This window comes from Phallusia mammillata, chromosome 6 (assembly GCF_965637545.1).
Source record: "Phallusia mammillata chromosome 6, kaPhaMamm4.hap1.1, whole genome shotgun sequence".
In the NCBI taxonomy this organism is placed as follows: domain Eukaryota; kingdom Metazoa; phylum Chordata; class Ascidiacea; order Phlebobranchia; family Ascidiidae; genus Phallusia; species Phallusia mammillata.
This window is the reverse complement of record NC_137257.1, coordinates 11,187,510-11,423,818: the sequence shown is the minus strand read 5'-3', so window position 1 is coordinate 11,423,818 and position 236,309 is coordinate 11,187,510. Positions and strand designations below refer to the sequence as shown.

The window sequence follows — 236,309 nt, the reverse complement described above, 5'->3', positions numbered from 1 at the left end:
TGCGTGTGCTAGTGACTTCTTCACCAGTTTTCTGTTAACGTTTGGGTAAAGCCCAATCACGTCTGCTGCAACAATGTACAATTCGTCACCTTTGATGATACCCTTCTTAACTGCGCAAGTTTTCCACATTTCCAGATCAAGCAAGTATTGCCGGCGGTCCCCACAGTATTCATCCACGATACTGTGACAGTACTTTAGGCTAATGGGTCTTAATAAATGCTCCAGCATTGCTGTACTACGGGAGCAAAATGTGTTGCCTGCTGAATTAACCATCCGTACAGGAATTTCCTCAATCTTGCATGAAAGTAATCGATCAGGAGTAAGTTTGTGGGTTTTGAAGAGCGGATAGACGTACGCTGGTCTTTTGTTGCCAAAATGTTTGGCAGTAGGTCCGGGTGTTTTGTGGAAGCGACAATCAGTTTTTTTAACTCCAATCGTATGGAAGAGAAGTTCCTCTGTTATGATTCCGAGATTAAACAAACTAATGACGAATCGATCGCACTCGTCAGTAATGGTTTTGGTAATGTTTTCAGGAGTCACGGAACTTGTGGAACTTCTCTTCCATACGATTGGAGTTAAAAAAACTGATTGTCGCTTCCACAAAACACCCGGACCTACTGCCAAACATTTTGGCAACAAAAGACCTGGACCCTAAGGAGAGGGAGGGAAAGCTGGAATTTTTGGACGTCCTGCACATCCACTCCAATGCAGCGACTTTGGGTTTTTTTACTAGTGACCACATCAAAGACACAGCGGCAAATAGATGCTTTCTTCACGGCGCATCGCACCACCCTTCCCATATTTTCCGTGCCATTATTTTGGGAGAAGCATCGCGAATCCGACGGCTTAATGAATGCGACGAGCATTTTCTAGAAAGCTTGGCGCGACTGGAAATAAAATGTGCCAACTCGTCGTTCCCAAAGAATATCACTGAAACCTGCATCAGTACAGCAAAAGGATGGACTGAAAGATTCCCAACTTCTGCTAATGCGGATAAAGATATTATTCCTTGGGCAACTGCTTTCCCACATTTTATAAAGCTTTCTTCAAAGGAAAAGGCGTTAAAACCCCAAGCAAGAGTAGTATTTAAAAAACCACTCACATTGGGAAACATTCTTATTAATTACAGACGCCTGGCGCACAATGTCGACAACTACAACGGATTATCGGCTCCTTGTGGAAAATGTGCATTATGTGGTCACTATGGCAACCACAAGTCTACGGTGACAGAACAACGTAGCCTTAGAACTCAGCACGGACGGAACATCTTACTAAAGCAGTCTCTCACTTGCAAGAATTACGGGATTTATGTGGCAACCTGTCTGCTCTGCAGCAGCCAATATGTCGGCCAAACCAAAAATAAATTCTGTACACGTTGGACGGGCCATCGTACGACCTGGAATTCCTTCCAATTAGACAGCTTCAATCAACACAGTGACAATGCGTCACTTAGCCAACATTACGCATTCAAGCACGCCATCGCGTATTCAAAAAAACCGGACCTGGCTGAATGTTTCAAAGTAACGTTTGCTGAGTGTCCTGATGCCGCCCTGTTGGACCAGGCTGAAGCCAAATGGCTAAAATTAACCGGCGCTACTATCAACATTCAGCGTATGATACTGTCTAAAATCAGATAGTCAATTTATTGGTTGCCTCGTATGTCGCATTTTTGTATTTTGTTTATGTTGTTTCATCTGCTTTCGTTATCGTTGCGCCCTCCTTTGCCTCTTATCTCCTATTGTGCCCGTTCGAATGCTAGGCGCGTTTCATCCGCGTCTCTGATAAGACTTGATTGGTGCGCGGGTTTGGGCGTCATTGCTTGCCAGACCCATACGCGTACAGTTAGCGCCTTTCCACCTGTGAAGTGGTTTGGGTGTTGGTTTTTAGCCTGTTGATGTTTTATCTTCATTTTATTGTTGCTTTTTTCTCGCTTTTACAGAACTGACGATGCCAATAGGCGAAATATATATTCTTAAACCTTTAACGACTGATTCTGTTTCTCTGGAAACCTGTTTCCATAATTAGAGTTGTACTTGGACAATAACAGTGATCGTCGTTAAGTATGTTGCCTGTCAGAGGGTCAGATACTGCTCAATCAATTGATTCTAAGTCGTACTGTCTTAATACTAACTTGGAAACTTAAAAGTGATAAGCCTAGTTACACCAAGTAATGTTTTTAAAAACGCAACATTGGTTGTTAAACCGAGCCAAATATCGCAACGGCAAGGTGTAATAAAAACAAGTCTAAATGAGCCCAATTTTATTTCACTTCTTGCAAAAAAGGCTTTGTGACAGAAGCCAAAAACGCAACCAGAAATCCGGGATCTCAACCCGCAACTCGTTGTCACAAACCATCCCAATTGGTGGGGAAAACCACGTTGGCAACACTGAGTTACACCACAGTAGTACGGTTACACCTATATGTAGGGATGCCATCGTCATGGACTCCAAAATAAGGACAAGTCCAACAGCTTTTTTTTGTCGAAACGAAACAAACGGTTTTGAACAAATCTTTGCATTTATACGAGCCATGACATATCACGTGCAACATTTTTTTGCCTGAAAAAATCTGTTCTAGCAACTCCTTGTTTGTAGAAAATACTTCGTGCATTTCACGACAGCTCAAGTCCAGGTTTACTTTTAATTGTAGCAGGGATTTGACTTGTAATTGTTCAAAACAAGACAATTTAAGGACTCAAATCAAAAACAAGGACAGTTCTTAGAAAAAAGGACAATATTTTTTTCTGAGTTGTTTTCCTTCAAAATAAGGACAAATCATAGAACTAAGTACGGTATGCATATTTCCAAAATGTTTCCGAATTCGAACCACAGGGCTTTTTAAGCCAATCACAAAGGCGGGTTTTCCCGGGTCATGCGACTTTTTAACAAATCAGCGTAGTCGACTCATTGAACCAATCAGAAGACAGCTTGCGTCGTAACCAGTCAATCTGCCTTGAGTTACTATATTTGTAAGTTAAGGTTGTGCGTGGTTTTATAATTGTATTACTAAAAGAAAACCATTTTAAAAGGCATTTTTAATAATTAATCACAAGCTTTTTTGTAAATAATTATCGGATATTGTTAAGTGGATTCCATGCAGCAAATTGCGGAACTTGAAGGCATGCAGCAAATTGTGGAACTTGAAGGAAAATTAGTAACAAAAGGAAATGAAGAAATGGTTTTTAGATTGACCTTACAATCAGCAAAAGACTGGGACGAGTGGCTTGAGTCTTTTTGTGTAGTTTCTAGTACTAGCTGGAATGTATGCCAAACATTTTTCAACCCTAAAATATTTTGGGGAAACCTTTAAATGCCATCTTAATCAGTTTTGCCAACATGAAATTGGTGCATCAAATTCAACACTTTGTGTCCTGTGTCTATGGATGTTAAGATCAAACTTTACACCAAGTCAACTAAACATCAGATAAGTTGGTTTCTACTCATCCGTGTATGACAGTTAACCACAATCACTTACTTAAAGCTGCCGGAAACCTTGGTTAGCTAAAGATCAGTGAATCTACAAAAAAATTTTGGCAATGATTGTTAGTGTCTCAAGCATTAAAAAGTTCAAACCCATGAGACCAAGTTGCTTGTTACAGATGGAATAAGTGCAGCAGTCACTAACAACTGCCATAATCCAAAACCCTGCTCTATGTACTATCTCTGGGATCAGTGGCGTAAATATAACTTTGGGGCATCAAGTGGTATAAATTTGTTTTGTGCTATACAGAAGTATGCCGATAAATCTGAGGCTAAGATCTGCCTTTAGCAATTTAAAGGATTTTATGTTCGTGCCATTGTAAGTCCGATCATGGAAAGAATCGACAAAATGATGTTACAATCTTCTGAGGTGGTGTTTGTGGCTTCTACAACCAATCTGGACCAGACTAATGCCTCACTTATAGTCCTGTTATGTGGTAGTCCAATTGGGGATGTATCAGGGATCAGCACCTCAGAAGCATATGTATGTAGGCGTTGCTTTTGGTCAGTAGCAGGCCCCATCTGTGGAATTCATTAGTGATTTGGCCACCACACATCTACACAAGATCATGGTGGCTGTTCAAATGCCATGGAAATCAATCCACCCACTTCATTGTCTGATGGCATTGCTGGACCCTCATAAACATAAACCAGTGTCCAGACTACACTGCAGAGAACTTTTCTTAAATTTAATAGCGTTCTGAGCTTATAAAGACCAAGCACTCTAGTGACTTTCATTAAAAGAAAACTAATGAAGCATTAGAAAGGTTTAAGAACTCTATCTCTTCTGCTCATTTTGTTGCACAAATAAGATCAGCACTTCATTCATTTGGAAGAAACTCAATTGGCAGCCGCAATGCTGGGAGCAAAATACATTGTTTTTTTTTGGTACTGACATTAAAATGATATATTTTCTTGGTATGATTGGTACAAAAATTCATTTCCTTTTGTGTTTTACTCTTTTTCTGCAGCTTTTCCGTGTATTTTTGTATTATTACCTATTTGCTATTCCAGAACCTGCATGGATGCATAATCATATTTGTTGTTTAACAATTAGAATTTACTTTTCCATGCTCCAAAGTGATTACCTATAGCTTATGGTGCCTTAAGCCACTAGAGCTCAGGCCTGTATGTGTGGAATCGAGGAAGAGCATTTGCGCTGCCAAAACAAATAAAACCTTGAGAAGGGATGGACTACAGGAAAAGGCAAGGCAGATCAGAGACATCAAGCACTCCAAGTTAAATAGCATTTGCTTGACAATTAGCTATAACTAAAGTTATTGTACTAGTAAACATATTGACTATCATGGAGAATGTTATACCAATAGATTATCATTGGATCTACTTTATAGAACTGTGTTGACTGATTATTTTTAACTGTGGTTACTGCATGCATAATAAACAAACTTTTGGAGGACTGTTGAAATGAGTGATATAGTGTTTTAATTTAGGTACAACTGTTTGTTCCAAAAAAGAGTTGCAAATAAATAAACTAATATAAACCATGAAGGAAAATAAATAGCCTGTGTAGCAAGGTCAAGACAAACTAATTTAACTTGTTGACAAATATGACTGGTAATATAGAGTGCTGTCAATACTACCCAAGCTTGCTTACCCTAATTTAGAGTATTGTAAGTAAAATGGTGTTTTGTTTTATACATGTGATTATAAATCAACAAAAAAAAACTGGTGTAAACAAGAAAAATAAAATATCTGAGAAAAAGCTGCTCACATCAGGTGAGATAAGGAAAATAAATTTCTGACACTGCTGCATAGTTTTAGATGGTAGCTATTCTGTACAACTCTTTTGGGACTATTATCATTTCAATGTCACAAGAAAAACAATAAATTTGCTAGCACAAGTAAATCTTCTCATAACTTACTTTATACTGTAGTAGTTTTTCTTAATCCTGCATTTGTTCTCAAGCACACTACTTCAATTTGCTATTTAAAATCGCTTCTGTTTTATTGTAAACTTATGACAAAATTCCAGAAAAAAAACATGCACAATAAAAATAACATATACATTGGTGGCACAGAACAACATTCAAAACTGAAAATACGGGGAGTTATTGGAACAACTATGCAACTGGCAGGCCTAGTGTACACTTATGTTAGAACTGCACTGTGTACAATTATAAACCATTCATCTCCGTAGGTTAGGAACAGTTTGTTGATCCCAAGGTATGGCATGCATGTGTTCAATTGCGTTGATCATAGGTGCTTGCACTAGAGACAATGAGGCATAATACACTGTTTTTATGCCATGCAAACTTTCCTGCATGCAGTGCTCATCATATACAAAGTAAAAAATATACAAAGTAAAATTTTGACATTGATGGATTGAAGGGGTTGCGTTGCTATCCTAAACAAACACATAGCATTAATAATAGAAAATATTTTGCACAAAAGCTATTTCAGACTTAATAAAAAGTATCAGTGTATAATCTAACATTAATGGAGCATATATTGCACAAAAGTGATTTTACACCCAATAAAAATTATGTGTGTATAATTTACTGCTATACTTAACCTAATAAACATTACCTTCAGTTTAAACATCCAAAATGCATCAGTCTTCACTATGTTCCGACTTGTAAAAACGTTTTTTTTTTCATTCAAAACTGACATAAAACTTGCAACGTCGACAATACTGAAGTCAAAGTAACCGCTTAGCAACCTAGACGTGACGTAACGACAACCCGCAGATTTCCGCTGCTGTGATTGGCTGAAAAAGCCCTGTGGTTCGAATTCGGAAACATTTTGGAAATATGCGTACGGTATGGCAACCCTGTCTATATGTCAGTCAGTTAATCAGCTAACATGTAGCTTTAGTAGGAATTGTTTTTGACGTCATAGTTGCCCATTCTGTCCTTACACATTACTGTATGATTAGATAGTTTTGTCATATGTCCTCTCTTTAGAGCAGGCCTGACAAACTCGCGGCGCACGGGCCGCATACGGCCCACGAACAATCAACAACAATTGTAGTATTTTGTCAAAATTTTATCTAATTATACTAAATTTTTCTTACTTTTCAAGTTGAAAGCTTTTATATAGACAGACGTTTACCGAAATTTAATTACATACAAATTCATATGTTATCAATAGAAACGATAGCAATTAAACCGTTCCGAAGTTTCAGTCAAGGGAACCGAAGTTTCAGTCAAGGTGCAACCCGCGGCCGTACCGCCACATTAAAATATATGTACTGGCAGGCGTGATGTTATTACAACTCCTTTGTCAAAACTTTTGATTTTCAAACTGCCCTAAACAGATTTTGTGTTACTGAAAAAAGTATTAACAGCCTAGTAGCCATATGCGACAGACTTTTTGTAGGCCTATTGTGTGCAAACAATGCGAAAAAAACAGGTGCGAAATGCGTAACAATATAGCTTATGACGTAATAATAGAGTTAAACCTGCTGGTCTTCACTTTGTGGAGCTTAATATGTACATTAAGTTGGAAATTAATCTGGGCTTTCGCAACGTCAAAAGATGGTATATATCAGGGGTGGCCAACTTGCCAGTCGTTAAGATCGACGAAAATTTTCTTAATTGTACGCGATCGACTGATCAGTCGTAATTTAGGCTGACACTAACACAAAGCAATAACGCAAATTTTTTCATGCGATTTGCTTGACAATTGCCACATATTTATGGTCATGAGTTTTGTTGGCAAGCATCACCTAGTTATTACAACAATAAAACGTCGCATATGCACACAATTTTTATCAAAGTAGTCAGTGGGAACTTTTAAATCTCCCCAATCAATAGCAACAGCTTCGTTAAAGCAAACACTCAAGTTGTGACGACAAACATTGTAGTTGTTACGACATAATTTGGTGCCAAAATAACAATTGTTACGCAACAAAGAAAGTGACAATTACTTAGGTGTTGTCTTATTACACATGTGTGCGTTGTTTCAAAATGACAGAAGTGCTGTTTTATAATATTTAATTTGTTTTTCAATTAATAAGCGTTTGATTAGTTGTGGAGAATTTAGTGGCGATCGACCAGTCAAAAGCAGGCGATCGACCAGTCGATCGCGATCGACGTGTTGGCCACACCTGGTATATATGATATAAACCTTTTTCTTGTAATGTTTTAACAAAAACCAGCAGATAATTGGCGGCCGTTTGTGAAATAAGGATCTGCAATGCGGTCGTCGCAGCGAAAATGTTGTTTAAGTGTATAAAACTAGATTAAAAATCACATGCGGCCCTCGGCATAATTCCCAAACTACAATGTGGCCCACGAACCCCACGAGTTTGACACCCCTGCTTTAGAGGACATGTTCTCCTTTTCAACAAAAAGTATGTAACGTCTACTTCGGTGCTCCTGGTGGGCACAGACGTCCACTCTAGTACTTCTAATTTGATTCAAAAACGCGCCTGCCAAATCCCAACTACAGGCTTCTTCCCGCTAACACTCCACACAAGGTTGTAACAGTTTATTTCAAACAAAGCCCTTGATGGCTTCAATTAGCAGGATGCAGTTACTTCTAGACTGGCGGACGGTTTTCTAAAGGAAAGAGCAGGGAATAAACACAATAGAAAATGCCAGTTTACAGTATAACACTCTTACCGAAACGTTTTGACCAGGACTTAACAGTTATTGTCGACGATCAAATCAAGTCAAACTGTAAATAACAGAGTACACTTTAGACCAGGCACATTGTCACAACAAAGGTTTAACAATACAAAACAATGGTTATTGACATAATATTGACCAAGATAAACAAGCAAATAAAACAACACTTACCAAAATAACTTGGACACGGATTACTGGCAAACTTTATGTGCGCAGCAACAGGTTACTTCAAATTTAACAAGAGAATTACTCAATTTTCCTGAAAAACAAACGACAGTTTCCTAGACTCAGTAGACAAAAACAGTAATTTGCGATTAAACAAAGTAAGTTGTCCTCTGGGACAATAAAAAATGCCCAAATATTCCCCTTTTTGAATTTCCTGCATTTGCTAAATATATAAATGACAATCAATTTATATTTCATTCTGTGGGTGGAAAGTATGTGTTAATATTCTTGGTCAAAAATGTGTCTTAATTTTGGTGATAAAAATATGGTTGGGCTAGACCCGGGGTGGGCAACCTTTGTTACTGTAGGGCCAATTATAAAAGTTAAAATTGGATCGAGGGCCGCACATGTTCATCACACAAAGTGATTTTGCTTTGTTTCTTACCAAATATGCTTAACTACAAGTATAATTCATATTTGATTCACCGGATATTATGTATGTCGTGAACTCGTGATCTTAAGGCCTGTCAGACCAGCCCTACAATAAGTAGCGGAAGCTTATACAGTTTGACGAACTAAAAATGTCCCAACGTGCCGTGATTTTCAAAAGCACCACGCTTTCTCTTTGCACATGTGTACTGTACTGCAATCTGTTCGGTTATGATGTTTTATTTCTAACTCGTCCTCTACATACACTGGAAGAGCGTACGCAACAGCCGCCGAACCAATCAAAGCACCAGGAAGCGAATCCATTATTCTTTCTGTGCTACCCTGTAACATATGTCATCTATATATGTATACATGTAGTCAATTTGGTGTCAGGTGAGATTGAGAAACCTGCTGGATAACGGACTGAAAACAACAAGTCAAGCGAATATTATCTTAACAACAAACATCCCCTTAAAAGATTAACTAAACACAGTGTAGTTTGATGTTCTCATAAAGAACAGTTTCTCTTTTCTTCTTACCTCTCCATTTTTGTGTTAGCAACTTCGAGGATGGGGCATTTGGGACAAATCGGTGATTTTCAATCTTTTTTCAAAGTTCACAGCTGCGTGTTGTGCAGTGCTGGTAAAGATTATAATTGTGCAAATGCAAATCTGCAAACACAACAACCTTGAAAATAATAAATGTCTTCCGTGCGAGGCTTATCATCAACCCACCAATTCCTGGGACGATTTAATTTTGTCAGACATTCCCCTTGTTTTCCTAATCCCCATTTCCATCTTGCCAACCGAATCTATTGTAAGCAATTTCGTGTGCCCAAGCTTGCCGCTCAAAGTCATTTTGAACGTCCTGTTATAGTTGTTTGTTTCGCCAGTTTGTTTTATGTACACTCTACAATTACATCATGCTTACTTTACAGGTTAAACATCTGTTAAGACTGAACTTCGGCTTGTGCGGCTACTACCAGACATGGGGTCGAATACACGCTTCCTGTATTCGAATACTTTACGAATACCTGCATGACCGTATTCGAATGCATGAATACCTTAGTAATTTTTGAGTAAGAGCAATTCGAATAAAACAAGTCAAGTGTTTGTATTCATGAATTGTTGACCCAAATACAACGACATGTAATTCGAATAAATCCAAGCATGTATTCGTATTCATGATTACTTATGCGCACTTACAAAATGTATCCATTCGAATAATGCGAGTCAAGTATTCGTGTTCACGAATTGTTTCGTAATGTTTAAGTGGCAGCAATTCGAATAAAGCATGTCAAGTATTTGTGTTCACGAACAGTTTACCAAAGAACAACAACGTGTAATTCGAATACTATTCGAATAAACTCCAAGCGTGTATTAATAAACTCCAAGCGTATTGATGAATACTGACGTACTTTTTAAAATGTATCAATTCGAATTAACAGTTTAGTTATTTGTATTCACGAATTGTTTAGTTGTTGTAAGAAGCAAACTATTCGAATGCTTCGATTCGGGTATTTGTAGTTGCGGTTGGAAGGTATCGAACAAAAGGTTAGAACAGTGCTCTTCAACCTTTTTAGTGGCACGGAACCCTCAAGGTGTTTTGTCAAACTTTGCGGAACCCCCATAAAATAATTTTAATGTAATACAAGTATCATAGAAAAAACAAGCATTTTTACTTAGCACACCCCAAGCGCAAAAGTTAACTTCAATTAAACGATTCACTGAACACGTTGCCATGTTACTTGGATCGGTCGTTTCTACATATATCTCGCAACTTAGCCAAAGTGTATCAAGACTGTGTTTATTACGTCACAATTGATCAATGGTGTAACCAAGGTCAACTAGCTCGTACAGGCGAGCATTGCTGTTCACAACAATAACATTATGAATCATTCATGTTTGAATTGCTATACACCAAAATGCTGTGAACCCCTGTGCAACTCTTAACGTTCACGGAACCCCTGTAAGGGTTGTACGGAACCACGGTTGAAGAGCACTGGGTTAGAAGGTAACACTTTGTTTAGCCACATTAGATTAACTGATTTAAATCTCCGTTATGTAAATTTCCCCAAATTTACATGAGATGTTTGCTTCACCTGACATGTGTTAAGAACAAACCAAATCTTGCAAGCTTTGTAACACAATTGCATTTATGTAACGTCACAATCAAAGTTTTATGAGTCATTGTTTCGTAACATAAACAAAAACTTGTCAAATCAGGTCACATTTACTGCCAAATCGAATTGAATTCGAATCTATTTGGCAACATATTCTCAACTACTCCTAGACAGGAGGTAGTCGGCAATTCGAATTGTATTCGTAAAAATGTAGCCATGTATTCGATTTTACTAATCTTACGTTGCCAATGGCTGACAACAATTCGAACTGTATTCGTGAAAAATTACCGTACATTCCAATTTGCAAATTCTTAGGTTGTCAAAGACCTACAACAATTCGAATTGTATTCGTATGAATATAGTCATGTATTCGATTTGACGAATTGTTACGTTCTTAAAGGCCGACAACAATTCGAATTGTAGGCCTATTCGTAAAAAATTATCGTGTATTCGAATTTGCGAATTCTTAGGTTGGCAAAGACCTGCAACAATTCGAATTGTATTCGAATGATTTTACTCAAGCTTTTGTATTCATGAATTGTTGATTCAAAAGTTAATATCAACTATTTGAATTGTATTCATGCACTATCGAACGAAAGCCAAAATCATTCGAATACATCACGAAGGTGGCAAAGCCTATATTCGAATGCATTCGAATTGCCCCATGTCTGGCTACCACCCACACTTTTTCGTGTAACAGTGAAATTGTATTACCTGGTTATTTTTTGTAGAAATAAATGACGTAGGTTGTGATCGCATTGCAAAGATCCAATGCATTATCACGGTAGTGATAGTTGGGTAGAAGTGCTGGATCTTCTGCACCTTAAGCCCAATGAACAATCGATAATAACAATCTTACAAGGTAAGCTAGTTTTATAAGTCTTCTCAAACCCTGGTCAACTTTAGACAATGTAAACACATGTATATTTATATCACAGCACTGCAAAAGAGTAAATACGTTCGAAAATGTGTGTCAAAATCAAATCTTTTTCTGGATGTTTTTTAGAGATCCGTTAAATCACCACCGGTTGTTAAGACCTGCAAAATACCTCGTGTTTTGAGGTTGTGTGGGACGTCCGTTTGCGATAAGTTGAATGTCTTGAAAAGATATAATATCTACCTGATCGTTTCCAGTCCATCTAACAAAACACATTCAGATTCGAACTATAAAACGATCCACTATTTTTCGGATTAAAAATCTTACGAACTGTTTACACAAACATATTTTAAGTCAGCACTTTGTTAGAACGCGAAAGATTATGACCAGCTAGTCGAAATCAGATTTTACTTGTGTTATGTGTCATTTTTTACTAATAAAACGTTCATTTTAAGAAGTTCATTTAAAAATTAAGATGTTTGTTGGTATATTGCATGACATGTAAATCATCACATCTTCTTTATTTTTGATTCTTGATGTCATAAAGGTGATTTTACTTCGTGAAAATGCTTGGTTGGCGAGTGCACTAGGTGGCACATTTCTAGCTTCCTCGTTAAGTGTCATAACTAGGGCAAGTTTTTGCAACTTTTGCAACTTTTTTTTACAGCTTCCGGCAGCTTCCTAAATACTCAGAATTTATGTAGTATGATGTTATAAGCTGTTTGTAGGAATTTTATATTGCAACTTTTTGCAACTTTTTTCTATTTTTCGTGCAACTTTTGACTGCAACTTTTATCAAGTATTGCGCAAAATGTAAAGGAGTGATTTAAAAACATGCTATAAAACTATTTTTAGTATGGTTCTATTCTCTTTGATTTGCATAACAAAGAGCTATGTGATGGATTAGCTGCATCTCAATGTCATCTATGACGCAACAGTTGGCTTGCAAGCTTGAAGTTCAACAACCCCAGCCAAGCATAAAGTTTTATATGAAAGTGCATTCGTTATTTTGCAAGTTAGAAGCGATAACCTTGATATCTGTTAAGATTTAACAAAAATGTCGTTCAACTGGTGTTAATGTTAAACAAAAATACTAGTTGTTTCTATCCATAACTTGTATTTTCGCTGACGTTTCGTCCACCAGAACGGTAGGACTTCTTCAGAGTTATGGATAGAAACAACTAGTATTTTTGTTTAACATTAACACCAGTTGAACGACATTTTTGTTAAATATGCAACCTGGTGGACGAAAACGCCTGTACAGCATTATCTGTTAAGATGACAGTCTAAGGCAGGGATTGTCCAACCTGCAGCCCGCTAGTAATGTTAACTCCAAGAAGTATGCATAAATGCAACTTGTGCATAAATGCAACTTTTTACTGCAACTTTTGTTGAAATTAAGTGCAACTTTCTCACGTTTTTAGTGCAACAAAAACTTGCCCTAGTCATAACTGATGTAAGATGTGGAACAGTTTGTAGAGGGGGTGACAGTGCGGAAAACATCTAAATGTGCGGCCACACAGAAAGTTTCCGACAAAGCGTGGGTCTTGAGAAAATGATACCCCCAGTGAAAAAGTAAGGAGTAAAAAGATGGCATTAGATACATAAAATGCAGGCTTCAAATAGTATTGCTCACTACAAGGTATTTATGAACACCTCAAATAAATGGTAAAACTATATGTACAAATTTAAAACCACATATTGTTTCGAAACCTTCTAACGTAACCGACCTTTATCAAACTTAACCCTGCATTTACTGCAGCATTAAGCGCCGTTTTGCTGTATCTCGTTCCACAATATCAAAACCTGTTTTTGGAGAATTTCTTCTGACCTTAGCTTTCTAACTAAATCGTTTAGTTTTGGAAGTTCCGCAGCATATAATTTTGAAGATGTAAGGCAGGGGTGCCCAACCCTTGTTTGATTCTAGATCGACTTTTGAGGCAGTCCAACGCTCGGGATCTACTATTCCAATACAAATTAGCATGCAAGACTGCTTATTACCAAAGGATGTGCTTATTACCAAAGGATAACTTGCATTTTTCCGATCCCCGTTTTACGTTTTTATCGTTTTTTTTGTATGATTTTTTGAAATGCATTGAACGCCATTTGTGAACTTGATCCAATGCTAGTCTTTGGAACAGAATTGAGAAAAAGTTTAGGTCAAAATTATGTATTGATAAGGCCAAAACAGCAGTTTATAAGGGAAAAACAAGTATCAGCACAATTAAAGTAACAAATACAACTGCAACTATTACTTTTGTGACGTAACAAAGCGCGCAATGAGTTTTTGCGGTGTGACCTTTACAATATATTCTTATAATTAATTTTTACAATAAAGTCAGCTTTGTACAGCAACACTCCCGAAAAACGCGTTACAAAACAACTATTTTAACATCTACCTTGTCCATTGGGGGATTGAAATTATTTCGCTTTCAACCCAATCGCAAACAGGAAATTCGAATTTTAGTCCTTGATATTTGACTGTCACTCGATCGACCATCCAATTATGACTGAAACTTATTCCACTTAAACCTGATTAAAAATAAAAACGATTGCGAAAAGTACTTACTTTCTTAAAACCTGTGCATTCTCTAGTTTCTGAAAAGAAATGATAATAAAACGAGCGGATTTCCAACAGTTAATTGTCCTTAACTTTTTACCGTGTATCGTTCACTGGCTCCGAGTTCAAAATTATTTTCAAAAAAGTAATCTAACATTTTCCAATAGGTCGAACTATTGTTTTTACTAATGATCTTGGCTCCCACCGTTGAATTGGTTCCGGTTAGTTCATTTGTCCACAAAAATGCTGTCGACTTATAGTCAAATTTCAAAATTTCAAAAATTTTTCAAAATTTAGGAAGAAATCTTGTTTTCATTAAAAATGGTTACATGTCCTTCAACTGATGATGTACGGTAGGCCTATATAAACAAAAGTAGTTCCCGTTTGATAAAAGTATTTGTTTTTTGGCATTTATAACGAAAAGCTGAACCAAAAGAGCCTAATAAATGATGCCTTTGTTGATAAGGTAAACCTTTTTGGTCGCGCCAAAGACTACTAAGTAGTATACTTTGCAATGTGCTGGAAATGACGTCATAAACAAAATCAACCATTGCACAAAAACAGAAATTTTGTAATGAAATTATTATTACACAACAGTTCAAACCCGTGGAGAACTTAAAAACGTTACACAACGAAGAAAAGAAAATGCCCGCGACCCAAAATAAATTTTAGGCGACCCTACTTTGGGTTGCGACCAATAGTTTGGAAGCACTGTTGTAAAGCAAGTGTCATAATAGTCGGTGACTCGGTGACGTAAACAATCGCCACGATTTGTTTCAAATTGCGAATTGTTATTGCAGCCTATACTTTTGTGGGTCGCAGAAGGAAGCATTTTCGACTAGGCGCGTTTCAGACCCAAATTTAGGGAAGAGTACTATTGGGGAGGCCAAAAGGTAGTGATTCCGAGTTGGAAAGCGTCTTCGCCCCCCGAGCACAATCACAGCATAAAGTTTTTACGGTGTCAAATAGCCTAATCTAAGCTCCAAAATTATTATTTTTTGATCACAGCCAAAATGTGTAGGGTTGCTAGGTTGGTGTTGAGTTATTGAGTTGCTGGGTTGTAGAATGTAGGCTGAAGCACAACATATAAATAAACGTTACTGATCAGTCTTCACTCGTTAGTCGGACTTTCCTTGTGGTTATTTTAACTATCACTTGACCTTGACAAATTAATTGTCCTATTATAAACTAAAGGCCAGGATATAGCCAGTTTGTCCACCTTAATTTTGAATAAATTGCTGTATCATATTGAACATGGATTATTGAAGCAATATAGTAATAATTAAATTTCTCAATTGCAAAGCTTTAAATAACATTGAAGGGCTGAACTGGTTCAAAATAAACTATGTACCGGTCGTTTTTAAAATGTGCAGCGAGGTGTAACGAAATATTACGCACCAGTCACCACCGCTAAAGCGTTTGTTTGCAGTTTGCAGTTTTCCCGGTTTCGCAAAACGGTCTGAAGAGGTGACAGAAAAAGAAACTGTCATCGGTCAGCATTCAAGTCTTTCAGGCAATAGCAAAACTTGATTTTAAATTACGAGGGAACAGGAATTAAGGACCACAAGTTTCAAGTGGACAGTGATTAGTCTTACTCGTCTTGTAGCGAGTTTATAATGTAATGCATTCGAAAAAAATTACTATACCATTTACAATAGTGTGTTCTATTGGGTCTGTTTAAAACTAAGCAAAATCAAAAGCCGACAAATTTATACTTGATGTGTTAGAAATGGGAATTTTGTGGTTTGTTTTATTTGTGAAAAAGGAGTTTAAGAAAACCATTACTTGCTGCAATTTAAGAACATGTTAAGGCTCATTATGAATATATAATATGTGTAAGTGAATTTCCTGATGTCTAATATGCTAGCCTAGAATCAGTTTGAAGTGTATGGCAGCTGCACGCATGATTTTAATGAAAAAAATACTTTGCACCTGCCTTAACCTCTATCACTTGCTTTGCGCCTGCTGAAACTGGTCTTGCATGCAGGCTTAAGGGTCGTGCATGGGCTTGTGGGACTATTTTTTGAGATAGTTGTACACAGAAGATCTGCATTGTGTGACTTTACGCTGACTTCTAGTTGGTTAAACAGGGTGACACTAAAACGCTGAATGGGCGGGACGTCGCGGAAACCGCTAAATATCGGGTAAATTGCTGACGGTTAGTGCTATTAGGGTTGGGTTGAGGTTTTATAATAGTATATGAATCAAAAAATGTCCCTGCCTAAAACTTATTGGGCTGTTTCCTGGCATTCAGAAAAAATGCTTGGGCGGGAAGTCTCCCTCGGCTGCTGAATGTTTCCCTCGGTCGCGGAATGTATCCGGGGGAATTAGTTTTAATGATTTTCTAGTATAAAACTGTATCCCAACCTTAATAGCACTAACCGTCAGCAATTTAACCCGATATTCAGCGGTTTTCACGACGCCCCGCCCATTCAGCGTTTAGTGTCACCCGTTAAACATACATATATGCTGGTAGTGTTTTGACTTGTGATCCCTAAATTTTATCAATAGCAAGGTTTAAATAGACATTATTGTGAATAGTTTTATGTTGTGACCAAACTGCTTTGAAAAGAAAAATGGCAGATAGTTCTGTGCGTAAGCGAAAAGTGGAGCAGCCCAGTGATAAAGAGGTAAAAATTAACTGCTAGGCCTTTTCTAAGGTTGGCAAATATATTACAAAATAAAAAATTTAGTGATAAATATTTATGATTCTTTATCCTTGGGAGAACTTTTGAGATTTATGTGTTTATTTTTTGAAGGATTTAGATATTCTCACCGACTCAAGTCAAACACAAAATGAGCCAGCTCCTGCTACTACGAAAGATGAAACTCCAGAATTTATGAAGGAGGCTTTGAAGGTACATAAGTGAAACTTTTGGCAAAATTAAACTTTCAGCGTGGTACTGTGCTCAGATGTGCAACCTGTTTTTGCATTGTTACAATTTCTTACATCATTCTAGGACTTGCCGCCTAAATGGAAAAACTGGTGGGTCAGGGGCCTCTTCACCATTGTCATGTTTGGTTTTTTTGCCATTCTTATTTACATAGGACCAATTGGATTCATGTTTAGTGTAAGTTAAAGTTAAATAAACCTTATGCTGAAATAAACAAAAAAATGTTTTTGTTTTCCAAATAGGTTATTTTGTGTCAAGTTAAATGCTTCCATGAAATTATCACTATTGGACATCAGGTGTGTTTTAATATAAAGTGTATTTACATTTCTTACATGGTTTAAAAAATACAATATCAACAGGTATACAAATCCTATGACCTGCCTTGGTTTCGAACATTGAGTTGGTACTTTTTGATTTGTTCCAATTACTTTTTCTATGGGGAAACACTTGCTGTACATTTTTCCACACTAATACAAAGCGAGGTATGGTTGGTCTTATTTTCTATTGTAAAAATTTTGATACTGTGTATGATTGTTGAACATTTTTGACAATTGCAGGTGTATCTAACATTTCTTGCCAAATATCACAGAATGATTTCCTACATGGGGTATTTGGTTGGGTTTATGCTCTTTGTGTTAAGTTTGGTCAAGAAGCGATATCGCCTTCAGTTTTTCATGGTAAGATTACTGACATAATGATATATTATATGTGTTAAGCAGCCTTTTGCATGAAGTTATTTTGTCAAACAATATTTGGGTTTTGTTTACATTTAACAAAACATTGTTATTAATTGAATGCCACTGCAAGGGTGTTAAATGGCTATTACAGGCATTGTTTTCACACAGCAAGAATATACAGCAGCGTAACATATATGTGTTGTTTGTAATACCATTTGTGATTTTGGATCTGAATTTTCAGCAATTTTCTTTAGACAAATTTGCAAATTGTCAGGGGTATTTACTGCATTTGTTTTTCAAGTTCTCCTTTACCAACTAATATAAAACATGATAATGATGCTAAAACATGTACAAGAAGCTGTAAAGCCTTGGTTGAAGTTAATTATGCATTCCATGCATTTTTCTAATATTTCTTCCCAAACTTAAAAGTGGTTGGCTGGTCGCACCACACTAAAACTGTTACTAATTTGCAAATAAACATGTGTGACCTATTAAATAGAATATTGTGTATATGTATAAACTGCAAATATATAGAAAAGCCACCTTTCTAGTGACACTTAAAATTCATTTAAGCAACAATTTGATAATTACTTTTCAAAAGGGCAGGGGAGTCACAAAAATAGAATTTCACTGGGTGCCTATAATAAAAAAAATAATTACTATTCTGGCACAAAGTATATGTAATTGAGTTTGCCTTTCTATTTTCCAATTGTTTTTATAGCTGCTATTCGTAGAGATATCCCCAGAAAACACACTCTCACTGCTGTATGTATTATTGTTTTAGTTTGGATGGACCCATGTCACCTTGCTAATCATTGTAACCCAGTCTCATTTGCTCATTCAAAACATGTTGGAAGGTTTGGTCTGGCTCATTGTACCAGTCTCCATGGTGATTTGTAATGACATTATGGCTTACATTTGCGGGTTCTTTTTCGGTAGAACTCCACTTATAAAGGTTGGTTAGATATTTCTTTTCCCTTTGATAGGCAAAATTTATTGCATTTGTTTGTTTATGCAGCTTTCTCCCAAGAAAACTTGGGAAGGATTTATTGGTGGAGCAATTTTTACAGTCATTTTTGGGTGGTTTGTAAGTATTTCCTGTTGTTTGCTATATTGTTAGATAGTATTAAATTAGGATATGTTTCCCTATTGTAGCTGTCTGGCTTCCTTTCACAATTTCCCTATTTGACTTGTCCAAGTGACATTTCAACCAGCTTGAACATTGACATTGATTGCAAACCCTTGTCAATTTTTGTCTTGCAAGAATATGATGTTCCACTGTTCATTCGGGTGTTGTTAAAAATGGTAAGTTTTTAATAGACCAAATAAGCTAACCATGATTGACCTTGTCCAAGTCTTACTTTTTTATAGAAATGTATTTAAATTTTATTTTAAAAAAGAGCCATAATTTGTTAAGACTGAAAGTAACTGTTGTCTGAATAAAAACTGAAATGGCTAACAGTTTTAGTTTCATTTCAGTTTTATGCTTTGAGCTCATAATTAGCAACATATTTTATTGTAAAAAATTGGGTAGTAATTAAGATTTATTGAAAAGTCATAACTCTGATACAAAACTAGATTTATCAACCTACCACCTGTATTGTAGATTTCAATGGACAGGGCAACTATAAACATTTATCCATTTCAACTCCACTGCCTTAGTATCTCAATCTTCAGTTCATCTATTGCACCATTTGGTGGATTCTTTGCCAGTGGTTTTAAGAGGGCTTTCAAAATCAAGGTGATTATGATGTGCAAAACTAGGATTTTCTTTAAATTGAAATGATATTGATTTATTGAATTTCTGATAAGATTGGATGTAGTCCTGTCTATATCTGTTATACAATAGCTTTTAATGCTTTTAATCAAAATGATGTGTTTGACTGGTTGTTTTCGATACTAATTCTTTTTTATCTTCAGGACTTTGGTGACATAATTCCTGGCCATGGTGGACTCATGGATCGCTTTGATTGTCAATATTTAATGGCCACTTTTGTTAATGTATACCTTTCAACATTTATCAAGTAAGTATTTTACCATAACAGGTGTTTGTTATTAAAATGGTTAGAAACTTGTAGCAAACCATAATTTCCTCTTTCTCTCATGTGAGTTATGGATATTACAGTAATTAAGTTTCTGTCAAATCATCTGTGTGCTAGCTGGTCAAAATATTATGAAAGATTTTTGTTGGTCAATCTTTTGTTGAAAAAAACGTAAACAGGCATAAAGTAATTGACACAAGCACATTTACTATCCATTTGTAAAATGTGGAATAAAGAGAAAACAAAATGCATAACACATCATTTAGCATTATAATCTTATGTGGCCAAATTGATTGACTTCTGAGCTGGTTAAATCCCAACGGTACCAGGTAATTTGAACACAACCACATTGCCATTGGGATAAATGCATTAAACACTATTGGACACATGTGTTTATTATTTTTAGCTGGTAGTTGCATGAATTAACTTGTCGTTATATTAAGTGCATAGTGCCCTTTGCAGGACATGTGCATTGTTGAATGTTCATCGATTATTTTTAAATTGACCCATATGCAAAATTTTATGTGCGTTTAAGTTGCACCAATGATCTTACTTCAGGCTATTATCATTATTGGTGCAGTTGCTTTTGACTAAACAAGGCTATTAGTGGCTACAGCAGACCTAATTGATTTATCAACAACCTGCGTGCTCTAAACGATAACAACGAGGCAAGGTTTAAAATCCTATGTTAAATAGTTTTTTGAAGGGGCGTGGCGCTTTGCTACAAGCCGGAACTACATTACAATTCAATTTTCTTACCAGTCTGTGCAAGTTACGCATGTAGAAGTTTTAGTGGGATGTTTGCATTACTGCACAAACACCTTAGTTTCTTGCGTGGCTTTTAGGCTACGTCATTTGTTTTGCAGGAAGTTATATTGCTCACACTTGTAGCGTAAAAAGGTGACTTATGGCTCATTGTGCTGGTTGCAAGTCATAACAAAACGCTTCAACACAACTATGGGTTTTGTGGGCAAAAATAGCGCTTTAAACCCACATAGGACACTTTTGCACACGTGTTAAGCAACTATAATGATGTTACATAAAACAGTTTGTATTTTTTAATTCACTTACTGTATACAATTTAGTTCACAAAATATTCTTCTGTTGAACCCTTGCCACATATGTATTGCTTCTGTCAGGTTCCATTTCGATACATTACAGATAGTGGTACTAACCAAACTTTTACCATAATGTTCTTGCGTACATCGAACTGTATGACACTAAAACATATGTAAAAATAACAGTACTAGTTTTTATGTTGCTTGTCTATTAGTATATATTGAAAAATTCTTACATTTGCTCTAATAATATTTCCAGTCTATAAGTGCATCAAGTGCTAAGAAATCTCGGCGTTCAACAATTTGCCCCTTAGAAATTGTAATTATTTTGTTTTGTAGAATTCCTTCACCCCAAAAAATCCTTCCCATTATTGCTGCAATGAACCCAAAAGATCAGTTGGCACTTTTTGAAGATTTGAAGACGTATCTCACAAACAAGGTAGAAGTCCGTATTAAATTACAGCATCAACCTATTATATCGTATCAAATTCAGCTCAAATTAAGCGTTGGTTGGAAATACCTTCTTATACTGTTGTGTAAAACCGCCTTAAACAAAGTCAGATTGAGACTTTAAAAATTCTTGCCAAAAAATTCTTTTACATTTTTTTTATTTGTTGTAGGGTTTGGTGGGAAAAGGATGACTTGTGTAGTTTGTTCCTACCCCTTTTTCTTCAATGTGGCACAGTTGTGTTGTGAAATCCAGTACTATGTCCTGTGTAGTTTCTTGTTTTTGTTTTTCAACTTGATCTATTATCATGTTGTTTGTACAACACGGCTTCTCTCAAGTACTTACATCAGTGTTTCTCAACCAAGAGTCGTTTTGGCAACTATGTTAATTGCCTTTGGCACAAATTCATTACTTTTATAATAGTGATACTATTACGGACATTACACTTAACTTTGACATATGAGACAACTCAACTAACCACATTAAACACATTTGTTAGTGTGCCGTGGGGTTGGGAAACACTGATGTACGTGATTGGTTGCTATGCATTTCACACTGTTACTTCGAAAGGTGATTCAAAGCACCAATTGGCACTTTGCAGCTACTCACATTTTATGAAGACAACCTAGCCACGTTTTTGTATATTTCTGTAGTGTTTTGATTATGTTACATCTCATCGTCCGCCTGATATACGCCTGGTGTTGATTTTAATTGTGTTGAAATTTTGCGTTTTTACACTGTAGATAGATCAAACGGCTAAACAATGTACTTCGGCATCACTAATTCCTGACAGCTTGAATGTAGAGCTGGTTAAGGTCAATACAATACTTTATAACCTTTTCTCCTATGCAATGGCCGAGCTATCTTACACTAATTTTTTTCGGTCTGTTTTAAACCTGTAGATTAATTTCATTTTGTGTTGCATTTCTGAAGAGAGAAAAAGCGTTTTACTTGCATCAGAATCAAGAGCTTTTCTTAACATGCTTTTTGTATTGCATGTGCGTAAAGTAACTACTGAAGCAGTTTTAGTTAAATTAGCGTCAAAAAATTGCATTAACTTCTTTGTTGCGAGAGGTAAAAAAGTGCGGTACCTCAAATTATTCAAATTGGGACCATTTCGTACCTAAATATTCCTTACATTTTTAAAACTTTGGCATCTTTTAAAACCTTGCTTTATATAGTATGGCGAAATCATGTGTTTGTGAATGTTGGATGTCGTTGCTTCTTATTGCCACGTATGTCTCGCTTATTAACTGCTTGAAGCTTTTATGCATGTTGTAGAGATTTCAACGTATTACACGTACCTTGTATCCGAACGAAACGCACAAATCATCAGTTCATAAAAATGTTCGAACAATTTCGAGTAAGATTTATTTAGGTTGGACTGAGGCTTTCTTATTAAAATTAAACAAGCATTGTTTGTATTCAGCAAGGCAGCACAATAAATACAAATCTTACCACGAACATTTCTAACAAGGTTACACGAATTAAAAAATGATTGCGGGAAAAGTTAAAAATCGACATGAAAAAGTTGATAACAAAATGGAATAAAACAGTCTAAACTTTCAAAACTTGAAGCCTCTCACAGCATCTCCTGCACAAAATAAAAACAAAATGTTACGATATTGTCTTCCTTTAATTTTTTTACATCTTTATGGCGTTCAAGTATGTTTGCTGCCTCGCAAACAGAGTTGCTACATCTCGACAGAAACCGAATCTGTATGAAATTGGAAGAATTAGCGGAATAAATTCGGCAAACCGAAGCTTCGATATATCGCTATATAGTTTGAATTTCCTAAGCAGTAGAGAAGGGGGCTTACGATTTGTGTCACTAAATTCATACCGAACGTCCTGGTTTAAAAAATAAAAAAGTCGGAAAACTCTGATTTACCAAGACATAAACGATTGCCTCTGTTTTTTTGTTCCACATCTTCGGCGTTATTTTTTACACGCCTTATATAGCTGCTAGGTGAGGCTTCATCTACAGTACTTGGTTATAATATCGATAATGTTTTCGATGACATTTACAAATTTCTTACTGCATTTTCAATGTTTCGGCCCCGCTCTTCAGATTCCGCTTTTCTAGTCCGTTACACTATTTAAATAACATTAAAACTTCTGGCATGAGAATTTGGCGAAAAGTTTGAACAATAAAGCATGTCGTTTTTATGTCTATTTGGGCTGTATTTCATCATTAAAATTGAAACTTCTCTTTATAAAATTTGATGAACTGTTGGATAGTTTTTACCGACCGTTGTGTTTTCAATAACCGTTGCCAGACAAACGTAAGTATTGTTCTGTAACGTCACAACTGTTCCTTGTTGGCGGTTTTACACTGAGTTTAACGAGTCTTTTGGAAGTTTTTAAATATTTAACCTACTACCACTGGGTTTAGCATGTCATGTGTCATGGGCTTTTTTCCTTTTTCTTGCACCGAAAAAAAAGGGACAAGTTTATGTAGCAAATAAGTTTCTGATTCCCGCGTTTTTCAAAAGCTGTGTTGCGCTTCGCTTGGCTCGCAGATGCAAGATTAAAGTTGTCGCAGCCACCTTTTGCTCGCAATTTTGATGGTATTAATCCTATATTGACTCGTATTTACAGAAGAAACAAGAAACTGGACCAACATTGCTCAAACATATCAAAATAAAGTCACCGACCTAATAAAATCAACAAAAAAATAACGTGACGTATAGTTACCCCTTCGTACGATACCATAATCAATGCAGACAAAAATATTTGCATAACTTTTAAATTGATTAATGTTTACTTTACGGTGGTCCAGATTAAGTAAAAAAATACAATACACTTTAAATGGCAACAACTCTAATGTAACTTACTGTAGGCCAGGTATAAAATCAATGATGCAAATAAGCTATCACTTCATATCATCACAGTTTTTACGACTAACTTTACGACGAACACGAAACATGAAAAGCTGCTTGTTTAAAACTATTTGTTTAAAAGCGCAATAAAAACTCCAACTAAAACAGAAACGACATGGTTAATAACGGACTGAGTTGCCCAAATTCTGACTTAAAGGTTGTCAGTAATTGCAAAAGCATGCTGCAAGGTTGAAATCGCTCCTACTGTTTGTAAAAAATGTTTACTGACAACTAATAACTTCATGTTAGCAATTAATTTCAACAGTTAACCATTTGGCTTCGAAGATGCCTTTAAACTGACAACACTCGACTTTGACATACTCGTTGTGAGTTGGCGCATCCAGTTTCAATCTGGCATTGTTCGAACAAACCAAAAGTTATTGAGGAAGTTTGAAGCCATCCTGGTGAACCGATCGCAACAATAATAAAGCAAATAAGCTTGCGTATTTGGAACAAAAATAGCCTACTTTCTCGCGATATATGGTGCTGAACTACGTGCAGCAACATGTAGGCTTTATGTCTATTTGGGTGCGAGTTTGCAGCCGCGCGATCTTCTTATCGCTATTTTTTTTGTGTGTGTGTTTTGCATTTTGTCGCTTTATAAGAATTTTGTTCTCCAAGTTACGTCATTATCCTGATGAAGGCGTCTTGTATAGGACGTCGAAACGTCGATTATTTATAATAAAAACTGCTGGATGAGCAATACTTTGTTATACAGTATGCCTGGCAGCAATAGCCTATTTCATGTAGGCTACAAGTACAGTAGCGTCACATATACCACTACCCATTTTTCTAAATTGCACAATACCAACGTTGGACAACTGTGCCCGATGCACGACCTATAGCAAAAAAATGGTTTATTGTATTTGTACGAAATGGGATTGATCAATAAAATTACAAACTTTTAAACAAACAGTGCGGGATTTTAGAAACCTATCAGCAGTTGTGGGCCACGACTTCTCCTTGCGCGTTGATAGGGAAATTTGGTGACTTTTAAATTTGTAGTGACGCTAATAAGGCGATGTTAAAAAAGTTCGTACTGCATTCTTAAACAATACCATGCAAAATGCGCAATGAGCTATAATGTTATGAACTTTTTTTTACATGTTATATATAGTAGGCTAACAGTAACGACCATCAGTACCATGTCTTAAACAAATATTCATTACTAGAATAAGCTGCTTGTAACGTCCTGTGAACGCGCCCCGGTTATAGCGAGGAACGTCACACGAGGAGAGAATTGAAACGCGATTCCTCCAACAAACAGTCCACACAGATAGGTGTTTTGCTGATCTTATTAGGCGAATTCTTTGAATGCAGGACAAAGAGGACGATAGAAGCCGATGGAACATGATAGGAAAAGGTTTCTGCATAAAGCATGACACACTGCGCCATAAATGCTGAAATACAGCACAAATCTTACCAACTGTTGTGATAACCGGAGAGATTAAATAGCATGTGTATTTAACTCGCAGCAATTACTGGTAGATACCTAAACATATAATAACTTATATCACCACAATGCGCCTTTATGACACAGTTCTTACCAAGCAATGTTTTGCAAAACGATATACACATTCACGTTTTTAATTTTTCTTGTTTTATATATGAAAGAACGCCTCGTCGCAAGTTATGTTGTGTTAGGGCGGTCTCCCAGGCATTCCCATATAGTGTGTGGCAAACACAGCAAATGCAAAAACCTTCAAATTTTCCAATAATTTTTTAAAGATTTCCTGTGGTAGATCTGTAGCCCTGCTACAATATTTCGATCTACATTGCGACGTAATAGAGGGTCATAAAACTGTTTTTATACTTTTGTAATAGCGTCCCGAAATAAACTAGAATAAAAAACATTTTTGACACTTTGACAACACCACCCGAAGACAAACAACTTGAAATATAAATAAAGGAGAAGTTTAAAGCACGTTGTATTTTGCATTGGTATCGTTTTTAATTTTGCTGTCACCTGTTGATACTGCTGGGGTTGATTGCTTCACTGTCCATTATCAAAATAATAAGGGTTTAAAAGGTGTTACCCTCAATCAATTGTTACACCTGTACCGATCTTCTACAACATAAATTATCATGACTATGCTTGTGGTGAGTATTTTCATTTTACACAAGCGTTTTTTGCCAAAAAAGTTAAAAGAAATCGGTATTATTTGTAGCATTTAGTTAACAGTGTATTAGAAAAATGTACCGGACTACAAAGATTACTTAGTGCATTGCTAGTTTGCTACTACCATCATCTTTGCTACATTAAAAACTGTAAAATCAGTTGGCACTTTGCTTGCCCAAGGGTCCTCATCGCCTTGCCCAAACTCCACCCCCAAACATCCACATTTTAAGCCTTGCCTTGTCACAATTGACAATTAGATAAATCAACAAAATGACAAAACGCAATTGGTTTGATGATGGCTCCCTGTTATCATGCAGCGGGTAAGGGAAGTTTTGGGAATATTATTTTGTTTTCGCGCTCCTATGGCAGTGGCTCCCAACCTTTTTTGTCCTGTGTACTCTATTTCTCGACTTTTTCGTTTCTTGAGAAACGAGAAATTAAAAATGCATTTCTCGCGAGTCTCGAAAATTTTATTTAAGCCGATTTTCTAACAAAAAGATTTCCGATTGTACGTTTTTTCACTTTTAGTAGCAATCGCAAATAGTAAAATTTATATTTATTTCTCGAGAATCGAGGCTCTACCCCCTACAAATTACCAAATACCCCCTTAGTGGGGAATTCCCCTCTGGTTGGGAACCACTGGTCTGTGGCATCCGGTATTGTAGTGATGCATACACTAGCTGATGCATCCAATACAACTTGTTATGATTTAACTTGTTTTGTAAGCTGACAGATTGTTTGTAGGGTCATCAGCAAACTTTTGACGAAAAATGGCCTGCAATGCAACCTGTTATTTTGAAGCTATTAAGTCAGGAATCTGTTACAAGACAAGAGTGGCAGGTGTGCAATTTTTCATGATTTTGAAAGTTGTTTAAAATTCATTTTTAAATCTATTAGGTTGACCGTAATGAGATTGTGCATCCTGAGGTTTTTTTCTCTGATTGTCCATTATAAATTTCAATATAACATTCAGAACAAAACTCACTTAAAACCATTTTTTATATTAAGTATTTTGTGTGAAGGTTTAGGTTTTATCCTTCAATATATTTTTTGAAACTATTTTATAACATAGCAATGTTAAACATCACCAAACAATGATAAATGCTGACACTATTATGATGCAAATTTTACTGGGTACGAAAATTCAAAATCTTAAATTGTTGTTTTAATTGTTTAATTCATGGGATAGGGATCAATTTTCACAATGCTTTCCCACAACATTTTTAGGATTTGTTATTATATACTATGTTTAGGATTTGTTCTGGAATGTGCATTCGGTGTGCATGTGGGATGATAAAGGTGGCCCAGAAAAAGTGCATTCTGCATTGAAAACAAACATATCTAATTTCATCAAGGATGCTCAATCAGTATGTATGGCACATGTACAACTTAATATCTGGAGTCTGGTTATGTAACAAAAGCTGTATGGTCTTGATCAGTGTTCTTCAACCTTTTTGAAAGCGACCCCAATTTAAAAGAAAATTGAATCAGCATTTACATGCGACATTTTTTTCTGATAGGAAAAAAAATGTTTCAAGTAATGCCGAAACTGAAACTATTTTCTTATATTTTATTAAGATTTGGGTTGCAGCTGTTTGGTTTTTGATTATTGCATCACAATGATTAGATTGTGGCACAAGGTACCAAGCTGTACTGCAAAACATTAGCAAACGTATAATTTTTTTGGTCATAAATTTAAACACCAATATATTGAATTTATAGCGACCCAAAAAATGGTTAGGCGACCCACTTGGGGTCGCGACCCACAGGTTGAAGACCACTGGTCTTGATAATAATGGATATGTATCCCTTACCAGGATACATATTGTTTTCCCAACCGTTTTTTTTATTTTATGCAAATGATTGGTCAAGGAAATGTACTTTAAACTTATTTACACATGTATGTAGAGTTTCACACTTTGTTGGTTGCATTTTTAAGCATTTCGCAAATTACAGTTTGATTTACCCTTGTAACCCAAGATATTCATATGTACAATACCGCATTTATTTAATTGTAAGCTGCAGCTAAGTTTTTTAGTTTGTGCATTTTACAATCAAAACTGCCCTGCTTTTTGAAATATTTCAACTTTCAAATTCTTAATGCATGTAGGCATTATTAGTCAACATATGCTCTGCTGGTTACATTTTTTGTGTGACTAACAGTTGTTGACAAATAGTTGTACCATGTAGCAGATCAAACTATTATAAAATGGTATCTAATGTCACAGCATGTGGCTGACAGTCTAGGGCAGCTCATAATCGAGGGCAAATTACAACAGAGTAAATATAGATGAATAGAAAATACATTACATAGGAAAGCTACCTTTCTAGTCATATGTTCCCTTTGTTGAAGCGAACAAACCATACTTAAACCTAATTGTGTTTTAACTTGCAGAGAATTCGGTCTCATCATGAAGGGAATGCGTTACTGCGTGCTTACATTGTTGAATGGCAAAAGTTTTTCTCTCAGTGTGTGTATCTTCCGGAACCTTTCTCACAACTGGAAAAATCTTTAAGTGACAGAACAAACAAAAGAAAGCAGGAACAACAAAGTATTGTCAGAAAGGTAGAATAATAGAAATTCTATCAACGTTGTATACTCATTTGTTAACAAAAACTAATTGTGATTTGTCTTAGCTGATGTTGGACTCATGGAACAAGAATGTTTTCCACAGTATATCTGATAATTTGAAGGATCGAACAATGGTTTTAATACAGGAAGAAAGAGAAGGAAAGTCAGTAGATGCCCAACTTGTCATTGGTGTTCGACAATCTTTTGGTAACTTGTTTGCATTGCATTGTTGTGTCTTGTGTGTGTATGCCACCATCAGAGTTTTTTCCCTTTTTATGCTTGCTTATTTGAACATTGAACAAAAGTTACAAAAACAATAGCTGCAATTCTTGGGCATTGTCCCCCGTGGATTTACAGGTCTCATGAACCTCCAAATGTCACTACTGGGTTTTGTGTTTGACTAACAATAAGGCAGTGTTTGAATGTACGTGCATATCCTACTAAACCTGGGCTTCTACACCATTTTTTTTCACTACCCTCAGTTTTAGATAAAAAGTTTTTTGGCCCCAAGACATATTCCAGTGCTTCTATAATCAAGAGCTGAATAAGTTTAAATAACCTTAAGGCTAAGATGTCCTGCTAATTAACCCTTTTTTAGGTAAAACTAAAAATATCCATTTTTGTATAAATTTACAGTAAATCTTTGTTCCAATGCTGAAGATCCTCTTCAAATCTACCATGAACATTTTGAATCTTCATATGTTCAGGCCACTGAAAAACATTATAACTCTGCTGCTGAGAACTACCTCAATGATAACGGAGTCAGAGAGTACATGAAATATGTGAGGACACACTAAAATTAATATAAATCTTAAATGTATATTTAGGTTTAGCAATAACCTGGCTATTACACTGGGAATTGGACAATGTAAAGGTTACTGCAGAATCAAAAAATACCTGTGCCAACAGTTAATTGCAAGTTTCTTTGAGTTTTATAGTACAGTGTTTGCATAATTTTCTGGGTTCTATATCATGTTGTCAACCCACAACAGGAAATTGCCAATCAATTAATCTTTTTAAAATTATCTTTAATGTTATGCTCTATTTCAGGTGCAAATCATTAAACACTTATTTAAAACTAAGTGAAATGTTATTTTTAACAGACATTTCACTGTTTGTTTTTTTGTAACAGAAAAACTTAATTGTTTGTTGAACGGAATTTTTAAGCTTATTTGTATTACAGGCACAGCAAAAACTTTCAGAGGAAAATCAAAGAGCTACCAGATACCTGGAATCTTCATCAGTAAGCGTCCTCGACAAGCACTGTGTGTTGGTCCTTGTGTCAAGATTTACTGATGCCATGCTTGCTGAATGTCCACATATGATTCGAGAAAATGAAACTGACCGTAAGTTGTAGTGCCATTCATTTAGTGATGTCATTAGTATAAAACCAGTGATGGTGTTTATATTTTTCTTTCATAGAACTCAGTCTTATGTTTAACCTAATGAATCGTGTACCAGATGGAATCAATCCAATTATCAAATACTTGTCAGAATACATCCTACAGCAGGGTCTAACTGATATGAAAGAATGCAGAGATATTATCACTACAGTAGGATGTTTTCTAGAAAGATTGTAATTTTCAATTGAATATAATTAACCAGCATCATTTTTTATGAAGGATTCTGAAAAATATATTGATCTGTTACTGGTGCTGTTCCAACGTTTTTCAACATTGGTAAAGAAATCGTTTAATGATGACCCTCGATTGTTAACTGCACGGGACAAAGCCTTTAAAGAAGTGGTCAATGATTACTCTGTGTTTAGCCTAGAATTGCAAACGAAGGCAAAACAGTAAGTTATGCTTTTTTGTGTGTTCTTTTGTATGAATCAAAAATGGCAGTATGAATCCAAATTTAAAACTAGTCATTTGCGGTTTTAACATCAAACTCAAAGTAAAAACATTTGTGAAAAAGCTGCAAGAAAAGAGAAATTTGTTTTATTATTAGCTTTGTGTACTATTTACAGAAATACAGTAAAACTGCCACCAGAATCAAGATGTCCAGAACTTCTTGCAAACTTCTGTGACATGCTTTTACGTAAAACTCCCTTGAGCAAAAAATTATCAACAGATGAAATTGATGCCAAGCTGAAAGATGTTGTAAGACAATTTCATTTTTTTATGTGCAACATAGAGATATTCAAGGATTACAATTCTACATCCTTTTAAATGAGTTTTTAATGCAAATTACCAGTTATTCCACTATAAACATCAGGCATATCATGTTTCTTTTTGTTTTAGCTTCTAGTTTTAAAGTATGTGGCAAACAAGGATGTATTCATGAGGTATCACAAAGCTCATCTTACTCGTCGTCTGATCCTTGGTACATCAGCTGATAATGAGAAGGAAGAAAACATGTTAGAAGGACTGAGAGAGGTATTTTGTTCAATTTCAGTTGATGAAGTTCAAACACACATAGTTTATTTGTTACTTTTGAGGTGTCTCACTAAATTGCCGAATTTTACTTGCACACAATCCAGAAATATGCCAGTTGCAGTAAAAAGAGGCAAACCTAAGTGTCAATGTCCAGCAATGTGAGGTTGAATATTTTCCTAAATGTGAAATCAGAAAATGTTATCAAACAAATAAATGAAAATCTAATAACCACTAAAATTAACAAGATGCATTTGTTGCAGGTTGGAATGCCAGCCGACTATGTAAATAAGTTGGCTCGCATGTTTCAAGACATTAAAGTGAGTGAGGATCTTAATCAACAATTTAAAGAAAATAGAAAAGATCGAGCATCTGGTAAGAAATATTACACAGGTGCAATGTTGTGTGATAAAATAAGTTTTTTACTCACCCTAAACTACAGTTAAATAAAGGCAAAACTAACTGCAGTACCAAGTTTAAAAGTAAAAGTGTAGTTGTGTAAAAGAATGAATTGGGTTTTGTTATTTCACATGTGTGCTACAAATATGAAGTGAAAAAATATATTTGTATTTTTAGTGTGCAAGTCTAAAAGATCTTGACTTCAAATATTTATTTTTGAATTCACAGATTTCTCTATATTTGCATAGTTATAGTGGGTAAAAACCTAATTTGCTTCAAATATTCAATAAATATATCCTATTTAAAAAAAAAAAAAACAGTCATTAAATTATTAAAACCAAATTTATTTTATTTTAGATGTTGCCAACATCAAGATATTAAATGCAGGAGCTTGGTCTCGTCGATCAGAGCGTATTCCTGTTTCCCTTCCTGCTCTTCTGGAAGATCTCATCCCAGATGTGGAGGAGTTTTACAAAAGCAAACACACAGGAAGAAAGTTGCACTGGAATCATCTTTTGTCAAATGGAATTGTAAGTTGCCTTATATAAATATTTAAAACATGTATAATATTTATACATGTCATGTATAATGTATAAATGTGTTTTGAAGTTTTCACAAAATGGCGTTTGTTGCAAACACTTCGTTTGGTAGCATTTTTGTTTGAATATCCTTTACTCTTATGGCAGTGCAGCAATTTTAAACTGAATGATCATAAATGAAGTGTTGCTTAAAACACCAATTCAAAATATAAGCAGTAAAAAATTACCCACTGTACAAATTTTATGGTCATCACAATCTGGTTGCTAAGCTTTGGCTACTTTATAAAATGACATTTTGACCAAAAAGTCATCTTCAATCTTTTAGATGACATTTAAGACCGACATTGGTCAGTATGAGATAGAAATTACAACTTTTCAAATGTCCGTCCTGCATGTGTGGAACTCACGACCTCGAGAGGCAATTTCTTTTGAAAGTTTGAGGTTAGCTACACAACTTCCCGATGCTGAATTAAGGAAAACACTTTGGGTAAGTTCTAAAACTGTATGAGTAAAAGCTGTTTTAAATTCTACAACGATATGTATGCTACACTCTTTTAAACGTTTTGCATTTTTTATGACGTTATACATTCACAGCATATTGTTGCAAGCTTTAGCAAATGTGTTTACTTTTTTGGCAGTTTAGTTATATTTAACAAGTTTTTATTTAAAAAAATTATGCAAAATGGCCGATACAAAATAAGCTTCCATTAAATTATATCAAGTGTCTCATATAACCAGGTGTCTGGGCCGTATGTATGAAAAAAAAAACGTTTTATGACAACTCGCAAAAAACGACAATGTCAGATTTTGTAAATGTTATTGTTTATTTTGTGATCCTTTAGTCGTTGGTGTCAAACGGAAAACTGAAACGTCAAGTTCTTGTTTGTGAACCCTCTGTTACGTCACTAAAGGGGTTCAACGATAGTTCAATATTTAACATCAACCATCAGTTCTGCCTTTTGTAAGTATGCCTTAATCCATGGCTGATGAAAACACGTAACTTTGTGGACTGTTAAACATTGCAGAAAAGGCGGAAAGACCCAAAAACGGGGTCGAGTCAACTTGATCGGTCGACTTCAACTTTCTACTGAGAAAAACCGTGAAGAAGATAATGAGGGGATTACACAGTTGCGAATATTACGCACTCAGGTTGGTGACGTGACATTGTAAACCGACATGTTGTATTCAACCAGTACTATAAATCGTCTTTATATAAACAATTCTAAAGGCGTAGAAAAAGTACCAATTTTTGTACTTCACTCATAATACTACCCGTTGAAGGCGTTATACCGAACCAAGAATTCCCACATGAGAAGGCGCAGGCTAGAAAAAATATGGGCCTGACGTCGTGATCGCTGGTCTGCATGATCGCTCCAAGGCTGATCCCAGTTATAAATTTAACTTCCTTCCTTCACGTATTAATTTCATACTTTATCCGAATGAGTGCCAAGTGAAATTTAATTGTGTTACCGTTGGTTTTTATTTTCACAAACACTTGTTTCTACAGGAAGCGATCGTAAAAATCTTGAAAATGAGAAAGAAGATAACCAACGCACAACTACAAACCGAACTTGTTGAAATTCTCAAAAACATGTTCCTGCCTCAGAAAAAACTCATCAAGCAACAGATTGAATGGTTGATCGACAACAAATATATGAAGCGGGACGATGACGATATTAACAGTTTTGTGTATATTACGTAACGGCAAATCACTTCCATAACTTGAACCGTGCACTCAGTGGCAATTTTTTTTCTTTTGCTGTTTTTTGCATTCAAATATGTACTTTGCGGTTCGTTTGTATCTAAAGTCTATGCTATGGCCATTTGCTTTCGTTGTAGAACTGAGATTTTGGGTTGGTTGAGTTAAGGCGTGCTATATGTTGAAGTAGCTCAAACCTCAACAATCTTCAGTTTTGATCTTTATTGCAATGTATGTGTCATACCTGAGATGCATGTTTGTTACAGTTTGTGCGCGAGTTTCTGTCTTCAGAAAGTGTTAAACTTAAAGTTCGTGATTAGTTCTGTTGTATCTTTTTTGAAATATCTGCCAAACGGAATTATTTTCAAAATACCAAACAAAATAATGTGACTTTTGCCGATAGTGATTATACAGTGTTTCCATCAGGCAGAGTCAATCATATAAGTTATAAGGGGCAATGCAATGTTCTGGTAAAACTCAACATAAAGTTCTTTATATTTATGTGACTTTTTGCATTTTTGTGTTCTAATATTTTTTTTTTTGAGTTCTGCACATATCTCACGCTTTAGTGGGTCAAGTGCTACGGCCTTCAATATCATTTAAAAGGTATTTTCACTCTTCACCCAAAGCATGGTTCAAGTCATTTAGATTTAACGTGCTAGTGAGCTGCTTATGAGTTCAAAAAAGTTCGTTTTGCATTATATTGTCATAAACTTGTTTATTCGACGCTTTCTTTCATAATTGCGATCATGATTCATTTTCTAAACTGAATCCTGCATAACCTTGCATTTTGTTCGACACTTGATTAAGTGTTCACGTCAGTCGTGCAAATAAAACAATACGGACTGTTGTTGGTAGCCTTTCGTTCTTTTATCAGCACAGCTTGCAAGTCACTTTCAACTTTCGTATGTCAGTCGATTGGTTATTATGGAAGCATTCATCGGCTGGCAAATACAATGCCTTTCGGGTTGTGTGAACCCGTTTTGAAGCGAAATTACTTAATACACGAAAGGTGCGTATATAAGGTTGTCTGTGACCCAAGCTAGTCTGGCCAAATTTGTATTTTAATTTATAAGCTAAGCTGGTTGTCAAGCATAAACTGTTGCTGCCTTGCATAACACACTAACCATCGTTGCTCTTTCTGCCGTTTTGTTTATGCCAACAATAAAACTTCGTGAAATAAATAACGTATCAACTTGTTATTACAGCATCAACTATCACACAAAATATTGCAAGAACATTCGAATCAAAGGCGGCATGTTGTTGATGCAGGTTTGCTCAACTTGGGCGAAAATAGCCACGCTTTTAAAAGTAACCATCAAACTTGTACCCAAGCGTGCTGGAGTGTAATTGTGAACCAAACCCACTTCAGAAGATTTGGGTCAAAAACGAATGCCATTTTTTGTAAATTGTAATATATAAAAGCCAAAAAAATGCTTACAATAAGTCTGGTTTCGGGTTTTAAAATCGCCAAAACGGCAAATTCAAATATTTTGGCCAACAATAAGCTCGTTGCACCACTACTATTTGTTCAAACAAGGGACTTTACCAACGCAGGATCGATTAATGTGGTAACCATAGAAAGTTTATGCAATATTAAAAATGCATGGTTTGCCGGATACCACGCTTAGTTTTCGAAACGTAAACGAGCACTAATTTTTTAGAAGATATACAGTGTTTTGAATAGAATTTCCTGTTGCGGTAATTCTCAGTGGCTTGACATGCCTATAACAAATTAATGGCGGTCGTCGCTTTTTTCACCCATAAAGTTTGTCATTTTCTCCATAACATCGGTGAGTTCTGTCATGGCATCGGAAAAAAGAGTTCGATCCTGGTCAAGGAGGGCTTGGTCAAGTTCTTGTAACGCGTTATCAAAGTCTTCGTCGCCTGTTACTGTAAAAAAATAAAGGACACGTTACCAAATTGTAAAAGTTGTCATGAGTATAACGCGATGTTGACATAAACAAACAAGTAGATAAAATACACATAACCATTAACCTTAAAAAAGAAAAAAAAATGTTTTCGAACAAACGTTTTGACAAAAACAATTGTCATCAATTATGTAACTTACATTAAAACTGGCTACACAATTAAGACACGGACTTAAAGAGTAGTTTGACTGAAAACGAAATTGCCAGTGATGTTGTATGAAGCGTGGACATTTTATTGAGCAAACGTTTTGAAAAAAACAATTGTCATCAATTATGTAACTTACATTGTTTTTGTCAAAACGTTTGCTCAATAAAATGTCCACGCTTCATACAACATCACTGGCAATTTTGTTTTTAGTCAAACTACTCTTTAAGTCCGTGTCTTGTGTAGCCAGTTTTAATGTAATGTAACACACTAAAATGTCTAAAATGAAAAATGGCTTTAATCACGACCGCATTTTGAGGTTTTGTTTGTGCATGAACGTTTTTCCTGCTGTTTTGTTTTATGTCATCTTGTCATACTGTTGGTATCAGGGGCGGCTCGTGCGAGGGGGCTGCGGAGCTGCAGCACCCCCAGTATTTTTACTTGACATTCCTATTCCAAGTTGTTATACAAAACAATCTTTACATATAGTTTTTATGTTTGATCAGTGTATACTAAGAATAACTTTTATGGCATTAATCGGCATTTTATTAAAATAAAATTAATAAAAATTTTGTATTATTTAAAAAAAAAATTTTGAAAAAATAATAATATGTTATCTATGGCGGAGCTGCAGCTCCAGTTTCGTGACGTTTCATGACGTTTTCAGTTGTGCGCATGCGCACTTGGAAAAGCTACATGCCGGGCGAAATAGGCGAGAGGGGGCTGTGGCTCGCGCAGCCCCTCGCGTGACGTAGCGCTGGTTGTGTTGTCTGCTTCGCATCAGTGAGCTCCAAAGCCAAACCCGTGTACTGTGTTTTTAAGTTCGACAGTAAGTGCAGTTAAAGAATTACTTTGCTATCATTAAATTTGTTGTTTGACTGTTAGTCGTGACTTTTTAAGATGACTGTAAGTGGGTTTCAGGTTTTACAGTTATCATTGAATTAAATAAGTGTATCTAATCTAACACCTTGAAAAAGAAAAAAAGGTCATCTAACACCTTCAAAAGTCACAATTAACCTTTATAATAAATAACTGAATTTAAAAGAGTTATGAAAGTATGGGACAAAACATCTGCTACTCCAATGTCATGCAGGAATAAGCAACAACAAGAAATACTTAGTTTTAGTTCCTAATGCCACCAAACAATAATTAAATTTGTGACTGTGAAGTTAAATGCCTTACTGAAATTCAGGCAATATCAAATGCAGAACTAACAACTGCAAGCAACAGGAATTTTGAAATGAAGACAAAAAAGAGTGAAGACAATTTAAAGTGTGGATTTCTTAACACACCATATGGACAGTATTTGGCAAATACAAATACTATTTGCAACCAAGTGCAATCATGTGTATTGATATAATGGACATGTACTGTTTGTCTAAACAGTAGCTGCTAAATTGCTTCACAGGAAGTGTTGCTTAAGAATGATTATTCTACAGACAAGATAGTAGTGACACCAAGCACATCCTATTGTTGACAAAGAACAGCTAGCTACTCAAAATGTTTCTGTAGATCTGATGTTCATGATTACTTTGAAAATAATTAATCTAGAGATGATGTTTTGACAAGTTAAACTACTAGGATGAAAAATCCTTTTTTGCTGTTTCCATGATTCCTTCAAAGGCAAAACAGTTCTTTTTAACACTGACAAAGATGCCAGTTTTGCTGAGGAACACCAATATATCCAAAAGACTTGCAGTGCTAGTACTAAATAGAAAAACATTTTCTTAGTTATCATTTGGGATTAAGGAAGAAGCTATCAATTATCATGCCCTAACTATAACCTCATGATTCATTTTGGTTGGAAAAAGGAAGCACAAGATTTAATAGTATGGTTTAAATTTAAGTGGGAGTGTTGTAAATTTTAAAGCTTGAAGGCGGTTTGAACTTGAAGGAGGAATTACAAGCTATTTGTCAGCAAGCAGCAATTATTGCAGTTGAGAAACTAAAATACAATTAATAGTCTGTACGCAAAAATTCAAGAAAGATGTTTAAATGAACAAGTTCTGAAACCAATGTAATGTGGTTGTTAAATTTGTTAGTTATGATACCAATAAAAAGCTGTATGGCTAGTTTTTTTTGTGTGACAATAATCTGTGAAGTGTCATAGAATATGTTGAAAACGCTGACTGTGACTAAATTTACTCAAATGAAACATGAAAATTTTTGTTGTCGAACTGAAATTCCTGTTGTGTTTTACCGTATTTACAACCGCTGTGCCACGTATGTTTTTGTTTTTCACATTATGACTGAACGTTATTGTGTTTAGCCCGTCGCTGTGCAAGTAAACAAAATACACAAATGATGCCGTCTGCTGTTTACACTCGTGTACATTATTGCGTCACAATAAAATTGCGTCACAATGGGTTATTGTGTTTAGCCCGTCGCTGTGCAAGTAAACAAAATACACAAATGATGCCGTCTGCTGTTTACACTCGTGTACATTATTGCGTCACAATAAAATTGCGTCACAATGGGCAGGACCCCCACAAATTTTAGGCACGAGCCGCCACTGGTTGGTATGTACTCGAGTAAATGATAAAATGGTAACAAAAGTGAACTTTTTTTGCTTTGTTAATAAAGTGCTTGACTCGAGTGAAACTTTAAAATACTTGAGTTGAGTTTTTTACCCCATATACACAACTATAAATATGTTGAAATATTGGGGCTGACAAATAATCTGTTTTATTGCCGCTTGAATCAATATATTTACTAATTGCTTCTTGGCGGCGTTAACACGTTAGATAAGAAATGCGTCATTACAAACATTTTTTTTACTTTTTAGGCGCTGATTTTGTTTTGAATATGCCTCGTTTTCTGTTTTTCTTAAAAAACATGACGTAGAGATTTTTCAGTGTAGGCGAAATTTACATGATTGGACGTAAGATAAATCGATAACAAGTTGTTGTGAATTTATTGTCAGTTGTTATTAACAACTTGACCTCACTCGTGTGAGAGAATGAACTAGAGTTGACTTGACTAGCAAAACTTATTACACAACACAGCAGTGACGTGTGTAGTTTGCATATGTAACAGGAACTTCTTGAATACAAGATTTGTTTTTAAGTTCTCTGTTTAAGTTTGGTCACAGCAAGTTTTTCATCTAAGCTAGTGCTATCATTTTTTAAGAAGAAACTCGATTTTTAACAACGAAAATAATAGTAAACTTTATGTAGGCCTATATCTGCAACTTTAAAAACTTCGACTTAATAAATTACAACTTACTTGTTGAATTTCGGGATTCACTTGATGTAAGACGATCTTTAGTCGAAGGTCTTTGTGACGAAGATGTGGTATCTTGCTCGTTTGCTGACGGATCTTGATATTTATGATATTCCTCCTCTGGAGGGGGTGGCGGAGCAATAAACGATGGGTTGCCATAAATGTCACTCTAAAAAACAAAAAATAGAAGTTTAGAAATGATGCTTTTCGCCCTTTCTACATATGGCACAGGTGTAAAAATGAAACCAAAAAGATTTGAACAGTATTATTGACGTCTAAAATTTGATCTACCATAAATATTAATTTAGGCAGTGAAACACACATTTGTTTTATTTATTTGGCTCAGGTTACTGGAGCACTTACTAACGTTTGATAAATAGTAAACTTATAAAGCAAGTGAAGCTATGCCGTATTGGGACGCTCAAGGTACTTTGCGAATGGAATCATTCACTGCTGAAGGTTATTGTTGAAAGTTTATGAACATTTTTAATTGCTAGTCGTGTTGACTTATCATAATGGAACTAAAAACATTCTCTCAGATAAGTGTTAGTAGTGAGTTAACTGACAAAATGTAATGCACAACATGCGTTAATGCGGTCAGACGTACCTGTATGATGGGATTGTAGCGGGCCAGCATTGACGACACTTCCTGTAATGTTTTGAGGTTAATATGGAAACCGGACAAACCTGTAACACATATATCAGTGCTGGTTTAAATTGGGCCAAGAGCTGCGTAACATGTTCATGTAAAGCATATCCAGTTCAAACGGCTATTGATAGCATTTGTAGAGCAGCATGCGGCTTTTATTAGTTTATTTAGAGTTTATTGTAATTAACAAATACCGATTGTTTCCACGTTTTGGTACGTAAAACAATAGCACTTCATAAAATGTTTTAGACGATAAATGGTACGTCGGTTTTATTGTTGGAAGTCTGTATAAAAATTACTTCACAATAACAACGTTTCGGAAATGAAACGGGTAGAAACAAAATCTTACTTTGGTTGTCGCCATCCGTATCCGAATCAAGTCGAATACACAGACCGTCGTCATCGTCATCATCATCGTAATAATCGTCACCAGAAGATGCCGTAAAATATCTGTAAAACAGCGTTTTTCAAAGTCAATAAAAATACGCATTATTTGAAGGTTACCACACCAAACAGTTTGCATTGTTTTCACTGTTTTAGTGATTTTGTTGCATATTAAATCTTCACAAGACCACAGTTTTCTCCGACAGATTACAAAAACCTTGCCACATTTTTTTCACAACTTGCTTTAGGTTGTACTATGTCAGAAAACAAAATTAAAATGCTGTTTGAGTTTTCGTAATTTGGAATTTAAACAATGACATGCATTTGTTTTTTCGTAAACTAGAAAGAGATTCAATTCCACCTGTCACTTCTTTCACCGTCGCTTGTATCAGGGCGGATCAAAGTGGGCGGGGCAAGTGTTGATTGGTTGCGCTGGTCACGTGACGGGCCTTGAGAAGAAGATGGACCGTCATCGTATGGTGACGTCACAGCTATGTCAGGTGATTTTGCGCGGCGGAGTGGAGAGGGCATCAAGGTGGTCGTCATTATGTTTGTGTTGAACAGGTTTTTAATATTCCAGCTGTTTTCTACAAAGATCCACAATTAGTTGACGAACTATTGTACGTTTGATTCCGAGACCCAATTTATCGACTTGAGCTGGTAAACAACTATTACTCAGGCGCTGAAATGCTTCAAGTCAGTCTGCTCTTTTTGGGGTTTTTAAAACATTTTTTCAAAGGTAAAACACAATCAATTTGTCCAAAGCTCTCTTAGAAGACCAAATAATACACTCATGAAAACCAATTCGTTGTGCAAATGTAGTTGCTTAGTTATCAGTCTTTCTAAATAAATTATACCGCTTTGGCCACAGTGCAAAACACCTAAATAAATTCTAAAAAGGAACACATCATATATAACGTTATCATTTGATACTTTTCTTTGAACGTTTGATTCGTAACTAGAGTTGTTTGTTTATACCACAAACCAAGTTTAACCACAAAATATACAAAAACGGTAAGTCATGCAAAACAAAAATATGGGCGTCAGTATCACGTTTAGTAGTGGAGTAAAATCTTACCTATAACTGTTGCCATCACGTACTATCCATGTGTGACGTCATTTTGCCTTCTACGATGTTTTGCCCTAAACTAAGTTACCGCTTTCCTAAAAGACAAAATAGTAGTTTAATTGAACATTTTTAATGTTGATCCATATAAGTTTAATTTATTTCTGTTGCAATGTTGATTTTAGTTGTGGTAGGAAATCGACCACGCATGTAATGTAAAATATTTGTTGTCATAACTGTGTGCATTTGGTCCTGTTTCACCAGGCATTATGACGCTTCACGTTAATATAAAGTCGTACGTTACTATTATACATCATTTTCACACGTCATTTAACGTTATTTCAAGTGGGTCACCGATACAGTTAAGGCAACTGTTTTTCTGCTAAATGGGCAGAGTGGGTTTGAATGCTTACAAAAAATATCAAAATCTTCACCTTATCGGGGCTTACACTGTCAGCATAAGGAGATTTCATGGCTGTGTGGTTGTGTACGAATTCGTATTTATAGCGTAGTTTTTTAGATCTAATTTGACTTTTAAAATTCTCGTAAACCTATTATGTTAAACATGGAAATCTACATGTTTAAAAATGTGGAAGACAGTTTAGTTTAAAAAGACAACCCCTTTTTCGCTTAGTTTCCTTTCAGCAGTTATAAGTCATTTGAACAATACCCTGTCGAAAAGTTTTTAGTTTCAACAACAAAACGCCTGATGTTGAAATCTACTGTGACAGCTACTTGAATCCTTGTTTTTGTTGTATACCCAATAGACGGATAATAATGACGGTGAAATTCATGCCAATGTTTCAGTAACAATTAAATCTCCACTGTCGACATCGGCAATGTCATCATAAAAATCTATCTTTTTACACGCAAAAGGCAGAGTACACTTTTGCGCATTGTTATGTTGCAACGTTGAAATATGGATCCAATTTTCCATTTTCAAATTGACAAGTATAAGCTACCATAACCTTGACTGTTATGTGGTAATATCTATTAAGCTAGATACAGAATGCTATTGCCGAAGAAATCACACAAAGTGTTTATAAAACAGTTGATGCCTGCGCATATTTAGCTCGAAACCTATTCGCGTTCATTTTTCCTCGAAACTTTTTTATGGTTTCAAAACTCATTGCCAAAACCTTTTCTAGTCAGTTTAAACCAGACGAACTATGGCTGCTGCTATATAAATCGGTATGCGTGGTGTGACTGGTAGCGGAACCGATGTGTTCCTGCAATGAATCATGACAACGCTTTGCACAAGGGTTATGCGGTGACTAACTGCGCGGCCCCATCGCCACAGGCCTGTAACTATACTGCCGTAGAATTACTAGGAAATGCAAATTTTTAAACAGGCCCTAATGTATCGAATCAAAGCAAATAGTAAAATAATGAAATATCTTTTTTTACCAGTGTTTATGAGACCATTATTTATAGTTTTGGGATGTTGGTCCTCTGTTTGGTGCTAGAAGTCATTGCACTACATACACAAATTCGACAACCGTAAAAGTACATAACTGCAGTGACGGTTTATCAACTCAAGTTACCCAATCAGTTAATTGCAATTGTAAACTCCATTGTGGTGTTCTATTAAATGTTGACCAGACCGCATGCGAACCGAGAGTTTGGCATAAAGGTGCTGTAAACCTACCAGTCCTTATCGCATTGAATTGTGTTAAAAACTCTTATCACTTTTCTATAGCTTTTGCTGCTTTTATGGCTTCGCTGCTTTGTTGTACACTTCATCTGTAAAAGCATTAAATAAGGATTGCCGAAACGTCATGTTTTTACAATTTTTTGGCCTGTCTGGTTCTTTTTAGAACTCTTATCCTTTTTTATGATTTACGCATGTTTTTACACTAGGAGTATATGCCTGATTATGCCCAATCTTTGATAAACAAGCAGCACCTACAAGCTGGACAATCTCGAGAATAAATCTGGTCTTAGATTTATTTTTGTAACACTGATATCTATGGCGTGCTGGCAAGGACTTCTCATTCACACTGCACCAAGGAAGGATGCACAGGCTACTGACGCAATTTCCGGTGCCACGTGACGTGAATAACACGATTGTACACAAACATTACGCCGACTTTAATCCAAGCTTCCATGAATATGTAAATTCCGCAAAATAGGCGATTAATTGCCTTCAAAAATCTGCAATGTTGCCCTCTGTTGCGTATTGTGGTCTCAAAGCGCTGAAGGCGCATTTAAATGCAATGATTTTTTCGAAACTTTGGTATTTCCCACACTAGTTCCTGCTATTTGGTTTGTCTATAATCGGACTTTTCTGCTTTCATTGAGCATAGCAGATCAGTAGGCTAGTCTATCGTTGTCAATATCGTGTCAGTTTATGAGTATGACTTTAAAATGAGTATGACTTTTTTTGAAATCCAGCGTTTGCTCTTTTTATCCCGATTTTAGCTTCAAAACGTTTGAAACACTTCAGAAACTTTGGAAATTCATAAGTTAGAAAGTAGGCCAATGTTTGTTTGTTTCATTTTTATCCTCGGTGGGCGGGCAACGCCTGAATGCGTTATGGTCACAATGAGTCCGCCGTCGAGCTGCCTGTTTTATGTTTTTTAAGTCCGTTGATCATTTTTTATTTACTTTTTTCATTTTAGGCAATTGGTGACTTCAATTTAGTTCAACCCATCGGTAACCAATGCCGCTTAAGTGGGTTGGAGCAATGCCGCTACTGGGTTGGAGCAATGCCGCTTAAGTTTCTTGCTCAGGGAAACACAAGCGATCGAAGTAGGATTAGAACCCATGACCTTGTGATCACAAGGCGGTTGCGCTAACCACTCGACCAACAATGGAACTCTAATGTTAGGAATAAGTAGAACGGGGATAGACCAAATGCGTACAAAACTTCAGCTGTACATCTGTTGTGCCCGTTGAGAATAAACATGGAAAATAAACAAAAAAGCCAACTGTGTGGAGCAGGAAGCTCACATGGGAAAATCCCCTATTGGTAGTTTATATCAATCCGTCTCACCATGGTTAAAATAGCTGTTAAAATACAAGCCTTCTTAAAACTGTTAATATCTCAAAACTATACAATATTGGGAATTAAACTAACGGTTTGAATTTTTTTTTGTATCTTGAATCAATTGATAATGAAAAAAATGGACATGTGATAAAGTTTATTTTTCCAAATATTTTGTAGAACAGGATATTTTACTATAAAACACGTGCGGTGTTAAACATACTGTCGACAAAAACAACATTGCTTTCTGAGTTTTGACTGTAATTTAATTCAAGAGTTTGTTTGTAACGCAAAAAGGGAAAGAAATTACGCAATATAAACTAATTGTGCAAATAAAATTTTAACTCACACTAAATGACTAATTGCATTTAAACATTTACTGTGCACTTTGAAATGACAACATATTGCACGTTAGCTAACACAAAAAAATACAAAAAAGGCATTGGTAATCTAATCTTTTGTCTGTAGAGATTACCAAAGTTCCTCGCAATTGCTATGCTTTTGGTTGTCTTTGGGTTAGTTATCTAAAGCACGCTTGGTTTATTGGTGCATGAAACAATTGCCAGACGTTATGGAACATTTTCATGCTGAAGCTCACAAACCCTTGGAATATATGTTAAAATGTGATGGAATACCAAAGAAAATATTACAGCGCTACATGGCAAAGCAGGTACTAGTTCTATAATTGTAGACATTTTGTTGTAAATCCTGCCAGCTAGAAGATTACAACAAAATTCCACGGGCCATGCAGATTTAACCGTTTTTTTGTTTTAGTTTAGTAAATTATGATTCACTTTTCTAAGCAGTAACTAGAACTCTTGATCAAACTTTTATCAACTGGCATTTATGGTCCTAACAAATAACTTCATTCTGTTCCATTGAATGTTTAAGTGACATCTGTGTCACACCTGGTTGTGTTGATACTTGGGTTTATATACTGTTATTGTGTATTTAAACATAGTGGTGTACAGCAAGACCTACATCAATTCTTGTAGTGTACACAGAGCAGTTATCCATCTTTAATGCCTTGTCAACACTGCTTACTCCAGATTGGAAAAAATGGCCTGCGCGGAGGATTTATTTAGAGGAAATATTTTGGATTTCCCCTTGTAATCCGCTCAAATTTAGGATTTTTATGTGTAATCCGCGCAAAAAAATGTTGTTCGCGCAACTTAGCACAGCTTTCGTAGGTAACAATATTAAACTTTCTTTAAAATTGTATATTTTCTTGCACAATAAAGTTCTATGTCGTCACAACCCTTATTTCGCGAACAATCCACGTAAATCAGTCTAGCACATCGAAACTTACCGATCGTCACGCTTGAAATAACATTTCTATGACGCTAACGTAGTCGTTAAAAGTACATTTATCTGTATTTTTAGGACGTAGTTTGACTATTAAAGTGACTATCGGCTGGTCAAGTTACATAAAATAATGTTTTCTGTACGACAAATAAATAAAACAGTTAAGAGCAGTTTAGCAATCATAAACTATCCCCATGAAACAAATCAGAAAAATGTTTGAATCGTTATGAAAATGGAAAGTTGTAAAATCTAGCAGAACAGCTGCATGCGCAATAGAGCAAAACTGAAGATTCGTCATGTTTATTACTTTATTTAGTTGTTCTTTTTGTCGACTGGATAGTCTTGCAGGCGTTACATACAAATTGGGTTAATTGTTAAATCCACCTGTCAATCAAAAATCTATCAATCCGCGCAGAAAATTGTAATTCCGCCAAAAATCCGCGCAATTATTTTGACGAAAAAAATATCTTCCGTGCAAAAATAAAACTTTCCAATCTGGTGCTTACTCCTATCCTCTCCACTTGTGCAGTTCTTCATTTATTATTTGCTGGCAGCTTTTTTCAGTTACATGCCAAAATATTTAACAAACAGAATCGTGGCATTTTTAGCCCAAAGTGGCATAACCTAGTCATAGAAAAACAAGTTCATTTTATGGGTCCCCTTCCCTGATTGTTTCTTTTTTTCTCAGTGAAGTTTGTCCATGCACTTTTGGCACGAAATCTTAGGTGAATGTGTATGAAACTTTCACAGATGGTAGATAGAATTATGCAGATGTGCCATCTGCTTTGCTGACTAGATAACCCCAGTATTTACCCCACTAGACCCCAAAGTGTAAAACGTTTTTGTATGTTGCTGCGCACCACATTTGGAACAAAAAAATTCTGTGGTGTAATGGTATAATAAAGGCAACAGAACATTGTGATTTCATATTTTATACTTTTGGATGTTGAACCCCATCGGTTACCACACTAACCCCCTAAAATGGGTGAGTTTTTTAAATAGTGTCGGAATGAAATGAAATTCGCACAGCTTGTAGAATGTGTCATTTATAGGTGTCAATTGTTGTGTTTTACCCTGTAGCCCCAATATTACCCCTCCAGCCCCCTAAAAAGGGTGACATTTTTAAACAATGTCCGAATTGGATGAAATTTGGACAGCTTCTAGAGTGTGCTATTTATAGTTGTCGATTGTTATGTTCAACACTGTTACCCCACTAGCCCCCCAAAATGGTTCAATTTTTTAAACATTGACTGAATAAACGAAATTTGGACAGCTTGTAGAGTGTATATACCATTTATAGGTGTTGATTGTTGTGTTCAACCCTGTAGCCTATCATTTACTCCACTAGCCTCCTACAATCGTGTGCAATTCGCCATTAATAGGAGCTGATTGTTGTGATTTAGCCTATTTTCTCACTATTTATCATCCGTTTCTCAGATAGACCATAAAATAAAATAAAAACTTCAAAAATGTATAAATGGATTGAATTTATATAGTTTGTACTCCACATGGCATGTTTATTTGTGCACATTACTGATAACTGTGTTTGATGTTACAATACTGAACTTTTTCATTGTTATCTCTTGAAATGCATTATTTACAACTTTGCATGTGGGGGAAACAAGCGTTTCTGCTTGCAGAAACACCCAGGGTTATAAAATACAGTGGATAATATGGGACCCAATATAAAATAACTATAGGAAACATATTAATGTTTTAGTTTAAGTTATAGTGTATGTGCAATGGCAATATGTGCAAAGCCACCCTTCTAGTTTTTTAATTTTTTTTTTTTTCTAGATATGGTCTCCAACAGACAGAAACGATCTTCTCAATTCTCTTTCAAACATGTTGTGGACAGAGTCACAGGACAGTTGTTTAAAAATTTGCAAAGCTTTTGGTCCAATGACTGTTGACCTTTTGTTTCGGTGTGTAACAATTTATCAAAATATTTTAATAAGAATCTAATCCATGAAAGTGCACATCTTCATAGATGTTGTCAGAAGATAGAAGAAAAGGAGCCACTTCCGCTGGACAGCATTGAACAACATGAAAGAATGTGTATTCTTCTTGGATGGTTAAGTCAATTTTATATTCCTAATTTAGATGAGTAAGTAATGACGTGTATCTTTTTTTAGTCAGCACACATTACAAGTCTTTAAATTTAATTCTAGCTTTTGTATGTACTACTTATCCACATTTGGCGCACCATTTAAAAGAATAAAATGGATGAATAAACTATCAGGAAGTAAAAATAAGAAGCGGAAGAAAATACCAGCCCAAAGCTTGGATGATATCCTTGAAGCAACATGGAAATTGATAAATGTAAGTGACACGAAACATTTATTTGTTCATATACATGGGAATAGGAATTCTGTGCTTGTTTAGAAATATCCAGTTCTTCTGCATTGGAGTTGGACATGGGCTTCTTTGATTGATTGTTTACAAAAGGAATTTGATTTGAAGAATGGAAAATGGTTCTTGGCAAAAATTTTGGCAAGACTTTCATTACTGTCAGATAAACAAGTGCCAAGTACAGAGAATGAGATTAAACTAGAGTAAGTAAAACCTCCAAAAAATTCCAATATGAATCAGTTTTGCACTGAAATGGTTATGAAAGTTTGTTTTCAACCAAAGTTGTTGTGTAATTGCAGATGGTTTAGTATGACACTTGTAGTCTGGATAAATGAAATAATCCACAAAATGAAAAGTGTTTGAAATGCAATATATGTTATTCAGAAAAATTACATTACTTATTAATCACACAGACAATGTTTCTGAAACAAATTGTAAAAAATGATATGTTTAATTTCAGGTTATCATGTCAACCTGCTGTGTTCTGTGACAAATTACAAGATTGTGTAACCGTGACTGTTACCACTCAAGACAAAATTTCAACTCACACTGACCATGCATTTGTGTCTTCAGATCTATCTGCATTTTGTGCTCCAGTTTGTGGGGTGTTGTTGCAGAAGGCACAATTTACAGCTGATCAAGGTAATAACTCACCCTTTGCAGGTTAAAATGCGTTTTAAAAAAACACTATTTTTGTTGTGCCATTGTTTTTACAAGCAACAGAAACAGTTCATTTGTTTCAACATCAACATGATTTTCTCACAACAATTCTACCAATCAGACAGATATAATTTATCCGGGTTAAAGGTGTCTTTTTTGGTACGCACAAACAAAATATTGCCACAACGTTTTTTAAACAATTTTAGGACAATACCAAATAGCATATATACTAGGTTGAACATGTTTGAAATTAAAAATAGTCTGCATGTACACCATGGTTTAATGGGAACACTATGTATTGTAAGTTTGTATAAAATATCAGGGTTTTGGAATGCAATGTTGGAACAAATAAAACCATTTTTAGCCCAATCACCAGAACAAAACAATTAAAAAATACCTTTACATCAATCGACCCAGTGATGACTGTTGTAGCCCGGAATGTGTCAAACTTTTTATGCTTTTACTGCCCCACATAGGATACAATTACACAAAATATATTAAACATAACACAATAAGCCTGTTCACATGAGCAGGTAAATTTCAAAATTTACCCTTAAATTTACTCCAGTTTCTGACATGTCCTCTATTAACATGGCGAAATAGAATAATATTTCCCCTGTATTTTATTTATTCCACTCTGTTGGTTTAAATTAGCGTCGGTTAGGTGTAGAAGCTTCATAGACCATGTTCTTTGTTTAGGTATATATGCTTTTTTTGAACATACACACATTTTTGTTTTTTTTATTTTGTCTGAGCATTCAGGCTATTGTCTGAGCATTCAGGCTATTGTCTTAGCATTTAAATTTTTAACAAACAAAACAACAATCTTATTTGTTGTATGCAACAAAATCAATTGAGTTTATCAGCAGAGGATTTTTATTGATGTTGTTAGAGTTTCGGACAACAAGCTTTTAAAACACATTGCGCCACAAAGGTTGTGAGAAAAGCATTCTGGAAAATTTACCGGATGTGTAAACCCACCAAACTTACCTGGGTATATTTGTCAAGATTTACCCTAAAATTTACTTACTTTTATTTTTTTCTCTTTGAAATCAAAGCAGGGTAAATCTTTGGCTTAGTAACCTATGTTTTAATGCCTGTATATGAATTTCAGATTCTTCAATTTGTAAAAGCTTGGTTATTACAAGTGGGTTCAAAACAACTCTTCAGGAACTTGCCTTAGCAGTTGGTGAAAGACAAGCTGTTTTGCTTGAAGGTACCAAACGGTGAACATTAAGTGTTTGCAAAACTTTAGTAAACTTTAACTTTTGCATATTTACACATTGCTCTAGTTCTAGTAGAATATGGATTGATCTTTTCAATTTGTTGTAGGCCCAATTGGATGTGGAAAAACTGCTTCGGTTGAATTCCTAGCTTCAACTACAGGTATTGATTTGTAAATATTAAAGCACATAAACTTTGCCATGTGATGATATTGTCCTAGTGTTGTATATTTCCCAACTTGTGTTTTTTTACCTATACAGGACATTATGGTCCACCTTATCTTACAAAGATTCAACTTAGTGATGACACAGATAGCAAAACCCTAACAGGAACATACACATGCACTACTGTACCAGGTTTGCATGAATCCCAAATTTTGTAACAATTGTTTAAATATATACTTTCATTCTTAAAAAATATATGTTTGCATTGAAGGCGAGTTTACATGGCAACCAGGGTTGCTTGTTGAAGCTTGCAAAAAAGGGTACTGGATTTTATTAGAGGATATTGATAGAGCACCAATGGATATAGTATGCTTATTGAATGTTTGTGATAAAAATTCTATTAGCTGGCTTTAAAAAAATTTTTATTTAGATTTCATTGCTTTTGCCTTTAATTGAATCCCACCAACTTAACATTCCTGGTCGCTCAGCTGAGTCAAATCTTGTGTCCAACCAATTTCGCTTGTTTATGACAAGAAGGACGAACATGGGAGCAAGCAACAGAAATATTGGAATGGAAATGATATCCAAACTTGTAACCACCTTAACTTTGTGTCCTATTTCAGCTGAAGACACTCTGGAGGTTTGTGCAAATTTCAGGATATTTGACTGTTGTGTTAGTTTGTGCTGTTTAAAAACCTATTTGCTTTACACTTGGTGTTTTGTGTTAGATTATTCTTCATCATTATCCAACATTGCAAAAAATATCTCAGAAACTGCTCACAATATATGAACTTCTACAAAACCAATCCCTTCCCTCACAAAGATCTCCTTCAACTAGGTGCAACTCATAATTTTTTTTCACTTTAACCATTAAAATTCTAAGCAATGCTCAAACAAAAATATTAAACAAAGCAAGGTAGTTGAAAAACATAAAACATTTTTGGAAAAAAAACTTTTAAAACTACAGAAATTTATTGGATTTTAAAGGTATTTACAAAAAAACTTGTAAAATAATAAAACGAATTTTTAAACTTGAAAATATACATCAATTAACACAAATTTGATACATGTTAAAAGCACTACATGCTCCACAGAGATTTTCTGAAATGGTGCCAACGAATTGCTGACCATTTATCCATATCAGACACAAATGATATTGGAAGTTTTGTTGCAATGTCTGCAATAGACTGTTTTGTAGCATCATTGTCCAGTAAAGAGACAAAACTAATAATGGCAGAAACAATTTGTTCGGAACTGAACATCTCATCTGACAAGGTAATACCTTGTTTTATTAATATTCAATATATACTTGATAAAATAAGGTATGATATGTAACATATTATATTGGAAATTATAACTGTTTTTTTGCATGAACTTCCTTAAATCAGTGGAAGAATTTAATAACAAAATTTCTTTACTTTTTAGGCCGACTATTTTTGCAACTCCTACAAGCCTCAGATTCAAAAAACCAAAACATCATTTGCAGTTGGGAGAGCAAATTTGTTTTGTAATGTTTCTGACAAACTTGTAAACATGATGAAAAGAAAACAACCATTTGCTGAAACCAGGTGGGCATGGTTACAAGTCAAAACTTTGGGCAAATAAACAACTTTTAATCGATATTTTTTTATATGAAAGACATTCTTGCGTCCTGTTGGAACGTGTAGCATGTTGTGTGGAAACAAATGAACCAGTTTTGTTGGTTGGTGAGACTGGTGTTGGCAAAACTTCTGCATTACAATATTTGGCCCAAGAGACAGGTATCTATATTTGCCTATATCTCCAAGCAATCATGACAATTGAGCTTAGTAACAGATATAAAACTTATATTGTAGTTGCATTTTGTAATATGTACCTATTTATTCTAGCACAATGGTGATCACCATAAATAAGAAAGTTAACTTCAAGTAATAGGCTTCTTACAAAAGTGTGTCCTAAACAAACACTGGCCAATTGCTGTAAAAACTAAATTAAAGTAGCATTAATTGTGGGTCTCCTTCCCTGAAGGGGACACATTGATTTTACTGAAATTTGTTTTTTTTCTTTTTTTTCTTCTCAAAGTTTGGCCGACTCGTTTTGCCATCAAATGTTTAATGGATTTGGATGAAACGTACACAGATGGTGGATATAGTTATGTAGATGTGCATCCCACTTTGTTTTTGTTGATAACCCCAGTATTTACCCCGCTAGCCCCTTAAAATGGTTTCACACCCCAAAGTTTGTCCGACTCATTTTGCCATCGAATGTTTGATGGATTTGGATGAAACTTATGCAGATGTACATCCCACTTTGTTTGTCTACCCAGCTAACCCCCCCTAAAATGTTTTTTTTCATCCTAAAGTTTGTCCGACTCGTTTTGCCATCGAATGTTTGATGGATTTGGATGAAACTTACACAGATGGTAGATATAGTTATGTAGATGTACATCCCATTTTGTTTGTCTTAATAGCCCAATTATTTACCCCGTTAACCCCTTAAAATGGGTTTTGAAACAATGTCGGAATTGGCTGAAATTTGGATAGCTTGTAAAGTATGCCATTTATAGGTGTCGTTTGTTTTGTTTTACCCAACATTTACCCCACCAGCCCCCAAAGTGTAAAACTTATTTGTATGTTACTGGGCACCACAAACTTTAAAATGGGTGAGGTTTTAAACAATGTCGGAATTGGCTGAAATTTGGATAGCTTGTAGAGTATGCCATTTATAGGTGTCGTTAGTTTTGTTTTACCCAACATTTACCCCACTAGCCCCCAAAGTGTAAAACATATTTGTATGTTACTGGGCACCACAAACAATAGACTTCTGTGGCGCAATGGTGTTAAGAGGGAAACCAGTCGTGTGTTACTGGTGTCTGTGGGTTGCTTGGTGGACGTTATTGCGCCAGTGCAGTTAGGGGGTTGTTAACAGCCCCATGACATCAGAAGCATTAACAGTTATTGCTAAAAACACCTCTAGTGGTCAAAAGTGTAAACATTGGCGGATTGGGCTCAAATTTTGCAGTACTATTGATTGAGTCACTGTGGTTTTATATTTTTTAGTTTGTGTGTCAAACCCCATTAGTCACCCTACCAGCCCCCTAAAATTTGTCAGTTTTTTAAACAGTTTTGGAATTGGCTGAAATTTGGACAGCTTATAGAAATTACCATTAGTAGGAGCTGGTTGTTGCGTTTAACCTTGTAGCCTCAATTTCACCCCACTAGCCCCCTACAATGGGTGAGTTTATTAAACAGTGTTGGAATTGGCTAAAATTTGGGTAGCATTGTAGGTTTCGATTGATGTATTTTACCTTGTAGTCCCAAAATTTACCTAAAGTTGGAATTAAATGAAATTTGCAAAGTTGGAGCTTGTAGAATTTGTTATTCGTAGGTGTCTATTTTTTCTTTTACCCCACTATTTACTCCTTCTTTTCTTTAAAAAAGAATGTTAAATAGGACATACTTCAAACAATATCTGGGGTGAATCTGATTTGTGTTGTTTGTACTCTACAGTCTACATAGTATCATTATTTAAGACCAGTGCCGATCACTGTGTTTTACCTTACAACACCTGACTTTCTCATGGTTATCTCTTGAAATGCATTTTTTTCAACTTTGCATGTATGGGGACCCATGAGTTTCTGCCTGTAGAAACAACTAAGGTTGTAAAAGATGGTGGCTAATATGGGACCCAATATAAAATGAGCATAGTAAATATATTAATGTTTTAAAATAGGTTATAGTGCATGTGCAATGACAAAATGTGATAAGCCACCACTCTAGTTAATCAATGCTCTTAAGTGGTCATGTTTTTATTATTTGGTCAAAATTTTCCCTTTTTTGCAGTATGATTGATTTTTGAACTGAAAGTTGACACCCAATATAAAAAATTGAAAATTATAATTTGCCTGTAAAAGTCTTTTGAAATTTTAGGCCAGACTCTCCATGTTGTGAATATGTCACAACAATCGTCTTCATCTGATCTTCTTGGTGGATACAAACCAGCACAACTTCAACATTTTGTTTCTCCAATTAAGGATTCATTCGAAAAACTGTTCAAGACAACATTTTCTTTCAACCAAAACCAAAAATTTTTGTCACACATTCAAAATTGCCTGAATCACAAAAGGTCTGCTTTTTTAAACATGAACTGACTTTTTTATAAACTTAGCTTAAAAATGATCGTACCAACTCTCTATTACATTATTTACTCAACTATTTATTGTAGGTACAATGATTTGTGTCAGCTTATGTCTCATTCCAGTAAAGCAGCTATCAAGAAGATTCAGGTTTGTTTTAGCCCTTTTTTGCTGATGGTATTATGCGGTTGTGCTTTTGCTATATGTTTCACTATACTTCATAGCCTCAGTAATAATCCTGTTGGCGTTTAACATACTACACTTTTCCAGACTGTAATTGTATATCTTGGGAGATGTCAGTAAATTCATCTCTCTAATACTCCAGTAGTAACCTTAAATTATCTATTTTACAATTAATTAAGGGCATGAAGACAATTGGTGGTATTTTTGCTTGCCAGTAGCCGTATTTTTTATTACAAGACAATATTTACATCATGCAACATTTTTGTGTTTTCAGAGCACAGGAAAAGATCTTCAACTACTTGAATCTTGGAAAAACTTTTGCACTGATCTGCATGATCTGAAGTTGAAACTGAAATCAGATTCACCTATTGCTTTTAATTTTGTTGAAGGTGTGGCCTTTAAGCTTTTGTTATCAGCCTTTAATTTGATGTTTTAAAGTTGTCTTATATTGACATCAATTAGAATAAGAACAGATGATATTTTTAACCCATTTTCATTTTACATTCTTTAAACAACATGGTCAGTTGCATGCTTGTTATGCAGGAAAACTTTCCAAATGCATTCAGAAAGGAGACTGGATTCTTTTGGATGAAATTAATCTTGCTGCTCCAGACACTTTGGAGTGCTTAAGTTCTGTGTTAGAATCAGATGTAGGCTCAATTATGTTGATGGAAAGAGGTGATGCAAAGCCAGTTGAGCGACACAACAATTTCAGGTATGGCTATATAAGAATATTTGTTACATTTTACAGATTATCTTTTTTTGGCTTTCATTTTGCTATAATTTTGCTATATCCCTTCCCTTAAGGGGACACATATTGTTTTTGTCTATATTTTTTTTTCTTTTTTCCCGTCTAATGCAGATTTGTTTCCATGTTTTGGTTAAAAAAGAATGGTTCAAACTTTTTCAAATTTACACACGTTATAGATATTGGTGTAAGGATGGTCCATGTCAATTTTGACCGTGTTTGATCTCTCGGTTCACCAACAGCCCCCCAAAACGTGAAATTTTTAAAATGGCTATACTTGCTAAAGCAGATGATTCTGGAGTTTCATACTTTTTTATTTGTACATTGCAGCGTGTTTTAAAGTATTTTGTAACTTGAAGTTGTATATATCCATTTTTACCCCCAAATATTTGTTTGTTTGTTTGTTCACATGTTAATGAGGTCAGAAATACAAGACTTAATCTGCTCAAAATTTAAACAGCTGTGGATAGGGTGCTCCTTGCTGGCTGTTAAAAATTTCAGTGCAATCGGCTCAGTAATTACTCTTACAGCCCCAAGCATGTTTTTACATGCTGTCTTTTGTCAAATTTGTGCTCGCTCAGTGCACAGCTGACGCAATGGGAGTGATTGACGATAGTGGCACATGGAAAAATGCCTCTGCTTGACCATTTTCTCACTGGTCAGAATTAAAATGTTACGATGTTACTTATATTGTGCTGTAAACATTAATGTAGGTCAACTTATTCGTGTTTCGAAGCGCAGAGCGACAACGCAGCACGACAACGCAGCACGATTTGTTACACCTGTGTAACGTGACCTTAAACTGAAAGCATTAATAAAACTGTTTCAGAACAGGTTTTGGACATAAAAGCCCAGCTAAGCAATCGTATTGTTGGTCTTTAGAAACTTACAACGCCAGGGAACTCTATGTGCGGATTAAAAATCCTAATTCAACAAACAAAGGGCTATTAAGGAAAAAAAATGTTGAAACTTTGTTAAAAGTTTAAATAATTGGACTCATCCATTTTCCACCTCATGAAAAAATGCGCAACTCCATGTCGAAAAAAGCCCAATTGGGCGCGAAAAGCGCAAACCTGCCCACTGAAAAGCGAATATCTAGGCCACACATATATCTGGACGTGCTATCAGGCAGTCTTTTTGCACTGTGCAATTAAGATATGTTTGTAGATCATTTAAAAACGTTAGTTATTGAATTGTTCTATCATGCAGTTTTGCGTCTTATGGCGGTTAACGACAGGCCCCTCCTGCCGCGATCGGCGCCATATCTTTACCTAACAACATTCGCACGCTGCGAGACAATGATCGCTGACGGAAATGCAACCATGAAATTGTACACATTAACTTTTTTTGGCTTTTATTTTGCTATAATTATCACATGTGTATTCTTCTGTTATGATGTTAGATACTTTTCTAGATTCTTTCAAGCCAGTTCTTCCCATGCAAACAATATTTGATTTTACTGTTTGTTTAGCTGTAACCAACAAATATATCTAAAGTAAAACATCCTGTGTGATGTTTGATTACTGGAGTGTCTAATTGCCAGAAAAAGTACAATATATTTACACTATTTTTCAGAATATTTGCAGCAATGAACCCTGCTACTGATGTGGGGAAACGAAACCTTCCTGATGGAGTTCGTAACCGTTTTACAGAAATTTATGTTGATGAACCCAACAATTATAATGATTTGTCAATCATTGTTGGCTACTACATGAAAAATAGAACTGTAAGTAACTAATAAACACCTTGTAGTAAAGGAAACAGTTTCTTTTATCTCATTTTAATAGGTAAGTGGAGCAGGAATTGTTGATGGTATTGTAAAGTTCTATCAGGATGTTTGCAAATTAGCAACACATAAACTTGTTGATGGAAGTGGACACAAACCACATTATTCATTGAGAACACTTTGCAGGTTTGTAACAAAAAAAATTGTTAGTCGATCCACTGCATGACAACAAACATAGATGATTTGACATTTATAATCCCATTGCAATGTACTTATTTTTTTGAGTTTCTCTGTTAATGCTTTTATTTTAACGTGGAACACCAACATAGGCGTAGAGTTTTAAAAATACCGGGGGTGCGACTTTTGATAATTGACGCCGATGCCTATGCCATGTGCAGTATTTGTACCCGTATAGGACCATATACCTCCTTTTACGTGCTTTAGCCTGTAGTTTCTATACAATTAATTCGCAAATAGTCACTTGACACAATTTGTTTGTGTTCGATTGGAACGTTTGCTGTGTGTCTGATGGAATGAAAGGGCGATTTGCCGAATCAGGAATTTGACCAACGATTTAGTTACGGCGGAAAATAAAAGTAGAAGCAATCACGTTTTAAATATACTGACTATGTATTGCTGACGCCTAAACTTAGGTCACCTTGGATCAAGTTTAGACCGTTGCAGTGCTTTGCAAACGGACATTAAACACGCTTAGGAATCAATTCATTGACTATTTTCCCAGTTATTTTTTATTGCAGAAAGTTATTGCAAAAAATAATACTAAAACGTTAGCTTCTATGTCATGTTTATGTTGCATTAAAATGCCCGTTTATTGCGATACAATTACAATTGTTACGTTTCGACCGACGTCTGTTCGATCAATGGCACGAGTGCGGGCGCATTTGTTAAGCTGGAAACACGTTCTAAAACCGACGTAACTTGAACAAGGATTTTGACGTTATACAAAGGTCAAGGCCGGGGGTGCGCGGCACCCCCGCACCCCCGCACCCCCGTACTCTACGCCAGTGAACACCAATAAAGGTTTTTGATTTGACCAGATCTTTTTACGTTACAGGGCATTACAGTTTGTATCTGACAATGTTGAAATGTCTCTTCACAAGGCATTGTATGAAGGCTTTCACTTGTCATTTCTGACTGCACTTAATCGTGCCTCACAACCTGATGTGGAAAAGTTAATCAAAAAATTTATTGTGGGGAAGTCTCAATACAAGTAATTTATTGTAAAATCTAAAATGATATTAAACCATTTTTGCATTTCATTTCATCATGGTTTTTTTTTCTGGTACTGTGTATTCGCATTAAATATCAGTAAAAAGTTCCTATGACATATTTCGCATTAACCTTGGCAGTTAATAAGCAGAAACTTTGTTTTATTTAAGTTGTGACATATTCAAGGTTAAAGTTTTTTACAGGTCAGTTCAAAACGCAGTATGCCCAAAGCCAAGTTACTCTTCGGTCTGTGTTGGAAACTTCTATCTCAAGCTTGGAGAGTATAGCCCGATGGATGATCCAAGTTACATTATCACACCATCGGTCAGCAAGAATCTGCAATGCTTGGCAAGGTTTGATTGTTACTACAGTTGATCCTTTATTTATAATCACCAGGTTGCAATTTTCTTTCAATTTTTCAGACCAGTGTCGTATGGTAAATATCCCATTCTTGTACAAGGGGAAACATCCACTGGTAAAACAAGCCTCATCAGGTATCTTGGGGTTTTGACTGGAAACAAAGTTATCAGAATAAACAATCATGAACACACTGACCTTCAAGAGTATATTGGTAGCTATGGAAGCAATACAGATGGTAAGCATATTCCATTCGTTAAAAATTTCAAATAATGTATATTGATTGTGTTTTTTTGGGTGGATATGAACGAGCTTATGGTGTGGTAACATTTTGTTGTGGTATACAGGTAGTAAGTCTTTTTAGCGAACCAAAACTAGTATATACCAGTTATTTTCTTTTTTTAGGCCAACAAAAGCCAAAAAAACGGGCAGAGTTCTATCATAGCAAATGTGGTTGCGCCACAAATGTTCTAAATTACTGGTTCTAAACCTAAAACCATTTGTCCATATTATTATCTTTGCAATCTTATGTTATGACAGCCTTACTTAAACCTTGCTCAATCATATATTAGGGTTATTAGATGTTACAGACAGATCTGCAATTCAGGAGTAGTGCATGATTAGTTTTACCTGGTTTTGTACAGTTGCCTCGCAGAAGAATCAGATACTTAATCACACAGAAAACTATCGCATAAAGATTGTGTGCAAACAATCACCCAAGTTGTTACTTGGAAAGAATAAAAAAAAATTGCTCGACAATGAAGACTAATATACTACCACAATCTGACATTAACTAAGTTTGCAGAAGTATGCCTTCCTAAACCCAAGCTTGGAAACAGGAGTTTTAAACCAAACTGTAGCATGAGTTATCGTGCTAAACAAATCATATATAATGTTATCTTGAATTAGGTTGGGTCTCTCTGCTCCCCTAGTATTCCTTATTGCATAAAAAAACATAGTGGGCTTGTAGTTCATGTGGAGTAGTTCATAAGTGTTTGCTGAAAGCAACAACCGGTCTGCAAAAGCAGTTGCATATGCTTAATGTGAGACCTTGAAATATACTATTTTAAAGTGAATGCACTTCAGTTCACTTAAAGCAAACACTTAAATAACCAGTTAATGTTGTAAATAGGAAAGTTGGTGTTCCAAGATGGTCCACTGGTTACGGCCATGAGGGAGGGTCATTGGGTTATATTGGATGAGCTTAATCTTGCTCCAACGGACATACTTGAGGCACTTAACCGTGTGTTGGATGACAACCGGGAAATTTTTATTACTGAGACACAAGAAGTTGTGAGGGCTCACCCAAGGTAATGTGTGCTCTCTGTTTGCTTAGATTTTCTGTGTCACTCCTCTTTAAAAAAAAAGTTTTGAAAAAAAAAATTGGCATCAAACTTTAACTGTGATAAACAGGACACTGTTTTTTCAAGTGTATCAGGCATGCATACTGATATTTCTCTCCCCTTACTCTGGATTGCACTTTTAATTGTTTAATGACTTAAATCTTGGTGAAACGGCAGATTTCAACTGTTTGCCACCCAAAACCCACCTGGTTTGTATGGTGGCCGCAAAATACTCTCCAGAGCATTTCGGAACAGATTTATTGAACTTCACTTTGATGAGATTCCCTCTGATGAGTTAATAACAATTCTTCACAAACGATGTCATCTTAGCACCAATCACTGCAAGAAACTCGTCAAGATAATGGTGGAGTTGCAGGTTGGGTAGTTCAGATTTGCTTTTAAACAAGCTTGTTCAGCATCATTTTATGGTTGTTGGTTGAATTATGATTGCATTAATGAGTCTAGCAATGTTTTACACACAACAGTTTGCAATACAAACTAAAATTCACTACATATTTTGTAACTGGCTTAAATTTGTTTTCAAGTCTCGCAGAAGATCTTCTGGCTTGTTTGCTGGTAAACATGGTTACATCACACTGAGGGATCTCTTTAAGTGGGCTGAACGATACAGAAGATATGAGGTAAAACATAGTCGTGTAACAAAGCTAATTGATACAAATGTGTAAATAGGTATACCTTGTGATGACCCCCCCCCCCAAAAAAAAATATGTTGTGTTATTGGTAGATATTTAAAACTTTTCTATTAAGTCTACTAAGTAAAGGCTGTTTTAATGCTACTGGCACAAGGAATTACACTAGTTTCATTTATCAGTAAGTGTGCTGTCAATTCGGAATTGACATTGTATTGTAATTTATATTCATGAACAGTCATTTGGTAATTGGTGGGCCTTCTTTATAATATAAAAATGTTGTTTAGTCAGTTTAGCATGTTTTGTGATAACGATTTCATTTGGTTTAAGTTGTTGACTAGTAGTTTGCCAGTTGCAGAAAGGTAACATATAAACTGTGTTTGCTTTTATTTTTGTTCGATCAACTGCAGCTAAAACAAAATTTAAATTCCTAATTGGTTAAATAAAAAAAGGCAAACTTAACTATTACTAATAACACACAAACTTTGCTGATAATGTGTGTATTTATTTTTTTGGCATTTTACAAGGTGGATGATGACAAGTTTTTTGATTGGGATCAGTATTTGGCAAATGATGGCTTTTTGTTACTTGCTGGTAAAGTAAGAAAGAAAGAAGAAGAAATGGTAATTATGGGTCCCCTTCCCTGAAGGGGACACATATTGTTTTTGTCCGTATTTTTTTTTCTTTTTTCTGTCCAACGCTGGTTTGGTCATGAATGAGTGCTTTAAATTTATTGAAATTTTGACATATGTTAGATATTAATCCAAACTTGGTCCACCTGAAGTTTGACCCCAAATTACCCAGCGGTTCACCCACAGGCCCCCGAAACGTAAAATTTTTAACGCTGGTTTGGTAAAGAAAGAGTGCTTTAAATTTATTGAAATTTTGACATATGTTAGATATTAATCCAATCCAAACTTGGTCCACCTGAAGTTTGACCCCAAATTACCCAGCGGTTCACCCACAGGCCCCCGAAACATAAAATTTTTAACGCTGGTTTGTAACGCTGGTTTGGTAAAGAAAGAGTGCTTTAAATTTATTGAAATTTTGACATATGTTAGATATTAATCCAATCCAAACTTGGTCCACCTGAAGTTTGACCCCAAATTGCCCAGCGGTTCACCCACAGGTCCCCGAAACGTAAAATTTTTAACGCTGGTTTGTAACGCTGGTTTGGTAAAGAAAGAGTGCTTTATATTTATTGAAATTTTGACATATCTTAGATATTAATCCAAACTTGGTCCACCTGAAGTGTGACCCCAAATTGCCCAGCGGTTCACCCACAGGCCCCCGAAACGTAAATTTTTAACGCTGGTTTTTATCGCTCATGTGGTAAAGAAAGAGTGCTTCTAATTTATTTAAATTTGGACACATGTTAGTTATTAATCTGAACTTGATCCTCCAGAAGTTTGACCCCGATTGACCCAGCGGTTCACCCACAGGCCCCCGAAACGCAAATGTGTCTAACGCTCGTTTGGTCAAGAAAGCTAAAAAATTTTGAAAACAAAAGCACTGGTCAAAGCAGCTTGTGTTTTAGAGAATGGAAGCTAAATAAGTTTTAATCACAGTGAGATTTTGAAATAAACAAATTGTCAAATTAAACATATCGTAGTATTTCTTATATTGATTTACTTAAGTTTAATGTTGTGCAACAGGTGATAGAAGAAGTAATTTCGAAGCACTTGGGCCGAAAAATAAAGCGGGAATCATTGTTTGAACTTGATAAAACTGCATCAATGTGCTCTCATATGAAGGAATTTTCTCATCTTGTATGGACAGAACCAATGAGAAGGTTAACTGACTTTGACAAATATTACTAGCAGAAACAAAGTTGTAGGCTACTGTCCTGCAAATCTTATTGTGATTTTGTTTTGCACACTTTGTAGAAAATGCCATTTTAAGAGTTGACTGTTGTGTTTAACCCTATAGCCCCACTCTTTATCCCACAAGCCACCTTCCCAAATTGAATCTAAGCAAAGTGGTTATTTAACACTAGAAATATGGTGGGTTGAATTTTACTAACAAACTCTTTTTTTGCAAATTGTAGCTGTTTCTTTCCCAGAATCCTTGTAAAGGTTGCTCTGTAGTACACAGTTACTGATCCAAATACCTAACTGATATCTATTTAAAGTCATTTTCATCTTTTGCAGGCTTTATGTTACACTAGAACGTGCTTTGAGATTCAATGAACCTGTGCTAATTGTGGGAGAAACAGGAGGTGGAAAGACAACTGCTTGCCAATTGGTATCAGCTATTTATGAGAAAAAGCTTGCTATTATCAACTGTCATGCCAGCACCGAAGCAGCAGATTTTATTGGCGGACTTCGACCAGTAAGTTTGCAAAGCAACATGATACAAGTGCACATTAGTTGCCATGAGCACATATACCAAATGGAAGTATGTTCTTCTTTATAGATCCTTGACCTTGTTCATTTTTTTTACCGAAATGTCTGACTAAAACTTATAAATGATAGAAAGGTGCCTGAAGCTTTGTACAGCAAATTTTTACTTTAGTTGATTGAGGTTTATCCACACTCCTCAACACCATAATTTTTTTGGTGGAAATCTCTGATGTTTTTTGCAGGAGTTATTGCACCTTTACACAATAGTTTCATTCCTGCGCACCATGGTTGGAAATTTAACACCCTCCATGTTTTTAGATCCGACCCTGCATGTAATATAACAGCAAATTTTGTAAAGTAGTCAGGTTTGCTAAGAAATTTAATGTTCACCAATCGAGTGTTTTTTCCTTTCCATTATGGTTATGTAGTTTCAATGTCAAACTATGGTTTTGTTGTTTGTTTATTGCATCACAGTGTAGATCAGGGGTCACGAAACTACGGCCCGCGACCACATTTTTTGGTTTGTCAAATCGCATTGATAACTTTGGAACATTTAAAAAATAATCTACTTCTTACGAAAGTTTTCCTGTGGCAATATGTAAAATTGATATTACCTTGTTTTATGGGATTACAACGCCCAGGATTGACCCAAAGCCAGTTTGTTACGTCACAAACAAGACTAAAAGTGTGAATTGTGCGCAAACAATTGCTTTGTTTGGTCACTTGTGACGTAATATACAAGCGTTGCTTGTAGATGAGACTAACTATGCAATTTAATAGTCGCATCACCAGATTTTTAATGGGATTATAGAAAGACCATATCTAAGGCCCATATCAAAATCGCCTTGCGGGTTAAGTTGGCAAAGACGGCGCTAGGGCATGTAAACTATCCGGCCCGCGCGAATTATTATTATATATATCCGGCCCGCAGTGAAAAAAGTTTGCTGACCCCTGGTATAGATAATACTTTAACTAAACATTTTCACCAAAGCAATGGTTGTCTGTGTAGTAATTTGGTTAGAATTTAATAATACTGCGAAAACGTTTCAAAATACATAATTTGGACACAGTGTATGCTTTTGTGCACTTTGGGTAGGTAGACTTTAAGGCCTATTTTTCTGTGCCATGGCAAAAAATATTCCCTGCTCTATTGGACTAAAAGTTTTAGTAATGGAGATAGTGTTTTAGTATTTTTTATGTTATGTTAAAGGTGCGTTCACATGTTGGTGAAGAAGACCAGAAAGAAAAAAGTCTGAAGCTGTTTGAATGGATTGATGGACCTTTAGTGGAAAGCATGTGTTCTGGGAATCATTTACTTGTTGATGAAATTTCTCTTGCAGATGATTCTGTGTTAGAAAGGCTTAATAGTGTTCTTGAGCCTGAAAGATGTCTAGTGATTCCTGATAAAATGTCCATGGTTTGTTCTGACTTGGCATGGATAAATTAAATTGGTAAAACAAAATAATTACGTGCTTTCAGAATTTAGATGGGGATGACTCTTTGATTGTTGCAAAACCTGGTTTTCAATTTTTATCCACAATGAATCCTGGAGGAGACTTTGGAAAGAAAGAGGTAATCCAATTTGTAGGTGTTGTCATCGGTCCTCAAAAAACTGTTGGTTGGGTAATTATGGGTCCCCTTCCCATCTTGATTTCACTCTTTTTTTTTCTGTTTTTTTCTTTTCTATTATTTTTTCTCTGGTGAAGTTTGTCCATGCACTTTTGGCATGAAATCTTTGGTGGATTTGAATAAAACTTTCACAGATGGTAGATATGGTCATGTGCCATCTGCTTAGTTTGACTCGATAGCCTATTATGTACCCCGCTAGCCCCCAAAATGTAAAACGTTTTTGTATGTTGCTGCGCACCCCAAACGAAAGATTCCTGTAGTGTAATAGTATAACAAAGGCAACAGAACATACGGTACTTGTGTTTGTGCAATACTTGGTGGACGGTTTTGCACGTGCCAACAGAGCGGTGTCAACAGCCGTATGACGTCAAAAGGGTTAATGAATGTTGCTAATAACACCTCTAGTGGTCAGAATTTCAAACATTGGCCAATTTGGATAAATTTTACATGACTGCTGATTGGGTCATTGTGGTTTCATATTTTAAACTTTTGTGTGTAGAACCCTACCAGTTGCCCCACTAACCCCCTAAAATGGGGTTTTCTAAACAGTGTAAGAATTAAATGAAATTTCAACAGTTTATGGAGTGTGCTATTTAAAGTTGTTAATTGTTGTGTTCAACCTTGTGACCCCAACATTCACCCCACTAGCCCCCCAAAATGGGTCAATTTTTGAAACAATGTTGGAATTGAATTAAATTTGAACAGCTTTTAGAGTGTGCTAATGATAGGTGTAGAATGTTGTGTTTAGCCCTGTGGCCCCAACATTAACCCCACTAACCCCTAAAATGGGTCAATTTTTAAACAATGTCTGAATTGAAAAAATTTGGACAGCTTGTAGAGTGTGCCATTTATAAATGTCGATTGTTATGTTCAACCTTGTAGCCCTTTCATTTACCCCACTACCCCCTACAATCGTCTGCAATTTGCCATTAATAGGAGCTTATTGTTGTGTTTTAGCCTTTTTTCTCTGCTAGAGAAAAACCTTCATAAATGTATGAATGGAATGCAATTTGAATAGTTTGTACTTTATATCAGGCTACTCAAACTTTCTTGTTCTGCGACCCCATTTTAAAACATAAATTTCTACGCGACCCCTTGATGCGTAAGCCCAGAGGTGCACAACCTTTTCGTTATTGCAGCCGCACCACATATCTTTATTTCAGCAATGGTCGCCAATTGCCGGCTTGCTTGTGTTTTAAAATTACTGATCTAAAGGAATACATATATAAACAGGGTTGCCATACCGTCCTTATTTCTAAGATTTGTCCTTATTTTGAAGGGCAATGTCTTAGAAAAGTTCATTTTCCTTATTTCTAAGAAATGTCCTTATTTTCAACATTTTCTACGAACATGGGGTTGCTGGAACAGATTGTTTCTGGCCAAAATATTGCATATGATATGTCATGGCTCGTGTCAATGCAAAGATTTGTTCAAAAACACTTGTTTGTTTTGTATCAAAATTTAATATGTCGAGTGTCCTTATTTTTGGTTTCAAGTCAATGGCAAACCTGTATATATACCATCTAATGGCGCCTAAAAAAACTTGATACACAGATTGACAGTCTGAGCTTTTATGATGTCATAATCAATATTGTGACGCTTGTGGTATCTGCTTTTTCGCATTGTTTGCACACAATAGGCATAAATCAGTCTGGCGCAAATGGCTACTAGGCTGGTATTGGTAATACTCTTTTAAGTTCTACAAAATGTGTTTAGAGCAATAAATGTACGCATATATACCATTTATTGTGAATAATAACGCATAATGTTTCGGGACCCCAAAATTATATTCGGCCACCCCAATTGGGATCTCAACCCACAGTTTGAGAAGCCCTGCTTTATATAACATATTTAGTTATGCTCAGCACTGATTATTGTGTTTTACAACAACAAACTTTCTCATGGTTATCTCTTGAAATGTGTTGTTTACAACTTTGCATGTGTGAGGACCCATGAGTTTCTGCTTGCACAAACAACCAAGGTTGCAAAAGACAGTGGCTGATATGGGACCCAATATAAAATAAGTGCAGAAAATATATTAATGTTTTAAAATAGGTTATAGTGTATATATATGCAAGGGCAATATGTGCTAAGTCACCCTTCTAGTTAAACATCTTACTGCTAAAGTTTGTAGCAGTAAATTCCCTTACAATTGTACATCCAAACATCATGCCACAATAACGGATACCCCTGATAAACTGTTTAACATTCCAGGTTACCGCACATGCCTGTTTGGTATGTTTTTTTAGGTTATTTAACATTAATTTCTTTATCAGTTTAGTTATATGAACTGTTTTAGCTTTCCCCTGCACTCCGCAACAGATTGACAGAAATATGGTGTGATGTGATTCATGATAATGAAGATCTTACCAGGATTGTTGAACACAATTTGCTAATAACTCAACATGGCGTAAGTAATATATAAGAGTCATGACCAATTCTAATACTACAATATAACAAACATCTAGTTACGGGTCTTAATTTGCCAGCAAATTTGTTGATTGAAAGTACCACTATGCTATGTGTCTGCACATACAGCAGTCCAAGATATACCTTTTTAACTTTAAGAATTATTTTAAGCACAAAATATGCTGTAATTTTTTCAGAATGGAGCAGTTGGTCTTCACTATCCCAAAGTTTATGCAAAACTTATCGTGGATTTTGTTAACTGGTTTAAGTCAACGTCGTTTGGCAAAAGGTTGTTACAAATACTGATTATAATTATTATCATTTTTAGCACCGTATTCATGATTTCAAAAATATTTTCAGATTTGTGATTTCTGTTCGTGATCTTCTGACGTTGGCAAAGTTTGTGAGTTTGTCATGTGATAAAATGGATCTTCCAAGTTGTTATATTCATGCTGTATGTTTGGTGTATGTAGATGGGATAGGATCAGGTGAGAGTTATGCTTTTTAAACACAGTAAAAGTTAATTAATAAACATTTAAATTTCTTATTTTGTAACACATATTTAATGGGGTAATTTTCCTGAAGTATCCAACTAACGATTTAGTGGATCTTTCTCACATGGAGGCAAAGTTATTAAAGTAGGGGTACATTAAAATTGTCAAGAAGCATTTCAAAAATGTGTACATGTGTAAACAAGAACTGTTTTTTTGTAGGATAACTATTGCCTTGTAAAGTATCAACGACTATCATTAAAAGTTCTTAATTTTGGCACCAATTATGATATGGCAACATGATTTATGTGGATTATTACAATGTATGCTAAGGTCAGATTGATATATTTCTGTGTTTTATTTTAGGTTTATCGGGTGGTTTTGCTTCTCAGAGTAAAGAAGCTCGCTCGGAATGTTTAAAGTTTCTTATTAAACAGTTAACTGAGTGTGACCAATTCACCTCATTATCACAAACAAGTCTTAGCTGGTTGCAGTGTGAAATGAATGGTTCTACAATTACACCATTTAAGACGTATACAGATGACTGCTTGTTTGGAATGGGACCTTTTTCTGTTGAAAAAGGTAGAACTTACTTAAGCAGAGTTTGGGTGTGATGTTAAACAAACAGCAACAAATTCTACTTTAAATCTGTTACTTGTGATACCAAATGCTTACTTTACATCAGGGGCCAGCAACCTTTAAAACAATGAGTGCCAAAAGACATTTCAAAATAATAATTGCTTCTTTTGACAATATTTTTATGTGTAATAGTGGTTTGTTTAAGTTGGTTTGAAAGTGATCAGATAGCATCCAGTTTTTCTGTGAAAGCTTGGTTTTTAGGATCATTATATTAAAACAAACATGGTAATAGCTCAAATTATATTAAAAAGTACTTAAACATATAACTTTAGAATCACATCATTAGTTTTTATTTTAGTTGCTGTATAATGACTGGGGTAAAAAATTTAGATTTTATAGATACTTTTTTTAACTTTTGGTGTCCGACCATATGGCAAAAATAATTTATTATAAATTTTGTCTCCAGGTAAATGTGTGATTCCAGATGATATTCAATTTACATTTGATGCGCACACAACTTCCCACAATGCCTTGAGGGTGGTAAGAGCTCTTCAACTTCCAAGACCAATATTACTTGAAGGTTCGCCAGGTGGAGGAAAAACCAGTCTTGTCACAGCTATTGCAAAATTTTCAGGACATCATCTGGTCAGGATTAACCTTTCAGAACAGACGGTGGGCAAATTACTACACACAAATAAGGAAATGGTTTGAAAGTAATAGTCAAAACTGATATAACTAAACTGTTGCACCAGTAAACTTGTTAGAAAACATTGGTGCAGTCGAACTGATACACATCCCATAAGTTTTGTCTATTGTTTCTTGAAGTGTTGACAACATGTTTTGCTTTAACCGAATGATTGTGGCTAGTCTGGTGCTTGTAGGTAGTGTGTTCAACATTCGCTACTACAGACATGCATTACAAATTTTTCTTCACAATTACTTAGTGGTTAGGTCAATAGTTTATATTTGCACAAAAAGTTCTTGTTCTTAAGGATGCATCCGATTTATTTGGTGAAGACCTGCCTGTGGAACATGGTTTGGGTGGTGAATTTTCATGGAGAGACGGGCCTTTGCTAAGTGCACTAAAAGCTGGCCACTGGGTGGTGCTCGATGAGGTAAAAGTTGTGTAAAAAAAGTTACAAAGTTGTGAGTTTACCTGGCCACTATAAGGATTGTGATTTTTTGCCACACAGATGTCTCTTTTAGGCTCTAAATCAGGGGTGGGCAACCTTTGTTACTGTGGGGCCAAATACAATTGCCAAAATTAGATCGCGGGCCACACCTGTGTATAACACAAGGTGATTTTTCTTTGTTGCTTATCAAATATGCTTAACTACAAGTTACATCGCATTTGAATCTAGCCACATATTGCCAGGTCTCAGAAAAAATAGTACCAGGCGCATTAATCTGCTCAAAAATATATAATAGTTGAACTTGTTTGCCAGGACATTTGAAATCCAAGGGTCTATGCGGGCCGCTCAACCTTTAATCAAGGGCCGCATTTGGCCCGCGGGCCGCAGTTTGCCCACCCCTGCTATAATGGAAGGTGGTATTGAAGTTTAGCTTAAAATGTTTTTCATACAGAAATGCATTGTTTAAACACTTTTGGCATCATAAATTTCACATGTATGCAAGTTATAAATCGAAAGTAGATTGAAAGAGGAAGGCAGTCATGGATTTTACACAGAAAGAGTTTATTTGGTGCCTAGGATTTGAGTGCTGTGTGGGCTATCTAGGAATAAACTTTTAAAAAAATTACAAGAGGAATAAGTAACTTTAAAATCTTATCAAAAGCTTTTCGTAATAGCTCAAGACTATTACAAAGCAACTTGTTAAATGTAAAAGAAATAAATGTGTAGACCAGGGGTGGCCAACCGGTCAAAGCCGAAGAGCCATATTTTTTATTGTGTTACCACAAAGAGCCACATTATACACATAAGCACATTTGTTAAATGACTCGTCCCTTCCTCACACACGGAGACCTGTGCTTAGCCAGATCTATTCTAAATGTCGCACACCAACATAATAATGACACAATTTGACTTGTACAGACCACGGGCTAGTCATTTTCAACAATAAATGGTCAGTGCAAACACTGTCTCTCACACAAAACTCTCATTTCAAAGAATCCATCAAACAAAAACATATGAATTAAAATACCCCTTTTTTCATTTGAGATTCATTTCTGGTGAATTGCTAAAATATTTTTTCATTGCCAATTTGAAGGCTAACTTGACCAAAATTGTTTATTTAAAAGATTTTCCCTGCTGAAAAAACTTGCGGTATTTTCATCTAACGCGCACGCGCCCCAAACACCTAACGCGCATGTGCCCCAAGTGCAAAGTGGCGAAACTAAATTCATTGCGACGTCATTAATGCATTCACCACCCACAATCGCTCAATTCAAACCCAACACAAACTGCCGATAAAATATAACATTCGTCATAACCCGAAAAACAAATGCATTATTTACTTTGGAACACATTTGTTGTAAATATCGCTGTTGCTTTGTGTCTCATTCGCATTGTACGCAACAATGAGCAACCATTCATTGTTCACAATTAAATATATGCCATCATAATCAAGCCGTTTGCCACATAAAGTTGCAGTTTTAAGGCAAGGTTTGTGTCCATGCCGATAATAAGTTTGTTCAAAAGCAAAATTGTTAAAGCTTTACTTTAAATTTAACGATTTTTGTACCAGATCGCCACATACTTACCCAAATATACACAATGGCTCCAAACTTCGACAAAAACTTAAGAGCCGCATAAAACCAGGCGAAGAGCCGCGGGTTGGCCACCCCTGGTGTAGACTTTATAGACAGGTAATAAACATTTTATAACGTAACAAGTTGTTTCTTCATTATTTTTAGTTGAATCTTGCATCACAGTCTGTATTGGAGAGCTTAAACAGTGTTTTTGACCACCGTGGAGAAATTTACATTCCTGATTTGGGTCAAACATTTACTGTTAATCATGATAAAACAAGGATATTTGCTTGCCAAAATCCTTTACAGGAAGGTGGTGGAAGAAAGGGTCTTCCCAAAAGTTTTCTGAATCGATTTACCCAGGTAGGTTAGATATATCTTTTTAAACCTTTTTACTTTTTATAGCATGGTTGAGATACTAGTTTTGACAACTTCTTATTGTACTAGTTTAAAAACTTTTTGTTAAACATTCTACTTTTTACTGCTTCTTTAATAGGCACATCAAAATCACAACAAAAACAACTTGAACATCAAATCACAAGCAATAAATACAATAGAAATAAATACAAACTATAAACATGGTTTAATAGAATACTTTCAAGTTGAACTCAGTAGCCATAGAGAGGATAGTAAGATGTGTCGGTCATCTAAAAAAAGTTTCAGTTTTTTTAAGGGTTTTGAAGTCTTGTTTAAACTTTACTTTCCAAGATAACAAAACTTAAATCTCAGGTTAACATCACAAAATTCTCTGACAAGTGATATATATTGGTCTCTTATAAACATTGCCACAAACTGTGCATGTTTTCTGCGCATATACTTACATTTAACATGCTTTCATAGTCATAGTATGCTTTGTCACAAGTAAAATCATCAAACAAGTTGACAAGGTCATTTTCATTGTGCCGGATGCAGTAGTATGTGAAAAGATTTAATATGCTTGGTTTGATTTCCTGTTTGACAAATTATTTGTTTAAGGGAACATCACAGGGTCACATACATACAGAAATACATTTTCCCTAAATTTTAAATCAACTTAATTTAAAAACTTGTTAGAGACAAAAAACAGCAAATTTACTGTTTCTTACCAATCTTGGATCTGCTTTCTCTTTTTGAGCAAAATTTTTAAGCCATGCTTTAATGTACAAGTAAGATTGAAACTCTTCTGATGTTTCATTACATGGACATTTAAATGCATTGTACTTGAAGTTAATAAAGGTTAAACTTTCCATGTTTTCCAACAGCTCATCCTGCAAAAAACCTTATTGGTTCTTTTCTTGTTAAATTTTGTTGTAAAAACTCCATTGAGTAATACCTGTACATGTGTTATGGTATTACTATTGAAGTCTATTTGTTGAATTTTGGGCATCAGTATATGCAATGGTTTAGTTCCTAATGTTGTCAACTTGTTCTGGCCCATATCAAGTATCTCAAGGTTGGGAAAAGGACTGGTAAAAAAATCTTTTATGTCATTGTTTTTCAGTTTCAATGTGACTAGTTGATCAAGGTTTTCAAAAGCCTGAAAATCAAAAGAGTGTATTTTGTGAAATCTTAATTCTGCATAAAAATCAGCTGTATTGGTGTAAAACATTACGACAGAGAAAAAAGATGACCTAAACATTTGCACATAATTAAGAGATATACAGTATTTGTATGTTACATTGGTAAACTATTCAACCGTGACACCAAATATATTTTGGGTTAACTGCAACCATTATTAGAATTTTTATATTAATGTACATCCTTGACACAGCTGCTTTTAATTGCAACAAACCAATTTTAAGTAATTTACTAATGTTTACTTACATGAATTGAAATGTTTGCACTGTTCTCACTGACATCAAGAAATTTTAAATTTGTAAGATTGCCAAAAACTGGCCTTTGACCAATTTCTATCAGGTTTCTATCCATAATCAGAGTGCTTAAGTTTTGGCAACAGCGGTCAAAGTCTGACATAGTTACTTCTCCGATAAAGTTGTTGCTTAATTTTAGTGTTTCTAGAGCAGGAAGATTTGAAAGGTCTGGTATCCAAGTGAAATTGCAGTCATTGAGATTAAGCATTGTTAGGTGCATCATTGCTATGTAAGAATAAAACATTTTTAAAATTTTGTTTTTTCATGCACATACACTTTTTGTCATTCTTACTAATATTAAACTGCAAATCAATAAGATTTAAATTTTTAGAAAGATCAAGTTGTTGAAGACTTTGTATTTCTCTAAACATATTCGGGTAAATATATGTAAGATCATTGTTTGACAAATCCAAAACTTGAAGTAAAGGTAATGGAAAAGTTCCAATCACTTGTTGTATTTGATTGCCTGCCAAATAAATTGAAAATAAGTTCAAGACATTTTTACTTGAGTACTTTTTGTCTCATTTAGCAATTTACTGGTGGCAACAATGGTTTTGTTTTCTGGGTGTAACTTTGATGTTTACAAGTTGTAACCAGTGGTGGGATTCAGCCGGTTCGCATCATTTCTATAGAACTGCCTCACAGAATTTTATGAAATCAGCGAACGGGTTAGCACTACTGGTTACTGTCAATGGACTTTTTGTAACAGGACCAGCTGAAAAATATGACTTTTGTTGTAGAATCGGTTGACAGAAAATTTGAATCTCACCACTGGTTGTAACCACCACACTTATAATATCATCTGTCAGCTTATTAGATGAATTTTGTTTAATATTTTATGTTAAAATAACTTACCTGCTAAACTCAACTCTTTTAAACTGTCCAGTCCAATAAATGATGATGTGTTGATTTGTGTCAATTTGTTATTGTCAAAATACAAATGTTTGAGTAGATTTCTGGTTCCATTGCTATAAAATGCAGATTGCTCTATTGTTGTGATACCTTGACCTGATAAAAGTTCAAAAGGGTTTTATGTGTGGGCTTTATGGTTTTATAGTAGTGGCATTACCTGTTAGATTTAATGATGTGATATGTTGCATATTTGAAAAAGCTTTCTTTTCAATGGTTGCAAGTTTGTTTCCATATATATTTAATATCTCTAAATATGGGGGAAAAACAGGAAAACTTGAAAGTTTGTTGTAACTGATATCCAAATACCTGGACCAATAAAAACAGAAATGTGCTTAAATGGAATTTATTAAAATTGATTTTATTCCAACAGACTAAACCTTAAACTTTGTAGTTGTTGAAGATCAAGATTTTTGCCATTTTGTAGTCCAACCCCACTTAAGTGCAACTCACTCAATTTGGGCATGTTCTGAATACATATATTGGTGTTCGTTTTGTTCAAATTTTGTTTATTTTTAATCTTAGGTAGGTTTCCAAAACATACCTTAAAACCAGACTGTACTTCAACAAGTTTGGTATTATTAAGATAAAGCTTTGTTAGATTTAAAAACAATAGTTTTGTGAGGTTTTGACTGTCAATTTTGTTTCCAGAAAAATCCAGCACTTTCAATTGTGTGCTAAAGGGTGTTTTGTCAGTGGAGTTAAATATCTGTAATGGTTTCTTCAAATAGCATCTGTCAAAAGAAAAAAAGTTAAATTTTCTTTCCTCTAACATTGACATTTAAACTAATCACAGAAAAATCACAACCACCTTCTAGCGTTTAACTGTTCAAGGTTAGTCAAGTGTTTCCACAAATTTTCACTGCTAACATTGTTGTCCCACAGAGTATATGAAATGTCAATCTCTGTCAAATTGTGTAAGTCATTAAAAGCACCATCTTCAATTTGCCGCTTACGTATTCCTGTTCCAATGCCATCAGACATATCCAAATGATGTAACATTGTTAATCCATTGAAACATGCACTAAAGTATAAATTCTTACAAGTACTATAAAAGTAAACAAATAAACTTGTGGAAAAAACGCTTTTCCAACCTGGTGATTCTTTTGATTCCAACACCAGCAATCAAAAGTTTTTGCAGACTTGTTGGCAATGATATAGATGACAACTCTTTTATCCTGGTGTTGTAAGATATGTCAAGCTCCTCCAGATTGCTGAGTGGTCCAAGGTTCGGGATATATTGAAGTTGATTATGATCAAGTAACAGAGAATGCAGATTTCGTAGCATAGTAAAGCTATCCACCTTGATGAAGTGCAACCTAAATTTCATCACAAAATTAGTAAACCGAGTAAAAATGATAGTTGCCGTAAGTTGGTAAAAAGCCTAAAATCCAGAAAACATAATCCAGAAAACAAACCTGTTGTATGATAAGTACAAATCTTTTATACGTCGTGCTTTGTCAGCCTGAATTTGATGAAATTCATCTGTAATCTTTGTCAGCATATTGTGTCTGATATCAAATCGAATCAATGCACGATTATTTTCATGTCTCTTTATATGTTTGTGATTCTCATTCTTTTGAGTTTGATCATTCTTCAAGTAATAAATATTTTTTGATGTGCAATCATAATTAATAGCCAATGTGCCCCATAGTTCTGTCCTTGTTTGATTGCAATGCAAACTTGTAAAAAATGCATCTTCTTCCGAGTATAGAGGTGTTGAAGAACAAACATTTAAAAGAAAACTAAGAAACACAAAACTCCATAATCTCAACATGTTAACTTGGATTTTTAAAAGTATCTTCGAATTCTTGTTCGTTTTTAGCAAGCAGTGTCACTTTAGTTGACTCTTTGGCAAACGATAAAATTACTATGAGTCCAGAGTGTTGTGATTGTAATTTATGAATGACAGTTGTGGTTCCTTTCTTCTTACTGACCTCATTGTAAATTACCTAACTGGAAAGTAATAGGAAACAATTGAATTTCAATTTTGCAATCAATTGGTGTTGTTGGCTGCCCTGAAACTGATTGTGATTTGAAGATAAGAAGTTGTAAATTTGACGCCTGCACGGGTCCACGATTGACGACCTGAATCACTTTTTAGCCCTATGTGCGTCACAAACTGTAATTGCAGTCAATTCATTAGCAAAAAGCCAGACTTCTAGACGTCATTTTTTGACGTAATTTGAAAATTCAAGCCTATTTTAAACTTTACCCTCACTAAAGCCGGAAGTAAGTTTTCCATGTTTGTTTGAACTTTCAAAAGTTGTGTGGTCAACCCTAAGTTTAATGTCACGCTTTATTGTTCTGTTTCACAACCTTTGATATTTTGAAGGTGTATGTCAGAAATCTCACAAACTCAGATTTGTTTTTGATTCTCATGAAACGATTTCCAGAAATAACGTCGGAATTGCTTCATAAAATGATTCAGTTCAATACTTTGGTGAGTTGAAACACATGCATGGAAATGTAGCTCACAAAGTACTACTTGATTAAAGTGTGTAAATGTTTAGGTTCAGTCTCAGATTGTGGTTGAACGATCCTGGGCACATCTTGGTTCACCATGGGAATTTAATTTGCGTGACATGACTTGCTGGTGCACTCTGGTGGCGGATGATGTTGCAAAAGGTTTACATGAAGATGCTTCAAAACATATGTACTTGGTTTACATTGAGAGACTTAGAACCGATGCTGACAGAAAAAAGGTAACATGTGTAAAATTTTCAGTGTGATGTATGCAGGTTTTTTTGTGTATTTGCACATTTAAAAGATAAGACATTGTTTTTTGGTGAGAAAGAAAAAAATAACTAAAAATGTATTTTTTTTTAGATGGAAAATTTATTTTTCCAAACTTTTCATACTCATGCTTACCAACCATCTGCAAACTTTTACATTACTAATGACTTTGTACAGGTAAAAAACACAATTATTATGGTTTACTACTGAAAAAAAAAAATGACTCTTAATGCAACAACAATAAAAATGAATTTCTTATGTGTGACTTACTTTTTAGTTTGGAAATGTACTGATGAATCGAAGCAAGTCATATTTTCCAACGATGTTGCAATACAGATTATTGCCAAATATGCTTCATTCTGCAGAGTCTCTTGGTGCTGCATTAAATCAGGTTGGTTTATATATATTATCTTGTGTAATTTGTTCTTGCAAGGAATACTTTGTTTCATCCAGTTGTTTTTCATTTCTAACACAAGTTTGTTTAGCACTTTTAGTTAAGAAAGAGTTGTTCAAACAGTCACAGCATGGCAGAGAGATACCTACAATTGGTCTTTGTATGTTTTGACCCCATTTAACGTAAAGGAAATATTTCAAAACCAAATTGCACTATATTAATACTACTGACAATTTGAACATCATTATATGCAATTTTACTTGCAACAACAGTCAAGCTAATGGGTCAGTTGGTGAATACAGTAAATTATAAAATATGACATACAATATATTAAATGAAAATTTTCTGCAATCCACCTTTCTAGTTTATTATACCCATTGGTTTAGGCTGTATTATTATTAGTTTTTGTGGACAATTATAGATTTGTGTTGCTAAATAAAAGCAAACCACTTTGACTTTTCAAAAAGGTGAAAAAGATTGCACCCTAATAATGTTTTTATTAATTTACCTTTGTTACATATTAGTTCAGGCTTCCCTATTTTTTGGGTTTCCCATAAGCTACAAACTGTTTTCAGTTTAACACTTTATTTTACTCTCCTATTAGTCATCAATTACAGAAGTGTCTTTATTAGGTGTGATTAATTGTACACAACAATTACCTATAAAATGCATGGTTCAAACTGTATTACATATTTTTTTTCTTTCCTGTATATATGTATTAAACAATTTTGTCGACATTGTTTTAAGAACTGGCCATGCATCATTTCTGGGTCAAGCGGTTCGGGCAAAAGCAGATTGGTAAAAATGCTGGCAACGTTGTCAGGTCAAAAATTAAGAATCATGTCAACAAACAGTGCTATGGATGCTGTTGAATTATTGGGTGGTTATGAACAAGCGGATCAAACAAAAAATATTCTGACACTTCTCCATGACATAAAAAGGTAAATTGCCCATACTAAGCTTAAAAATTATATTGTCCATAGTATGCACATCAAATTTAACCTTCTCTTCAGACATATTCTTAAGTCTTGCGAGAGTTTTCTGGCAGATGTTGAATTGAATTCAATGCAATGTCAAAATCTTTTGAAGGTGACTTTATTTGTATGTAGCAATTTATTATTTGTGCTCATGTTATGTGTTGTTTAGGTTGTTGATGAGCTTGGGCTCTGCATAAACAGAGTTAATCATGTAAAAGACCAAGACCTAATTGATAATGCATTACAAACCTTGAAACGTTTACTGTCCTCACTGAAGACAACACTCCAGAATTTGGACTATTTGCAATTGGAAGTTCCAATAGGTGAGGGATTTCTCACAAATCTAAATGTGTTTTTTGTTACTGATAACAGGGCAAACACAATAGGGTAATAACTAAAAACAATATTTTTGCAAACTTGTCAAAGATCTTTTGGAAAAGTGTATTGCTGTTATATCACAAACTCAACACAAAGGAACCTATGAATGGTCTGACAGTGTTCTTGTTGAAGCTCTTAGAAATGGTAACAATTTCTTCCATTTGTTTGTTAGATTGTTATTTTAACCATGTTCATAATAATATGTGCAAACATCCTGCAATATGTAATAAATAAGTAAAAATTATTGTGTTTTTACAAGACAAGTTATTTGATGTTTCTCAGGTGATTGGTTGCTTGTTGATGATGCCAACTTTTGTCTCCCATCTGTCCTTGATCGATTAAACGCTCTTCTGGAACCTGATGGAATACTTGGCATTACCGAAAGAGGCATAATTAACGGAAAAATAACAGAAATAAAACCCCATCCCAACTTCAGGTAGACATGTTACATTTCAAAATATAACTATAATTTGTATTTTGGACAGTACCTATAGAATTGAAGCTATGTGCTCGATCTAACATTCATAATATTGTGTGATAATTTTTTTTTAAATAAAATAAATTTGGTATTACATTAAAAAACACAGTAAAGAGGCTCTGGTAACGTACATCATCAATGTACATTTTAAGAATAAATTATTTAAATGATTTTCAATCCCTTTGGCTTAGGGTAAAGGTTCTCCATGGTTTTACCTTTAAAAACATTGGTGTTTAAATAAACTAATACTTACAAAATATTTTAGATTAATTTTTGCACTTGATCCTGTTTATGGTGAACTATCGAGAGCAATGAGAAACCGATGCATTGAGATCCATTTATTAAAGTGTGGTGAAATGACTTTGGGTTCTTCAATGTTTTCTGAAACTGCCATGCTTCTTAACTCACAGTCTTTTGATTCTTCTGAAGAAAGCTTTTGTCAAAAGATGGTTGATAACATTGCAGGTAGAAGTTTTGAAGTTGTCTTATCTTCATCATGTTACGGCCATAACTATGTTAGATGCTACTTGAAAGTTTTCGTAAAACAACAATATCAAAAATTTTCAGACTAGTGATTGTATGATATTAAACAAATGTGTTTTTATTTCTGAAAATAACCCCACATAACTAAATATTGGGTAAAGTGAAAATGTTGCAGCTTTTAGATTGTTAAAACTTTTCAATTGTGTGTAGGAAATGAAGAGATTTCAGAACAATCAAGCATGTTGAAGAAAGGCAAACATTTAATGGCCTTGTACAGAAGGGGAATTGAAATTTCTCAGGTACAATTTATTTATTTGTTTTTTTTTATCAGTGAAATTCATTCAATGGCCCTGGCGTACTGTGATGAAATTCATTTAGGGTTTATAATAATACTTCCATGTAATTTTGTGTTTGTGCAGTATTAATGTTTTAAATTTGCAGTATATTTTTACTATCTTGTGTTTTATATGTTCAGCCCATGTTCCTACAAAATGCAGAATACCAAGTTCAAGTACAACTGCCAACAGTAAAAGAATTTGCCAACAACCCAATGCTTTCCATGATTTTGAGACAACTCAAGGTTTTTGACCTTTTATCAGAATTAACAAGGTGATTTATAACAAACATATATTTCAAACATTAGAAGACAACAACATAAACTGTTTTCTAGTTGTTGTTTTTTTGTACATGTTTTATGCTCAACAAACACCTAGTATTTAACAATAGAAAACTGTTAAAGGTGATGTACTAAATCAAGACGGTCTTATAAGTATTACCACATTTTTATAACCACAAACCTATGACATGAACCTATCCAGAGCTAATGGTTTACTAACTGAGATACACAGGCTCGGTATTAAGCCAAACAAAAGGCAAATCACAAGCACCCTTGTCTGCCTCAAATGCTGCACATGCAGATCTTCAACTGGCATAGCACCGAGCTTGTGTAGAACGGTTGGTAGAGCACTAGCCATGGATAAGCTTATAGGTTTAAATGCATTAAATGCAATCATTTATTCTTTTCAATGCAAATCTTGCAGAAACAGTACAGACAGTCTTCACACAGTCATATGTTGTTGTTTACAAATTCTTGCCGAAAATGCAACACCTAATGACTGGAAGATAAGATGCCATGTTTTTGAAGACTTTTTTCAGAGCAGAGTGACTGGTATGTGAATGGTTGGTTACTTCAACTTTAGGAGTCTAATCTATTTGTTTTGTTTTATAGAAAATGCTCTACATGTGGAAACATTCCAGGATTACCCAAAAATGTTTCAAAGAATGCTGGAACTTTTGTTTGCTGATGGGACATTTTGTGCTATGGTATTGTTCTATTGTAGTTGCCTTGTTTTTTTTGTTACCAAATTGTACAAAAAACGTTTTTTTCTGAAACCTGTGCTATAACTCTTTTATTTAGAAAGTATCAAAATACCTTTCCTGGGATCCACAGACAAATAACCAGCTATGTTGCAAACTTGGTAAGTATCACTTTGAACTTGGTTTCAAAATTGACATAAACAGTGTTTCATACCGGAACGGAACGTTATACCGGAACGAAATAAATAATTTTTGGCTCAAATACCGGAACGAAATACCGAAATAAAAAATATTCAAAATACCGGAACGGAACGAAATACCGTTATTTTTTATTTAGGCTATAATAAAAATTGAAGATCCTACATTTCAAATCCGTTTGACCATCATTGACAAATGTTATGAGACGTAACAACTACCGACAATAATTCTTGTGTGCAGCAACTTTCTTTCTTTTTTCGCTTAATAGTTGTAAAGACCAAAAAGAAATGTTCTTTTGTTAAGACCGAAATACCGAAAAATACCGTAATAAATTTATTTTGGTCAGACCGGAACGAAGCGAAAATATCGGTCCAGAACGAAATAACGAAATAAATAAGTTCCGTTCCGGTATGAAACACTGGACATAAATGATATGTACTGTCTTTGGAGAATATTTTGTAAGTTAAGTAACTGTTAAAAAATAAAGTTAACCTTATTGTATACTCTTAATATAAAAATTTTATGCATTTAATGGTACTTGTTTCTCAGCAATTCCTGTTCAGGACTTTTCCATGCTGCGCAGTTGCCTTCTTTCCATGGTCCAAGTAACATTAAAATTTGATGAACAGGCTAGTTTATCCTCAATTTCTATTGCTCAACCAAAAAAATCACACTCAAGAAAAAGGAAAAGGTTTCACAAAATTGTTATGACTGGTGTTGTCACATATTCAACATTGTTCCAACTGTTTTTGCAGAAATTTGGAAAACTTGACATGTTTTCAGGCTGCCCAGGCATTTTATGAGAACAAGATTTTGTTAAGTGACCTTCCTCATCCTGCGCTTGTCTCTCTTTATACACTGTATGAAAAATGGTGGGTTTCTACAGATAAAACATATTTACTTTAGCCTTGTTGAGGATTTTTCAACAAGTTTTAAAAAACTATTTAAATTAAAGAGTGTGGCTCATCTTTTTTCCTTGTAATAGTACAGTTTTATTTGGGGGCATAAACAACTCAGTTATCAAAAAGTTTTGTACGGTGTGGTACAGACTTAATAAGTTTATAACAGGAAAATGCTTTGCAAATGGTTTTATGAGCAAACATTGTTTATAGGTGTTTAATTGCCGGAGGTTTACAAAAGTTGCCCATTGATGTAAAAAGTGATGAGATGACTGTTTTATGTCAAAGAAAACTTATGGAAATTTCCTTCATATGGAGGTAGGTTTGGATTTTGTTGTAACACAATTTATTCTGAATGTCTTATAATTATAATTTCTTATTGTGCTTTTTTGTAGGTACTTTATGCAGTCAACATTTTCTCTTCCCACTTTTACATTGTATTTTGGATGTTTACAATCCTGTATAAAATCATTTGTGAATTATGTCAGTTCCAATCAACATGAAAGTCCATTTTCTGAGCTACAAAACCTCATCAGTGAAATAAATTTAGTCTTAAAATCATCAGATGCAAATGAGAAAAAATTTCAAACTAAGTTCAGAAGCTTGTTCTCGGATTGTAAACCATTTGGTACAGAGCATAATTTTTTGCTTCAAAAAGCATCAAAGCAAATAATCGGGGCGATTTTGAATGCCTGCAAAAGTGTTTTTGATCTAGAAGCAAACACAAGCTTTCATTGGAATGACATTGTAAAGTTAATAAAAACACTTTCCTGTGACCTTTCTGATTTTGAAGCAGAAAAATTATTTGAAGTTTCGAAGACATTGTGCAATACCAAAGATTTCAATGACTGTTTAAACAAGATTAAGCCCCTGTTTGAATCTCATGAAACCCCGTTGAGTATACGTACATTTGGTATTTCTACACTGGAAAGGCAAGTGTGGCCCTTGTCTGACTTTCTGCAAGTTTCAATGATGTGCTCTATGTTGAAAACTTCATCTTTCCAATTAAATCAAGTGTGTAATTCCAACCTTGAAGTTTACTCTTGTGCTACACAAGGCCTGAATTCTTCAAACAGTTTGGAGAAGCAAGTGGTGAATGTTTTAAATAACTTCTCTCCTCGAAATGAGTGTGGTGGTTCTCAAGCTAGTTTGGGCCAAGAAAATGATTATACTTTTGGATCTGCAAACTTTGTGCCACCAACCTTAACTACCTCCCTGTTTCCTCTACTTTTGGTTAGTGATTCCATGTACACCAACTCGATGAAAATACCATTTGATGCTAACATGCTTTATGACCAATCTTTGCATCAGCACACAGTATCTGTAAAAGATTTTGAAAAAAAGAAAAAACAGCTGTTAGTTGTACAGCAGATGTTATGGACTGGTGCTGCATATTTTTCAAGATTTGAGTATTCAGGCCTGCACATTGGGCCAATGTTGAATTTTTCAGTTCTGACCCTGCTGCTCAATGTTCAAAAAATATTGCACACAGTTCAGCAAACCAGTTTTTCTCAAATGATTTTTGAACAACCTGAATTTAACTCTGCATGTCAAAAGTTGGCCTTGAATAGCTTGGAGATGTTACAGAACTGTCCAGATCTCAATGACCGATTTAAAAGTGTGCTGGAGAGTATTGGGAGTTTTAAATCACTTGTGCAGCATTCTGTCTCTTGTCAGTCAAATTGGGTAAATTGTATTGGCAGACAATTCAACATTGTAACCAATTTGGTTGTCAATATATTTCATATGCTTGGACAACTGTCTTCTGCTGACTGCCCTGAGTGGGACAAAGTAAGATACAAAAAACATATTATGTTAATTTAGAGTTGATAATGATGCTTACATCATCCAACGTTAACTTTCAGCAGACAAAGTCAAACCTGGAACTAACAGAACTGACCATCATTGTTGGAAAAGCGTTTGTGCAATTAGGACTACTATGTTTAACTTTGGTGACTCCTACATGCACAATTGATCCAGTCAAAAAATTTCAGACAAAATTCGAATGCCTTAGTGATGTAGTAAGTTATAAAATATTTTTCTGTGTGGAAAATGAAAAACTGTTTTAATTTTTTTTAAATTGCCAGAAAAGTAATAATAGATCAGTTATTTGCTTGTTTGTTTCACCAAAATATTACTTTGATTAATTTTAGCACAACCGACTGAAAACAGATCTTGATGTCCGAAACCATTATCACAAAATGTTGAGGAATGTAACAATAGTGGAAAATGATGAAACACTACTCAGATTTTGCAATGATCAAAAAAACATTGAACACCCAAGAACAGAAGCAACAGTTAAATACCTCAATTTGCTAGTTGATAAATTGGACAGTTTGGGAAAGAAATGTGCTTTTCGGCCCAATGACAAAAAGGTTTGTTATGTAATGTATGTTTGCAGAAAAAAATAAAAATGTTGGTAGGAAGCAATGTAGACAATACCTTGGAATCTTTAAATGGATTATTTTTATCATAGTTTCAACAACTTCTGTCTGTCTGCAAAAGTTTTGCCTCTTCGTTTGTAAGCAGCTCAGCCATACAAAATGTTCTGGACTTGCTTGAAAAACAGGTATTGTTTGTCACAGCAGGCAATGTACATACTTTATGAAAGAAATAAAATGCTCTGTCTTATTACAAAAACATTTCCTTACAGAAGCACATGAATGTTCAAAATTCCTGTCACAAACTGGAAGCGTCATTGCGATCTTTCTGTACAAGGTTGACCCAAAATTTTCCAGAATATCCAGACATTATTGGACCAATACTGGATTCGATTAATCAGGTGTGTATCTGAATGTATGTGCCGGTGTGTGTGTGTGTGTATAGCTTTTAGTACCATTGAAAATAAAATGTTGCTTTTTTGCATGTTTAGATTATAATGGGTCTTGGTCTAGTAAGTGGATCGACAGTGATTCAACAGACACAAAATTGCTTCATTGAACAAACAGGGTTATGTGTCGAAACCTTTGTGAGCAACTTGATTTCAAACCAGAGCAACAACTGTTACCACAATCTTATTACAAAATCAATAAAAATTGAAGAAATGTCTATTCAACTGAAAGGTAATAAAAAACCATAAATTTAACACACCTCTTGTTTCGACATTGTGTTTACCCTTTAATTGTTATTACTTTTATTGTTTTATTAAACACACTTTTTGATTTCCTTTTTCAGACAAGGAATGTATGTTCTTCAAGCATCTTAACATCAAGTAAGTTTTTACCAAAAACCCTCAATAAGTAAATTGTAGCAATGTATTTAGCTATTGAATGGCCTTTGTATGATGGAGACAAATGGTGTAACAATGCATGTGTTTTTATAGGGTTTTAATCAAACTGTTACTAGACCTATTCCACCAATCTTTTTTGTACAATGATGTAACAAAGAAAAACTTGAGGACTGTTCTGCAAATGGTTGCACAACTTTGGCAAAAAGATCAGGATGCAAAGGAGAAAAAGTATACAAGGCTTTTCAAACAATGTGCTTTTAAATAAAAAGTGTTTTTGTTTTCTTTAGACTACCTTCACAATGGTGTACTGGCATTAACCCTAGTGTTTATTAATAGACCGGTTTTTAATTTGGATAGCTAAACTATTCTGCCAGACATAAATAGTCTAATTCAACGTAATTTTTTAAGCTGTGTTTGTTGTTGGTATCAATGACAGACATTTATGATTTTTTTTTTCAGTGAATCTGATAAATCATCTCTTTACAAGTACAAACCCCTGGTCCATGAAGATGACACTTTGGATGAAGATGCAGAAATTCAAACATTGTTTCCAGATTTTGATGAGGTAAAATTATTTGTGCTGTTTTTGCTTTATTTGGCTCAAATATTATTGTCAGTTTACCGCCAACACAATTAATTTTGCAGGAAATACAAGATTGTTCCAGCCAAAGTGAAAAAGCAACAGAAACTCCTCTGCTTAAACAACTGTTTGATATTACGGTTTATGTACACGGTTATGTTGTAAGAGCCTCAACCAAGTCTGATTTAAACTTGGGTAAAACATTTATGACAAAATGATAGCACAGTAATAAAAGTTGGATTTCATTTTTTTTTCTTTTTTGACACAGACTTTTCTCTTCCTTTACTTTGTACCCAACATGTTGCTTATGGTGTGATCTCAGACATGTACCCGAAGTTGCTTGGTGAACAACTTGATTATGAAATGTGGAGAAATCATATTGTTATGTTGTCTTCTCTTCAAAGCAGTTTTACTGCATCTGATGGTAAGTTTGAATTGTTAGACAATTCACCAATTAAGTCAATTTTGGCAACTAATTGGAATCAGTCATTGTTGTTCACTGACCGGTTGAGTTTGTAGCCCTATCAGTTGCCTCCTAAACTGTAGTCAATTTATAGATAATATGCAAATGTAAAATATTTAATGTTTTAGTATCAATGCTAAGCATATATATATACATGGCAAATTTTGTAAGACACATTTTTGCTACATTTAAAGTAGGTATAGCCTGGTTTTAAAAATCAAAATGGGACTTGTTTTTCTTTGTTTTTAAGCAATTTAACTAAATAAAAATTTAATAATCTGATTTACAACTGTTTTGTGTATTGCAGGTGGAAAAGTAAATGTGTATAAGGATCCGATGCCCTTAGAAGTCAGTAAATGTTTGGCAGTTCTCACTGACTTTCAAACCACAGTGACAAGCAAACTATTGTGTGCCTTCCCGGATCATCCAGTTCTTACCCAGCTTGTTGTCATAATAGAAAGAATTATATGTTTTTCTGTTAATTCTCCATTAATGAAATTTGTCCATGGTTTGGAACTTTTGCTGGAAACGGCACAGGTAGAACATATTTTGCCAAAAATTAAGAATGGTTTACCTTGTGTGGGATTTAATTTTGGACAATGCATAAACAATAATGCTTTTACTAAATTCTTCTTGTTTAATATGTATCTTTAAATCACAAAATTATTAAACTTATAACTAAAGGGAAATATCAAAATTTTCCTTAGGACCTTTGTGCTGTTTTTTTGTTGATAATACAAAAAAGTCTCCACGAACATTTATGTATTACTGTGTATCAAGACTGCTGACTTTTACTTGTTTATATTTACCAAAACTAATAAATGGGATTATTTACCTTTGTTATTAAATTCTGTAGGAATGGGAGTGCAATGCAAGCAGTGAATTTTCAATATGTTTGCACCTGGAGGCTGTCACCAACCTCATTCTTGATTGGAGAAAACTTGAGTTAAAATCTTGGAGTCATTTGTTAGATGATGCAAAATTATCTGTGTCTGATTCCACAACCAAGTGGTGGTTCTACTTATATGGACTAGTCAATGAATATTTAGAAAAGAAAGGTATATCAAAGATCACTTTAATTGTATGTAAAATGGTCTCATAAAAAATACTTTTACATAAGCCTCACTATATTTTAAAATTTTGTTAATTGAATTTACTATTCAATTTCTTTCAGATACAATGAGTGTCGTCGACATTATTACATCTGTTCAACAGTTTATTGAATCTGCCACAATAGTTGAATTTAAAGATCGCTTGCAGTTAGTCCACACATTTTACTGTGACATGAAGTTCAATGGATACAGAGCAGGTATTAAACACAAAGAAAATGTTTTCAAACTATGTATATTATGTGCTGTTTCGCAAATCAGCAAGTTTAATGACGAGTTGGTTCCCAAGTAATTTGTTATGGTGGTGGGGTAAGAAGAAGGGACATTTGAAACAGAAGTCAAAGGGATACAGTTTTGAAATACAGCCTTTTATTGCGCTTTAGCTGAGGTCACCTGAGATAAAATTTATATGCTTTACAAACGGTCACTAAACACTCCTTTGGAATGGTAAATGTACAACAACATCTAATAGTGGCAACAAGCGACACACCTTAAATTCTTTTTTGTTGGCCGAAGGACAAACTGTATTTCACCCAATCTATGTTTCCATACAGTTTGCAATAAGCTGTAAGACTTACAAAAAATTTATAGATAATGGTTGGGATTTATAATCCTAATGCGATAAAATAAAATGTGGGAATGACGAGAGTTGTCATAATGTAATTTCATTAATATGTGACACGATATGAAACTAGTTAGCTTTTCATAAATATAAAAGCTTCTGCTTTAAACCATTTGAAAAGGACATCTATTGCTACTCGCTGATTGCTGGCAGCAAGTATTTTTTTTCTTTTAACCTCATCTATATTTAACAAAAAAGTCAACCTTGGGTATTCCACTAATGAACACTTTTAGTGCTTAATTGCGGATGACCACAGCAAAACTGTGCTATTTGAAACAACTAAAAAAGTTTTTTTGTTATTAAATTATCAATCCCATTTAATTTTTGAACATTTTGCAGAACAACTTGCAACAGCTTTGAACAACATGTACAACTACTACTCACAGTTTTTATCAGCTGCTGAAGATAGGATTTTAGCATTAAGAAAACCAATTGAGAAACAATTAAACAACTTTATTAAAATTGCAAAATGGAATGATATCAATTTCTACTCAGTAAAAGAGTCAATAGCAAAGTATGATTTCATGTTGTAAAGCATTTTTAAAAATAATGCGTTTCAAGTGACCTTGGGCTTTGTAATACACTATATTTTTTTTTCAGAACCCACAAAACTTTGTTTAAGTTTGTTAAGAAATTTAAATCTCAGCTTGTGGAGCCAGTTTCCACAAATGTTCTAAAAGCACATCCAATCTCTTTCAACAACTTACAGAATAAGGTACTGTTGTTGTTGTTGTTGTTGTTTTTGCCTTCTTAGAACTTTGTTTTTTGTGATCTTGTTGACCTTTTTTGCTGTTTTGCAGGAGTCCAAAGGCACTTTGATTTGCAAACAATGGAATAGTGCTGAAGCTGTGCATGTTGATTTCAACCATGGCTTTACCCATGCTTGTAACTTTATCAGACAACTGGTAACAGATGAAAATACAGAAACTGAAATTTTGCCACGACTTTCAACAGTGGCTAAAAAACTTTCTACACATTCTTTGAATTTGAGAAAAACAGCAAAAAGTTACTATTCAGAATGTCTAATGAATATTGAAGATACTACAGGTATATTTAGCAATTATAACCTAAGAAAAAAGAAAGCTCATGGTTATGCAATACCATCCTAATCAGTTTATTAATTGCAACCATAAACTTGGTAAAAAGCAAAAAAGGTTTAGTCATTCACAAACAACTGTACCTTTTACTTGGCTGAAAGTACAGTAACGTATTTACAATTTTAATTGTGCAAAAACGTTTTCAACTTAAGGTGATATCATTGGAAACTTTGAGGTGTTGAGAAAACTTGAACCAAAAACTCCGCAATCAAATGATGAGGAGCAAAAAAAGAAGAGATTGTCTGAGGCAAAACACATTCAGTCGAGAAAGCGGAAAGCATTGGCTGACTTGTTTAAATTGCTTCGTTCACTAGGTATGCTTTTAAATAAATGTAACATATTGTCTATTCTGTGTATGTAAGCTACAACACAGAAACATTTGCTTGCAACAACTTTTTTGTGCCTGAGCTAAAAAACTGAAATGTCTGTAAGACTCTATGTCAGGATGGTTTCACATGTGGTTATTTTTGTTTAGGTGTATCTTACAGAAAAGGCCTGGTTTGGAAAAACAAAAATGTGCCAACAGAAATTATGTTGACAAGCAATGTTTTACTTGAAAATTCCAATGATCCCACAGCTTTTTGCATGTCAGCTGATGATTATTTCTACAGACTTATAGCAACATGGTCTGCCATGCATGCCACACTTCCATCTCCCAACAAGGTAATGCATTAAAGCAAGGGTGGGGAACTACTTAGTACTGGGGGCCGCACAAATTACACAAGGGCGAAATATTATTATATTTTCAAATTCCATGTAAAAATACCCTAAGCACACAAGTGGTTTTATATTTCATCGCTCCAGATTTGATTTTTTTCTTTGCTGTTACATGTTTGCAACAAACAAGGCATACAAGTTTTTTACTTATTTCGAGTTTGTCCTTTCTTTCTGGAACACCCTAGCTCTATTATACCGATCTGTCTTTTTCCCCAAGAATGTATTTTAAATAGCAATATAAGGTTCAACGCTAATAGCTCTAAAATCAATTTAAAACTAACGCCACATGGCAAATAATTTGTTGCTGCAAGGAGAGGCAATCGAGTGATTGTTACGTCACAATTTTTATAAGTTTAGCGTTATAATGGGGAGATTACCAGTAATGTCGAAGTCATTTCAAGGAAATGTTTGTACAAAAAAAAATTTTTTTTTTGACAGGGGGCCACATTAAACAGGCAATCAGGTTCCCCACCCCTGCATTAAAGCTTGATATATACATATAAACATGTGTATGCATAGGCGCCGACATTGAATTTTTTCCGGGTATGCCGTATTATATGACGTCATATAATGCCAAATATATTTTCTGCGGATGCATATGGTAAGAATGCATTAAAGTTGCAGTATATAAGCTTTACACAACGTAATTCCGCCGCCAGGCCCTTTTGCTACTGTTGCAATTTAACGACCCATTTGCCTAAATTACGGGGAGGCAAAACAATAAAGATAGAAAAGATTTAGTTCGACTGTCACCTAACATACTTTGCCATGCGTCGCAAATTACTTTAATGTTTAACATTTATCTTCTCTGTAATAACTATAACAAAAATACTTAGTTTTCACGCAACAAAGCGCACACACTTCTGGCCTAGCAATCACAATAATCATTTTTGTTCGTTTTAACGGCGCTTGTTTCGTTTACAACGTGTGGCATATTTAACGCAGTGAGTATGTGACGCATTATTAATTTTAAAGTTTAGTGTACTTTGTTTCAACGATGTTCTGACCTGCCTGAAACTTTCGACAACGTTAATTTTTGTAGGCTAAGTACCAACCTTATGTTTGTGACGTAAAATTAGGTGTTATTTGTTTTTTTTCGGTTGAAACTAGCCAGTCGTTGTTCTTGTGGTGTAGGCAGTTACAACAAAGGTTGGGCTGTATTTTTATCATTTAGTTCACAAACGGTAAACTTTTTTATCACGTGAATGTTGACAAAATACCTGGGACAGCGGCGTTTCTGCCATAGGACGGCGCCAATACCTTTGTTGTGCTATTTACAACATTTTAAATTCCAATGCTTCTCGAATACGTTTCACAACTGTAATGAATGAGAACAATTTAATGGTTGTGAGACAATAACCTCGATTGAAATCATTTGCGTATGTTACGTATTAGTCGAAACAATTTTACAAAGCAACAACGCATGACTAACGTTGGTCCGATTCTCGGGTATGCGGCATACCCGAGTTTTTCGTCCAGGTATGCCACGCATACCCGGCATACCCGTGTTCGGCACCTATGTGTGTATGTATGTATGTATATGTTAGCCGTTTTTGTTTATTTCTGCTTGATAGAATAAAATTTGTATGATGTTAGATTAAAGTAAAAAATAGCCAAAAGTTACAAATCATGCTCGATGAAATAAAGTTCATGTAAAGTGCCATCAGTATTTATATGCTAATGTGAGTCCTTTCAGCGAATTTAGAAATACCCTATAAGGAAGGGGCCCCATATTATTTTTGTTCATATCTGTATTTGTTTCTGTTTAATTGTGGTTTTGCCACCAGTTTAGTCAAGAACGGGTGCTTTGAACTTTTTTAAAACACACATGTGATAGTTAGTTATCCAAAGTTGGTCTCCAAAAATTATGTGAAATTTCAAAATAGTTACACCTACTAAAACATTTTGACAAGCATTTAACCATTGCCTTTCAGGAAATTGGAATGTCAAATCTGCAACGAATAAGTGGATTAACCAACCACCTCATGATGATAACTACTAAGCAACGAGAAACACTCAGCAACTTAAACCATGTGCAATCTTCCATAAGCAACTTCCTGCAGTCGTTTGAAAAATGCTACATAGCTGGTGGTAAAAAAAAACATTCCTATTTTTTTTGTAAAATATTGAGTGTTTAGTGATGTCTACTAACATCATGTTTTTAATGTAATTGTTTTAAGACTACACAATGTCCAACCACAGAACAACTCTGGAAAATTTGCAAAATTGCCTTCATGTTGTTTCCAACTGGTTAGAGTCAATCAAAAAGTTTAAACTAGTTGTTGAAGGATGTCCTCCAAAGGTTGAACAAGGTACTTATTTAATACATACATTTAATATTTAGCACAGCACAGAAAAAAGCAAAACGTTTTATTTTTCAAGATTCCATTTTCACCCATGAAACTACATATACATGTTACCATGGTGATGATGTCTGGACTAAAACCATGGATCTTCTTAACAATGAAATCACTTTTACCTCAAATGTTTATGGAAAGTTGTACAAGGAACTGCTTAAAATTAGTGTTTTGACAGAAAATGGCCTTAAACTGAGACATGGTACAAATAATTTTTCAAAATATTTTAAAAGTGGTGTAACTCACCCTTTTGATTTAATTTTATATCCTTATGATTTCATTTATATCAGAATTTGTACACATTTACAGTAATTAGAATAGTTTCCCTTTAAACATTTATTTTGTGTGTGCATGTTTTTTTTATTTTACTATCCAACTGGCAAGTTTATTTTCAAGTTTTGTTTGTTAGTAAGTGGGCTTATTTTTTACAATTAAACACTTAAATAAACACACAGTCTTCCTAACAGAATAAATCAGCTGTTAAATTAGATAATGTAAGACATGGGTAAAAAATCCGAGGCTGGGCTAAAAAAAAAGTATTTTGCCTAAACTAATCTGAAAATACTCTGGTTTGGTTGCAAAAGAATCCAGAATTTTATAATACAGTCCAGATACAAAAACCACTGCCAGCAACAAAATTGCAAAAGCAGCCAACGAAAATTTTAACAATATGAATAGTAACATCTTCAAAACAGTAAAAATCACGTGTGTTGTTTTCAGTCTTCAAAATATACATGGTGACAACAAAAACTGCTTTTAGGTACATTTGTATCGGAATCTTTACATCAGTTGATTCAAACCAGCATTTTGGAATTGAACAATTCTTCCTTAGTTCTTTGGGAAAAACTGACTTTTACTTTTCATCCTGACAAAACTACTGGGAATTCTTCAAACATGTTTTGTCAATCTCCTCTGTTGTTGGATGTTGCTCATGGGCGACTTGCTATTACTAAAGCAGTAAATGATCTCAAATCCAATGGTAATGGGATTTTAGTGCAAAGTATCTCAAACCTTAGCAATGGCAAACGCTACAAGGAGTTAAATTTTTGTGCAATACCTTATGGTTGCATCATTGATTGCAAAACAAAAAATGTTGTGCTAATCACCTCAATATACAAAACTGATAAAGGGTGTGACAAATATTATGGGTTACATGGATATAAAGGACAACCATATTTGTAATTTATAGATGGTGATAAAAGTCAGAAGACAAATCAAACACAATTGTTGAAACTGGCCAATCAATTAATTCACTGTATCCTCTTGGCTGTTCAAGACCTGAAAACCGCATCTATTCTGGTTTGTAAAGCGTTGATATGTCAAAAAATGTACATATTGTAAATCAAACGATTTTTAAACATTTTAAGGATGTTGAACAAGAAAAGGATATGCTTGATGATCAACTTGTCAATCATATATTTCATGAACCTGAAAAGGAAGTGTCAAATCTACACACAAATAAGGTTCATGCAAAGATGCTTCACTTTGTTGAAGCTTTAATGACTGGAGTTCACACAGACAGCAATAAACTGGTAAGAGACTTCCAACTGCTAATTTATGAGCAACAAAATATAACAATGCTCCAATTCATTCCATGTTGCCTGACTGCCCTTCAATAATAACAAAATATGTTTCAGATGGTAAAATCTGTACTGCATGTTGTCCAACCATTCATTGTGGAATACCAAGTCTTGATACAGCACGCTGTTGAAACCATCACACTTGCACATAGAACTACTACCAAATTGGCTTACATTCTATCCTCTATCTTTTCTCAACTACTAATTAAAGGTTTTTGTCCACCAGCTGACATGGAGGAAGAATTATCAGGTTTTTAAATTACCTACAAATGTGGTATAAACTTAATTGTGTCAGAATCTTAACTTTGTAGCAAAATTAGTTGTAATCCCTTCTGTGGATACTTATTTTGTTCATATGTCTGTATCTGCATTTTTTTCAATTCAAACCCTGCTGTGAAACCATAAGCTGTTTGATAGAATTAAATGAAACGTAATATTTTACTTGTTTTGTCTAACTGTTTGCTGTTTCATTTTCCGGCAGATGAGAAAGGTGAGCTAAAAGAGGTGGAGGATGCAGGAATCGGAGAAGGTCAGGGAGCTAAAGATGTCAGCGACCAAATCGAAAATGAGGAGCAGGTATACCTGCTTAGTGGATTGATTACAATTTGTTTCTGAATCAAACGTTTTTTTACATGGCTGGGATGTTTTACTAAGTTGACAAAAAAATAGGAAGAACATTACATTTATTGTCGTATTGTAAATGAATAGCTGCTGATATTTTTTTTAACATGTACTGCTGATGAATAGGTCGAAGATGCCGCTGGGGGTGAATCAAAAGGTGATGAAGATGATAATGATGATGATGACATTCCTGCAGAGGACAATGCCATTGAAATGTCAGAGGATTTTGAGGGGAAAATGCATGACCCAGATCAAGGCAAGGAAGATGACCAAGATGACAATGACGATCAAAGCAATACAGAGGAGGTTAACAAAATCTTTTATCTGCAATGTATCAATGCTATGCTTTTGGTTGACTAGAGCCCCTCTGTTAATAAATGCCAGATAGCAAATGTTCATTGACTAATTTGACTGGGATTGATTTTGGCAGAATTTAGCTACCAAACATAAATGTTAGAGGTGTTGTATTTACATCAATATTGCCGACCATTTTTTTTCTGATTTGACACAAACAGCATTATCAAGCTTTTTATAAATGTGTTTGACTTAATCCTTGTTGTTGTTGTATCTTTGTTGCAAGGCTTTACAAAAAATAATATTTTTTGATAATCTTAAATTCTGTTTGCCAGCAGATTAATTTATTTCCTGAACAACAATTAACATTTTTGTTAATATGTCTATTTCATGTAGGATATTGAAAAACAAATGGGAGATCTTGGTGATGATGCTGAAGCTGATAAGTTGGATGAACGGATGTGGGGGTCAGAAGATGAAGAAGAAGAAGATGAAAATAAAAATGGCATGCAGGAAGAAAAGGGAGCTGGAATGGATGCAGTAAGCGTTAAATTTGATACAATATACCATAAAAAGCAGTTTGAGAGTGCCTTCAGGATATTAAACTACATTTTTAGTTGTAAATGTATGTGGCTCATATGAAATTAAAGAAGTTCACAAATTAGCACCAATTTCCCAAAACGATAAGAGTAAAATAATAAGGAAAGAAAATTAAAATTCAATTTTGTTTCTGAAGTGATTTCAGGCATCGAAATGTTTTCTTTAGTTCAAGATATAAATCCATAATTGCAAAATTTAGGATCAAAGTGAGATGGCTGCTAAAGATGATCAGATTGGTGAGGACCAAGGGGAAGAGAAAAGGAAGCCAAATGATGAAGAAGAAGAGGTTGATGAGCAAAAGTTGGGCGACCAAAGTGAATTTGATCCAAACGAGCGGTACATACTCTTTTTATGTTGATTTGCTTCAGTTGAATACCACTTTTATCCCTTAACAATGTTGAAAAGAAGGTTCTAAGTTCTAGGGCACTGGTTGGCCTATCTATTATTATCATCATTGTCCTTTTTTAGCACCACAATTCTACTATCCTGTATATAGTCCTAGTTTTAGTACACTGTGTTAGCTGTACACCATTATAGAAACATATTTAGGTATTGCTTTTATTTATCCTGACCCCCCCAAAAAAAACTTTTTTATCACTTACAACAAATCCGTTTGGTTTTTGTTCCTCCAGGGATGATTTTCATGAGGAAGAATCTAAAGACGCCCCAGAAGATATGGAAATACCTGACAATGTTAATCTGGATGGAGAAGATAATGGTAAGACACAATTTACTTGGGGCCTGTGGAAAATTTTCACTCATACATTTTGAATGAACATTTTTAGATGAAGAAGGAACAGAGCAAGAACGAAATCTGGACGAAAACACTGCTATGGAGACTGAAGAAGATAATATAGGTTCTTTTATTTCTTTTTACAAAACAGTTTTTGACAAATAGGTTTTATTGTTGCCATATTAATTGTACAAATTTATTGCAGTTCTTATGTTTTTTTTATGGGTCTACTAGTGTGTACCTATAAAAGCATGATTATTTAACCTCAGTACTGATCACTCTGTGTTACCCCACAACACCAAACTTTCGCATGGTAATCTCTTAAAATGCATTATTTTAAACTTTGCTTGTGTGGGGACCCATGAGTTTTTGCCTGCATAAATAACTAAGGTTATAAAAAACGGTGCTAATAAGGACCAGGGCTGCCAAAGCTTGGGTTTTGCCCCAAGATCTTGGGTTTTTACTTGACGTCTTGGGTTCTTGGGTTTTATTTTGAAAATTATAGCAATTCTTGGGTTTTGAGTCTTATTGATGAAATAGATATATGTAAGAACTATTTTAATGAGAAAAGTTTTTCGGGTAGCTGCACTGTTTGGGCCCTTTTATCATCTCTTTTATTTTCTCTCTATTCTAGACCTTAATTCTTTCTAGATAAGTATACAGTGAAAGCAATCGTTACACTTAAAAATGCAAATAGATCAATGTTCGTTAAACATAAAAACTGTGAACCATCAAAGAAGTTTTAAAGCTTTTAAATATACTGTAGTCATTACTAATTTTATGAAAAAGAAAACAGATGATGATCATCAAACAGCCAAGAGTGAACTGGCGATTGCTGCATATTTTATTGAACATAATATTCCCTTTGCTTGCATTGACCATTTCCTGTTTGTCAAGTTGCATTTCCGGACTGTAAATTGTCAAATATTTGTCAATGAAACGAGTAAATTTCCTAATTAATTGCATTTCTAACCACATTTTGCATTCTTGGGTTTTCATTTAAATTCTTGGGTTATTTTGCTGTGAGTCTTGGGTTTTGTTGAAATTCTCATTGGCAGCCCTGATAAGGACCCATTATAAATTGAGTGTAGGGAATAAATTGTCATGCCAAAATAGGTTAGGGAGTATGTGCAATGGCAAAATGTGCTAAGCTACCCTTCTAGCCTAAAACTAGCATGACAAAACTTATATCTTTTATGTGTTTGATATTACTTGCAATGCAAAATAGTTAAAACTTTAATCTTATTACTACCCAATTTTGAATAAAGTTTGGTCGAACACTGAAAGTCACATGTGGTGCTTCATTAACAAAAGTATTCATTGAAACAAGATATAGTTTGTCTCAAGTTTTCCAATCATGGATCACAAAATGAAGCAGGCTGATTTAAATCTGTTGAGGGGAAAATAGAGGTTTTTGTTCCTCTAGGCCAGTGGTTGTCAAACTTATATGGATCGCGTACCACCTGACAACTTTTTCTATCGCTGCTTACCACCTAAAGTCCTAAACCCTGTTTGAATGGAAAGACCAAGAAATAGGCTTATTATGTCGACCTGGCTAGCATATTTAGCAATTTCAAAAGAACGTCCAAAACACAAGTTTCACCCAAACCAGGGCTGATCAGTTGGATCAGTTGAGTTTTAGATTGGACCTTAATTAGGTATAGCAGAAAGCTACTCACGTACCACCTAAAAGTTCTGATGTACCGCTAGTGGTACACATACCACAGTTTGGGAACCACTGCTCTAGGCACTTTCTTAACTTCCAGCATTTTTTGGCAAATAATTGCTCCTTTTATCACACTTTAATTTGCGGATAGGCAACGTAGTAAAAAGGGTTGTTGAAATAACGTTTGCCCTAACTTACCTTCAGTTTTCCTAAAACTGACACTTTATGACAATTACTGCACCAGTAAGCAGGATTTAAATTAACCTAAATTTTAACTAGAATAGTGGTTTTCCTATATATTGCCAGTTTATATATGCTACATCATATTTAAGGATGTATCACATACACCATTTACTATATTTATAATGGATATATATTTGACAGCTACGTTTCATTGGGTCCCTATCTTTTTCCTGGCACTTTATAACATAATTGTTTCTGCAAGCATAATGTAATGGGTCCCCACATATATGCATATGCGATTTGGTAACAGTAAAAATAGGGCACAATCATTGTTAGATATTTACGAATTTACTATACACATTATTTGATCTACACATATGATTGTTTTTGCAAGCAAAAACGAATGGGTCCCCACACATGCGTTTGTGTGGATTTATGGTAAACAAACATCCTGGTTATTTTTAAATTCTTAAGGAAAAACTTAACCAACTTTAGCCTTAACCCAACTTTAAAAGCTTTGTCCGTATTCTTTTTGCATCACTATTGTCATATAATTACAAAAAAACAGTAAATAAGAACAGGAAAAATACTTTCAATTTAATCTCATGCTTTGACCTTGATATTGTCGTTCAAGGTCAGTTTTTAAACACTATTTTCCAAAACTGAAAATGTGCTTGATAACTTAATAAAACGACATAGCATCGCTGCGCAAAAACAGCTGATTTCTAATCACCAACATGACTGTCTCGTAAAACGTCGGTCCGGGCGTCAAGCTGAGCACTCCCGCTGCATTCACACGCCTTAATCGTAAACGAGTAAATTACTACCTTGAGAGTTGAGACTTCTATCTGACTGACAGTGTACACATATTATGGGCTGTAAAAGTAACTATTTGGCCAATTAAGGCAAATTTTTAAATACTAAACCAGTGGTTCTTAACCGGTGTTCGATCGAACCCCAGGGGTTCGGCAACGCGGAATCAAGGGTTCGACGAAGGTCTTTTTGAAGTGCGATACAAATACTCGTTTTCGTCAAACTTTGGGGTCCGTAAACATGTTTATTAAAATATACGTATTGGCGGCGGTGACGTAAATAAAACTCTTTTGCTAAATATTTTGATTTTTAAACTGCTCTAAGCAGTTTTTGTGGTACTAAAAAGAGTACCAGCACAATCACCATATGCATCAGACTTTTTGTACGCATTGTGTGCAAACAATGCCAACAAAACAAGTACTGCAAGCATTACAATATAGATTATGACATGATAAACACTTTACTGACGCTGTGCAGCTCAATCTGTGCACCAAGCTGGAAATTAATCTTGGCTTTTTGGGCGCTATTAGATGGTATATATATAATATCACAACCAAGTATTTTAAAACAAAAATAAGCAGGTAAAAGCAGAAAAACAACGGAATTTTGTTGGCAGCAAAAATTTATTACTTCATCTTTTTCATGTTTGTGTACAGATGCTAAAAATACAATGCTACATTTTGGTAAAACCAAAAATTACCGAAATTAAAGCAATTCTGAAACAAGTTGCTTTGTAATATTAAATGAAAATGACCAACAGTTGCCACTACGTTTGAACAAAAACTAATTATGATCCACTAAACAAAATGGGTTAAAACCTAGGATGTGACTTTGGGGTTCGACCAAAGGCTGAAGAATATCGTAGGGGTTCGGTCGTTATAAAAAGGTTAAGAACCACTGTACTAAACGAATAACCTACTGCAAACAATTGTTTAACATTTTTATTTCTGGCCTAAAAACTTAATATTTTGGGGTTTAAGGGGTAAAAATGGGTGAATCCAATAAAAAGTTACAAAATTCTTTAGAATAGCTTACATTGCACCAACCAACAAAGCATGAAACCCTCAGATTATGTACTTCAGTCAGCCGTTTTTAATTTTTTTTTTTTTTTGGGGGGGGGAGGGTTGTGGGTGAACCACTGGGTCGTTTGGGGTCCAACTTTAGGAGGATCAAATTCGGAACAATAACTAACATCTGTGCAAATTTTAATAAATTTAAAGCACTCTTTCTTGACCAAACGCATTTAACAAACCAGCGTTAGAAACAAATATTTTATGGTTTAAGGGGTGAAAATGGGTAAATCTTTTTTAAGGTACAAAATTCTTTGAAATACCTTATATTGCACCAAACAACAAAGCATATAACTCCTTAATGAAGTACTTTAGCAAGTGTAGCCATTTTAAAAATTTCACGTTTTGGGGGCTGTGGGTGAACCGAGGGATCAAACGGGGTCAAAATTCACATTCACCAAACCAATATCTATAATGTGTGTAAATTTGAAAAAGTTTGAACCATTCTTTCTTGACCAAAACGTGGGAACAAATCCGCGTTAGACGGAAAAAAAGAAAAATGAAAAAAGAAAAAAAAAATAGACAAAAACAATATGTGTCCCCTTCAGGGAAGGGGACCCATAATTAACATTTGCATAATGTGCATCAACCGACTAAACAAACTTTATGGTGGTCATTTAATTCAGAAGAACAGGAGGAAAACGAACCAGAAACTGAAGCTGGTGATGAAAATGTAGAAAAAGATGTTGAACAACTGGATGAAGAGAATAATACTAATGATGACATGGACACTCCTTGTGAAGAAATTAATGCTGAAGATGAAATACAGGAAGATGAGAGCAATGAGCAAACACAACAAGAACCTGCGAATGCTCAGGAAAATAAAGATGAAAGTAATTCTGATGATAAAGATGATGAGGTACACTACTAAAAAATATATATTCCTTTCAGCATGGTAGTTCTTTAACTTTGTTTGTCTGCTATAAAATGTGACCCATGGGCTACAAAATGCAACCAGCTTGTGCCCCAAACAGCTATAATGCCTTTTATGATTTTTATATGGGTGGAAATGAAACCTACCACTGCTCGGTGCCAGTCTACATTAACCGAATGTATAAAACAAGGGTCTCCACAAATTTTATTAATAGTCACAGGACCACACTGCTAAATTCAAAGTCTTTTTTATAAAAATAGTTAGTGTGTTATTTAGCTTTAGAACACGGTACACAGATCTAAGTCCTATGTGGAATATAACAGTGACTCTGCTTCACACTCTTTTATCATTCTGTATGTGAAGTGTAGATGAAGATATGTGATGCCTCATATCACTGATGATGGCATGAGCATTTGTTGAAACATCTGAACAATAAAGCATGACACTTTTTACGTCTATCTGGACCGTTATTTTCCTAGTTATAATTTTGGTTTAATTTAAATTTTTTTTTTTATTAGAATGAGGAAGAAAACAAGCCAGCTCAGGGAACACAACTGCCGTCTGAGGAAAACGAAATTTCTGAAACCGATGAGAAAGTAATGGACAAAATATCAAAGTATGGAATACAAACTTTGACCAAACTTGCTTGAGACACAATGCTGGATAATTTTATAATTTGTCTTCAATTTCAATATCTTTAATTTAAGAAAACAAGCAGCTACTAATGAGAACAACGTGCAACAAAGTGAAAATGCTTCTGAACTAGTTTCCCAGGAGTCGAAAGAAGAAGGTAAGCCTACTTTTAGACTACATGACATTGTAAGGCTATTTGAAGACCCTAATTATTGCCACTTATTTACCAAATGTAGTTTATAAATGGGATTGAATTGTTTCGAAACCCGAAAAATGTTTTGACTTAAACCCATAGGCAAAGATGACCAAAAGTCCGGTAATGCGCCATCAAGTGATCAAAATTCAGAATCGACGACCGACATGCTTTCACAAAACGCTAGTAATATGGAACAGAAAGATCCATCTGCTGTTGAAAGTGAAAGAAACTTGGGAAAATCTGACTCGAAACGAAGTTTGGCAGACGCAAAGGTTCGTTAAATGCTTTATTGAAGTCAAAACAATTGTTACCACGGGGCAAAATATTTCCTGCGGCAGACAATTAGGCGACAGGCTAGTGATGCCTGTTGGTTAGAAATTTTAACACGTCTTTTTGGTCCCAATTGGTCCCATTCACTCTTTAGTGAAACCTTGTGCGTGAGGAGGCATGCGATACAGAATTTGGATTTCTATATTTTGCTTAGGAGCAACAAGTTAAAAGGGTTCGGACAGTTGATGCTGCGGACGAAAAAGAAACCGCTAACAAGAAGGAAAATACGGAAGCTGAAATGTACAAGCACATTGTTGATGACAAGAATGGGTATGTTGTCATCGTTAGAAAAATGCGAATTTTCCCTTTGTTTTTATTGTTGAAAGTTATGTGACCTCTAACAGCTAAGCTGTAGGTTTTTCGTGTTAAAATGACAGCTAAATAACGGGAAGACGTAAGCGGACTTGCTGAATAGTTTTTACTAAAGCCAAGCTAAGCGATTTTATAGAATTTTTCGGAAAATATTTCATTATCCCGTTGAATTACAGATACGACCAACAGGCTTTAGATGCAGCCACTGACCAGCAAATGGAGGAACAAAAGCCAAAAACTAATGAACAAGCTCAGGATGAAACGGAGGTAGGCCTACCTCTACCGTTTAAAAATGACCATGTAGCGTAAAAAGTATGCAGTCGGTATGCGTTTGGTATTTTTCAATACAGGAAGACGTCGAACCCAAAAGAAACACAAAAGATTTGCAAGATACAATTGCTATGGATACTAACGAAGGAGAAACGGCGACAACAGAATCAATGGCTCGCGAGAATGATACTATGCTGGTAAAAATTTAATGCTGAGAGAGCTAATGGACTGTGTGTGTTGTTATTATGGGTCCCCTTCCCTGAAGGGGACACATATTGATTTTACTCGAATTGTTTGTTTGTTTTTCTTTTGTTTTCTTCCCAAAGTTTGTCCGACTCGTTTTTCCATCAAATGTTTGATGGATTTGGCTGAAATTTACACAGATGGTAGATATAGTTATGTAGATGTGCATCCCACTTTGATTTTGTTGATAACCCCAGTATTTACCCCGCTAGCCCCCTAAAATGGGTATTTTTTTCTCTGAAGTTTGTCCGACTGTTTTTTCCATCAAATGTTTGATGGATTTGGCTGAAATTTACACAGATGGTAGATATAGTTATGTAGATGTGCATCCCACTTTGTTTTTGTTGATAACCCCAGTATTTACCCCGCTCGCCCCCTAAAATGGGTATTTTTACCCAAAGTTTGTCTGACTCGTTTTTCCATCAATTGTTTGATGGATTTGGCTGAAATTTACACAGACGGTAGATATATTCATGTAGATGTGCATCACTTTGTTTTTGTTGATAACCCCAGTATTTACCCCGCTAGCCCCCTAAAATGGGTGAGTTTTTAAACAGTGTCAGAATTGGCTGAAATTTGGATTTCTTGCATAGTATGCCATTTATAGGTGTCGATTGTTGTGTTCAACCCTGTAGTCCTAACGTTTACCCCACAAGCCCCTAAAGTGTAAAACGTATTTGTATGTTACTGGGCACCACAAACGAAAGATTTCTTTGGCGCATTAGTGTTACAAGGGCAACCAGTTGTATGTTGCTCGTTGGTGGGTTGCTTGGTGGTCGTTTTTGCGCCATGGCAGTTAGGGGCTTGTTAACAGCCCTATGACATTAACGGTTGTTGCTCAAAACACCTCTAGTGGTCGAAATTTTAAACATTGGCAGATTGGGCTGAAATTTTGCAGTGCTATTGATTGAGTCATTGTGGTTTTTATATATTTTTTAGTTTGTCTGTCGAACCCAATTAGTTACCCTACTAGCCCCCTAAAATGGGTCAGTTTTTTGAAACGTTAAATAGGACATACTTCAAACAATATCTGGGGTGAATCTAATTTTATAGTTTGTATTCTACATAGTATTATTATTTAAGCCCAGTGCCGATCACTATGTTTTACCTTACAACACCCGACTTTCTCATGGTTATCTCTTGAATTGCATTATTTTCAACTTTGCATGTGTGGGGACCCATGAGTTTTTGCCTGCAGAAACGACTAAAGTTATAAAAGACGGTGACTAATATGGGACCTAATACAAAATAAGCATAGGAAATATATTTATGTTTTAAAATAGCTTATAGTGTATATGCAAGGGCAATATGTGCTAAGCCACCCTTCTAGTTATAAGGGGTGAATCGTCACATTTGATGTTCAACTGAGATTAAATGACAAGAAAAAACTCAATTTTTTATAAAAAAAACAGTCTGGTTTTCGAAATTGGCAAAATTTACACTCAAAACGTTTTGCCAAGTGGGTGATCGATTTTTGCTGAAAGCTTTTAAAAATATATTTACAAAATAACTTATAGATTTTTCACAAATGTTTTCTAAAAACGCGACGTTCGTTTCTGTATTAGGATGTTCCAAATATACCACAAACTGAAAACGTTGAAGAGGCACAAGATAATAAGCAGCGTGATGAAGATGAACTTATACAAAGAAGCTTGGCCATGTCTTCAATACACACAAATTGTCAGTTTGGTGTGTTTTCATTTAAGGAAAAATGAAATAGTGTTGTGTGAATTCTTATTTGCAGTGGAGCACTGGACGCCGTGTGAGCAGTTTACTTCATTTACACCCGAGGAAATTCAGGAAATACGAAAATTGATGGAAGAGCAACTTCGTGACAAAGAAACAGTGGACTCTTTAAACCAGGTCTAATATATAAATGAGAGTTTGGTTACTGTAGCCATATATCATGGTTTGTGAACCATCCAATGTGCGCCTCAAACTAAGATTACAGTTTTCTAGTGTTTAATATACTCGGTTAGAAACGTTTTTTGCCGACAACCTTTTTTTCGAGGGAAAAAACATATTTTTGAAAATAGTAGTTTTTGCAGACTACAAGAAAGCATTACCCACAGATAAATCATGCATGACTTAATTACCTTAACACATAAAGAAGTATTGTCCATATAGTCTACAAAACTATGTATGTTTGCTGTTATCAGAAGGATTCAGAACGGCTGTGGCAACAATATCTGAGTTTAACACAACCTTTGGCTCAACAACTGAGCGAACAGCTTCGTTTAATTCTCGAACCCACACAAGCAGCAAAACTGAAGGGTGACTATAGAAGTGGACGTCGGTTGAACATGCGAAAGGTTGGAACAATGTCTTTTTACAATTTTTCTCTCGCCCAAACTGTATCCGTTACAAATTTTCGGTGCAAAGTTTTTTGTCTATTACTTTCTTTCAGAAACCGACTTGTTTCACAAAGGTCGAAAAATAATCTGTTGTTACGTCATACATTTGTGATGGCATAATAACGCAAGCGTTGTTAAGTCTTAACCAAACAGCATACTTACAGTTTTAGCCTTTTCTTTTGGTAATCTTTAGGGATGTGCCAAAATTGCAAGTGTTCTGTTTGGTCGAGCACCGAGCATCTCACGTTAATGCTCGGTGCTCGGCCGAGCACGCTCGGTGCATTATGACGTCACAAAAAATCCCCTTTCTGCGTTTTAGCTCTACAAGGCCTCTTACGTCACCAGCGGTGTATTAAGCTGTTACAGGCCTCAGAAGTAGACGTTTTTCCACAATCTAATACATTTGAAAAATCATTTGTTTTTGTTTATAGACACCCTTTCGAACACTAGTTACTTATGTTAGCAAGGCATGGATATGCAAATTTAATGCTCGGGTCAGTTTGTGCAACTACTCGGCCGAGCACCGAGCATCAAAAACAGCGATGCTCGGTACCGAGTACTCGGGTTCTGGCTCGGCTCGGCGCATCCCTAGTAATCTTTGTAGATTGCAAATGAGTTCAATAAGAAAACATTTTGCAGATATCGTTCCTTTAAAATAAACTGCATTTTTAAAGAGTCTGTTCGTTTTGTAGGTTATACCATACATTGCAAGCGGGTTTCGTAAGGACAAGATTTGGCTTCGGAGATCGAAACCAAGCAAGCGAGCTTATCAAGTGATGTTGGCCATGGACGATTCTTCTAGTATGGCTGATAACCACACAAAACAGGTTCGATAAGCCGTGAAAAGAAAAACTTTGTTTTACACTGTTTTTTTGGTTTTCTTTTTTTATCCAGTGAAGTTTATCTATGCACTTTTGACATTAAATCTTTGTAGGATTTGTATAAGATTTTCGCAGGTGGTAAATACAGTCTGTAAGTAAACATATTTTACACTCATGTTCGTTATCTACTTGCATTTGCACTTGTTGAAGTGATTTCTTTGTAAATGAATGCTGCGGTAACAGCCTGATCACATCAGAACCATTAACTGTTACTTCATAAAACGCCTCTGCTGTTCAACTTTATCTGTATGTTGGGAGATTGTGGTTCCGGGCTGTATATAATTACATCAAACATTTATTAGTTTAGCTGTAAAAAAACAATCAACCTAAAATGGGTAAAATTTTTGAACAATGTCCTATTTGGTTAAAGTTTGATTTGAATGAACGGTTTGATTAAATGAACATTTTTTTGTACCGATTGTTGTGTGTTTAAAAACTTTTGCCAAATATGGGATAATGAGTATAATATCTCTCCCCTTTTCTAGTAACAGTGCGTACTTAAGATACTTTGCGTTATTTTCGGGTTTCGTGCCTTTGTTGGTTATATGATTTGAAAAAATGTTAATGTTATTTTCTGACGTAGCAATTACTGGATTTTCGCTAACCGTTTCCAATATAAATAAGAAGTATATTTCTACTCATAAACCCGAATACTAATTGCTTGACAGCTAGCCTTTGAATCACTTGCTGTGATATCTTCTGCCTTATCAACGTTGGAAGCTGGTCAGTTGGCGGTCTGTAGTTTTGGTGAAGATGCCAACATGCTACACGATTTCAGCCAACCATTCACTGACCAATCTGGTTCTTCCATTTTACAAAAATGCACATTTCAACAGGAACAGACCAAAATAGCGAAGGTAATCAGCAACAAAATTTGATTAAAATCTTCCAATGCGGAAATGCCAGTTATAGATTTTCAACCCGGATACCCAGATAAACTTTCCATTTAATTGTTGTCAAAACAAGTTTTTCACTAAGCTTTCTTTATTGATAACCTCACCAGTTTGTTGGTAATACTTTAGTTACTGGAGGCGAACTCGAAGTTTATGAAATCTGCTCAGATGAATTACATGTCGTCAGCGGATCCTCGAATTTCTCAACTTCTCCTAATCATATCAGGTGAACGCGCTTAATAATATTACATTTTTCTCAGTAACATTTGTGCTTAACAGTTCGTTGTTATTTTTGTTCAAGTCCATTTGGCAAGTGGGATACGTGACCATTTGCTTTCTGTAATATCGGAGTCGATGGGCCAAGTTTAATACAATTCAACAAATTCAACAACAATGTTAGGTTTACTTTTAATCCCCGAAGGGATTTGACTAGTAATTGTTTAAAATAAGACAAAAGAAGGACTCAAGTCAAAAACAAGGACATTTCTTAGAAATAATGACAATGAATGTTTCTATGACATAGCCCTTCAAAATAAGGACAAATCTTAGAAATAAGTACGGTGTGGCAACCCAGCTGCCTATTTGTCTTGCAGATGGCAGAGGTCTTTACATCGAAGGAAGAGAAACAGTTGAATCTGCAGTCAGGGCGGCTCGTGATTGTGGAATTTTTATCGCCTTTGTTATTCTAGACAATCCCAAAATGAAAGACTCCATCTTGGACATTAAAGTTCCAATTTTTAAACAGGCTGGGCAGGTATAACATTATAGCAGTGGTTCTTAACCGGGGTTCGGCAACGCCGAATCAGGGGTTCGACGAAGGTCTTTTTGAAGTACAATACAAATACTCGTTTTTGACTTTAGGGTCTAGAGTCGCTAAAAACGGCAATTTGTATTTGCCAAATAACAAAACACTGGAAGGTTCAACTTAGGCAGGGCTGTTTTAAACAACTCGAAACAGTTTTTGTGGTACTAAAAAGAGTATTACCAGCCTAATAACCATATGCATCAGACTTTTTGTACGCCTATTGTGTGCCAACAATGCGAACAAAACAGGTACCACAAGCATCACAATATAGATTATGACATCATAAACACTTAAGACTGATCTCCTCGCTGTGCAGCTCAATCTGTGCACTGGGCAAGAAATTAATCTGGGCTTTTTGGGCGCTTGGTAAATACATAATATCAACCAATTATTTTAAAACAAAAATAAGCAAGTAAATGGCGGCCGTTGGTGAAATAAGAATCTGCGATGCGGCCATCCTAGCAAAATAGTTGTGCACCCCTGCACTGAGGTTTTAATTTCTTTTTTTGACGTAACAAAGTGCATTGTTCGTATGCAGAAACAAAGAAATTTTGTTGGCAGCAAAAACTTATTTCTTCATCTTTTTCATGTTTGTGTACAGATGCTAAAAATACATTGCTTCATTTTGGTAAAAACTAAAAATTGCCGGAATTAAAGCAATCATGAAACAAGTTGCTTGTATTATTATGTCAGAATTTAACAAAATGACAAACAGTAACTGTTGCCACTACGTTTGAACAAAAACTAATTATGACCCACCAAAGAAAATGGGGCAAAAACCTAGGATGTAACTTTGGGGTTCGACCAAAGGCTGAAGAACACAGTATGGGTTCGGCGATGATAAAAAGGTTAAGAACCACTGCATTATAGGGTGTCGTGCCCTGAAATAGAAACGTTTTGATTTATTTGTTTCCTTGCGTTTTATATACAATTTAGCCAATAATGTTTAATGGATTTAAATAAAACTTTCATTGCTGGTAGATAGAGGTTTTCCATTGTTTTATAAAACGATCTGTCTTATTTTGTGTAACTTAGGTTAGTATCGTATGTATTAACTACTTTTATGTAGTATTCTGGTGGTGTGGTTATTTATTGATGGGTAATTTATTTTGAATACGGGTAGATTATTGCTGTTTTGTCTTTGCGTTGTTTATAGTATCCCCGCAATTAGGTTTGGCCCTAAATCGCCGCCACTGGCTGTTCGTAAAAATGCTCGCGTTACAAACATACAGATATCGATATTTGTATAACATATATAGCATTCAGTTGAGTTTATGAATACTTTGGTTTGAGATTATGGAAAAAATACATAAGGTACCTGAAGGTATATAGGCCCGGAAGGTAATAAGGCCCACTGCTCATATTTTTTACATGCAAGGAAAAATGCTTCGTTTTGATATAATTTTAAAATAAATACGAACTTACAATGATTTACAAAGTTTTGGACCTGCAAGTTGTGTGCGATTGTTATTGTGACTAATCCAAATTTAGTAGTGTTTGTTTTCAACTTTTTATATATTTTTTTAAATTGGTAACCAAAATGGAAAGGTTGTGTCGTCGAAATGAAAACGTATTTAGATATTGAGGAATTGGGTCATTATAGTTTAATTGAAGCATTATCCCATCTGGAAAAACGAATTACAAATAAATTTTACTACGGTTTTGTTTGTCAGCCATTGCTTGCAATAAGGCCCAACATTTTTTGTTATTTTTTTTAAAACAAAACTTGCAAACGTCCTCAAAATCTGATGGATGTTTAATATCAACCTTTACAACCATCATGCCAAATTTGGCCTGGAACTCTTAAATGTTTTTTCAGTTATACGCAATAGTGGGGCCTTGTTACCTGCAGGTACCTCACAAATATTGGGACCAAATGTAAAATTAAACGTAATTGTTGTGTGTATTTGTTTGTAGCCTATTTCAAAAAAGCTTGTGGTTGTTATTTTTAGATGCCTGAAATTCGATCTTACATGGAGGATTTTCCCTTTCCCTTCTATGTAGTGATACGGGATGTCAACGCTTTACCTGACACGCTAAGCGAAGCTTTGAGACAATGGTTTGAGTTGGTGACAAGTTCCACGTGACAGTGACCTGTTTTAATAAATAAAGTAAAGTAATCGTGGTAGTTTTGGGTTTTTCGTCTGAATGATGAGTTATGGGTGTATTAACGCAAAGCCAAGAGCCTTAGAAAGTGTTTTCAGCAGATATCTCGCTTGGGATCACACAAAAATTTAAGTAAGTATCCTGCGTCAATTTTTATCACCAATGAAGGTTTAACTTTGCGTTTGATGTAACAATTTCATTTCACCACTTTTCAAAAAAAAAACGTTGTAAGTTACGACGAAAGAAAAGAAGAGAACTGGCAAGTAACAACTCCTAACTTACTTCCCACCAGGGGCGGATCCAGAAACTCTCTTTGAAAGGGGTAGAAAAATCAGTTTTTAGTGCGCCACATGTTTCAGAACCATTGCGACAGATGAGGAGGATGCCATAACCGAGACAAACAGCACGACGGTGTGCGTGTAATTGTATAGGCTACTATTGAATTAGGCTATATCCTGGTCTTCTGCTGAAGCAGATTTTTTTCAGTATAACGGATTATACCACTATGGAGCTAATTATAACATGTTTTTACTCGTTAGCCTGTCTTAAAACAACGGGTAAAAGGACAGGCTAAAACTCGCACTAGAGCAGTGACCAACGTCTTTGTGATCACAGATCCTTTAAACAGTCAAAAATCTGCCGACCCCCGTTAATGCTTTTTTAGTTTTACATTTCTTTTTGCAATAATAATAAGATAAATCGGAAGCAACATTTGAAACGAATAAAAGTAGGTAGGTAGTGCAAGCTAAAAAAGAACAAAATATGTTTGTCATCATATACTTTTTTGGCATTTACTTCCACGTTCAAAATCCCTTTTTTAATCCCGATAAAGTTTCTGTATTGTAGCAGCCATTACAATAAATTAGGCCTAGGCTACCATATTTCCGTCCTCCAAAAGGAGGACACATTTTTGAAAAGAACATGAAAAAATACTTTAAGGCCCCTCAAAAAATAAAAGTTTCAGAAATTGGACGGTAGGCTATATAGGCCTACTCGCCTATAGTTTGGATAAGGTTTAACGTTCGTCACAACACTTAATAAGCTGGTAGCCTATTTAAAAAAAATTAAAACCTGCGTGTTCTTTAAAAAATAAGCTGAAGTTGCTATATTTGGCTGTTTTCAGAGGCATAATTGTCATTTATGTATTTGGTAAATCGGAAATTCCTTAAAAAGGAGGACATTTGGACTCTTTTTCTTGTCCTCGGAGGACAACTTGGTTTTTGTTCAAAAGGAGGCCATGTCCTCCAAAAAGAGGATGTATGGTAGCCTAGGCCTACAATAAAGCAGTGTCAAACTACGGTATGGGCTGCTGCCCAACTGAGCGCCGTAATGTAATTTTTTGTTTTTTTAAACATAATTGTAGTGGGCTGCCTCAGGCTCGCGTTTACCGACCATAAAACTGGGTTTCTAAAGCAGAGGTTTACACGAGCCGGAGTGTCCGGAGCCGGATTTTGCCAAATTTTGCTGGAGTAGGCCTAGGCTATAGCCTAACCGGTGGCGGAGTTTACGTTTTATCAGATCAGCAGGAGCCGGAACCGGATCCGGAGTTTTGCTTTCATTATTGATTTGTTAAAACGACTATTGTTTGTTACACCGGATTATTATCAGGAGTCGGAGTCTGGTTTTGCGCTATTCACTTAGAGCCGGAGTGGGGTCGGAGTCAATTGTTTCCGACCCGGAGTGATGTCGGAGTCTAAAAAATCAGACACTGTAGGCTACACCTCTGTTATGAAGGGTATAGTTTGCACGAAGCCCTTTGAATGATATTACACATGCTTTTGCTGTAAGCTAACAAAAAAGTAGCAGATATAGAGGCCGAGTAGAATGTTGTTTTAATGAATTTTCACTCTTTTTCCGTGAAAAAAACTGCATGAAAAATGTTACGCATGACTACACAAACAGGTTAAATTGCCGAAAGGTTAAATTAGCAAATGGTGACAGGGGACAAAATTTGAACTATCAAGACAGAGCGAGGAGGCGAATTACGAAAATAGAAACAGGACGGAATTCGAAAACGCGCCTGTGACATATCTTGCTCAGCTTATTAAACTACACTGAGATATGCCGAACAGTGCTATTGCTTTCGGAGTGGCTGTTGCAAGCTTTGCTATCTTGATCAATTTTGCTTTGCACAAGGTGGATGAAGGTAAGACCTTGGTTTTTCACAACTAAAACCGTTAAAATACTTTTTGTATTTTCAGGTCATGTGGCAGTCTACTACAGAGTAAGTATACATCACCTGTTGCTTTCTATGTAGAGTATGTTTTAAACAATGTCTGTTTTAGAGATAACCATAATAAACAATATAGTTGAAAAGTTTGAAGAAAGTTTGCTTATGTGTAGGGAGGAGCTTTATTGCAAGCCACAGCAGGTCCAGGTTACCATGTAATGTTTCCTTTCATCACTACATACAGAACTGTGCAAACAACTCTTCAAACTGACAAAGTGAAGAATGTGCCATGTGGGACAAGGTGATTGCTGCTTAGGAACTGGTTTAAACTTAATTTTAACTGGACAAAGACATAAATGAGTGCATAGTGTAAAACAATTTTTACTGTTTAACCCGGCTCTGTCCCATGGTTGTCATTTGTCAGGTCGGCTGCACTTACAAAGCTGAACTTAGCCCTGTAAATAAATATTTTCAAAGATTTAAAACAAATTTTAAGCTGCAGACAGTGCACACTGTTTCTACCTATAAGGTCTCATCAGTGCAGCTGGTGATGAGAGATTGATCGTATTGGCTAGTATAGCCATCCAACGGGGGTGGTACTAAATACCGCATGTGACCGCATGTGACCACATGTGATTCCTCTTAAAGTACACCATGTTATGTGAAATGTAAGAATTCCAGCCCCATCAGGGGTAAAATAGACCAGATTCTAGATTGATTTTAATTTCAAACCTTCACCCAACCCTAATAGCTCTAACCGTAAGCGCTTTCAAAAGTCCGCAAAATTATGTTTTCGTAAAAGCATATTTAAGTCCTTCACAGATTCCTGCCGTGTGATAACATGCGGTCACATGCGGCCACATGCGGTATTTAGTACCACCGTCCAACAGCACTCCAGTTTGTTAGGAGTAACAGGGTAAAAACCCATGCCTTACCTAGTCTATGCGATGCCACAACTGGGCATTCACCACAGAGGAAACTGGCTCACAAAAAGCATTAAGCCAATAAATTATAAGCTGCAGATAGTGCACACTGTTTCAAACTATAAGGTCTCATCAGTGCAGCTGGTGATGAGAGATCAACCCGCAACAGTGTGCGCTGTCTGCAGTTTATTATTTGTAGACTCAATGCTTTTACAATAAAACAAATTTATTGGATAACTTATGTTAAATTTGTTGATTTGGTCATAGCGTGATTAATTGCACCTTTGTGCTATTTGTCCTAAATTTATTGATAATTTACTTTCAAACAAATTTATTGCAAATTTACATGCCCAGAAAAAGTGTTTTGATGTCAAGTTTTTTGCAGTGGTGGAGTCATGATCTACTTCGATCAAATAGAAGTGGTCAACATTTTGTCTCCTGCAGCGGTGTATGAAATTGTTCGAAACTACACAGCAGATTATGATCGAGCATTAATCTTTAACAAAGTGCATCATGAACTAAATCAATTCTGTTCAGTCCATTCATTACAAGAAGTCTACATTGCAAAGTTTGGTCAGTTGCAGACATTAATTTTGATTTCACTTTGTTGTTTTCTTATATCATTCTCTTAGACTGTCCATGCCCTATTAAAGTGGTGGACTAGTCATGGAATGTTTCCAGCTGGTAGATAACGAGATATACGTATTGGTGAAATGTTTTTACTCCATAGCCCAAGCGTTTAAAAATAAGTTTTTTGGCATACTCTATTAAGCCGCCCTATGTTGAAAACCACAAACAAATTGTTTCATAATACTTTTTTCAATGCTTGGATGACAAAAATTTTTGTTACCAATCGTTATGCAAAAATTCTTAAATAATATATATTTTGAAGGAGCACTATTTAAATAGACTATTTGAATATATTTGTTTATGATATTATAGCACTAGCCCCTGAAAATAAGATAAATGTTTAAGTAATGTCTAAATTTAATTAAATGTAAACAGTTAATAGCCATTTTGTAGAATAGCCATTGTCGTAAGTTAATTTACCATTTTAGAAATGCAACAATTTAATAGCCTCAGTTGTTAAATTAGCCCTCGGTTCAAGTTATAAAAATGGTTTAAGTTGTTTTGAAAACAACAACAGCCTTTAACCCACTTTTTTCATGAAAGCTTTTTTACAACCTTCAAATGGACATCTTGGGCATTTTGCTTGTAAACATAACATTAGCCTACTATTTGTTATTTTGTAACTAGTTTTTAATTGCTTGTAAGATTTTGTAACCAGAACACTTCTCATTCAATTTCTTTCACTACAGATCGCATTGATGAAAATCTTAAAAGAGCACTACAGCAAGATTTGACTGAAATGTCTCCAGGTTTATTTGTGCAAGCTGTGAGAGTAACAAAACCCAAAATACCAGAGTTAATTCGAAAAAATTATGAGCTAATGTATGTTTTTTTATGGGATCATTAAAAACTGTCTAGTCAATTGTATGCTATACTTTTTTCAGGGAAGCCGAAAAGACAAAACTGTTAATTGTCAATGAGAAGCAAAAAGTCATTGAAAAAGAAGCTGAAACTGAGCGAAAAAAAGCTGTTATTGGTGAGTTTTTTTTAGTTTGCATTGTCTGGAAATGAGGTTCCTGTAATATATATAATAATCTTGTCATAATGTTTGTGGTCTTTAAAATGCCAAAGATATTTGGTTTTAGATTATTAAGTGGTTTAAATTTCCTTGTTGAAACATTGTGGTGAATTGAATATTATTTGTGCTATGTTATCTTTGTCATGTTTGTCTTATTTATTAGAGGCTGAAAAGGTGGCGCAAGTGTCGAAAATTCAATTTGAGCAAAAGATAATGGAAAAAGAGACCCAGCGAAGAATTTCCGAAATAGAAGGTATATATATTGCTGACAAAAGAACGTTGTTAACGTAAGATTCACAAAATCCAAAACATTTGAACAGACAAATTTATAGCCATTTACTCAATTTGTTGGGTAAAAGGGTCAACTTTGTGGTTGATGAAACTGTGATACATTTAGAACAGAACATTTTTAAGATTTGTAAATTTGGTGTACTTACACATGTTAACTTTGATGCATTGGTGTCTAGGGCAAGCGGGACATTTTACAAGTTAGCAATGCAAAAATGGGAAATTTCATTGCAAAACAACAGATATGTTATTACCAGGAAATATAGTCTGGCTTTTCATGTCAATCGTCCCTATTTGTACCCATGTTATTCCCTATCAGGATATTTTGAGATTGACAAAATATAACAAATTTGTTGTTAATTGAAGTTGACCCAATAAAATTATGTTGGAATTAAATAGATCAATCTCATCTTGCAAGGATGAAAGCACGTACTGATGCAGAATGTTATAAAGCCACTAAAGAAGCAGAAGCAAATGGGGTAAGTTGTGGAACTTCTGACAAAATGGCTGTTGCTGTTATATTTTCGGTTTGATCAGTATTGTCTTAAACAACAAATCTGTGCTTCCAAACCTTTTTGTACCAAACCACAAACCCCTGCAATAAACTTCAGCTCTTTTTAATAAAGTTATAGTGTGATGTGGCAATAATATGTTAATGACTTGGCTGACTGAATTATTGAAATGCCAATCTAAATTTGCCAAACGGCATTCAGGAAATCATAAACTGTGTGACCTGTGCAGTGACTGAAATATTGCATTTCGATGAGTCAGATTGTTGACCAAATGTCATTCACTTTTGACCTATTAATGTGGTAAAGTCAGTAAGTTTATTAAACAACAATTGTGTTGTTATGTGTCATATTATTTTCCAAGAACCCTGCCAAAAAAATGCTATAAATTTGGATATTCTTGCTGCTAACTTTATGTCAGCAACAATCAACTTTATTTACATGTGGTTGTTCTCTTTTAGTTGAAATTGACACCACAGTATTTGGAACTAAAGAAAATTGAAGCTCTTGCTCAAACCTCGAAGGTTTATTATGGACCCAACATCCCACAGATGATGTTTGACAGTTTCAACACCAAATTACCCCCACCAAAACCCACTGAACAAGCAGTGAGTTGCAAATTTTGTGGCATGGCAAAAAATGTCTACAGATTTGTTAAATTTCAAACATTCATTTTGCAGGAAGAAGTTCTTCCTTTAGGTGACCAGCCTAAAATTACCACAACCACTGGAAAAAAAGGTCTATAAATTTTGCACAGTTTTATTGGATAATAGCACATTCCGAACCTGCCACTCAAAAACACTTTTAACCCAGTGCAATTTTGCTCTCTGATTTGTTACAATTTGATTGTTAAACTTTGGCAGACAAATATGATGTGCCAAATAGAGAATTTTCATAATGAGTCTATTCTTTTAAATTATGTCAACAGCACTTTTATTTGTTAACAATAGAAGTACTTTACAATATCTGTCTCTGACTTTTGAGTAAAAATTTCTCTTTTTGGACAACCTGACCTGGATATCATAGACTTTTGTACAGGATAAGTTTCTTTAAATACAACGGTGCTTTGGTGAATTTTAAATATAATACAAGCACGAAACTGCTTTATGAACTTAGTTTAATTCTAAGATCCGTTTTTTAAAAGTTCCGTTACATAATTGTGTTCTGAAAAACCTGTGATATCGATGTATTGACCAATGTAGGGCTAAGTGTAAGAGTAATAAAATATGCAAGTCTGGATAGTGAAATGACTTTGCCATGTTTTTACATGTGATTTTTACGTATCCAGAGAACGTCTTTGTGTGTTTTTTCGTCCAACTTACAACTTTTTTTGCAATAAATTCACTTTTAATTTGTGACAACATGATTTGCGCTGAATAAAAAGTTACCCTGAATTCAACACCTCCATGAAGGGTATGTAAAAAAGGGGTGGTATTTGTAAACTATTATAGCAGGTGATGCAATACTTGGGCTTGTTTTTTTAGCATATTAAAAGTCGCTTTGTAAACATGCAAAAGTTGCAACTTCGTAAGCATGCGTTTTTTCAATTTATTTGATAAACATCCCTCGTTTTCTGTGCGATCGACCGCCGCACGCTACCCCGTAGTAAACACCGCGTTGATCAGGCTGAGCATCTTCCTGCTCGGGTGGACACACAAGAAAACTTTGCTCTACAACCGTCTGTGTCATTTTGCGCAGTGTTTTAGCAGTTTTTCGACACTAAAATAATAAATAAATAAATTTAAACACAAAGGGTTAAATAATATATTAGTACACGTAGCTACAAAAATTTTTCACATTAATCATGGGCGCGGAAAATTTTGCAATGGGGCTCAAATTTTGACATACATCGTTGTACAGTGATGGATTACGATATTTAGTAGTTGTGGTTGTGGACATACTATACGCATAAATAATATACAGTAGAATTACGTTGTCTGCAACCTGAAACGCCGTACGGTATAAATAAAATCACCATGAAGTGCACCTGCGTGCCGGCCTGTTAAATGCATGGGCGCCGGCAACCGCAAGTGCCCCTATACGTGCAGGCGCCCATGCAGAAATTTTCTCGGCCAAAGAAGCCAGTCGACTCAAGTCCTGATTAAGACTGGAAGCTGCGTTTTAGACTTGCTTAGGCAGTGAATTAAATAATAAAGAATTGATTCGAAACCCTATTTCGTTGTACTCCTGACTAAATGCCAAGCTCACCTCCGCCACATCTTTCATGGCCAAGTAGCAATCGTCGGACATAGGTGGAGGCAGAGAGTCTTCTTCAGCTTCACATAAACAGTTTGGAACAACCTGCGCTTCCCAAGCGCGAGTGGTTCGGTTCCTTGAAACAAAACGCGAAAGATGGAAGGTCTTTTTTGCTATGCGGTGCACTACAGACTAAACAAACCGACTATGTGCCAGCAATGCAGCGTAGAACTTACAAACGTCCTGTCGAAGGCCACATTTAAACTTGGACAATACAGTTAATATTGGTCGTTTGGTTGGACGAATTAGAGGGACATGTCGTTATTTATAAATGCAATAATGATTGCTAAAGGTGGTGTACGAAATGGCCAGAAGAGCCTGGTCCGGCCTCTGGAGAGAAATTGACACTCAGTTAAGAGTCAATGGCACCCCGGATTATTATCTTTCGGAAACCATTTTTTTAACAACTATAATTTCGATAAATGTTTAGGCCTACGGCACACCAGACAATTTTACGCTGCGAACTTGTATGTCGATGTCCAGTGGTAACACTGATCTACACTGCGGATTTGCAAAATTTTGATCAAATTAGGCCTTTGCTGTGCTTGGCCGTTTGAAAAGATGTATTGTCACTTAGACTCAATGTTCCGTTTTAACTACCCAAGTTCCTCTCAGCGCTCCCTCCCCAACCAATTGCAAACGCCCCATCTCTTTTTCGCCTTATTGGCAATAAGTTTTTTTAAACATCACTCTTGTAGACGTAACATTTGTGCAAAAAAAATGGAAACAAAAGATGACCAACTTTTCGTTAAAGTTTGCACATTGTCCGCTATTGTCTTTTTCGGATGCCACAGATGAAACAGATTTTGTCGTTTTAATGGTTGGATCAGCCAGAGCATGTTCTGCACACACCTGGACAAGTAAAAAAATGTTCAACTAATAGATTTTAATGGTAACCAGGGGCGGCTCGTGCGAGGGGGCTGCGGAGCTGCAGCACCCCCAGTATTTTTACTTGACATTCCTATTCCAAGTTGTTATTCAAAACAATCTTTACATATAGTTTTTATGTTTGATCAGTGTATACTAAGAATAACTTTTATGGCATTAATCGGCCTTTTATTAAAATAAAATTAATAAAAAATTTGTATTATTTAAAAGAAATTTTAAAAATAATAATAATAACAATAATAAGTTATCTATGGCGGAGCTGCAGCTCCAGTTTCGTGACGTTTCATGACGTTTTCAGTTGTGCGCATGCGCACTTGGAAAAGCTACATGCCGGGCGAAATAGGCGAGAGGGGGCTGTGGCTCGCGCAGCCCCTCCCGTGACGTAGCGCTGGTTGTGTTGTCTGCTTCGCGTCAGTGAGCTCCAAAGCCAAACCCGTGTACTGTGTTTTTAAGTTCGACAGTGAGTGCAGTTAAATAATTATTTTGCTATCATTAAATTTATTGTTTGACTGTTAGTCGTGACTTTTTAAGATGACTGCAAGTGGGTTTTAGTTTTTACAGTTATCATTGAATTAAATAAGTGTATCTAACACCTTGAAAAAGAAAAAAAGGTCATCTAACACCTTTAAAAGTCACAATTAACCTTTATAATAAATAACTGAATTAAAAAGATTTATGAAAGTATGGGACAAAACATCTTCTACTCCAATGTCATGCTGGAATAAGCAACAACAAGAAATACTCAGTTTTAGTTCCTAATGCTACCAAAGAAAAATTAAATTTGTGACTGTGAAGTTAAATGCCTCACTGAAATTCAGGCAATATCAAATGCAGAACATACAACTGCTAGCAACAGGAATTTTGAAATGATACTACAAGACAAAAAAAGAGTGAAGACAATTTAAAGTGTGGCTTTCTTAACACACCATGTTGACAGTATTTGCAACCAATTGCAGTCATGTGTATTGATATAATGGACATGTACTGTTTGTCTGAACAGTAGCTGCTAAATTGCTTCACAGGAAGTGTTTCTTAAGAATGAACATTCTACAGACAAGATAGTAGTGACACCAAGCACATCCTATTGTTGACAGAGAAAAGCTAGTTACTCAAATGAAAATGTTTCTGTAGATCTGATGTTCATGATTACTTTGAAAATAATTAATCTAGAGATGATGTTTTGACAAGTTAAATTACTAGGATGAAAAATCCTTTTTGCTGTTTCCATGATTCTTTCAAAGGCAAAACAGTTCTTTTTAACACTGAAAAAGATGCCAATTTTTCTGAGGAACACCAATATTTTCAAAAGACTTGCACTTGCAGTGCTAGTACTAAATAGAAAAACAGTTTCTTAGTTATCATTTGGGATTAAGGAAGAAGCTATCAATTATCATGCCCAAACTATAACTTCATGATTCATTTTGGTTGGAAAAAGGAACCACAAGATTTAATAATATGGTTTAAATTTAAGTGAGAGTGTTGTAAATTTTAAAGCTTGAAGGCGTTTTGCACTTAAAAAAGGAATGTTAAGCTATTTGCCAGCAAGCAGCAATTATAGCAGCTAAGAAACTAAAATACAATCAATAGTCTGCACACAAAAATTCAAGAAAGATGTTTAAATGAAGAAGTTCTGAAACCAATGTAATGTGGTTGTTAAATTTGTTAGTTATGATACCAATAAAAAGTTGTATGGCTAGTTTTTTTGTGTGACAATAATCTGTGAAGTGTCATAGAATATGTTGAAAACGCTGACTGTGACTAAATTTACTTAAATGAAACATGACAATTTTTGTTGTCGAACTGAAATACTTCGACCTTTTTCGACTCATTTATATCTATTTTTTTCTATATTTCTGTTGTGTTTTACCGTATTTACAACCGCTTCGTTTCGAAGCTGTGCCACGTGTGTTTTTGTTTTTCACATTATTACTGAACGTTATTGTGTTTGGCCCGTCGCTGTGCAAGTAAACAAAATACACAAATGATGCCGTCTGCTGTTTACACTCGTGTACATTATTGCGTAACAAAAATTACGTCACAATGGAGTTGCTAATTAAGATTTGTATTACTTGCACAAAACAAGTGGCTAGAAAACTAGAAATGTAGCTTTTCAATATATTGCCAACTTATATATGTTCAGTAGAGGCTAAAATTTGTGGGGGCAGCACCCCCACAAATTTTAGGCACGAGCCGCCACTGATGGTAACATATGGCTACGTAGCCGGCAAAAATAAACAAAAATGTGTGTTAAAAACTAATTTTTTTACCATTTCGCTTTTGCTACTTTTAACCCGATGTTGTCGCTGACTACGTTCAAAATCGTTTCCTGCTTTTTCTATGTGTTTGCAGATTTCGTCTCTCGTTGACGAATGCATTCTTGTTTTTGTTAGCCCTCCTCTATAAGTTGCGTATTGCAGCATAAGTTGCTAAAAGAAAGCATATGCAGTGCACAAAGGGTAAACATTGGTGCTCTATGTCTAAGGCTTTGAAAGCAGCTCGTGCCTGATTTCTTGTTTTCTCCTCGTCTTTTATATGGCGTCGACATCTGGTGGTGGCTGCAATAATGTCTGGACACATGTCAAGAATTCTTGTTCTTTCAAGGATGGTGTCACTCAATTTTTTTCGAATTTTTCCCATTTTCTACTCATCATAATTTCATCATTGCGCAACAACCTTGCTGTTTATTATTACAAACCTGAAGCTGATCTCGCACAATCGTGTACTGCTTCCGAAGTTTCTTTTGAGCATTGAGCATTTGTGCTCGATTTAAACGCACGGTGTCGCCCCCGCGCTCCCACAAACTTAGCATTGTCTCTCGCGCGTGATTTTTGATTAGCCGTGGACGTTTTACAATTGCTTCCTGTCGATTTGATGCTAGTTCGATATGAAGCTGGTCCAAGCTTCTCGCCAATCCCTCTCGTATCTTTTAAATTAAGTTTACACGAGCAAGTTAGAACTCACTTTATACGAGCGATAGCATCAAGTGGAAAAAAGGGAAAAAATGTATTTCAATGAAAGTTACCTTTAGCAATGATTTAATCTCCTCGTTGATTTGGTCAAGTTTTTCCCGCAATTTAAGCACAACCACCCGTAGTTGTCGCATATAGGTGTGGACTTTCGAAACGCTGGCACCTGCGTTTGGATTGGCGTCCTGACATCCTTTTTTTGTTGCAGTTATCCAGGATGCCACCTGTGAGCTAAATCCCCAGTTCGTTGAAGGCGGGCAAATTCCAACGCTCGTTGGCATGTTGGCGATGATAAAAAGTCAAAATTATCCCATGCATTTATTTCCGACAAGTTCGTAACTGAACTATTATTACGTAACAAAGTTTCCTATCAATGTCACAATAGATAATGCAATTGTGATATTATACGTGAATGTTATGTCATAAAACTTCATTATTTGACCATCACTTCTGCCGGGTCACGTGATAAATTACGCACGAGTGCCCCGATACCAATTTCTCACACGATATATTGACTGTTGACTCAGTAGAATCCATGTGTTTGGCACAGACAGAATCTGAGAGATTTTCTTGTTTTTTATAGCATGGTTTTGCTAACATTGGATTTGAGTTTGTTTTCACAACACAAATTAAATCTATATTACTTTTTATTAATATACTGTCTTTATTACGTAAATATGCGATAAATTGTGGTGCAATTCACTACAAAAATTGTACAAGTGCCTTACAACATTTTAAGCCTAAACTCAGTTAACATGTTTAAAGTAACTAGAAAAATAGGTTTGTTTTACCTATTGAAGCATTAGCTATGGTAACTTTGTTTTTATACTTTTACTTTGCTTTGATCCTGAAGTTATATTATTTGCTTGTAGTTTTGAACCAAGCATTCTTGGTTTTGTAGACATGTTTTCTTTAGTAAAGTGTACACTTTGACTTTTCCAGGTGAAGCAAAAATTTCTAGTCAAAAAACATTAAACGTTTTGTGATTAGAACTGGTAATACACTGAACAATTGTTGTTTTCATAAAAACTATAATATGTCCGCCTCGGACAAAAAGAGTGGGTCAGTGACTTCTGAGACTAAGAAAAAAGACTTGCAGGAAAAGGATAACAATGAAAACAAAATTGTGGCCAAAAAAGAAGAAACACCAATAATTGAACCTGACAAATATATGAAACACCCTCTTCAGTGCAAGTATGTTTAGTTTTGACTCACGTGCAAGTGAAACAAAAACACTTACCAAAAATGTTGATATTTTATGCTGATTATTTCTATTTAGGTGGGCATTGTGGTTTTTCAAGAATGACAGAGCAAAAAAATGGGAAGACAATTTGCGCCTTGTAACTAAATTTGATACAGTTGAAGATTTTTGGGCGTAAGTACCTTGCTTTGAAGCATAATTTACAAAATGTTAAAATATACCTATCAAGCATATGGTCTTTTTGCAAATATATAAAACCTGTTCTAGCATTTGCCAAGTTATGGCATCTAAAATTGTTCTTTAAACATCTGCTCAAGCGGTTCCCAACTGGGCCAAATCGAGCTTGACTAACCATCTATGAATATTTTGCAAGCTTATTTTTCCTAGGTGCACAATGAACAGTTTTAAATATTTTGAGCACAAAAATCAGAGCCAGTATTTGGGTTTAAAGCATGACTACGTTTCAACAACTTATTTTGTTATGATCAGGTCATCAGAAATAAAACCCACATTTTTGTATGTTACTGGGCACCACAAACGAAAAAAATCTGTGGCGCAATAATGTTACTCATTGGTGGGTTGCTTGTTGAACAGTTTTGTGTCATGGCAGTTAGGGGTTTGTTAAAGCCCTATGATGTCAGAAGCATTAACAGTTGTTGCTCAAAACACCTCTAGTGGTCGATTTATTAAACATTGGCAGATTGGGCTGAAATTTTGCAGTACCATTGATTGAGTCATTGAAGTTTCATATTTTTTTAGTTTAGTGTCAAACCCCATTAGTAACCTTACTAGCCACCTAAAATGTGTAGTTTATAAAACGGTGTCGGAATTGGCTAAAATTTGGGTAGCATGTGAACTATGGTTCTCTCTTGAAATGCACTATTTTTAACTTTACATGTGTGGGTTTCTGCCTGCAGAAACAACTAAGGTTGTAAAAGACGATGGCTAATAGGGGACCCAATACAAAATAAGCATAGGAAATATATTTATATTCTGAAATTGGTTATAGTGTAAATGCAACAACAAAATGTGCTAAGCCACCCTTCTAGTTTCAGCTGAGTTTACATGATGTACAATGTGTTAGTACCACTTAAAAGTTACCGTATATACTCGCCTATAGGTCGCGCCACCGTATAGGTCACACTATTAGTTTTGTGTTAAAAAAGTGTATTTTAGAGTTGACTCGCACATAAGTCGCACTGAAAATCTAGGGATTTAAAAGGCCCTTAGCCTAGCTTTTTTGCATAAATAACTGGTGCAATTGGTTGTTTTTTACCATTGAACTGCATTGCATTGAAACCGCAAAACTATATTTTCTCAACAAAGCGGGAAAATCCAACGCAAGCTGAGCTGACGCATGTGCGTGTGCGCTCATGAAACTGTCTCGCATTGGTATGTGCGTGCACGAGCACATGCACCCGTATTCGATAGCACATTTCCACTACAATTCGTGTCTATAACGCGCACCCTTAATTTTTAATTGAAAGTTAGTATGAAATTTTGCGCGCTTATGTCGAGCGGATAGGTCGCACCTATATTTAAAAAAATATATAAGGAAAAAAGTTGCAACCTATATTTTCTCTTTTTTAGCTTATATAACCACATTCAGCTTTCAAGTAAACTTCAAAGTGGCTGCGACTATAATCTGTTTAAGGTGAGATATTTTTGTTCCATTTTCGGTGTTGGGATGTTTGACTTAAAATCATATTGTTGCAGCTAACAGTTACAGTGATAAAGGCATGTAGAATAAAGCAAATATTGTACTTGTCAGTAATGTGTGTAATAAGTGTATGTCTAAGCCACCAGGAAAAGAATGTTTAATAAAACATAACACACTTGGCATTTAAAGTCTGTTTTATTTTATGTGAGGTGTTTATGTGCGGCATTCTGTTTGGTAAACTTTTAATAAGACCAAATAATTTCACATTTCTAAAAGGATGTCGGTTTAAAATAATTGTCATTGTTTTTAATTTAAACCTCTACAAAGCACATATAAAGCACTATACTTACAACAGGGCTTGTATTTTCTGTCTGTACCCACTGATTAGTCAAGATTAGCAAATCACTTTGGCAAAATTTAAATTTTTTTACCAAATCAAAATTTAAATTATTTCACCAAAACAGCAGGTCAGATTTGCCAAAACTGTTTTGGCTGACCAAAACTTTAGTGCATCATTTTGATCAATTCAAACTTTTTGCTGCATTGTTTAACAGTGAATTAATTAACTTTGAATTTGTGGGTACCCATGCATTTCTGCATGCTGTAACAAACCTATCACAGATAAGATAAATTTGTGACCAGTTAAAAAGGTGATTATATGTTCACTTTCATATATTTTTTTTCTTTTAAGGATGGCATACAACCCATGTGGGAAGATGACGCCAACAAAAAAGGGGGGAAATGGATGTTACAACTAAATAAACAACAAAGAGCATCAGAACTTGACAAAATTTGGCTTGAAACTGTAGGTTTAGACTGCAATTGTATGTTGTTATGCTGTAATGTGAAAATAATTCACTTACATACAATTGTTTCTGCAGCTCCTTGTATTAATTGGTGAAGGATTTGGTGAAGATTCTGAATTTGTTAATGGCGGGGTTGTCCAAGTGCGCAACAAAGGTGACAAAACTGCTATTTGGACATCAGACTGGAAAAACAAGTCAAGTATTGTCAAGATTGGGTAAGATATCACTCAAACATCCAAAACAGGAGTTTGTAAATGCAATAAAAATGTTTTTTTGCTTGCGATTATATTGTTTTGTTTTATATATTTTATGCAGAGAAGTATACAAACAGCGCCTTGGACTTCCAAAGAAAATGTCAATAGGATTTCAGGTTTGTGAAATAATTATACGTCCACTTCTTAAATGGGACAAATTTGGTTGTTTTGTCTTTCTAACATGTCGATTCATATGTGAAGAGAATTTGGATGAAGTTTTCAGAGCTTGTAGATATATTTGGTGACTTGAAAGACCCAAACAGTGCCTTTATAGACACTAATGGTACATATGTCTTACCACCAATGGTAGATGCACCACAGTTTAGGAACCACTCTGCAGTAAAAATTTGTTCGACTAAAGTGCATCTTGGTCTTATTATGGGTCCCCTTCCATGTAGGGGACACATATTGTTTTTGTCCGTATTTTTTTTCTTTTTTCTGTCTAACGCTGTTTGTAAGACGCGTTTGGTTAAGAAGGAGTGCTTTATATTTATTCAAATTTTGCCAGATGTTAGTAATTATCCAGATTTGATCCTTCTGAAGTTTGACCCCGAACAACCCAGCGGTTCACCCTCATGCCCCCAAAACGATTTTTTTAAAAATGGTTGTACTGACTAAAGTACATAATCTGAGAGTTTCATGCTTTGTTGGTTGGTGCAATGTAAAGTGTGGTCTAAACAATTTTGTAACTTTTTATTGGATTCACCAATTTTCAACCTCTTAAAACCGCAAAATAATAAGTTTTAGTTTTAGGCCAGAAATACAAGCCCTAATGTGCTAAAATATTAAACAACTGTTTGCAGTAGGTTATTTGTTTATTATTTAAAATTTTGCCTTAATAGGCCAAATATTTACTTTTACAGTCCATAATATGTGTGCACTGTCAGTCAGATAGAAGTCTCAAATCTCAAGGGAGTAATTTACTGGTTTACGATTAAGGCAGGTGAATGCAGAGGGGGAGGGCTCAGACAGTCGTTTCAGTGATTTGTAATCAGCTGCTTTTGCGCAGCCATGCTATGTTGTTTCATTGAGATATCACGCAAAATTTTAGTTTTGGAAATTGTGTTCAAAAACTGACCTTGAACGACAATATCAAGGTCAAAGCATGAGATTAAATTGGAAGTATTTTTCCCGTTCAGGGCTAGAAAAAATGCAAATTTCCTGGGAAGCCATCAAAATTTCCCGCCATTTTTTGGTAAATCCCCAAAGGTGTTATACGCAACAAGAATACTAAACTAAGGCAGCTTATTTTACCTTTTCAACGCACACAAAGAGTCATCCAAACTTATTTATTCGCTTTCGTTGCTTTCTGCTACGCTATTTGGAAGTTTTCAAAAAACGAAACACTTCCTTATTGAACGCATTACAATCAGAACACTCACAAAAACTAGTAAAGATTAAAATTCGTAACAACGATGTGTAATATCACTACCTTGCGTCTGGATTTAACTGTTTTTTCATTCGTGTCGCTGCTTGTTTTTGTTTTGCGCCATTGCTATACTTGTGAAACAAATGCGTATTGTTGTGCACGTGCACACACACGCAATGCGAACAAAGACACTCAGCACCTTGTGTGTTGACCTATGAGTCGCAGCGTTTTAGTTACGTCATGTTTCGTTGCATCGCCGGATGTAACCAGTAATAAAAACTGGCGCTGTTGCGTTATTCCACCGCAAAACTTATTTTCGACTTTTGTGTTCGCTTTCACACAAAGAGCTAAAAATTTCCCGCGAGTGTGACCGATTTCCCGGGATGGAGCATCCCCATTTCCCCACTTTTTCCTGCCATGTTCCCATTCTTATTTACTGTGTTTTGTAATTATATGACAATAATGATGCAAAAAGAATACGGGCAAAACTTAAAGTTGGGTTAATGCCTTTTGAAAGTTTTTCCTTAAGAATCTAAAAATAACCGAAGGAACATTTGTTTACCATAAATCTGCACAAACACGCGTGTGGGGACCCATTCGTTTTTGCTTGCAAAAGCAATCATATGTGCAGATCAAATGATGTGTATAGTAAATTGGTAAATAGGATATAGAATATATAAAATGGAAGTATATTAGAATGCCACCTTTCTAGTTTAAAATAACATAGTAAACTAGAAGGGTGGCTTAGCACATATTGCCCTTGCATATACACTATAACACATATTTTCTACACTTATTTTATATTGGGTCCCATATCATCCATTGTCTTTTATAACCTTGGTTGTTTCTGCAAGCAAAAACTCATGGGTCCCCCCACACTTACAAAGTTGTAAATAATACATTTCAAAAGATAACCATGAGAAAGTTGGGTGTTGTAAGGTAAAACACAGTGGTCGGTACTGTGCATCAATAAATATGCTTCATGGAGTACAAACTATTCAAATTTAGTCCATTTATACATTTTTGAAGGTTTTTCCATTTCATGGTCTGTCTGAGAAAAAAAGTGTTAAATAGTGAGAAAAGAGGCTAAAACATAACAATCAGCTCCTATAACACAAATCAGCGCGAATTGCACATGACTGTTGGGGGCTAGTGGAGTAAATGATAGAGCTACAGGGTTCAACACAAGAATCAACACCTATAAATGGTGCACTGTACAAGCTGTCCAAATTTCATTTAATTCAGACATAGTTTGAAAAATTTACCCATTTTGGGGGGTTAGTGGGGTAAATGCTGGGGCAACAGGGCAAAACATGACATTCTACACCTATAAATGCACACTCTACAAGCTGTCCAAATTTCATTCAATTCTGACATTGTTTAAAAATTGACCCATTTTGGGGGGCTAGTGGGGTAAATGTTGGGGCGACAAAGTTGAACATAACATACAACAACTATAAGTAGCACACTCTATAAGCTGTCCAAATTTCATCCAATTCGGACAATGTTTAACAAACTCACCCTTTTAGGGGGCTAGAGGGGTAAATATTGGGGGTACAGGGTTAAACACAACAACTGACACCTAAAAATGACAAATTATACAAGCTGTGAAAATTTCATCTAATTCTGACACCGTTTAAAAAACTCACCCATTTTAGGGGTTAGTGGGGTAACTGATAGGGTTCAACACCCAAAAGTATGAAATAGGAAATCACAATGACCCAATCAACAGTCATGTAAAATTTTATCCAATTCAGACAATGTTTAAAATTTTGACCACTAGAGGTGTTATTAGCAACATTCGTCAACGCTTCTGACGTCATAAGACGGTTAACACCCCTAAACGTTTTACACTTTGGGGTCTAGCAGGGTAAATACTGGGGTTATCACGTCAAACGAAGCAGGGGGCACATCTGCATAACTATATCTACCATCTGTGAAAGTTTCATCCAAATTCACCAAAGATTTCATGCCAAAAGTGCATGGACAAACTTCACCGGAGTTAAAAAAATAATATGCTAACGACTTGTTTTGTTGTACAGCAGGAGTGGGCAACCTTTGTTACTGTAGTGCCAATTATAAATGTCAAAATTGGATTGAGGGCCGCACATGTGCATCACGCAAAGTGATTTTGCTTTGTTTCTTACCAAATATGCTAACTACAAGTATATTTCGTATTTGATTCCTGCCACATTTTGCCAGATCGCAGAAACCTAGCATCAGGCGCATTAATCAGCTCAAAAATATGTAATAATTGGACTTGTTTGCCAGTACTTTTGAAATCCAAGCGTCTCTGCGGGCCGCACAAGCTTTAATGTAGGGCCGCATGCGGGCTGCAGGTTGCCCACCCCTGTTGTACAGTATTATGGTATAAGGCTTTTTTGACATAGGGTAACTTGAAAGTTAATGTTATTGAAAATGTGATTCAGGCTCATGAAGACACCATAAACAAAACTGGATCTACTGTAAAAAGCATATACCACGTATGATGCAATCCATGATGTGCTGTGCAACAGACTCCACTGAAAAGTGAACTGAACTGTGTTTAACAATTAACCATTTGGGAGTATTGAGTAAAAGCACGCTCAAATATCTCAAAACAACATCCAGTTTTGCTCAAAAGTAATTGTTTATCTTTAAAAAGTAGGGGGCTACTGAAATGTTTTTGACTTGTGGCATGATTTATTACAACTTTGGGTGATTCTTTTTAATTGGTATATTATGATGCATTTGTTCCTACATTAATGCTGCTGTATTTATTGTTGCATGTAAGAAATGCATTCATATTGTTTATTTGGTTTGTGGCTGGATGACACTAATTGTAAAGTTTTGATGTGGTAAATTTTTACTCAACAAATGTTTTGGGTGTTTGGGCAACTTGATAATTTTTTGGTTTGAACACATCTCTTTCTGCTGTGTTTATAAACCAGCATCACGAAGAACTAAGTTTAAGGTATTTTGTTCCGAAAGGTGCAGAGATTAGATTTTGTCACAGAATTGTTAAACCTTAATGCCTGCTTTTGTTAGTTCTGGGGCACCTGTTTATGAACTTTGCATTTGGGACAGTGATTAGTTGGTATTTTTTTTCATTCTTGAACCTGCAGATTGTTTTTTCATGTGCAAGTTGTTTTGTTATTTCTCTGCGTGTTTAGAAAATTAAACTTCAGTGTAAAGTGTAGCATTTATGGTTGTTTCCATATTGTGGTGTTTAATAACAGTAACAGAAACGAACCCATTGCAGACGATTAAGTTGCAACATTTGCACATCTTTCAACCCAGGTGAAAACAAATCAGTTGCCGCAATTGACACGAAGAAATGGCTCTTGTTTTTGATCTGTAAATCAAAATATTATGGATGCAAATTGTTCTAGTTGCAGAGAACTGTTCCCAGGTGTACGCAAAACCGTTGCTGTCGTCATTCTAAACACACGCATAAACAGCAGAAAAGCCCTGCGTGTTTTACGAAGACACCCTTAAAACGTAAATTTAGGTAATTCCAGTATTTTAGTTAAACTCTGTGTGGATTGGTTCTGCTCGTTGGCAAAATCTTTGCTAAGCGTGGGCAGTGTAGTCGTCTGGTGGCGGGAAAGATTTGCTACACAGTGCTGGGGAACGTCTTGTCCGCTAGTACATCAATCGTTGCCTACTTGCCATTCGGCTTTATGTAGTTTACCGATTGTGACACGTCGTTTGAAGAATAACAAAATGTTTGCTGGTATCACTTTTACGTGGGAAAGAAGTTTGCTGCAAGCATTCAGGTTTGTGCGTTGTGAATTAGAAAGATTTTAAAACAATTTGGTAACAATAGTGTTTCAGGTATTGGAAAAATATTCTGAAACCAAACCTATGTATGCAATGACACTTGTTATGATTTTGCAAAAAAAAGTTCTGCAAAGGGGAACGAATGTAAAAACGTACCATATAAGCTTGGACTTTTAAAATTTAGATAAAAGCAAGTTTATTTTGTTGTTTTCATACTAACTACCCTGCATTTTTTATGATGTTTACCTTCTGGTGATTAATATTGTGTACTGAAGTAAAGTTATTAGTCATTGTTTTGTAAACCTACAAACTAACTTTTTTGGCTGTTAATAACAGGTATTTGTAAATGTTTATTTATCTGATACATGTACAGCTGGAATTCGGAAACCAAATCCTGTTCAAGGTTATTGTATTTTCTGAAACCAGATCCTTTTAAAGGTTACTGTATTTTTCTAACATGAATTTGCCATGCGCAGTATTGATTTCTGTTTTTTTTGTGTTTCAATTTTTGTTGATAGTGTAACAAGAAATGTATGTGCATTTTAGAGTTCATCAACACTACTGCAGTGCATTTCTTTCATCACAAGCTCCACCAAAAAGGCCCAGTGGAAGTTTTTTGCTTTTTCTTAAAGATCAAAACTCAGATGGTACAACATGTTCTCTTAGCATTTCACAGTGGCAAAATCATATGTGAATTTTACAGGCATTCCAAGGCCCTTGTTTACAAAACAAAATGCAGAAAAATGGAGACTGCTTAGCGATGAGGAAAAACAGGTTTTGTTTTGGTGTTTTTGGAAAAAAAATATATAACAGTGAAAATAAAGTATTCATAATATGTTTTTATTAACTAGCCTTACATTGAGAAAGGCAGTGAATCAATGAAAAAGTACCGAGAAGAACTACAGGCCTTCCATGATACATTGTCAGATTTTGAGCTTGACCAACTGAAGCTTGAAAAGGCACAGAAACGTGAAGCACGTCATAAAAGAAAGCAAAAAATGGTTAGTTGTTTAATAGTTGCCCCAAAGCTTTTAGTTATGTTTGGATAAATGTGAACAATTTATTTACCCGAAAACATTTCTATACTTTGTTTGCAGAAATACAAAGCCAAATGTGCTAAAATGTTAAGCATTTCAAAAAGGTTCTCCTTTTTAGTGTATAATGTTAGTCCAGTAACTCCCCATTCAGCCCCGAATATTTGAACCATAGTGGTTACTTGGTCCACAATTGAAATACTGTGCATATGTGTTGTGTGCAACTCTAATGATATGCAAAATAAAATGAACGTTAAAATATGTTTAATGATTTGGTTGAACTTGCTTAAATGTTCTCCAAATCTGAAATTGATTTTTACTAATAATGATGTAATAACCAATTTGTAATTACTGTACATTCAACAGGTGCCTATTGGGACAAAAGTTTACAGGGCTGTTTAATGGGTCATTGTGGTTTCATATTTTACTGGTTTGGGTGTAAAACCCTGTCATTGTTATCTCTTTAAATGCTTTTTTTCAACTTTGCTTGTGTGGAGACCCATAAGTTTCTGAAAATAGGTTATAGTGTATATGCAATGGCAAAATGTACTAAGCCCCTCTTCTAGTTTGTATAAGTTTTTTTCACAATTAAACACCACAAATGTTTTTGTATTTGCGTTTTTATTTCTGTTTTTCTTGTTTTGCTCAAGCTGAAAAAATCTTTGGGAAGACCAAAACAGCCACTTTCTGCTTATACATGTTACACGCAATCAAGAGCGGCCAACCTCCCTGTGTCTTTGAAACAAGTTGAACGTTTCAAACTAATTGCTGCTGACTGGAACAAGCTGAGTGAAAGTGAAAAACAGGCATGTCATATATTGATGATTGAAATAATTTTATAAGCCAGCAACTGAAACACATTTTTGACATAAATATCTTTTGAAAATATTTGGATTAAGTATAAATGCGCGAAACTCGCATCAATTTTACCCTGCAAATTTCGCAACTTTGTGTAGCTTTGAAACTCTTTAAGCTGGCAATAATTCTGTTTAGGAATTTTATGACAAAGCAACTGAAGACAAGGAGAGATACAAATCAGAGCTTGAAGAATATGTTTCCAACCTGCGTAGCAATGGCAGGGAAGAGTTTATTCCACCCAGCTACCTAACACAACTACGAAGGGAAGAAAAGAAGATTAAGACTGCAAAAAGGTTGCAAAATCTCATTGACCAGAATACGGAAAGGTTGCGCAATTTGTGATGGAACCTTTTTTTTCCGAAACGGCTTTGCAAAATCCAAACTCTTGTTGCTTGTGAGAATTGCTGTAAAAAATTTTTAACAATCAATTAGGTTTGCTGTATTAACAAGTTTCGTACAGTAAAACAAATCGCAATGCAACGCTGAGACCTTACACCGTGACAAAGTTGTGGGCAAAAATGATAGATAAAAACGTTGTAAGGCGAAACAGCTATACCGCGTTTTGTTCAAGTACGTGATAGGAACCACGTTTAACACATTATTCTGATTATCTTTGTACCTGTAGAACCGCTTTTTCATCAAAAATGTTTTTTCCCCAATAAATGTTGATAAACATTTAATAGGCGACCAAAGAAAACTCCTACCCAAGCACAGTGTTTTATTGTCATGTCCATTTAAATAACGTGTCGTTTAGGCCAGTGGTCTTCAACCTTTTTTATAGGCGACCCCAGTTTAAGGGAAAATGAAATCAGAATTTACATGCGACCCCATTTTTTTCAACACTGAGAAAAAAGTAAAGCTGAACCGAAAGAACAATTACACAAACTGTACATAATAACAAACAAATATGGCGATACAAAAGTATTACGAAAAAATGGCTATACAAAAGTATAAGAAAAAAGTTTTTAAGGCGTTTCATTTAAGACATAAACCCAATTTTAGGAACACAAACTTGTCAAATTGTTCAACATTTAGTTTGCACTGTTAGTGAGATGGTTGCGCCTGTATACTATCCACAAGTTTTTGAAGCCACGGCTTGACTTTGCACAAGCTTAACCGCATGTCATGCTCCACTTCCAATCGATTACGATGTTTCGTTTTTAATACACTCATTGCACTAAATCCTGCTTCACACAGCCACGTGGTTGAAAACGGGATTAGAAAAATTTGGCATATTGGGTACGCTGCATAAATAACTATTCACTTGTTCTGGTGTCACTTTAAATAATACAAACTAATAGTGTTGAGTCATAATACACGTTGTCGAAACCCATTGTTACGCGATAAAGGCATTTTCTGTTTTTCCACTACCACGATTTAATTGCAACAGGAGGTGGCAAGCTGTACTACAAAACAAGAGCAAAAGTTGCGATCTAAAAGAACATAATATTAGTTTCATTTTCTGTAATCAATTTTAAAATGCTATAAATTAAATTCGGCGACTTATTGCGACCCCAGAAAAAGTTTAGGCGACCCCACTTGGGGTCGCGACCCATAGGTTGACGACCGCTGGTTTAGGCTTTGGAGATTTAAAGCCGTTTTTTGCCCTGTTGCAATTGCGAGCGGCTTTGTTTACCAGTGTACAGTGTCATTTGTCTCGTCTCCACAAGCAGCAACAGTGTAATAGTCGAGTAGCCATAAAGGAGTGCTCTGCGTCCAGTGCGTCGTAATATGGGCTAAACAGGCTGTCCCAGTCCAACTTTCGACCGGGTTTGTATGGAATGGCCTCCCTCATAAGTTTCAGCCAGAGGTGTTCATACAACCTTAACCCGCAGTAAATACCGTATTTGGTTCACTATTAAGTGTAAAGCAGTGAAAAAAGTAGAATGACTTTCAGTAGTAGGCCAAGGAACCGTCTGGTATTCCGTCCCAAAATGCTGTTAAGATTATTCAGGGGATTTATGATAGCCTATAATTGTGACACCTTTACGCTGAGACTCTAACTCAGGGGTCACCAAACTTTTTTCACTGCGGGCCGGGTAAGTTTGACAATAATTCGCACGGGCCGCATAGTTTACTTACTCCAGCGCCGTATTTTCAAACTTACCCCCCCCCCCCCCTGGACGATTTTTATAGGGGGCCCAAAAATGACCTGGGATCCGGGCCGTATAGATAAGTGACCCCTGCTCCAGCTAAACATCTAGCAATAGGCTACTTATTTGACCGAAACGGAGTTCATGGGTACTTTCACCACTGGTGTTTGTTCGAATTTTAAAGTTTGGATCAAATCTTGTAAGGGCGCTAACGTCTATCAGTGTTACTATCGGTTCAGATAAGGTATCGATGCAACCTGTTATCGTGATCTTTGTTATCGTTTACTTGCCATAAGAATCTTTTTTTTACAAACTCATGATCGAGCCAACCTAGCTGCTCTAATAGTTGCACAAAATACAATTAAGCAGATAAAATACGTGCAGCGAAAGAGTTGTTAAGTAAATATTTTTTATCCCGAGAATAATAGGACAGAGACTGATAGATCTATATACAATGAGGCATTTTGCATTCAAAATAAATTCAGTAAAAGTTAGGCCAACGCCACAGGACCGTGAGTGTTGGCGACCGGTCATACACTTGAGGAGTAGGCTACTTATAGTTCTCAAACGGTGGTGTGCCCCGAAAGGTTCTGGGGCGAGTGCGACCCAATTTGACAAAGGTAATTTATGTGATATTATCCTTGAAGAGAAATGACTGATGTTCACATATTACATCAATAATGCGCCCCAAAATGTTGCAAAGGTGTGCCCTGGGGTAAAAAAGTGTAAGAAACTGCAAAAAAGACGAACCGATCGCACCCTATGTGGCCTAATCAAGGACGAGTGATACGATGTCGGGGACAAACGCATTTAAAACATCAGTGGCCCATTTATTCTGCCAACAACGCAAAATTAACCTGGAGTGAATTTGCCACTAAAAGTTTCACAGATTTTGGCTACCTATTTGAAAATATTAGCCTATATTTCTCGTGTGCAGAAATTAACAACTAAAATTATAGCCTATAACTTGTCACGAATAGCCTTCATTCCAAAAATACGCGATGTCAGTTAATTGTAATCTAGCCTGATTAGGTTCTATCCGCGAAACCTTTTACAACCATCGTTGATATTACAGTTGAGTTTAAACACGGGTTAATGATTGTTGCTAATAAGAGGCAACCATAGCTTATCACTTTTTTGGTCGCAGTAGCCTAGCCCAGGGGTCCGCAAATAGTGGGTCGCGACCCAAATTTGGGTCGCGAGACCTTCCAGTCTGGGTCGCAAAATATTTTAAATTTTCCATGAATATAAGCATCGAATCTGTAGTATTAATTAACTTTCAGCTTTTCAACCTAATTATTATTGCATTGTTACATAAGACTACGTAACAGTTACATACAGGCTATGTAACAATGCAATAAGTTATGCGTACCTGCGTAAGCAGTCAGGCTTTTCTGTTACCATTTTGCTGAATAAATACGTTCGTTTACCTACTGTTTTATGTGCTGAGTTTCGCTTAATTTTGTGCAAGAAAACAGCAACTGACAAAAGCATAATTTTCCACAAACTTACATGCTAACAAAATGCTTGGGTCGCGATAATTTAGAGCAATTTTTTAGGGTCGCGCCAAAAAGTATTTGCGGACCCCTGGCCTAGCCTAAAGTGACATATATAGGCCTATGGGTGATACGTTCGCAATGTGTTCCTTGTGTCCAGCTTGACAAAATATTGTGTGTGGCCTGGGAACAAAACACCAGAACAAAAAGCATAGCTAATTACGTATGCTACTTGTTTTTTTTGTATTTTTCTTGAAATATTTTTTTCCCAACCTATTCCGCCTTCATGCGCAAACCACTTTTCTCTCAGTGAGTTACTTCATAGGTATAACCTTAGCCATCGTAGCCCTCGCATGAGTTACCTGACATAAGATTTGCTCGGGTAAAGGGTAATCCTACTGAGTAGATCGGGTTTGGAACTCGCATATATGGTTAGGCGACAGATATAAAACCCCACAAAAAAGCGCTAACCTCGTCAAAAAAGTGACAATCGATATTTCTCCGTTTGTCAGATTAGGGCGAGCTTTTTGTGAAGATGAACGCTTGTTTTACATGTAGATTTAACTATTTTAAAATTTTTGAACGCACTTTAACCTGTAAGTTCACTCTGATTCTCACAGATAAATGTTATCGCAACCGTTTATAAAAAATATTCAAGTTTGGAAAATGCTAAATCAAGCGTGACGTTTGTAAGTTTGACGCGCTTGGCTTGTTTCGTAAAAATATCTAAATGTTGTAAATAAGCTTGTGATTGTGAAGTTTTGATGACACAGTTGTTTGTTATTGTGGGAAAATTTAAATTGTGACTGTCGCTGTCGTGCATAAAATGCAAACGGAAAAATTAAAATAGACAGGTTTTTTGACTAAGGCAGAGTCGCAGACTTAGACTACAGCAAATAATCAAATATATTTTGTGCCCCAAATGAATGTTTCTTGATGGTCGTTTTGCTCCAATCTTCTTATCTTCTGTTTTCTGCCTTAGCTTAAAAAATGGCAAAGCACAGTAAAACGTTTTTTAAAAAAAACTGTTTATTGACCATACTGGAGTCTATATTTATCACCTCCAGCCTGTTTTAAACAAATTGTGCATGTGAAAGACCTGACTTGTTTATCTCTTTTCTGTAATTTTACTGCACCATAAATGGAAAGGTTAACTAACAACATGTGCATTATTGCATCTATTTTAGATTTTAGGGTTTTCAATGCTTTTAAGTTTTATACCAGTTTAAGGACTATGACTAATCAAATGCAACAGAATGAAGATTTTAATTTGTACTTGGATGAAACGAGCAGAGTTAGTGCACTGGATTTGTATGAAGACCTACTTTGTACTGACAATGATAAAGGAACTGCATTAACTGTTACAGAGGTGGGTTTATTGACCAAGTGTACAAAAGAAAAGTGATAAAAATATCTCGTGCAACAAATTTGAATTGAGTGCTTCTTTATCTTGTCTTTAGGTTAACATTGAAAGGCGTCAACTTGAAGAACAAAATCAACTTCTTTTGCAGCAGCTTTCTAAAGCCACAGCTAATGTAAGTTTTTTTTAGAAGTAACTGGTGCTTGCAAACCTGTATATATCTGGGTCATGGGAATATTTACATTTGAATTTGCATTGTTATGTCGAAATTTGTTTTAATTTTGTTAAAAGTGCACAAATGCAATCTGAATTTATATTAAACATTGCATTTAAAACAATTATTATATCAATAAACATAAATATTGTCTTATTTGTTAAAGTTAACATGAAAATTGAACTGAATATATTTTTAAATAGTCGGCATCGAAATCAATGTAAAGATTTTGTTATTATTATATATGCATGAATAAAATAAAATGCAATTACAATTGTTTTGATTGAAACATAAACATGCAGTTGAAAAGTGGAATACTGCATTGAAGTTAATGTATCTATCATATCATCAACTGAAAACCAAACTGAATACCATACTATTTAATTAAATCCAGTATATATTTCAAAGATGCAAATTATGTGTATACATTTTCTGCTGCCTAATCAGGATTTCATTGACAGACCAGGTAACAGTGGAAAACAGGTTTTTAATTTTGTAATCATGCTGTTTTTAGTTGAAAAGTATCACAGAGCAAAACAATGCTTTGAAGCAAAACTTTGCATGCTTACTTGAAACTGCAAAAACAGAACTGGAGAGAAAAAACAAAGTGATTGCTCGCTTGTCTGGAGTAACAGAACCTCGGTATGTGTTTGTAAGCAATTACAGATCCCCTTGCCTGATGCCATGGTGGGGGGGTCAATTGTTGTGTTTTACTTACTCCACTAACCTCCTAAAATGTGTAAGATTTTTAAGTCTTGTACATTTATATCTATGTTTGACGTCAAATCATGAAGCTTCTGCTTGGGTATTTAGTAAAATGCATATTTACCTACTTGACCTGTGTGGGAACCCGTTAGTTTCTAAATATGGAATATTAAACAGTACCATATAGGGCTGTTATCAAATAAAGGTTTTTAATTTTTCAAATAATCAAATAATTTTTTTCCTTTCAAATCAAATACCGTAATTCAAATAATTTACAATACCGGATATGTAAGTCCCAGAGTCATTATTAAATAAGGATAGTTAAAACTACTAAACGAATTTTGTAAGCTCTTAGTCATTAAATCTAGGCTACATCTTTTTTTCTGTTTAAAATAATAAATTAGTACAGATAGGGACAAACTTCAATTATCCTCCGTAATTTGGCAAAACCATCTGTACATATTCCGTGTGTATTTTACGCTATTACAACATCTTTTTCTGGGATACTGGCTGAATTGAGTAGTGATCTATACCATTTTAATCACTTGCTTGAAAAACTTCAATTATTCCTGGGTGTAACTAATACCGGAATGAACAAAAAATTATCATGCTTTTTTGTCTAACATTTTTGGGGGCTTGGGTAATGAACATTAATATAAGGCTGAAAACATATGTTTAAGTGCTTCTGTGTACCCGCAATTTCATACAAAAGTCCCCAATGTGTTCAAATAAATTGATTTTGTACATATATCGAGGTGTACTGCATAGGAAAAAATTATTTGATTATTTGAAATGAGTAAAAAATTATTTGATAAATTTTTAAATAATTAAAAATTTCAAATAATCAAATCATTATTTGTTTGATAACAGCCCTAGTACCATATCATGTTCTTTCATATTATTATAGAATTATGCCCTGTTTACCTTAGCTAACAGTGTAAGTCCAATTGTTTTAAAGTTCACAATCCCTTTAGAGTTAAATATACAAACCCCAATGTGACAAAGTTAAAGGATTTTATGTTTTATATGGATTTCATATACATTCAACAAACTTGTTGTTAAGCATGTGAAATGAATGTCACCAAGTTATAAGTTAATTTAATGGAAATTGTCAACTTTACAATTAAGAATGAATTGTTACACCTTTTCCACAGCATGGCAAGTGGTGTATAATATCTGGTAAATTGTTGGACAGGACATAGGATATGATTTTTTTGCACCTGTATACCTGATACCCCTTACCAAAAAAAAATGTTTAAAAATCTGAATGTTTGTGCTTAAGTTAAACATGTTTTTTTGTATGAAAAGCAATCATCAACGCCAAGTTGTCAAGACTACTGGACAAAATGTTTTGTCACTGAAGGGTAGAAGAATCGATGATGACAAATCTACTGCAAAAAGTACAGTACATATAAACTTATAATTATAAATCTATACTTTTTTTAAACACATTTTTGTTTCACAGCACATATGGCAGTTGAAAGTCAGAGAAACAAAACCACAACTGTTCCTAAACCTTCACATACTGGTGACAGTGGTATGCAACTTTTTCCAGAAAAGCTTGTCCCACCTAATAGGGAGAGGTTAGAAAAAAATAATCCTGAAACCAACAATTTGAAAAGAAAGCATAGCCCGGACGAACTACCTGTTGTAAAGCGATCAAAAGAAAATAACACAACGGAAAGTTACAGAAAATTGAAAGATCCTCATATCAAATCACGAGAAGAGTCTTTTTCCAGGGATAGTAGAAGTAGCAGAAAAGATTCTAGAGACCGGTCACTGGAAAGAAGAAACAAAAGAGGAACCAGAGAGTCTGATTCTAGAAGAGATTCATACAGCAGTCGAACTGATTCTCAAAATTCATCACGAATAAAACATCGATCACCTGACAGGACAAGCAAAGAAAAATTACAAAAACTTGAGGTAAAAAGGGACCCCAGAAGAAACAGAGATGATCGCTCTTCAGACTTGCGTCGCAAACTGGTAGCACAGGCGCAAAGCACTGAAAAATGTAAGGAACATTTAAATCCATCCAGGCAACGGAATATTTCAAACCAGGGTAAAATAATATGCAAAGACTCCAACAAAAAACTTTCAAAACATCAAACAAAACCAGAAAGAAGATCTCATCCTAATGAAACTACTTCTTCATCGAAAGAATCTGAAGTGATACGTGTTGTTGAACCACTAAAACGTAAAGCAGATTCATCCACTGATTCAAAGAGTGACAAAACAAACCTTTTGACAACTGAAAAGGAGCTGAATCAAATTCCAGTTCTGGGTAAGATTCAAGAAACTTCACACTTTTCGTTGATCACAGATAAAAACACAGATCGAAAAAAGAAACGGTCTCTTTCAAGTACTGGCATGTCAAACCATACCACCACAAAGCAAGCAGAAAACGTTTACCAGGAAAAAGATGAATTATCAGTAAAGAAAGGAATATCTTCTAAAAGTGAAGTGGCAAAGAAAACAAATATATTTCAGCACAAACAACTTGAAAATAAAGAGATATCACCTACAAACAAAAAAGAACTGAAAACAAGCAAGCATCAAACACAACCTGGAACAGAAAAACATGATAGCTCAGTTTCAAAGAAGAGTCAGTCATCAATTCCCCCCACTACAGCAAATTTAAATGATTCAGCCAAGTTTGACATACCAAATCTGGACATTTATGACCAGCTAGACTTTAACGAAGATTCTCTTTCTGCAAACTTTGAAAATGGCAGCAAAAGTCTCTTCAAACAGCCAAATAAAAATGACACTGATAAGACTGGTTCAAATGATAAGCCATCAGACCCAAAATCTGACAAACCATCACAACATTGTAAGAAACTCAAACTGGTGGACAAAGCATCCAGTAATAAAAAATCTGGAGACATTTCCGCAAAATCCTCTGTAATAACTGAAAGGAATATGGTTGTACATGAGAAAAGTGTTTTAGAAGGAAACTTTAAAACCTGTACCTTACCTTCAAACACTTCCCCCAAATCTGCTATTCATTTGGAACCATCTAGTATGGCAGCACATAACAGTGATCAAAAAAGCAAACAAAAACCTACTAATAAAAGTGTCTGCCTGCTATCTAAGCAGTTAAAGTCGCCACATAATGTTTTGCAATCCACTGTTCCTACAGCAGCAAGCAGTGCAGAGTCATTGACCCGTAGTTCTACAAATACACCATCAGTAAAACTTCAAACACCTCATTCTGGCAACAAAGAAAATGTGGAGGAAAAGGAACTATCAGTTGGAAAAAATAGCAAACAAAACAGTAATTTCTTTTTTGCATAGCATTGGGTTGATATTGTTTTAAAAAATATTTGTTTAAAAAATATTTTTTAGACTCAACCTCAAATGATAAAAGCATTGGTGAAAGTTTTATGCATTATTACCGAAATGCATCTTTGCACTGCCTTCTACATTTAGCAAGAAAAAAGTTGTCTCTGAAAAAAAGTAAGTTATTTTAATCACTGACTGTTGGCAACAATGATGCATTAATACCAACATGTTTTATGCAACCAAATCATGTCAATTTAAATAAAATTTCAGGTGAACAAAAAGTCAAAGATTCATCACAAAATGAGGATAAAATCAAAAGTCCTGGTAATATACAAGTGCAATGACGTTTTGTTTGAATGGAATTGCCATGATCACATAAAATATGTTTTAGGTCCGACACCAACCAAGTCACGAGCAATGTGGCTGGCTAGTTTGGAAGAATGTCAGCAAAGAAGGAAGCTAAGAAGTAGATGGATGTCTGAAAAATCTGATGAAGAAGAAACTCACACTGAAATACCAACAGAATTGTCACAATCTGCAGAAATCACAAGAAGTATGCATGCAACTGATGTGCAGAATTACATTTTATGTTCCACCTAATTCTTCCACACTTTATGACAAAAATGTTTGGAAAACTTATAAGCCACAACTGTAACCCATAAATCAAAAGCTTTGGTATTGTAACAAAATCTGGCCGTATTCCAGCAACCATAGATGCTCGAGTTTTACAGAAATGCAAGGTGGCAGACGTAAAGTATGACGTCACTAATGCGAGCAACCACAAGAACTCAAACTCAAAGCCCAACAAACTTCCCATAATTCGTCAAAATTAGAAGAAAAAAAGTTATTTAGTTTGGAACACACTGTTGTAACGTTTAAGATTGGTTTAGCAATATTTAAAAATGTTTAGTTATGTTGTTGTTGCTTTGTATCCCTTCCCTGAAGGGGACACATTTTGATTTTACTCGATTTCTTTTCTTTTTTTCTTCCCTGAAGTTTGTCCACCCCATTTTGCCATGAAATGTTTGGTGGATTTGGATGAAACTTTCACAGATAGTAGATATAGTTATGTAGATGTGCATCCCACTTTGTTTTTGTTGATAACCCCAGTATTTACCCCGCTAGCCCCCTAAAATGGGTATTTTTTTCCCAAAGTTTGTCCGACTCGTTTTTCCATCAAATGTTAGATGGATTTGGATGAAATTTACACAGATGGTAGATAAAGTTATGTAGATGTGCATCCTACTTTGTTTTTGTTGATAACCCCAGTATTTACCCTGCTAGCCCCCTAAAATGGGTTATTTTCTAATTGTACACATTCATTGGCAACAATTGTGTGTTTAACGACATGAACAACACACTAACCAAAACAGGTTGCAGTTTTAGGGCGTGTTTTGTTGCTTTTTCGCCAGCACACTTGTTTAAAAGCTAAATCGTTCCTGATGTTAAGTTTTTACGACCCCCCAAAGTCAGCTCTTGAAAAATATGACATATTCATTGATAAGACATGTAAAGTACATAGCAATCAGCACATCGACACAAGCGTTGTTATTTACACTTCATTAAACCAATTCAACAACGGGCTGTGGTTTGCTGACACCTGATCTGAAAACTCTGACATTGGTGATAAACATGCTCAGGGATGCGAAAACTGCAGAGGAGCTCATTATATCAGACCATTACTAAGTTATGGTGACTGTAAATTTTTTCAATAGCAAATATTTCGCTTGCCAGAATTTGAGTGTGATGTTTTGTCATTTTAACTAGTGGATGATTTTTCTTTTTGCTCAAATGATTTTGTAGACTTACGTAGTTTGATTTGAACTAAATTCCTGTTGATACACGAGACCATATTTGTCAGTGGCTTCCTTAAGTGTTTTTCCAAATCCAAACTATCAATTGTGTTGCATACTGTAACATTTTCAGTGTCATATTGCCTACATCAAAAATTTTTTTGTTAAACTTGTGTATACTAGTTAAATTTTTGGCATATTTCTGACAAGATGTATTTTCCTACAGTTGAACCATCCAACACATCATGTGGTTCATTGTCATGGACAAGGCATGAAGAGTCAATGAATCGATTTTTTGGTCTTGCTGATGTTGTGAAAGTTATTACCCCAATAAAGTCCATATCAAGTGAAACTAGTACCAAAGGTATTTACCAGTTGCCACAAACTTATGTTTTTACTTTTAATTGGGAGATTTTAACATGTTTGTTTCTAAACAAGGAGTAAATCAATTCGTCAGAGTCCTGAAACTGTCTTTGCTACTCTTACAGACTTGTCATACCAACATATTTTTCTCTATTTTGATAGACAACATTTTGTAAAAGAAAAATAGGATTGTCGTAGTTCCTAAGAAATGTCTTTAGTATCAACTGATATTTAACCCAGATTTTTTGCTCTTAAAAAATTCCAAATTTGATTTAATTCAATAAAATAAATAGTCTTCAATCTACTCTTGAAGATGTGTTCATTTTTCAGGTTGTGCAACAGAGCTTAAGAATTTACAACGAACGTGCAGAAAGGTTCTTCAATCTCCTACCAAACATTGTTCTTAAAAAACTGTTTTAATTTCTTTGCATTATCTTTCATTTCAAATCCATAATACACTTTTTTAAATGAGTGAGTTTATTGTTGTGAAGCAGTTCACAAGTTGGCTTTTTGAGCAGCATCTCGTGCCCGTATTTTTTCTAACTTCACAAGTTTGGCAACAGATTTGTTGCCCATTATTCCACCACCCCAATGACGACGGATCTGCAATAAATAGAAAATTAGAGTATTTTAAAACCAAACAAACTAAACAGGCTAAATCGTTTATGAGCTCAGTTTTGTCATGTCACAACATCAAATTGTTCAGTCGAAGAAATTCATGCATCACAGCCAGGAACAGTTAAAACAACAATTCATAGTTAATTTTTACCTCATCAAATCTGTCGTTGTAGTTGGTCCTCACACTCTCAACTAATTTGCTGAGGGTGCCTTTGTCTTCACTGCAAAAAAAACATGTACAATGTTAAGAATTTAAAAGATTCATTGAATGAATATTATTTCTTATGCACAGACATGGTCTCAGAGATCTTGGTGGACAAAATGTAATCATTATGTTTCAAGATAGCAAATATTGTCAATCATCATTGACCAAAAACCAGATTATAAGAGGCAAAAAAACAAAAAAAAACTGACTTGTTCACATCGCTGATAGCCACACATGTGCAGGTCTTCCTGTGAACCAGACGACCCAGTCTAGATTTGCCTTTTATAATGCAGTAGGGAACATTCATCTTGCGACAAAGGGCAGGCATATAAAGCACAATCTGTGTTAAAAATAAAGTTTTTTTACAAGAGATTTTAAAATAAAGTTTTTTTGGGTACCTCAACAGGATCAACATCATGAGCTATCACCACAAGCTGAGCCTTCTTCCTTTCAATCAGGTTTGTAACAGTGTTGACACCACTTGCAAGAACCAATGGCCTTCTTGTTGGAGTATCTTGTTTGCCAGCAGCCCTATATCAAAATTTGGCATTAATTGCAGGATGCTGGTAAAATCATTTAGGTAAGTTAATTAATTATACCTCTCCTCAGCACGCTGTCTCAAACGATTCCTTTTGTCCAATTTGGTTTCGGGCTGGTACTTCTTGGCAAGTCGGAACAGGGAAGCAGCTGGATGGTAACAGCAATATGCACCAATGCACAATATGTTGCAGTGAACACTACATCCACATTTTATCAGCAACACATTGGCATTGGGCGGGTCGATACAAAACACTTTTGTGTAATATATGACCAACTTGCATGGTGGTTAAGCCAATGCAAGGGACAGCAATTATAGATAATCTGCATGCAAGTTCTTGTTAAAAAGGTTTACTTAAAAAAACTAGTTAAAAATTATATCAAGTTTCAGATTAGGTAAGGGATTGTCTTCACTTAAATCAGACAACACAATGGTCATCATAATTGCAATAGCAAACAATTGTGGCAAGACAATAGAAATACCTGTCTGTTTATCAAGAGTATTTGAGAACTGATTGATTGCTGGTGGAACTTTCAATCGCCGTTGTAGCACAACTTTTTGACGCTGGAGGCGAATGTACTTTGGCCAACGCACAAAGTGAGTCAAATCCCTCTTTGGCTGGATATCCTGACCTTAAAATTTAGCGCGGTTTCAGCATAAAAGGTACATTAAATGATTGCAAAACTTCCACTATCTGTGATAGTCTCAGGTAGAACGGTTGTTGATATCACTTGCATGCGTTTGAATGCATAATAATGGCAGAATTATTTTGTCATCATGGACTTCACTTAAAAACATGCTTATTTTTCTATCTTTCACAATACTTACCAATTCCAAAGTTCTTGGGCCTCTTCTCAAACAAAGGATTGACAACTTTTTTGGCCTGGGCCTTTCGGGCCAACAAAGGGGCTGGCGCTACGCGCTTTCCTCGGGATTTCTTTCCTTTCGGCTGGAAAAATATGTGTTCTTTAATAGCTTTTAATTTAGAATCAATCGCGCTAACCAGGCGCAAGATTGCCAAGGATACAACCAACTTACCATTGTGCTGCTGCTTGGTCGCCGGTCAATCGCAAAAGAGAGAGAACACCAAACTTACGCAACACATGGCGTGATGTTTAGCGGAGCGTGGAAATTTACGATAATGCTCCGTAGTTTATTTTCTATGTGCCTATGCATGCATAGGTATAGCTTGACGAATTTTTGAAAACTGACCACATTTTTGGTATTTGTTGCATATCTGCAAATTCTTTTTTGGTTTAAAGACATTTTTTTCCGAAAATAGGTGAAAATGATGTCGGTCCCATCAAATCAATAAAGTCCCAAACAAAACAGGTCACTTTTGGCTTGAAACCAATGTAGAATAGTGGTGTAAATATAGCACAGTTGCTTGAAACTGCTCTGTTGCCATGCTTCTTCATTTTTGTTCACTTTGAATTGTTTCGAACGCAACCACCTTGACATTCTTGATCTGCACATTTTGCAATTAACATGCAATACCATGCATTGTTTTGTTTAGGGTCAGCAGACGACAATGATTTCCCGCACGTCTCCGAAATGCAGGCGTAAAATCTGGAAATAATTTTAAATATACACTACCATGAAATAAGCAATACTGAGCTTGTTTTATCGCTACGGTGGTGCGAGTTTGCAGCCGCGCGATCTGGTTATCGCTGTTTTACATGTGTGTGTTTTGCATTTTGTCGCTTTAAAAGAAATTTGTCTTGCAAGTTATGTCATTATCCTGATGAAGGCGTCTTGTATAGGACGTCGAAACGTCGATTGTTTACAATAAAACTGCTGGATGAGCAATACTTGGTCATACACTACCATGATGTCCGGAATTCGGTATCCCGTAGCCTACATCAGTGGTCGGCAACCGGTCCGCAAGGAGTTCGTTACCGGGCCGTATAACTTTTCCTGTGGAACGGTTTAAAACATTTTGCCCATGTATCCCGGGAATGATAAACTAATTTAGGTGTTTTTATTGCTAAATATTTGTAGTTTTTTGAAGACCGGTCCGCGATAAAATTTCACTTTTAAAAACGGTCCGCGGTGCAATAAAGGTTGCCGACCCCTGCCCTACATAACTTCTCAAAGTGGCCGAAATTGCCTTGCTGGGGTGATTCGAGCTTTGGGGCAAAAGCCTGATTACGATTAAATGTAAAAACCGACTGCTTTGGTTTCTTTCCTATTTGAACAAACAATTTGTTAAAAGCGGTTTACGTTTTCTGTTGTCTGCGCGGTTTTTGATTACACGGTTCCATGAAACGCAATTTTGCGCCATTTTGATTTCGAGAAAGGGATTTATTGAAATTACTCGGACTTTGTTCCACTCAGATATGGTAAACTCAAAGTAGCAATGTAGCCTACTTGCTATCTTTATATTGGCTAGTCTATTCCTTTTTGTAAACTAAAATTCTTTGTCTTTTTACTCCTGCAGACGTGATCCTGTCAACCTCCTAAATGCGATATTTCCCAAGGTCGTGGTATTTATCTTAACATGAACCCCGGTCCCCTACAACTGTCAATTGTTCGCAATAGTTCCTGCTTGGTGGTCTTTTTTACCTGCAAACATGTAATGCTGAAAAAAGTAGGGCTGAAAAGTTTTTTCAGAGTTTCTATATATCTCCTAGACCAGGGTGCACAACCTTTTTGCTACGACGGCCGCATCTCGAAACTCTACATATATAAGGAGCCGCAAAAACGAGACCTCAGTAAATCACTAAAGATTATCACCTTGAAAGCTAAAATAGCAATCTTTGATGGTTTTCTGAGGTCTGGTGCGAGCCGCAAAATAAGTAGTTGGGAGCCGCATGCGGCCCCGAGAATGGGGTTGCCGTACGTCGGGATTTTCCCAGACATGACAGGGAATTTAGTGTTTAAATCTGCGTCAGGGAGAAATGTTAAAATGTACTTGAAAGTCAGGAATTTAAGAACAAAACATAGATACTATGAAATTAATGTATCAACGGAGAAAATTTCTAGTAGTTAGCTACAACCGTATCTAACTATACTAGGGTTGCCATATTTTATGATACACAATCCCTGACAAAATTTATTTTTTTTTTAAACTTCTTCAGTTGCACAAACCGACGCCAAATATAAATATAGAATTACTTCCACCTTTTTGCGGTCCCCGCAAAACACCCTAAAGCAGGGGTCGGCACTGCTGACTGGTTTGAAACTCAAATTTTATGATACTAACCGGCCTTTAAAAACCACAAATAATCAGTACTGAAAACTAATGACAATTATTACAACTTTGATTCAAAGTGAACCTTGAGCAAGTTTTATGCGGGCCGGTAACACACTCCTCACGGACCGGCACAGGGCCGCGAACCAGTGGTTGCCGACCACTGCCCTAAAGGACTGCGGATCCCAGTTTGAGAACTGCTGCGTTAACCAATTTTGCGATCCAATATTCCCGAATAAATTTGGAATATTCGGAAGTCACACGGACAGCGACACGAGAAAACGTTAGATACGGTGCTCTGATCCTTGTCAATAAACTTTCTGTGTAGGCTTCCGTTTAGTTAAGTTTATTAGGCTAAGCTCACTACTCTTACTATCCTTTAAAGTTTAAACAATAAGCACATATATCAGGGGTCTCCAACCTTTACCAATCTAAAAACCATTCGGGCCAATTTAGCACACACAAAAACTAACAACGGGAGCCCCAAACCTTTTTAAATTTGAAATAAAATGCCACTGAAAAAACGTTTTTATGTCTCACGACATTCGACTTTTCGTTGTTAGTTACTTCCTTGCATATTAGGTACATAGTTAATTAAAGCAAATGAAATTTCCCACGTTCCCACGTAGCATCGAATGCTGTGTTTTCTTGAAACGCGGATTTTTATTTGTGTATTTAACGGGTACTGTTAGAGCAGGGGTTCTTAAACTTTTGCGGTCGTGCCCCACTTGACACTATTTATTTAATCTCACGCCCCCCTTAATAAATATTAGCACTTATGATGTTTGCCTTGTTTTTCGGAAACAACATACATCGTAAGTCCGCTTTAAGCTACTGTCAAGTTAGTTCCGAACGTTGGAAAAAGCCACTTCAACACTGATAAGTTACGAAAAAGAAGGCTTTTTCGCGCACAGAGCCACGTTGCCAGTATTCTTGTAAACTACGCATATGTCGCCCAGAAATTGTTGATGCAAGTCAAGGCAATCTCTGATGCGAAATTAGGAACAAATAAAAAATGTACCGCCGACTATATAGCACAGGGGTCACCAAACTATGCCCCGCGAGGTCATTTCATCCGGTTCGCGACCCAATTTTTGGTTTGCCAAATCGTATTGATAACTTTGTTACATTCAAAAATTAATCTGCTCCGTACGAAAGTTTACTATTACGACATGTAGAATTAATATTACCGTACCTACTTTCATGGGATTGCAACCCCCAGGATTGATCCAAAGCCAGTTTTATCACGTCACAGATAAGGCAGAAAGTGTTTATTGTGCGCAAACAACTGCCTTATTTTGTTACTTGTGACGTAATAAGATGAGACTAACTATACAATTTAACAGATTTTAAATGGATTTTTAGAACGACCATATCTTGGCGCCGATATAAAAATCGCCTCGTGGGCTGGACATCCATTTCACAGTAATGAAGAGTTTACTTTAATTTCCAAACAATAAGTTCGAAATCAGCGCCGACATTATTCCTAAGCATTCATTTACAATTGTTTGCAGGTGAAAACATTGCAGCCAGATTGTGCTGCGCCCCCCTTGCGAACCCCTCACGCCCCCCTAAGGGGGCGCGCCCCCCAGTTTAAGAACCCCTGTGTTAGAGTTAGACAACTAGTAACATGCATGCAGGTACTGTTACGCGCGCACACACAATGCAAAACGAAACAGTAACTTTGTGCGTTAACTTGCGCGGCGCCAGTTTACCTCTTTAAGTTTCATGGTATAGAAGCGGTTGTAGCTAATTACTAGAAACTTTCTCCGTTGGTACATTAATTTCATAGTATATATTTTTTCCCCCTTAAATTCCTGACTTTTAAGTACATTTTAACATTTCTCCCTGACGCAGATTTAAACACTAAATTCCCTGACATGTCAGGGAAAATCCTGACGTATGGCAACCCTAAACTATACCATGAAACGTAAAGAGGTAAACTGGCGTCGCGCAGGTTAACAAACAAGTTACTGTTTCGTTTTGCAGTGTGTGTTCGCGCTTAACAATACCTGTTTGTTACTAGTTGTGTGACAATACGCGTTAAATACACAAATAAAAATCCGCGTCTCAAGAAAACACAGCATTCAATGTTCTGTTGGAATGTGGGAAGTTTCATTTACTTAAACTGTTTACCTTATGTGCAAGGAACCAACTAACAACAAAAAGTCGAATGTCGTGAGACATAAAAACGTTTTTACAGTGGCATTTTATTTTAAATTTGAAAAGGTCTTTGTGACTACCATTGTTTTTTTTTGTTCTGTGTGAAATTGGTCCGAATGGTCATAGAGTAGTAAAGGTTGGTGACCACTGATATATGTGCTTATTGTTTCAAGGATAGTAAGAGTAGTGAGCTTAGCCTAATAAACTTTAACCAAACAGAAGCCTATACGCAGAAAGTTAATTGACCAGGATCAGTATATCCTATCTAACTTTTTCTAGTGTCGCCATCCATGTGACTTCCAAATATTCTAAATGTATTCCGGAATAGAAGTGTGTGGATCGCAAAAAGGTTAACGCAGCGGTTCTCAAACTGGGGTCCGCGGTCCTTTATTGGGGCATTTTGCGGGAACCGCGGAAAGGTGGAAATAATTCTATATTCTTATTTGGCGTCAGTTTGTGCCACTGAATAAGTTTTAAAGTGAAAGTGAAAGTGATAATCGTCAGTCTCCATTGCTAAACAATAGGCTTTATTGCATGACAACTAACAAAAATGCAATTCTTCGTGCACAATTGTAATGTTTTTGTCTTGCCAGTGATGTCAGATTTGGATCATTGTTATGCGCAATTTTGCATAACTAGCTAAAATCCTGCAATCAACTTTAATTTTTCTAAAATACACATTCAGGCGTACGTACAGCGAGCTCTCCAAATAATGGCAAAGGGACAGTTTATAAAAAATACCGAAAAAGTTTGAGAAAAACTGGGTTAACGCAACCGAGATAAATTTTGTCAGGGATTTTGTATCATAAAATATGGCAACCCTACCCGAGAACCGCGTTTGAGAATCACTGGATTAAACTGAACGGTCTGACGATACGTCTTAACTGTTTATGACGTCATAATCTATATTGTGACATTTTGTGGTACCTGTTTTTCGCATTGTTTGCACACAATAGGCGTACAAAAAGCCTGACGGATACTTGGCAGGTAAAACTCTTCACCCCCACAAAATCTGTTTGAAAATCAAAATATTGAGCTGAGAGTTTACGTCACGACCGCCGGTACATATATTTTAATGAACATATTCACGGCCGCAGGTTATGCACCCCTGTCCTAGAATTATCGACTGAGAACGCTTACAAAGTGAGCTGGAAACGGAATTTACAAGATGGAAACTTACATTTCCTTTTGATCCAAAACACAAAATCTAGCCACAGTAGCCAAAATTTCTATTTTCACAAATAGATACAGCCGGGTAACCTGTTGGTTTCGGTTAACAAACCCAGAGTAACAGGTCAATTTGAGAAATCTCCAACTGTTAAAGCATGTTATTAAATGCTGTGTTAACGACCATGCTGCCTTACCTTCCGACTTTTATGTGGTCCTGCGAGAGAATATTCACTTGACAGACCTAAACATATCTTTTTGACAGAAATGTTGGGTTACTTCAGGTTAGTGATGGTGAAACCAAAAAGAAGGATAATCAAAACAAAATTTTCAGAAACTTGTTCATGTTTATTGCTTCGATTCCTTACAACCAAATGGATTCAAAGTAACAGTAGGAAAAATGAACTCTACAGACACTCCAAACACAACATTGCACCACACTTCTTTCTTGGATGTAACCTAAAGCTCTCCCTTTGCTTCGGATGTTTTGTGGAAATATTTAAGCTTGTCTTTGGGATCAGGAATAATCTGCAAAACAAAAATCCAATTTATTTCGTAAATAGTTTGCGGGTATTATTTTTTTTGTTGGACATGGCTTCATCCTTTAGTAGCAATTGTTACATAACACTTGGTCTTCTATTTTACCAAATTGTGATAGTATTGTTCTTGCAAGCAGGAATAAATGGGTTCCTTTCCCTTGTATACATATTTGTCATATACATTTTTAAATACGGTGTTTTTCAATGAATGTACATCTAAAAAAACTCTCCAACTAGATTTCAATGACCCAAACTAATGTGTTTTTGTGAAGTTTCACACATTTTGTCAACTTAAAAAGTTTTACGTGCAACCAAACAGGCTTAACGGCCAGTTAACAAATGGCACACCAAGCTGTCAATTGAAAGCTAAAATATTTTCCGAAAGGAAATGTGTTCTTACATGATATTACCAATCTTTGCCATCTCTTTTTCGACTTATTGTCAATTTCCTAACATCAACTTTCAACAATAATGTGGCACCAACTGTTGACTTACAGTATCCTTTCCTGGCTGCCAATTAGCTGGGCAGACTTCACCATGTTGATCTGTGTATTGGAAAGCTTGGACCAAGCGAAGAGTTTCATCAACCGATCTTCCAACTGGCAGGTCGTTCATTGTTATTTGCCTCAGGATTCCTTTGGCATCAATGATAAACAGGCCTCTGCATTTCCAAAGTGTGTCAAAGGGTGGCAGTAGTTATAAGTCATAATACTAAAGTACACTTGGCTTTCGGATAGTTACTGGAGAAGTGAGTATTTACAGATGGCAATTTATAGATGCTAATTTTAGTGGGTGATTGTAATTTGTAACACATTTATTTTCTGACACAAGGATCAGTGCATGTTTAACAAGTTACAGGTAAATTAAAAATCTAAGGAAACTTTCATTTTGCCTGCATAGGCAACTAAAAAATCAAGGAGAGACTTTGAACCTGAAATAAGTATTTCAGTATTTGTCTGTAGCTTTGGACTTAGTTTTATAATATCTGTATTGCACAGTACTCAGTGATCTGTTTCCAACCTGAGAGTATGACCTAAATCTTCAAGCAAAACTCCATAATCCCGAGATATTTTATGAGTCAGATCAGACAGAATTGGAATGTTCATTTTACCAAGTCCACCTTCAGATCGTGGGGTGTTAATCCTAAAAAACACACGGATGTTAATTAACATTCTGCAATCTCCTACAACTACAAAATGAAGTCTACCAGGCAAGATGAGTAAAGTGAGAGTCCACAGATGCTGCAATAACTTCTGTGTTGATCTTCTTGAACTCTTCAACACGGTCAGAAAATGCAATAATTTCCGTTGGACAAACAAAGGTACTACACAGAGCATCTATTTAGAATTTTGTCTTTATGTGTATGTGAGTACTTACAAATCCAGTGGATAAAAGAAAAGTACCACATATTTTCCCTTGTAATCACTCAGTTTGATATTGGTAACTTCGCCATTTTCAACAGCTGATGTTTCCCAGTCTGGAGCAGGTTTTGAAACTACAGTGAAATACAAGATGATATTAGAACTTTTATTATGAAAAAAATCATTAAACAAACAAGACACAATCATCTTTTGACTTCTTTTTTCTCTCTGCATAAAACTAACTTTGTACTAATTAACAAGCTAACTGACCTTCTGCATGTTTGGTGATACCTGAAAAATATAATCAACTAATATATGATTTTTTGCCGTAAAAACGATTTAACTAGTAAAGCACGGAAACAACAAACTGACATTATGTGTTCACTGAAACAAAAATCTTTTAGTTTCCTTTGCACTGAAAAGGTTCTTGTTTTGCACTTTGCTACTGCTCAGTCTGCAGGGTAAGGAATTTGCATAGGCAAGTCTTTTGTACTATTTTTACTACAGAGATCTGGTTGGTAACTAACATATTCTACAGACTGAGCCACTGCCAGTATTAAAATTGCTTTAGCTACCTTTTTAGTCATCAACGTGTATACACAAAATGCAACAAAATACAAAACTGAATGAAAGTGGTAAACTTGCTATTACTTTAAAGTATACAAACACGCACAAAAAATTTGGATAATTCTCTGAATGACAAAACAAAAACAACATTTATCTTACTTTGAGCTTTCGTTGACTGCAACAAATGGCTTGTGTAGCTTGGCCAAAACACACCGCCAGGAAACTGACTGGGATTTTCCTGGCAGTTTGTGAAGGAAAATACAAAGAGGAGAACAGCTAACGACAGTTTTCTTAGCATTTTAATTGGTGGAACACCTAGGATATCAAAAATGTTACGTAATATTGATCACTTTTGGAAAAAAGATTTAAAAAAACAATATGATAACGCTGCAAACATTGTCAGTCACACTTCGTTGCAAAGGCAACGGTTGTCTACTGATGCGGAACGAAAAAGACACGTGTAAACATAAAATAGTTTACGATTTTAGTGGGGCACAAACTCGAAAGTTGTGTAAATCGGGTTCTTACAAGACGTCCAGAATTTCGGCGAAGAATCTGTGTCTAGCAATAAATTAAAAAAATAATGGCATTTTGTGTGTATTTACAGGATCTTTTACGCAACCACTAACTATATGTGTAAGTATCCAGGAATAGTTAATGAAGCAACAGTGGTTCCTACTGTAGTCAGAATCAGTCAACAAATAGTGCTGCGCAAAAACTAACGCATTAAATAGTTTTATTTTCAAAGCGTTTGTCGTTATGTCCACTCCCGACAAAAGATCAGTAGCCGAACCTAAATAATCCGCAGACTGACAACGACGGCCAAAGCAACCCCAAAACCAAGATCATAATGCAATAATATTATTTTATTATAGTGACACCACTGTTTGCCTGGCAGTTGAACTTATCTTTTTTGTTAAAAGCGTGTAACGTTTGTCTTTGCGTGACGTCTCAAGTGATTCAGTGGACTTATTCGGCAAACCTACTGAATATTCGGTTTTGGTACGAGCCTATGCCTCTAAATAGCCTACAGATCTTTCGAACAATAGCAGTGGCTCGATTTGAATTACCTTTTTCAAAGACTTGACTTAACTTGACTTGACTTTGGACTCGTCACACCATGGGACTTAATTTGACTTTTTTTAACGAGTGTCAAATGAAGTGTTTTATTAAAGTTGACTTTACTTTAAGAAAGGAACGCTGTTGATGGGTTATGTTAGCTATAATGAAGTAGCGTCCGTTTTATGGTTAGCAAGTCGCGATAACCCGTTCTAAAACAATAACTAACCAAACCGCTGAAAACTTCCTTTCAAGACTTTTTCTGACTCGAACCCCTTTAATGACTTGACTTGAGACGGCCGAACATCATTTAACTTGACTTGGGACTCGAACCCCTACTGACTTGACTTGAGACTCGACTAATATAGGATTCGTTACCCAACCCTGCGCAAAAGCAATGACACTAGTTGATGTTGACAGTAATCAATTCTACACCATATGCCTAATTTCGTTACCGTATTATGCTTGATTGCAATTACGGCCACACGCGACTAGTAACGAACTCATACTCCAACAAGCATAAACCTACTTCCCATAGTAGGCTTTTCACCACAGCAGCCTTTTTGAAGCATTTATTCACAATAAAACATATGGCATAAGTTGGAGCAGTCAAATTCCAAACAGGCCTATAATTAGCCTGATCGGACGTGATCAAATAACAACACTTCCCATAGTTTGATGATGGGCTCTGTGGAAAAGCGATTGCTAATACTCTTTTTTGCAGACCAGTTAACGTGGTTCTTGCTCAATGTAAGTTAAAACGCCGCTTTCCAACCGATACAAAACAACATGACAGTCGCCCTTATTAACCACAATCTTTACATTTTGGTGTTGGTGCATACCCCATGCACACATAAGAGATCGCGGGACCCAGTTTGAGAAACGCTGAATTAGAGCATGCGATCGTCGTGTTAACTACACATGCAATACGATGTGGTTTATATTTAGGCGAAATAAACAAAAAAACACCTCAATACTTTTAAAGTACTTAAGGAAACGTAACAAGCGGTCAGATAACCCAGCTCACTTCAAACGTTTGAGCAGCATGCTGTATAGCAACTGACTCTAATTTCTTACGCCAACAGCTATGCATGGCCCATTGGCAACATTAAATTGGCGTTGATTGTGAAGAAACAAACCAGCAATTTTGTAAGCATCATTTTATTATTATTGAATTTAAGCGAAGAATTCGAACATCAACGAAATCCACGGCGAGCGACATTAGAATTATACAATTTTATGGAATAAAACAGCGAAACAAATCTACCGATGTATCGTGATGCCAAATGGCACTAGTAAAGTCAGATATGTAACAAACATAAGGTCGATATTGGACACGAAGCAAATCAAGGTGCTTCTTTTCATGGTTTTAAGCCGCCCTCGTAGATGTTTGTTGGTTTGGGATTAGAAAAACAACTTTTTATTACACAATATAAGCTTATAAACTATGCCATTTTTTCACGCATCTGTTATGCCTTTTAATTTGCGAAAAACCTAGCACTGTTAATAAGAGTGAAATATTTCGATTTGTTTCTTGCGTGTCGCTTTGGCCAAGATTGAAGCTTAGTCTCAAATCACACATCTGTTTCTTTCATGTTTTGCGCTTTCCAATTGAAAAGGGACTGTCTTTCAAGTGTCCACATTGGATCTAAAAGTCCTGTAGGTGAAGTCCGAATCAATGGCATCGTAGATGTTTGCATTTTATTAAAAGCAGAGTCTTCAATCTCACAGATGGTTGCAGTCCTACATACAAATATGTTTTTAGTTTGAAAACCAAGGCTTTAAGTACACCAAACGACAAAATAGGCTATTGGACTTAAATATTAAGGGGGGCGCACGTCAAAATTACGTTTGGTCCAACTTTATACCACAGATTGGATCGGACATGTCCAGCATGTTATAGCAAGAAAGTGAAACAAATGACAGGTCAAACTAGAAAGATGGCTTTTCAACATATTACCAATTTCTATAGTTCAGTGGTTCTCAACCGCCGGTCCGCGGACCGGCACCGGTCCGCGTCAACGTTTCGGCCGGTCCGCCAAATATATTACAATTTTATATCTCATTTGCAAAATGCAAGATGTTGAAGGCAGAGAAATCGTGTGGAAGTCAACGCTCTACTTCGCCTTGTAGAAACTTCATTAGAACCGCGTTTAACACGCATGATATCAAACAGACAGCAGTAAACTTCCCATTTAATTGAATTTTTCATACTTTTTTGATCTGCATATTTTTGTCGTGATGACATTTTGGGTTGATTTTGAAAGTCCACCGGTCCGCAAAATTATTTTTGAAAGTTTACCGGTCCGCAAACTTAAAAGGTTGAGAACCACTGCTATAGTTTACATGGTTTTTAATAGTTATCCACAAACACTATTTACGTACAACGGATACATTATTAGGTCCCTATTTTTACTTGGCATTTGTCAAAACAATGACCATTCTGGGTGAACTGCGCAGTTAAACGGGGTTAAAGAAGGATCAACACATAGATAAATGCCAATCACGTGCGTAAAGTTTACATCCCTTGGCCAATCGTGTAAAACAAACTCGCGGCAGACAACACAAAACGAAAAAAAGAAAAAAGAAAAACAAACACATCACAAACGCTTACTCAACGTCAGACACACAGCAGGAATCTTTTGAAGTAGCGTATTTTTCATTGCAATTTGCTTCTGGTGTCGGCTTATTACATTTCAAAGGCTTTCCTCTGAGTGCACGACCACCTTCCCAGTCACTCACGTTGTTGAAAACTTTTTTTACTGCTAAACCTATTTCATCCCGAGTTGCTTTATCGTGATGCGTGAATTGTAGAACATCTAAGGAAATAATAATAAAAAAAACATTTCCATTTTATCGCAATTGAAATGCCTTACTGATTTTATCTAGATATTGCACCAAAATTTTGTTGGTACGTCATATTAAAGGATTTATTACAAACATTGTTTACTATAATTCCAATAGATATAAGTTGCATTTGTTACTAAATTTTGATTAAGGTACTTATTTTACCAAGTGTTTTACAACATAAGCTAAACGTCCCACACTAAAGGTGTCGTGAGTAACGCCATGTAGCCTATCATGAATCTAAGTTAATATAAAATCTTATCAACAAGTACCAAGAAGCCCCGTGAAAAAAATATCGTACTTTAATCCTTGAACATTAGAATATATTACATCAAGTAGTTAGATAAACTACACAATTTCTCTGATAAAATTTAATCACTAGATTGTCCAAGTTTTTTGCAGGAAAAACGCGTATAAGATTATCGTCACTGACAAATGAAATGCGACATTAATTACAGTAACCGAAAACCGAAATGATAACTTAACACACATCATCAAGTAGAACAGAGGTGTTTTTACCATCGCCAAAATTGTAAACCTGTGTGAATCATTCCAATATGATCCCGCGGACTAAACTTCTAAACAACAAAACACGCTAACATGCAACTGCAGTGGTGTATACTTAAGCCTCGGTTTAGTCGCACACGCAAAAGAGTTCTGGTCTGGACCATCAACAAAAGCGTCCGGGCCCTATTTTTTTTGTTATTACTGAGAACGATCTTTGGCATATCGGCGCAAAACGTACCTTTTCTGCCTAAATGCATAGGATACTGTTTTATAAGCCAAACCTTTGAAAGGACACAAGCCAAAAGCCACAACAAATAAGAAGGCATGCGTTACTTACCTAGAAGGAAAGTGAATACTGCATGATCTTTAAAACATTTTTTCGTTTGCTGTCTGCCTTGTCCCAAACCACTCCAAGAAAATTGTAGGGCCAAGTTTTTTGTCATAAAGATTTTTACAAAATTCCGAAAAGTTGCACGTAGACCATCCATTTCAATGATCTTGGCCAACCTGACTTTATCCTAAAACACATGAGAACAAATACTTAGCTTAACAAAGTTCAGTTTAAAAAAATAATAAAAGGTGGCAATAAACATTTCCGATTTAATAACTGGAACTGGAACGATGACTTTCCTATGTATTTATAGTTTATATTGTCAATTTATATTTGTGTTCCTATTGGTACAAAAAACGTAGTAAGTTTTGCGGGCAGAAACGATTGGGTTCCCCGACACATGTAGTCTGCAAATTCGTGACGTTATTGGGCTGTGAAGAAATAACCAGCATGAGTGTAAAAATTTGAACAAGCACTTTTTCTTGACCAAACGCTTGGAACAAACCAGCGTTAGACAGAAAAAAGAAAGAAAAGGAAAAAAACATATAATATACGGAAAAAACATAGTTAAATTTAATTCTACTTCAATCGTTAGAAAAGCAGTGAACCACAAATGTTTGCTAAACATGCAACAACGTAAGTATTTGCGAAGACTTACATTAACCTGGTTTATAATACGTATTAGATCATTTTCGTTGTCGGCAGGAACTGGTATCCACCGCTCTTTGTTACATGTTGCTTTATCATAAATTATTTCCAGTATTTTGTCCAGTTTGTAATCGATCTTTTCCAGTTCAGCCCATATTAAGCAAAACTGGTCGTTGACCAATCTGCACAGAGACTGTGTGCACTTCTCCGGTGCCAGGGGTCTCTTTAAACTTTTTCTACGCAATAATACAACGACATCTTATTTTAAAAGAAGTGACATGTAGGCTAAATTGCACACCTTTGTATTGTCTCAGCGCGAGTTAAAGGCAGTACTGTCTTTTGGCCGTCTTTTGCTTCTTCTGTAGTTTTCTTCAACGGCTTTTCGTTTACGAAACACGATTTACCACCGATTTGACTCATAGCTAAGAATGCTAACCTTGATTTTGAATACAGTGTAGTAGTAGCCTAATCTGTAAGATAAAACAAAATAAATTTGTTTATTGTGACTTAAAGCGAATTAGTTGTCCGGTGCACATTTTGTGTTACGCGTTGTACAGTCACAGTGCACTTTTGCAATGTTTTATTGAAAGTTCTTTTACCCAACAACATTCCCATGTTCTAGCACTAACTGATTATAAAATCAGACATCTGGACGAGAAGGGAGTAGGCTACAAAGATTGTTTGACGTGAGTTAAGTGACTTGGCGATATCAAACAGTGGAAAGGTTTCCGTTACCAGCGGGACGCCTCCATTACAGTTTAGTGAAGTATGACCGAATAATGGATTGGTGGGAAAATTTCGCCCAGCCATTATTTTCAACCTTTTGCGACCTGTGAAATTGTTGAATTGTCTCAAAATCTCAATTCTGTTTAACCAGTGCAATTATGCTTTAAAACAGATCATGGGTCACAAACTGTTTTCACTAACTTAATTATGGACTTTTTTACTGTTTTTTTAACAAGTGTCGGCAATTTTTTTCACGCCACCTGTTAATTTACTTCTTCTGTCCATATTGCAATGAAAACATGTTTGTGTGTAATTGTACTTTTGTGCCAGATGATTGAATAGCAGCAGAAAGCATACATACCCGCGCGCGTGGATTAATTGCCGATGCCTGTTCTACAAATCTCATCGAAAGTCAGATAGTTTAACAGCGTAAAATTATAAAGTTGTGAGGAAAAGCTTTACTGAGCAATCTGCTATCTTGGGATTTTTAGAACGTATTCATTGAATACGTCTAAATTTCACTTATTATTGCTTCCAACTAAAATTCTTTTTGCTAATCAGTTTTTAAGAGATTTGCGTAACTGTGCTTCATAAATTTAGTGTTTGCAAGCCTTACCAACCCAGTAAGTTGCTTGAAACCCTTCGTCACAACCAGCAATGTACACAAGAAATTAATATGTCTACTTTTTGCCCCGTTTGGTTTACTTTCGTTGTTTACGAAGTATAAAACTCTGAATCATTTTCACGTTTAGTGCCCGATCGATTTTAACGCATTCTAATAACTCTGCATTTTGGTCTAATTTTTAATAGTTCTGACTCCGACAGTTCTTTTTTACACCGCTATTTCGTAACAATAACTTGAACTAGAAAACTGCTCTGACTTACGAAAGGAAATTATTGTGCGACGCCGTGGGAAAATTTAAACGACACATCAGGGAGTCGCTACGTACATGTTAGGTACAGAAGACCTAACAGAGTTGCAAGCGGGCCCGAAATCTGAGCCCGAACCCGGCCCGAACTCGAAAGTATAAGCCCGAAGCCCGGCCCGAACCCGAAACGTTTTTGCAAAGCCCGTTTAGGCCCGAAATTTTGATTGACAGGCCTATCCAAGAAAGCCTTGCAACAAAGGATGAGAAAGAAAAAAGAGAAAGACAACAAACACAATGAACAATAGTAGACAATGGGGTAAACAATACGTTTTAGAGGAGGGTGGGCATTAGGCCAAAGCCAGAGAATTGTTACGTAGCTGATTGATTTTATTAAATAAAAATGGCGGACACGGAACGTAAAGTCAGGCCCGTTTTCTCACAAATACCTAAGCCCGAACCCGGCCCGACTTGCAACTCTGATATGACAACCCTAAAATTGTTTTCTGTGGCTATCATTATACTGGACCAGGGGGTCCCAACTTTTTTGGTCTGTGGCCTAAATGTTTATTTAATAGCGATTCGTGGCCCACCATGTGCTATATATTTGGGCACACACACACACACACACACACAAATAACTCAAAAACAGGCGAAATGGTTTCTAGCTATTTATTTTTAATGAGATACATGCTCCTGAAATTTGGCTACAAGATTCGGATTCTTTGCTAAAATTACGTTTTTCAAAACAAAGCGCATAATATCTACAGTATAACAAAACAGTAGAATCTGTTCAAATGGCTCTGTGGCCCATTGAAAATGTCTTGGTGGCCTAGTACTGGGCCATGACCCACAGTTTGGGAACTACTGTACTAGCCCATATTTTGTTACACGAGAAATAAGACTTTTTACGACAAACAGGCTTCAGGAACGTTTCATTTGCACCCTTGGTGTTGTGTAGACTTCACTAATGTGTTCTGTTGCAACTAAAGGTTGGGATCCACTCATTTAAGTTACGTTTAAACGAGTTTGGTGTTGCAAGTAAATGTTGATGTTGGTGCGTCATACTTGAATGTTAAGTTAATCGCGCTAGCTCAAAGTACAATTTGAGAAACATTGCCTTGTTCGTAAACTAATATTTTGTGAAGGTGGTTTCGGATTGTGTGATCTACAACAAATCATATGTCCTAATCCTAACATTGCTTACGCTATCCGGCGGTTGCAAAATGTTCGACAGAGACTTGCGCTGAAGTTACAAATTGCATTCTGCCCTTCCACACAAAATAACCGATGATTCTACATGATTCTACTCGTATACGATGTCTATTTTAGGTCAAAAGTAACTTACGATGTTTCATCTCCAATATCCAAGTAATCCACTTTAATTTTGAACATGCAGTTTACGTTAGCAGTAGGCTGTTTAAAATTGCACGTATTATGCAATATGCTTGCGTTGTTCATTTATTCAATCAACTTGTTTATTCGGTCATAATCATGCATAATAGAATTCACAATCCACGCAAATCATTCTACACTGCTCATTCAGCGCAAAATTTCCAATTGAGGTGGTTTGCATGGTTAGATATGATTTCTTCAGTCGTACCCTGTGGGTCATTAGGTTTTACCGTGCAACGTAAAAAGTGCTATTCAACGTAAAAAGTGCTATTCAACGTAAAAAGTGCGATTCAACGTAAAAAGTGCGAATTACAAATTTGAGTTTGCCTGAGAAAAACATTTTCTACTTTTTTCTGTTCTTGAGGTTTTCCAAGTACTTCCCGAGAACCTTTTGCACATATGGCTTTTGCAACAATCCCACAAACGTTGCAATATCTTCTTCCCTTTCACCAAGTAATTTTTTCACATTTGGTCCACGAAATTGTCCTTTGGATAATGAAAATGCAGGTTGTGGAATTTTTATCATTTTTTGCAGTTGATTCATTGCATTTGGAATAACAAGGTCAAGTGGAACAACCTCATCAACCAGATCTACATGAAAAGTTTGTTTATGAACCACCTAGCACATGTAATTTTAGGTTTTTAAATGCAATATTAAAATGGTCACAAGAGAAGGAAAATGGTTATCTTGTCTTAATTATGTGCTGTTCTTAATTATACATGTAGCATAATGCACCGAGCCAAAATGTTGAATATAGAATCATATTGTTAATAGTTTGCAGAAAAGCTTAAATCAACTTTACCACCTTTGTCAACTTAAACATTTGACTTACTAGCTTGCAATGCCTGATCGGAGCTAAACATCGTTCCATTTGCTAGTGCTAATTCTGCTTGCCGAATGCCTATTGTTGATGACATAAGATATGTGAAAAAAAATGGGGCAGCAATACCAAGTTGAGTTTCATTTAGGCCAATTGTTTTTCCATCAAGCAATACTCTGCAAAAAAGTTCCTGTTTTGTGCAATAAGAAGATAAAATTGTAATAGTTTCAACCTTCCAAATTATCCATTAATACATCTTCTTTTTGCAAAATTAAATGATACGCTTTTGCTGCAAGATATCGATTAGGTACAAAATTTTGCATAAATTTTAATTAATGTCTTTTTTATGTTAATCGCTAATACAAGTCATGGTCACAATGCACCAAGGTACTAGCACATATTTTATTTTGCATTACTGATATATATACATAAAAAAATGTTCCAATATTAGCCTAAATTATATACTTTAGTTGCTCCAAGGATAAGCAAATGTAAAAAGTTATGTTTAAACTACAGGTAAGCATTTTACCTATAATCACACATAAGTGCAAATGCACAGCCACCCGCTGGAGCATGTCCATTAATAGCAGCTACTACTGGTTTAGGAAAGTTGTATGTGTCAATGTACCATTCTTGAACACTTCTCCAAAACTCTCCCAGATATGAATCTGATCTGCAATCACAAAAAGGTATTAACCACTCACATTAAACAACAGCAAAATAACAACCCCATGCATTTAAAGGCTAACCCTAAAATTACAAAAAAATCTAAAAACAAACACTTATGTTGTAAGAATACTTAAATAAAAGCGAAATTTCCTACTTGTTGTACATTTCCAAAATATTAAGTCCAGCAGAAAATACTTTTCCATGAAACTTTGAGGTGATTAACAAGCCAGAAACAGAGGAATCAGCTGAAAGCTCCTTCATAGTTTTGGAGATACTTGTTAAAAATTCTCCACTCAGACTGTTAACTGGTGGTTCAGAAAGGGTGACTGTGGCAATACCTACATGCCATGCAACATTATTAATGACAAATTGATTTGAACTTTAAATATATTTCAAATTCAAATTTACCTGTATCTGATTGAAGATCAACTGAAACATTTCCATGACCAAAACATCTTCTTCCAAACGTATTGAAAGACGTTTTAGAACTTAACCAAGTGCGACACAATGCAGTTTTCAGCATTGTTTGTTCCACCAGTTACAGTTTCACGTTTTAACCAAAGTCTATATAAAACACAAGTTGTCCAACCTATTGTTACGCAATAAAGCCTATGGAGCCATTTTGTGTCCAAAATGATATGGTGGGTAGAGGAAAATAACACATAAATTGTCTGCTATTTACAAACTGGAGAGCCTAAACGCGAATTCGATTCGCCAAATTGAATGAAAATTTCGGGTTCTAACACTTCAATTGCTTTTTTTCATGTAAATTTTGCAGCTTATTTTTCATGTAAACTTTAAATTTTTGCATTCAGCGTGCATTATCACGCTCAAATGTTAGAACCCAAAAGTTTTATTCGATTTTGCCTATCAATTTCGCGTTAAAGCCCACCAGTTTGTAAAAATCAGACAATTTATGTGTTTTTCCACCACCGTCATTCTGGCAGAATTTTAACTAGACCATACCAAAATAGTTTTAAAGTGGCAGGTACGATACCCAAATAGATTGAACATATTTTTTTAAGCACACCAAATTTTACAAAAATGTGTACACTTACACAGAAAAGAAACAAATAAATTGAATAATTAATCATAGTATGACTATGATTAACATTAAAAAAATCAAAACAGTACACAAAAAAAACATCAATCAGTGAAACACAAAACCAAAAAACACATCAACCTTTAACAACCACTTTGACCGTTTACGCCAGGGGTGTCCAACACGTGGCACGCGTGCCAAAAGTGGCACGCAGAGCATTTACAAATGGCACGCGAGCTTTTGCACATTCAGGTAGTAAACATTTGTCACGCAATTAAATTTGTTTCTATTGATTCTTCTTGGCCTTTATTCTAACCTCTGTAAAGATTAAATTGTTCGTTTTTGACAAAATTTAAAGCCTCCTTGCCATAGGCGTAGAGCTTCAAAAAAATGCCAGGGGTGCGACTTTTGATCAATAGCGCCGATACCTTCTGTGTTTTAGCCTGTAGTTTCTGTCACATTATATTGTAAATAGTCACTTGATACATTTCTTTGTGTGGTTGGGGTGTTTGCTGTGCGTCCAATAACGTATGCACATACCGAAAGGATTTGCCGAATCATTTTAACAACGATTTAGTTTTTAAAGAACTTGTTACGCAGGAAATAAAAGTAAAACCAATTCACGTTTCAAATATAGCTGACCGAAACTTAGGTCATCTTGGATCAAGGTTGGGCCGTTGCAGTGCTTGGCAAACGGACAGTTAACACGGCTAAGGAATCGGTAATGCAAACGTACATAACAACATCTAAAAGCGGCTATAAACCCCTTGCATTGTTTAATGTTGGCATGGAATTTATTAACAAAAAATTTATAATAATTTTTATTTCAGAAAGTTATTGCGCCACATAATACTAAAACGTTAGTGAACGTGCCATGTTTATATCGCAATAAAATGCCCGTTTATTGTTTCGTTTCAACCGATGTCTGTTCAATTAATTACGTGACTACAAAAGCATTTGTGTTTAGTTGTTTAGTTGGAAAACATTTTAAACCGACGTAACTTGAACAAAGATAAGTTTTTGACGCACACAAAGTACTCCAGTGCCCCATTTTTTTCTAACCGTTTAGTAGGGTTCTACATATTGGCCAAATATTTGGATTGAGCCCGTGCCGTTAAGACGTTTGAGACATGATTTGGAAAACGTACCAAAGGCTGGCACGCGAGTATATTTTGAAACCGAAATTGGCACGGCGGTGTGTTCGAGTTGGACACCCCTGGTTTACGCAATTTGCGTAAAAGTCAAAATTCAAAGTAGGCCTATTTTGCTATCATTTTGCCAAATTTCTCCCAACTGAGATTGATATCCGGTATAGAGAATTTTATTCTCTACAAGAATCTGTTAATCTTTAATCAAAATCATCTGCGGACGTTGACCAAATCGACCCTTAAACATGGCCCGAATTTGAGCGTTTACGTCATATGCGTAAAAGTCAAAATTCAAAGTATTTTGCTATCATTTTGCCAAATTTCTCCCAACGAAGATTGATATCACTGGATAGAGAATTTTATTCTCTACAAGAATCTGTTAATCTTTAAATAATATCATCTGCGGAAGTTCACCAAATCGACCCTTGAACATGGCCCGAATTTGACCGTTTACGTCATATGCGTAAAAGTCAAAATTCAAAGTATTTTGCTATCATTTTGCCAAATTTCTCCCAACGAAGATTGATATCATTGGATAGAGAATTTTATTCTCTACAAGAATCTGTTAATCTTTAAATAATATCATCTGCGGAAGTTCACCAAATCGACCCTTGAACATGGCCCGAATTTGACCGTTTACGTCATATGCGTAAAAGTCAAAATTCAAAGTATTTTGCTATCATTTTGCCCAATTTCTCCCAACGGAAATTGATATCACTGGATAGAGCATTTCATTCTCTACAAGAATCTGTTAATCTTTAACCAATATCAACTGCGGAGGTTGACCAATTCGACGCTTGAACATGCTGGCCCGAATTTGACCGTTTAAGTTATTTGCGTAAAAGCCAATATTCAAACTATTGTGTTATTATTTTGCCAAATTTCTCCCAACGGAGATTGATATTACTGGATAGAGAATTTTATTCTTTACAAAAATCTGTTAATCTTTAAACAATATCATCTGCAGAGGTTGACCAAATCGACTTTTGAACATGGCCCGAATTTGACCGTTTACGTCATATGCGTAAAAGCCAAAATTCAAAGTATTTTGCTATCATTTTGCCAAATTTCTCCCAACGGAAATTTATATCACTGGATAGGGCATTTCATTCTCTACAAGAATCTGTTAATCTTTAACCAATATCTTCTGCGGAGGTTGACCAAATCGACCTTTGAACATGGCCCGAATTTGACCGTTCAAGTTATTTGCGTAAAAGTCAAAATTCAAACTATTGTGCTATCATTTTGCCAAATTTCTCCCAACGGAAATTGATATCACTAGATAGGGCATTTCATTCTCTACAAGAATCTGTTAATCTTTAACCAATATCTTCTGCGGAGGTTGACCAAATCGACCTTTGAACATGGCCCGAATTTGACCGTTTGCGTCATATGAGTAAAAGTCAAAATTGAAAGTATTTTGCCATCATTTTGCCAAATTTCTCCCAACGGAAATTGATATCACTGGATAGGGCATTTCATTCTCTACAAGAATCTGTTAATCTTTAATCAATATCATCTGCGGAGGTTGACCAAATCGACCTTTGAACATGGCCCGGATTTGACCGTTCAAGTTATTTGCGTAAAAGTCAAAATTCAAAGTATTTTGCTTTCATTTTGCCAAATTTCTCCCAACGGAAATTGATATCGCTGGGTAGGGAATTTCATTCTCTACAAGAATCTGTTAATCTTTAACCAATATCAACTTGAACATTTTTTAATATTTATGAGCTTTTGTTAGCAAGGAAAAAAACATACACATTAGGAAGGGTAAACGAGCGATAAAATAAATAGCACTTAGACTATAGATAAGTAGCGACGAAAAATTAAAGACCTGCCCATTTTGCTTTATACATCTGAAGGTTCTTGTTATTTAAAGCCGCAATGTGTTCAGATTTCTTGACTGATTTCACAGGGTGTTGGGGGAACAACGAAAGTCTAGAACGTGTTTTCGCGTACTTACAGCGGTAAATTACAAACCGTACACACAATAGTGAACAGTTCAATAAATTAGATTCGTTAAATATACCAAATAAAGCGTATACAGCAGGGCTACTCAAATGGCGGCCCGCGGTCCAAATCCGGCCCTTTGGGGCATTGGATTTGGACCCCGACGGTCTTTTGATTGCGGCCACATACGCTATATTGTGTGTTACTTTCTTGATCGTTGCTATGTAGCGACAGTTAACTCGAGTCCGTATAGCGATTCTCGGAGTACTGCTAGGAGCATGAAGTATTTCCAAACTCCAATAGACTATTAACGAAACGGCGATTGTTTCCGCACAATTGTATCTATGACGCAATAACAGAATTTTGAATTACTACCTTAGGGCTTAGGAAGTAATCCTGCAAAACTAGATAAACTGTATTTTGTATGTCGTCGTGCCAAAACTTAATTTATGGTCAGTGCCCAATTCAAGCTTTTGTTTTGCTGACAGAAACATTTGGCTTGAAGAAATGTGTTAATTTTGTACCACTATTTTCCTCATTACCTGTAACTAGGGTTGCCATACGTCCGGATTTTCCCTGACATGTCAGGGAATTTAGTGTTTAAATCTGCGTCAGGGAGAAATGTTAAAATGTACCTAAAAGTCCGGAATTTAAGAAAATATATTTACATATTTTAGATTAATGTACTAACTGAGAAAGTTTCCAGTAGTTAGCTACAACCACTTCTATACCAAATATAGAAATAAAAATCTGCGTCTCAAGAAAACACAGCATTCAATTCTACGTGGGAACGTGGAAAATTTCATTTGCTTTAACTGTGTACCTATAAATATGCAAGGAACCAACTAACAACAAAAAGTCGAATGTCGTGAGACATAAAAACGTTTTTACAGTGGGATTTTATTTCAAATTTAAGAGGGTCTTTGTGGCTCCCTTTCTTTGTTTTTTTTCTGTGTGAAATTGGTCCGAATGGTTTTTAGAGTGGTTAAGGTTGGCGACCCCTTATATATGTGCTTATTGTTTCAAGGATAGTAAGATTAGTGAGCTTAGCCTAATAAACTTAACTAAACAGAAGTGTACGCAGAAACTTAAGTGACAAGGATCAGAGTATCGTATCTAACGTTTTCTAGTGTCGCCATCCGTGTTATTTCCGAATATTCCAAATTTATTCCGGAATAGAAGTGTTTAGATCGCAAAAATGGTTAACGCAGCGGTTCTCAAACTGGGGTCCGCGGTCCTTTAGGGCATTTTGCGGGAACCGCGAAAAGATGTAAGTAATTCTTTATTCTTATTTGGCGTCAGTTTGTGCCACTGAATAAGTTTAAATCAAAGTAAAATTGAGAATCGACTGTCTCCATTGCTAAACAATGGCCTTTATTGTATGAAAACTAACAAAAATGCAATTGTTTGCGCACAATCGTAATGTTTTTTTGGCTTGTCTGTGATGTCAGATTTGGATCCTTGTTATGCGCAATTTTGCATAACTAGCTAAAATCCTGCAATGAACTTTCGTTTTTCTATTTACACATTCAGAAAAGTTTGAGAAAAACTGGGTTAACGCAACCTAAATTAGTTTTGTCAGGGATTGTGTATCATAAAATATGGCAACCCTACCTATAACCAAAGTTGGCTAAGACATGTTGCATTATTTACAGATGTGTCTGGAGCTTTGGTATTTTTACCTTTTCTATCTGGACCTTTCACAAAACTAATTGAGTAGCCCTGGTATACAGGATCAACTTTAAGGGGAATTAAAAATTTCGCGAAAATCCATGCAAAGACCTCTTCCCAATAACTCTGCACATGATTACACTTACTAAACATATAGCTCATCGTTTCAGTTTCACTTTCACAGAAAACACATTGGTCTGTATCTGTAACCCCAACTGAATACAAAACATCGTTGGTCACAACGGCACATAAATTCAGTTTTCTCTGAAGGGAGCGCAATTTGGTTTCCATAGTCGAGTTGTAGTTGATTTGGTACAGTTTTTTTCCCACTGGGTTGTATGTGACGCAATACCCAACTCCCGTTCCCAGCTGCGTTTTTGTTTTTCAGGTAGAATCGTCGTGTAGTTTATAATTTTGCTATAAACCTTTAGGAGAGTCAAATGTTTGAAAGAATTCGTTGCACAAATTTACCAAACTTGTTTTTTTCGCCGGAGTTGTCATGTTCGATCCCAATACGGTGGCAGAGCCGCTATCATTTTAATAAAGTTTTTAAAGTCGTGATTGTTCGGGGTGAAATTAAATTGTATCGCCAGTTTATCATATATGACAGATATTCTCCGGCATTATCTAATAAGTTTGAGTGATCCAGAATTCCGGCGTTAATGAGCGATTTTACATAAAACGTTCCAGATTTGAGAGCAACGGTTTTGCTGATCAACAGCGAGTGTGTAGGGTTTGGTAGGGTTTCCATTATTTGCATTAGCTCTCTGCAATCAGTAATGGTTTTTCTAACTGTTCGAAGGGGAATAATCCCCTTTTGATGTTGTAGGTAGATTGCCTCGAAACCAACATTCTAACTTTATTTTAGATATGACACTTGTTTCCAAGTGTTTCCAAGGGGCGCTATAGTTTTTGTCGAAATATTTTGATCCCTATTTGAGATTTAAGACCAATATGTAAGTATCTAACATATTTGCCCCTCCCTGTCATAGGTTTGTGATAAGCGTATTTCGTTTAACTCGTTCCCATTTTGATCCCCACACAAACTGAAACAGTTTAGTTTTTAGTTTGCGTAAAATCGCGCTCGGTAGGTTGGTGGGGAGCACACTAACTTTATAAATCAATATGGGGATTATTATTAGAGATGTACCGAATATTCGGTTTGCCGAATTTATTCGGCCGAATCGGCCACTTTTGCAAAGATTCGGTTTCGGCCGAATCGCAACAAATTATTCGAATCTTTTACGAACACATATTTAAAGCGTTAAACGTGTCTTTTCTGCTTAGTACCAACGAAAATCGCGTCAATCATTATATTTTTTAACACATTATCGTTTTTCCCACTGCAGACAACTAATCAGTCATTCATTGTCGGGTTTGCAATCATGCTTGAGGCAATGTTAAACCCCACAGAAATAAAATAGGGACAAAACACAACCATTCTGCACTAATTGCCTGGTAGATAAACTTATATTTTCATGTCAAACGCGTAGCGTACGCCTTCGCGTGACGTCATAAATGATTCGGTTAATTCGGCCGAATTTATTCGACAAATCCACCGAATATTCGGTTTCAGCCAAATCGAAATTTCGCCGATTCGGTACATCACTAATTATTATAGTTTTTAAAATACAGTTGCGGCCCAAGAGGGTCCAACAACGTGAGGACCAAATATTTAAAATTGTGATGATGTTGTCGATTACTTTCCCAAAGTTTAAGGAAAACAGCTGTTTGAGGTCATTAATGGGAATTTCAATGCCAAGATATCGAAAGGACTCTTGAGGCCATGAGAGTCCTTTGTCTGCGTAGGGTTTTTGATTGGAAAAGCGCTTTGATCCTAAATAGAACGCTAGCGATTTTTCCATGTTAATCGTGCAGCCGGACATCCCTGAAAACATAATACGCGAAATATTTTGTCGAGTTCGGATGGTTCTCCTCTTAAAAAAAATTAGTGTATCATCAGCAAGAAGTGAAACTTTAAATTCGCTATTGTTTAGTCGTATTCCTCTATAGGAATCATTGCGCAGGGCCGCAGCCAAAAATTCTATGCACAACAAAAAAGTGTTGGAGACAGCGGATCGCCCTGTCTTACACCTCTTTTGATCCTAATCTCCCGCGATATGAAGTTGTTGTTAACAATTCTGTTGTTAGAATGTATAGAAAGGTGGAAATATGAAGATGTGTACAGAAAAAAATATTTGTAACTCATATGAAATTTAGATGGAACATCTACCATTTTCGAGATAACATAAACCAAACAAATTATAACTGTATTTATATCCTTTTTGTGCTTAGTGGGGAAAAAGGTTGAGCTCACTAGATGGCGTCATTTTAGGGGTGTTGATAAATTTGAGCCATGTTCAAGGGTCGAGTTAAAATTTAATTTTCAGGCTAATAACGCAGAGTTCATTCAATTTATAAAACTTGTTTCAAGTCTGCCTGAGCAATGGGACTCAGAAAACTATATCGACCCACAAATAACTCAGTCAGAACATATATTAAATCTTATTAAAGACACAAACAGCGTCAAAACAATTTACACCAAGCTACAAGACAGCGTGGCTCGCGTGCTAGTTAAGTCCCAAGAATTTTGGAAAAACAAGCTTTACATAAATTTTGAGATACCGTGGCGAGAAGTATATATTAACAACTTTAATTCCACTATTGAAAATAGGTTGAGAAGTTTTCAAATTAAATTAAATCTGAATGCCATCGTGTGCAACCAAATATTGCACTCCTTTGGGAAAATTGACTCCGACTTGTGCACATTCTGTAAAAATGCTACAGAAAACGTTTACCATGTTTTTTATTCTTGTCATGTAACTAGACTGTATTGGGAAAACGTTTGTGCATGGATTAGTGCTAGAACCCGAGTCCCACTGACGTTACCTCCCGTGAACTTACTTTTTGGTGTCCACAATGGTGGATCCGGCGATAAATTGGTGAACTGTATGTTATTATGTGCCAGATATGTAATTTATCAATGCAAATTTAGTGAAAATAAACCGACGGTATCTAGATTTGTACACTTCCTTAATTTAGTGCGTGTATCAGAATGTCATGTATCAAAAAAACGTGGAAACTTTCTTGCTTACCGCAAAAAGTGGTGTCGCCTGTTATGTACTGAAGTGTGATGTAATTTGTTACCGTTTTTCGCTCTTTTTTATTATTTATCAATAAAAAAAAAAATGTTCAAGGGTCGATCCTTTAAGGTAAAGTGGGCGGCCCTTTAGCCCATCTAGTCGCTTTTTGATTGGTGCTATTTTTATTCTTGCCGTCTTTCTATTTTTGTGTCTTATACGTATATAATTAAATAAAAAAAAATGTTCAAGGATCGATTTGGTCTACCTCCGCAGATGATATTGTTTAAAGATTAATTAACAGATTCTTGTAGAGAATGAAATTCCCTATCCAGTGATATCAATTTCCGTTGTGAAAAATTTGGCAAAATGATAGCACAATACTTTCAATTTTGGCTTTTACGCAAATGACGTAAACGGTCAAATTCGGGCCATGTTCAAGCGTCGAATTGGTCAACCTCCGCAGTTGATATTGGTTAAAGATTAACAGATTCTTGTAGAGAATGAAATGCCCTATCCAGTGATATTAATTTCCGTTGGGAGAAATTTAGCAAAATGATAGCAAAATACTTTGAATTTTGGCTTTTACGCATATGACGTAAACGGTCAAATTCGGGCGATGTTCAAGGGTCGATTTGGTCAACCTCCGCAGATGATATTGTTGAGGATTAACAGATTCTTGTAGAGAATACAATTCTCTATCCAGTGATATCAATCTCCGTTGGGAGAAATTTGGCAAATGATAGCAAAATACTTTGAGTGGTTGTTAAAGGTTGATGTGTTTTTTGGTTTTGTGTTTCACTGATTGATGTTTTTTTGTGTACTGTTTTGATTTTTTTTAATGTTAATTATATTTATACTATGATTAATTGTTCAATTTATTTGTTTCTTTTCTGTGTAAGTGTACACATTTTTGTAAAATTTGGTGTGCTTAAAAAAATATGTTTAATCTATTTGGGTATCGTACCTGCCACTTTAAAACTATTTTGGTATGGTCTAGCTCAGTGGTTCTCAACCTTTTTTCTTTCGTGGCCCACTTTCATTGCACAAAAATTCTGTGGCCCAGTAAATTTATATGAAAGAAAGAAACAACTATAAAGTAGGTTCAGAACAAAAAAAACTGCAGGACATATTTCAAACAGATAATAAGTTTAAAATAATTTAATGCAAAAAATCATAAAACAGCGCTTTCCCTTCTTTAATCAAGCACTTTCAGTTATGGCCGAATAATTGTACAATTGATGTGCTGCTATTATCTGGCTTTATTGTAATCACAAAGTAGTGTATTACATCATAAACATACGGGGTTGCAGAAACTCAAAGTAACTTTATACTGAAATAGAATAATTCAAAATTAATTTACATTCCTTCTTAATTCCTCCCCAAGCCATTATTCTTGTAAAATTGAGTGTAGTGACACAAATGAAAATTCTTAAAACAAGCTTTCTATTTGATTGGTCTGTGGCCCAATCAAAATGCTTCCATGGCCCACCAGTGGGCCATGGCCCACCGGTTGAGAACCGCTGGTCTAGCTAAAATTCTGCCAGAATGACGGTGGTGTTTTTCCCTTGTAACACCAGCCTCCTTAGAGCCTGTTGGGCGGCAGGTATGGTGTCTCAAGGGAATGGATAGATTGATAACACAAGATTCTTCTCCGATAGGACGCGACCACAATGGCCTTGCAGGTGCGGCGTGCGTTAGTGTGATCCACTCAAGTTGCTCACGATTAACCCGTTGATAGAGTCTCACTGCTTTACTTATTTCGTCTGGGTTGTTGCCGAAACTAGTTTGTTCAAGATCTGTGCTTGCAATTAAACCTTGGAAGATTTCACACCTTATCTCCTGCAAACGTCGTCGTATGCCTTCAGCCAGATATTGATCTCGATAACTAGTGAATTCGACTAAAGAGATTTCTTCCTCCAAAGAACAAGGCTTGAACTTCAAATCAAACTCTCTATGGTTAGAATTCCAAACAAAGGTTGGAACTGCGTTCTGAACCACAGTTAAACGATTTATCTCACGCTTAGCTTCAGTAGAAAGTTGCAATGTGTTATTGCGTACACGATTTATTTGTTCCTCTTCTTCTTCACGGTTCCTGGAATGTCTGTTCTGTCTGGAACAATTAGAAAGTCTTGCAAATCTGATGCTTCTACGTCGGAATGAGCCTCTTAAACTCGATCGATTCATCACTACCTCAAATATTAGGCACACACAGAGTTGATTAACACTCTGTATTCTTGATTATTTGCTTTAAGCGATATCGTTGATTAGCTCTTGGCCAGCTAATCACAGCAGTGAGATAAAACCAAATTTAGCATCCACAAATAGAACAGCGAAAACATCAAAGTCCACGCTTATATAACAATGCGAAACATGGGCCGGTGTACGGATACTTTTTCTCAATTTATTTATATTATTTATTTTAAGGTAGCCATGTAATTTATAGTGCCATAGCGCCTTTTAGTGAACATCATATGCTTTTTCATAGGGTGGAAACGACGCGTTCTAACACGAAACACTCTGCGGAAACATTGCAAATATCGACGGAAACATGTGTCACAATGGAACAAACACTATGTTTACTGTTAGATCTTTCTGGAACCCGAAAAATGGCTAGAAATAGCTTATGACTACCATAGAAACGGAAATATAAACATTAGTCTTTCCAGAATTGAGGGTAAACGTACTGCGAAACACTATTGCGAAATAGCATGCAATAGTTTTCATAAACATTGCGCAATAATGTTGCAACAACCGTTACAAAAGCTCCCCCCTAAAATGCTTGCACAATGTGTTTGAATGAAAAACACATTTTATCCATATTAATGTTCGTTAGCGACAAGCGACAAGAGATATTGGTCAATAGATGGGGGTAGGCGCTGTCACGTGGGGAGTTATACGTTGGGAAAAATATGCACAATTCAAGATGGAAAATGAACACAACAATTATATATCTTGTCAATAAGGGAATGACTCTTCAGCTCTTAGATTAAATATCATTAGGAAAAACGATTAACATTGTGAAAACAAGGGCGAAAGTAAAGAATATATATGTGAGTTTAGACTGGCGACAAAAAGTTGACAAAATTGCACACAAGAATGTTTTATCGATTATAATGCGGCTTAATAGCTTTGATATATATTTATTTGTTTATTATTTTTTTTTTTTTTTTTTTTTTTTTTAGATTTATGAGTATATGCGTTTCTTGTATAAATATTTACTTTTTCATTCATGTAAAAAGGAACGGCGGAATAATGCGATGCAAATATCATATGACAAAGTAATGTGTGCTATTGTATTCTCCACAAGTTTCGAATTTTGAATTTTTAACCTTATTTGCAAAACATTGATTATATATTTTTGTAGTGGAGACACAATAAGGGGTTTCTGCACTTGAATGAGAAAGGAGGAAACAAAGAAATATTTATATATACACAAAGAAATTGTCATGCAGAAACAAGGTTAGTAATATCTTCACGGATTAGATATATATATTGGTTTCCCTAAGCAAAATTTGTTTGACTATTTTAGCATAATGACAAACGTGAAACATTAAAGTTACTGTGTTGTGTTATAATATGCCAAACGGCTAGAGTTAAATTTCGTTCAGGCTTATCTGAATGTGTGAAATGTTTAATATAGTATAGTGTAACATATGCTGTTCGCTCAGCAACTAGTCTGGGAACAGTATTTCAGGCTTCTGGTTCTGTGTTAATCGCTTCCTGAGACTGTGCATTTGTGTCGTCATCATTGTTTTGTTGTTGATGACGTAAATTCCAGCGGCGTTGTAATTCTGCCACTGCCTGGTTGATCTTTGGTCTTGCTATTGGATGAATACGTTGAAAAAGATGCTTTAATGTCAACAGGGACAAGGCTATTCCCCAGAACAAAGCTTGGATAACGAGGAAGGAGAGGAATGCATTTGCAGCAGGACTGGTCACAGAAGATAAAAGGGTGATGAAAGCTGACTTGAGAAGATTTTGCGGTAGAACCTTGTCATCAATTCCCCCTTCTGTGGAAAGGTTAGTTTGTGAGTCGAAGAAAACATTCATTCGTTCGTTGTTTAGTTGAGTGCTTGAGAGGACGGCTAGAACGTCCGATAATGCGCGATTTTCGCTAGGTATATATTTGAGAAGCTGGGCCGCTTCAACGAAATCATAAGATTGAAAAGATTCATTTATCATCTTGATAATAGGAGAAAGTAGTTGGATATTGGTTTCGACTCTTGCAAGAGTATAATTGACGAATAAGTAATAAGTATTATGAACTTTGAAAGTGAACATTCGGTTGGGCCGAAATGTTTCCTTGTAAACTAGGTCTGGGAAAACATTACTCTGGTCATAAAGTTGGTAGGTCTTTTCGTCGTTGTTCACGTGGCCATCATGAACTTTTACGAAAAGAGGCCTTGTAGCATAGTAATTGCTATTCTTTATTCGCAGACTTCGCAACAAACGCATTTTTGATGTAGTACAAGCGGTCTCTAAGAGTATGTCGCCGTGCGTTATCGCTGCTGTGGGCTTCCCTTTCAAGTAGGATAATATCTGGCTTGGGGAAATGTGTACACTGGCCCCAGCCAGTAATGCCGTTATTTGTGTAGACTGGCATTGAAAGTATAAGATATCTGACAGCTGTCTTCTAAATTCGTCGTTTACAGTATCTATTATGTTATTTAGGAAACCCAATACGGGTGAGACGTCGAAAGAGACGTTAGAATTCTTCTTTAGAGGTTGGATCTTCGATTTTAAACAATGGTGTGCCTGTATGACGTAACCATGTAAGGCACAGATAGAATCACGAGGCAAACATTTTGTACGTTTACATTTGTCCCAGTGATGGATGGAGAACGCAAGTGCAGGTATTTGAAGCCTGATTGGCACATGTTGCTTGGAATAATGAATTTTCATAGACGTATTCATAATATATTTAATCTGAGGACAATCCAAGTTTGCCGGTGGCGACCAAACATAGCGTTTGAAACCGACAGTGCATTGTCCAGAATGTATATCGCATCCAGACATCGGCTGAAAGGGAGTTGTTATACGATTTTGGATAGGATCGTATAGGAGATCAAATCTTGTTAGAACTGCATTTAGAATAGTTGCTTTGGTGGTCACAGGCCACTTGTATTCTGGTATATACTTGTTTGACGTCTTGAAAACTTGTTGACCGTGTTTTCGCAGAGCACCGGCACCCGGGGCTTGGAGGGTTTTATTCCATTGCACACAGTCATGAGCTGACGGCGGAGAGATGTAACGGACAGATTGATCATGGGTCCTGGACCCGAAAAAGTAGTAAGTGCAGACTCCGTCAGTTTGAAGTAATTCACACGTAATAGCAGGAATGTGACGTAGATGATTATCGGGTTTAAAGACCTTGACAGCACATGTCTCAACGAAATGTGCATCATGGTGGACACAGGGTTGCGGTCGTTGAATATCATACTTGTTGATGGTTTGATGGTGGGAACATACATTCATATCGTAGACTAGGGATGGGTTTACGCATTGCACAACTGAAAACAATATGTATATACATATGTACAATTTGTTGAACCGTAGAAGACTAATCAGATTCAACAAGGTAGTCGTCATATCTGCTTGGGCGCTGTGTATGCCGTCTTGGGCGAGCTGGGGCTGCTTGGGCTTCATTGGGTAAGACTTCAACGCTTGTGTCTGTCTGACTTTCCTCTGATTGCTCAGGTAGCTGGTCTGCGGTTTGGAAGTCTCGTTCTGGATGAGTGATTTCGCTTTGTGGTTCTGCCCAGTCGAGTTCTGGATGACTGATTTCATCGTTAGATTCTGCCAAATCGGGTTCTGGATAACTGATTTCGTCGTGAGATTGTGCCAAATCGAGATTCGGTTGGCTGATTTCCGTTGTTGGAGTTTGATTGTCATAGACTGGAGAGATGTTGTCATCTGTAAGCGGTTGCGGGAGATCAAAGGGGCAGGATGGCGTTTCTTGTTCCGGACTGGAGTGGGAGATCGTCTCATTTTCGGTGAGTGGTTGGTCTGTCTGTTCTTCTGTCTCTAAAGAAGTTGGGTTATTGTTATCTAACTGCTGTTGCTCATTAGTCGCTTTAGTGCAGCTTGTTAGTGGCTGAGCTAGAGAATCTGGCGATTCTAAAAAATCTGGAACAAAATCAAGTAAACGCTCTGCAGGTTTCAAACGATTTAAAGAAACAACGTAAGGTTTGCCGTGACGCATTATTGTATAGTATTTAGCTCTGCGTTGCAAGACCTGAAAGGGGCCGGTATAGGCACCGTCTAAAGGAGCTTTTCTAGCATCTGTTCGCATAAACACATGGCTGCAACTGTATAGTCGCGGGTCCATGAAGGTCTCTTGGTTGTGAGGGAGCCGTGTTGGTGTATACTTGAATTGGTTGAAATATCTTCTTTGTGCTTGCAGAAATTCACCCGAAGGAGAGGCACTAGATGGATCAGGAGGATTTATACAAGTTCCAGGCAACCTCATTTGTTGTCCCCACATGATTTCGGAGCTGGATGCCCCCAAGTCGTCATTGTGTGTTGCGTTTAATGCCAGGACGGCTAAAGGTAGGGCGTAGTACCAATCACCTTTTTCTGTTAGGCTGCGTAAGGCACGTTTTATGTTTCTATTCTTTCTCTCGACTGCGCCATTCGCGTTGGCGCAGTAAGCTGACGTAGTGAAATGTTGAATATTCAAGAATTTCATGGCCTGTTGCCATTCCTCATTAGTGAACGAGGAGCCTCTGTCTGATGATAGATAGGAAGGTGTCCCATAAACACTCACGTAATTGTATAGAAACGCATTTATTATGGTAGAAGTTTTAGCATCTTTTAATGGTACCGCCACAATATGTCTTGTGAACCGGTCAACCATGACCAATATGTGACAATGGCCGTTAGAATCATTCAACTTTCCAATTAGATCAATGTTAATGTGCTGGCCTTTCTGACTTACGGGAGGATAATGTACAAAGGGCGTCTTCACATGACGAATTACTTTAGTACGCTGGCAAACCTGGCATGAACGTGACCACGTGACTACATCGCGTTTTAATCCCGGCCAGACAAAACGTTTAGCCACTAATTTGACTGTTGGTTTTACTCCAGGATGGCTCAAGTTGTGGATCAAGTCATAGGCGAGCTTCCTGTAACCTGGCGGAAGAAGAGGGCGAGGAGACCCTGGAATGCTCTCATCACAAATAAGCTTGAGGTTGCTGTTTGGTAAGTTGTGTAATTTTAAGTTTAAAGAATGTTCAGTAGAATTGCAAAAGGCTTGCAAGTCACTGTCATTGGCCTGAGCCTTAGCTATCGTCTCATAGTCTAGCTTGTTTGCATGGTGGTAAATAGCATTAATACTCGACCTTGATAAGCAATCAGCTACTGTATTTTTAGCGCCTGGCAAATATTCAATGTCAGAAGTGAACTCTGAAATAAAAGCAAGAGCACGAGCTTGTCGTCTGTTAGCGATATCCCTTCCTGTTATTATAGCAGAACATAAGGGGCGATGGTCGGTGTAAATCTTGAAATTGCATCCTTCTAAGTAGTGCCTAAAATGTTTGAGTGCATTTACTATTGCCAAAAGCTCCCGGTCGAATGTACTGTACTTTTTTTCAGTTTTTGAGAACGTTTTGGAAAAGAAAGCTAAAGGCTGCACCTTTCCTTCAAAAGATTGATGCAACACTGCACCCATGGCCACATCCGAAGCATCTGTGGTAAGTGAGAGTTGTGCTTTTGCGTTAGGAAAAGCTAATTCAGTTTGTTGGATAAGAAGTTCTTTTGCTCGTTCAAATGCTTTTTGTGCCTCTGGTGGCCAATTGACTCTGCTATTGTTCCGTCTGTTGCCTTTTAATAGGTCATATATGGGAGCTAACACGCCTGATATGTTAGGTAAATGTGCCGCATAAAAGTTTATCATTCCACAAAACCGACGGACTTGTTTAACTGTAGTTGGTCTTTGAAAATCCGTTATAGCTTGTACCTTTGATGGGACAGGTCTGATCCCAGTTGGCGCTATGAGGTGGCCCAGGAATGTTAACTGCGCACGGCCAAATTGGCATTTTGCAGGGTTTATGTACAAGCCAAAATCACTGAGGCGCTGGAAAACCTGTTTAAGATGCTCTAAATGTTCTTCCTCATTCTTTGAGTAGATTAATAAATCGTCAACATATCCAGTTACATTAGTTAAACCTTCCAGAGCCATATCGAGTAATTGGGACATGAAACTCGCGCTATTCACTAAACCCATCGGTAACCTCTGGTACACGAAACAACCAACAGGGGTCCGAATTGCTGTTCTGGGTTGATGTTCCTCCGCGATTTTAATCTGATAAAAAGCTTCCTTCAAATCGATTTTACTGAATATTTTGCATCCATGTAGAGCAATAAATGATTGACTTAGGCGAGGCATTGGATATTTTGTCTTTTCCGTGCAGCTGTTCAAGACACGGGCATCTGAGACAATTCGCAAATCATCTGTGCCTTTTTTAGCCACTAAATGGACGGGCATCCCGAATTGAGACTGCGCTCGGCGGATAATTCCTCGTCTACACATATCTTCAAGTTGCTTCTTCATGCGCTCAAAATATTCCGGGCGGACTCGCCTAGCCTTTTGTACTGCTGGCATCCGGTGAAGCGGAATTCTGGCCACTATCGGATGCTTGGGCTCACGGTTATAATTTGGGACAGCAGTTATCTCGGGAAATTTCGCTAACAGGTCAGTATATTTTTTGTTGTGCAGGACTGGGGCTTGAAGCAGCAATTGGTTGTCTTTTGGGCTTATGCTAACCTGCTTTCCAGTAGTGTTGCATTTCAAAAACCCGCCTTGTGGATTCAAACTTAGATTTTGTGCCTGTAAAAAGTCAAAACCTAAAATAGGATAGGAGATTTCAACTTGATCAAATTCTACTTCAACAGGACCAAAACCAATATCGACCGTCTGTAATGACTTTCCAAAACACTGTATAGGCTGACCAGATACTGTAGTATATTTGCTCATCTCCTTTTGTGGTTTCAGACCTGCTTTGGCTGGGATAAAGCTTCCTGCGCTGCCGCTGTCAATCAAAAACTCCGTATTAGAAAGCACATCTTTGACACGAGGTAAGTTCTTGTCTATTGTTTGAATAGCATTCAGAGTTTGTCTTGGTATTGCAATCTGTAACCCTTCATGATATTTTGGGCATGGAGGACCATAACATTTGAAAGCTTTGTCCTTGTAGCGTTCATGTATGTAGCAAAGGTTTGGCGGATTAGGATTTTGACGTCCAGGGCGGTATTCCTGGTTCGCTTGAGTGAATTGAGGGTTTCTTTCATGCTGTGGACGAGTGTCTGTTGGAATGTATTCTGGCCTTTGCTGCTGTTTAGGGGGTCCCCAGAAACGCGGTTGATTGAATTGTTGGTTTCGCTGGAATTGCTGCTGGTTGTAATAGTTTTGACGGCTATAATTTCCTTGAAAACGCGGTGGAAATTGATTGTTTTGTTGAAAATTTGGTCGTCTATTGTCATTTTGAAATCGCTGGTTTGAGTAGCGTTGCTGACGGAAAGGTTGCTGTCCCCTGGACATATGTGTTAAGACTTCATCTAATTTTGCTGAAAGTTGTGTTACTTCAGAGTTTTTTCCATCTTGTGTTGGCTTATTATCGCTGAAATCGCCGGCAACATAACGGTCATAGTATTTTGCCATGTCCATAAGAGTGTCAAATTTCGTAGCTCTTATTAGCGGTCTGACATGAGTGGGAAGTAGATTTAAGAATGTGTTTTCCACTAGTTCTTTTATGGTTGGGTCATCTGACACTTTTCTGGGACAAACAGATAATAATTTTTGTAGCAACTCAAAGGCTGATTCATTGTTGGGGTCGAAAGTTATATCATTCATTAACTGGATCCAAGAAGATTTTCCACCACTTTGCAGCTGTGAAATCATTAAGTCTTTAATTGAATCATAAGGTTTCTCAGAGTCTGAGGCTTGAACAATAGCAGAACGAAACTTGTCTGTCTGTTTGTCATTGAAACTGGTTATCAACAGCGAAAAGCGTGCGTTATCATCTATGACCTTGTTTGTGTCAAAGAAGTTATCTAAAACCTTGAAGTAAGTTTTAATATCTTTTTTATGAGACCATAATGGTGGGATTTTCAACACAGACATACGCATTGTGTCTAATTCTTGGTGTAGAATGTTAGTAGACATATTAGTAACTGGAACAACAAATTTTGCAGAACCGCATAATGCTGGTCCGCTTAAATTCTGAGATGCGCGGTCAGACTGTGTTGGTGCTATGTCGTCACTAGTTAAGTCATTTCCTGACAGCTGTTGTTGTTGACTTGCTTCAAAAATACTGGCAGATTCATCAGACGTACTGGCGTTTGCCATGTTAGATTTGCTTCGAGTATTATACACGTGGGCTAACTTTTTATGTTCAGGCGTTGATTTGCCCTTTGATTTGGCCTTTGAACCCTTACCTAGCGTGACTGAGCGAACTATTTTTGACAGTGTGAATGTTGTGTTTTTAACTTAGTGTGGGAAAACGTTTTAGTCCCTATAGAGACGGCTGAAACCAGACCAAACCAATATATATAATAGCAACAAATGTTAGTAATGCAGAACAGAAAAACGTTTCCGGCTTAGACAAAGCCGCTCTTGTGAAACGTGAAATTAAATGTAATCAGAAAACACACAGGCTGTATTGCATGCACTATGTGATTGTTTACTTGACACAAGTTCCTTTACTTTAAGATTTATAATTGAATTGGAATGAATATATATGCACAAAAAATTATTGCTTGAACAAAGCTTCAATCAAAATCAATTTTATCACACAACGTTTAATATGTCTGAAAATCGTTAGGATTCAAGTGCAGAAAATGATGCGCACACTTACTTAAGCAAGGGTTATGAAATCCGATGACGCGAATGCGTAGATGTGAATGGATTGTACCAGGTATTCCAGATGCTCTGGAACTTCGTCTTCCGTTTCCCACGATGACTCAGCAGCGTGGTAGATGACCAAAACGTCGGCTTGCTCGGGAAACGAGCTTGGCAAGTTCGAACCTCTGGGATAGGGGCACCAGTTTGTAACACCAGCCTCCTTAGAGCCTGTTGGGCGGCAGGTATGGTGTCTCAAGGGAATGGATAGATTGATAACACAAGATTCTTCTCCGATAGGACGCGACCACAATGGCCTTGCAGGTGCGGCGTGCGTTAGTGTGATCCACTCAAGTTGCTCACGATTAACCCGTTGATAGAGTCTCACTGCTTTACTTATTTCGTCTGGGTTGTTGCCGAAACTAGTTTGTTCAAGATCTGTGCTTGCAATTAAACCTTGGAAGATTTCACACCTTATCTCCTGCAAACGTCGTCGTATGCCTTCAGCCAGATATTGATCTCGATAACTAGTGAATTCGACTAAAGAGATTTCTTCCTCCAAAGAACAAGGCTTGAACTTCAAATCAAACTCTCTATGGTTAGAATTCCAAACAAAGGTTGGAACTGCGTTCTGAACCACAGTTAAACGATTTATCTCACGCTTAGCTTCAGTAGAAAGTTGCAATGTGTTATTGCGTACACGATTTATTTGTTCCTCTTCTTCTTCACGGTTCCTGGAATGTCTGTTCTGTCTGGAACAATTAGAAAGTCTTGCAAATCTGATGCTTCTACGTCGGAATGAGCCTCTTAAACTCGATCGATTCATCACTACCTCAAATATTAGGCACACACAGAGTTGATTAACACTCTGTATTCTTGATTATTTGCTTTAAGCGATATCGTTGATTAGCTCTTGGCCAGCTAATCACAGCAGTGAGATAAAACCAAATTTAGCATCCACAAATAGAACAGCGAAAACATCAAAGTCCACGCTTATATAACAATGCGAAACATGGGCCGGTGTACGGATACTTTTTCTCAATTTATTTATATTATTTATTTTAAGGTAGCCATGTAATTTATAGTGCCATAGCGCCTTTTAGTGAACATCATATGCTTTTTCATAGGGTGGAAACGACGCGTTCTAACACGAAACACTCTGCGGAAACATTGCAAATATCGACGGAAACATGTGTCACAATGGAACAAACACTATGTTTACTGTTAGATCTTTCTGGAACCCGAAAAATGGCTAGAAATAGCTTATGACTACCATAGAAACGGAAATATAAACATTAGTCTTTCCAGAATTGAGGGTAAACGTACTGCGAAACACTATTGCGAAATAGCATGCAATAGTTTTCATAAACATTGCGCAATAATGTTGCAACAACCGTTACACCCTATACCGGCTGCATTAATTTGGACACAAAATGGCGTCTATGAGGCTCTATCGCGTAACAATGGCTTGGACTACTTGTGTTTTATATATACTTTGGTTTTAACAGAGCCACTATATTGTCAATATAGTGGCTCTGGTTTTAACAAATGGTGTTCAAACTGAACTGAAATTTGCAGCAGACTTTTAACGTAGAAAAAAAGTGGAACCCGGACCTGTGTTATTTTGCCGAATTAGAACCAGTATGTGGGGGAAATTTGTCTCCAATGACATTTACCACATGTTGGTTGTTCAGCTCGGTTTGCCGCAAGAAAAAAATCTCTACTTTGTCTCTGTATTCTATCTATTTAACAGACAAACGTGTTTTAATGTTACCACGGGCCAAATCTAACCCTCGGGGCCGCAACGTAATTTTGACATGCTAAGTTAAAATAACCCACTAAAATGGGCTCATTTAAATAAATGTAAACTACTATATAAGCTATCGCTGCCAGGCATAAAATCAAGGCCAGAAGAGCTCTACAAACTTGAAACTTAAAACACATTCAACAGCTAGAGAATTCTGATTTATTTATTTTTAAACAGGTATTGTTATTGCCGAAATTTATAAAACGTGTTGTTGTTACTTCAAGCAACCTGATTTGTGTATTTCGTTGATTTTCGGTAAAGGTGTTTCGCAGATACAAAAATTTGTAGTCACGACAAAAACGTGCTGTACATCCAGTATGTGGTAAACAGCTAATTGGTAAAATTCGTCGAAAATTTTAGGAAGATACTTCGCTTGCAAAGTTGCAATCTGCAAAGTGCAAAATGCAAACGTCTGGCGGATATTTCCCTTGGTAAAAAAACTGGAACAAAATTTCCTGAGTTTTAAGGTAAAGTTTCAAAATAGTGACCATCAATCCAAAAGAACTGAACTAACTTCATAAAAAAAAGCATTTAAAATTTACAGACAAATGCACAAAGGAAGGCAAAAGGCGATCAAAACCCACGGAATCGAATTGTATGTTAAGCCAAGAATAACGTTTTGACTGTCGTACCTTTCAAAACATGTGTTGACTTTTTTGACCAGAAAACTTGCCACGATTTGCTTTTGTTTCTAGGTTGTGATTTGCAAATTGTGATGTATGTAGAGCAGAGCACTAGTAATGTTTCGAATGTTTATAAGAAGGCGAAGGATTTGTGCATTGGCTTTAACTATTGTATGTTTTGGTTTTGCACTATACTACCACAGTTTTAAACAACGAATTCAGGTAAAAGAGTCGGCGCAAAACATTATTCCTCTAACAAAATATGTCGAAAAAGAATTAATTTCAGCGTCAAATGTTTCACATGTTGGAGACCAGAAAAGAGATCAAAGAATTCCAATGCAAACAGTAGGGAGTTTTGCAAAAGTAGTAATATTCATTACAGGGTTTTATTTTTGTGTGCAGGTTCCACCAAATCCTTTTAAAAAATCGAACCCAAGTGTCAACTACAACGTACATGCGTTTTACTATACCTGGTATGGTAACCCAAAAAATGACGGAAAATACCTTCACTGGAATCATCGGCTCCTACCACATTGGGAAAAACGAGTGTCAAACATGTATGCAACTGGACAAAGGCACCAACCTCCGGACGACATAGGTACGTTTTTTTTAAACTTGCATAGCAGTAAACACCCTCCATGGACGGCATTTGTCACACAACATTCATCAGCAGAGTTCAAAAAGCTGTGTGTGCCCTTTTGTGAAATTGATATTTTGCAGAAACAAACTTTAAACTGGTGCAACAATCAGATTTGATTTTAGTACATGTGATGGTAATAGCCTATATTGCGTTTATTATTTTAATGAATACAAACTTTGCAGGTGCCAACTTTTATCCAGTTCTGGGTGCATACAGCTCTCTTGACCCAGAGGTCATCACTACACACATGCATCAAATAAAACAATCCGGAATAGGTATGAAATGCCAGGTTAATCATATCAGTGACAAAATAATGTAGGAAGGTATTTTATTATATTGGTGTCAGGGGTTCTAGCATTGTCATGGTATCCAGCTCAAAAAGCAGATGACGAGGGTAAACCAGCAGATCAGTATGTTTCAATTCTTCTTTCCAAAGCTGCTGAACATAACATTAAGGTAACATTTTGTAAATAGAAATACTGTGCTTGTTGAAGTTAACAGCTACTAACAAAAGAGGAATTTTTTTTAAACCTGACCTTCAAGTTGTTGTGAATTGAGTACAAATATTTACATTTGATGTCTTTAGTTATGCCTTCCATTAAAACACGTTTTTAAACAGATTTGCTTTCACATTGAACCATATAAAGGAAGGACAGCACAATCAGTGGGAGATGACATAAAGTACATTAATAACAAGTATGAAACAAGTAGCAAGGCATTATATTTTCTCGTTGAATCAAGTCATTACACAAAACTTTTAGGTATGGAAACCATCCTGCATTTTACAAAACCAATCACCCACATAAGCCTGACAAAAGCAATCTTCCGTTGATATATATTTATGACTCATATCAGATATTGCCTGATGACTGGAAGATACTTTTGGGAGAAGATGGTTCAACATCAATTAGAGGCACAAAAAATGATGCAATAGTTATTGGACTGTTGGTGGAGAAAAAGCACAGGTAACACATATTGTGGATAAATGAATAAACAACAGGTTGGTTTCTGAAATAACCTTAATTCAGTGAAGATATATTGACTGGAGGATTTGATGGATTTTACACATACTTTGCATCAAGTGGCTTTAGTTATGGAAGTAATCTTATGCATTGGAGGGATTTAAATGCCTTCGCAACTCAACATCAATTGTTATTTATACCCAGTGTTGGTCCCGGTTACATAGATACTAATGTGAGGTAAAGATATTGTGATGCAACAAGACTGTGTTAAAGCTTGATAAGTAATGTGTGATATGTTGACTCAAAGGCCTTGGAATGGAGGAAACACAAAGCATCGAGATAATGGGGCATATTATGAAAACGAGTGGCAATCTGCTTTGCAAGTTCAACCAAATTTTGTTTCCATAACTTCCTTCAATGAGTGGCATGAAGGAACACAAATTGAACCAGCATTGTCACAAAAAACTGTCAGTGTTGAGTTTTTGCATGGAAAGCGTCAAAGAGGGACATTTTTATACCTAAGTTATGGTAATGACCCTAACCTTTATCTGGATTTAACCAAAACTTGGGTAGAACAATTTGAGAAGTTAAGTGGGAACCAATGACAAAGTTATAGTTGCACTTACTTGCCATGAGATTATCTTATTTCTACAAAAAATATAAGCGTTCTGTGATTTTGAGCCTTCAATACATTTTAATTAGGTGTCCACTATCTTTCTTTTGACATTCATGACAAGGCCGTCATAGGCAGTTACAACAGGTCCGTCATATTTCAATTGAGCTTCTTGTGTAAGTGTTTCAACAGTGGCATCACCTTCACTAACAGCATGTTGTTTAGGGTCTTTGTATCTGCACAAATTAAAATAATTGCTTGTGGCTTATAAGATTTGTTAAGACTACTGGGTTACCGCTGACTGCAGTGACTTTGAATTAACATTTGTGCTTGTACTGCTGATGCAAACTCTGCAGCCATTCTCGGGGTGGAGTGTCCATTTGCAACACACTTCTCTTCATGTGAATTTTCATTTGTGGCTTCATGTATAAGAATGTCACACCGGTAACATGCATCTTGCATAGACCATGAATCACATGTGTCTTGAAGTATTGCAATCTGAAAGGCAAGTCCGAATATTCACCCACAATATGTTTGTGTTTTTCTTTTACAGTTTTAAGTGCAACCTTTCTTCCAGGTTGAGTAGGCCCAATAAAATCTGATGGATTTACTCTTCTACCATCACTTAATGTCACTTGCTCTCCATTCTTAATTTTGCCAAACAAGGGGCCTAAAAACAACTGGATTACAACTTTAAATCCACAAATCTCTAAAATTTATTACACCTCACCTTTTGGAACACCAAACTTGATAAGTTTTTCGCTATTCAACTTTCCAGCTTTTGGTGCCTCTGAAAATACATACCCAAAACTGGGTATTCTGTGCTTTAGCATTCCAGCTGTTGCTGTTATGTGGTTTGTACAGCATAATGGCCACTGGCCAGTTACTTTGTCCTGAAATATAGCTCTTCCATTTTCCATTTCTGATGGATGTGGTGGACCTACAAAATGTAAACCATCATTTACTTTCAATTGCCTGGACCCTGCATCCCGAATCACCCAAAAATCTAAACGCCTACCAACACCATGCAGTGATATATGAATCTTAATATTGGAAAATGTTAACACTTTTAAAACAAAAAAACTTTAGTTTAAAAAGACTTTCAAAGAATATGACAATAAAAAAAAGTGAACAAGACAGTCTGTTTTATAAAACAATGCCCTAAAATCTATTTTGCCTGGTGTTTCCCTCACATGGGAACCAATTTTCTAAATGTTAGTTGGTACCTTTTGCTATGTGGTCAGGATTCCAAACATTCCAATCCATATCTTCATGTTTGCTACCCCTATATTGAGGTTGCACTGGTATCAGTTCATGCACAACATACTTGAATACCAAAACTGAACGAGAAAGGTTGAGTGCTTCTCTTAGAAATCTAAAAACATGGCAGTACTGGTAGCTTTCAGTATGTCACATTACATCGGGGTCTATGTTAAAATAGGCATGTATTCAATATATTATTTCCTCCTGGTTCAAATATTTGCCTCAATTTTTTATTTATTGCTGGAGCTAATTTCATAAATCAAGTCAGAATGCCTGAAGTTTATTTTAATGTTCTCCTTTTGAGAATGACACAAGTTGCTGTCGAAACGTTATGTTTTACACCAATATGCTTTGTTGTTTGTTTCTGGTGAGTCTCTTTCATCTATTTTTTAAAAAAATTGACGAGCAGAAAAGTTTTGGCCAAGCAACTAAAGATACATACACACTTGATCTTAACTGGAATTTTTTTGAAATTCATTTAACCACATGTAAGGCTTACATTACCAACCCTGCAAATACATGTAATACCTTCTTAAACCAAGAGGTCCAAATATTTCTATTGTGTTTGGTGTAGCTGCTAATTCACATACATCTGTGTCACAGTCTATAGGATTGAATGCCATTGAAATTGTACACAGCAAACCTTCCTTAATAAAAGTATGTCAAGATTAATTTAAACGTCTCACACACAAATAAAAATGCTTTCCAAGGTTGGTTACCTGGAAGCCCGAACATATGGTCTCCATGTAAGTGAGTAATAAATATTTTCGAGATGTTTCCAGGTTTAATAACTTTAAATTTCATGATTTGAGTTTGAGTTCCCTCACCACAGTCTACCAACCAAACATCACCTTCATATCGAAAAGCAATAGCAGATGCACCTGCATTAAAAACGTTAATATTTCAAAAGAAAGAATGCTTTCGCATATTAAATATATGTCATATTAAAGGGTCTTTTGTTATGTATTTATTTTTTAGTTTATGTTAGTTTTGCAGACAACCTCTATTGGGTGTAGGATATCCAGATCCAGTTCCAAGAAATGCTATATCCATGCCTTTGACCGCGCAAGGCAGAAAAACAGTACCCTTGCTGTAAAGTAGGTATATTGCAAGTTGAAAGAGAAAACGGTGTGTGGATTTTGGGACATGCTGATCTATAGAAATCTTAGAATTTAAAAGGTTGTGCCTGTTGGGAAAACGCAAAAGTTTAATACAAGAAACGGACACGTTTAATTCAGGCAAATCTTCTGTTGAGTCTAACTTCAAATAGACAATAACAGACCAAATAGCCATGGCGAAGTACTAGATTTTTCGTGTGCTTTATTGTGTGTGAACAATGCAGTGATGGGGAGACTCGAGTCAGTGAATCGACTCGAGTCACCTTTTTAAAAGACTTGACTTGACTCGAGTCTCAGTTGTGAAAAGACTCGACTTGGACTCGTCTTAGTAGAGACTCGACTCGGACTAGTTATTTCACCAACAAAACGGAAATTTCCTATAAATAATAACCTGTTCAGTTGGCTTCAACCAAACAACAGCAGCAATTTGCTGTGCTATGCGAAATTATTTTTGCTTAATATTAACGTTGCTACATGCACAAACTTTCTTACATTGGCATTACGCGTTGTACTTATTGCTTGGGTTAAGGCAGGGGTGGGCAAACTTTTCAGTGCAAGGGCCGCATTCAAAAGTTTTTAATCTCAAGGGGCCGCATAGTATTTCACCAACGGCCGCCAATTGCTTGCTTGTTTTTTTTAAAAAAATAACTGGTGTAAAGAATTAGGTTTACATCCTATATATACCATTTAAAGCCGCCTAAAATGCTCAGATTAAAAATTTCTTACGTGGCGCATAAGTTTAGCTAAACGGAGATAACTATTTATGACGTCATCTGTGATTGTGACGATTGCGGTGCCTGTTCTTTCGCATTGTTTGCACACAATAAGCGGATAAAAAGCCTGGCGCATATGGTTACTAGGCTGGTAATCTTTTTTTCCAGTCTCTCGAAATCGGAAAATATTTTCAGCTATGTGCAAATACGTTTGTTGTCACTGAAATTATTGGACAAACATTGGTTGAAACGCCACAATTGCAATTGTTTCAAAATAAACAAGCATTTGTTGCAACATAGGTATTTTTGTCAATAAATTATTGCGCCAACATTAAACAAAGCGAGCCGCTTTTAGTATCCATTTTTAGGTGTTGTGCTGGTCTGTGTTAGCGATTCTAAAGCCGTGTTTAATGTCCGTTTGTGACGATTTACAAAATAACGTGGCAGAAACAACAGACTAAAGCACGTAAAAAGTATCTGTGTTTAGTTCCTAAGTAAGTATGGTACGGGTACAGATACTGCACATGGTACAGGTATCAGCAATTCGCACCCCCGGTATTTTTTAAAACTCTGCGGCTGTGCTCATAATACTATTTAGCGTTACTAACATTCTCTTTAAAATTTACTAACATTTGGCGGGCCGCATGCGGCCCGCGGGTCGTAGTTTGCCCACCCCTGGGTTAAGGTAATCGACTGCAGTACATGTCAAGGCCAAGTATTCGCTTTTATAAGCGCTTATATCATTGAACAAACGGTCTAGCGCATGCAGTAAAATATGAATTTTTGGTTTTGAAAAACTTCTTTGAACAGATTGACGTTCTTTTCCACGCTGTTTAATGAGTGTCAATTAACGTGTTTCATTAAAGTTGACCCTTCTCTAAGAAAGGGACGTTGATGCAATATGTTCACTGTAATAAAGCGGTGTCCGTTTTTGAGGTAAAAAAGCGCGATGGACCATTCAAATAATAGACCATTCCATTCATTTAAACCATCCTTTCCTTGAAAAAACTTTTTGGGACTTGCCTTGACTCGAACCGCTAATGACTTGACTCGAACCCCTTGTGACTCGACTTGAGACTCGAACCCCTTGTGACTCGACTTGACTTGAGACTCGAACCCCTACTGACTTGACTTGACTTGAGACTCGACTGATAGGACTCGTTACCCAACCCTGGAACAATGCTCCACAAAAAAACTAACAGGCGACACAATGCAGATTGTGACGCCATAAACCTCCACTAAAGTGATCTAAACCAAGTATATATAAAACACAAGTAGTCCAACCCATTGTTACGCGATAGAGCCTCATGAACGCCGTTTTGTGTACAAATTAATACAGCAGGAATAGGGAAAAACACATAAATTGTCTGATTTTTACAAACTGGTAGGCTTTAACGCGAATTTGATGGGCCAATCGAATACTACTTTTGGGTTCTAACATTTGAGCGTGATAATGTACGCTAAATTCCAATGTTGCAAATTTACATGAAAAATAAGCGGCCAAATTTATATGAAAAAAAGCAATTTAGCTTGTAATATTACGTTTAAATATTAGAAATTGAAATTTTTATTCAATTTGGCGAATCAAATTAGCGTTTAAGCTCACCAGTTTGTGAAAATCAAACAATTATGTGTTATTTTTCCTCTACCCACAGTATCATTTTGGACACAAAATGGCTCGTAGGCTTTATTGTGTAACAATGGGTTGGACAACTTGTGTTTTATATAGACTTTGATTTAAGCCAGTGGTTCCCAAACTGTGGGTCATGGCCCAGTACTAGGCCACCAAGACATTTTCAATGGGCAACAGAGCCATTTGAATAGATTCTACTGTTTTGTTATACTGTAGATATTATGCGCTTTGTTTTGAAAAACGTAATTTTTGCAAAGAATTCCGAATCTTGTAGCCAAATTTCAGAAGCATGTATCTCATTGAAAATAAATTGCTAAAAACCATTTCGCCTGTTTTTGAGTTATTTTTTTGTTTGTGCCCAAATTTACAGCACGTGGTGGGCCACGAATCGCTATTAAATAGACATTTGGACCACAGACCAAAAAAGTTTTGGAACCCCTGATCTAAGCAAACTATCAGGTGATTGAGTCTGAACACGCCATAAACACTAGAACTAGAACAATCCCATTTTTTATATCTATGAATAAAATAGCCGTTTTAAATCTAGTAACTGGGATATTCTTAGATAGATCACATTTCTTCCGTGGGCCTATTTAACAAACAAAAGTCGCTGGTGGCCTTGATTTTTTTTCACGGGGTTTGAACCCAGGAACCTCCCGGGGACGAATCCCGATCAGTTTTTTATATGGGTCAGGCGCGCTGGACCATTCGGCCAAAGCAAGTTGTGTACTCAAGCAGCAAGTTGTGCGCCCCTGCGGTAAAGCTAATTTCCCAACAATTTCTAATGTAAGTTACGTATGTTACTGCTGGAAAATCCATCCAAGCGACGTTAAGGCATTTTCAAGTTTTAACATGGCAAAAATATTTTAAGAACCACTATAGCCACTTGCAGTAGTTGGACCATGAACTTGTGTTTTATATCTCTGGAAAATCTAACCAAGAGGCGTTATAATGCGTTTTCAAGTTGTTAAATTTCCCAAAACTGCAAATAAAAACTCTTCACTCGACAATTCAAATGTATTTTGTCGCTAAACTTTTCCTGTTTGTTGAGTCTAATTTCTTTGATCTCTTCTGACAAACTGTTAATTATCTCTTTACCACGGCCTTTAGTCCGATCGAACAGAATTAGTAAAACACATTTCACTAAGATGCATCCGAGATTTTCGTCAGCGTGGTACCCATTCCTGGTGTAACAATGCGAAAAACTTACAACATTTTGTTTCGTCCATTGGAATGCTATATAGGCTAATGTGCCGCATAGTGAATTTTATTAAACAAACGTAATATTGCCAAACGACGAATAATTTGGGGTTGTATATTTACCGCAACACTACGGAAATACATCGGCTTCATTTAACTTGAAAATATTCCTAAATTGTCCGATCGAGAAACTCCGTTACAGTTTTGTACTTATTTTAGCACGTTTTTGTTTCTTTCTCGGCTTTAAATCTGTATGTTTTAGAAATAAGTCGGCTCGTAATTTTGATGAAAGTTTGTTTTACAACATTTTTACTGTTTTTGCGACATATAGGCTTTACGCCAATTCAAAGGGAGGTTAAACACATTTATACCACATTTTGCTCTTTTAAGTTACTAAGGATGTGTGTCATAATAAGCTTACAATGGAATTTGAAACTGTGCTTATCTACTTGTTGTTCAAACAAAATGTAGACGTGTGTCATGATTACACAATGACGTAATAACCGGTGTTTGGGCGTGTCGCGCCGTTGTGGTGAATATCCTAACATCGATAAGATCGAAGTCAGTCAGTTTCACTTGGATACCTAGTCAACACGATTTTTGCAAACTACGACAAAAGCGATGGGAAATTTGGAAGCCACAGTAAGTGTTTTAGACTGCATAATTTAACATAGCAAAAATATTTTAACTGTTTAGGAACTATTTCAAACTAGCCACTTAACTGTATACTGTACTTTTATATCTCGTATAATACATATTCGAATAGGACTAAGACACTGAAGGTGTTGGTATGTCATGAAAGACGCATTCTTGTAAAAAGTCTGAGTTTTGTAAAAAAAAACCAACGACTAAAAAATAGTATAGGCCGGTGGCATTTGCCAGTGCCTCATTAAACATTTTTCATGACCATACCAATAGAATTTACAACTGTTTCACAGCCAACCGTAACTGCTGATGAGGATTTTGATCCAGATCGGGACTGCAACCGATTAAATGAGGCCATGGATGGTGCTGGTACGAGTGAACGTATCATAATTCGAATTCTTGCAAACAGGTAAATTAAAAGGCACAAAATGGAACGTACATATGTGTTTTAACTTTACAAGGCCAATTCAGACGTGTAGGTCTTTTTGCCTTTGGGATCTTGAAATTATTTTTTTGTTTAAAACTCGTTGCGTTTGATCGTCTAAAATAGAAATATAAATGACCCACGTATACGTCTATAGACACTGTACCGACCCTTGAAAAAAATGTTCAACGTTCAACAGGTTTTTTTGAAAGCTATGTTTGCTCTCTTCATGTAGTTTCTTTTTCAAGTAATGGAAATTTACCAAGCAGGCTTACTGCGAAATGTTTGCTTTTGAAAATTGATTTACAGTTTGTCTGAGAAACAGACGACAAGCGCCCACCGGTTAATGATTGACGGGTTTATGGTTTTATTTACCACGCCAACAGTAACACTGAGCACGTTCGCTGTCTGACACTAGCAGACCAAACATTGAAAACATGTTTCGATCGAACATATGGAACGTGCTAAGATTATCATAGCGAAATTGTGTATAGAAAATACTTGTTCCCGACGGGTACAACCCTGTCCAGTTTATTTTCAATGCTAAGTGCTTTGCATAAATAATATATGCGTTATTAATGTAACGTAAAGAAATACAATACAAAGTCATTGGGCTGTTTCTTTTTGTAAAGTGAAATTTATTGATATTAAAGTATTGTGAGGGAAAATGGACGTTATTCCCAAGATTTGGTATGCCTTCTTCTATAAAAAAAACACATTTGTTCAGAGCTCTTACAATGAGACTTGTGAACCAATAGTCACCTACCATATTGCATCCTAGTGGTCTACAACTTATTGGCCTGTATTTAGATCTTCTCTGCAGCGCCAAGTGCTAAAAGAGCGTTTTCAAGAAAATTTTGGGGAAGATTTGGTTGACCGCTTGAGGTCAGAATTGAGCGGCGACTTCGAGGAAACGGTTACTGCTGTGATGGATGTATGTTAAGCGTTTCTTTTGAAATAAGTAACTTTTTGACAACACCTTTTGTTAACATTTAGCCAAGAGCAGTGTACGATGCAAAACAACTGCGCAAGGCAATGCGAGGTCCCGGTACCAATGACGAAATTCTTATCGAAGTCTTGTGCACCAGACCAAACGAACAACTTAATCGGATTCGGGTAGGCGTCGAAAACAATTTGTAGGCATTTTACCGTTAAATTTTGATAGTTAAGTGCAATTTTGTAGGCATTTTACCTTTAAATTTTGATAGTTATTGTTTTGTTTTAATTAGTGATGTACCGAATCGGCTAAATTTCGATTCGGCCGAAACCGAATATTCGGCGGTTTTGCCGAATAAATTCGGCCGAATCAACCAAATCATTTATGACGTCACGCGAAGTCGTACGCTACGCGTTTGACGTGAAAAAAAGTTTATCTACCAGGCAGCCAGTGCAAAATAGTTGTGTTTCGTCCTTATTTCAGTTCTGTGGGGTTTAAAATTGCCTTAAGCATGATTGGCAACCTGCCAATGAATTACTAATTTTTTTGACTACCGTGGGAAAAACGATAATGTGTTGAAAAAGATAAACATTGACGCAATTTTCGTTATGTTTGGGCTTTTGAAAGATTGCCTGGACCTTAATAAGCAGAAAAGACACGTTTAACGCTTTAAATTTGTGTTCGTAAAAGATTCGGTTTCGGCCGAATCGCAACAAATTATTCGGCCGAAACCGAATCTTTGCAAAAATGATCGATTCGGCTGAATAAATTCGGCAAACGGACTATTCGGTACATCTCTAGTTTTAATCGCTGCCATGATGACCCATGCTGAATCAAAACAATAGTTTGACCAGTTGTTGTAATAAACGTTCTCTTAAGTTATACACAGAATGTTTGTACGATAAATTGCAGGTGGCCTATGCAGAAATATTTGATCGCGGTTTGGCTGACGATGTGCGTGACGAAACTTCTGGTGATTTTAAACACTTACTGATGGCCATGATATTGGCGGAGCGCGACGAACTTTTTGAAATTGATGAAGATCAAGCTGTTGCAGATGCTACTGCTATTTTTGAAGTAGGTTATTCTTGCAAGGGGTTACACTTTTTCCACAACACTCGAGATTGCAAAACATATGTTTTTTGTAAGGCTGGTGAAAATCGATGGTTTGGAACCGATGAAGACGAATTTACGAAGATTTTGGCTACCAGGAGCTACCTTCAACTTCGGTTAATTTTTGAAAAATACGAAGAGGTAATCACACTACAGCTACTTCATCTCCCTACGACACTCGGCAACCAATGTGCTAACATCGATAAGACTTTGTTTAAAAATACGGTTCTTGTGCAATTACATATAGTGGTTTTCAAAATATTGACCCAGAATAAAAACAGCGATTCACACTCTTATTTTTGCAATGCCTTTTTGCAGGTTGCTGGTAATTCTTTTGATGACGCAATCGAATCGGAAACATCTGGAAATCTTTGTGCAGCTTACAAAGCAATTGTGGCAATAGCGAGAGACCACCAGGCTTACTACGCACAGAAGTTGTACGATTCCATGAGGGGCATTGGAACAGACGACGACGCACTGATTCGGCACATAGTCGGCAGATCAGAGGTAATAAAATAAGGAAGATCTAGTAACTAGTAGCACCATAACTCACGTCAGCAACACATTTACATAATTTTCGATAGGTGGCGCAAAGAGCACGTAGGTTTCTTTTCACACTCCAAAAAAATACATGCGGATAAAAGTTACAAGAGTTACGAGAAAATATGCATCAATCAGCAATTTGAAACTTGATCACATTTCAAAGGAAACGGAAATGAGTCTCAGTCTGTGTTGCCATCACACCATGTTGGATATCGCAATATCACACTATGTTAAATTTCGCCACATCACACCTTGTTGGATTGTGCAACAGACCCTAATGTCAAATTTTCAAAGATAGCCTAACGCTACACCTCTTTAGCTGCGAAATTTTTACTTTAGCTCTTTGCGCCACCTATCGACATTGAGCTAAATTTTGGACGGACGTTAGTTATTGTGTCAATAGCTATATTCCATAAAATAAGCAGTAATAAATTGAAATATTAAACTACATAGCCTGCTTGTTTTTAACGAACCACTGGTTTAAACAAACTAAGTAAATATAATAATTACAATAAACTTAAAACAATTTTTAAACTGTGTACATTTCGGAAAAGCAGGAAACCAAATAATTTGACAAAAATACAAACGAGTGAACCTGTCTAACGCATTTGAGAACAAGCAAACAGCAATGTTGGAAATTTTTGATGTTTTTAGATTGACCTTGCTGATATTAAAGACAAGTATATAGCCATGTTTGACAAGAGTCTGTGGAATGACATTTCCGACGATTGCTCTGGGGATTACAAAAGAATGCTCCTGGCTCTTATAAAAGAGTAGAGTTGGATTCGGTGCCATAATCATTTAAATCATACGTGTTTGTTTCAATGTTTTGTAATTTTGTGAAAATGCGACAGTAATTGACATGTACCGTGTAACTGTGTTTGAAAATACATTACCCACATTTGATCTTGCAAGAGTGAACATAAGGAATCCGACTTTTGCTCAGAACTAAAGACAAGATTCGTTTTCACAAACTAGGCGAGGACAGCGTGTGTAGTTAGAAAATCGAAAAAGGAATTTTTCACATTATTTTTTTGAGGATCCATTGGTGTTGCCCAATTCGGGAGCTGCTGTAGTTGGTTGGATGTTACCAGAATCCAACCCATCTTCATTATCCTGTGATCTGCAAATTGATGCAAAAGGAAAATTCAAAACTGGGCTTGGTTTGTTCAGCACACAACGACCTTTTAGCATTTCCTTTTCCATGTGAATAGTAAGGTTGATTAGTTTGTCTACTTTTAGGTCGGCCCAGATCTTCATCGCTGTCAGTTTCCTCATATCGCCTTGATGAATGAGCTATACATCAAAGTAGAAACGTTAAACCAAGTAATAGGGAAAAAATGTTATTCAGATAATATGAAACGTGGTCATCTTGTAGCTCAGAAGCTATATACTCTTCAGGTCCCCTGAGTGTCAAAGTCAAAGTTCGTTTTAAACTTACAGGGTCTCAAAAAACATTATTAAAAAAGTGGCTGAGCCTATCAATGGTAGAATTCTAAACGTTTTAAGAATAATGGGTGGATGTTTGTTAATGTACAACTTTTTTAAACTTTAACAAACAAACAGGCAATTTGGAATATCGATCCACTAATCATCTTGCAAATCTGGCAAAGAAAGAAAATCTATACTAACACCATAACCCATGCTTCAGTCGCACATTTAGCTAAATTTCGATAGGTGGCACAAAGAGCAATAACACCTATTTAAAACGGTAGGCTATGTCTCCAAAAATGCTGACGGTTGGGGCTATTGGGGTTGGGGTTATAGGTATTATCATTAAAATTGCAATGAAACCAACTTTAGAACTTAGTTCCTGATGTGAAATTTTCAAAAACTTACTTCCCAAACCCACCCTCTTTTGAGCTGCTAAAATAATGATTCAGTTCTTTGCGACCAACCATCGAAATTTAGCTAAATGTTAGGCTGGTGTGAGTTATGTTGTCAGTAGCTGTACCGATAAAGAACAAGATCTATAAATTTTACAAATCCAGTACAGGTGTATTGTCTGATCTAACCTACAATGGTAATAACTCAAGGTTTTTACCAATGTCATAATCCATTCCAGGGGATTCAGTCCGACTTCGTGAACGACGAGTTCGCCTTCTATGTCGTCTTTTTTCATCTGCATATTTAAATTAAACATTTAGTTCTCGAAGGTCGATTTACGAGTCCACAAGTCACCAAACTTTACCTTGCAAACCATGTCGGTGGACCAAATCACCGAAGTGTGTTTCCTCAAAACCAGGCGGTACAAAAGCGACGTTACCATTTGGCCTAAATTATTTTGGATAAAAAGGCTGCAATTGGTTGTGATGACATAGAAGCTCATTTATGGTACCTGTACATGGCAAGAAACAGTTCAGCTGCCTGCCGAGCGGGAAGAGCCATAACTGCAACATGGCCAGGTTCCATTTCATCTATCATTCCAATTCTGGCTGAATGTCGATTTTTGCTAAAAGGCTTTTGCAGAAAAAATTAACGTTGCTGTAACGCGACAAACTCTAATATGCAAGTTTTACAATTTAAACAAGCTTCTGCACACAGCAACAATATTTTGCACAACGATATCTTTTAGCTTACCTTTGAAGAAAAGCACTTTTCAAGGCCTAGCGTGTTAAAACAAACAATAAAAGAAACCGAAGACAAAATGATTTCTAGAAATGAAACAAAAGCTGTAATGCCAGCAACAATAATCTGCAAAAAATCAATGTATTTAAGCTCTACCTTAAAGTTACAACTAACCATGCAGTGATAAAACTTACTTGTTGGGAGTTTGTTGAGTTGGCTGCTTCATTTGCTAGCGCAAGGCCACTATAAATTGCTATCGCAAGCGATGATAAGATGCTGATGAATGAAATTAGCATGAACCATCTCAGTATACTTTCGCTTTTTGATTTCCCAGCAATTACAGACAAAGCACCACATAACGGAAACTGAAAAAAATCTTTAATTTACATATTTATTGAGAATGTTTTTTGGGCACCAGCATCCACTTTATATGTAGCCTACCATATTTGTGTAATTTTGTAGCACGCACTCACACACTTTTTTACATATACATTGAAATACTAAAACCTTCTGAAAGCTAACCAATTGCTTGCTTTTTTCCAAATAAAAACAAAAACCTTGTGGTTCTAATTATGGATTACCGGCAAAGACATCCAAATTGAAAATCCCAGAAAACCAAAAAAAGAGGTTGATTGTGTTTCTTGCGACCTTATCCATACGGCAGCTATTCCTAGAACAACACTGGAAGCCCAACTTGCAATATGCATCACTGCCATGGTTGACAGAAATGAAACTGGCACTTTCAGTAGACTTTCCTGTTCAGTTGCAACATTTATACCCCTGTTGGACTGCGTATGCGACTGCATGAGGCTAAAAACACGATTAATGGTGTTTTGCAACCGCGTAGTACTACTTAGGTAAAAAGGTAAACAAATAATTTTTCGATGTTGTTGATTGAAAACACATCCTATAGGAACGTATTTCGCTTAGAACGGTCCAGGGCGTTTGTCATACAACACGGCGTGGTGATTGTATCTGGTTTCACATTTTAAGGTATCGTTTTAGTGTGTCCTTTGTTGGTCTGTGCTTTAGTACAAAAAGGGTAGGGTTAATACCTGAAAGGGAGGGGCAACTATTAGTGTTCCTGTTTTTTTTAGTCTCGCCACGTTGCAATCAACATTAACTGGTTAACCTTTAGGTTCCAAAAAACGTTTTGGGGCTAAAACCATTTTGTGCTCATTCAGCGTTTTCCTTTTTGTCCAAATTATCTTCAAAGCAAATAAAATGTGAAACAAGTCGCATGCTCTTTGCAGGCAATGTTCTTGAAAAAACAACACACTTGAAAAGTAGCTTGAACTTAAACTAAAGCTGCCAGAGAGTTTGAAGTAAATACATTTATTGCAGACGTTGCTATCGTCAGTGCAACAAATGTTAATACAGTTTGCTGCTGTTTCATCATACTGCGTACATCTTACTGTCTATCTTCAACATGCCAGGTATCTCATATAAAACAAACAAACAGTTATGCTACTTCATTACGTAGCATTAGTTAAGCACTATTCTGCTTTATTATTCTTCATAGCAATGATGTAACGAAGTTACCAGGGAAACTGCAGTGTAAGCAGGTAAAATCCTTTTTACATGGATGTATGAAAAAGTTAAACATCTTTTCGTTAGAGGTAAACATATTTTCGTTACAAATGACGCTTGCTTTTTGTAGCACATGTAGTGTTGTTTAGCGAACCGATTTGGTAAATTCATTTCGAAACCAATTTCGTCAGATCAGCGGGAAATCCAACGATAAATTTATCTTTTCATAACCAAAAAAACTACGTTCCCGTCCAGAGAATTTTGTGCATACAAACAGTATACGCAAATATGTAAGTTATTGGAAGTTTAAAACCGAAACAGAAACGAAAAAAGAAACAAACACATAGAATATCATACAAGGCCCGTAAAAGATGGTAAACTTGAGGGCTGATTGGCTCGCTCTTTAATCGGGCCACACAAGGGCCTTTGTCTAAAATGTCAGCAGCAATTAGCTGAAGTACAAGTGAATGACTAATTAACACCAAACCGACAAGTATTGCCACTTGCTACTCCTATAGGTGCGTCATCACGGTAAAATTTGTAAGCCCCCGAAATGGCTTTTAAGGGTACTCGGTGGTTTTTCATGGACGCTTTCAATTTGCGGTGTTGGCGATTTCTCATAATTGGCCTCTTTAAAGATAAAAATGTTAACCAGAATTTTTGTCGAAGTTCCTTAGTGCCATTTTCAACAAGGATTAGTCAGCCATGTCAATGGGAGTCGTCTGACGTCTTGATTTAACACGGAAACAAGCGACCATTATCGAACACAAAGCTATTGTGTTAAAATTCAACACTCCCCAGCCAGTGTCAACAAAGTACGTGAATTGGCTTTTACTTCTGTGTCGCTCTTTGAGTAAATAATAATTCCGCTTTCAAAAGGATACACACTTTCTACGGTGGCAAAAAAACTGATGTAGTTTTTATAGTTTGCTGCTCGTTAGTTACATAATACATGTATGAAAGTTTGAACCTTGACATCAAAGAGTTTTCTTTTACAGCCACGAAACGCTATTCACACTTTATAAGAACTTGTGGAAAAAAATCCATTGTGGCGTTACGAAAACTAACAGCAGCTTGGTCATTGCGATTTGGGGGTTGTTTTAGAAATTTTCGTACTTGATTTCACGACGTCGCTCAACATCGAACATGACGCAGGTTTGTTTCCAGATCTGTTGAAAATAAACACACTCTTCCAGTAAATGTAGTTCACAAAGTCTCGATGGCAAAATTACATGTTAAACAACGATTATATCTTTGTACAACTAGGATTCTTACCTCATATACAGCTTTACTTTGGGTAGTGGTTGCCAATTATCAAGTGCTTTTTCGTGTTGTGCTACTGGAGTGGATGGGTTCACGCTTGGAAGTTTTACTGTGACTGTATACTTCCTACGTTTAGATACATCGGGAATTTGCAACGTTCTATGAACCATTTCTCTTTTCTTCATGGCTTTAAGAAGGTTGGCTTTCGCCAGTAAAGCATTCCTCTCAGGAGTTAAATTCAAGATGTCCCACATTTTTACAAGATTCATATCCGCGGGATATAAGTCTGTCAGATCTTTTAAACTGTTTGTTGGGTAACTGGGTACTCCTAATTGCACCGACATCGCCCGTGATTTAGAGCACTGCTGGACAGAATTTTCTATCTCTTTCAAGTCTGGACCTTTAGGAACTTTGCTTGAACGAAAATGTTCTGGGTGTTTTTTTATTGCAGGAACTTTGCCTGATCCAACATCACTCTGCAGATGTTTTACGACGTGACTGTAACTGGACAATGATTGATGGTGTGACATCAATTCGAGCAACGTTCGATGAAATTCAACAGATTGAGGTTCCGGCAGGTTAACTTTTTGTTTACGGCACGTAGGATGTACTTTTTGCCTTTTTACTTGAGCGCTTGACCAACGTCTACTTCGTGCGACAGAATCTTTAATTTCTCTTGAGGCTATGGATGATGCAGAGCATGTTGACAAAACATATCCATTGCAGGCAATTCGAGCTGCCTGGAAGTTTTCTAGCGAGCCGGTTGGATACGATTTTAAAGACTGTTTTTTCTTTGATTGTATCTGATTCCTAATTTCAAGTGTTGACTTTGTGTTATTGATGTCAAGCAGAGCTCTTCGCAACGCTTTACGAATATGTCCATCATTTGTTGTATCAGGGTCGTAGACTGCCTTCCTGGATTCTAAAATAAACATTTTATCACTTTTATGCTCATAAACTGCACTTTTGTATCAATAATTTTGCCAACCTGTGCAAAAAAACATGATTTTATGATACTAAAATCCGTAAAATGCCTTTGTTAATTTATTTCGAGAGCATAGTGTCCGCGACATTTGCTACACAATTACCGCCAAGAGTTTTCCAAACATTTGCTTTTCAAGTCACTTTCAAGCCAAGTCTGTTTGCGTAACGCTATCACGACGCGGCTAGACTTCTTCTTTGACATCTAGATTCGTGTTTCACACATTCGATAACCGGATTTTCGAAGATCTGTTGGAAAAGTATCTTTTAATTCTGTGTTTTCCAACCATTTAAACACTAACATACTACTTTTATGCTTGGGAAACTCTTTGCAAGGTTATTTTCGTAATAAAAGATGAAATGATAATTGTACTTTAAAAAAATGACTGATTTAAATATAGTTAAAACCAAATATATAGCAAGAAGTTGTGGAAAACACAAACATAAAGAGAATAATATCACAAATAGACAATCACGTGTAACATGCACACAAACATATACATTTTCTTGTGTGTTGTTTGTGACGTCAATACGACACTCCATAATTACATCTTGCCTCAGTGCCCAAGCCCACATTATTGCAAATGAGCTCTGTTCCAACCAAATCGGAAATTAAACATCTTTAACCAGGGAGTCGAACCGCTTGTCATGTGGGTTCAGGTTCGGTTCGGGTTCACTTGGTTTTGTTTTTAAGGGTTCGGGTTCGGTTCAGGTTTTTAAAAATGTATATTTTCGGGTTCGGGTTTCGTTCCGGTTTGGGCAAATTATCCGGTCCGAACCGGTTTGCGGTTTTTAAACCGGTTCAAAATTTTCTTCGTTTTAATTTAATTCTACCCATCATCTACCTGGCCTTATCAAACTCCAAAAGAATTTTGCCAGTGTACTGTTATTTTTGACACGCCCTATAAGTGTTATCTCGTGTATCCTTCAGTGCGCTGTTTCGAAAAAAATCACAAAATATAAAACAGACTGCATTTTTTACTGGTTCGGTTCCGGTTTGGGTCCAACGCCAAACAAAATATGGGGTTCAACTCCGGTTCGGGTTTTTAGAAAATCGTAATAAGCGGTTCGGGTTCGGTTCGGGTTTAATGAAATTAACCGCTCAAACCGGTTCGCGGGTTCGGGTTCAGTTCCGGTTCGACTCCCTGTCTTTAACTGCATGTCTCAAGTTTTTTATTCTTCGAACAATGATTTTCTTGAAGACTGGTCTGCAAAACGTAAACAAGTTTGTCGATCTGTGTCTTAAAAAGTCTGTTATATGCTATCAAAGACTTCTGTGATGCTTTGTTGAGTAAAATAATAGACACTATAAATTAACATAGATACTTTATGATATCTATGGGAAAGTGTATTGCAGAATTCCTTCACATGTTGGGGATTGCCCCTGTTCAGAAATTGTGAAGTTGCAGCTATTCCAAGTTTCAAGTCTTTGACCAGTGACCTTTGAGAACTTACGGCTAGATGCTCTGGAACGCGATTTAAGCGCGAAATTTGTGCAATAGCAGGCAATTGGCATGAAATGGTTTTACTATTTTAAGGGTGGTTTGATTGCAAAGTGACAAAATCTACAGCCTGGTGCAATGTCTGCTGAAAAGGTAATACTTGTGAATCAATAAGCTTATGATGTGTTAACTGTTAAACTTAAACATGTTTTGATAATGTGGCGTTTAAACCAATGTCAAATGCTTGGCTACATATATTTTTCCATGATGCTTAATGTAGGCATATTTGTTTTTTTTTAGTTGAACAGGGCAATAAAGAAATTTTGTGCAGAAAACCAACTTATATTTTCTGAAGAGCTAAGCAGCAGTCTGCCAAAAAGATGGGAAAAGCATGGGGATATGATTATGTTGCCTCAGGCCTGTTTTAATCCAGAGTTATGGAACAGCTTAGGTTAGTGTTTGACTCTTGTTTTACATTTACTGCTTTAAGATTATGAAAAGTAACAATATGTGCTTAGATCAGTCTAAACTGTGGGATTTGGTGGCTGATACTCTCAAAGTTAAAAGGCTGGCAAGACAAACTATAATAACAGATGATGGTTATCGAACACCAAAAGTTGTAATGTTGAAGGGAACAAGTACAACGGTCACCCATATTGACAACAAAATTAAGTAATCTGATGATTTTCATTAAGTTTTCAATCTAAACATTTTTGTGGTTTTTATGGTTCTTATGTCATATTTTTTTGACCTTTTTTGTTGCTAGTTCTCCCATAAAAAAATATGTTCCTTTATCTTGAATATTTTACCAGATATGTACTGATATTATCACTTTAGGGCAAAAAAAAATCTTGCATGAAATTTAACTGACAAAGCCGAAAGATTTTTGAATGTTAACTATTTTTACTGTGACATGTAATCAAGTTCAATGTCACATTTTTTATGTTTATTCTTTTGTCAGAATTTTCTATTCCTTTGTGGGTACTAAAATATTGGTTATAAACCATTTTTTAAAATATCAATATAACATTTGACAAAAGTATTTTTAAAACTTATCATAGGCAATAGTTTGGGATGCCATAAAACAAGATCTGCAGTTTAACCAGTAATTTTTATAAAATATGCAGAATTATCTATGTTGTGATTTCAGATACAAATTTGATGTCACCAAGTGCATGTTTTCTTCTGGAAATATTACAGAAAAAATTCGAATGTCCAAGCTAAGTTGCAAAGATGAAACAATTGTGGACATGTTTGCAGGTTGTAGTGAACAAAATATTATTATGTCTATTAACATGTCGCAATATCCTTTGGTAAATATAAAATCCAATGAATAATAGTCAATCACTAGATGATAACCTTTTAAAAAGAACTATTTTCATGGGTTCTTGTTTGCAACCTAAAAAAACATCGGTTTTATTTTGCTGTTTATGCACCATCCTATTTTCTCCTTTAATCAAATTGTTTCATAACTAGGAATAGGATATTTTACTCTTCCACTATTGGTTCACGGAAAAGCCAAATATGTTTATGCCTGTGAATGGAATCCAAATGCAGCAAAGGCTTTGAAAGAGAACTTAATCATAAACAAAGTGTCAGAACGCTGTACGGTTCACCAAGGCGATAATAGGGAGGTATTAAAGACAATTGTTGCATGTAACATTTAAAATTGTGCTTATTTTTTTGTCATTCATATTTCTTATGTAAGTTATTGTTTCCAGAAATAAGAATCATGTCATAAAATATCGGTAAAACTAAGGCCTTATTTGATGATTGATAAAAACTGTACGTCTATTGTAAAAGCAAAATAATGTATGTGCAAAATCATTACATATTTCATCAAAAAAATAGACTATATTGTTTTTATGTGACAAATATTGTAGTCCTTGTTTTAACGACAGGTTTTGTTTTAGGTATGTCCTACAGATATTGCCGATCGAATTATTCTTGGTTTAATTCCATCTGCAGCAGCAAGTTATAAAACTGCCTGCCAGGCACTTAATCAATTGGAAGGAGGTGTGATGCATATACATGGAAATGTATCTTCTCATGCAAACAGTGTGTTTCCAACACCTAAAGAAACCCTTCACATTTCTAGCAATGAAACCACATGCAATAAAATACTTAAACAACAGTGGATGGATTGGGCAATATTCACTGCAACCCAACTGCTTAGTATTTTAAATATCTGCAAAGATTCTGGTTTTAAATCACAATGGTCGATCAACATTCTTCACATTGAGCGGGTCAAGTCATATGCCCCTCATATTGACCACATTGTCATTGACCTAAGATGCCACCCAGTGGCAATATGATAAATGTGGCTATGAACAAAGAGTAATGCATATATTTGATGTGCTCTTTAACTGAGGAGCGTCTAATAGAAATGATGTTTCTTGGGACTTTTTCAAATTACATAAATGATGAAACTAATTTCCAAATTAACTTTAATAAAAAACAACAACAGTAAACTGTTTGTTTCATTTTTTCCTCTGTTGGCGGGCAACACCTGAACATGTTATGCTCACAATGAGTCCGCTGTCACACTTCCTGTTTTACTACAAGTCTGTTGAGTCATTTTGTATTTGATTTTCATTATATTTGGCAGTCGGTGACTTCAATTTAGACCAACCCATCAGGAACCTGTTGGTTGGAAAAACATCACTCAAGTTTCTTGCTCAAGGAAAGCCCACAACCTCAGGAAACACAATCTGCTTGCGCTGACCACTCAGCCATCTTGACAATTTTGAAGCCCTCTTGTTAGTGAAAATTGAAATAATAAAGTACCTATTTTTCAAAGTCTACAACATGTATAAATAAATTTGTGAATCATACTGCTATGAAATTGTCCTAATTGGTTAAATGCAGGATTTGCATTCAGTCCTTTTTTACTAAATTGCCCTGTCTCCTTTTTAAGTAAATTTTAGTATTGTCTTGCTAAAAAATAAATCAGAAACTAGAGTGACTAAGTGTAGTATATATAGTTTAAACAGCTAAAACTTAAGCACAAAAACGTTTGCTTGAATGCGAGAACAACAGATTAGATTATTGGCCAGATTTGCAAATACTGAAGTACAATAAACATATTTTGGATATGCCACTTTTTTAATTTCTAATTTCAAAACAAAATGGTTATTTAACTTTCTTTGAAGCAATATATGCAGGTTACAAATTGGCAACATTTAGAAAACCTCAACTTTTATTTGGAAAATAAGGCACACTCCCAGAAATCCATGCAGTTCCTACAATGTTTACCATTTTGAAAGAATGGTTTGAAAACTTGAATGTAAATGGCATTGACTTTTATTTTACAAGGAATATGCAATCAAATTGCTACATATTTGAATCTATTTGAGTTGATGCAGTACAAATTTCACAGATAAACAAACCAAAAATAAAATCAAGCAGCTTTAAAACAATATTTACAGATACCAAATACACGGTCATACAAACGCAGATATAGTAACACCAACGCTCTACAAAACTCACAGCATCAATGATTGAGAAACTTTAAAATAATGTGTCACAAATATTTTAGAAGTATATTTTCATCAGGTTTAACAATTTTGTGACATGTTTGATGCAAACATTTACAGCGAAGTTTGGATCAAATCGCATTGTTGTGGGTTCAAGTGAATCCTGTAAAACATTAATAATATAAAAAAGAAGTAATAATACAATGTAGGGGTCTCCCCTACATTACCCACAAACCTCACCATAGTCTTTATGTCAGCTCACAGGCCAACATCATACAGAAACAAATGTACTTCATGATTTATCAAAAAGCCCTTTTTCACATTCCTCCCTTACAACCCAAATAAAAAATCAAATAAAAGACACTGTCTGCAGTAACAGCAGCATTTCCTTGCGTATTAGATTATATAATGACTTCTAACTCTTGGCGACCCTGCAAAGTTGCATCATGGACCCCTAAGATACAACCAACCCCAGTTTGAGAACCACTGTGTATAACCATTATAATCATAAAAGTGAGTTTTTTCATTCCACAGCTTTTCCTCCCTAAATCTCCCCTGTCACAAATTGCCTACCAAAGTGAACCAAGTGGCATGTTTGGGAACCACTGCCCTAACCTTAAACATTTGTACACTTCCCTGCTAGGGCTGTTATCAAACAAATAAGAATTTGATTATTTGAAACTTTTAATTGTTTGAAAATTTATCAAATAATTTTTTACACAATTTCAAATAATCAAATAATTTTTTCCTATGCAGTAAACCTCGATATATGTGCAAAATCAATTTACTTGAAAACATTGGTGACATTTTTATGAAATAGAGGTTACACAAACCACTGCAACATATGTGTTTTCAGCCTTATATTAATGTTCATTAACCCATTCCCCCAAAAGTGTTGGACAAAAAAGCATGAGTTTACTGTTTATTTCGGTATTACTTACCCCCAGAATTATTAAAGTTATTCAAGCAAGTGAATAAAATGTTATAAAACATATATCACAATTCAATTCAGCAAGTATCCAAGAAAAAGCTATTGCAATAAAGAGAAAAAATACACATGAAAATACATATGGTTTTGCCAAATTACGGAGAGTAACTGAAGCATGTCTTTCTGTACTAATTTATTATTTTAAACAGAAAAAAGATGTAGCCTGGATTTAATGACTAAGAGCTTACAAAATTCGTTTAGTCCTAATTTTAGCTGGGATTTTTAATCCTTATTTAATAATAACTCGGGCCTTGTGTATCAGGAGTTCTAAATTATTTGAATTATTTGATTATTTCATTTGAAAGGAAAAAAAATTGATTATTTGAAAAATTAAAAACCTTTATTTGATAACAGCCCTATTCCCTGCATAACAATTATTTGTTAATCAGCAATATGGATGTTTAAGCACTAGTAAAAGTAAAATAGTCATGAGGAATCCCTTATCTTATAAGTTGTAGTTTATAGAAAAGGACTGGTAATGCCTCTGGTTTAGTGACATAATGTCTTCAAAAAAGAGTAGTACATATCACTCTTACCAAGCTCATTTAACAAAGTCCCAGGACTGTTTACTGGCAATTCTGGTTCGCCTTCAAAGTTTGTACTCATTGTTTGGTTCGACTGCACACTCATGCTTGGAGAAACTGTGTTGTTTTCACACTGTACCAATAAAAGTAAAATGTTTTGGATTTTTGGCATTTAAACCAATAATATTTGAAAAAAACTCAGAGACAGAAGTAAATCAAATTTGTGAAATGTTATGTATACTTCCCAATAAATCAATAAATAAAAACAAACAATTTGAACCCTTCCAAAATAGAACCTATAATTGCATTTAAAATGGAATATGAAGTAATTGGTCACTTTTTATAAAACAACTTACATGATCATGATAAAAGAGATCTTTTTGAGAAATTGGTTGGTGTCTTGTTGGCTCTCGCTAAGCATAAACATATTTTAAAAAATTAAAGGGATTTTAATGGTTACTAGCACAAAATATACCAAATACAGAAAATGATTCTACATAAATTGTTTTTGTGGTATTTTTTTCCAAAATTAATCTATATATGAATCCACACTTTATTCTCTGTATTCTATAATCAAGCGGTGAAACAAACTGTTGATTTATACAAAATTGACAAATAATTCAAGGCTATTGGTAGGATTGTTTGGTTAGCTTGTTTAGTTAACCTGCATGTCCATAAAACTAACCTGTCTATCAATGGGATTGTGACTGACAATATCATCTTGAAATTGACAACTTGGCATGAAAGCTGCAACACAACAAAATTACCTCAATAGTTCATTGTATATATTTGAAATGTCTTTTTACTGAATTTTGTATTTACCTTTGACTTTGTCAGGATTGATATTTTTCATGTTCTTTTCTGGAATCAGGCCCGTTGCAATTGCCATGGCTTGGGCTGGATTGTCTTGCAAATATGCTTGAACTTTTGACAATGGATTTGTTGTCTAGCAAAAATATAGTAATTGAGTATTTTTTGTCGTATGATTGATTATTTAGTTAAACAAAAATGCCATGACCTAAAACAGGACATTTCTACTGTGTTGTAAAACTCTTTTGTGGCATAGTATGTCATTTTATCACTGTCAGTTGTTGGTTTTAGTACACTTACGTTCTCTAAATTTTTATCAAAATGTTTTTATGATCTTTTACAGCATTAAGAGTAACAAAAAATACACAACTGTTTAACATTTTAGCACATAAAGCATTAAATTTCTACACTAAACATAAAATATTAAAGGGAAAAATCATCTAAGATGTAAAAAATGCTTTATAATACTTTGCAATGCACCAACCAACAGTGTCTGAAACGAATGGGTCATAAAATTCAGAGGGTATAACAATTTTACATTTTAGGGGGCCTGTGGATTAACCAAGGACAAAATTATGGATCATCAAGTTTGAATAGATGTCTAGACAGAAATACATTGGTGAGAAAATAATTCAGACAAAACCATCATATGTCACTTTTACCAAAAGGGACAAACCTAAGAAATGACCAAATAATAATAGGTAATTCATTTAGGTTTTCAGATCACTATGTGTGTTGCACATTTTTTGTAATTTGTGAAACATACCTGGTAAGCAGAGGCTATCTTGTTTAAATCAAATTGAATTTGATTTTCTTGATGGCCAATGACAGCATCTTCTCCTTTCCAGTTTAAAGGCATGGGCGCATTTTTAGGAAAACCAGTATTGTTTATGTCCATGTGTGCATTTTGGCCAATGCCCTAAAAGTATTTTTTGTAATTTACACAGTATTTAAAAAATACTATAAACAACTTACCATGTTTGGATTAAACTGCTGTTCAGTAAATGTGGACTTAATAGTGACAGCTTCAATAACAGATGGGTTATTGCTGACAAATTTGTTATTGGCAACCACATTTTCTTCCATTTTATGGTGGAAATTGTAGTTTGAGGGGTGACCTTGAGAATATTTCTGATTTTCGGACTGTGAGAAATACAGCGAACTGGAAAGTTGCTGGTTGCCCTGGTTATGGTTTGCATCATTGGTGTAAGTTGGAAAAGGCTGCTGTTGGACATCGTTCTCTGACTTTGGCATTGCCTTTCCCAATGATGAAACTTGCATGGGGCTATTCTCAGTTTTGGTATATGGGTATGGGCGTTTTTGTCCTGTATAACTATTATTTGGCGAGGGGTAACCTCCACTATTCATGTTAGTGTGTTGATAGGTTGCTGATGCAGCATTGTTGATAGGTTGATGATGCAATGGTGGGGGCTCTTGACTTGAGCAGCTTGGACCAGCCAGACCACTGTTTATGTCTTTCATCGGTGCATTGTAAACATTGTGTTGCATCATTGCCTGTGGTACAGTGCAGGGCATTTGAACAGGGGCTGCTGCATCATTCATTAGGTTGGCAGGACTTGGATGCATATTGGGGTTTGGATCAGCAAATGGATAAAAATATACATCAGAATCATTTGTCATTGGCCCATTGTCAGAAGGAGGTGATATGTTTTCATATGGGTTGACTTTCGTAATGTCCCCAACTTCACAAGTTGCTGGAATGGCAGGGTTTGAGAATATCTCAGAAGTTTGGTTTGGCAAGTTTCCCCCATAAATGTCCATTTGCTGCATTGACAAAGCACCATAAAGGGTTTTTCTGTCAACATCCTCAAATGTTGCTTCAGAACCATTTGTCATTCTCATCTTTTTTGAAGATGGCCCTTCCGGCTGCTCCATTTCCTCATGTAAAGGATTTTTTTCAGGCCCTCCCCGCGTACCAATGGGGTTCACCTCTCCATACAGGACAGCATGTCCAGTAAAATCAAATCGAAAAGCTGAGCTACGCTTTTTCATGTGATCCTCACCCTCCTGGTCCCTACAAAAAACAAACAAACAAAAAACTATTGAGTACTGAGAAAAAATGCCCTGCAGAATTTGCAAGATACTTACGGAATCGGTCGATGTGTTGAAATGATGTAATCTGGACGGCCATTTCTAAACACCAGTCGAGCTGAAGCAGTTACCCACAACCATTGATTGTTTTTATGGAGCAATCTAAACACTGTCAGGCCACTTTCTCCCTTTCTCATTACTTCAAGCAGAAAAGAAAATTGTGAAAGGAATGCAAGTTGGAAAAACTGCCCTCAAAAAGATACCTACATTTTGTATGAGCATCTGCACAATGCATCATATCAGCAGAATGAATAAATTCATAACCTGATCTTTTTCGAAGCTGTTGTTCACTGTATCCAAGCACCAGTTTGCCCCTAAAAAGTTTAATACTTTACTTATTCGTCTTAGAAACAACATGCTCTTTGGTAATTACATAAAAAAGGTTGTTTCAACCAGGTAAACGATTATAAGTACATAATACCTTTAGACTATGTATTAATCATTTTAGGTGAAGGTTACTTTAAACATGCTTTAATAGTACATGATTTGGCATTGGAAATTTGTTATCCAAATTGTCGGTTACTTAGCATCAATTCCCAGTGGTGTGTAATCCAATCTATGCTTGGTACGAAATATAAAATTTTTTGTCCTAATTTCTAGAATGGATGGTGTCTGGAGAGGTGATGCAATGAGGAAGAGAGCATTCTCTGGTGGAAGTGGTAAATTTCCTTCACCTCGCCGATTTTGGCCAGGCACAAGGCGAAGGTGTCCCGTGAAATGCAAAGCCTGCAAAACCATCATTTTTATAGTGTCATCGTGTCAAATTCTTTCGAAATTGATGTAACATGTGTTTTGGCAAAACCATAAGGCAGTGGTTCTCAAACTTTTTACAGTCTAAGCGCACTTACAATACTACAAATAATTCTGGGCACACTTTATATAAAAATGCACTAAAATGTCATAATTAAGTCAAATAAATAAAACTCAAAAATAAAGAAATTATCTTTTTATTAATGGGAAACATGTGCTTGATGAGCCTGTGAGATTTTCTCAATGTTCGGTCTTATGTTTGAGAGGCAAACTCTCATTTCCTCATCGATGCATTCCAGAGTTCCTCTCTTTTTACACTTAATTGTGGCGAGGGTAGAAAAGCCAAGTTCACATAAATATGACGTTGAAAATTGCAATAAAACAGTCAGTGCTTTTTTAGATATCGCGACATGTTCTTTTCTGATAGAAATCCAAAAAGCTTCAAGAAACCACTCTTTGTATTTCATCATCAATCCACGATCTGTGGACACAGCTGCCAGTTCTTCTTCTTCTGTCAGTGTTAAACTATATTCAGAGGTACTTTCTAAAAAAGGATTTCTAATCCAGTCATATTGCGCAGTGTTAAGTGATGGAAAGTAAAAATTCATTTTTTCTTCTAAAGTTGATAAATGTTCAATTACAAGTGGAAGGATTTCAGTTTTGCAAGTATTAGTTACCAATGGGAACATTTTTAAACTACCTTTAATCGCTGCACTTTTCCAAATGTGTAATTTTTTCTGAAACGCTTTTATCTTGTCAGTGGATGTAAGAACGTTTTGCGCTTTCTCTTGTATACTGGTGTTCAAAATATTGAGATGCTGAAATATATCTGCCAAATATTGTAATTTAGCAATCCAAAATTTACACTGCAACAGGTCACAAAAATGTCACTGCTTCATTGCTTCAAAAAATACAAGAAGTTCTTGTCTTAACTCGTGTACACGAGTAAGCACTTTGCCTCTTGATAGCCACCTCACCTCGGTATGTAAAAGTAATCGTTTGTGTTGAGATTCCATATTGGTACAGATTTTTTCAAATAGCCGTGATTTTGCAGGTCTTACTTTTATAAAGTTTACCATCTTAACAACTTCATCTAAGACCTCTCTTAAATTCTCTCCTAAGGTTTTTGACATCAAGGCCTCTCTATGCAGAAAGCAGTGAGTTACAATAACATTCTCGTTTTTCTTCTTTATAAAAGATACAAGTCCCTTGATACAACCTACCATAGAAGGTGCTCCATCTGTGCAAATGCCTACACACGATTTCCACGATAACTGCCACTTATCAAGGTAGTCATTCAGAATGTTAAAAACGTCCTCACCTTTAGTAGTCACACTTAATTCTTTGCAAAAAAGAAACTGGTTTGTTATTTCGTTTTCGTTAATAAAACGAACGAATGCTATGAGTTGTGCCTTGTTGGTAATGTCGGTAGTTTCATCAACTTGCAGAGCAAAATCTGAAGAGTGGAGTTTATTACCACTTACATTTTTCTCAATATCAGAAGACATTTCCAGAATACGCCTGCGAACAGTATCGTCTGACAGATGTATCTTGCTTATTTTTAATGCTGCTTTGTTTCCTAACATTGTACTGACAATCTTTTTGCAAGCAGGCAAAATAATTGACTCACCTAAAGTATGAGCTTTCATATTTTGAGCAATCAGTTCAGAGACTTGGTAAGAAGCAATTTGAGCTTTATCAGAAACAGTCACTATACTCTTAAAGGAACTTGCTGTTTTTTGTTGTTGCTCAGACATTCTCTGAAAATAGCTTGGGTTTATCTTGTAGATCAAAGTGTTTATTTTTAAAATGTTTAGCAAGTTTACTAGGGACCATTGATTCATTGGTCATCTTCATTCTGCAAACTAAACATACAGGCAAAGGATTATCATGACTTCCGATCCAGGAAAACCCAAAACTTAGATAGCTATCATCATATTTACGAGTCGGTCGTGGTTTTGCTTTCTTACTAGTACATTTTTTTACGCTTAAATTTTGGTCACTTTCGGCGTCAACTTCATCAATGTCACGCTTTCTCTTAAGAAACTTATCCATATGTAAGAGTAAATTTTTCTAAAAAAAAAGATATTTACATCAACGAAATTTATTCTTAACTATAAAATCCGCATTACAGTTATTTACTACTATACTTCATTAATGACTACCTACAGTACACTACTATTAACACCTCTACCACCTTTTCTATGAACACTAACTCAGCAACTAGCAATTTCTTTCTGCTTTACAATTACATTCTGAATCTACTCCAACAGTAAAAAACACACATAGACAATTGCTATTGTGAGCAACAATAGAAATACAAGTTTTACCGAATGTCTGCGACCGTGCCTGAAATTATCGTAATAATGATGTTAAACGGAAGGAGCAGATAAGAAAATTGATCTAATATGGTAACTATTCTTTTTGTTTTTCTTATTAGAATACTTTTTTAGGAATGCTGTTGGGCACACCTAGATAACCTCTGGGGCGCACCAGTGCGCCCGGGCACACCGTTTGAGAACCACTGCCAAAAGGGTTAAAGGTTATTTAAAACATTTTGTGCCAGCATGATTTAGCAAACATGTTGAGGTTTTAGTACAAAATTACAACTTAATTTCTTTTCAAAAACTACTATTTGGCAACCCAACTATAAGTAAGTATAATCATTGGACTCATAGCCTTTGCAGGACATTTGGTATACTTCTAAAAAGACTGTTTTAAATCTTTAACCCTAAAATGTCAGATTTCACAAAATGTGGTAATAAACAATTGGACCAGAAAACAAAATATGTTGTTAATAGAGCAACTTGGGCCTTTTAATATATTATCTAGGCTTTACATTGACAGATAAATTTGATTGAACTGCAAGCTCTTAAACCTTAAAAACAAAAATTTGGTTAATTACCAAAAATCCAGATGAGTTGTCAAGAAGACATCTCAATCTGCAGATGAACGATCTGTGCATCATGCCTTTTTGAGTCAATTCTGCAACAAACATTTGATTTAAAAAATTAAGATTTTTTAACAAGCCAAAGTTTTTTACCAGCTCTTTAGACAAACTTTTGAGAAACAGGAAAGCGATGTTACTCTAAACAACAGCAATCACTAACCTCTGAACATATCTGGTGTGAAGCCATATTTTGCATATTCTGGCATTGTTGGTGGGTCACCCTCTTGTGGAGGTTCTGATGGAGCCTGTTTAGGATCAAGCTGCATGTGCCGTAAAAATATTTTACGATCTTCCGCATGAATTAAGTCCAGCATCGATTGGTTCATGACATCACACTAAAATAAAGGTAGTTTGGACTGTTAGCACCAACTAGAGAGAATTATACAAAATTATAAATGTCATGAAAAGATTTTACTGTTAGTAGCAGTTTTTAGTTTGTGAACTATTGGATCTGGTAAAAATGATTTCAATGATGTCCAGATATTCTATCCTTACCACAGCATTACTGAAAACAAACTTTTATATCCATTGTGGGAAAGGCTTTGAAAATGTTGTTACGTAAACATCTCAAAGCATCAGACAAAAAACAACGTTTTTTAATAGCATAACATACTTGTGGAAACCCAAGATAATCTTGTACTGTTTCTGTCACATAGAAAATGTTGAAATCTTGTGTAACCACTACTATGAATCCATGAAGGGCCTAAAAATATACAGTTTTACATATTTTGGTGCAAATATTCCATTTTAGCCACACCGTTCAGAAATTTGTGACAATTCGTTTATTTGTAATTAATAGAAAAAAAGCATAGTACTAGAAGGGTGGCTTAGCACATTTTGTCGTTGCATTTACACCATAACCTATTTTAAAACATTAATATATTTCCCATGCTTATTTTGTATTGGGTCCCATATTAGCCATCGTCTTATACAACCTTAGTCGTTTCTGCAGGCAAAAACTCATGGGTCCCCACACATGCAAAGTTGAAAATAATGCAATTCAAGAGATAACCATGAGAAAGTTGAGTGTTGTAAGGTAAAACACAGTGATCGGCACTGGGCTTAAATAATAATACTATGTAGAATACAAGCTATAAAATTAGATCCCAGATATTGTTTGAAGTATGTCCTATTTAACGTTTAAAAAAACTGACCCATTTTAGGGGGCTAGTAGGGTAACTAATGGGGTTCAACACACAAACTAAAAAATATATAAAAACTAGAAGGGTGGCTTAGCACATATTGCCATTGCATATACATTATAACCTACTTTAAAACATTAGTATATTTCCTACACTTATTTTATAATGGGTCCCATATTATCTACTGTCTTTATAACATTCGTTGTTTCTGCAAGCAGAAACTCATGGGTCCCCACACATGCAAAGTTGTAAATAATGCATTTCAAGAGATAAATATGAGAAAGTTTGTTGTTGTAAGGTAAAATACAGTGACTGGTACTGAACATAAATAAATATGCTGCATGGACTACAAACTATTCAAATTTCATTCCATTCATCCAAATAGCATATTTATTTACGCTTGGTACCGGTCACTGTGTTTTATCTGACAACAGCAAACTTTCTCATAGTTTAATTGTGAATTGCACCTGATGGTTGGGGGTAGTGGGGTAAATGATAGTGCTACAGGGTAAAACAACAATCGACACCCATAAGTGGCACACTCCAGAAGCTGTCTAAATTTTATTCAATTCAGACATTGTTTAAAAAATTGACCCATTTTGGGGGCTAGTGGGGTAAATGTTGGTGTCAAAGGGTTGAACAAAACAATAGACAACTATAAATAGCACACTCTATAAACTGTTGAAATTTTATCCAATTCAGGCATTGTTTAAAACATTCACCAATTTTAGGGGGCTAGAGAGGTAATATTGGGGCTACAGGGTTAAACACAACAATTGACACCTACAAATGACAAATTCTACAAGCTGTCCAAATTTCATCTAATTCCGACACCATTTAAAAAACTCACCCATTTTAGGGGGTTAGTGGGGCAACTAATGGGGTTCTACACCCAAAAGTAAAAAATATGAAATTACAATGACCCAATCAACAGTCGTGTAAATTTTTATCCAAATCGGCCAATGTTTAAATTTCTGGCCACTAGAGGTGTTTTTAGCAACATTTGTTAACACAACACCCCTCTGACATGTGCAAAAACGTCCTCCAAGTAATGCACAAACACAAGTAGCGTATACTCTGGTACCTTTGCTATACTGTTACTCCACAGAATTTTTTCGTTTGTGGTGCGCAGCAACATGCAAAAACGTTTTACATTTTGGGGGCTAGAGGGGTAAATACTGGGGTTATTAACTTAAACAAAGCGGATGGCACATCTACATAACTATATCTACCATCTGTGAAAGTTTCATCCAAATCCACCAAAGATTTCATGCCAAAAGTGCATGGAAATGCTTCAGCAGAAAAAAAAATAGAAAAAAAAAACAGAGTGAAATCAAGATGTGTCCCCTTCAGGGAAGGGGACCCATAATTACTAAAAATAAATTTGGTTAGATTGCAAATCTATGTTTTTAACACACAATTAAAAGGCCATGTATAAAGTACATGGTTTGCAACTATTAGAGGCATTTCCAGTAATTCTATTTATTTTGGTTACAAAATTTTGGCCAGGGCAGAAATATATTTATCAAAATCCTAGTTGCTTCAGTGACTTCTAAGTGATACAAATTGCTTCATGGAAAACTAGCAAGCCCTTAATTCAGGGGCTCTTAACCAAGGGGTACAAGAACTGTTTCTAGGGGTTGTGGGGATGCTGAATCATTAAAGTTGGTTAGGTCTATTCTATATAAATACAAAAACCGAGGGGGGTGCAAAAATTGGTTGGTGATTTGATAGGGGTGCAGCAAGGAAACAGGTCAAGAACCACTGCCTTAATGGGACGTTGGAAACATAAGTCTATATGTAATGATTTTAGTTTTGAAAAGTACAGCATCAATTGTGTAACATTGTTTTTGTTGCAGTACCATGAGAGCAAGTTGGCTTTCACATTCCTTAAATGGAAGTTGTTCTTGAATTGAAGGCAGCAACTGGCCATGTCCCATTTGTTCCAAGTCATTGTTGTCGGGTAGTTCAGCTGCATGAATTTTAAGAAGGTTAAAAGGAACAACAACAAATTTGCATGTAAGTTTACAAAATAACACATATTGTGTATGTTTTGCAAATCCCTCGGCATTTCATTTTTTAACTAGAAAGGTGGCTTTCTGATATACTTCCATTTTATATATTCTATACGATATTTACCAATTTACTATACACATCATTTAATCTACACATATGATTGTTTTTGCAAGCAAAAACGAATGGGTCCCCACACGCGTGTTTGTGCGGATTTACAGTGAACAAACATCCTGGTTATTTTAAGATTTTTAAGGAAAAACCTAATCAACTTTGGCAATAACCCAACTTTAAAAGTTTTGTCCATATTCTTTTTGCATCATTATTGTTATATAATTACAAAAAAAACAGTAAATAAGAACGGGAAAAAGACTTTTAATTTAATCTTTATCCTTGATATTGTCGTTCAAGGTTAGTTTTTAAACACAATTTTCCAAAACTGAAAATGTGCTTGATAACGTAATATAACGACATAGCATGCTGTGCAAAAACAGCTGATTTCTAGTTACCGACACAGACTGTGTCGTAAAACGTCCGTCCGGACTTCTTCACCCGCCTTTATCGTAAACAAGCGAATTACTCCCTTGAGAGTTGATACGTCTATCTGACTGACAGTGTACACATATTATGGGCTATAAAAGTAACTATTTGGCCGATTAAGGCAAAATTTTAAATACTGAACGATTAACCTACTGCAAACAATTGTTTAACATTTCCGCACATTAGGTCTTGTATTTTGGGCCTAAAACTTATTATTTTGGGGTTTAAAGGGTAAAATGGGTGAATCCAATAAAAAGTTACAAAATTCTTTAGAATAGCTTACATTGCACCAACCAACAAAGCATGAAACCCACAGATTATGTACTTGGGTCAGTACAGCCGTTTTTCATTTTTTTCATTTTGGGGGCCTGTGGGTGAACCGCTGGGTCGTTTGGGGTCAAACTTCAGGAGGATCAAATTTGGATTAATAACTAACATCTGTCCAAATTTGAATACATTTAAAGCAATCTTTCTTGACCAAACGCATTTAACAAACCAGCATTAGACAGAAATGAAAAATTAGGGGTTTGAGGTGTGAAAGTGGGTAAATCGAAAAAAAGATACAAAATTCTTTGAAATACCTTATATTGCACCAAACAACAAAGCATATCACTCAGAGATGCTGTACTTCAGTAAGTATAGCCGTTTATAAAGAAATACGTTTTGGGGGCCTGTGGGTGAACCGCTGGGTTATTCGGGGTCAAACTTCAGGAGGATCAAACTTGGATTAATAACTAACATCTGTCCAAATTTGAATAAATTTGAAGCACTCTTTCTTGACCAAACACGTATAACAAACCAGCGTTAGACAGAAAAAAGAAAAAAAAATACGGACAAAAACAATATGTGTCCCCTTCTAGAAGGGGACCCATAATTAAAAGGTGTGGCTAAGACTTTTTAACCCACACTGTTGCACCCCTGAGAGGCATTTATGTTTACTGTTTGCATTTGATCCTTAGTACAGGGATGAACAATACAAGCCCACAAGTCTAATTCAGTTCTGTATTGGTTTTGCATGCCCCAGTGTTCAGTTACTTTGATCATATAGTTAATGAACTTAATCAAAAAAAGTATTTCTCAGTGTGTTAATTGTGTTGGAACAAATGATGCATGTTTGGTTAAATGAAAAACATGTAAACAAATTCAAAAATGCACTAATTGTTTTTTTTATTCAGTCAATTTTTAATGTGTTTCACTGCCCTTTTTAGTCCAATAGCAAGAAAAAAACTGTATCAAAAATGTATTGTAGTAAATTTAACACTTTCTACAATACATTCTGTCAAAGCTAAATATACAAAATGAAGCTTGATTTAACCATTAAAAGATAGTCTATATGCAAAAGTGTTTATCAACTTGAATGTTAACTTTGCTTAGTTTTGCTGCACTTAGAAAATGATCCAATGGAAGTTTGTTAAAACAGAGACAAAACTAAAAAATAACATTACTGTGTGAGCAAATGCCTTATTTTGTTACTTGTAATGAAATAAAATCCAATGTTTTAAATATTTTACAATATAACAGTCGCACCTATCTGACTTCAAAAAGGCTGAAGAAAGATCATGAGTTCTTTGTGGTCCTGCAGAAGTTGGTATCAAACCGATAAAGCAGGAAAGCCATGCTGCCATTGCATGTCTTTCCTAAAACTATCTCACCCACCATAAAAAAGTTTAGAAAACCCCGGTTTAATATAAGGGATGCTTTTAGATTCATATGACAAATATTTGCCCTTGTTGAAGTTAAACAAGCTGCATTGATGTGTATGTAGACTAGTCAATATTAGCATACAGAGTCTGGTATACACACATCATTCCTGGGCCCAACTGGGGGTAGGTTTGTTGGCTTGTCAGGTCCATTTTCTATCTGTGTTTATGTGGTTATTGGTCATGAACAACGCTAACACATACTTCAATATGAATCAATGTAAGGTTAGTTACGATTACTTTTTACCACCTGGATAACAGATATTTTTATATAGGTATCCAATAAACCGGATAATAAGGCGCCTATTACAACATAATCCAACTGTGGCACATTTTTTTTAAATGTTAACAATAACAATTTTACACATTTATTATGTTAACTGCTTCTACAGAGTATTACTTATATTCACCATAAGTTGTATTTTTTTTACAAGTTGCCCTCTCGCCAATTTCTAATGTAAAAAGTAGCCTCACAAAGGGTTTTCACTATTAAAATGCATGAATGCCATCAGAATCCACAAATTTAACTCCTTGGTATTTATATTTAGTAAAGTTTAACTGTCCAATGTAGTGTACAAGCAGGCAGGTAGAAAGAATGACATATTAAAATCTGCCTAAATCAAGGGTTCCCAAACTTTTTTGGTCTGTGGCCCAAATGTCTATTTCATAACGATTCGTGGCTCACCAAGTGCTGTAAATTTGGGCACAAACAATTTGTATGAAAATGCAACTAAAAAACAGGTGAAATTGTTTCTAGCAATTTATTTTTAATGAGATACATTATAATTCCTTTCAGCCATATTTGCAGCTATTACTTAGTCAATTTCACTTAATGTTTCTGAAAAGTAAGCTAGTTCAATAAATGGCTACTTCTCAAAAATCTCCCACACAGCAGCTAAAACCCATTGTTAGAAGACAATGACCTTTCTTGCTAAATAATTTTTGTTTAGCTAATGTTGTTTTTCAAAACAAATCGCATAATATCTACAGTATAACAAGACAGTAGAATCTGTTCAAATGGCTCTGTGGCCCATTAAAAATGTCTTGGTGGCCTAGTGCCATGGCCACAGTTTAGGAACCACTGGCTTAAATCAGAGGTGCACAACGTGCGGCCGCATGCAGCTGAACAGACGATTTTGTGCGGCTGTAAACATGTTTATTAAAATATATGCACTGGTGGCCGTGACGTAAAAAAAACTCTTTTGATGAATATTTCTTCATAGAAGGGGACCCATAAAAACTGACCCATTTTAGGGGGCTAGTAGGGTAACTAATTGGGTTCGACACACAACAAAAAAATATGTAAAAGCCACAATGACTCAATCAATAGTACTGCAAAATTTCAGCCCAATCCACCAAATGTTTAAAAATTTGACCACTAGAGGTGTTTTGAGCAACAACCGTTAATGTTTCTGACGTCATAGGGCTGTTAACAAGCCCCTAACTGCCATGGCGCAAAACCAAGCAACCCACCGACAAGCAACATACAACTGGTTGCCCTTGTAACACTATTGCGCCACAGAAATCTTTCCTTTGTGGTGCCCAGTAACATACAAATACGTTTTACACTTTAGGGGCTTGTGGGGTAAATGTTAGGACTACAGGGTTGAAAAATGTGGGGACTACAGGTACTATACAAGCTATCCAAATTTCAACCAATTCTGACACTGTTTAAAAACTCACCCATTTTAGGGGGCTAGCGGGGTAAATACTGGGGTTATCAACAAAAACAAAGTGGTATGCACATCTACATGAATATATCTACCATCTGTGTAAATTTCACCCAAATCCATCAAACATTTGATAGAAAAAAACGAGTCAGACAAACTTTGGGTAAAAAATACCCAATTTAGGGGGCTAGCGGGGTAAATACTGGGGTTATTAACAAAAACAAAGTGGTATGCACATCTACATAACTATATCTACCATCTGTGCAAATTTCAGCCAAATCCATCCAGCATTTGATGGAAAAACAAGTCTGACAAACTTTGGGGAGAAGAAAAAAAACAAAAACAATTTTAGTAAAATCAATATGTGTCCAAAGTAAAAGCATATAGAGCCAATAAATGATAAGCTGCAGACAGTGCACACTGTTTCGACCTATAAGGTCTCATCAGTGCAGCTGGTGACGAGAGATCGGCCGCATTGGCTAGTGTAGCCATTCAACGGCACTCCAGTTTGTTGGGAGCACAGGGTACAACCCCATGCATCACCTAGTCTGTGCGATGCCACAACTGGACATACAGCACAGATGAAACTGGCTCACAATGGCCAAGCAACTGCTTGGGAACCACTTCACTGTCCAGTTGTGGCATCGCACAGACTAGGTGATGCATGGGGTTGTACCCTGTGCTCCCAACAAACTGGAGTGCCGTTGAATGGCTACACTAGCCAATGCGGCCGATCTCTCGTCACCAGCTGCACTGATGAGACCTTATAGGTCGAAACAGTGTGCACTGTCTGCAGCTTATCAATATGTGTCCCCTTCAGGGAAGGGGACCCATAATAAATATGAAAAAGGCTAATGAATTGATTCCTAAGCCGTGTTTAATGTCCATTTGCAAAGCACTGCAACGGCCTAAACTTAATCCAAGTTGACCTAAGTTTAGGTGTTACCAATACAAAGCCAGGTATATAAAAACGGGAATTGCTTTTACTTTTATTTCCCAACACATTACTTTAAAACTAAATCGTTGTCAAAATTGATGATTCGGCAAATCGTCCTTCTGTTACATCAGACATTATCAGACGCACAACAAACGTTCCAATTGAACACAAACAAATTGCGCCAAGTAACTATTTGCAAATAATGTGATAGAAACTAAACCACAGGCTAAACCATGTAAAAGGTTTCGGTATTTGGTCCTAAACGGGTACAAATACTGCACATGGTATGGGTATCGGTGTTGATTATCAAAAGTCAGGCCCCCGGTATTTTTTAAAACTCTACGCCTATGGTCTCCACACAAGTGTTTGTACAAATTGTTACGGTAAAATATGGTATGATTATTTTTAGATTCTGGAAGACAAACTAGTGAAAACCATCAAGTCAGGCCAAATTCAAACTTTCATATTCTTTTTCCATCATTATGTTATACAACAAGTAATAAAAACTAGAAAGGGTGGCTTTCCTATATATTTCTGTTTTTATATATTTTATATCACATTTTTTATATCACAACCGATTTACTAAACACACACATAATTGTTTTTGCAAGCAAAAACGAATTGGTCCCCACACATGTGTTCATGTGAATAGGTTATGCTAGCATCACACCAAGCTTAAAAGTTTTGTCCATATTATTTTCCTTCATTATTTTCTCATATATTTACAAAGTAGAAAAACCGAAAAGGTAAAAACACTTCCTATCATCTGAGAATTTATCAATCTCTTTGACCTCGATATTGCTGTTCAGGGGCAGTTTTAACAAATTTCCAGGAAAGGGCACCCATGAACAAAAAAAACTCCAAATTCTATACCTATAAGTTAACCAATGTATAATACCTATAAGTTGACCAACAGTATCCCCATGCTGTGCTGACACTGACCTTTTATTTACCACCTTATGAGGTTTTCAGAGACATGTGTTACCAACTATGTTTTACCAGACTTATATGAAACTTAACTAGAAAGGTGGCTCAGCACATACTGCCATTGCACATACACTATGTACACTACAACACCTCAAAATGGCATATTATAGAAATTGTTCAAATTTTACAATATAGTTTAAAAAGTTAACCCTTTTGGGGAAGCTAACGGGGTAACTAATGGGCTTGCAGGGCAAAACGTGACATTCGACACCTAGAAATGACATATTGCACAACCTGTCAAAGTTTCATGCAACTTGGCCAATCTTTAGATATTACACCTATTTAGGGGTTACTGGGGTGAAGGTGGGGCTCACAGGGTAAAATCAATGAATGATTTGTTCTATAAACTGTCTAAATTTCATTAAATTTTGACATTGTTTAAAAATTCACCAATTTTAGGGGAAGCAGTGGGGGTTAATCTTGGGAATGCAGGGTGAAACACCACAATAAACACCTAGTTATGGCAAAATTAACAAACTGTCCAAATGTTATCCAATTCAGACATTGTTTTAAAAATTCACCTAGTTTAGGGGACTAGTGGGGTAAATATTGAGGCTGCAGGGTGAAACATAAAAATTGAAACCTAATTATGGCAAACTGAACAAACTGTCCAAATTTTATCCAATTCAGACATTGTTTAAAAAATTCACCCATTTTAGGGGTCAGTGGGGTAAATTTTGGGGCTGCAGGGTAAAAAACAGCAATTGACACCTAATTATGGCAAACTGTCAAAATTTCATCCAATTCGGACACTGTTTAAAAAACTCACCCATTTTAGGGTGCCAGTGGGATAAATATTGGGGCTGCAGAGTGAAACACAACACTCTACACCTAATTATGTCAAAATGAACAAACTGGCCGAATGTCATCCAATTTGGACAATGTTTAAAAATTTACTCATTTCGGGGGCTAGTGGGGTAAATACTGTGGATTTCAAGTCAAACGAAAGGCACATCTACATGGCAATAACAAGGAATACCCCACAAACAAATGTATACAATTTCAGCACATTAGGGCTGTATTTCTTATCTAAATGACTGGTAAACATAAAAACAAAAATTTTGGGGATTAAGAGGTGAAAAATGGGTGAATAAGTCAAAGTTGCCAAATCATTTAACTTACTTTACAAACAACAAAGTTCCTGGATCTTGTACTTTAGTAAGTATAGTCATTTTTAAAATGTCATGTTTTAGGGGCCTGTGGGCGAACTGCTGGGTCATCTGGGGTCAAACCTTGGAAATATTACTTTGGATAACGAACTAACATGTGTTAATTTGAATTAGTTTAAAGCACTCTTTTTTGACCAAATGGGCGGAACAAACCATTACACAGAAAAAATAATGATGAAAACAAAATGTACATCGGTTAAACTAAAACATTCAAAGAGAAATTGTTGATTTTAGCATAAATTTTAAAACAAAAAAAAAATGTTTGAAAAAAATGAAAAAGGATTTAGTTTCAAACATGTAGTTTATGATTTGGGCAGCAAAATCGAACACAGGTTTTTGGTTTGGCCCCAAACGAAAGTTCCAATTGTAAAGCATGCTCGTATACAGTGCGTGGCCCCAAGGCGGCGTGACTATTGGAGTGGAACAGTTGCGTGCGAAGCGAGCATTTTTTGCCTTTAGACCGCGCCACGGCAAGACGTTTTAGCTTTCCTTTGTTTCTTTTACGCTCGGTGGAGCACGCTCTCTCCCGAGACTCGCGCATCTGCGAAGATTTTGGATGTAAACTGCAACTTCTCTCCCACGCATGAGCGCACGTTAGCTTGTAATCGTTTGTGTAACTTTAGACGCGTTGCAACAACCGACATTTCTGTGAGAGTGTCTGGTGTGGCCGCTAATGATTTAGTCCGTTTTCTTTTGCTGAGCCGCTGTTTTGATTTTCTAGAAAGTCTATTTTTGTCTTATCGGAAGTAGCGCGTCAGCAATGCGATTTGCAATTGTGCAATCGATTCCTGGACCAAATGGACACAAATTTAAACTCCTAATTAGCAATTTTTGGCGCGTGCCGCCTTTTTCTTGTGGTTGTTTCTCTGTGGAAGCTTTGCCACCGCTCCTGGGCTTTGTTGCTGAAGGTGCCGGAAATCAAATGCTTGGATTGATCGAACACGTTGCGCAAATTTTTTTTAGGCACAACTAAACAACAGAACTTCTCTTAATGAGAGCACTGATAAAACTTTGAAGCCTAAAAGGTCGAGACACATCAATGTATTCTATACGTCATAACGCAGCAATAGGCACACCGTTATCTTAGATCTGAATCAAACGGATTTGTGTCGTAAATAGTATGAAGGTTTCAAAGGTTTTGACCGCTTTAAAATGGGTCGAGGAAGCTTAGTTGGTTTGTAGATAAATATTATAAATAAAGCTTTGTAAGTCGTATTGACCTTCGGCCAAAAACGACAAATCGCCGACAGCAGAACCTACCAAAAACGTTCAAAAGCAGTTTTGAAATCGTGTGTTGTTTTTTCGCAACTGATGCTTCTTATTCCTATTGCAGCCTATTGATTTCGAAATGCAAAGCAAATCATACGACATAATACCAATTAGCCTGTATAACATGTTCGAATGTGGTCAACTTAAAGAAACCCTAATTAGTCGCATGTAGGCCTAGCCTAGTCTAGGCCCTAGCCAGCAGTGTTTAAAACACCAAAGGTTAGGGTGTTTACCAGGTTACAACAGGTTAATATACGGTAAACATAAGTTTAGCTGTTTTAGGTCTCTACAAAACAACTGTGTTGAAGTCAGCGATATGTTCGGGCTGTAATTCAAAGGTGATTTTACCAAAAACATTACACCTACCTGTCTCGTCAACGCTATCAATCAAGGTTATCAATTGTTTAGGTTATCCGGTAAATCGAATTATAGACTAAAAAATAAGACTAACCAGCATGGTATGTTTTGTTGCGGAAATAAGCTACGGCCAATCTCAAAATCGACAACTTGTCAAGTTTGTTCAGGACTTCATCCGAAAACGGTATAGATTTGGCTAGGTGATCAAGCTCTGTATTGAGTCTGTCGCGATGACGTTTACTTGGATTAGTTTTTGTTCCTTCCTGCGCCGCATCCTTCTCTCTGGAACGCAAACAATCCATTAATAATGTAGTAGTTGCTTTCATCGATTGGTTGAGCAAGCATGTTGAAAAAAAGCAGCCCAACAGTGCTGGGTTGCCTCAGTCTCTAGCCAAGTAAAGAAAGTCCAAACAAACCGTTTACGCTTAAAGTTGTGCTTTTCTTATTTTGTAATAATGCTGAAGTAAGATTATTATCAGCTTTTCATTTTCGCTCTCTAGCAACCGCTAATAACCGGACGACGAGTGAAAGCTTGCACCGGGTCAAACATTTTCATTTCGCTGGTAAACCATCTAGTTAAATAGTGGATATTTTTGTTGTTTGTCATTTTAAAGCATACATTTCCACACTCAAACTCCATGCACAAACTTAAAATAGTTTAATTATATAGGCTAACTATCTTTTAATTTTCCGTCAGAAAGGGTTATAGGCTACTTTTATTTCATCGTTCGCAGTCATGCTATTGTAAACAAAAGCACGAAGCAAGCCTAATCTGCGCAATCCGCAGAACATGTGGTCTTGTTTTGGCTCGGACTGACAACTTACATCATAATGCCTGCAATTCTTGTTCGGCTACATACCCCGAAGGCTCAGTGTGACAAAACGTGAAAGGTTTTCGCGACGCGCTGAAGTTTCAAACTGTGTTGGGCTGCATCGTAAGTCTTCTAAATCGGGTTTTTAAGTAGGCTTTATTCCGTTCGTTAATTTGTAAACATTAAACCAAGCCAAATAGGCCTACTTTTTCTGAACCTCAGCCGGCCATGAGTGGGTCAAAGCATGGGCTGGAACAATCTTGACTTTGTGCACATTTTTACTTTGCAACCTATATACTAACTGCATCAACAGGGAATGGTAAAAAATGTTACCAAAGAGAACAAAAAATTACATTTGATCGATGCGTTTAAAGTTATCTCAGGAAAGTGTTTTTGTTTAACAGTTCAAGTATTTTTAAGTTGACTTGGAACTGCAGATTTGGGTTTCAAAAACTATGTTTGGTTGAATCATTTCAACTCGACATTTATTTATTGCCCGTGGTTGCCTTTCAAACACTTGAGGGTAAGACGCCCAACATGCTGGAGCCTTGTAAAATTGGTTGGAAAATGAAACATATGTTGCTGTCGATCATTTATAAGTCACATCTTGATACCTGCTTGCATGCGCCCATTTTGCAAACAGTTTTAACAAAATAGGGCAAAGCCTTGTGTGTTATATATGGATGTATAAGGCATGCGGATGTTTTCAATATTGTTGCTGTTAACATCGGTGGATTGTTGTTGTTGTTAACAACGCTGAAAGTTACCTAATCTATTCACTGTGTTGCTTATATTTCAACTTTCGTTAGCTACACAAGGTTTGCAAACTATTCGACATGTATAAACAATAACTAAAAAAATGACCAAATCAAAGAAGCAGTTATATAATACTTTTGATAATGAAATAAATCTCTCTTACCGCTCGGAATTTTAGCACGACGATTACAACATACCGAACCTTGTTTACCGCAAGTTGTACCCGACGTGTTGTCAGCAAGTAAAGCGTGGAAATTCAAGTGACTTGGTGGGCACAAAACTGAGTGTGGATAAATATATAGTGACTCATCAAAAATACTTTCAGCGAGTAAACCACAAGCAGCAAAGTTGTGAGCAGTATTGTCAACGAAATCTTTTCGTTCAAGAAGGAATCGCCTGTTTAAAGAGAATCGGGTTCCTACGTTTTTGTCACAGCGCAGAAAAACAAATTAAACCATCGTTTACTTTGCAGTAAACTATTCGTAAGAGGTAAGACCAAATCCCGAAAAATAATATAGCAATCAAATCGTTTATCAGAAAGCAAGAAACCAAGAAGCCTAACATGCAAACACCCAATGCAAACCAAGTAGGCCTATCCAAACCGGTTCATGACTACTTAAACTGCGGAGTCATGCTAATGACAATTCCCGTTTTCAACAAAGAATTCAGCATATGACTGTTGGTGTATGTAGTAAAGACAGATTTATTGCAAAAATAGCCCCGTCTTTGCGTTTTTTTTTTGAAATCATTTTGCATAACTGTCGGTTTTTGTGGGGCGCCCCTGCTATGTCTTTTGGCCCGAACCAAACAACTTCCAAGTGATTGGTGACGTCACAACGACATTGCTTTGACGCAAATTGAACCCATGTTGCGGCAACAACTTCTTTCGAAAATGGAACCGCGTTTGATTTGAAGAAGGAAGCAGGCGATGTCTTTGACATTTTGCCTTCGCTAGGCAACAATTGACAATGTTCCAGGATGATCAAATCGCCTAGGTTTGAATTTTGATTAAAGCAACCGACAGGAAACGTTACCAGCACACCAGGTACTGACATGATGGACAGAACTGCTGTATTTCAACAGGGAAGATTAAACACATTTGCTAATTGGCATAAAGTCGTCAACAGCAACGAAATGCTGGGTTTATTTTCTTAAAAGTTCAGTGCTGTTATTCTTTAAACCTTTGGGCGCCGGGTATTGCAATTTGCAACCCTAACATCTACCGTTGGTGTTACGTGACAATAGCGCATAAACCTTTATTACACAATACACAAAACTTTTCATTACAAGCTAAAAAAATAAAATTTCGTGTAAAGTATTTCTTTTGTTAAAGCGTGTCTCGGCCAAATCTACCCAAATTGCAAAAGCAAAACTCCTGATGAGCAGAATGTTGAAAACAAGATGGACGACGTTGCGTGACAAGAAGTGCGGGAGCATGGCGGCGATTTTTTTTATTTCGCCTTATCATTCTATTTCGTCCTTTGTTGACGTTCCACTGGCTGGCTTCGCCGTGAACCTCTAATTTCTCTCGTGTATGCTGGGTGGTGACAGAAAGGCATGCTTCGAGACATAGCTGCCAGCTGAAGCATCCACGCTTACAGTGCTGGGCGTGACGTTTGACAAACTAAGTACAACACGAATTTTCCACACATTTATTTTTAATTTTTTTCTACATTTGAAGTAAAAATTTGCTAACCTATTTAAAACATTTTTTTTATGATCGGTTTTAACTGTAAACAAAACGTTTCACTTACTTCTTGGTTTGTGGACGGCGGCGCTTTTTCACAGCATACTGGGTTCCGTTATTGGTTACCTGGGCTCCAGACATCGTTAAGTTGAAAACCAGAACTTATTCTGTCTAAAATGTTTCATTTAATGTCTATCTTCCAAACTTTGACCAACCGGAAACAAAACATAAATGTCTTTTGTCGCCGACGCCGCTCAGACAATTTCAGAAAATCCTGTGCTGTATAGTAGACTAATAACGATATGTTGCTCGACTACAAATATTGCTGAATTTGTTCCGGAACAGGTTCACAAAAAATATGTCTGCCGCTTACTGTTTCACGCTCTTTCGTTGCGGAGGCAGCAGCGCCGACTTTCTGCTCGCGCGCACAACACACACACGCAGCTAAAGCGTGCGTGCGCATTTCACTGAACACGCACAAGCGGGAGCCGAGGGAACAAGTAAACAAGAACTTTTTCTTCATTTTGGTCTGTCGGAAATGTGATTTTTTTCCCGGCTTTGTGCTTGCGTTGATGGCGAGATTTGTTCAGGATTGCCCTTTGGCCATTTACTTTACGATTGTGGCTTGGTTGGGCGCTTCAAATTATATTTGCTCGACAGTTTATTTGACCTTCTAGCTTACAATATGTGCATGCACCTACAAGCTCACACTGGGACAAAATTACTGAGCAGAAAAACCTTATTTACCGTTTTGCCGAACCAGCAAACGCATTTTGGCGAAATGTTGTGCACACTTTTTGCGGTAACAAAATGTTATTTAGCCTGTTCTCAAACCTTTTCGATCACTAAAGTTGAAACACAAGTCTTTGACGCTAGTAAAATACAGACATCTTTCTGTTTCAGACAACGTGATACATCGGTAAATGAAAAGAATGGGCAAGGAAATGTTTGCCAACATATGATTAATGATTGACGGAACCCTTACGGGCAAATTTACACAGATCATTTCCTGAAGCTCACGGAACGCTATAAGCGGATAACCTCAATTGTATGCAGTCACTGGCGACACCTTGCTGTGAAAGCGAATTTAAAATTAACTAGAGTCAATTTTATGAGGTCTAAAAAAGTTTGCAGACAAAAAAAACGAGAAACTTGCACACACAAACTACAAACAGGCAATTTTATCGCATGATTTGGTAAGGTGCTAGTTTCGCGTAGATCTTACTACGCAACCATGGGATCAGTGTTTCATCAAAGAAACTGAACAGGTATGAGCGGGGCTCAGAGGAAGTAGCTGTCTGAAAAGTCGATCAGCGTCTGCGTTTTTGTGAGAAAGTTCTTTGGCTTCGGCAGATCTGCTGCCATTACGCCTCAATGGTTGACTAGCAGTTATTGGCTCGTACCACAATGTATGTTTGTGATAAATGTTTATTCTTTCAGAGCTGCTATAACATTGTTTAAATCAATGTTTAAAACCAGCGTGTATGTCACATAATTATTGTAACTTGCTGAAACCAAAACTTTTTACATAGGAAAACATACAAATGTGAAAGTTCCTGCTTACAAACGGTATATCACAAAGTATCGCTTTTAGGCTGGAATAACGCCGCCAAAGTTTAAAATTTTTGAAAAAACAACGATAGATTGCGAAACAATGGTTTTAATAATACATCAGTGGTGTGTGATAGCCGTAAAAATTATCATTGACGTAAATGTTCAGCTCATGAATTTAATGATACAGGTGGCTGCAAATGTAGCCATTGATTGTCGTCGTGATTCGCCTGCAGGCATACGTCGACCCGATATAAACAAACAACGGTGTGTTTGTTTTATTTCGGATTTGGTGAGATATAGCTGTGCGCAGAAGTTAAGGACGACGGTTGTCTGGACTGGTGTGCTGCCGCTCATAACGTTCCTGCTCGAGTCTTTTTGTTCAGATTGTTTGTCAATCATTTGTAATGTTTATTATTTTATCCCGAAATTCTTGGTACCAGGTTACTAAGTTTGATCTTTGCCTCAACTGTAGGCCTTGGATGACCGACAGGGCACTTAATATTTGACGAAACTTTAACCCACCCAAATCGGGTCAAACAGGGTCGCAATGGCAACAATAACAAATTTGTAGGTGTTGAAAACTCCATTTCTCCTGCACAGGCCTATAACTTTGAAGGCCCCTTATCTCTAAATCATAAACTGTTATTACGGAACAATTTCAAAACATTACGTTGTGCATCTTGAAACAGCTTGTCGTTGACTGATACAAAAATTAAATTTAATCTGATATAAATCTTGAAGACATTTGGTTGTATCCACATAATATTTGTAAATTTTGGTGAACAAATGTCAACCCTCGTATCTTGCATATTTCTAATCCATCAATGCCATCATAATTGACACACGACCGGGTGTGAACTGCAATGACTTGCCCAAAACGAAAAGCAACGCATTATTGCACGACTCAAGTAGTGTTTTCTGACGATTTATGTTGTCCGTGATATTATTTACGTTGACAATAAAAACATTAGATAAAATATCTACATGTTATTTGAAGTAAATTATTCACCCATTCGTTTTTGTTGGCATACCGCAGAATTGTCTTAAATAACATCAACTAAAGCCCTGGGCCTTTTTCACAATGCACAAAAAACTTAGATAACAGCCGAAGAGGAGATATAACGTTTTTTGTTCGAATTAAAAAAAATCTGTTAATTGTTTTAAAATCACTACCTAAAGCAAATTTATGACCTAATTCTTATAACTTGGTTGCAGTAACATTTCTACTTTGTTAATATGCAATGTGTTTCGTGTGTTTCCCCATTTTCTACAAAACTTACTTTAAACACATTTGGATGATGACATTATTTGAACAGATTATTGTTCTGAACAACATAATTGTGTATTAATGATAGTTGAACTATTGATTCAAGTTGTTTATTTATTTGCTGGGGCCTTTTTATTACAAAAGCTCGGCCCAAAAGCTGTTTGCCCTCAAGCGACCGATATGTAAATCCCCTAAAAGATGAGAGGAAAAACAAATTACGTAGGCAGCAACGCACCATTGCGCATTACGATGTTATCACCAAACACACCTACTATGGAAACGCTCGATCTCTTTTGTAGATGTGGGTTAACATCTATTACTTTCTGCTATTAACCAGCGCTGTACTGTACAGAATGCGTTGTAATATTTTAATTTGGAATTCGAATGTTTTGTCAGCACGGACAACAATGGCTATAACTTGACTTTCAGACATTATGCTTCGTGAATCTACTGGAATGGCGACCGGGCCACCCAATCGCAAACGACTCGATTGTTAAGGCATTCCAGTGATAAAGCTCCAACAATGGTTATCATAACATCCCCACAAAATAAAACTACGGCATGAAACGCGTGCTTTTACCGAAAGTTTCAGTTTGTTTTGGTCCGTTAACCCTAGTTTCGTCCACCGTTCTAGCTGTAGCTGTGTTGTGGCAAGCGTATAGCAGTGTTTGTTTAAAGTGAGTTGCTCGCGCCGCTTAGAAGGCGAGCTCTCGTTTCTAATCTGTGGCGACCACCGAATACGAAAAAGATAAAAATATCGCGCTTGGGGATCTGTTCGCACGCAATCATCAAACCCAAAGCCCCAGATATCTTTACTGCCAACTAGCGGATAGTGTGACATGACGACATTGGAATTTAGATGAACCTGCAGCATGAAATTGATACATCGAGAAATATGTCTTAAATTATGATAAGTTTTTAGTTTATTCTTTAAAACTTTTTTATATCGCCACTTTTTTGAAACAATATAATCTATAAAGTGGTATATAATGACATTGGCCGTGAAGCGGATTGACTGCTGTAAATACGTACAGTCGTTCAGCAATTGGCTTATTTTAGTTTAAACGATGCGGTAGAATTTTAGAAACACAGCGGTCATGTTAATTGGGCGTCTGTCGAGCGGACCATCCCGTACAGTCTGCGACCTTTTAATCGTTTCGCTCGGCGAAGGATATCGAATTCATAATGACATGCTTTGCAAATTACTTGTACGATTCAGCGCTTTAATAAGCATGCCCACAAGAGAGCTACGTGACTTTATCAGCCTATCCTACCGTGACTGACTTTGCCTTTTACAGGAAGAAACGCCCAAAGGCTTTATTTTGTTACCAGTCAAAAAAGCAAATGGTTTGTCGGGCCTTCAATTACCATCGGTGAAAACAAAGTAAACCCTTACAATTTAAAAGCAACATTCATATAAGGGAACAGATGATTATAAAATACGTAGCAAGTCATTTTTTGTACCGTTACCAAGGATGACCTTTTCTAACAGTCACGTTGACACATTCCTCAGCACTAGCGTCAGCAGGGTGTTGTTATCAAATTTGCGAACGAAAACTGCCAAGTCATTCAAACACTAGCGAACAAAATACCTGTAGATGTTTACCGCTAAGTGTCGCTTTACCACTTGCATTTTTGTTTGGTGCATTTCCGAATCAGAGTTGTAAGTCGGGCCGGGTTCGGGCTTTGTTATTTGTAACCAACAGGGTTAATTCGGGCCTGACTTAACGTTATGTGTCAGTAATGTTTTTAAATGTGAATTACGGCGCTGCTGGATATAACCTACTGTCCAAAAGCCTTAAAACAACTTGTTTAAACCATTATCTGCTTTTTTCATTGTGTATGTCTTCTTTATTACGGGCCTGTAAATCACACTTTCGGGCCTAAACGGGCGTCTCTAAAATGATTCGGTTCGTGTCGGCTTCGGGCTTATGCTTTCGGGTTCGGGCTCAAATTTTTGGTCCGTTTACAACTCTGGTCCGAATGCTCAAACACTCTCAAATGCAGACCTAAAGTCAAAAAGGTGCCTTTCAAATATATTGACGATTTGTATATTCTGTATCGTATTTACCGGTTTACTATATACACCATTTGACCAACTTAAATGATTTTTGCAAGTAAAAACCAATGCCCCTATTTCACACGTGTATAAGCGAATTACCATCAGTATCAAGATGGTGCAACTATTTTAAAT

The 236,309-nt window shown here is 36.0% G+C and overlaps 25 protein-coding genes, 2 long non-coding RNA genes, 1 other non-coding gene and 3 pseudogenes across 38 annotated transcripts; 12 read left to right on the top strand and 19 right to left on the bottom strand.

The window, feature by feature from the left end:
* Positions 1-2,790: 2,790 nt before the first annotated feature.
* Positions 2,791-4,897, top strand: LOC145234016 (uncharacterized; annotated as a pseudogene).
* Positions 4,898-5,420: 523 nt separating this feature from the next.
* Positions 5,421-6,287, bottom strand: LOC145234015 (uncharacterized). Its single transcript, XR_013861238.1, has 2 exons — positions 6,028-6,287; positions 5,421-5,845 (listed from the first exon to the last, which is right to left on the bottom strand). It is a non-coding gene; the product is annotated as an uncharacterized LOC145234015 (long non-coding RNA).
* A 1,630-nt stretch (positions 6,288-7,917) lies between these two features.
* On the bottom strand, positions 7,918-8,337 carry LOC145233814 (uncharacterized). Its single transcript, XR_013861184.1, has 2 exons — positions 8,244-8,337; positions 7,918-8,121 (listed from the first exon to the last, which is right to left on the bottom strand). It is a non-coding gene; the product is annotated as an uncharacterized LOC145233814 (long non-coding RNA).
* An 8,371-nt stretch (positions 8,338-16,708) lies between these two features.
* LOC145233200 (phosphatidate cytidylyltransferase 2-like) lies at positions 16,709-22,701 on the top strand. Its single transcript, XM_080097878.1, has 13 exons — positions 16,709-16,855; positions 16,985-17,083; positions 17,186-17,296; positions 17,362-17,415; positions 17,479-17,601; positions 17,677-17,796; positions 18,581-18,751; positions 18,815-18,883; positions 18,952-19,101; positions 19,403-19,537; positions 19,717-19,820; positions 21,236-21,335; positions 21,517-22,701. The coding sequence occupies exons 1-13, from the start codon at positions 16,802-16,804 to the stop codon at positions 21,535-21,537; spliced, it is 1,311 nt and encodes a 436-aa protein (XP_079954004.1). The 5' UTR covers positions 16,709-16,801; the 3' UTR covers positions 21,538-22,701.
* Positions 22,702-26,127: 3,426 nt separating this feature from the next.
* On the top strand, positions 26,128-34,779 carry LOC145232561 (cullin-5-like). The gene is made up of 17 exons (XM_080097208.1): positions 26,128-26,326; positions 27,090-27,185; positions 27,599-27,712; positions 28,741-28,911; positions 28,983-29,124; positions 29,554-29,699; positions 30,101-30,263; positions 30,340-30,470; positions 30,540-30,712; positions 30,887-31,019; positions 31,161-31,295; positions 31,556-31,667; positions 32,049-32,221; positions 32,556-32,717; positions 33,073-33,191; positions 33,256-33,379; positions 33,738-34,779. Exons 1-17 carry the CDS (start codon positions 26,312-26,314, stop codon positions 33,930-33,932), a joined length of 2,304 nt encoding a protein of 767 aa, XP_079953334.1. The 5' UTR covers positions 26,128-26,311; the 3' UTR covers positions 33,933-34,779.
* A 325-nt stretch (positions 34,780-35,104) lies between these two features.
* LOC145232562 (uncharacterized) lies at positions 35,105-41,871 on the bottom strand. The gene is made up of 7 exons (XM_080097209.1): positions 41,761-41,871; positions 41,339-41,424; positions 40,622-40,847; positions 40,226-40,326; positions 39,835-39,914; positions 39,231-39,396; positions 35,105-35,822 (listed from the first exon to the last, which is right to left on the bottom strand). The coding sequence occupies exons 2-7, from the start codon at positions 41,352-41,354 to the stop codon at positions 35,665-35,667; spliced, it is 747 nt and encodes a 248-aa protein (XP_079953335.1). The 5' UTR covers positions 41,355-41,424; positions 41,761-41,871; the 3' UTR covers positions 35,105-35,664.
* Positions 41,872-44,785: 2,914 nt separating this feature from the next.
* Positions 44,786-108,797, top strand: LOC145232130 (midasin-like). The gene is made up of 104 exons (XM_080096641.1): positions 44,786-44,982; positions 47,415-47,542; positions 47,608-47,724; positions 47,789-47,939; positions 48,003-48,172; positions 48,430-48,611; positions 49,744-49,845; positions 49,962-50,015; positions 50,114-50,209; positions 50,289-50,383; positions 50,448-50,657; positions 50,746-50,855; positions 51,112-51,292; positions 51,443-51,585; positions 51,656-51,777; positions 53,926-54,121; positions 54,221-54,281; positions 54,589-54,703; positions 54,858-55,029; positions 56,638-56,788; positions 56,850-56,974; positions 57,864-58,019; positions 58,222-58,371; positions 58,441-58,613; positions 59,508-59,685; positions 59,896-60,094; positions 60,264-60,359; positions 60,896-60,991; positions 62,024-62,160; positions 62,519-62,699; positions 63,921-64,127; positions 64,190-64,282; positions 66,639-66,749; positions 66,946-67,037; positions 67,109-67,236; positions 67,606-67,821; positions 68,285-68,490; positions 68,811-68,933; positions 70,691-70,888; positions 75,620-75,727; positions 75,798-75,989; positions 76,114-76,197; positions 76,298-76,411; positions 77,162-77,355; positions 77,428-77,503; positions 77,561-77,714; positions 77,818-77,913; positions 78,052-78,205; positions 78,513-78,712; positions 78,941-79,029; positions 79,206-79,339; positions 79,771-79,898; positions 79,959-80,053; positions 80,148-80,208; positions 80,795-80,936; positions 81,001-81,117; positions 81,358-81,462; positions 81,540-82,935; positions 83,010-83,165; positions 83,298-83,519; positions 83,621-83,713; positions 83,798-83,926; positions 84,017-84,206; positions 84,319-84,355; positions 84,467-84,601; positions 84,833-84,938; positions 85,019-85,148; positions 85,222-85,377; positions 85,724-85,953; positions 86,273-86,474; positions 86,591-86,725; positions 87,487-87,661; positions 87,748-87,862; positions 87,948-88,194; positions 88,397-88,558; positions 88,720-88,907; positions 90,896-91,052; positions 91,142-91,273; positions 91,344-91,520; positions 92,079-92,297; positions 92,508-92,617; positions 92,686-92,850; positions 92,956-93,148; positions 93,380-93,474; positions 93,646-93,825; positions 94,210-94,353; positions 94,613-94,749; positions 95,046-95,131; positions 95,199-95,270; positions 99,505-99,737; positions 100,271-100,368; positions 100,460-100,542; positions 100,681-100,853; positions 101,066-101,181; positions 101,400-101,490; positions 101,574-101,690; positions 103,302-103,416; positions 103,481-103,599; positions 103,896-104,048; positions 104,783-104,917; positions 105,640-105,828; positions 105,994-106,090; positions 106,458-106,618; positions 108,622-108,797. Exons 1-104 carry the CDS (start codon positions 44,863-44,865, stop codon positions 108,754-108,756), a joined length of 15,870 nt encoding a protein of 5,289 aa, XP_079952767.1. The 5' UTR covers positions 44,786-44,862; the 3' UTR covers positions 108,757-108,797.
* LOC145232592 (toll-like receptor 9) lies at positions 71,113-74,627 on the bottom strand. The gene is made up of 12 exons (XM_080097254.1): positions 74,379-74,627; positions 74,096-74,332; positions 73,829-74,018; positions 73,665-73,753; positions 73,430-73,593; positions 73,231-73,383; positions 72,668-72,841; positions 72,329-72,600; positions 71,838-72,041; positions 71,611-71,772; positions 71,347-71,475; positions 71,113-71,172 (listed from the first exon to the last, which is right to left on the bottom strand). The coding sequence occupies exons 1-12, from the start codon at positions 74,612-74,614 to the stop codon at positions 71,134-71,136; spliced, it is 2,049 nt and encodes a 682-aa protein (XP_079953380.1). The 5' UTR covers positions 74,615-74,627; the 3' UTR covers positions 71,113-71,133.
* Positions 108,798-110,682: 1,885 nt separating the features above from the next.
* Positions 110,683-115,707, top strand: LOC145233875 (erlin-1-like). The gene is made up of 10 exons (XM_080098643.1): positions 110,683-110,921; positions 110,977-110,999; positions 111,119-111,246; positions 112,254-112,441; positions 113,188-113,320; positions 113,383-113,474; positions 113,680-113,769; positions 114,204-114,283; positions 114,775-114,921; positions 114,994-115,707. The coding sequence occupies exons 1-10, from the start codon at positions 110,837-110,839 to the stop codon at positions 115,057-115,059; spliced, it is 1,032 nt and encodes a 343-aa protein (XP_079954769.1). The 5' UTR covers positions 110,683-110,836; the 3' UTR covers positions 115,060-115,707.
* A 30-nt stretch (positions 115,708-115,737) lies between these two features.
* Positions 115,738-120,748, bottom strand: LOC145234263 (uncharacterized). Its single transcript, XM_080099010.1, has 6 exons — positions 120,480-120,748; positions 120,153-120,380; positions 119,960-120,097; positions 119,675-119,883; positions 116,522-116,645; positions 115,738-116,032 (listed from the first exon to the last, which is right to left on the bottom strand). The coding sequence occupies exons 1-6, from the start codon at positions 120,702-120,704 to the stop codon at positions 115,862-115,864; spliced, it is 1,095 nt and encodes a 364-aa protein (XP_079955136.1). The 5' UTR covers positions 120,705-120,748; the 3' UTR covers positions 115,738-115,861.
* Positions 120,749-121,345: 597 nt separating this feature from the next.
* LOC145233878 (eukaryotic translation initiation factor 4E-like) lies at positions 121,346-128,891 on the top strand. The gene is made up of 7 exons (XM_080098646.1): positions 121,346-121,617; positions 121,703-121,798; positions 123,215-123,278; positions 123,976-124,089; positions 124,166-124,305; positions 124,406-124,460; positions 128,143-128,891. Exons 1-7 carry the CDS (start codon positions 121,460-121,462, stop codon positions 128,200-128,202), a joined length of 687 nt encoding a protein of 228 aa, XP_079954772.1. The 5' UTR covers positions 121,346-121,459; the 3' UTR covers positions 128,203-128,891.
* Positions 128,892-128,986: 95 nt separating this feature from the next.
* On the top strand, positions 128,987-132,047 carry LOC145233877 (transcription factor A, mitochondrial-like). Its single transcript, XM_080098645.1, has 6 exons — positions 128,987-129,471; positions 130,022-130,122; positions 130,179-130,249; positions 130,327-130,476; positions 131,160-131,315; positions 131,503-132,047. Exons 1-6 carry the CDS (start codon positions 129,419-129,421, stop codon positions 131,707-131,709), a joined length of 738 nt encoding a protein of 245 aa, XP_079954771.1. The 5' UTR covers positions 128,987-129,418; the 3' UTR covers positions 131,710-132,047.
* A 4,035-nt stretch (positions 132,048-136,082) lies between these two features.
* Positions 136,083-143,149, top strand: LOC145233874 (uncharacterized). The gene is made up of 10 exons (XM_080098642.1): positions 136,083-136,325; positions 136,417-136,491; positions 137,045-137,172; positions 138,544-138,635; positions 138,701-140,509; positions 140,581-140,691; positions 140,788-140,841; positions 140,909-141,070; positions 142,537-142,674; positions 143,004-143,149. The coding sequence occupies exons 1-10, from the start codon at positions 136,098-136,100 to the stop codon at positions 143,078-143,080; spliced, it is 2,874 nt and encodes a 957-aa protein (XP_079954768.1). The 5' UTR covers positions 136,083-136,097; the 3' UTR covers positions 143,081-143,149.
* LOC145233876 (large ribosomal subunit protein eL8-like) lies at positions 143,071-145,155 on the bottom strand. The gene is made up of 8 exons (XM_080098644.1): positions 145,073-145,155; positions 144,863-144,983; positions 144,517-144,666; positions 144,096-144,183; positions 143,895-144,027; positions 143,706-143,836; positions 143,443-143,512; positions 143,071-143,276 (listed from the first exon to the last, which is right to left on the bottom strand). Exons 1-8 carry the CDS (start codon positions 145,073-145,075, stop codon positions 143,169-143,171), a joined length of 804 nt encoding a protein of 267 aa, XP_079954770.1. The 5' UTR covers positions 145,076-145,155; the 3' UTR covers positions 143,071-143,168.
* LOC145235281 (small nucleolar RNA SNORD24) lies at positions 143,588-143,662 on the bottom strand. Its single transcript, XR_013861777.1, has one exon. It is a non-coding gene; the product is annotated as a small nucleolar RNA SNORD24 (small nucleolar RNA).
* Positions 145,156-150,884: 5,729 nt separating the features above from the next.
* On the bottom strand, positions 150,885-153,372 carry LOC145233832 (peroxiredoxin-like). The gene is made up of 6 exons (XM_080098614.1): positions 153,184-153,372; positions 152,474-152,591; positions 152,304-152,420; positions 152,117-152,239; positions 151,592-151,757; positions 150,885-151,085 (listed from the first exon to the last, which is right to left on the bottom strand). Exons 1-6 carry the CDS (start codon positions 153,320-153,322, stop codon positions 151,017-151,019), a joined length of 732 nt encoding a protein of 243 aa, XP_079954740.1. The 5' UTR covers positions 153,323-153,372; the 3' UTR covers positions 150,885-151,016.
* A 1,897-nt stretch (positions 153,373-155,269) lies between these two features.
* On the bottom strand, positions 155,270-158,836 carry LOC145234262 (uncharacterized). Its single transcript, XM_080099009.1, has 5 exons — positions 158,715-158,836; positions 158,427-158,652; positions 157,775-157,955; positions 156,698-156,902; positions 155,270-155,826 (listed from the first exon to the last, which is right to left on the bottom strand). The coding sequence occupies exons 1-5, from the start codon at positions 158,834-158,836 to the stop codon at positions 155,658-155,660; spliced, it is 903 nt and encodes a 300-aa protein (XP_079955135.1). The 3' UTR covers positions 155,270-155,657.
* Positions 158,837-161,453: 2,617 nt separating this feature from the next.
* LOC145234041 (enoyl-CoA delta isomerase 1, mitochondrial-like) lies at positions 161,454-163,810 on the bottom strand. Its single transcript, XM_080098813.1, has 5 exons — positions 163,302-163,810; positions 163,048-163,231; positions 162,754-162,897; positions 162,237-162,400; positions 161,454-161,994 (listed from the first exon to the last, which is right to left on the bottom strand). Exons 1-5 carry the CDS (start codon positions 163,414-163,416, stop codon positions 161,747-161,749), a joined length of 855 nt encoding a protein of 284 aa, XP_079954939.1. The 5' UTR covers positions 163,417-163,810; the 3' UTR covers positions 161,454-161,746.
* A 4,837-nt stretch (positions 163,811-168,647) lies between these two features.
* Positions 168,648-170,940, bottom strand: LOC145234261 (uncharacterized; annotated as a pseudogene).
* Positions 170,941-171,024: 84 nt separating this feature from the next.
* On the top strand, positions 171,025-171,886 carry LOC145234260 (uncharacterized). Its single transcript, XM_080099008.1, has 2 exons — positions 171,025-171,029; positions 171,070-171,886. Exons 1-2 carry the CDS (start codon positions 171,025-171,027, stop codon positions 171,836-171,838), a joined length of 774 nt encoding a protein of 257 aa, XP_079955134.1. The 3' UTR covers positions 171,839-171,886.
* Positions 171,887-173,137: 1,251 nt separating this feature from the next.
* On the bottom strand, positions 173,138-174,962 carry LOC145232152 (uncharacterized). Its single transcript, XM_080096674.1, has one exon. It carries the CDS (start codon positions 173,969-173,971, stop codon positions 173,255-173,257), a length of 717 nt encoding a protein of 238 aa, XP_079952800.1. The 5' UTR covers positions 173,972-174,962; the 3' UTR covers positions 173,138-173,254.
* LOC145232146 (uncharacterized) lies at positions 174,960-177,775 on the bottom strand. Its single transcript, XM_080096665.1, has one exon. The coding sequence runs from the start codon at positions 177,773-177,775 to the stop codon at positions 175,478-175,480; it is 2,298 nt and encodes a 765-aa protein (XP_079952791.1). The 3' UTR covers positions 174,960-175,477.
* A 1,635-nt stretch (positions 177,776-179,410) lies between these two features.
* LOC145232153 (uncharacterized) lies at positions 179,411-182,142 on the bottom strand. Its single transcript, XM_080096675.1, has 2 exons — positions 180,257-182,142; positions 179,411-179,481 (listed from the first exon to the last, which is right to left on the bottom strand). Exons 1-2 carry the CDS (start codon positions 182,133-182,135, stop codon positions 179,411-179,413), a joined length of 1,950 nt encoding a protein of 649 aa, XP_079952801.1. The 5' UTR covers positions 182,136-182,142.
* Positions 182,143-182,643: 501 nt separating this feature from the next.
* On the bottom strand, positions 182,644-183,761 carry LOC145232151 (uncharacterized). Its single transcript, XM_080096673.1, has one exon. The coding sequence runs from the start codon at positions 183,451-183,453 to the stop codon at positions 182,644-182,646; it is 810 nt and encodes a 269-aa protein (XP_079952799.1). The 5' UTR covers positions 183,454-183,761.
* A 1,015-nt stretch (positions 183,762-184,776) lies between these two features.
* On the top strand, positions 184,777-187,371 carry LOC145232149 (glycoprotein endo-alpha-1,2-mannosidase-like). 4 transcript variants are annotated; one of them, XM_080096668.1, is made up of 9 exons: positions 184,781-184,901; positions 184,979-185,279; positions 185,460-185,655; positions 185,880-185,972; positions 186,044-186,153; positions 186,317-186,393; positions 186,459-186,662; positions 186,726-186,896; positions 186,967-187,371. In XM_080096668.1, the coding sequence occupies exons 2-9, from the start codon at positions 185,175-185,177 to the stop codon at positions 187,262-187,264; spliced, it is 1,254 nt and encodes a 417-aa protein (XP_079952794.1). In that variant the 5' UTR covers positions 184,781-184,901; positions 184,979-185,174; the 3' UTR covers positions 187,265-187,371. The 4 variants fall into 4 exon arrangements, with proteins under 4 accessions (XP_079952795.1, XP_079952794.1, XP_079952792.1 ...); XM_080096666.1 differs by having other exon boundaries at positions 184,783-184,901; positions 184,979-185,402; XM_080096669.1 differs by lacking the exon at positions 186,726-186,896 and having other exon boundaries at positions 184,777-184,901; positions 184,979-185,402.
* On the bottom strand, positions 186,401-189,673 carry LOC145232150 (zinc phosphodiesterase ELAC protein 1-like). 2 transcript variants are annotated; one of them, XM_080096671.1, is made up of 8 exons: positions 189,537-189,673; positions 189,255-189,416; positions 189,064-189,178; positions 188,499-188,647; positions 188,003-188,212; positions 187,839-187,942; positions 187,568-187,770; positions 186,401-187,508 (listed from the first exon to the last, which is right to left on the bottom strand). In XM_080096671.1, exons 1-8 carry the CDS (start codon positions 189,586-189,588, stop codon positions 187,358-187,360), a joined length of 1,146 nt encoding a protein of 381 aa, XP_079952797.1. In that variant the 5' UTR covers positions 189,589-189,673; the 3' UTR covers positions 186,401-187,357. The 2 variants fall into 2 exon arrangements, with proteins under 2 accessions (XP_079952797.1, XP_079952798.1); XM_080096672.1 differs by lacking the exon at positions 189,537-189,673 and having other exon boundaries at positions 189,064-189,182; positions 189,255-189,339.
* Positions 189,674-193,603: 3,930 nt separating this feature from the next.
* On the top strand, positions 193,604-197,767 carry LOC145233029 (annexin A13-like). 2 transcript variants are annotated; one of them, XM_080097694.1, is made up of 8 exons: positions 193,604-193,841; positions 194,138-194,253; positions 195,079-195,202; positions 195,265-195,384; positions 196,118-196,282; positions 196,355-196,459; positions 196,637-196,825; positions 196,903-197,301. In XM_080097694.1, the coding sequence occupies exons 1-8, from the start codon at positions 193,821-193,823 to the stop codon at positions 196,957-196,959; spliced, it is 897 nt and encodes a 298-aa protein (XP_079953820.1). In that variant the 5' UTR covers positions 193,604-193,820; the 3' UTR covers positions 196,960-197,301. The 2 variants fall into 2 exon arrangements, with proteins under 2 accessions (XP_079953820.1, XP_079953819.1); XM_080097693.1 differs by lacking the exon at positions 196,903-197,301 and adding an exon at positions 197,516-197,767 and having other exon boundaries at positions 193,609-193,841.
* A 120-nt stretch (positions 197,768-197,887) lies between these two features.
* Positions 197,888-200,235, bottom strand: LOC145234259 (uncharacterized; annotated as a pseudogene).
* A 1,995-nt stretch (positions 200,236-202,230) lies between these two features.
* Positions 202,231-203,157, bottom strand: LOC145234258 (uncharacterized). Its single transcript, XM_080099007.1, has one exon. It carries the CDS (start codon positions 203,155-203,157, stop codon positions 202,231-202,233), a length of 927 nt encoding a protein of 308 aa, XP_079955133.1.
* Positions 203,158-204,578: 1,421 nt separating this feature from the next.
* LOC145234607 (tRNA wybutosine-synthesizing protein 2 homolog) lies at positions 204,579-207,610 on the top strand. Its single transcript, XM_080099316.1, has 6 exons — positions 204,579-204,798; positions 204,946-205,096; positions 205,164-205,317; positions 205,796-205,905; positions 206,122-206,279; positions 206,559-207,610. The coding sequence occupies exons 1-6, from the start codon at positions 204,784-204,786 to the stop codon at positions 206,958-206,960; spliced, it is 990 nt and encodes a 329-aa protein (XP_079955442.1). The 5' UTR covers positions 204,579-204,783; the 3' UTR covers positions 206,961-207,610.
* A 216-nt stretch (positions 207,611-207,826) lies between these two features.
* Positions 207,827-231,757, bottom strand: LOC145232680 (uncharacterized). Of its 6 annotated transcripts, none has more exons than XM_080097345.1 (16): positions 231,362-231,757; positions 228,134-228,321; positions 219,260-219,369; positions 216,869-216,958; positions 216,416-216,590; positions 216,211-216,290; positions 213,079-213,281; positions 212,763-212,869; positions 212,553-212,694; positions 211,419-212,478; positions 211,210-211,362; positions 210,456-210,579; positions 210,319-210,380; positions 209,990-210,046; positions 209,646-209,766; positions 207,827-208,284 (listed from the first exon to the last, which is right to left on the bottom strand). In XM_080097345.1, the coding sequence occupies exons 1-16, from the start codon at positions 231,433-231,435 to the stop codon at positions 208,274-208,276; spliced, it is 2,757 nt and encodes a 918-aa protein (XP_079953471.1). In that variant the 5' UTR covers positions 231,436-231,757; the 3' UTR covers positions 207,827-208,273. The 6 variants fall into 6 exon arrangements, with proteins under 6 accessions (XP_079953471.1, XP_079953473.1, XP_079953475.1 ...); XM_080097347.1 differs by lacking the exons at positions 228,134-228,321; positions 231,362-231,757 and adding exons at positions 221,478-221,526; positions 221,754-223,493; XM_080097349.1 differs by lacking the exons at positions 228,134-228,321; positions 231,362-231,757 and adding an exon at positions 226,367-226,531.
* Between the last annotated feature and the right edge of the window lie 4,552 nt (positions 231,758-236,309).

Coding starts and splice junctions, on each gene's coding strand:
- LOC145233200 (XM_080097878.1), top strand. CDS start 16,802: ATGGCAGATAGTTCTGTGCGTAAGCGAAAAGTGGAGCAGCCCAGTGAT. Junction 16,856..16,984: donor AGCAGCCCAGTGATAAAGAG/GTAAAAATTAAC, acceptor TATTTTTTGAAG/GATTTAGATATTCTCACCGA. Junction 18,752..18,814: donor GTAGAACTCCACTTATAAAG/GTTGGTTAGATA, acceptor TTGTTTATGCAG/CTTTCTCCCAAGAAAACTTG.
- LOC145232561 (XM_080097208.1), top strand. Junction 30,264..30,339: donor TCGAGAAAATGAAACTGACC/GTAAGTTGTAGT, acceptor TTTCTTTCATAG/AACTCAGTCTTATGTTTAAC. Junction 30,471..30,539: donor GCAGAGATATTATCACTACA/GTAGGATGTTTT, acceptor TTTTTTATGAAG/GATTCTGAAAAATATATTGA.
- LOC145232562 (XM_080097209.1), bottom strand. Junction 40,327..40,621: donor GACGGTGAAAGAAGTGACAG/GTGGAATTGAAT, acceptor GCTGTTTTACAG/ATATTTTACGGCATCTTCTG. Junction 39,397..39,834: donor GCTACAATCCCATCATACAG/GTACGTCTGACC, acceptor TTTGTTTTTTAG/AGTGACATTTATGGCAACCC.
- LOC145232130 (XM_080096641.1), top strand. CDS start 44,863: ATGAAACAATTGCCAGACGTTATGGAACATTTTCATGCTGAAGCTCAC. Junction 67,038..67,108: donor TCAACGTCGTTTGGCAAAAG/GTTGTTACAAAT, acceptor AAATATTTTCAG/ATTTGTGATTTCTGTTCGTG. Junction 70,889..75,619: donor TTCTGAATCGATTTACCCAG/GTAGGTTAGATA, acceptor GATATTTTGAAG/GTGTATGTCAGAAATCTCAC.
- LOC145232592 (XM_080097254.1), bottom strand. CDS start 74,614: ATGAAATTTAGGTTGCACTTCATCAAGGTGGATAGCTTTACTATGCTA. Junction 72,601..72,667: donor TGATTTGCAGTTTAATATTA/GTAAGAATGACA, acceptor ATTCTTACATAG/CAATGATGCACCTAACAATG. Junction 71,476..71,610: donor AGAAAGCAGATCCAAGATTG/GTAAGAAACAGT, acceptor TTTGTCAAACAG/GAAATCAAACCAAGCATATT.
- LOC145233875 (XM_080098643.1), top strand. CDS start 110,837: ATGCCGAACAGTGCTATTGCTTTCGGAGTGGCTGTTGCAAGCTTTGCT. Junction 110,922..110,976: donor TTTGCACAAGGTGGATGAAG/GTAAGACCTTGG, acceptor TTGTATTTTCAG/GTCATGTGGCAGTCTACTAC. Junction 114,922..114,993: donor CAAAACCCACTGAACAAGCA/GTGAGTTGCAAA, acceptor TTCATTTTGCAG/GAAGAAGTTCTTCCTTTAGG.
- LOC145234263 (XM_080099010.1), bottom strand. CDS start 120,704: ATGCCAACGAGCGTTGGAATTTGCCCGCCTTCAACGAACTGGGGATTT. Junction 119,884..119,959: donor AGGAGAAAACAAGAAATCAG/GCACGAGCTGCT, acceptor GCTTTCTTTTAG/CAACTTATGCTGCAATACGC. Junction 116,033..116,521: donor CCATGAAAGATGTGGCGGAG/GTGAGCTTGGCA, acceptor TTATTATTTTAG/TGTCGAAAAACTGCTAAAAC.
- LOC145233878 (XM_080098646.1), top strand. CDS start 121,460: ATGTCCGCCTCGGACAAAAAGAGTGGGTCAGTGACTTCTGAGACTAAG. Junction 123,279..123,975: donor GCGACTATAATCTGTTTAAG/GTGAGATATTTT, acceptor TTTTCTTTTAAG/GATGGCATACAACCCATGTG. Junction 124,306..124,405: donor TCAAGTATTGTCAAGATTGG/GTAAGATATCAC, acceptor TATTTTATGCAG/AGAAGTATACAAACAGCGCC.
- LOC145233877 (XM_080098645.1), top strand. CDS start 129,419: ATGTTTGCTGGTATCACTTTTACGTGGGAAAGAAGTTTGCTGCAAGCA. Junction 129,472..130,021: donor AGTTTGCTGCAAGCATTCAG/GTTTGTGCGTTG, acceptor TGTGCATTTTAG/AGTTCATCAACACTACTGCA. Junction 130,477..131,159: donor ATAAAAGAAAGCAAAAAATG/GTTAGTTGTTTA, acceptor GTTTTGCTCAAG/CTGAAAAAATCTTTGGGAAG.
- LOC145233874 (XM_080098642.1), top strand. CDS start 136,098: ATGGAAAGGTTAACTAACAACATGTGCATTATTGCATCTATTTTAGAT. Junction 137,173..138,543: donor TCTGGAGTAACAGAACCTCG/GTATGTGTTTGT, acceptor TTGTATGAAAAG/CAATCATCAACGCCAAGTTG. Junction 138,636..138,700: donor TGACAAATCTACTGCAAAAA/GTACAGTACATA, acceptor TTTGTTTCACAG/CACATATGGCAGTTGAAAGT.
- LOC145233876 (XM_080098644.1), bottom strand. Junction 144,667..144,862: donor GCCCAAGAACTTTGGAATTG/GTAAGTATTGTG, acceptor CTAAATTTTAAG/GTCAGGATATCCAGCCAAAG. Junction 143,837..143,894: donor ATGATGTTGATCCTGTTGAG/GTACCCAAAAAA, acceptor TTTTTAACACAG/ATTGTGCTTTATATGCCTGC.
- LOC145233832 (XM_080098614.1), bottom strand. CDS start 153,322: ATGCTAAGAAAACTGTCGTTAGCTGTTCTCCTCTTTGTATTTTCCTTC. Junction 152,592..153,183: donor GCAGTCAACGAAAGCTCAAA/GTAAGATAAATG, acceptor ATTTCACTGTAG/TTTCAAAACCTGCTCCAGAC. Junction 152,421..152,473: donor TTCTTTTATCCACTGGATTT/GTAAGTACTCAC, acceptor TGCTCTGTGTAG/TACCTTTGTTTGTCCAACGG.
- LOC145234262 (XM_080099009.1), bottom strand. CDS start 158,836: ATGAGTCAAATCGGTGGTAAATCGTGTTTCGTAAACGAAAAGCCGTTG. Junction 157,956..158,426: donor GTATTATAAACCAGGTTAAT/GTAAGTCTTCGC, acceptor CATGTGTTTTAG/GATAAAGTCAGGTTGGCCAA. Junction 156,903..157,774: donor AGTATTCACTTTCCTTCTAG/GTAAGTAACGCA, acceptor TTATTTCCTTAG/ATGTTCTACAATTCACGCAT.
- LOC145234041 (XM_080098813.1), bottom strand. CDS start 163,416: ATGCTGAAAACTGCATTGTGTCGCACTTGGTTAAGTTCTAAAACGTCT. Junction 163,232..163,301: donor TGATCTTCAATCAGATACAG/GTAAATTTGAAT, acceptor CATGGCATGTAG/GTATTGCCACAGTCACCCTT. Junction 162,401..162,753: donor GCACTTATGTGTGATTATAG/GTAAAATGCTTA, acceptor ACTTTTTTGCAG/AGTATTGCTTGATGGAAAAA.
- LOC145232152 (XM_080096674.1), bottom strand. CDS start 173,971: ATGAATCGATCGAGTTTAAGAGGCTCATTCCGACGTAGAAGCATCAGA.
- LOC145232146 (XM_080096665.1), bottom strand. CDS start 177,775: ATGAGACGATCTCCCACTCCAGTCCGGAACAAGAAACGCCATCCTGCC.
- LOC145232153 (XM_080096675.1), bottom strand. CDS start 182,135: ATGGCAAACGCCAGTACGTCTGATGAATCTGCCAGTATTTTTGAAGCA. Junction 179,482..180,256: donor GATGCCCGTCCATTTAGTGG/CTAAAAAAGGCA, acceptor ACTCTCACTTAC/CACAGATGCTTCGGATGTGG.
- LOC145232151 (XM_080096673.1), bottom strand. CDS start 183,453: ATGAATCGATCGAGTTTAAGAGGCTCATTCCGACGTAGAAGCATCAGA.
- LOC145232149 (XM_080096666.1), top strand. CDS start 185,175: ATGTTTCGAATGTTTATAAGAAGGCGAAGGATTTGTGCATTGGCTTTA. Junction 185,403..185,459: donor AAAGAATTCCAATGCAAACA/GTAGGGAGTTTT, acceptor TTTTGTGTGCAG/GTTCCACCAAATCCTTTTAA. Junction 186,154..186,316: donor CTGCTGAACATAACATTAAG/GTAACATTTTGT, acceptor GTTTTTAAACAG/ATTTGCTTTCACATTGAACC.
- LOC145232150 (XM_080096671.1), bottom strand. CDS start 189,588: ATGGATATAGCATTTCTTGGAACTGGATCTGGATATCCTACACCCAAT. Junction 187,943..188,002: donor CAAGTTTGGTGTTCCAAAAG/GTGAGGTGTAAT, acceptor AGTTGTTTTTAG/GCCCCTTGTTTGGCAAAATT. Junction 187,509..187,567: donor CAAAGTCACTGCAGTCAGCG/GTAACCCAGTAG, acceptor TAATTTGTGCAG/ATACAAAGACCCTAAACAAC.
- LOC145233029 (XM_080097693.1), top strand. CDS start 193,821: ATGGGAAATTTGGAAGCCACA. Junction 195,203..195,264: donor CGGTTACTGCTGTGATGGAT/GTATGTTAAGCG, acceptor GTTAACATTTAG/CCAAGAGCAGTGTACGATGC. Junction 196,460..196,636: donor TTTTTGAAAAATACGAAGAG/GTAATCACACTA, acceptor GCCTTTTTGCAG/GTTGCTGGTAATTCTTTTGA.
- LOC145234258 (XM_080099007.1), bottom strand. CDS start 203,157: ATGTTTATTTTAGAATCCAGGAAGGCAGTCTACGACCCTGATACAACA.
- LOC145234607 (XM_080099316.1), top strand. Junction 205,906..206,121: donor AATTGTGGACATGTTTGCAG/GTTGTAGTGAAC, acceptor TTTCATAACTAG/GAATAGGATATTTTACTCTT. Junction 206,280..206,558: donor ACCAAGGCGATAATAGGGAG/GTATTAAAGACA, acceptor GTTTTGTTTTAG/GTATGTCCTACAGATATTGC.
- LOC145232680 (XM_080097344.1), bottom strand. CDS start 231,435: ATGTCTGGAGCCCAGGTAACCAATAACGGAACCCAGTATGCTGTGAAA. Junction 216,959..219,259: donor AAAGCCAACTTGCTCTCATG/GTACTGCAACAA, acceptor GTATATTTTTAG/GCCCTTCATGGATTCATAGT. Junction 212,870..213,078: donor CCACTGGGAATTGATGCTAA/GTAACCGACAAT, acceptor TAAACTTTTTAG/GGGCAAACTGGTGCTTGGAT.